Genomic DNA, 285,879 nt, shown 5'->3' with positions numbered 1-285,879 from the left:
AGCTAAATCTTCCATCCCCCTCTTCCATGGCCCTTCTACAAAAGACCAGACGGGGAATGTAGCCCTGGGTCCTAGTAACAGAGTCCTTCCCTCTGTCTGCCTTTCCATTCTCGTTTCTGCTATCCTTCTTCCACATCCTCCCCACATCTGATTTGACCAACTTTCCCTAATCTTTGTCTCATGGCTTTGTCAGTAGGTTGATAATTGCCATGGAAATTAAGAGAAAGAAAAGAAAATTCATATTTTGTAATCATCCAGTCCATGCCGGGTGCTATGTTAAGTGCCTTATTTAGTTAGATTCATTAAACCCTCTTAAAAACTCTGTAAAATGGGCATGATAGCCCATTTTGCAGAAGATATTAATAGTTTAGTTAAACAAGTTATCCCAGCTAGTAAGTAATGTAGGCATGATTCAAACCCAATGTGTATAAAGCTATAGAGAAGCCTAAAAAATAAATTCAGGATGGTGCCTCTCTCAATTCAAACAGGACACTCCAGGATATACTATTTGGCTTCACAAAGAACAGCAAAGACAAATGTACTGGACTTCTTAGCAGGAGGCCTTCGTGAACCTGCTTTTCATCATTCATTTATTAATTTGTGAAATATTTTCTGAGCTTCTATGCCAGGACCTGAGAATTGAGAGCATCGTGGTGGGGGTCGGTGGGTGGGTGGGGGTGGGGGGTGGGGATTGGAGAGGCTGTGAATTCCCTGCATTCATTGAACTTACACTCAGGCTGGGGGGAGATAGATAAACCAACAAGTAAAATATAAAGTATATCAGATGGTAAGTGTCAAAGAGAAATGTAGAACAATGAAGGGGATAAACAGTGGAGGACATAGGAGAGAGGGTGTTATTTTAAAATAGAGTGATGGGGAAAGACCTCACAGATGAAGTAAGTTTAAGCAGAGAATTCTTCAAGTTTGGGGATGACTAAAATGATATGTCCAGAGTGAATGCATTTGGGGAGCAGGGGCCAGGATTGATGAAACAATGTACAAGCTACTTATATTTTTTCACTTCGTAATGCCCTTGGGGTTCCTCCTCTGCAACTCAGTCAATACCGGTTTAAAGTTTTTCCCCCTTGTTCAGAAGAGACTTGCAAAATCCTTGGCCCAAGCAGGGAGGCAAGATTAGAATATGAAACAGTGTGCAAAGAATGAGTATCAAGTCACACTTTCTTAGGAGAGTTGAAAGTGTTGACTTCATGGTCCAAGATGTAGGAATTCTTGCTCTAAGTGGTCTTTGTATAATCATCAACTTAGTTCTCCATCTAGGTTTTAGAAACTCAAATCAATCTCCTAGAATGTAGGAGATTTTGGGAAACAAGGAAACAAAAGAAAAGTAAATTATCTAATAGTCATTTAACCATAGAGCCCATGTTATTTCCAGGATGAGTATGGAACATTCTAGAGTTCCATCCCCAAACAGGGTGCCACCAGCTGATGTTCCCTACCCACCGTTAACACCCATCCTTAGCTTCTCCAGGCTCTTGCCATAGGGGCTTTACTGCTTTGAGTTCATGATCCTCTTTCCACAAACAACTCAAGAAAAACATCCACCATAATCCTTCTGTTGGGCACTGCTGGTGCCCTGGCCCACATCCTCTGAGCACTTACCTCCACTCACAAAAGGTTGTTGCACAGAAGAACCCTGTACTTCTCTGCCTTGGGGCTGGGAACAGCAGAAAGGCTGACGTTTTAATACCCCTGGAAGCAGTCCTCAGCCAGGATGGATGGGGATGAGTGAGCGGATACCCAGTTTGCTTGGGCCCAGGGTGGATAGCTTTAGGTGTGTGTTCTACATTGTCTCCCAGAATGCCCCCAGCAGACTCAGTCTCCAGTTTCTCACAAGATCACTTGCCTGATGATTATCACTGTCTTTATCAACTGTCTTTTCTCCTCTGTGTCATTCCCACTTCACTACTTGTGTTTCCTAGAATCTCTTCTCCAACCATTTGCTCCCAAATTCTTGCTTGAAGGTTTGCTTCTGAGGAAGCCTTACCTTAGGCAATACTTTCTGATGAGCTAGAGGCCAGCCTCTGAGCATCTCCCCCAAAACACCAACATAGGGAAATGTGCTGCCTTCCACCTCCTTCCCAGCATTATTTGGACCCATCCTTAGTCAAGGAAATGCTCCTTTATTCCTACCGCCTGCATTTAAAAACTGGCATCCCTCAGTGGTAAGCAAGGAACTGCCTGCAAAGCAATAGCAACTATTGCCTGAGCCCACTGACCTTCATCTGTGAGTTCCAGCTTCTGCTGCTCATGCACCACGATACCCTCCCCAACCGATGGTGGGAGAAACAAAGCTTCTAGTAAAAAGCAATATGTTGCCTCCCACAAAGTTATGAACTAAAGGGTGGCAAGGTGTGCTATGGGAAGAGAATTCAACCAGGAATCTTGATACTTTCCTGAGCTTTAGTCTATATATGTCTAAGCAAATGTTTAAAATGATGCTTGCCTTGCCTATTTCACTGGATGGTTAAGAACATCTACTAGGATAATGTTCATTAAAATTCCTTGTAAATCATATGTGCCACCAACATGACAATTAAAGCGAAAGAAAACACAATCAACACCATCAGAGATAGAAGCAGATGTTCCTTGCCACTTCTAATGAGAGAATTCACTCACTGCATACATGCATACAAGATGCACTCACTGAATTTCATCTTAGTTTAAGCACATAATTTCCACATCAAATATGTTTCACGCCTTTGTTAAATCTGCCAATCAACTGCCGTAGCCTGTTTGGCTCAGTGGATAGAGCTTCAGCCCATGGACTGAAGGGTCCCAGGTTTAATTCTGGTCAAGGGCATGTACCTCGGTTGTAAGCTCGACCCCCAGCTCTGGTTGCAACCAATAGATGTGTTTCTCTCACATTGATATTTCTCTCTCTCTCTCTCTCTGTCTCTCTCCCTCCCTTCCACTCTCTCTAAATATCAATAGAAAAGTATCCTCCAGTGAGGATTAGCCAAAAAAATGCATTAAAAAAATCTACCAATAAACAACCAAGTACCTCCATGTACCAAACTGTAGCAGTTGATGTGCTAAATTTGTCACCATTAAAGTTCATCTCTCTTTTACCCTAATGTCACAAAAGTCAAGGGAATTAACACTGTTTTTGCTGTCAGTCATGTCTAAAATAGGAATTATTTCCTAGATATTGTGAGAACCAAATGAGTTGTACACTCTATCCTAATGTTACCTATTGTTTTCACTGCTGCCAATATTGTTAAAGATAAGACAGACCAGGCAAATGATCTAAGAAATATGGTGGAAGCTATGAAACTTCTGTAACAGTTAGCTATAACTATGAAACAAACCACCCCAAAACATGGTGACTTAAAGCAATGAATGTTTATTTAGCTTGTAGTTCTGCAGTTTGGCATTTTGAACTAGGCTTGGCTGGTAGTTCTGGTCTTGGCTGAGCTCCTCGCGTTACTTAGTCAACTGCATGTCAGCTGGGCGGCTTAGCCTGTAAAAGTTGGCCAACCATTGGTCAAAGCCCCTCACCTCTTCTCTCGGTTGACTCTCATTCTTCAGCAATCCAACCTAGATTTATTCTCATGGCAAAGTCAGGAAAATCCCAAGGAAGATAGTGGAAGCATGCAAAACTTCCTCTAAGCTCATCATGCCTACCACTTTCTAGTGGCCAAAACAAGTGACAATACTAGTTCAGACTCAAAACAGGGCAATACTCTCCACCACTTATTGAAAAAAAACTTCAAAGTCATATTATCAAGGGTGTGGATACAGAGAGGGGTGAATTATATATATAATTATATATATATATATATATATATATATAGAGAGAGAGAGAGAGAGAGAGAGAGAGAGAGAGAGAGAGAGAATATGCAAATTAGGCTGGGACGCCGAAACGGGTCATGATCGGACAGGAGGAGGTTGTGCGCACAGGTGAGGCCCGGAGCAGAGATGGAGGCAGAGACAGGGGCCTGCCCAAGCCGGCGCAGGGGCTCGGGCGGTCCTGGAGTGGACACAGGCAGGGGGGCCGGGGGACACTGTGAGTCAGGCATGGGTCCCGGCTGCTTGCAGGGTGCCTCCTTGCACGGTGGGCGGCGGGGCACCTCCTCGCAGGATTTCAATCATGCACTGGGCCTCTAGTATGACTATATTCACAATGAATCTACCATAACCTCAAACAGGCCTGTGGAACTCTCTCCTCTGTGGCCTTGGAGTCCTATGGAAAGCAAAGGTTAGGGGGAGCTCTCTGTGTCTTAGAGTGGGCACATGCTAATATTCCTCCCTGTTAGTGGTATTCGAAGAAAAATTGTAAGGCTCAGCAGCCCAAGAGAGGATTTGAGAAGCATGAGCAGAGTGAGTGTGGAACTGCGGACTGCTGACAGATTGTGGCAGCCTCTCCATAGACTGACCTTAATCCGGAAATAATGAAACTAATCCCTCCTGTTCAAAGCAACAGGGTTTCAGCACCATCATTAACCCCTAAACAACTGAACTTGAAAGAAAACATTTCAAAATGTTCAAAATAGAACTGGATCCTCAACACTTGACAAATACCCTTATTCTAGACCAGGGGTGGGCAAACTTTTTGACTCGAGGGCCCCAATGGGTTCTTAAACTGGACTGAAGGGCCGGAACAAAAGCATGGATGGAGTGTTTGTGTGAACTAATATAAATTCAAAGTAAACATCATTACATAAAAGGGTACGGTCTTTTTTTTTTTTTTTCTTTTTAGTTTTATTCATTTCGAACGGGCTGGATCCGGCCCGCGGGCTGTAGTTTGCCCACAGTTGTTCTAGACTATGATTTTTCCCTGCCATCTTTTATTTGTTGCTATTTTGTGGGAATTTACACTGAAATTTCAGGGTGTAGGTCGGGGTGGGGGCGGCTTTCTTTTATTTTCCTTTCCTTCCAATCTTTTCTGTGCAAAGATATACCGTTCTCTTTGCTAGGAGGATAAAAAAGACTGATTACTCAGGAGTGAGAAAGAAATTACGTGTGTTAGAGACAGCTTAAGTATACACAAGATGTATCTTGGGTGTGTGGGGGAGTGGGGGTGTGGGAGGTGAGTGCTACCTTCCAACGCACTGTCTTACTTCTTTAAAGGAACCGTGACAACCACCCAGTTTAGGAAAAATGAGGCAAGTGCTAATGGTGTGCGTTTTTAAACTTTCAGAGGCTGTGGAGATAGAAAGCCCTAGAGACCTAAGCTCATACTCTTAATTGTTATGAAGGGCAAAACTCCAAACTAGGCCGAATAGATTCTCTAAGTGGCTGGAGCTTTTATACCTCTCCACTGAAAATCCACTCTGCTTCCCATACCTATTGATTTGGACATGACAATGGCCCATTTGAATCTCTGCCCACTGAACTTTCATTTATGCACCTTAAATGCAAATAGACTGCTCAGCTCAAGAGATCCCAACAAACTATCTCAACATAACTTTATTCCAGAGCAAGGATTTCAAGCCAAGAAAAACCTTAGGAGTGCCTTGGAGGTGCTTTCCCCTCCCCAGGGGCTGAATTAGGGGGTGCTACAGGCTGGTGCCTCATAAAACAAAGCCTGAGATAAAGGCATAAGTCCAACTAGTTTATTTGGGAGTGTGCTTCCAGGGAGCAGGAAAAAGGGACGGGAGGGTGAAATGGCGAAGGAGGGAGAGCCAGTACAAGAATGCATTATGAAAGAAAAGAGAGAGAGGGCACATGCTAATATTCTTCCCCTTTAGTAGTATTAAAAACAAAACAAACAAACAACAACACTGTAGGTCTCAGCAGGTCAGCAGCCCAAGAGAGGATTTGAGAAGCATGAGCAGAGTGGCTGCAGGGCTGGGGACTGCTGACAGTTTGTGGCAGCCTGGCCATAAGATACTTTCTTGTTTTATGTGAAACCACTTTCCTCTGGCTCTTCTCTTACACTCTGGCTTCTCTTTCTCAGTCTCCTTTGGTTTTATTCCCGGTCAAGGGCACATAGTTGGGTTGCAGATTTGATCCCCAAACCCTAGTCAGGGGCGCGTGCAGGCGGCAACCAATCTATGTGTCTCTCACATTGATGTTTCTCTCCCCGCCCCCCCCCTTATACCCTCTCTAAAAATCAATTTAAAAATATCCTCAGGTAAGGATTAACAACAACAAAATGATCAGGAGCAAACTCGTTAGCAGGACATGTGAAGCTATCCATGAGCCAGTGGCTGCCAACAATTGGGGCCCATCCACTGCCATTGCTCCCTAGTTTACTAAGATGCTTGCAGTTCCCTGAAAAGGATAAGCTTTCCCCGCCCCAAACTGAGTCTCCACCACTTTCTGGTAAACACCTGCTCATCTCTAGGACTTTAGGTAGGCACCAGCTGAAGTCTTTGACTTCCCTGATCACTCTGAGGTAGACTTAGCACTTCCTTCTCATTCTTCTCAGAACACCCCATTCAATCGTCAAGTGTGATATGTATCATATTACATTGCAAAATTTAACTTTATATTTGTCTTTTTCATGGCACTGTAAACTTGTATCAGTTACTATTGCTGCATAACAAGCAGTCCCACAAGCTCAGTGGCCTACAATAAATATTAATGTCTCACATTTCTGCAGGGTTCAGCAGACCTCAGCTGGGTGGTTCTGCTGGGCTCTCTCATGCATGTATGCAGGTGGGGTTCTGTCTGGGCTGGGCTGGGTTGGGGCAGCTTAACTGGGACATCTCTGCTCCATCTGTCTCGAATTCTTGAAGGCAAGGATTTTGTCTGGTATGTGGTGCTGAATTGTTGGACCTAGGAGCACAGTGAGACAGCTAGTTAATATTGTGTATATTAATAAACTAAAGGTACTAAACTGAAGCCAGTGGTATTCCCTACTCTTCCCAGATTCTTCCCCCTATTCCCCAAGAGAGCAGACTACCCCCTCACCCATCTCCATAAGTGTTATTTTCACTGTTAATGCTATTATTTTCTCACTATTCCAATGATTGTAATGTAAGACTTCCATGTCTTACAACCTCTCAGCAGAACTTTCAAATAGCAGGCGGTATTTTATCTACAGCGTAACAATGGTTGTTTGCCCTCTCTGGAGCTATTTGAAGAAAAGCCACTCGGGTGGTTTAAAATATCTCTGCAATTCTTTGACACTCCCTCTAACAGGTGAAGCCTAATTCTCTTCCCCTTAAGTGTGGGCTTAATGACTCACTCCTAAGAATAGATACAGCACAAGTGACAGCATGTAACTTCTCAGACTAGGTTATCAGAAGCCTTGTACCTCTCCCTTTTTTTCTCTCAGATCACGTGCTGTGGGAGAAGCCAGCTTCCATGTCCTAAGGGCACTCAGGCAGCCCCATAGGGAGGTCTAGTGGCAAAGAACAGAGGCCTTTGGCCAATGAGCTTATGAATAAGCCTTTTTGGAAGCAGATCCTCCAGCCCAGGGGTCCTCAGACTTTTTAAACAGGGGGCCAGTTCACTGTCCCCCAGACTGTTGGAGGGCCAGACTATAGTTTAAAAAAAAACTATGAACAAATTGCTATGCACACAGCAGCGGCAAAAACCCCCGGCGGGCCAGATAAATGTTTTCGGTGGGCCGCATGTGGCCCGCGGGCCGTAGTTTGAGGACCCCTGCTCCAGCCCAAACATGTCAAACTCAAAGGCTAAGATGGGCCAATTAACAAGGCAGGTGGCCCATGGGCCGCGAGTTTGACATGCTTGGTCCAGCCCCTTCTAAAGAATGCCGTAGTCCAGCTAACATTTTGAATCAACTTCATGAGAGACCCTGAAACAGAACATGTTGCTCCCGCATCCTGGTTCTCAGAAACTTTGTGAGATAATAAATGCTTGTTTTAAGCTGCTAAGATTTGGGACCGTTTTCTACGCAGCAATAAATAACTAATTCAGCTACTCTGTTAATAAATCATTGAGCCCCCCCCCCCACACACACACACACAAAGTCCAGGTTTCATAATAACAACATCACAGTGGCTTCTATACTGTATAAAGGGGAGAAAATACAACACCAACCCCACCCTGGAACCCTCTACCTAGTGCTCAAAAAAAAAAAGAAAGTATACCTGAAGCCTATATGATCCTATTAACCAATGTCATCCCAATAAACTTCATTTTTAAAAAATAATAATAGTAGACAAAAATAATTATCTACCTTCCTTGGAGGCTAATATAAAGCTGTCAGGCTTTAAGAGGTACTGTTTAATTTGACTGCAAATGTTGTCCAGGAAGTCTGAGCTGGGAAGCGAATTTGCAGAAAAATTTTTAAAACTCTAGCTGAAGCCAATCCCTACTTTTCAAATCCCATGTTTAGCCACTACCTCCTCTGAGCAACCAGATTACTAGGACACTAACACAACCCCCAGGTTATTGAACTGCCACTTGCTCTGCACTGCCAGCTTGGCCCCAGGAGAGTAAAACGCCACAGGCCAACTCCCGTCTAGCCCTAAGGCGATAATGAGGGAAATCATGTGGCTCCTAAAAATAATGCAAAAAGGGAGCAGCCTTTGAGGTTGTGCGTCACTGCTGTTTGAGAGGCAGGAGAGGAGACAGGAGAGAGGAGGAGAATATTTTTAAAAACCGAGCAGAAAATAAACAGGCTCTGTAGACACAAAGCCGAAGGGGCCCCCCTAGGCCTGAGGCCTCAGAAAGCTTCAGAGCTGGCTGGGCTGGAGGGCTTGAGAAGCAGGTTCACAGCAGACAAGCCTGCACGTGGCACCCAGCCAAGAGAGCTGCCGTCCACTCAGGTACCGCCGGTTTTGGCCAGTGATGAGAGGCTTCACAGGCCCCCAGAGCTCCCCTTTAACCACTGACCGGCAGCATCTACCTCCTCTTCGTGGCAAGAAGCCACTTTGCACTCAGCATTGTGCCAAACCCAGGGACCACAAAAATGAATAGGGCCCTAGGGGATTTAGAATCCAACGTGGAGACTGACTACAAAGGGTCATACAAAGGAATGGGAAGAAGCAATGGAAGAGGAGCAGTGGGAAACAGAGGAGGAGTGCCTACTCAGACTGGAACCTGGAGGTGGTGGGAGGAGATCAGGAGGCTACCTGGAGGAGGTGGCATGTGAGCTGCAAATAGAGGAATCGTCCTGATAAAGTATGTGTTGTGGGAGAAGGAGGCCAGGTAATTCTTGAAAGAGGTGATATCACAACTATATAAGTTTCTGTGGCTGCTGTAACAAATGATCACAAGTGGGTGGCTTAAAACAACAGAACTTCATTCTCTCAGTGTTCTGAAGGTTAGAAGTCTGAAATCAAGGTGTTGACAGAGCCAAGCTTCCTCTGGAGGCTCTAGGGAAGAACCTGTCCTTTTCAGCTTCTGATGGCTGCCCTCACTCCTTGGCTTGTGGCCAAGTCAACCTCTGCTTCCATCTTCACAGCCAGCACCTTCTCTTCTGCGTGTCTTATAACACAGTTGTGATTTCATTTAAGACACACCTGGATAATCTAGGATGATATCTCTATCTTAAGACCCTCGCCCTAGCTGGTTTGGTTCAGTGAATAGAGCGTCAGTCTGCAAACCGAAGGGTCCTGGGTTCTATTCCGGTCAAGGGCATGTACCTCAGTTGCAGGCTCCTCCCAGGCCTGGGCCCTGGTCAGGGCTCGTGCAGGAGGCAACCAATCGATGTTTCCCTCACATTGATATTTCTCTCTGTCTTTCCCTCTCCCACTTTCTCTAAAAATCAATGAAAAAATATCCTCAGGTGAGTATTTGAAAAAAAAAAAGACCCTTAATGATCATATCTGCGAAGACCATTTTTCCTTATAAGGTAAGATTAACAGTTTCTGGGGATAGGACTAACATCTCTGGGTGGCCATTATTCAGTGTACTACAACAGTCTAAGACCTGGACATGTCAGCATTCCTCGAGCTTAAGGAGGGGTGAGAGATGAGGTAGCAGATATGTGAGCATGAAGAATCTTACAGACCAAAACAGGGTGAGTGATTGGGCACCTTAAAGATTTCACATGAGAGTAAAGTGGTCAGACTTCCCTTATTGCAGATCCTCCCGACTGCAGTGTGGAGCAAGGTTGGAGAGGCCAGACTAAAGCCCAGTATTACATCTTCACTGGCTCAATCACAGGTGCTCGACCCTGGAGAGGAAGTGCCAGGGTTGTCCCTGTAGCCAGCAGGTCACATTTCATCATCAAATGATGTCACTGCAGGCTTTGAAACAGAGAAGTTAAGGTCCTAAAAGGACCTCACAAGTACCCCAGAGCCTAGACTATGTGGGCAATACATGCTTGCTAAGTAAAACAAGAAAAATGTGTTTTTACAAAGACTCTGGGAATCCAGATGGAAATGGCGGAAAGTCAGGAAACTAGTGAACCACGATGGAGGGGCCCTTGGACTGCAAGGTTCTACTGAAAGTGCCAAAGGTAGGTACCTCACCCCAAGGGCAATATCCCATCAGTGATTGACTGATATTGGGGTACTAGAGGACAGCCCCCTGACTCAAGATGGAACAGCCCCAGGCTGAGGTTATGTTTGAAACCACATCCTCCTTCCTCTCCTGCCCCGCCCTCTTCTGCTTCCCTCACCCTGTCACAGGTTCCTCCTGAGAGCTCTCCCTAAATAAATCACCTGCACAAGAATCCTTATCGCAGGCTCATCTCTAAGGACCCCACCTAAAACAGCCTCCCTTTATGTCAACGTGGCTCTTGAAACAGTCTTAGCTAAGTGATGGATCAGCAAGCAGAAGTTCAAGTCAGCCATCCATCAGTTCTGGGAGAACGCTAATTCTGCACCAGCTAAAACGAGGAAAGAAGGTTTTATTAACAAAATTGATATTCAATAAGTAGATGCCAAAAATCCTATCATCTGCATTAAGTAGAGTGGTGTGGGTTTTTTCCCCAGAACTTGTTTCTAATTAAAGACTCCCTTTGGCACTTATCTCAGTCTTCCTCGCACTGAAAATTTGTGTTTTTGTGACACATGTAGTTTTCACCAACTAAATTCTTAAATCTTCATGAGTGAAGCCCCCGCATTTTGTTTATTTTCCCCCCATAATGCCTGTCATGTAGCTGGCATTCAGTAGGGGTTTAATAAAGACTTAAAGTATCAGCACCTCCTGAGAACTTGTTTGAAATGCAGAAATCAGCCCCAGCCCAGATTTGCTGTGTGAGAATCTCTGGGGTGGGGCCCAGCAATCTGCATGTTAATAAGACGTCCAGGTGGTTTTGTGAGCACCGCCTTCTGAAAACCACTGACATACATCCTCTCGTTCAACTGTTGGGAGAAGGATTGGTTGGAGAGAGGATCATCAACAGAAAGCCACAGGTCAAGAAGTACAACAGCAACAGGAACTGAACCCCCACCCCCGACACACCCGCCTCCACCTGTGCATATCCCCCCGGAGTGCCAGGCCCACGCTGCCCCACTGGGACTCAGACACCAAGTCCAAAATTGTCTGGCTTCAGCAAACTGTCCCCCTCAGTCCCTGTTGCCTCATCAGAAAAACGGGAACAGTCTTAGTACAAGTCACACTGGCTAAATAAATTATGGAATATCCAGACAAAGGGATACTATACAACTTTAGGGATGAGGTCAGCCTATACCTGAGGTTATAAAAAGATTTTTAATTTATATTTTTACGTAATGCAAGATTCTGAAGAGTAAATTGGATATATATATGCATGTTAGATTACAAATAAAAGACTCCTTACATATATATGTACATTATACACATAGGTATACATTGCATATGTATTACATATGTATATGAAGTTAAAGGACTCGTTGCCATATACACACAAATACTTATTACATGTAGTGTGTGTGTGTGTGTGTGTGTGTGTGTGTTAAAGAGTCCTCCAGTTTTAACCTATCAGTGAAAATAAGGAAAAAAGAAAAGAAAAGAAAAGAAAAGAAAATCAAGAGCTTGTCTATGACAATTTTACATTCTAACTAGGAAGGAAGCCAACACAGAAGCAAATAACTAAATAGACTAAGTACAGATTGTGATTACAGCTAGGAAAGAATGATCTAAATCAGCAGTTCTCAACCTGTGGGTTGCAACCCCTTTGGGGGTCGAACAACCCTTTCACAGGGGTCACCTAAGATCATCGGAAAACACATATATAATTACATATTGTTTTTGTGATTAATCACTATGCTTTAATTATGTTCAACTTGTAACAATGAAAATACATCCTGCATATCAGATATTTACATTACGATTCATAACAGTAGCAAAATTACAGCTATGAAGTAGCAACGAAATAATTTTATGGTTGGGGGTCACCACAACATGAGGAACTGTATTAAAGGGTCTCGGCATAAGGAAGGTTGAGAACCACTGACATAGAACAAGTGGATTAGCTCAGCTCTGCTCTGTATGTCACTCATTCTGCAGCGGGATAACTGGGCACAGGCGCATGGAGACAGTAGACCAAACCACCGTGGAAACGAGGAAGCTCTTCTCAAGCCTCTGCTCAAGTCACGTGTGTTCATATCCCATTGGCCAAAGCAAGTCACATGGATTAAACCAGAACCAAAGGCCAGGGAAATAGGCTCAACCTCTTGACATGGAAGCTGTAAAGCAACACCGCAAAGGGCACGGGTATAGGAAGGGCTGAGAAATGAGAATATGGTGCTTTTCAAAGGACTGACAGCTCTTCGTTAACAGCCAGAGGTTAGCACAGTTGTGAAATATTGAAAATGGTAAGTGCCTATCACTGCCGGAGAAATCAGTAAGCCTAGGAAGCAAGAATTAAAGTGGCAAATAAATGCTAGCCTGTGACATGCCCTAGGGCCAAGGGTATGCTCTCTGGCCAGTTTTGTTTTATCGCAGTGAAGCAGACATTGCAGGACAACATGAGATAGGCTGGCAAGCAATTCCATTCTCCCTTTAGTTTACTTAGAAATGCTTCCTAGTTAGTAGTTACCTGGTGCCTTCCTTGAGTGGGATTCTGCTGGGCCCTCCAGGCTGGTATGTTGCCCCCGGAAGACCACAGTAATTTCCCCAGAGGAAGCAGAATTTCTGCTACTGTCCCCAGGCCATCCCTTCCAACAGCCAGGTGAGGGCGATGCTGGTGGTGGTCACAGTGTATTTTCGCCCTGGTTTTTTTGTTTGTCTGTGGGGGTTTTTTTACTCAGGATATAAATTGTGGGCCCTTCATGACATCCATCATAATTTTTAACTCCACTGGAACAAAAAAGATAAACATTTCTCCAATTTCCAGGAGCATAAAAAATAAAAATAAAAAACAAGGAATCAGGTTGTTTAAACAAACAAGAGCTTCCAGCAGACGGTCTACAGGTATAGCGCGCTTCTCTCCATCACTGTAGGTCTGTGGCAGGAAGCCCCGGGGTACCTTACTCAAAAACAGTAGATAAAAGTCAGGGTCTGGCAAGCCCATCTGCTTCTTCAAGGAAGAAAATATTATAAAATAGTAATGTCAGGGCCCCACGCGATGCAGTTTCCCGAGGGTCTCTGGGTTAACTCAACCAACATGTCCCCTCCCATGTAAACTTGGAGTCATGATGGGGCTGGGCAATCAGCTGAATGCACTGACTATGTTGGCATGTGGTGCATGTGAAAAGGTGCCATCTGTGCCTCTGCTGGAAAATGATGATGCACAGGTGTGACGTTTTTAATGCAGCATCTGGGCTTCATAAACTTGCCTCTTTAAAATAAGAAATATCCATATTTGATATAGATCCTTTCTTATAAAGCTCTCCATCTATCCTTCGTTTTTTTCTGTAGATTTATTTCATGAGACGTATGGCATGAAATATGGAAGCTAAGAGCAAAGGTCTTTGGGGGATGACTGCCATGTGTGTGTTTTTCTCCTTTGGCTGACTTGTTCTTTATTTTCTTGTCATTTCACAACACTGCCCATATGCAAAATTTCCTTTCACCCTCCTGAAAATATGCCCTGACTGGATAAGTGAATAGACAGCAGAAGGAGAAAATCATCTGTTATCTACACATAGGAGGAAAACAGGACATGAATTTGCCAGAATAGCCAGTTCCCACATTTCCAAACCAAGAAAAGCTGCAATTAATTTTCTTTCGTAAAAACCATGTTAGTTCTAAAGAACATTCTGAGAATAAGAAGAGTAATTAGAAGCACAACCCAAATTTAGAGTGACTTGCTTCTGAAGCATTTAAAAGCTTAAAAGGGAATGAACGCATGTGGAGGGGACTCTTTACCTGCCTCTCTCCAGGTATGATTAGAGATTTGAACTCTGTTGTTACCTTGCCATGGCAATCTTCATACTTAAATTCCCAAATGTTGAACTTCTGTCATTTTATTCCTTTGGGAGAGCCCTTCAACTACTGCTTTTCCTGAGTTCCTGGCCTGTCACTGCCCTCAGTGCCTGAAGTTTCTCCTACCACATGCTGTGATCCCACTTCCTCAGCCAAAGGATGACAGCAAAGACCAGGAGGGGTTTGGCTGTGCTCTCAGCAAAAGCACTTAAATGTGTTCTTTCTGGATGATGGAGGCCAACAATGGAACATAATTCCAAAGGGTCAGTGCCAACTTCAAAAGCAGAAATTTGGCCTCTTGTTCTATTCAATTTCATTTAAATAAATATTTAAGTATCTGCTGTGTGCTGAGAGCTTCAGAAAATACAAGGATTAGAGTAAGCCATATTGTCAAAAAGTTTACAATATGGTGGGAGAATGAGTCCCCATAACTAGAAAGCAGTTCTCAATGTGTGGTCCTCAGAGCGACAGCATCAGCATCACCTGAGATGTAGTTAGAAATGCAGATTCTCAGATCCCACCCCAGACCTTCTAAAGCTGAATCTGTGGGAGTTGGGCCCAGCAACCTGTATTTTCATAAGTTTTCCAGGTGACTGTGATGCTCCCTAGAATTTGAGAAGCACCTCTGTAAAGCAGTAGAGCACAAGCACCATAAGAGAGGAACAAAGTGCTTAGAGTAAAGGGGAAATCACATCTCTTTTGGAAGGAGGACTTCCAGGAATGACAGTACTGCTGTGGAGCTTTTAAAGTTACCAAAGATATTGACATTTAGAGGCTGGAGTAGGAAGAGGACATTCTGGGTAAGTGAAACATGAGCCAAGCAACAGAATTAAGAAAGCAAATTGGCCCAGCCAATGTGGCTCAATGGTTGAGAATCTACCCATGAACCAAGAGGTCCCCAGTTTGATTCCCAGTGAGGGGTGTGCAGGAGGCAGGTTTCCCTCTCATTGAGGTTTCCATCTCTCTATTCCTCTCCCTTCCCCTCTCTCTAAAAAAGAAAATCAATACAAACATATTCTTTTAAAAAAGTTTTGCTTTGAAAAAAAAAGGAGGAAGGAAGGAAGGAAGGAAGGGAGGAAGGAAGGAAGGAAGGAAGGAAGGAAGGAAGGAAGGAAGGAAGGAAGGAAGGAAAGAAGGAAGGAAGGAAGAGAGGGAGGGAGGGAGGGAGGGAGGGAGGGAGGGAGGGAGGGAGGGAGGAAAAACGAAAATCAAAGAGTCTAGATTGATTGGCATAAAAGAAGGTGGAGATGAGGGTTGCAAGATAGGTTGGGGTCTCAAGTGCCAGGCTGAGGAGTGTTGTCTAACTCAATGGCAATGACAAACTACTCTGGTTTTTAATCAGAGTCCTACCAAAATTAGAGCAGTGTTTCTGGAAGATTCATGTCAGGGTTTCTGTAAGATAATTAGGAGTAGGAAGGTACCCAGGAAGTGGGGAAACAACTGAGTGAATGATTGCAATATTTTGGGTAGGTAATAATGAAAGTTTCACCCAGGAAGTTTTCAGGGAAAATATAAAAGTGAGGGAATTAATTGAAGAAAATTTGAAGGATTAGATCAATAGAATTTAGCATTTGATTCAATATTAGTAGGAAAAGAATGAGGAGAATCAAAACCTTGATTAATAAGAGATTAAGCATGTCATAAACCAAAGACTAAAACAATCAGGAGTAGGAGTTGGTTTTGGAAGGGATTTGTTTTGAATATAGTTGGAATTCTGTAGTATGATACACTGTAACACTGAAAATGTAGGCATAGAGCTAATAATAATATCTATAATATTTTGACCACCTAGGCTATGCCTGGCTAGGCACATGAACTAGGTACATGACCTGTATTATGTCATGTAAATCTTACACTGACTTTATGAAAAGGCATTATTATACCCATTTTTTATTATGTAAATTAGATTCTGTTGCATATAACAGAAAACCCACAATAACAATGGTTTATTCTAGCATGTAGAAGAAATCAGGAGGTGGGCAGAGCAAAACAGATACGTTGGCTCCAACAAAGTCACTAGGGTGTCACGTTCCTTTTAATGTCCTGCTTCACCATGTTCCACTGGGGCAGTGGTCGCAAACTGCGGCTCGGCAGACTGCGGCTCGCGAGCCACATGCAGCTCTTTGGCCCCTTGAGTGTGGCTCTTCCACAAAATACTGACTTCTGTGCATGGGCCACGAAGTTTCAATCGCACTGTACGTGCGTGCCCGCACGTGGTATTTTGTGGAAGAGCCACACTCAAGGGGCCAAAGAGCCGCATGTGGCTCGCGAGCCGCAGTTTGCCGACCATGGCACTGGGGAATTCCACCGTCAAGGTTACTTCATTAGGCAAGACTGTGCTGACCCAGCTATCAGGGAGGTAATGGCTGAAAATATGGGAATGGATGTGTGTTGAGAGAATGAATATAAAGAATGGGAGGTTGGAAGAAAAAACCCTTTGAGAATAACCACAGGGAATAGCTGAGAGGATGCACAGAACAGATAGAAGCACCATGTCAACAAAAGGCAAGAAAACAAGGCTTCTGAATAGGAGAGGTGGGTAGGTGGTGTTCAATGGTGCTGTCCATCAAGACTGAAAAATGCTTATTGGGTTGGAGAAGGTGAGGTCCTTGGTGACCTTCCAAAGAGTAGTGTCTATGAGACCAGATCTTAGTGTTAAGAAAATATTAGGTGGTAGAGTACTGAAGCAATAATTTTTCTTCCATAAAGTTTGGTGCTTCAGGGAAAGGGAGCAATCACGGTGGTGAGTAAGCTGAGCAGTGTTGAGGTAATGTTTTCATTGATTAGAAGACCTGAACACAATTTCCCTTCATGATGTCAGGTCTCTCAGAGACCAGATTTAAATTGCTTGAGTGTGTGGGTGAGACAACAAACTACTTCTCCCATGATGAGCATCTCCAATTCAATTCCTCCCAGGGAAAATGAAACGAGTGTTGGCTGATATTATATCATAATAAAGGGCTGATGTTACATGTTTTAAAGACTGTCTGATAAGCTTCATTAATTCATTTTTGTTTTCCCCTCCAAAAGCTGGATGGAAACTCATCTAACTCTGGCTTGGGTTCTTGAAGAAAAATTAAATTGCGAAAGTGAGGATGTCTCATTAGCCGTCTGCACTCCCCCAAGGTCACAGAAGGCTCTCTGGGGGCTTTGTATACAAGACTGCAGAATCCGGACTGTCAGGGATGCAGCTCCATTTTCACAAACATAAATATCAGGTTACAACACATTGTTTTTACAGCTGACTGAGGCTTTAGCGTGGTGGATGTTTCCTTCTACAACTGCAAATAAAGAGAGAAGTTGCTGGCAGGGCAAAGGACAGTGTTTGCATCCTTTTTTTATGAAGCCATTTCTCCCCTCAAGGACTGTGTTCCCAAAGGATCCCCCCACCCCACCCCCCCGCTCCCCCTCACCAACAAATGTCTGGTGTTTCTTCGGTGCTCAGCATGCAGGCCTGCTTTTAAGTCTGTTACAAATGAAGACAGAGAGTTGGACCTGTTTTCTTGGTACCTTTCATTCCTTCCTCCTACCTTCCCACCCCACCCACATCTCCCACACTGGGTACCTGTGTACTACACAATTCTGAAAGGATGGAGGACACTGAAACCACAGTATGCTTTGCAACCCTAATTTTCTAACCTGAAACTAGTGCACCATAAATCCCTCCATACTAAAAGCTGCCTAAAGCAAATCCAAACCTTCTGACTTTAAAATAGCAACACGTCTTATACCAGCTATTTTGAGGAACAGTTTCATGCACATTTATGCTTGTTGAAATTAAATGCATTTCATTTTTATCCTTTTTATTTTCCTCCTGGAGGAAGAGCAGTTTTGAGAGCAGCACTTGCTTTCTACCTTTTAAAGAATAAATCTGAACACCCAACGTAGATTTGAAGCTACCTGACTAAGTTTTCTATATATATATTGATTAAGCCTGATCCTACATGGGAAACTGGAAACATATAGGAAATGGAGTTTCTTAATTGAACCTGCCTTTTACTATACCAGTGCTGTCACGTGTCTGTCTCAGTTTAAATCCCCCCAAACACACACTCACACACACACACACACACACACACACACACACACACTGAAACAAACTAAGATGAAGTTTTGAGAACAAGTAGTTTATTTGGGAGGTGATTACAAGGAGCACTGGTAGTGAAAGGGGTAGCTAGCTAGCTTAATTAAACAGGTTTAGGGAGCCATAGAGATTAGGGGGTCTGTGGGTGAAGGAATACATAATGGAGACTTGAAGATGCCAGGGTGTTTATCTTACTTGCACAGAGAATAAAGAAGTGCCGCAGGAAAATAGAAATATATCTGGCCTGTGCAATTAAGACAGCCATTAACTGCCCTAACTGGTTTAGCTCAGTGGATAGTGTGACAGCCTGCGGACTGGAGGGTCCCAGGTTCGATTCCGGTGAAGGGTTTGTACCTTGGTTGCGGGCACATCCCTAGTAGGAGGTGTGAAGGAAGCAGCTGATCGATGTTTCTCTCTCATCAATGTTTCTAACTCTCTATCCCTCTCTCTTCCTCTCTTTTATTTTTTATTAAAAAATATATAAAATATATATATATTTTTTTAAAAGACAGCCATTAACCAAGGACAGGGGTATCTCTGGCCTGAGCAATTAAAGTGACCATAAGTTAGGCCAAAAGTAGCCCTGACCTGATAGCTGGCAGGGCCATAAGATAAGGCTTTCTCTGCCAACACAACTGGGAGAGCTATAAGATAAATCAAAAGTGACTCCAACCAACAAGATAAGGGGGAGAGAAAATGGGGGACACCACATGGGCTTTGAGCTTTGCAAGCTAATTCTATGTAGCAGAATGACCAATAAGAAGGGGTCAGGTTCAGACAAAGAACTGCAGCCTATTAAATGCCTCAAGACGAAGAAAGCGGTGGTCACCCTTCTCAAGGGCCCCTCTGTTTGTCCAAAAGGGACAGAGTCTTAGACTTAAATTTATAATTAGGTTTTAGAGGTAGTGTCTGCTTGCAATAAAGTTTCTGTACTTATCACCTATCACCTTTTGTTCATGGCTTCATTCTTTGAATCCATCGAGACAAGAACGTGGGGAAACAGATCACCCTGCTCAATAAATCAACCCAAATCAGTAAGGGAATGGAGACATGAGCAGTGGAGAGAAGATAGTCAGCAAAGGATGATTTGATAAGAAGTTGCCACTGTGGGCAACCCGTGCTTGACGCTACCTGGGATCTCTGGGAGACATGGTAGAACACACACAGAGACGTCCTACTTGAGGGTTTGGGAAGGTTGGGAATTTATTAGGTCAACACTCTGATAAATTGGTCATAGCTTGACAACCCTGTCCAGAGATGTCATTTCTTCCCAACTTCATCTATAGGTATAATGCAATTCTACTTGAAACCCCAGCAACTATTTTGTAAATGTCAAGGAACTGATTCCAGTGTGTGTATCAAAAGCATACACCTATAATAACTAACACAATACTGAAAAAAAGATCAGAATTGGAGGATTCAAACTACCAGATTTCAGGGTTTATCACAGAGCTACAATAATAAAAACAGCATGATGTTAGTGAAAAAAATAGACACATGGATCAATGGAATAGAATAGAGAGCCCGGAAATAGATCTACACAAATATTAGTCAACTTATGTTTGACAAAAGCTCAAAGGCAATTCAATGGAAAAAGGACAGTTTTTCAATAAATGGTGCTAGAACCTAGATTATACCTTTTCACAAAAAGTAACTCACATGTTTCACAAGAATTAACTCAAAATTAATTACAAACCTAAATGTAAAGTGCAAAACTATAAATTTCTAGAAGAAAATATAGAAGGACATTTATATGATTTGGGGTTGAGAGATGAGTATTTAGATAAAATATGAAAAGCACACTCTAGGAAAGGAAAAATTGATATTTTGGATATTATTAAAATTCAATTAAAATCTCTGGTCTGCTAAAGACACTGCTAATAAAATGAATGACAGAATGGGGGAAAATTATTGCAAAACAAATATCTGATAAAGGACCTGTATCAAAATATACAAAAAAATTTTAAAATTCAACAATAAGAAAAGAGATCTAGCTGAAATGTATATTGTCAAAATTGATTTTAAAAAAACAAGGCAGATAGAGTGTGACCCTGATTTTTTAAATAATCCTATATAATAAAAGGTTAATATGCAAATTGACCGAATGGCAGAACAACTGGTCACTACAATGTGCACTGACCACCAGTGGGCAGATGCTCAGCATAGGAGCTGCCCCCTGGTGCTCAGTGTGCTCCCACAGGGGGAGTGCTGCTTAGCCATAATCTGGGCTCACAGCTGGTGAGTGCAGCAGCAATGGCGTGAGCCTCTCCCACCTCCTTGGCAGTGCTAAGCCTTCAGTCAGACATCCCCCAAGGGCTCCCGGACTGTGAAAGGGCGCAGGCCAGGCTGAGGGACCCCCCTCCTGAGTGCACAAATTTTTTGCGCCAGGCCTCTAGTGATAACAATAAATAAATAGAAAAATAATTCCCAGTAATCTTTATTTTCCCTTTTTTCAAAAGGAGTTGTTAACCATAAATAGTTCCCATCTGAGCTCCTGCTTTTAAAACTTGAGCAAAAGGGATTATACTATGGGAGAAGGAATTAAAGGAGAGATTGACAGTCAGATAAAGGGGAGTGGTCTTTAAATGGGAGAGGGGTGCACAGTGAACTGGAGAACCCAGGCCCATGCCTCACAGTACCCTTAGGTAGTATAAGAGCACAGAGGGACCTCAAGCTAACACTGAGCCTCCCATCCAGGGCAAGTCTCTATGCTCCCCTGGGCCCTGAAGCAGTCAAACCCCTGCCTTCCTGATCCCCTGGAGAGCAGACAGTGAGGAAGGCTGCCCTGCTGGACTGAAGATCAAAGATCTCTCCCACTTTCCTAGCAGTGTGTAAGTCTCCCATTTTTCTCTTTGATCCCTAGGATGAAAGTCAGAAAAAGATAATTTTATTTGAAAAAAATATAGAAGTATGACACCACCTATAAAACTGACTATATATATATATATATATAGAGAGAGAGAGAGAAAGAGAGAGAGAGAGTCACATGTGCTTGATACACATGAACAGAGAAACAAACGTAAGGGTGTATGCCAACACGATCATAGTTAATGAACTCTGAGTAATGGAATTATAAGTGATTTTTATTTTCTCTTTATTTAGCTGTGCTCTTTGATTTCCATACAATGAGAATGCATTACCTATGGAAAAGTAAGGAAGGAAAGGCTGGGTGGTACGATGCATAGGCCTAGATTTTAGACCCACACAGACCTGGGATTAAATAACTTGTGCTTCTACTCATTAGCTGGGTGAATCAGAGACTATTATTTCCATTTCTAAGCCTCATGTCCTCATCTATAAGGATGATGTCAACCATATAGTGTCATCATAGAGTTTATAATTAATCTACATAAAGAGTGCAGAATAGTTTCCCACATAACTGCGCACATAAGTACTTATGATAATTATACACTTTATAGTATGTAAATTATATGTCAATAAAGTTTGTTAAAAAGACACAAAAGTAATTATGATGCTTTTGTATGAATAATTAGATTAACTGTAGAAAGAGCTAATCCAGATACCCTGAAAAATATTTAAAAGGTTGCCATAGGTTCATTATTTATATCTTTAAAGACAAAAATAAAAGCATTGCTTTCCATTGGAGCATAAGTGAGAGAGGAGAATCAGGAACAGCCATTAGGAGTAGAACTGTGGAAGGATACTAAGGAGCTAGAAGAATTCCTGGGCAAGTGGAATGAAACTGAGACAAGAAAATTAAACAAGGCTAAACAATTTGGGCAATTTACAGACAGCTTGTGAATCACAAGACCTTGCCTTCCCTAACCAAGCACACTTGAGAGCAAATAGTTTACACCCGTGGTTCTCAACCTTGACTGCACATTAGAATCACCTGGGAATCTTTTTAAAATCCTGATTTCTGGGCCTCATCCTCCGGAAATTCTGTTTCTTTGTTACTAATGTTGTGGCTTCACCCCATAACAAAGAAACAGAATTTCTGGAGAATGAGGCCCAGAAATCAGGATTTTAAAAAGATTCCCAGGTGATTCTAATGTGCAGCCAAGGTTGAGAACCACTGGTTTACACCCTCTTCCCTGACCAGAAAATACATAGCTTAAATTACCCTGACTTGGCAAAATAGAGAACAAACACCCAAGTAATGCCACGTGTGCCAGCTAAACCCAAGGACAGATGACATTGGGGAACAAATAACAAAAACCCCATTAATGCCAGACAGACCTAAAATAAAACAGTACAACAGACCAAAGAATAATCCCAAACCCCCCTCTACACTCATTTTGATGCATGCGCATATTAAAAATACACCCAGAAAGCTGATGGATATTCTACTGAAACCATCCCCTAAGATTATCTCTGGCAGAAAAGGGATGGCAAGGCCTCAGGACAAAGACTCAATGCAGGCTCGCTCTAGGGCACCCCATGCTTCTTCCTGGAGATGAACTTTTTATTTCTAAGGACTCACAACCAGGGGAACAGTGGGCAGCAGCAGCTCCACCCAGGCTCACCCTCTGATCTTATCTCCAAGGCCCCCTTTTCTCTGACTTCCCAGTGAGCTGAAGCAGCCCCACCTTGGCTCACTTCTTTCCTATAACATTTCTCGAGCCAAAGACAAGCATCGCCAAGGCTCTTCCTATTGTTTCTTCTACACCAATTTCTTCTTTATTCCACTGTCCCAAACATTAATAAACACTCTCAGATCTATTTGGATTCGTATTGTGAAATCTTTCCTACAGGAAGTCAAGAACCCACACACAACAGCCCAGCCTGAGGCAGACATGTTCCGGGCCAGTCCCTGTCCCATAGCAGAACTTAGGGTGGAGAGAGAGGCATGTAAGAGGCTTGCTAGGAGAGGTTGCTGGATGGAATGCAGTACAGTGAGTGTCTCCTAATTCCCTTATGAAAACTTGTCATTAATGTTTTCACATTATTTTCCAAGGCTTTTGATTTAGGGCTCCAAGATTTTTGACATTCCAAAACATTGAAAAGCTTGTGAAATGAAAATGTGGTAGGCAGTTACACAGACATGAGCAGAGCAAGGACAATGGGCCAGGTACAGAAGGTCACCAGGAAGGAAAGTGCCTGGTGCCAAACAATGGACAATCAATTGCAGGGAGGGACCTCGCCCCCAGGGTGACTTTTCCTCCCCTAGCATATGGATGGTCATGAGGTTTGGACCCCTTGACCTTTCCTCCTTAGAAATAACACCTAAGTCTCAGATTGTATTTCAGCTCCAGGCTCAGAAAAGCAGTAACCTGAGTCAGGACCAGCTACACTGAATAATGACCCCACTGCCCTGGTGCCGGCCAATCAATCAGTGGAGACATAGACCCTGAAAGGACACACCTGGAAAGCTGCTGAATATTCTACTAAGATCAGCTCCTGGGACCTCCCCTAAAATCTCCACCCTTAAAACTTTTAGGACAGAGGACCCAGTGCGCTCTCCCTCCCAGGAGCATGCCCCTGCCTTTCCCTTTTCCCTCCCCATCCCTGCCTCAGGCACTTACCATTACCTTCTTCACTCCGAAGCTCCAAGGGCCCTTCTTTTACCTCCATAACTCGTTTCCTAAGCCCATTTCTTCTAGGAATTACTTCTTCTGCTCTGTGATTTACCAAATAAATATTCTCTTGCAGTTTGGGTCTTGCTCTGAATTCTTTCCTAGCCAGAACCCAAGTACCAACATTGAAGCCAGGTCTGGTCTGACGCCAAGGGTCAGACACCTGGCGCCCTTTCCTGCAGGCTCCAATAAAAACAGTACAGTGGGCCCTCAGGTTACGTCAGCGATCCGATCCTACGGTGCGCACAACGTAATGCGATTGTCGCCGGAAGTCGGAACCCACCAACATAAGCAACTACGTCACTCACGTGGGAGCCCATACACGCAGGAATGAAGTAAAACAGTAAAAAAAAAATTAAAAGAAAGATAACATTTCCTGACCTTTACTTGTGGTAAATAAACAACAAAAACCATAAAGCACATATGTACATACGTCGAAATGACGGAACTTTTTTTTATAAAAAAAAAATGGAAGATGGTGACGCAACCGCGAAACGACATACGTTGAGTCGGATGTAACCCAAGGACTGTCTGTATAGCTTAAAATCTCAGTCTATTTAATATGTTTCTCTTAAAATTTTACACAATGTGAAGCACAATGTAAAGAAAATGATTAAGCAAAGGTCATTTTGTAAAGTTTACTTTTCCTTCCATTTGATTTCTCCAGCTTTCAAGTATCTGCTGCTACTCAGCCCATCTGTTGTCCAATTTTGATTGTTTTTGGCAAACAGATGCAGGAGGCAAACACTACATTGCGTTTTCCACTTATATAACCCTAAAGATACAAATATAATATTAGGTTTTCTTTTTCTTTTAATGTTTTTATTGATTCTTAGAGAGAGAGGAAGAGAGAGGGACAGAGAGATAGAAACATTGATGAGAGAGAAACATCATTGATCAGCTGCCTCCTGCACTGGGATTGAGCCCACAATATGGGCATGTGCCCTGACCTGGAATCAAACCAGGAATCAACCACTGAGCCACAGGGACCAGGCCTAGGTTTTCTTTTGTAGAGAAAAATTTCGAAGGACTGGAATACACCAAAAATATTACTAAATGTTTCCAGTGGGAGACTAGGCATTGGGCAGCATACCCCTCCTGGTTATCTGATTCCATGGGGTCTTTACACCTTTTATTGTATGGATGTTTTATGCAAATCTGTAGGTTGTAGATAAGATGCCAACAATTCTTGCCCACAATTATGCAAATGAATTTGAGGAAGGTTCAATTAATTCCCTCCCCTCCCTTTCTGTGGCAAAAGACATTTTACCACCAGTTAAGCAAACTCAAATGTAGTGCAACATTCCTGATAGCCCACATATGTGTATTGTCTTTGGCTTCTCCTTTGAACTGGTTGCAACATCTTATTGGTTCCGTTAATTAATGAGTTAAATAAAATATTTGATATGTGCCCGTTTTATACATGCATGACAGTCGTGAGCTTCTTTTTTCTAAAAAAAATATCTTGTATAACTTTTTAAAATTGATAGTCTTTAAGCTTCTAAGAGCCCAGCTGAATATTAGTCTGAAACTGAGTTTCAACTGGACAAAATAAAGTGAGTTATTCTTTTGGAGTGAGGAATAGCAGGGGATGGCTGGGGAATAGCATAGCTGAACTGACCTCTCTATGCCTCCATCAAGGATCTTAGCTGTACATCTCCAGTGAACTCAGGGGAACCAAGTTCTACTTTGCATGAAATTTTTTATCTGACATTCAGTTTGACTTTCCAGTATCATAGAGTAAAAAGCCCATGAATGCAAAATGAAACAGAATATTTTTCAGCTCGGCGTATTGTGGGGGGAAAAAAGTCACCCATTTCACTTTGCCGCTGCTGGCTGATTGGCATGAGCTCAGCTAACCCTCAAGCTTCAGCCTCCCCTGAAAGCAGGAAAGTCACTTTTGTGAGCCAAAGGGGGAAACAGGAGCTGGAATCCTCCAATTCCCCTGAGGTTGGTCGCATATTTCATGAACGGTTGCAGCCTACACTGAAAAGTGACTTTAGTTTTGTTGCATTTTCCTGTATGAAAGTAAAAGTACTATTAGCGAAATATGTTGACAACTTCCAGTGAGAAAAAAATGCCTGCCATCTTGAGATAAATGCTGCCAGAAAGTAGAAAATGATGCAAGAGGTATACTCTGTGCACATTATCCTACTGGAATTTAAAACACATGCCTTCTACTCTTCTGGGTTCTCCACTGGGGCCTCTGTAACAAAAGACAGATTAACAAAGAGAAAAAGAAACAAATGGACAGAGTCAGAGTAACAGGAGAAAAATCAAAGTTTAATACATGTGCATCAGGAATTCACATAGACATCATAATTCCATGAAAACACCGAAGACAGGGAGGCAACATTCTAGGTATGTAGGTATATAAGACATTCTGGACAAACGATAAAAGGGGGAGTTGAGGTATTAGATTTTAGAAGTGAGATGGGTGATTTACAGGTAGTTGAGGAAGAGCTGAACACACAAGGCAGGAAAATCCTTGCTAGAAACAATGGTACACAGAGGGTATCCAGTTAACAGGCACCTGCCTGAAGGCCTCTTGTTTACTACACTTGATTCAAATTAGGCTAAGGCAGCATCCTAAACTCTCCTTCCTCAAGCCAATTTCTCTTTCTGAACCTCTTGGTAGGAAAGGGGGGAGGGTCAAAGGTTCTTTCTGAGTCTTTTGGTTTCTAACAAACAGCATAAAATCAATCTTCCTAAAAGCAACTTCTGGTGGCAGAATTTTGGTCCCTTTACTACTGGTAGAAGTGGGGTTCTTGGGGTCCTGCTAGAATAAGAATTCCTGGAGACCCCCATGGGAGCATGAAATATTGTCGACAGCTTTATATTTGTGGAATTAAATCCCTGAGTTTCCAAAGTTCCATTTCCCTTTGTCTAGTCATGAAAGAAGTGTAGCTGGGGCTTCAGCAAAGTTAAAATCAGAGCCCGTGTCCAGAGTTTCCTTCCCATGTTGGAGCAGTGTCCAGCCCAGCATCAGGCTAGCTTAGCTTGTGTTCCCGCTGCAGTCCATCAGTCCATTGCATGTGGGGTCCACAGGGCCACATGGCTATCGAAGACACATGGATGAATGCAAAGGAGGAGCAAATGAGCCCCAGGAGCCAAAAGTCAAGCACAACAAGAGAGCAAGCTTCTTGGGATTATGTGTTCTCAAATTTTTGCAGGCTTGCAGTTGCCCCACCCATTCTGGCCAACAATCTCTGCTCCCAGATATGACTGACAGGCACCCTCCACTAGTCACCCTGACTTTACTGTGCATGTACCCATCTCCCCTTTGTTGGATTCCTCCCAAAATGATCTTCAGGTGAAACAGGAATTTTGGGGGGTGAAAAGACAGGTTTTAGGAAATTTGAGTAATTTTGGAAATTAAGGGGACCATGGGGGAAGCACAGGGCTGCAAAGCAACAGAAGGTATATTTCCATAGGACAGGGAAGCTGAAAAGCTGCAACAGGTACATTTCCATAGAAGGAAGAAGCTGGGAACAGCAAAAGGTCTATATCTACAAAATAAAGGGAAGGAAGCCCTTCATCCAGAAGGAGAAAACAGCCCAGAGGGAATAGGAAAACAATAAGGAAGGAGCCGGGGAGAGCCTCACATGTCCCATGTGAGGTTCAACCGTTGAGCCCAGGAGTTACTATAGTAACCAGTCCAAGGGAATAGTGACCAATCAGAGGGGAAATCGAGGCACCAGGATCTGCCGCCTTTATAAGCCACAGAGAAAAAGAACTCAGTGGGACCCTTTCCTTCTCCCCATGTGGGAGTCCATTCTGTGGGATCCTTTCCCCCTTCCCTCATGGGAGTCTGTACTTGTTCTTCAATAAATCTCTACCTTTGCTATACTACCCTCTGTCCGTGGATTGATTCTTTGACTCCAGCTGACAAAGAATCTGGGTTCCAGTCCAAAAATTCCGTGTAACAGGGATGGGCCTGTGGTTCCCTGGGGAGTGTGAAATGGCAGCTTCCTGGTGAAGCTGCCCAAATGACATGCCTATGATGTCTGGCCTTCCCTTTGCCCCTTTCCCATTATTAATAACTAGCTAATTACAATGGTATCACCTTCAATAATAAACAATAAATGAAATAATCTTGCATATTACTTGACTCTAGGGCAAGGATCAGCAAACTAAAGCCAGGCCTAGCTCACCACCTTTTTTTGTAAATAATTTATTGGAATACTGCCACAATCATTTGCTTGTGTATTGTAGATGGCTGCTTTCACTGCACAATTGAATCGTGGTGACAGAGAATGGATTGCCCACACAATCTAAAAATTTACTGTCTATTTTTACAGAAAATAAAAAAAAAATTTGCCAACTTTTGATCTAGGAACAGGGCATTGAAATGCAGGTGATGAAATCCTCCCTCTCCCCCCACTCTTCTAAGTTTTGAATAACATCTTTTTCTTTGCAACAATATTAACAACAACAAAATGAGAATAAAACTGGAAATTTCTTCAGGGAAAAGGCACACCAGAAGTAATTTAAATACATGACTGAACATAAAATGCATACATGACTGAGTATTATGTGCACTGCACACTGTACATTTTAATCAGCTTGAAAGCATGACAGGTTCTCAGAATCTCCTCCAGAATTTATTTGTCAATGAAAGAAACATCCAAATCCCTAAGAATTTTAATGAGTCTATTTGAGCCAATCTGACAACAATGGCTGGGAATCAGAATCACAAGGGATTGTAATACGCTCCAGAGAATGGCAGTTTTGCACCTTATTTTAGACATTACAATCAAAGGAGGAGACATAGGGGGTACATCAAATCCACTAGTGATAGAGCAGTGAGGCAAGAGAAAGCAAAGGGTGGGTGGGGGACCTCTGAGGTTGGATAAAAAAGTAAAATTAATAGACATATACTTCTTTTGCATCAGTGGTTCTCAACCTTCCTAATACCGCGACCCTTTAATACAGTTCCTCATTTTGTGGTGACCCCCGATTTCATGGTTACAAATTGAACATAATTAAAGCATAGTGATTAATCACAAAAACAATATGTAATTATATGTGTTTTCCGATGGTCTTAGGTGACCCCTGTGAAAGGGTCCACAGGCTGAGAACCGCTGTTTTACAGTTGGGTATAAGATAGTTAACAGTTAATAGTTAACATGATAACAATCACTGGCAGCAGCTGGTGCAGTTTTGCCACTTACGGCCCCTTTTTCAAAGAAGAAAGCTCATGGTCCATTTACTAGTAAATCCAAATTACTCACTTACTTTGAATTTAAAAAACTCAACTCAGATTTTGCTATTAAGCTCATTTATATCCTGGTATTTTCCTTCAGGAATTTGCTATGTATGGCCCACATCAGGGGATTGCACTTTTTAAAAAAGGAGATTGTGCCTTGGTTTGTGTGGCTCGGTTGTGTGTCATCCCATGCACCGAAGGTTTGCCGGTTTGATTCCCAGTCAGTACACATGCCCAGGTTTCAGGCTCAATCCCTGATAGGGGGTATGCAGAATGCAGCTGATTCGATGTTCTGCTCTCACATCAATATGTTTCTTTCTCTCCCTCTTCATTCCTCTGTCTCTTTCTAAAAATTCATTTAAATAAATTTTTTTTAAGTAGCTTGTGACTTTACCTTGATAACCCTATATACAAAAGTAGATGGATGAACTCACACAACTAATTATTGTTTAGAAATAGTATTGGAACTGATGAGGAAAATAAGACACTGGGGAAGGGGGGGGGGGGGTGCTAGCAGCCTGACTCTGTATCCTTAATGCACATTCCTGTTAGCCTATAGTGTAGTCAATGCCCCTTCCTTAATTATCTGGTCTTGCAAGACCTGTTTACCTAAATACTCCCATTTTTACAGAGGCCATAAACCATGAACAATACACAACCCCCGGAGGGGTTATCAGCTCTGGCATCTCATGGCCCCCATCCCAACACACAGGGCTTTTTGCAAAGCCCGCAAAAAGTCCAGAAGGCTGATCCTTATTTGGGGGACAAAGAAACCAAAGGGTATAAAGAGAAGTTTCCTCCATATTGACTTACTCAGGATTTGGAGAACTGACCCCTGAGTCACTGTACTAGTACATGTGAAACGTCTGAAAATAAATGGTTTTTTCCTGTATCTCCGGGTACTCCTGCGTATTTTTCGGTCACCTGGTAAGTTCTGTAACAGAACAAGGACTTTAGAAATCAGTCTTGACTAATCCAGTTCATGTTGCCTCTTTGGAGGTTATTCCTCCTACAATCACTAGATCACAACCAGTGTGAATTATAGACAGTTGGGAGATTTTGTAGACTCCCTGGTCCCATCTGCAAAGTTGGTATAGACAAAATGCCATCCTTAACCCAATTCAAAGAAGTAAATATTGACAAAATTTATCTAGGTTTCAGGGCTGAGTTTCAGCCAGTACTCACAATTTGTTACAATATTATGATATTTAAATACCAGTTGTATGAAAAAAATCATTAAATGCAAGAATTATATTAAATTCAGACACACACACACACACACACACCATGAGGCATTCAGGGATTTAGAGAGCTGAGGGAACAAAGATTCCTATCTCACACTGATCCATTGACTCACTCTCAATGATCCTGTCAGGTGCCAATTTAAAAGGCTGTGTTGTGTGTGTGTGTGTGTGTGTGTGTGTGTGTGTGTGTGTGTGTGTGTGTGTGTTTGCCAAGTCAAATTCGTATTAGATACATTTATGCTCAATACTAACATGTTAAAATGTTAACAGTATTCTGATTCATCTGTAAGCACCGAATTATTATTTTTATCGGATTTGATTCTCACCTTATGTTTTGTCTTTCCAGTGTTTTAGAGCTTTGCTCTACTTGCTGATCGATGCTAACCCAGCAGCCCTCATTATTGGTGCAGTATTAGAGCACTTGGAAACCAAAGTGCTTTTTCCAGAATATGATGAATTACTGGTATGGTTTCCTTCAGTCATATAAATAATACATCAGCACAAAATTGTATATTAAGCTATTTTAAGTTTATGTTGATTGAAATAATTAAATTTAATTAAATTCATACAGTATGAAAGGCAATAGAATATCACAATCACAAATCAAAACAAACAAACACACAAGCTTTTGAACCAAACCTATCAATGAGCATGGTTTATTACATGCTTATTGGTCTCGTTATTGGCTAGTCCTCCCTGACAACTGTCAAAAGTTTAAGAAACATTATATTTTAACAAACTGTGTGGAAAAACAAATTTAAGAAAAAATTATTTATTAGTTTATTCTTTTTTCAAAACTGCATACTGTTCCATTTTAGCTGAATTGCTTGTGCCTATTCACAGAAGGTCAATGTTTCATTGCAGCTGAGTAGACAATCCCAAGCTATCCCATCAGCTTAATAGAAATCTGGAGATCATAAAATCTTGAATGTCTTCCTTCCATTATCCTTGTTTAAAAAAAAATCATACCTTTTAACCCATCAGGCTTGGCTCAGTGGTTGAGCATCGACCTATGAACAGGAGGTAATGGTTTAATTCCTGGTCAGGGCATATGCCCAAGTTATGAGCTCAATCCCCAGTGTGGAGTGAGCAAGAGGCAGATGATCAATGATTCTCTCTCATCATTGATGTTTCTATCTCTCTCCCCTTCTCCCATCTTCTCTCTGAAATCTATAAAAATATATTTTTTAAAAATCATGCCTTTATTGGAAATCTAGGGCTTGCATCTCCATCAGGAGTAAGTTCTTCCCAAGTTGTTATGCAATCTTTATTCTCTGAGTGATGTCTTTACCACTACCTGTGTCTAATAATTGGTTCTGATACAGGTACAGACACAAACACATGTTCATTAAGGGTAAAGAGGTTTCAAACAAACTGATTTCTCTGATCAGAATATTGCTAGAATGTAAGTATCATGAGTGCAGAGATCTCTATTTTGCTCTATGATGTCTTTGATCTATTTCGCTTACTGATGTTTTCCTAGAGAAATATCTGGCACCCAGTACATGCTCAGTCAATATTTGTTCAATGGCTTTAGAATTGAAACCATGTTTTCTGTTTCAGTAGCTTTTGCTATATGTTTTGTTTTATTTTAATAGCTCTGTATTCGTTTCCTGGGGCTGCCATAACAAATGACCACAAACTTTGTGGCTTCAAACAACAGAAATGTATTCCCTAATATTTCTGGAGGCCAGGCATCTGAAATGAAGGTGTTGGCAGGGCTGCACCACCTCGAAGGGCCCTAGGGAAGAACCCTTCTTGCCTCTTCCTATTTCTGACAGTTCCATATCTTCCTTGGCTCATGGCAGCATAACTCCAATATCTGCCTCCATCTTCATGTGGACTTCCCCTCTGTGTCTATTCTCCTCTTCTTATAAGGACACTTGTAATTGGCTTTTGGGCCCACCCTGTTAATCCAGGATTATCTTATCTCTAAATCCTTCACTTAATTACATCTACAAAGACCCTTTTAATTATATATATATAGTTGGTTTCAAAGAGGAAGGAAGAGAAAAAAAGAGATAGAAACATCAATGATGAGAGAGAATCATTGATCAGCTGCCTCCTGCACATCCCCTACTGGGGATCGATCCTAGGACCCAGGCATGTGCCCTTGACTGGAATTGAACTCAGGACCCTTCAGTCCACAGGCCAATTGTTCTATCTACTGAGCCAAACCGAGCCAAACAGGCTAGGGCTCTACAAAGACCCTTTTTGCCAATAAGGTTACAGTCATTGATTGGGGTGTAGGGTGTGGATAAGACCCTGGGCATATGTGTTTTTAAAAATATATATATCTTTTTTTATTGATTTCAGAGAGAAGGGAGAGGGAAATAGTGATAGAAACATCAATGATGAGAGAGAATCATTGATCAGCTGCCTCTTGCACGTCCCCTAATGGGGATCAAGCCCGCAACCCAGGCATGTACCCTTGACCGGAATTGAACTTGGAACCCTTCAGTCTGCAGACTGACGCTCTCTCCACTGAGCCAACCCTAGAACTTCTGATTACCAATGTTCCAAATGGTGAGAATGCAAACATCAGTATGATATGGCCTCTAGTTTTCTTCAGCTAAATAATGCTTATCAGAAGTTTTGCATTTAAATACCTCTGATTGAGAATAAAATAAAATTGAAATTTTATATCAAATCAAATACATTTCAAACTCACATAAAAGGATATCTTATCTACTCTAAAGTCTCTTTCTGTTAATTTTTCCATAAATTCTAATGAACACTCTTCACTGATGTTAATTTTCAGTTGCCATACCATTCATCATTTCAGATGTTATTAGTTCAAGGTCATCCCTTTCAGAGAATTCCATGGTGTGAAACAATTTTAATTAGTTTCAACACATTTTGTTTCACTACAAATCAGAGTTGTGTAGGAGCATTGAATTCTGTGAGAGACCATTTACCGCTATGCCATTTTATCTTTAAGATATCATCAATATCCCTCTGGCTGAAGTTCACAGTATATTGTCTTCACCAGGTTTCCATGAAAAGCAGAGCCTGCAGAAATGTAAGCAGTTTATTTGGGAAATAATGTGAAGGGGCCCACATTCAGCCACACTGAACCTACGTTTTGGGATATTGATCTTAAGCTATTTACTAAGAAACAAAGAACTCTGAAGTTTTAACCCTCCACTGTTTCCTACAAAGAGATTCAGAGAAACCTGCTTCCGGAAGGAAGAGAGCTAGCAAAGGAAATCTTGGGATGTTCAATTTACCTAATTTGAATTAAGTATGGTAAGCAAAAGGGTTTCAAGCAGGGACCTGTCAGCAAGCTGATGAATGTTCTTTTTAAATCCTCCCTTTGGATCACCTCTAAAATCCCAGTCTTTAAAAGCCCTTAGGACAGAGGACCCATCTCAGTGCTCTATCTATCTATCTATCTATCTATCTATCTATCTATCCTCTGTCTCTCTCTCTCTCTCTCCCTACTATCTTTCCCCATCTCCTTCCCCAGGCACATTTTCCTTGCCTCTCTCCTCCTAAGCTCCAAGCTGTAACTTGTTTTCTGAGTCCATTTCTTCTATGGCTCACTTCTACCTTTGTGACTTTCTAAATAAACTTTCTCTTTTTTATAAAATTTTATTTGTTGATTTTAGAGATAGGAAGGGAAAGAGAGAGAGAGAAACATCAATCTATTGTTCCACTCATCTATGCATTCACTGGTTACTTCTTGTATGTGCCCCAAATGGGAATTGAACCCACAACTTTGGCTTATTGGGACAATGCTCTAATCAACTGAGCTACCTGGCCAAAGCTAACTTAACTTTCTCTTATAGTTTAAGTCTTAGCTCTGAATTCTTTCTTAGCCAGAACTCAAGTACTGAGATTGCTGAACCAAGGTCTGGTCTGACTCCACCCATCTAACACTTGGGGCCATCTTACTGCCAACAGCTGAGAGTTTCCATTGAGGTGTAGATATTTTTGATTAAAGAATTAGCCACATGATTGAACTCCATCTCCAGCCTCTCTACTCTCCTCAGTGTTTGAGGGATGGGGCTGAAATTTTCAACTTTTTTTTTCCAGCCACCAGCAAAGGGCTCTGTCTTAAATCATTTCATTAGCATAAATTCAGGTATGGTGAAAAGAAGTTCATTGTTGATAACAAAACATACTCTTTGCACTGAGAAAGTTCCAAGGGTTTTGAAGCTCTGCATCAGGAACTGGGGACAAAGACCAAATGTATTATTTTGTAGTATACTACAGCACGATACACAGGAAGTGCTCATTGAACATTGATGATAATTATTCCTAACTTGTAGATTTGCCATGTACCACCATTATCACCACCACCCCCATAACAAATGTGCTCTGTTAACTTTTCATTTAAAAAAATAATATATCTTAAATTTTAAAATATATTCAGAGTAAAAGATGTGGAAATAGTTAAAGAAATGCCATCCCAATTTCTTTTCCTTTGGCAAAATGTAGGGAGCATATGTTTAAAAATAAAATGCAAGCACTCATTTCTGGAGGGCCTCCTCAGTGAAAGCAGCTGACAGTGGGATCATCTAGAAGTACAATGAACAGTTCTTGTTCTCAAGGAGTTAAAATTCTCTTTGGGGATAAATGACATTGTTAATGAACATAAAGCTAATCAGTATGAAAGATAATACTGGATCAAGAGAGCTAGCAAAGGAAATGTTGCAAAGCAGATCTTGAACAAATTAACAAACATGTTCTACAAACAATAAAAGCCAGTGAATAATTACTTCAGGTCTGAGAGATTAAGGAAGTGTTTACAGGCAAATTTCAATATCAGAGTTGGTAGAATTTGAACCTTTTTGGGGAAGAAGGGAGGACTTTGAAAGAGGCAAAAAAGCTAAAGCTGAAACCCTGAAATAAGAAAGACAGACTGTATCCTAACTATTGTCCAGACCAGCTGTGGGCAAACTATTGCCTGCGGGCCGGATCAGCCCGTTTGAAATGAATAAAACTAAAAAAAAAAAAAAAAAAAAAAGACCGTACCCTTTTATGTAATGATGTTTACTTTGAATTTATATTAGTTCACACAAACACTCCATCCATGCTTTTGTTCCGGTCCTCCGGTCCAGTTTAAGAACCCATTGTGGCCCTCGAGTCAAAAAGTTTGCCCACCCCTGGTCCAGACTGTATGTTTTAGGTTTGATAAGAAAAATACAAATTTAATGTTAGCAATATCAGATTTATAAAGAGTCTCGTGTTTATTTATGGCTTTTTCACTATGAGAAGCTTATGTAGATCTGTTGAGGAGTTTATTGTATCAAAGGAGGGAAAGATATGAAGGTCAGTTGTAGAAATGGACTCAGGAGGATGTATTCAGGTCATCGAGACTTTATGGAGAGCTAAATAAAATGAGGAGGAGAAAAGTGTGAATTATTTACATTCTTGAAATCATATAAGTGAATTAGCCAAGCAAACGGTTGAAATGTGACTTAATGGGGCAGGGAGTCCCACAGAACCTGAACACATACCCACTGGGATTGCCTTAGTGAGGATCTGCCCTCCAGCATCTATATGTATAAAAGGCTAATATGCAAAGTGTTCCCATGGGAGTTGGACCAGAAGACTGGGAGTTCATTTGCTCACAATGGCGTGCTCTGACCATCGGGGGACGGCGTGGAATGAAGTGAGGCCCCGGCCATCAGCCAGGGAAGGGAGGCCCTGGCCAGCAGCCAGAAGGCCCTGATCAGCCCTGATCTCTAACCAGGCCTAGGGACCCTACCCTTGCATGAATTTTGTGCACCGGGCCTCTAGTCTGCTAATAAGAAAAAAATGTACCCCAATGAAGTAAATAATAACTGGAGGTGGAACTAGCAGAGATCTCTGTAGCACTACCTTGGGGTTTAGGTTACAAAGGCTGACGGTGCCAGGAAAACACTCTGAAGTTATTTATAGAAGGGATAAATTGAACCTATTTGAGAGCTTCTGGGTCCAAGTGATATTTCTCTCCCTGACCTTGGCCAATGTCAGTCAAATGATGACAAATGCCCACATGGCCTTGCTATTTTCCTATTGGCAGTGCTACAAGGAAGAAAACTTAAGTTGAGAAATGACAAGTTTACTCTTTTCTCCTGAGAAAGCTGGTTTAGGATCACGGCAACTGCAGCAGCCCATGCCCCTTATTCTCACTCAGGAAGATGGGGCCTGCCCAGAGACAGTTCTGGGAATAGCACAAAAGTCAATATTCACAAATATCATTTCATTTGACCTTCACAACTCCAAAGGATGAGAATAGGATTTTTTGTTCCTCTTTTGCAGATGAGAAAACCGAGCTCCAGAAAGATTAAACTATTTTAATAGCAATATGTCTTCTAAAAACTAAAACACGTAGGTGCTTTGACTACAAGAAGCAATATTGTGAGCTTTTTACTGTCAACCTAAGGAAGGTCCAAACCTGTAAGAACTGAGTTTATTTGAGCCAAACTAACAATTACTAGGAAGCAAAATCTCAACAAATTGAGAAAATGCTCCTGAAAATGGCAGTTTTACCACTTATTTTATACATCAGGATCTAAAGGAAAGACTTAAGGGGTTTACAGGAAATCCATTGGTGATAGATTAGGAAGGTGGGAGAAAGCAAAGTGGGAAATCTCAAGGACTGGATAAAAAGTAAACAGAATAGACACATACTTCTTTTACATAAACAGGTAAGTGATAGTTAACAGTTAACAATTACCATGATAATGATAACAATGAGGGGGTTTGCGGTCTCTGGCTCAGGTGGGAGATTGTGCCCTGAGGGATCTGGGAAAAGGGGTTACTCTGCCATTTCAAAGGTATGTTATGGTAGATGCAAAAATACAACAGACAGGCTTAATTAAGGTACAGATTGACCTTTGTCAAGGAAGATACCCGCCTAGGACAGGACTACCTGTTATGACCCACTTTTAATTAAGAAGTTTAAATTTCAGACCATCATGTGTGGTTACTTTAGGTCTCTAAGTTTGTAAGACCTGCCATGCAGACCTCCCCTGAGCTTGTCAGGTTAGCACGTGGCCCCTTTTTTATCCACACTATGAATTAACATTTTTCTATATAGCCCATGAATACTTTTCATAAAACACTTGCTGAGTCTGTTTTCTGTATTTAGTACATTTAACTTGAACAAAGAGGCCCAGATCACCCCTGAGGAAGTCCAATACTATACCTTTCACTCCCTCAAGTAATATTTTATTTTGCTTTGTCTGATCAATAGTTTATTTGGCATTTCTAATTTAGTAAAACATAACTCTTCTTCACAGACAATGGGGAGCCTGAATCAACAATTATAATTTTTATAGGCAGAGATTCTGTAAATGAATATAGTGTATGAAATTGCTGTGTGAAGAATCAAATTTTCTAACTTTCTGAGAATCTGTATTAAACAAAAACAAAGCCAATACAAAGTGTTTTGCCATAAATCATATAGTCTGTACTTGAGTACCATTGTAATGAAGGCAGCTCTGGTGTAGAAAAAAAAAGTGTTACTAATCATTTAAATAGAAAATTTGCATTTGAATCTTGTTTCTATTGCTTCTAATCATATGATGGTAGACACGCGCCCTCAGTTTCATCTTCAAGAAAATGAGAATGATAATAATTTATCTCCTTGGAATACTGCTAAAATTATACCAAATATGACTTCACAATCTACAATGAGTTACCATCCTCTGACCCCCATCACCATAACCAGCAAAATCTCATAATACATAGCAGGAGTGATTGGGGGTGAGGGACGGCCTCTATCTTAATAATAATCCAATAGTTATCCTAAATAATTTATCCTCTTATTATTATTTTAAAAATTTTTAATTTTTTTATTGACTTCAGAGAGGAAGGGAAAGGGAGATAGAAACATAAATGATGAGAGAGAATCATTGATTGGTTGCTTTCTGCATGCCCCACATCAGGGCTAGAGTCCGAAACCCGGGCATACGCCCTGACCGGGAATCAAACCATGAACTCCTGGTTCACAGGTCGAAGCTCAACCACTGAGCCACGCTGACCGGGCTCCTCTTATTATTTTTATCAAATTTATACCTGATTCATTCAAAGCTATTGCACAATACTAGAAATGAACTATTTAAAATTTGTTGGAAAGCCTTTGTTTTGGACACTAAGTTAGCAACATTTATTTTATTGCAAAGCACAGCATCAAGATTCTTATAAACTACATGTAATTATGTAGTATTTGATGCTTCCCCCTTTACAAAGAAGTAGATGCCTATAGTCAGCATGAAGTAGAACCAGAGAATTGTAGAAACTTGAAAAACAAATAGATTTGAAGAAAACAGCTTTGTTGAAGAATGATGCATTCTGGTAATCCTAACCCCAAAGAGCATGTCATCCCTAGAGTGCTACATTGACCATCCCAAATATTTCTTTTAGAATCATATAAATGCCAAAAGAGCCTCAGGAACTTGGAATCAAATAATTTGGTATTTGTTGTCATCTAGATGGCATGTGTGGCTCTTGAGTTTTAAAACCTAAGCCTGCAGTACAAGAAAAAGTATGTCTTAACTTTATTCTAGAAAGTTTGTTCTGGAAATGCAATGTAGAGAAGAATAAAGATATTCATTGAATGAAGATATGGTTTCACTCATCTAATTGGCTTCTGGCCTTTGGGTTAGGAAAATTATCTTTGAGTTAAAAATGATAAAACAGCATTTCTAGAGCCCAACAGGAGTAATAATTTTGTAAAGATGGACCTACCTCAATGGTTTTCAAAGTTTTCAGGTGACAAGTCTGAAAGTTATAATGCTATTTTTGAAATATGATTAAATACATATATATTTAATTCTATTGTGGAAAAGAATGGCTAGATGCTTATCAACCTTGTTTCCTGTTCTTGGCACATGTGACGACTATGTTTTCTCAGCCTCCATTAGTTGGAGTCATATATCTGGGTCATATATCTGGGTTCTAACCAATGGAGTATGAGTGGAAGTTCATTATTAGATTGATCATCATAATGGCAAAATAAGAGTTTTCTATTATCTTCCCCAACAAAAAAACACTGGTTTAAACAATCATCCCTGAGCTAGAGAGCCACTGTGGAAGTCCAGGAGTCTAGGGGAGAAGTTCTAGCACACCACTGGAGCAAAAATATCAGGGATTGTATGCACTGAAGGGGCACAGTTTCCCTTTACCTGCATCACCCCTCCCTCAGGGCAGCACCACTCAGGGACAAGAGAGACTTTCCCCACACAGGATTCCTCCCACAGGGAAATATGAGAGGGTGTGAGGGATTGAGGTGTGCTGCACAGCTGTGGGGAAGAGAACAGCTGGGCAAAGGGCGGACAGGGCTTTCAGAGGGCAAAAAGTAATGCAGATTCTATGAACTGCATCTCAGATTCCATCAGGAAGCTCACCCATGAGGCACTGGGGATACCTCGCCTGCGGATCCCCTCAACTGGCCCGTGGACACCAATACTCCATGTGCCTCACCCAAACATACCTCCACATCATAGCCAGCTCCCTGTGCATTCTCCTGATGGTGGCAAGAGCCAGTCTTTGCAGATGGCTAGCCAGCACATACACAAAGCAAGTTCTATTCTGCAAGTCTGGAAGAAACCACACAAACATAAGCCATCAGCACTGCCTTAGGGAAATCAAAAGGGAGGCTGTCGGCACTCAGCTAGGCTTTGCAGGATTGAGAGAAGGCATATAATCTTAACAACCGCCCCCTGCCCCCCAATAAGGAATAGGAATTGTAGAGCAGGAATATCCATAGAAAAGGCCTGAGGTAGCTTCAGAATCTCCAATGTGACTGATGGAAGGTATTTCTCTCTCTAAGCCAGTCAGTAGAAACTGGAGAAGGTAACTGTTTCTTCAAAAAAGAAGATAGCGATGGAAGTCTTCTGGGAATATTAAAAAATCAAGAAAACATGATACCATCAAAGGAGCACAGTAATTTTTGAGTAACTGACCTTAAGAAAATGGAGACTTGTGATTTTCTCATTAAAGAACTTAAATTCATTGTTCTAAAGAAGCTCATAGAGCTATAAGAAAACACAGAAAAAATATTCAATGAAATTAGGAAAACAATATTTAAGCAATATAAGTTTAACAGACAGAAAGAAATGCTATAATAAAGACAAAAATTATGGAACTGAAGAATACAATGAATGAAATGAAAAATGAAATATAGAGCATCAATAACAGACTGGATCAAGGAAAAGAAATAATCTGCAAAGTGTAAGTAAGGTTCTTTGAAGGTATCTACTCAGAAGAGAACAAAGAAAAGATAATTTTAAAAAGTGTGAAGTATAGAATACCATTAACAGAAGCAATCTATGCAGTATTGGAGTCCCAGAAAAAGAAGAACAGATCAGAATGCTTATTTATTTATTTATTTATTTATTTATTTATTTTTAAATTTATATATTTTTAAATTGACTTAGAGAGAGAGGAAGGAAGAGGGGGAGAGAGAGAAACATCGATGTGAGAGAGAAACATCAATCGATTGCCTCCTGCACCCACCCCAACCAGGTATAGAACCTGCAACCTGGGCATGTGCCCTGACCTGGAATGGAACCATAGATTTTGGGGGGCATAAGACAATGCTCAACCAACTGAGCCACACTGGCCAGCACAAGAGTGCTTATTTAAAGAAATATTGGCTAAGAACTTCACAAATCTGGGGAGAAATTTAGACATCCAAGTTCATGAAATCAGAGATCCCTTCAAAATTTCAACCGAAAATGATCTCTATCAAGGCACATTATAATAATGCTATCTAAAAATTAAAGAAAAAGAGAGGATTTAAAAAGAAGTAAGAGGAAAAAGAAGTCATTGTATACAAGGGAAACCCTGTCAGTATCAGTGCATTTCTCACCAAGCCACTTGTAAGGCAGGACACAAAGGGTGATTCAAAGTGCTAAAACAAACAAATAGATGACTGCAAAATGGAGAGAGCCCTAGCTGGTGTGGCTCAGTTGGTTGGAGCATTGTCCTATACACCAAAAGGCTGAGAGTTCGATTCCTGGCCAGGACACATAACCAGGTTGCTGGTTTGAGCCCCAGTTGGAGTGTATGTGGGAGGCAACTAATCTCTCTCTCTCTCTCTCTCTCTCTCTCTCTCTCTCTCTCTCTCTCTTCCTCTCTCTCTAAAAGTAATAAAAGCATATCCTCAGGTGAGGATTAAGCTGAAATTAAGGACACTAATTACTAACATGAAAACACATAAGACTATAAAGCATACTTGTAAAGGTAAGTATACAGTCAAATCCAGAATACTCTAATATTATATCACTATAATATGTTGATGTATTAACTACTTAACTCTACTATAGCACTTAAAGGGTAAAAGTATTAAAAATGACTATAGATACAATAATTTACTAATGGATATACAATATAAAAAGAGGTAAATTATGACTTCTAAAACAAAAAAAAATGTGTCGAGGAGGTATTATTTGGGGGAGGAGTAAAAAGTAGAGTTTTTGTATGCAATTGAAGTTAAGCTGTAATCAGTGTAAAATAGACTGATATATTTAAAAGATGTTTTATGTAAGCCTTATAGTAAGCATGAACATACTATACTAGATACACAAAAGATAAAGAGAAGGGAATCAAAGCATACCACTATGGAAAATCATCAATTCACAACAGAGGACAGCAAGAGAGGAAGAAAGAAACAAGAGTACTACAAAACAGCCAGGAAACAATTAATAAGGCTTCATTGTAAGTCTTTACATTCTTCAATCAGAAGGTATAGAGTAGCTGAATGAATTTTCTTTTAAATGTACACTTGAAACTGTGTAATTTTATTAACCAATGTCACCTCAATAATGTTTTAAAATTAATAATTTAAATAAAATAATTTTAAAAAAACCATAAGAACCAATTTTATGCTGCCTACAAGGGACTCATTTTAGCTTTAAGGACACACATAGGCTCAAAGTGAAGAGATGGACAATGTTTTTTCATGTAAATGTAAACCAAAGAGAGCAGAGGTAGCTACACTCTTATAACAGCAAAATAGGCTTTGAGTTAAAAAACTGTAATGAAAGACAAAAAAATAAGATCATTACATAATAATAAAGGGGTCAATTCATCAAGATGATATAATGATTATAAATATATATGCACCCAACATTGGAGCATCTAACTATATTAAGCAAATACTGAAAGATCATACTAATACATCTGAAGGCAGAAATAAACAACAATACAATAATAGCAGAGGACTTCAATATGCTGCTTTCAACAATGGATTAATCATCCAGACAGAAAACCAATTAGTAAACCGTGGACTTGAACTACACTTTACACTAAATATACCTAGGCCACATATACATAACATTTAATCCAATAATAGCAGAATATGCATTCTTCTCAAGCACATATGGAACATTCTCTAGGATAGATCATATATTATGTCACAAAACAAGTCATATCAAATGTCAGGAGAATAAAATTATACTGAGTATCATTTCTGACCAAAATGATATAAAACTGGGAATCAGTAACAGGAGGAAAACTGGAAAATTCACAAACTTGTGGAAATTATACAATACACTCCAAAACAACCAATAAATCAAAGAAGAAATCAAAGGGAAAGTTTTTTAAAATCTTGAAACAAACACAAATGGAAATACAACATACCAAAACTTATGGGATATAGCAAATAAAATTCTAAGAGGGAAGTTTATACTCATAATCATTTGCAAAAGAATGAAATTGGACCCTTAATTGGACCACTCACAAAAATTAGCTTGAATTTTATTAGAAACTTAAATGTAAGGCCCAAAATGAAAAGCTTTTTCACAGCAAATCAACAATCAACAAAATGAAAGGACAACCTAAGGAATGGAAGAAAACATTTGCAAACCATCTATCTGATAAGCAGTTAATATTTAAAATATATAAGAAACTCATACAACTCACTAGCAAATATTGTCGTCGTCGTCATCATCATCATCAATTATCCATAGAAATACTTAAAGATAATTGTAAAAATAACAAAAATGTTTATAAAAGTCATAAAAAAATGAACAGAGGACCTGAATAGAATTTTTCATACAGAGATTAGACTAGTGGTCATCTAGGGCTTAGGGGTGGAGATGATGGGGAATTACTGGTCAAAGGGTACAAACTTCCTATTATAAGATGAATACCTACTGAAGGTCTAATGTACAGCATAGTGACTAAAGATACCAATACTGTACTATATACTTGAAAATTACTAAGAGAATAAATCTTAAATGTTCTTAACACACACACACATACACACACATACACACACACACATACAAGGCTAAGTATGTGAGGTCATGGAGGTTTTAACTAACCTTATTGTGGTAGGCATTTCACATTAGAGTATCAAATCATTACCTTGTACACCTTAAACTTGTACAATGTTATATGTCAATTACATCTCCATAAAGTGAGAAAAAAAATAGGTGCTATTTTTACCTTAGTTACTTCAGTTTAGAATTAATTTAGGAAAAATAATAAATAATGGTCTTGAGATCCTATGTATTGATTCAACTTAACAATAACCCACAACCTTTGAACCAACTAGATCCTATGTATTGATTCAGAGTAAAGATATTATTTTGTAAAAAACACTAAGATTACTTTGCAAAACCTAACTGCATATTCAAACTACAAAAATCATTCAGTTGGCCCAGGTTCAAAATGCAGGCACTCTATTTCAACAATGGATCATAGTGCATAGGGTTTATACTTTGCTTGATGTTATTTCTTGCTACCTCTGAAATCTATTACAACCTTTTTGTTACCTTCAGTGTTGTTGGTTCTGTCTAATTATTCTCTAGAGGCAGACTAGAAAACACAGATATGAAAATAAAGCTTGATATTTCTATGAAAACAGATTGGTGGTAGGCAGTGAAAATGTCTGAGAAGAAAGTGGGTGATCTTTCTGCATAGTCTATATGAAGAATAAAAAATTTCTATAATTATAAATATTTATATAATGACACTTTTGGTTATAAGAATTCTAATAGCTTTGTAGAGTTTTACAGGAACAGTAATTAATAGATTTTTAAATTCCTATTTATGCTGATGCCTTAGTCCAGATTTTAAGAGAACCTAAAAGTTTCTAATTTGAATTCATTAAATGCACTCTACACTTTATATTAAAAGACCACCAAAAAGCACATTCGTCAGGATTAGAAACTCAAGCCAAAAACCATTTTGTTAAACTGGACTTCTCTATTTATTTATTTTCTATTCTTTAATCATTCAATATTGAATCCCCAACACAGATGCAATGCTAAGATGGATGCACAGCTGGGCTTTTGTTAACCTCAGGACTGATTCTATGATGGTAAAAATGAAAGATAGAGTAAATGAAAGCTTCCTTCCCCTTCCATTTCTAGAATTCTATCTTGTAAAGGGCATGTCTTTTTGTCAAGTATAGGAAAGTGGTTGCTTTTTCTTCCTTGTGACAAATGAAATTGAATAAATACATATTTCTTTCTTAACACTTTTTGTGTTCATAAGTTAAGCAGGCTTCTAAAAGTGAAAAATGATATTACATGAATTGCAAATGTTGAAGGAGCATCTATATTATATATATATTACTTTGAGCTTTCCAATACTTTTCAGACCAACTCTGTAACTTCATACACACGTAGACATTTAGAGGATTTCTGCTTTAAATCCTTATATTTTCTAACATTTTCAGCATCTCAGGATGAAACTCAGAGGCTGCTGAGCCTACTAAAGATTGGACTTATTATAAGCTGATATAGAGCCGGGTGATGCCCTGGGCCCTAGAGAAACTTTGAGAAGATGGAAGCTTATCAGACTTACCAAACCTGGGCAAGATGACAGTGAATTGGGGAGATATTCTTGTAAGATTCAAAAATGTTATTTTTCCCCTTGATATTACAAAGCTTAGATATAATCAGGCAAGGGTTACCTTTACCAGGCTAACCACCAACCCTTGGTCATTAAGACATGAAACCATGATCTCTGTCAAGACAAAAACTGAAAAAGTAAGGCCATTCATTGATTTTTTTAAGGCTACAAAAATAGGGAGAACACCCTACATTGTTTAGGCAGGGTAGCTTGCCTTAGACTTGTATAGGGAGGAGTAGACAAGTTATATAGGTGGAGCAATTTACAGCTGAATTATTTTGCAATCAGTTGATGTCAGTGAGCTGAACAGGAAATATTTATCTCTGTGTCTAGCTAGACAAATAGTTCTAATCTCAGCTAATCATTCATGAGACAAAGAGCTGGAAGTGGAAGATCTGCCTCTGGCCTTTCAGCAAGTTCAAGTAAAAGGAGAAAGGTCTGTGTTTGGCTCTTACAGGGTAAATAAGAAAGTCATCTGCAAATCTGATGAGAGTCGTGAGAAAGAGTAGACAGCCAGTCTTATCTAAGTCATTTAGGGAGGGAGTTTCTTTTCAGCAAATCATTCCCTGGCATAGGAAAAGGTGGCGGAGTTTTGGAGAACAAATGTTGGGAGGATATCTTAACTGTTCTGTTATCTGGAAACACAGGGCCCAGGTAAAGTTCCACATTGTCAGCTCATTTACTCATTGTCTTACCCACCCACACAAAACTGCCCACCTTTCCTGAGAGCAAAACCAATTCTCTATCATCACATTCTCCCTGTTTAATCATTCACCAGCAAAATATCAGCATTTCCCAATGTCAATACTGAAGAGACCGGATGCTCCATTTATTAGTAAGCTTGTTCACTTTGTGGGTTTGCTGTCATTTATTTATGCCGAAGGAAGCTTCTAAAAATTTACACACAATCAAATGCTTATAAAATGAGTTGGAGGTCACATAGCATACTGATTATAAGTCTGTGCTTCACTGTCACTCTTTTTCTAAATTTGTATTTTCAAGGGCTTTCTGTGCCTCTGCTTCCTCATCTTTAAAATGGGATATTGTCAGAAATGTAAGTTAGTGCAAGCTCTATGAAAAACAATATGGAGTTCCTTCAAAAAATTAAAGATAATCAGGCCGGTGTGACTCAGTGGTTGATCATTGACCTATGAACAGCTCAATTCTGTCAAGGCACATGCCTAAGTTGTAGGCTCAGTCCCAAGTAGGGGGCATGCAAGAGACAGCTGATCAGTGATTCTCTCTCATCATTGATGTTTCTCTCTCTCTCTCCCTTCCTCTCTGAAATCAATAAAAATACATTTTTTAAAAATTTAAAGATAAAACCACCACATGATCCAGCAATCTCACTTCTGCCCGACACATAGCTGTTAAGAAATAGGTGTTTGGTTTTTTTCTTCTCAGCCCCTCATAGGCGTTATTTTTATTAGCTTATATACCTGTACATAAAATAAGACCCCTATTAGAGGAAATGTGACATGAAACCTTCTGTAAGTTACATATAGACTATATATTCTTTGCCTTATAAATGTCCTTAAGTGCAGCTAAAGAATAATGAGATGTGGCAACCACATGTGAAAATCGCCCTGGTAACTTTGCTGTCTTAGGTTAGGGTCAGTGTTCAATTTTGTAAGATTTGAGCACACTTGGTCAGCTAACTCTCTAATGACTCATACATTGTGTTTTAACACTGAATCTTGCTCCCAACATTGTAAATCTTTTAACGTGCTCTCTGAAAGTCCACAAATGGTCAAAAAAGTACACCAGTTTTTGCTAAGAAGATCAATCAGGAGAGGATAGAAAAGGCATGATGTGTCAAAATGCTCATAAAACAGTGAGCCAGGAATTTTTCTTTGGAAACAGTATTAGGAGTCAAACCTATGACCTTTCAGTGTATGGAATTACCTCAACCAACACTGACTAGGGCTGGTTTCTCTAAAAAAAGAATTTTTTTAAAATCCTTACGCAGGATATGATTTATTGATTTTAGAAGGAGAGGAAGAGAGAGAGAAACATCAACAGGTTGCCTCCCATACTTGCTCAGACCAGGAATTGAACCCACAACCTTGGTATGTGCCTTGACTGGAATTGAACCCATATCCTGTGTGTGTGTGTGTGTGTGTGTGCGTGCACACACACACACACACAGGTAACACTCCAACCAATGGAGCCAGCTGGCCAGGGCTGGATTAATCTTTAAAAGACAATGCCAAAAGAAAAATCTTCAGGAATATTCTGAGAAAGAAAAGCAGCCTATATTTCTGAAAGAGGGTTATAGTTTCCTAATTTCCATCTTCTTTTCACTAACCTATAATGTTCCTTGAGCAAAAGTCAGTTAAATAATCAAAGGAGACCCAAGAGATTCCTCCCTCTCCTCTGCCAAGAAAAATAGTCTAGGAGCAGAGAAGATCAAGTGATTTTTCCTAAAAAATATATTTTTATTGATTTCAGAGAGGAAGGGAGAGGGAGAAAGAGACAGAAAAATCAATGATGAGAGAGAATCATTGATCAGCTGCCTCCTGCATGCTCTGAGCCCATAACCCGGGCATGTGCCCTGACCAGGACTCCAACCTCGACCTCCTGGTTCATAGGTTGACACACAACCATAGAGCCGGGCTGGCTGGGCCCATATGATTTTCAATGCAAAATTAAAAGATCTGAAGACAAGCCATAAGATTTCTAAAAATCTACAAGAACAATGAGTCTGTCCAAGGATGAGCCAGGACATCCTGAACCACCTACCATGAGCGCCTTGGTGTAGATGAAGTAAATAGAAGGGAGAAATAAAGGGGAGGCAGCTGTAAGCTGCTTGGGGAGTGAATCATCATTGAAAATAATAAGCCCACATACAAGATGCCATTTCTGGGTGCTCAAAAGTTTTTTGTTATTTTCCTCATTCCATCTTTCCCTAAAACCCATCTCCTAATTTGAATCTGTCTCTTTTTTATTGCAAGGTCTCCTAGTTGGGGCTTCCATATAGAAAAAGCTTCGAAAACGAAAAGTTTCTCACAAATGTAATGACAAAACCAGAGCTCACACGAGACTGTTTAGAATGTCTGTTTATCTTGCTTACTATGAATTTTTATGTTTCATGGCATAGATTTAAATGTGTTTATTCCAGGATGCTGCTTTAGGCTTCCCTGGAGATACAACACAGTATGCCATATTCACTGCATTACCTTTCTACACTCCAAAAACTTCGAATTCCAAAGCTCACCTGGGATTGTGGAGCTGTAATCAAGAATTCCTCTTCCAGAGTAGAAATGAAATTGCTCAGCTGCTGGTGGGATTGGAGTGAAACTTAAATCAACAGCCTTATGACCAGGAGAATCATTAAAAATGGATATTTTGTCTTAAAAAAACTGTGTTGAGAGATCAAAACCAATATTTAATGTGGAGTTTAAACTTAAAAGTTAACACCAAACTGCCTACAGGGCTCTGACCCTCACAAAAAAAAAAATCTTTTTTTTTCCTACTTATAAGATAAGGGGGTAGATAGGGAATGCCACTGAACACATTTGGGGAAGTCATCAGATTAGGAAGCATAGCAAATAAGATGTAAGTAATTATGGAAAACTTTTGATGTGCCAACTTTGATATGTCTGAAGCATTTAGGTGGATTTCATAATTAATAGGGTTTTTTCAGAGTGATCATCTTGGTAGAGACCATTTGCCTCCTGCTTGAAAGGCTCCTCTGTGTGACAATAAAGAGATCTTCTCAAACTAAAAAATATTTGTGTTTTATTTGCTTGAACTTGAAATACCATGAGCATCAGGCTTAGCTGCATAGGCCATGTTGGGTGTAGGAGTTATGGTAATCAAACCAAAGGTTAGATCATTGTTTCTGTATCTTGGCTGCATACTGAAATCATCCCCTGGGCAGCTTTGACAAAAAGGTTAATGCCTGCATCTCATCCTCAGAGAATCAGATTTAATTTTCTGGATGGCTCCTTGGCTATCAGAATTGTTTAAGCTGTCAGGTGATTTCAGTACATAGCCAGGTCTTGGAATCCTGCTTTAGAAGAAGCCTCTTAACAAATTAGAAGACCTTTATAGTATACTAAAGGCCTGGAGCCCTCTCATGGTTCCTCCCCGGCTGGCCAGCCTCCCACATCCCTCCTCAGCCCTGATTGTGCACCAGTGGGGACCCTCGGCCTGGCCTACTGGATCGGGCCAAAACCAGCTCTCTGACATCCCCCAAGGGGTCCCAGATTGTGAGAGTGCGCAGGCCAGGCCCAGGGACCCCACTGGTGCACAATTGGGGCTGGGGAGGGATGTGGGAGGTTGGCCAGCCAGGGAGGGACCATGGGAGGGCTCCAGGGTGTTTCTGGCCCATTTGGCTCAATCCTGATCAGCCGGACCCCAGCAACAAGCTAACCTACCAGTCAGAGCGTCTGTCTCCTGGTGGTCAGTGCATATCATAGCAAGCAGTTGAGAGGCCATAGCATATTATGCTTTGGTTGGTTGAATGGACGACCGGACAACTGGACACTTAGCATATTAGGCTTTTATTATATAGGATTATTTCCCAATGCATCTTTGGGGTAAGCCTTTATAATGACTTCATTGAAGCTATCATAGGAGACTTTGTGTCAGTTAGTTATTGCTGTGCAACAAAAACAGGGGAAAAGGCTAATGGAAGGTAGGAGGTTTTTGTGGTAAATTGTGCTAATTAGGGGTTGAAAGGAGGCACTGTGGATAGAATGAAAGAGTAGAACGAGATTGACAGCTGTCACTGTTGATCGAAATAATTCTCATATTTCATTCATCAGGAAAGAGTCTTCGATCAGGTCTAGTTGTTAGTCTGGGGCACAGGAACCACTCCAAGTCTCTGGCCCTTCAGTTTAGGAATCTCTAGGACATTGGGTCTCAGACTTTAATGTGCACAAAAGTCACTTGAGCATCTTGTTAAGATGCAGATATTCATTCCCTAGGTCTGGGATGAGCCTGAAGTCCTGCATTTCTAACCAGTGGCTAAGAGATTCTTTTCAGGGCCAGAGTTTTTCAAACTTCAATGTGCATTTGAATAAATGGGAGGGCTTGTTAAAATGCAATCCCACTCTGAGATTCTGGTTCTGTAAGTGTAGGTTTGGCCTAAAATCCAGCATATTCCTCTTAGGTGATGCTGCTAATCCAGGCCCACACGTTGATCCAGAGACATGTAAACATGGAATAGACTTTCAAATCTCAGAGGGAAGGCAGGGGAGGGTGGATGGGTGGGAAGAGATCAACCAAAGAACTTTTATGTATATATGGACACAGACAATAGGATGTTGAAGGCCTGGGAGATGGGGGGAGGGGGGAGGGGGGAGGGAGGGGGGCAGGCTAGAAGGTGTCAATGTGGGGAAAAGGGGACATATGTAATACTTTCAACGATAAATATTTTTTTAAAGGGAAAAAATAAATAACTAAAAATAAAAAATCTGTTAAATAAAATAGACTAGCATTCTTTTGAATTTATTATTAACATCTGAATATTCATTTTCAAATAGCGGTAAGCATGTAGACATAATGTGAAATGAAAAGCTCCTTATGAGTTTTATATATTAAAATTCCATCAGTCAGTTGAAACATGAATATATGTATTTATTACTACAAGAGAAAATTGCTACTGTAATTAATGATTCAAAAAGCTGTTAAGCCCACTGGCTGCTCTGAAAAGCCATCTTTGCATTGTTCCTGTGGCTCCTTCTCCGCTCGCTGCAACCACCTCCGCTGCGGACTCCGGCAGCTTCTTCGCCAGAGTCCTCCAACTCTCGCTTTTTTTAGAAAAAATCCGCTGCATAGGATCACCGGCGTGCCCCACCATGTCAGACACGGCCGTGGACACCAGCTCCGAGATCACCACCAAGGACTTAAAGGAGAAGAAGAAAGTTGTGGAGGAGGCAGAGAATGGAAGAGATGCACCTGCGAATGGGAACGCTAATGAGGAAAATGGGGAGCAGGAGGCTGACAATGAGGTAGACGAAAAAGAGGAAGAAGGAGGGGAGGAGGAGGAAGAGGAAGGTGATGGTGAGGAAGAGGATGGAGATGAAGATGAGGAGGCTGAGGCAGCTACAGGCAAACGGGCAGCTGAAGATGATGAGGATGAGGATGAGGATGCTGACACCAAGAAGCAGAAGACCGATGAGGATGACTAGACAGCAAAAAAAGGAAAAGTTAAAGGCCTCCGTGACCTATTCACCCTCCACTTCCCGTCTCAGAATCTAAACGTGGTCACCTTCGAGTAGAGACTCCCGCCCTCCTGCCTACCCACCCACCTCAGGCAGCGCCACCTGCAGATGACACGCACTCTCCACCACCCAACCAAAACCACAACGTGAATTTGCAACAGGGGAGGAAAAAAGAACCAAAACTTCCAAGGCCCTGCTCTGCTTTTTTTCTTAAAAGTACTTTAAAAAGGAAAATTTGTTTGTATTTTTTATTTACATTTTATATTTTTGTACATATTGTTAGGGGTCAGCCATTTTTAATGATCTTGGGATGACCAAACCAGCCTTTGGAGCATTCTCTGTCCTACTTCTGACTTTACTTGTGGTGTGACCATGTTCATTATAATCTCAAAGGAGAAAAAAAACCTTGTAAAAAAGCAAAAACAACAACAAAAAAACAATCTTATTCCGAGCATTCCAGTAACTTTTTGTGTATGTACTTAGCTGTACTATAAGTAGTTGGTTTGTATGAGATGGTTAAAAAGGCCAAAGATAAAAAGGTTTCTTTTTTTCCCTTTTTTTGTCTATGAAATTGCTGTTTATTTTTTTTGGCCTGTTCGATGTATGTGTGAAACAATGTTGTCCACAATAAACAGGAATTTTATTTTGCTGAGTTGTTCTAACAAAAAAAAAACCACAAAAAACAAAAAAAAAAAAACAACAAAAAAACAAAAAGCTGTTTTTGTGTACAAAATCAAGGATTAAAAACTTTCAAATAATTAAATCAATAAGAAAATAGATCAGCAGCTAATAAGGATATTAGGCAAGAATGCCTCTAGATAACTTTAGGAAGAACATACTATCCTTTCTGACTCAACAAATGTTTGTATAATTTTAAATAAGATGAAAAACAGAATGATAGAGATTACATATAAACCATATTTATAGTCTTTGCCAAATTATTAGTTTATTATTTATGACATTAAACAAAATAAGCTTTATAAACCATATTTTTATTTTGTTATTTAATTCCATCAGGCTGTGAGTCTTTAAGAAAACAACTTGCTCTAGAAGTTCATTCTAAGTTGGTGATATTTGGCTTCAATCCAATATATATTTTAGCACTAAACCATTTGGCATTCAGCCCAAATTAGTATTTGCTACATTTCCAACATGAATATTAGGAGCTGGATCCAGGGAGCTCCCAAAATTCCGAGTCTGACACTGTCCAGAGGGTTCTGGATTAACTGGAGCAGCCCACGCCTCCCTACCCACCTCCCTGCCCTGAGAATCTTGTGGAAAGTCAAAACCAGACCATTGATTTCCCTTCCTCTAAGAATTGGGCGAGGTTAAGGTTGCCAGATTAATTACAGGGTGCCTAGGCAAATGTGAAATTCAGATAAACAATAAATTATTTTTTAGCATAAGGATGTTCCACGAAATGTGTAAGACATTCCTGGGTTGTTATTTGCTATACATGGAAACATTATGTGAGGCCCCAGCGGCAAGAAACGTGTCACAAGAGAGTGCTTCTGAAACTCATCATTTTTTCCCTTCTAACGTCAAATGGGAAATATCTGGAATAGAATGGTAGTTTCTTTAAATTCACAAGATCTGACATAAAAGTAGTTTGGGACGAGCTTCATTTTTTAGTGGGAATGTTATCTAAACATTAAAAGACTAGTTTAAAATGGTGGAAACTTTACTTTTAGTCCTAGTTCTACCATGGACTGGTTGTGAGATTTTGAGCTAATCATTTACCTTATTTCATAGCTCTATGGCCCCAATGCTTATAAAGTACACCAATAAAAAATGACCTCATGCCCGGCCAATGTGGCTCAGCTGGTTGAATGTCGTCCCCTGCACCAAGAGGTCCCTGGTTCGATTTCCAGTCAAGGCACATGTCTGGGTTGCAGGCTCGATCCCCAGGAAGGAACATGTAAGAGGCAGTGGATTGATGTTTCTCTCATCAATGTTTCTATCTCTCTCCCCTTCTCTCTTCCTCTCTCTCAAAAAAAAAATTTAAAAATGCTGCCAATTAAACTATGACACAATGCAAAAACACTATTGATTATAAGGCTTATCTTTATTTCAGAAATATTAAAATGTGGGGGAGAAATGAATGTCTTAGAATTAAAATATAGTATTTTGATTTGCCTCATTTATATGAGAATAATTATCATTTTCCTTACTGAATACACATAGAGATCAGACCAAGAAATTAATAATCAGCTCTCGTTTCTCAATCTAGTTTTAAATTTCACAACAGGAACTTTAGCTTCCAAAGTAGAATGTTTTCCAATGACTATTCCTGTCAAAGTAGCATAAAGGGAGGTTGAATTTTCTCACAGTCTTTTTAGAACAAACACTGTATGATTCCACTCATACAAAATATCTAAAATAGTCAAAATCGTAGAAATAGAAAGTAGAAACGGGGTTATCAAGAGCTGGGGGAGGGAGGTGAGGTAATTAGTATTTAGTGGATATAGAGTTTCAAGTGTCAATATTATGTGTGATTTACCATAATAAAAAATATTTTTATAGTGTTTTTATAAAGGTTCTTTCATATGTGGGTCAAAACTAAATACTCTTTTGATCCACTGGGTGAAGAATTATCTTTATGTTTATAATGCATAAGAATCCAGTGCCATTTAAATAGAAAGTAGATGGATCCATGAGGTTGTATAGTCTACCCACTCATTAATCCTTTGATGCACCCATCCATTCACCAATCCATCCATTGATGAATCCAATAATCCATCATTTATTGAGTTTCTTTTTAAAATATATATATATATTTTATTGATTTCAGAGAGGGAGAGGGAGAGGGAGAGGGAGATAGAAACATCAATGATGAGAGAGAATTATTAATCCGTTGCTTCCTGCACTCCCCCTATTGGAGATCAAGCCTGTAAACTGGGCATGTGCCCTGACTGGGAATCAAACCTGTGACCTCCTGGTTCAAAGGTCGACACTCAACCACTGAGCCACATGGGCCGGGCTTATTGAATTTCTATTCTGTGCCAAATACTGGGATAAACTTGGAGAAATCAGAGGTGAGAGAGTCCTTATTTTCAAAGAGTGGCCCCCCAAAATACTACAACGACCTATTTATTAACAGGTAAGTCTTTTCTACATTTCAAATCTGAAAAATTGCTCGTCTCTTCCCCGCCCCCCCCCCCGCCCCCCGCCCCCCCACATGTAATGCTCTCTTTTCTCTTCACTGACTATTCAAACCGCCCCCGCCCCCAACTCTTTAAAAGTCAACTCAAATCCTCCTACTTGTGAAGTCTTTCCTGGCTATTATGAATCTTCCCCTTTCCCATACTCCCAAGTTGCTTAAAGTATTTAATTTGGCTCCTTCCGTATTGGGTATTGGATAAGTAAAATGCATAGTCTGTTAGATAGTTACACAAATTACGGAAAAACATCAGGCAGGATCAGGAAGTATGAATATCTGGGGAGAAGGAAGGTTGAAATTTTAAATATGGTAGCCTCAAGCACTGGTTGGTGGGAATGCAATCTGGTGCAGCCATTGTGGAAAATAGTATGGAGTTTCCTCAGAAAATTAAAAATGGAACTGCCTTATGACCCAGCAATTCCACTTCTGGGAATATACCCGAAGACACTTGATATACTAATTTGAAAGAATATATGCACCCCTATTTTCTTTGAAGTGCTATTTAAAACAGCCAAGATTTGGAAGCAGCCCAAGTGTCCAAGCAGATGAGTGGATAAAAGAGCTGTGGTACATGCACACAATGGAATGCTATTCAGCTGTAAAAGAGAAGGAAATCTTACCTTTTGTAACAGTATGTATAGATCTAGAGGGCATTATGCTAAGTTAAATAAGACAGTCAAAGAAAAACAAATACCATATGATTTCACTTGTATGAGGAATCTAATGAGCAAAATAAATAAGCAAAATAGAAACAGACTCATAGATACAGAGAATAGACTGACAGCTGTCAGAGGAGGGAGCTGGGGGGGCTGGGTGAAATATGTGAAGGGATTAAGCAAAAAAACAAACAAAAACAGAACAACAACAAAAAAAAACCCTCATAGACACAGACAATACCAGAGGGAAAAGGGATTGGGGGCAGACAGAAGAGGATAAAGGGAGGATAAATGGTGATGGAAGGAGACTGGACTTTAAGTGGTGATGTAGTAAACCTATATAATTTTATTAACCAATGTAACCCCAATAAAATCAATTAAAATAGATAAAAAAATAATGAGTGAAGCAGGCTAGACACTGGAGAGTACTTACAGACAATATGGTGCCATTTACATAAAGCACAGAAAACAGGCAGAGCTGATCTAGAAGTCCGGATAGTGGTTTCTCTTGGGAGAGGTGGTGACTGGAAGGGGCCACAAAGGAGGAATGTCTGTTTCTTGATCTGAGTGCTGGTTACATATGTATGTTCAGCTTGTAAACATTCATCAATTGTGTACTTATGTGCACTTTTTCGTTTCTGAATGTTATAGTTCAATAAGGCATAAAACAAGACACAACGAAAATGTTATCCAATCTTTCTTTGAGGATTCCCGCTCAGAACATAATAACTAATAGAGCGTGTCAAATTTGGGTTATTTCTTTTAAGTGCTCAGTGGAAGCAGCTATCTAAAGGAAGGCTAGGACAAATACTTTAATGAGATAAACAATTATTGCTGATGACATTTCAGAGTTCAGATGTTCTCAGAGTGAACCTTTTCTAAAATCCCCTTTCACATTTTGATTCTCCAATATATAGGTGCAAAATTAAATTAAATTCTGTTTGCTTGGGAGCCTAATTGTTTTAAGACCTTTTGAAGGTCTCTCAATCATGACTCCAGTTTTCAATGTTTATTTCCATCTACACTGGGCCAACATGATCAGAAATATTCTTTTGGACTTTATGAATTATAAAGGCACTTAGAGGCAGAAATTTTAATGCATGCTCTATAAATAGTCTCACGTCAAATATTCCAGATATGTGAGATAATTAACATGGCATTCAATAATTTAAAAGAAAATAAAAGATTTTCTAATATTGAATCATTTAGACGTACATGAATTGTTACTGCTCTCTTGTGATAGCAAAATATTTTACACTTTTCAAACATATACAGAAGTAGAGGATATAGTATAATGAACCCTCATGTATGTATTCATCACACAGTTTCAACTTTTGTCAATATATGGCTGATCTTGTTTCATTTATACCCCATTTATCTTTCCTCTCACTATAAGATCTTAAAGCAAACCCTCAACATTATATTTTATCTGTAAAAACTTCAGTAGATACAAACACACACCTCTTTTAGATAAAGACTTAAAGACCATTATACCATTATCATTACCAAAATAAAATTTAAAATACTTTAATATTATCAAATAGTGATTCAGTACTATAATTTTCCTCATTGTCTTGCGTTTTTTTTACAGTTAGTTTGGGTTTAGGATCCTCTTAGGATCCATACACTGCACTTGATTACTGTATCTTTAAGTCTCATTTAATCAGTAAAATTTTTGGCCCCTCTTATCTTTTTTTCCTGCCATTATTTGCTGAAGAAATTACATTGAAGGCTGTCACACTAAAATTTAACAAGTTGACTTTGGTCCTATATTTATATTTGAATTCATACTTGTTGCTATTCAAATGAAGTTTCTTTGTAGAAGTGAGAATCTAATTATTTTTATTAAATTCTATGTCCCACTAGAAGTCCACAATGAAATGGATGATATTGCTATCACATTAATAAGGGGTTCTACCAGCAAATATGTATTGAGTGCTTATAATCCTCACAGCACTTCACTGGGTAGCAATTATTATTCCCATGTTACAGGCAAGGAAACTGAGGCACAGAGAGGTTAAGTAATTTGTCCAATGTCACTAACTAGGAATTGGTAGAACTGGGATTGTAACCTATTTGTCTAACATCAAATCCATGCTCTTAAAGATAGCCCTGTTCTATGAGCTTAAGCTTTTAGAAAATATCCTCAATATTAGATGTTGGTGTCCAGACCCAACTTCCATATTTTTCTAGGTGTTTTTTTTTTTTTTTTAATAAGTATTTCTCAAAGGGTGTTTTGTTGGCCAACAGGAGAAATGCAGAGTCTCTGCCCCCACACCAGATCTCCTGCATCAGAATTTTTGGGAGGGGGAGCAGGGAGCCTACAAAGAGTTCTCCAGTTTTCTCCTATGCCAGCCCAAGTTTGAGAAGTACTGTGTTAGACTGTACCAGGTTGGTGATAAGGCTGACCACTGGATTCTTCTACCTACTACTTTAAGGCCAGTTTAGAGAGATATAAACAGAGTTGCAATTCTGGATATGTCTTTGGATTTTATGACCAGGGAAAAGCATAATAATAAATGCTTCTTTCTCTTTCTGAGTCTCTTCCCTATTTATCTTCTTTTCCTCTATCTTTTTATGAAAAATGTTTTAATTGGTTTTAGAGAGAAAGGGAGACAGAGAAACACCATTGACCCGTTGCCTCCTGTGCACATTCCCACTGAGGACTGAACACACAACCTGGGCATGTGCCCTAACTGGGAATTGAACTGGTGACCTGTTGATGCAGGGGATAATGCTCAATCAATGAGCCACACTGGCCAAGGCTCCTCTGTCATTTTTTCATATACTTGATTTTCCTTCTTTTCCCATCCCTGCTTGAAATTTGTGCATCTATTGTGTTAGTTTAGAACCCTTGGGTAGTGAGAAATACATGCACAGTGTGCTAATGTACCATGAGGAATCCCTCCCTCTGTGTGTTTTGTGTAAAGTTGGCACAGCAATTATCTATTCACCTCCAAGGCTCAGCCCATGGCATTTCCTGGCTGATCCCCCATCACCATCCCTGTTTCCCAGACAGAATCAGTTACAACCTCATTTCCTTTATCCTGGCAGCTTGCACACATGCACCTCACACCTGTACCAAGGTATGAGTGAGTACTTATCACAGGGGACTGTATCAGGTATTTAAGTGGCTGCTCCTCCCCCCCCCCCGCCCCCACATTGGTGGCTCTTTGAGGGCTATCAATAGTTAGTTACTTTATTGTGTGTTCCCATGTCTACCACACAGTGGGTAATAAATAATTTCTGAATGAAGGCAATGAATGCAATGAGCCTTTGCTTTAGCATTCATGCAATAAGCCTGGTGTCCATAATATGGAAGTGAGGAGTGTATAAAGGGTGGAGGGTCACAGGTGATGGTACAGAGAGAAATGAACAAGCATCATGGTCTGATAATTACTGTAGCCAGCCAGACCAAATGCAGATGAAGACTTTAGATAAGTGTCAGATAAGAGAGAGCCTTCCTGCCCATCAAGGCAAAGAGTGGTACAACCACTTTGCTAAGACTTGGTCAAGATTCCAAGGGGAGTATTCTGTCCCTCTGGTCAAGTTTAACCCCAAGGAGATTGGGGAAAATGGAGGGCAGAGGAGTACCAGATTTGAGCACAAGATTTGTTTCTAGTACTGTAACACATGAAAAAGTTTTACCCTTGGGAAGCTTTATTCTAGTAAACACGTTTCCTATTGCCTTAAATCAACTTCTAAAAATACTAGTTATGTTTTCACTATAAAAGTAATATATGCTCACTATTAATGATTTTAAATATACAGAAAAGTTGAAAGATAGAACCATCCATTATTCCATTATTCCCCAAAAAGCATGATTAATATTTCTTATGTAATTTTTTCTTTGCAGTTAGGAATAAAACTCTACACATTGATTTAATTGAAATATATATCTAAAATTTTCAAGCACTTATATATGTAAAAGGCAATAAGTGATGTGGGGTTGTGCAGTGATAGGGTTTCCAAGAGAATGGCATCAGTGAACAAAATGAAAGTTGCTTGCTTTGTGTCTAGTTAAGGTTGGAGAAAAGTCTCAATCATCATAATCTGACTGAAAATATTGGCAATGACCATTTAATTTAAATGTTTTTCTCTTTAGAAAGTGCATTCTTCTGGAAGTATGTAAATAATTTCCTCTTATTGCTTGGCCGGCATGGCTCAGTGGTTGAGCGTTGACTTCTGAACCAGGAGATAACAGTTCAATACCCGGTCAGGGTACATGCCCAGGTTGTGGGTTTGATCCCTGGTGTGGGGAGTGCAGGAGGCAGCGATCAATGATTCTCTCTTGTCGTTGATGTTTCTATCTCTCCCTCCCTTTCGCTTCCTCTCTGAAATCAATAAAAATATATTTTTTAAAAATAATGTCCTCTTATTTACAGAGCAGGCATGCCAAACTGATCATAGTTTTATTCATTTTGACATTAAACTTCCATTAAAATTATGCAATTTAGTGGGCAGATCTGAAAAAAAACAAATTTTTTTTAGATTAGCAGTAATAGATATGATTTTCACTGATTAGCCTGTTGACTGCATCCTAAATTCAGAGTTGCACAATGGCTGTTGGATGTACCTTTAGGCAGATTTACTTTTGTAGCATTTGGAAGTGTAAAAAGAAAAGAAGAGAAAAGAAAAGAAAGAAAAAGACAAAGGCAGTGTTTTCCTCTTCACTGAAAATAAAAGCATCATTTATTTTAAGAATAGTACTCAGTATATTTTACATTAGTCCATTTAAATGGCAAGCTGTTATTAACAGGAAGAAAAAGCTATTTGCAACACATGCAACAGGGTCATCATTAACTGTGCAACCTTTCAGACATGCATTCCAATTTGGCTTCATTACTCCTGCTATTTTTTAAGCTCACTTGATATATTTTAGGATGTAGATCCCAAACAGGGAAACCAAAAAGATGTTCCTTGTTTGGAATTGCCAATGTTATAACAATAGTTTATTGGGAAATCCATTTAAGTAGTAAAACTTAATGTTGGAAAATTTATAATAATGATGATAAAACCTATAAATGAAATTATTTCACAAATTACATTTTCTATGTAAACTCAAGCATATGAAGACACTGTTGAAGTATATGCATTCCTTTGTTCTATATCCCAAAAGATACAGTTTCTTAGCAAGTAGGTAGGGATAAAAATTTGTAAACTTAGAACATCACAAAAGAAAATGAGACATTTCTAACTATCCCTCTTCTATTCAACTCTACTGGCAGCCCAAGCCAGTGCAATGAGGCCAAAAAAAGTAAAAGAAGGGACAAAACTGTTATTTGCTGACAATATACCTCTTTAGCTTCAAAGGCCAAAAGACTTACCTAAGTTACTAGAACAAGAAAGAGAGTTCAATAAGGAAACTGAATAAAAGTTCAACATACAAAACCCAATGCAGATTATAAGTCTATCTTCAGCCATTACATTGGCAAAGACAATAACTAGTGTTGGCCAAAGTGCAGAAAAATTAGCACTTTCCATACTGTGGTTGGAGTATATTGATACAACAGTTCTGGAAGACAGACTATATTAATAGCCTTTCCATTTTAAATGCACGGGGGCTCATAAGCCTTAATTGTATTTATTCATCCTGAGGAAATATAAAGGGCTGTGGGAAAGGATATAGTATAAGACATTCACTGAATTTTTTGTTTATATAAACACAAGTATTGAAAACAGCCTAAGGGTATTACTAATAAAAGTTCATTGATTAAATTATGGCATAATTTCTACAACTAAAATTCCTTCAGGCATTAAAAATGATGTAGGAATAGAATGTGTAATAATTGTACTATTTATAATGTTCATGACCTATTAGATAAAAGGAATATTATAAAGCAACATACCAGTTGAGTTCTTCCCAACCACATCTTGAAAGCAAATCTGCGTCCTGTTGATTCCCTGAGACCCTGTACCACCCAAGCTGTGTGCAGAGGCTTTTGCATATGAAAGGCCTGGCCCTTTGCAATCTAAAAATTACCTAACAAACTGCAGCTGGGTCAGAAAGACCCAGAACTTCCAAAAGAAGGCCAAGGCCCCACAGCTGCCTGCATTGCTTCACAGATGGGCCTCATATAGGCACCCCCAAACCCCAAACAAAGAAGAGGAATCTGCAGATTTCTTCATAGCTCCTGCTGGGTAGCCTCAGGAAGAGGCTAAATTAGCCCCTCCTTAGAGATCCAAGAGCCAGTATACCCCATTGTCAGAGTGGGACCATCCAGATTACAACTCCTCAGATCCATAAGGGACACACTCAGGGGGCAGACTCAGTTAGCACCAAAGCCCCACTGAAGCAAATCTTGCCCCTAAGGGTGTCTCCAGCACAGAAGTTCTCCCACTGTAGACACAGCTGATTCTCACAGCCAATTGGCCTGGAGGTCAATTCCTCCCAGTGATACCTACAACAATCAAGGCTTAACTACAACAAGACTGTGCACAAAGCCCACAAAGGGGTGCACCAAGAGTGTCCACCCCAGGTAACTGGGGAGGCTGAGCCACTGGGCCTTATAGGACACATAGAACAGAAAGCCACTCTATCAACACAGGGAAGCATAAAAAATGCAGAGACAAAGAAACAATGACAGAAATGACAGAAATGGAGGAAAGCGAACTACAGGGTATAGAGTTCAAAACCACACTTAGAAGGTTTTTCAAGAATTTTCTAGAAACCGCCGATAAACTTAGTGAGACCCTCAAGAAATCTAGTGAGACCCTCAAGGATATGAAAAAGGACCAACTAAAAATTAAGCATACACTTACTGAAATAAAGAATATTATACAGAGTTCCAACAGCAGACTAGAGGATCATAAGAATCAAGTCAAAGATTTGAAATATGAAGAAGCAAAAATCACCCAACTGGAAAAACAAAAAGAAAAAAGAATCCAAAAATATGAAGATAGTGTAAGGAGCTTCTGGGACAACTTCAAGCTTACCAACATCCAAATTAGGGGGTGCCAGAAGAAGAGAGAGAGAGCAAGATATTGAAAACCTATTTGAAGAAATAATGACAGAAAACTTCCCCTACCTGGTGAAAGAAATAGACTTACAAGTTCAGGAAGTGCAGAGAACCCCAAACAAAAGGAATCCAAAGAGGACCACACCAAGACACATCATAATTAAAATGCCAAGAGCAATAGCCAAAGAGAGAATCTTAAAAGAGTAAGAGAAAAACAGTCAGTTACCTACAAGGGAGTACCCATAAGACTGTCAGCTGATTTCTCAACAGAAACTATGCAGGTCAGAAAGGAGTGGCAAGAAATATTCAAAGTGATGAATAGCAAGAACCTACAACCAAGATTACTTTACCCAGCAAAGCTATCATTCAGAATTGAAGGTCAGATAAAGAGTTTCACAGATAAGAAAAAGCTAAAGGAGTTCATCACCACCAAACCAGTATTATATGAAATGCTGAAAGGTATCCTTTAAGAAGAGGAAGAAAAAGGTAAAGATACAAATTATGAACAACAAATACACATCTATCAACAAGTGAATCTAAAAATCAAGTGGATAAATAATCTGATGAACAGAATAAACTGGTGAATATAATAGAATCAGGGGCATAGAAAGGGAATGGACTGACTATTCTTGGCGGGCAAAGGTGTGTGGGGGTTGCAGGAAGAGACTGGACAAAAATTGTACACCTATGGATGAGGGGAGTGGTAAGGGCAGAGGGTGGGGTGGGAACCGGGTGGAGGGGAGCTATGGGGGCAAAAAGAGGAACAACTGTAATAATCTGAACAATAAAGATTTAATAATCAAAAAAATAAAATAAAATGAAAAAAAAAGAAAGCAAATCTAGCCAGTTAACAACAGAGGGAGAATCTGCCTGAACTGACCAAAAGTGTCCATACTTCATGTCGGTGAGAATTTCACCTCCATCATGTTGACATTTTAAAATAAATTTGTGTTTTCTGAAGTTGTGTAAAATCCTTACTAGAAAATAATGTACATAATTTTTTTAAACAGACATTGTTTTGTAGTTTTTATTTATATTTCAAACATATATTTTTATTGATTTCAGAGAGAAAGGGAGAGAGAGAGATTGAAACATCAATGATGAGAAAGAACCATTGGTCGGCTACCTCCTGCACTGCCCCTACTCTGTAAGCTTGGGATCAAGCCAGCAACCCAGGAATGTGCCCTTGACTGGAATTCAACTTAGGACCCTTCAGTGCACAGGCTGACACTCACTGAGCCAAACCAGCTAGGGCTGCTTTTGTAGTTTTTAAAGCAGCTTTTAAGCTAGTTTACATTCAATATTACTTTGTATTAGTTTCAGATGTAGAGCATGGTGGGTATACAATTATATACTTTATTAAGTGTTCCTCCTAATATTTCCAGTACCCATGTGACACTATATATAATTATTATAATATTATTGACTATATTCCTTATGTAGTTATAAGTAATTTTTAAAACCACTTCCTTAACAGTTCAAGAAAGTCATTATTCAAACTCAGGTAGTAAAATATGAGATGAAAGATATTGAAAATAATTTCAGAGGAGCTCATTTTGACAGAAATAAATTACAAGAAAAAACAGCAACTAAGTTAAGCCTCAGGCACTGTTTTGTGACTTAAAGTAAGATTGAGGTCTGAAGTATATTATGAGGTTCCTCGGAAGACAGAATAGGAACCCCAATAGCTTCAAAAAAGGAAAAGGAAAAGAATGCAGAAGAGAATGAAATCAGTGACAGCTGCTCAATACTTTTGTGGGACTCACAGGACATGTAACATTAACGTTTATTGAACCATAGGAGTCCAACAAGATTAGCATCGTATTAATCAAAGGAGGTTAGGATTTTAACAGCATGGAAAAAATTGGACAACTAATGCAAGTTGAAATAGCCTTTTAAACCAAAATACTTATTTAGTCTTATAAATACCCCCAATTCCTTAATTCTTCCATTTACACTACATTAGAGGATCTTCATATGTTAGACATTTTAAATCTACCATTAGTGAAGTATTTTCCATGGGATTTTAAAATTATATATTGTTAGTATCTTTTATTATTATAGGTATCCTTGAACTCATTCAGTTTATATAATCAAACCTAGTTAGGCATTCACATGATATAAGAGAAATTGTAGGTACCTCTATAAAACCCATCATATTCTGTATTCTTACATTGTTGAACTGCTTTTTGTATAACTTAAAATAAGTCAATATTGTTTGCAGTCATATTAATCATGCAGGTTATTATTTAAGCATATCATATACAAAAATCTCTCCCATAATCAGTGCAGACCCTGTCAAAACATCAAATTAGTTAGGTTATTCCTTTCTGATAATCTTTGGGAAATAGCCAAGGAGGCTAAACATCTCTTACAAAGCCCTTTTCAGCTGTCTAAATAAATCTATCTCTTAATCTGAAGGAAAAGGCAAGTTTGAAAATCTGATATCTTCATAATTTTTCATGTAGTTAAGTGTTTCCACTTAGTAACTTTGGTATCCCATAATCCTTGGAAATTTTTACCACTCATCTACAAAATTTAAGTTTAGAAGTATCTAATCCAGTGTTAGCCTGTATCTTTGTATTATAAGTAGATCTATTTGCTCCTTTACTGAGAATATAATAATATTCATACAACAGAATGCAATCCATGAAAACTATTCCTATATGCGGATCAAGCCTTTTGTTGGAGAGATAATTTAGAAGACTAGGTAGACTAAAAGCAGCGGAATGCAAGTATCTTAATAAATCACGGCTTAAGAGATATAAAGTAACTTGACAATTTCCTATTAAAAATTCACAATGAGGGAAAATGCAAGTGAGCTGCAGGGCTCGCTGCTGGTAAGGGAGTTGAGAGGCTGTTTGCAGAGTAAGCTGAAGACAAATATCAAAGGATCTCAGCTAAAGGACAGTGTTGCAGTTACTGAACTTTCAACAAATATACCTTTTGAAAGTCATACATAATCTTCTTCGAAAAGATTTTCCTTGTGTGAAATATGAACTTTTGCCCAGTCAGCCTCTTGAATTACCAGAAAAAAATTTCCAGCTCGACCAAGACAAAATGACTTTTTCCACACTGAAAAGCATCTAGGTTCTGTTTGCTCTACTAAAATTACAAATGGAATTCAAGGCAATGCAACAGGTTCTGAGTCTTCCATTTCTTCCAAGTTCAAACCTTTCATGGGGTATTTTGAGGGGTAATGATGAGACTATTGGATTTGAAGGAATTCACAAAGCGAACTAATGGGAGAACCACACTTGACAGTGGAATATAAACTCGGTTACTGCAATGCAGTATGCTGATCATGGAAATGGAGGAGTTACATCTGCTTATAGTCATTTTTTTTTTACTATAATCTTATGTATGACATATGAAAAAAATAAAAATTCACATTGAGGAAATACTTATAATAAACATCCTATTTTAGCCCTGCAGTTTTTGTTTCAAGTGTTGTCATTTAATTTTGAAGAGTATTTGTTGATCTCTTTCTTTAAATTGATTTAATAAAGTTTTATTTTTCAAAATGTACAGCTGGTGGGACCTGTTGTTCGTGCAACTTCACCAGCAGCTGGGGCATCCCCACCTTTGGTGTTTCTGGTGTAAATTGCTTGAACTCTTGTGCTTTGAAACTAGTTTAAAAGTCCTTTACTAAGGAGCTCATGAAGGGTTGGCCTGGAATCTTTAGTTTCTCAGAGACAATAGCTGGGGTTATAAGCTTATAGCTGGGGACTTCCCTAGAGAGTTTGCCATAAGTTGCTTTGTCAAACAAAACTAGTTTATTGAGCTGGTCCTGAGCTTTGACTTTGGACCATGTCTTCTTTTTGGCTTTGTCCCCAGATTTGTTCACTGGTCTTTGTCTTTCTTGGCTGACTGTCCAGCATTATTTTCTTCTTCTTTTTAAAAATCTTTATTGTTGAAAGTGTTACCTAGGTTCTCTTTACTCCCCACCCTGCCATTAACCTCTGCATTTTTCTTCTTTTTGTCATCCTTGGGTGGCATAGTGAAACTGGAAGAGCAGTTGCTGCCATTGCTGCCTTGATATACTGTCCAGTTGACCTCTTCTTATTTGCCAGACAATCCTCAATGATATTACAGGTTAAAAAAAAAAAAAAAGATGTGCCCACAGTCCTGACCTCAAGGAACTGATCATCTAGCCAGTGGGACAGATATTTTTAATATTACTTTCCTTTCCATTCAGAAAACAGACTGAAAAGATGCATTTTTAAAAAATTTTTAAATATTTTTTTATTGATTTCAGAGAGGAAGGGAGTAGGAGAGGGATAGAAACATCAATGTGAGAATCATTGATCAGCTGCTTCCTGCACGCCCCCTACTGGGGATCGAGACTGCAACCTGGGCATGTGTCCTGACCTGGAATTGAATTGTGACCTCCTGGTTCATAGGTTGATGCTCAACCACTGAGCCATGCCGGCTGGGCTAAAAAGATGCATTTTGAATGTAAACAGTGACTATCTCTGAGTAATAAGACTGCATTTGACTTTATTTTTCTTTTGTGTGTTTGTGTGTATGTGTCTGATTCATATTTTTCTAATGTTCTATTACAACATAATGTTGTTAATTATTTTATGGCTCATCTAGATCCTCTGCCTCAGGGCCTCTCATGTGGCTGCAATGGCAGGGCTACACTCATCTTGAGGTTCCACTAGGGAGCATCTACTTCCAAATTCACTCTGCGGTAGTTGGCAGGAGTGAACAGTTCCTTGTGGACTGTTGGCTAGAAGCCTCCCTCAGTCCCTTGCCTTATGTGGACCTCTTCATAGGGCAGCTCCCAACCTCCTGGTAGCTGGCCCTATCAGAGTGAGCAAGTGAGAGAAGCCCGTCTTTTGCAATCTAACATCAGAAGTAACATCCCTTCACATCTGCTGTATTCTACTCATTAAAAACTAGTCCCTTCCACACCCAAAGGATGGACTACCAGGAGATGAGATCGTTGGCAGCCATCTTAGAGACAACATGCAAAATTACATGCAAAATACATTCACACCCTCCCAGAGTTTCAAAAGTCTCACTGCACTGCAACATCAGCTGGAAGTCTAAATCTCATCACTGAAATCAGATCAGGGTGAAGCTCCTCAGTGTAATTCCACGTACAGCTCCTGGAGCACAGTTCCTCTCCATCTAAAGACCCATGACGGTAATGAGACAAGCAAGCTGTCAAACACTCCTAACAAATAATGACCATCAGGCATGAATAACCACAATAAGACATTCCTGTCTACAAAGGGGGGAATGGAGATTAAAAGGAGTCACTACATCCAGCCCATACCCAAGGGTAGGGGATTATGCCAGGGCTCAAAAACCAGGAGGTGGGATCACTGGGGGCCATCTTAGAGGCTGCCTGCCACACTGCCCTTCTATTTGACTCTAATAATAAAAGAAGTAAAATTTTAGATAAATATTTTATGAAGCTTGAGGTATAGCTGATTTTTAAATATATACTGCATTGCTGTGAGTTTGTACTGCAATTTTTTTCTTTGACTCAGGGTAAAAATTCTTTTGGATTGCAAGATTATTGGAGGAAATTGCTTAAAAATTATATCTTCCTTTGTCATGACTATAGACCTGATCATTAATTTTCAGGTTGTTCAATTTTCCAAACATTTTCTAAATGTTTGCCAAAAGGTTAATTTAGCATCTCTTACAGCTCCACACTTATTCCTCTAGTTGGATTCTGTATTTTTTCTTCAATTTAGCAATACAACTTGCATTTGCGTAAAAATCAAATTACATTCCTTGGTGAAACATCAGTGTCTCTAAATTGAGTACAAAAGCTGTTCTAGTTTCTTTTTTACATTACTGACTGAACTAGAGAAATAACTTTTCCACTATGCTGCTTAGTTACTATATAAATCTATTTTTTCCTAATCACACATTTTCTCAAAATAACAAAAATGAAGAAGTGTGATAAAAATGAGCAGTTGCTGGTAGACCAGGTTCTACATCAATTACCTAAACACTGAATAAATATAGTCTCAGATAAAGAACACTGAAATTTTGCTAAATGTACAGTTTGAGTACTTCTGATTGAACAATATGTACTGGATGCCTTGTGATATTTTGGAATCTAATTTTAATAACTGAAAATACCTATAAGTATATACAAACTAAGGCATAGATTAGGATAGATTAGGAATTTTTTTATTTCTGTATATTCTTAGGATGATGTCAAAATAACAACAGTAAAAATTTAGAGCAACATACAGTGGTATCTGTGGAATCCTTAAGATAACTGCAATATCTTTAATAATGCTTCACATTTTTATTATTTTATGGTATTTCTATTTAAGAATCATACCCTTTTTCCTTATATAAAGAAATCTATAATTTTGTGGATCATCTATCCAAAAATGCAGAGAGAACAAATATAATCAGTACTTCTTAATTAACAACTGACTAGTTGTTTTTGTAATATAAACATGCTATTCCCTTATATCAGTTTTTATCTTCAATGACATATGAAAGATCCAAAATCAAATTGGCTGTCTCCACAGCCACTTGTAGGCCACTGAGCTTAGCAGTGAAACAGTCCAAGGTCAGGTTGTTGGCTGAGCCCACAGCTTCATGTGGAAGGCACGGTAGTGGTGCAAAAGGATGCCGAGAAGTCCTTAAGAAAGACCAGTTGAGTCCTTCCTGGCTATTGTGTAGTCCGCAGCCACATCTTGTAAGCAAATCTGGCCAGTTAACATCAGAGGGAGAATCTGCCTGAACTGACCAAAAGTGTCCATACTTCATGTCAGTGAGAATTTCACCTCCATCATGTTCTAAAGAGCCAGTGAGAGACTCTAGCGCAGTGCAAAATGCTTCAGTAATTACTTGAAGTTCTGTTGAAGTACATCCACTATCTTTGAGAATGCTTTCTGGGTCATTGAAAGTCTAAAGAGTAATTAAACAATTAAAAACACATACAGAGTAATTAATGCTATAAAAATGTTTCTGAAAAACAGAATGCTTGCTTAAAACCTATTGATAAAGTTACTACTTACTTTCAATTTACTTAGGGGTTGGCACAATGCTAATGGGCATATATGAGTCTGCTGACCAAGCAATAAAGCCTTTACTTGATTGTTTATAATAAAAATGTATGCTACCAGTCATGTTATCAGAATGAATGAATCAGAATAAACCCCAAAATCAATGTATTCTGAATGGCTGCCCAGTAGTGCCTACTTAATATATGAAAAACAAGGCATAATGCTTGTATTATAGGTCTTTATTCAAAGGAAGAAGTTGCTGAAGACTATGTCTAAATAAAGTACTTATTTATATTTGGAAAAATGTTTGAAATTTGTTTCAAATGAGAACACACATATTACTAAGACAAAGATCATTTAGGAATGTATGCAATTTTTACATCAATATTTAAAAATATTCTTTCTCTTTAAATTAATTAAAATTAATGACTTTAAATTGTTTTTTGATTCCACCATCCTATATAGTTTATCCTAGAAATTCCATGATAGAACAAAAAGTAATATACTAGCAAACTAATAACTGAATGATTATTAAAAATTTATATCTTAACTACTTAAAATCAGAGACGACATTTTTTTTTATCCAGCAGGTTTGAACCAGATGAGATCATCTCTAAGAATATTATATTCCCATTTTGTCTTTTTTCAAAACCTTAAAAAATATGTTCTTTATTAATTTTAGAGAGGGAGGAAGGGAGAGGGAGAGAAACATTGATATGAGAGAGACATGTATCTGTTTGTATCCACTTTCAAATAAAGGTCAGTATTTATGAAAAAATTAGAACTATTATGCACTAAGTTTATCTATTGTTAGGAAATGGTTTCCTAGATTAATAAAAAAATTCTTCTTGATAGAAGTAATACATATCATAAATGGATACCAATTTTAAAAATATAATAGAATTTAATATTTGGAATGCTTTAAAAATAAAATTAATTCTTTTCTTGATGATCCAGAAAGTATTAAAGTATTTTGTAGAATCTTAACACTTTCCTTGTGAATATCAATTACTATTGTACCACAGTACTGAGATCCCTGATATGATAACTCCCATTAACAGAACGCTTATTTCAACATGCAATGTTTAGACAATACTCAAAGAATGTGATCATTTGGTAATGGGTTATATTAATAATAATCATTATGATAAAGATATTTTCTTACATTTGTAAGTGTTATTTTCCTCAAGTGTTTTCCAATACAATATCTGATTTGGGTTGCAGAGAAATTAAGCAGTAAAGGCTCCAGGGTATTCTGATTTGGCTTATCATCTCATAAAATGAAAACTGCTGAGAACAGATAATCTGAGAAGGACTATTGAACCTACCTTGTGTCTGAGATAGGCTGCCAAGTGAGTTTCGGTACAGCCACCTCCCAACAAGACACACGGTTCCTTGATTGTTAACTGCAAAACATGCAGTGCTGTTTGACATGTGAGCTACAAGACAAAGAAATAACCAGAATCAGACAGTGACATCAGATACACAAAGAAATATAGCCATGCTCTCAAGAGCCTGATTTTAATTGCAAAAGAATAAAACCTGTGCTTCCAAGGTTATAATGTGATGAATACATTTTAGGTTTAATAAAGATTAGAGACTAAAGAAAAATACCTTAGCCAAATGTTTGTTTTCATGGCCAGATTAATATCATCTTTCATATATACTTAGCTCTGCAAATTGAGATTCACAAATGAATGGCCACAAAGTAACTGGGTCAGCAAGATTTATTAGCACTTTTACTAAAAAAAGAATATTTTAGTCTAAATCAGTGATGGTGAACCTATGACACACGTGTCAGAGGTGACACGTGAACTCATATTTTGGGTTGATTTTCCTTTGTTAAATGGCATTTAAATATATAAAATAAATATCAAAAATAAAAGTCTTTGTTTTACTATGGTTTCAAATATCAGAAAATTTCTATATGTGACTTGGCACCAGAGTTAAGTTAGGGTTTTTCAAAATGCTGACATGCCGAGCTCAAAAGGTTCGCCATCACTGGTCTAAATAAATAGCTGATATAGTACTAGTAAAACTATTTCAAGTTGCTATGGAAATGATAATATAGCTGCAACCCAGCAGTAATAAAAAGAAAAACACAGAGACCTTTAATATTTATCAAGGGTATATAACCTTGAGCATACATCTTCAAGCTTGTGACCAATACCATAGGTTATCACTTTCCTTATATAGAAGTTGCATGTGGCTCTAGCTGATTTGGCTCAGTGAATAGAGTGTTGGCCTGTGGACTGAAGGGTCTCAGGTTCAATTCCGGTCAGGCGCACATGCCTGGGTTGTGGGCTCTATCCCCAGCTTGGGGCATGCAGGAGGAAGCCAATCAATAATTCTCTCTCATCATTGATGTTCCTCTCTCTCCCTCTCTCTTCCTCTCTAAAATCAATAAAACTATAGTTTAAAAAAAAAGTTGCATGTGTTATTGCTGGTAGAGGACAAACTCTATTAAGAGGTGGATGATGGGTATTACTGGAGAACTCAGTACTAAGTACTAAGTACTCAGAACTCATACACATTTAGCATTAAAGAGTACATAACTCAAGTTAATTTCTTATGAAAAGTTCATATGTTAAGGACCTTTAGATTATTTGCAAATACTAGAAATAATAAATGGTAACATATGCCAGGTTGACTGTAGTGTCTACTTGTGACTTTAATTCTCTCATTTTTTGTTGTTTTTGCTTTCTATACCACCTAGGGAAGTTATGGGAGTGGGAGGTGGGGAATGTTGCTCACCAATGTGAAATTATACCTTTCTGAATAACTATTTAATTCCTGCCTCAGCCCCTAGATATGGAAGTCAAAGTTCATTACCTTTAACTCATCCCAGGCAGTGCCATTTCTGTTGCAGAGAAGCAAGCTGCAGACAGTTGCTTCATTAGGAATAAGATGAAGAAACCATTTGAAGCCAAATTTTGCAGTGCACAAATCTTTCACACTTCCATAACTACTAGGAGAGATTGAGCCGAGGGAACCAATAGGCTGTGTTCCTATTGAAAACACAAAATATATGAGAGAAAATGGAGTATATTAGTACAATCATTTAAAATTATAACATTTTTTCCTAGCCAATGTAAGCCCCATAAAGCATGTCATTTAAAATAGGACATAAAAAATAAAGAACAAGATGCATCTTCTTAAACTCATGAAAGAAGCAATATTTGGTTATTAAAATGATATACAAATGTAGCAAAGCAGAGGTTCTTTTAGTTCACTGACTCCTTTGAATGTATTTTAGAAGCTTTTGTTGTACTCTCTAGAGAAAGGGACGTGAAATGTTCCGTACATTTTCTGGGAATCCAGAATCTCTGAAAGTCCATTCACGGATTAGAGATTCAAAATTAAGAACTGCACTGCTCTGGAATAGGGTGAAGTGAATGCAAGGCTATTATTTTTAAAAGACATAATTATTTTCACCTTAAATCACATAAATTAACCCACCCAAATAGCTGTTTGGGGCTCTATTTAGTGAACATACAGGATTTTTTTTTCAACTCTTTATATGTAAACTAGAGGCCCGATGCACAAAAATTTGTGCAAGAGTAGGCCTTTCTTCCCCTGGCTGCCGGCACCAGCTTCCCTCTGGCACCCGGGACCCGGGCTGGCTTCCCTCCGGCCCCAACTTCATCAGGAAGGATGTCTGGAATGACGTCCGGAAGATGTCCAGTATAATTAGCATATTACTCTTTTATTATTATAGATAGCTACCTAAATGATGCCAAAATAAAATATGTAACATTCTAATTTCATTTTGTTATTCTCGGATATATTATTTTGCCTGCATGCAAAAATTAATAAAAATAGAATGAGAAGTTAGGATGACTGAGTTTCCAAAATCTCTAAAATGTACTGGAAGTTATGTAAGAAAAGAAATGACATCAAACTTCTATATAAAATAACAATTTAAGTTTAAAATCTTAACATTACTAAAATTGAGCAATGTACTCCTTTGGGTCAGTTTCCTTTTTCAAACCAACAGGGTTAAAACAATAATGTCTATAATACTTCCAGCTCAAAAAATTTATAAGAACCCAGAAAAAAAAAACTGAGTAATTTCACTTCTTGAGTGTCCTTCTTCATCACTTCTGAAGCCTCAAAGAATAGGGATATTTGAATGATCTAAAAAAAACTTAAGGGAAAAATAAAAACCCTTAATCTTGTAAAATTTCTCATGGTGGACACAACAGAGAATCTATAGTGAAAGGATTTGACTTTATTGCTTACCAGCCACTGGAGGTGGAGAAAGTCATTCATGCCACTTAACTTTTCAGGGTGGGCTTGCCCATATGAGTAAAAATGGGAATATCTACTTACAAATAAACCCAATGTTAAAAAATGCTCTGTGATCCATAACAAGCTTCACACACACATCACCCATGCACAGTAACTCCACTATCTGCTCATGCGTAATATCTCCACTATTTAACCCAGATCATCAATAAATAAGGATTTTATGTAAATAGCTACATAAAATCCCTTTTATGTAGGGGGAGAAAGGAGGTAATGTTAACCTAGATATATCCTGGAAGATGAATTAGGCCCAAAAGATATTTCACCTTTCTGTCTCAAAAGGTCTCTTATCCCAAGATCTAACACTAAAGCTCTGGCTATTAATACTATGTTCTAATTGCATATGGAATAAGTAATAGTGGGCTGATGTGGAAACTCATTGCCTACTTATGATATTGTTTTTGTGGGAAAATGCTTCATACTGACTAAATAATCTTTAATACTTAATATTCATTACTGGAAATTACCCATTCATGAAAATCCAGCAAATATTTAAGTATATGAGTTTGACTCATATCAACAATGAGTTCCAGGGAACTATTTCCATTATTTAAAAATTTCCTCTTTGACAATCATTTGACAGTCTTACAAAGGTAGGGCAGTAACCCAGAGATGTTATGTATTCAATACTTGACATACATAGTTCTCCTTTTTGATGACATTAAGAGAAAAACCAGTGAACTTGAACAATGGTTTATTTAATAACTTAAAAAATACAATCCATCAGAATAAAATGACCATCTCTCTGACAGATTGCTAATGCAGTTGAAGAAATATTAAAAAGTGGCTCAAATCAAGAACTTCCAGCTTGTCATTTTTCTTTGGCTCTTATAAGTAAATGTCAACTTTACATCTGCTTTGAATTTACTGTTTGTGAAATACAGGGAATTTTTCCATTATAATTCTGCAAGTTACTATATTATAGTCAATTGTACAAACATTTTAGAACACCTACTGTGTACCAGACCTGCTGTAAGCTCTAAAAGTAAATGATGATCCTGGCTTTCAAGGAGCTCAGCTGGAAATATTTAAAGCTAGACCACACACACACACACACACACACACACACACACACACACACTGACATATACACCGTGACACATACACACTTAATTAGGAACCACTATTTGGGCAGTATAGTTGTTTGCTTGAGTTACATAAAAGTGAAGAAAAAGGAATATTTTAGCTGCAAAATTACCTTCTGAATTATAATGTGACTTAAGAGCTTTGTAAAACTCAAACAGAATAATTTTGTGTAAACTGTGAATCAAAAGACCTTATGATTATGAGGATGTTAGTCTTCCCAACAATCTGTAAAATATTTGACAGTGAAGTTTTAGACTATAACAGACTCTGCAGTACATTTTAGAGCTGGGCAATACATAGAAAATAACCATAATCACTCAATCTTTAAAAAGTGAAAAATACAGGGCTTTTTCAGAAATGTTTGCTGCCAGAAATGATACTAATATATGCTGTGAGGTTGGCAGCTTCTACAGTTTTTCAAGATGTTAACGGTGACACACATCAGAAATATCTCTGCCCCCCAAAAGTGTAATTTATTTACTGTAAGGGACAAAAGCTGAGTGTTTTTACCTGTCACTTTACTCAGGGGTTCCATCAGAGCCGCTCCAACTCTGTCTATGGCAAGAACACGATGCACACCGAGAAACTGTTTCAGAGATGGGTGTATAACTTTTTGGCACAAGACAAGATCTATGTGATCACTAACTAGCTGCCTTCCTAAGTTAAGTAACTGGTCCAGAACTGCATTTTCAAGAGAAACCCCGTAACTGACCACCACACTTCCTTCTCCAGTATCGGAAAGGTCTCCAGATAAAGACACACGAAAGAGTGCCACCTTGAGGGAATCTGACTTTTTGATAGGCAGTATCTTCATCAATCGAATTTCTGACAGTTCAATAAGTATTCCAGGTAACACAGTAGAGTCTACAACTCTTTGACCTTTTAAAGGTACAATTATACTATTTCCTAAACTGATGTGGTCTCCGGCGTTTTCTGGAATTGTAAGCAAAAAGGCTCTCAGAATCAGAGTACTGATGTGGTCTACCTCCTTTCTGGTGAGCATACAGGCAGGTTTACTTGTTAATACACTGCGTACCAAACAGAGGAGGATCTGAGTACTACTAAAGTCGACTGGGATTCGACAACCACAGACCTCAGACTTGAGGTAACTGGTGCAGAGGCTCAAAAGATGCTTATTTAATTTAATGAGCGTGGTGGGTGTCAAGTCTAGTCTCTGAACATTTTCAATCAGGTTGCAGCAAAGAATGGCTGTGAATAGGCCACAATCACTGAAGCATGACACATGGTTCTGGACGGAAGTTGTCAGGATCTTTAAAATGGGGTGAGTGACGGAAAGGTTCGCGAGCAGGGCTGACGACTGTGAGGTGGTGCACACGGAGCCTCCAAGGCCGTTGTGCAGCTGCTTCAGCCTACCTGAAGGGCCATAGCACGATGCTACGATTCCTTTCAAGACGGAAAGCGTGGCCCTGACTCTCTCACTTGTCAGTGGTTCACTTTTACACAGTGATGGCTTTTTAGCTTCTAAACGAGACATCTCACTTGAGGCGGTAATTTGTGAAGAGAGCTTTTATTTTGTTAGACATAGCTTTCCATTTATTTTAACATTTTAGAAAAGTATTCTTCAAGAATGATATGCATTGTGGTTATAGAATTAAATAGCTTCATGTTTATGAAGCTAATCAGCATGAAATGATTTAATGACATAGTAATTTCAAATTTTATTTTACTTCATTCTTTGATACTCTTTTGTTTGTCTCCGGACTGAGATTTTACAGACTGTTTTGCAGCCCACTGTATAACATATGTCCCAAGATGGACACCTATGAAAGAAACGCCAGCCACAAGAAGCCAGTTCTTCCTAATCCAACTGGTAGTTTTCATTTCTTCTTTCAATATCAAGCTCAGATTCAAAGCTGCTTCTTTCTATAGGAAATAAAAGTAAAGCATTTTAAAGAAATGATTCCAAAACACTTTATAGACTATAGTTTAATCATTTATTTTAAACTCTGTTCCTTCTTTAAAGAAACTACCAACTGGCACAAGCCTCTAGAACAGCGGTTCTCAACCTGTGGGTCGCAAACCCTTTGATGGTCGAACGACCCTTTCACAGGGGTCGCCTAAGACCATCCTGCATATCAGATACTTACATTACGATTCATAACAGTAGCAACATTACAGTTATGAAGTAGCAATGAAAATAATTTTATGGTTGGGTCACAACAGGAGGAACTGTATACAAAGGGCCAGGAGGTTGAGAACCACTGGTCTAGAACATGAGAGATATAAATCAACTTAGACTAAACATCTACTCCTTTATTCTTCAATGAAACCCTCTGAGAAAAAAAAGTGCTGACATTTCAATGATTGTGGAAGGCACAACAACACACCTAGAAAGCTTACAGTAATTTGAATATGAAGTGCTTCTAAAAGAGAAAAGCTACATTATAAAACTCATAGAACTTGATCTCTGAGTCTTAAAAAAGCCCTAAATGTACTTATTCTGTTATATCAAGATCTTATGTGGTATGTTTTTTTTCTGTAACTTTGGTTTGCTTGCAAACCTTAGGTCTCAATAGAAGTACATTTATTTATATCAAACCTTGCTTGTATATAATTATGAAGACAAGGTAACTGTTAGTATTCCTACTGCAGAGAATCCAGTGTACAGTCTATGTTTAGCTGTATTAAGTCTGCACAACATATTGAATCATCAAAGAACAAACCATGTTTTAAATATGACTATAGTCAGAGCTAATTTTCTGTAGTTTTACCCTATCAATCAGTGATTTTCAGTTTTAATGTTCTACAACTAATCTTCCTCAAAACTTTGGTTAATTACAATACGTACAAAAGCCAGAAAATGTGCTAGATCATAGAGAAAAATAGGCTCTGATTTGCAATTCAATCTCAAAGGCTCTAAATGCTGTAAAATGTTTTTATATTCCAAGTGCACGAGTTTCCTTAACAAGACTGTAAGTAGTGTGCTGTGAGGCATAAAATCTGGACACTTTAAATAAAAATCTTAGGCCATGGGACCTTATCTGTTGAGGTTTAGTGCTTTGAAGGAAGGTTCAGCCAATTATTAGCTATTCTCAGGAATATGCTAACGATGCTAACAACTTCGACAGTATTTAGCATAAATAAAACTCATTGAAGTTCTGAGCACAGACCAAAAAGGTAATGTGAAGATGTGCAAAGAAGAGGTGAAGAGAATGAAAGAATATTAATGTGGAGTGTTAATTTGTTTACTACGCCTCCCAATTTAGTTAAAGGCTGTAACCATGGAAGCTAGGCCCAAATAAAGTAAAGACAATGATGGCCAGCTTTCTCCTTGTGATAAAGTTATAGTCATCTTTTTTTATTACTGCAAGAGGAGAGGGGAAAAAAAATCAATGTTCATCTTATGCCAGGAACAGCTAAGGTACTTAAATATTTCAATGGTTAGTTTAGAGCAGGGGTCTTCAAACTAAGGCCCGTGGGTCACATGCGGCCCGCCGAAAACATTTATCCGGCCCGCCGAAAACATTTATCCGGCCCGCCGGGTGTTTTTGCCGCCGCTGTGTGCATAGGAATTTGTTCATGGTTTTTTTTATAACTATAGTCTGGCCCTCCAACGGTCTGAGGGACAGTGAACTGGCCCCCTGTTTAAAAAGTTTGAGGACCCCTGGTTTAGAGTCTGCAATATCTGTGAAATAAATTTAAATGAAACCTTAGTGAAGTGACTTCCATACACTAATTTGCATGTTACAACACACACACAGCACAAATCACAACAGAAATTTTGATCAATAAAACGATTTCTCCAGTAAAAATATTTTCAGTACATAATGGTGATATGTACTATAGAATTTCAGTGGAATGAAGTTAGCAGCTACATCTACAGTCTTGTGGTAGTGAGACCAGTAACCACAGTTTTTAGCTGTTAATATCTTTATAAAATGGAAAGAAATCATTGAAAGTGTTGTTGACACTCAAAAGAACAAGTTATTTTGAAGCAAAAACATTAGATACTAAGGAATGAATACAATTAGTTTTGTCTTGGGAAAAAACAAAATAATAATCTACACTAATAAAAGAGAAAATTGGTAATTGGCGTACGGCGATACCCTTTTCATTGGCTAATCAGGGCTATATGCAAATTAACTGCCAACTAAGATTGGCAGTTAACTGCCAACAAGATGGCGGTTAATTTGCATATGTAGGCACAATGCAGGGAGGCGAAAGGGAAAGCAGGAAGAAGCCCCCTGCCACTGACAGTGATCGGAAACCCAGGGGGGAGCTAAGAGGTGGGGGCCGGGCAAAGGCGGCCCTGGCCGCCTTTGCCCTGCCCCCCAGCCATGATCGGAGAATCAGGCGCCTTTGCCGCCCTGGCCAGTGATAGCAGGAAGTAGGGGTGGAGCCAGCGATGGGAGCTGGGCACGGTCGAAGCTGGCAGTCCCAGGAGCTAGGGGTCCCTTGCCTGGGCCTAAAGCAAAGCCCACGATCGCAGGGCCGCTGCAGCTGCGGGTCCCCGCTGCCCGGGCCGGACGCCTAGGCCAGAGGCATCCAGCAGGGGCAGGGGCGGAGCCCGCCCGATCGCGGCGCCCCCCGCTGCCACTGCAGGTCCCCACTGCCCGGGCTGGACGCCTAGGCCAGAGGCGTTAGGCCTGGGCAGGGGTGGAGCCTGCAACCGCTGGGAGCTGGGGGTCCCCTGCCCAGGCCTGATGCCTGGGCCAGAGGCATCAGGCCTGGGCTGGGGGCAGAACCAGTGATGGGGTGAAATGAGGGTCCCCTGCCCAGGCCTGACGCCTCTGTTAGAGGCGTCAGGCCTGGGCAAGGGGCCGATCCTGCGATTGGAGCGTGATGGGGGTCAACGCCTGAGGGCTCCCAGTATGTGAGAGGGGGCAGGCTGGGCTGAGGGACACTCCTCCCCCACACACACACACCCAGTGCACAAATTTCGTGCACCGGGCCCCTAGTAATAATAATAATAATAATAATAAAGAAAAGAACCTTTTACAAGTTATAGATTTATATGTTCTGGTTGGATTTATGGCAAGAAGACAACTGCTCTTTTGAACATATTCATGATCCTGTTGACACTGCTAGGGAAAAGGTCAGGACAACTACTGGACTGGCTGCACTTTCTCTTTTCATCTAAATGAATCTGCCAGGTAAGTGTCGAAAGTCTCTGTGGGAGAAACTTTTCTAGAAGCAACTGTAGAATAATATTTTGCCCCTGGATAATAAAATCAACAGGTAACTTACCAACATAGGCTCTTTTTGAGAGAACTCTAGAGTTTTTAAACGATAATGTTGCCCATTGTTGGAACACACCATTGGTTGGAACATAATATTCAGTTACAGATTAAATCGACTTACCTGAAGAATGCAACCCTGTTATTTCTTTTGGACGTGGTCCTTCGGAGGACTTGCAAGTGCCAGACTATCTGGCACAGGAACGTTGTCCTTGTTAGGTACCTGGAATATAGGGCTGCTTTTGATTTTGTGCCACCCCAAATGTATAAGCCCAACTAAAGGTACCATAACAATCAGAACTTTGTAGTCTCTCCAGAAGCTCTGAACGCTCATAGTACTTCAGCATCAGTGAACCTAAGGAACAAACAAAAACAATCCTTCAAATGACATCTATAAACCACCACAAGCAGAATATTGCATTCTAACAAAAGCTGACAATTAAATGTTTTTCGTTACAATATACTGCAATGTTAACTTTTGAGATATGTTATAAATCTAAAAAGATAGCAGGGAATTAGGTTTGGGAAGCTTAAAAAGCATTACTAAACTTTTAGTCAACAATTGTAAAGGAGCATCATTACCTGTTGGAAAAGTTACATGAATCTTTTGAGTCATTCATGCATGGATTAATTTTCTTTATATATTTCCTTACGCAAGCAAGAAAAGTTTAGGTTCTGCATTCTGACAGGATGTAAGTGATGGTGTTTCAACTGAGACTGGGATAGTCATTCGTGGATTCCAACTGTAGCCAAAAAAATTATGGCTTGCACTCTATGAATTAGGATGAATTAATACCATTTCCACATTTACATGCAGAACCACTGCATTTTAGATTGTTTACCTTTATTACTAATAACTCTACCCTACAGGGGTTACTGTTAACTTAGTTTACAGGAAGAAACTGGGGTTAGTAAATTGCTTGGAGTTACAAAGCTTGTTAGTATTTAAAACAGATTTTTTCCTGCCTTCCTTTGATTTGGAGCGTGGCATGAGGCCCAGTAGTCTTTTTCTGATAATCTTTTGGGTTTGGGAACTTGAGTCTACTAGACAACCTCGAAAGACTCCTTATACCGCTCTGTTTCAGAGACAGTCATTAGGCTTTAGCGATTAGCTTAGAAACTTGAGATGATGTGAAGGGACTCGCTTTCTAGTTCTTTTCTAAGCACAGAACAATAAGGATTGCTTCATCATCTATGGGATATATCAAGAATTAGGTTCAATTGCATGTATATAAATTTCAGTATCATGAAATCTCTTATAGTACTTTTGTTTGAATTTGAAAAATGTCTGAACACAATTTTTACTTATTCCCTTTAGTCCAGATTATAAAATATAACACCAATGAGCTAAATATCTGATCTTTGTGTTCTGTGCACATATATTAAAAATAAATAGAAAACTTAGGAGTTAATGTCTATGTACATATATTATTTCCACCATTAGAAACCATTTCTCCCCAAGGTCCAAATTCACATTTTATAAGGACTTTGTTGCTAAACTTAAACTATTAGATGGAGAAAACATGGCCTACTTTGTAACTGAAAGTATTGTGATATTTGCCAAATATCACTAAGGCCCAGTAACAGCACTTTCTGGTTAATAAATGATGGACTGATTTAATGATTAATTACTTAAATGCATACTCAACACCTACATGCCACTATTTCCTCAAACTCTCCATATTTCACATATTGATTTGGCTAATGGGGATGAGAGAGCTGGTAATTATTTTCTGACAATTATTCTGTTATTTTGAGTGTCTTGGAAAATGATTAGGATCAGGATGATAAGGTTTACTTTACAAAGTACTTTTAGGGTCTTCATACCAAAGCAGCCCATCTCCACCAAGCAAGATGGAACTAGCACTCTTAAATAAGACAGTAGCCTTAATTTATTTTGTTTTCTTCACTTAATAGCTTTCCAGTACATTACATGTATTCTATTGCTTAAATAACCAACTTCCCAGGGCTGGACACAATAGACTTGACTAAATAAGGCACTGTTAGCTTTAAGAAAAAGACAATAAAGGTTTGAAATCTGACATTTAATGCAGTCAGTGAGATAATATGCTCCTTGTTTTAGTCATATCCTCTTACGGAGCTTTTAAGTACATTTTGGGGATACAATTTTGATTTAACTCCTTTTTACTTTTACATTCTTCTGTGAAATTTTTCAAAATGAACATTAGCATCACTGCCCCTTTCTAATGAATATAATACAGACTTACTTTTTAAAGTTAGAAAATACAGGAATAGGAAAAGAAAGCTAAACACATCTATAATCTTTTTGGTTTTAACAAAAATATATTATACACGCTGTTTTGTAATCTTTTCTACCCCCAAGAACATAAATCTTCATTATGATTTTTAACAGCTGTAAGCTTTTGATTGTATGGAGATATCCTAATTTGACAGGTCACTGATTGATAGACATCTGAGATTTTTTTTCAATGTTTTAGTGCTAAATATGTTATGGCAGTAATTATTCGTGTAAATACTCTGGAGCCCAGGGTCACAGACTCTATAAGTTGCTTCTCAGGATAATATAAGAACCAACTAGATTTTTTAACAACTCATTTTTCAAATAAACTTACAATTTATTTTTAAAATTCTGACTTTTGCAAAGTTTTATGGTGCAGAGCATCAAAGAAACTGGAAAATCCAATGTGGGAATGGAAAATTAAGCTAAGGTATCTCCCCTCCCCCCAAAATGTATATACACTTTAGTAGCTGGCAGCTCAATTTTGAAAATGAAATGTATTTTAATAAACACTGCCTTAATAATTATTCAAAGTGTGTGTATACATTTTTTGGGGACACCCTATAAAATTTATCTTGAGATTGTCTTTCCCTCAAAACACTTAGCAAGTCATTCCAAGTGATATGGAACTATTTTATGGGCACCAGAGATTCCTGAGTCTGAAACAAACATTTCTCAAGAATGTGCTCAATATGATCAGGTTTGATGAGCAATGACGGGTTAGTCCCTAACATAAGTTAGTGCTTGTTGTTCATTCATTGAGCTTTTCTTGGAGTAAAGCAGCAACAGAATTGGCAGCAGGAAGATCATTTTTCCTTCTTACCCTCCTGTAGTGTATCTGCCACTCTCCTTTCCTTATCTTTCCTGAATCTTCTTTCAACACACTCCTAAACAAACAAATAAGAACAGAAGGTATGGGACTCTTTAAGAAAGATGGAGAGCACCAAAACAAATGAAATTAGGGAATTTTAGGTAAGTAAAATAGAAAAATATTTATGGTTTTATACATTGAAATGCTCTTTGTTAAGTTTAGAAAATGTTAGAGGCAATCTTAACACAAATTATGCTTATACTCTTCTTTAAAAAAATATACCTTGCATTAAAGTTTTCAGTATTTTTTATTTTGTTTTCCTAGCAATTATATGAAGACTACTTTATTTTTTTAAATATATTTTTATTGATTTTTTACAGAGAGGAAGGGAGAGAGATAGTCAGAAACATCGATGAGAGAGAAACATCGATCAGCAGCCTCCTGCACATACCCCACCGGGGATGTTCCCGCAACCCAGGTACATGCCCTTGACCGGAATCGAACCTGGGACCTTTCAGTCCGCAGGCCGATGCTCTATCCACTGAGCCAAACCGGTTTCGGCTGAAGACTACTTTAGAAATGAGGAAATACTAAATGATTGATTGCAAGATTAATGTCAGTTAATTGTGGCACTCAACTTAGATTTCAGAGTCCTAACGGTTTTAGCTGATATTCTATTAGGCAACTTTCAAAAGTTAAGAATCAGCGTCTCAGCTTTGGCAATAAGAGTCAATTAGAATTTCCAGTGCCTGATGATGGAGGAGAAGAAAATTCTAAGTGCATGGTGCTAACTTGTGTCACTGAGGTCTACTCTCCAGTGCATTGAGCCTGGCTTGTTCTTCTGACTCTTATGTCCCATATATGAGAGGTTAGCGGCAATCTCGTGCCACTTTGTACAAAATGAGAGGGCAAGAGTCTATTATCCCCCAAACATACGCCTGGGACTTACTAATAGTTGCGATTGGCTGGACTAATTCAGTTCAGTTTTCTTTAGCTTAATTCTTAGTTCTGAATAGCACCAGATTAATGAACAGAATGGGGAGAAGCTTGTTATATCTCATTAAAAATACTGTGATATGAACATATTAAAGGCCAAGAAAGGAAAACACTGAGACATATGCTTCTGACCACGAATACTCTCTAAAGCAGGGGTGGGCAAACTTTTTAACTCGAGGGCCACAATGGGTTCTTAAACTGGACCGGAGGGCTGGAACAAAAGCATGGGTGGAGTGTCTGTGTGAACTAATATAAATTCAAGGTAAACATCATTACATAAAAGGGTACGGTCTTTTTTTTTTCTTCAGTTTTATTCATTTCAAACGGGCCGGATCCGGCCCACGGGCCGTAGTTTGCCCACGGCTGCTCTAAAGGCATTACTGTGTCGACAATGGCAACTTTCCCGCATCCTAATTTGTATCACAGAGATTATTGTCTCCTCAATTTCTACCACTAAGGCCTCTGACAGGCTTTCTTCAACTTGTTACATTCCAAGCTAAATAAAAGTTGTTTTTTGTTGTTTGTTTGTTTGTTTGTTGGTGATAGCATTGCACAGTAAGGTGAAAGGAAAAAGGCAATTAAGCTTCCTAGAAATTCCTGAACAGCCTGGCCTTAACTATCAGATTACTCTTTCTATGTAGCATTATGTCAAGTAAAACCACCACGTGTTGCTATTAGCATTACTAAATTACGTTTACAACAACCTGGATGCAGAAAATACACTGTAAAAGGGTCCGTTTGCCTGCAAAAGGGTTTGCTGGGCGCCACCTGCTGGTCTTTTGGACACATTGTCAGATTCTGTTTTTATGTCTTCATTGCTGCTCTGCTTCAAGTACTTGAAAAAATAATTATTTTTAAAAACTTCCACCCAATGTACTTTAATCATGAAGAAAACACCAGACAGACTGTTAATTAACCCAGCTCCTGTGATTGGGATATCTGATGAGGTTTATTGAAATTGTATGTCTTTCTTTTACAACGACAATGTGTAAACACTTTAGGTATTTGTGAATTCTTCATTCCTGAATTTCAATCGATGATGCTAAAAATAGTTATCTTTATCCCCAATTTTTTTTGTGTGTGTATGTGTGTACACATTAGAAAGGACTGCATATTGTCTCATGTTTATTCAACTGACATGCTAGGAAACAAGTTTCCTTCCCCCCATAACTACACATTACCAAAAATAACAGTTTTGCTCAACTTTTCTGGTCTTCTACAAACACACACACCAAAAACATTACTGTCAACTCCTGATGAACTAAATGGGTCATACCTGAGTTCTAAAGTTTACATTCAGTAAAATCCAACCACCGCCCCCACCCCACCATTCATGGTCAACTTGACCTACACTCAGTAGCTGGGCTGTTGACAGCACAGCCTAGTCAGAAGTGGGTCAGGAATAGTCACAGAGTACAGTATAGGTCAAAACAGTTATACATAAGTATTTTATGGTCTCCACTACCCCCCTCCTCCATTACCGTGTAATCAATGTATTTAAAACAATATACTGATAGCATCATGAATTTTATATGGGAGCTTTACTAATAGTTGGCAATCCAAAATGTGAACAAAGAGCAAATGATTAGCAACTAATGAGGAAGAAAAAAAGTTTACTGGCAGCCCGTGGCTTATCAAAAAGGTTGAAGTGTGCTTTATAGAGTTTTTAGAGTTTATAAAGTTTATAGAGTTGCATGAGAATCTTTATATCCCTTCACTGTTTTTATACGTAGCTGCTATTGGATGGGGTTGGTGGGGGAAAAGAGAGTGGGTATCGTGCAGATTCCAGACTGTTCCAGATTAAATATGCAGCTGACTGGGCCCATAATGCTACAGCAGGGACTCTATGTACCCCTGGCCAGCTCTGACTCTCTAAAGGGCTGATTTCTATATTCGTCATTTTTGAGATTTCAATTGTACTCTCCACCTTCGTTTCTGCAGATAACCAACCCATCAGCCACCAGAGGAGATTGTGGCTACTAGGTATCAGCACCCTCAACTTCATGTCCCCGCATGTAAAAACCTATCCATCTCTGCTCTCATCTTAACTTCCTTCCTTGCTGTGTCAGAGGAAGAACCTGTTACTCTACCTATGCTCCAATCGGTGCCACTTTCTACTCTGTCTACAGATTTTAACTCCTCCATCCTCTCTTGTTGCCCTCACCTCCCACTGGTAATGGACCTTCCTCCTCTGCAAAACCTGACCATTTTTCTCCACTGAAAAGAACCAAGCACAAATTCCCTAAAGCAGCTGCCTTTTATCAGTCTCCCTTGCAGCTATTACAGACTCTGATTCCTTTCAAATAATGCATCTTTTCCCAGAGTCACTTCCTACGTCTATCTTCAAACCCAAGTTATCTGCTTTCATTTCATTCTCCATGGAAATTACTGACTGTAAAGATCACCAATCTCTCGCCTTATTTGATCTAGGCATTTTGATGTGTTCTCGAAACCCTTTAAGTACTTGAGAGTCTTCTATTCTGTTTCAGTCTCCTTTAATGGCCCCTTGGTTTCCATCTACTTATTCACTCTTATTAAAGATCCGTCCTCGGTATCCTGTCCCTGTGTTCTGGTTTCCTGGGCAGTCTCATTCACACCCAAAGCTTCCACTATAACACATCCACTAATGACTCCTGCATCTTCAGCTCCAGCTTATAGGTCCTCTCTCCAACTGCTACTGTTCACCTTTACCTAACTGTGCCAACAGTCTAAACTCATCTTATGTAAAAATGAATCTCTTGCCCTGACTGGTTTGGCTCAGTGGATAGAGCGTCGGCCTGTGGACTGAAGGGTCCCGGGTTTGATCCTGGTCAGGGGCGTGTGCCTTGGATGGGGGCGCGTCCCCAGTGGAGGCAGGAGGCAGCTGGTCGATGTTTCTCTCTCATCGATGTTTCTAGCTCTCTATCCCTTTCCCTTCCTCTCTGTGAAAAACCAATAGAATATATTAAAAAAAAAAAAAAAAGAATCTCTTTTCTTTCCAAACTGCTGTTTAATCTGCATTTTCTGTTTTTGTTGTTGTTGTTGTTTTGTGGTTGTTTTTGTTTTTTGGTGTGTGTGTGTGTGGGTTTTTTTTTAAGGCATTACCTACCAGGCCATTCAGTTCAGAAATCTGGATAAAGTGAACTCTACCCTCTTCCTTATACTGCTCATCCAGTCGGTCACACAGTCCTGTCACTTGACAGGGCATTTCTTTTATGTAATTTCTCCCCACAGCCACAGTCCTCATTAGCTCAGTCCCGTGGTTCTCAAAATGTGGTCCCTTCACCAGTAGCAGTAGCATCAGCAGTAATTTAATTAGAAATACAAATTCTTGGGCTGCCCCTGACCTACTGAATCAGGAACTGTAGGGTGGGGTCCAGTAATCTGTGTTTTAACCAATTCTCTAGGTAATTCTAAAGCTGAAGTTTGAGAACCATTGCTTTAGTCTACTCCCCATGAAGCCACTCTCCACACTATTAACATGGCTATCTTGCAAAAAAAAAACAAAACACCAAACAAATGTGATTATGTTTCTGCTTTGCTTAAAGGTCCTCAGTGACATTTCTGACTAGAAAGTGTACTCCAAATTTCTTAGTACAGCATAAAACACCCATCAGGATCTAGTTCCTGCATACCAGCATCAGAAGGTAAGGCACAACCAAACATTTTATTAAGAATGCATTGTACTGCCCAGGCTGGTTTGGCTCAGTGGACAGAGTGTCGGCCTGAGGACTGAAGGGTCCGGGTTCAATACCAGTCAAGGGCACATGCCCAGGTTGCGGGCTTGGTCCCAGTGGAGGTTATGTGGGAGGCAGCCGATCAGTGATTCTCTCTCTCATTGATGTTTCTCTCTCCCCCCTCTCCCTTCCTCTCTGAAATCAATAAAAACATATTTAAAAAATAAGCTCCGAGGATCAGAAGATTAAAAAAAAGAAAAAAACGCATTGTCCTGTAGTGGTTAAAATGAGCTGTGGAATCCTGCTGCCCGGGCTTTCAACCTCTACTTTACCACTCTACACCTGGCTGAGTGACCGTGGATGAGCCCACTTAACCTCACGATGCCTCAGTCCCATCATCTGTAAAATGAGAACAATGATTTCCTAATCATGAGGTTGTTGTGCAGTTAGCACAATATGTGGCACTTAGTCTGAACTCAGTGATTGTTATCTATTATTATTTTAATTATTTAAAAAATATTACTGGGGTGAACCAGGAGTGTAGCAACAACAGGAGAGGACTGAAATGGCTAAGGGAAGTGGTCCCCACGAAGGAAGTCCACTTCTCTGCGCAGTTTCAGAGTCTAGATGTCAATAAAAATACCCAGACTCTCAAGAGAGAGGTTCCGAGGTCTTTGAGGCTCTTTTGATTAGAGTGAGGTGGATCTATAACAGCCGTGGGCAAACTACGGCCCGTTTGAAATGAATAAAACTAAAAAAAAAAAAAGACCATACCCTTTTATGTAATGATGTTTACTTTGAATTTATATTAGTTCACACAAACACTCCATCCATGCTTTTGTTCCGGCCCTCCGGTCCAGTTTAAGAACCCATTGTGGCCTTCGGGTCAAAAAGTTTGCCCACCCCTGATCTATAATCAGACTCCAAAGTGTTATAGGAAAGAAAAGACACACATGCTTCTAAAGTGAGCCAGGAAAGCTAATTGTGAAGGAAAAAGGAAAACTCAAGGACACAGCAAAGATGGTGAATAATTTCATATTTGTTTCTCTGATAAACCCTGATAAAGTTAAAGCTGCCTACTGATTAAATATGAGAGTCCTGGTGCGATGAAGCTTTGAGTAATGTGGGAATCAGGTTCCAACCTCCATCACAAATTAGTTATGATCTTGGGCAAATAACTTCTTTACTGCCTCAATTTTATAATCTGTAATAGAGGGCTGCACAATGAAGACTACTACATCTATACTTGTGTATTTATTGGTACTGTGTCTATTACGTGTGAAGTATTAAATACATGGCAGCTATTACTATTATTGGAAGTATATTTATGCTGTATAGAAAAAAAATACTATGTAGATTAAAAGTCTTTACCAAAGTGACTAACTTTTGAAAACTCTACTTCTCATCTTCTCTATCTTCCTCTGAATTAGTCCCAATCCATATTTACCTACTCCATCTTTAGGTACAGCAGGGAGTCAGTATCTGTAAAAAGTGGTAACTGCCACCCACTATAACAGAAGGTAGCAGTCACTTGTTGTTTCTCTGCTATATTCTCAGTGCAGAGCGGGAAGTCGATTCTTGTTCCCTTTATTCTACACAAGGTGGCTCATTCTCGTGCTTCAGCTGTTAGTTCAGATGTTACCTACTCAGCCCTGGACAGCTTGGTTCAGGAGTTAGAGCACTGGCCCACAGACCAAAGGGTCACAGGTTCAATTCCTGGTCAAGGGCATGTACTCCAACCCTGGTAGGAACATGTGTGGGAGGCAATCAATCTATGTTTCTCTCTCTCTCTCCCCCTCCTTCTCCCTCCCTTCCACTCTCTCTAGAAATCAATGAAAAAAATATGCTTGGTTGAGGATTTAAAAAAAAAAGAAGAGAGAGATCCCAGATGTAACCTACTCAGAGAACCTTTCTCTGGGCTCCGATCTAAAACTTTTCCCTCCCCCACCCCGATACTCTCAAGCACATCTCATAGTTACCTTCAAAGCCCTGCCTTCAGGTGAATGCTGATGTGCCACCCTGATCGCCCTTAGGAAAGGCACTTCCCCAGCTCCTTGGAGTGATTGACTAGGCTAAAGAGACCTGAAGCTATGCCCCCTTCCCAGGGCAATGGCTATCCCATCAACGCAGGGGTAGAAAGCCTTGGCCCAGCGGTTCTCAACCTGTGGGTCGCGACCCCTTTGGGGGTCGAACGACCCTTTCGCAGGGGTTGCCTAAGACCATCGGAAAAACACATATATAATTACATATTGTTTTTGTGATTAATCACTATGCTTTAATTATGTTCAATCTGTAACAATGAAATTGGGGGTCACCACAACATGAGGAACTGTATTAAAGGGTCGCGGCATTAGGAAGGTTGAGAACCACTGTCTTAGCCCTTCCCTTCAACCTGGGACAACTTTGAAGGCCCAACCCAGCACCAGTGCTCCTGAGACAGGCCTTCCTGGGGACCGCACTGCAGCTCACCTTTCCCATCCGCCCCATCCTGCTCGCTTTCTTCCTAGTGATCCAAAAGCCCTTCCTAAGAAACGTCCTGCCCTCAAGTCTCCGGAGAGCCTGCTTCCTCGTAACCCAGTGGTTCTCAACCTTCTGGCCCTTTAAACACAGTTCCTCATGTTGTGACCCAACCATAAAATTATTTTCGTTGCTACTTCATAACTGTAATGTTGCCACTGTTATGAATCGTAATGTAAATATCTGATATGCAGGATGGTCTTAGGCGACCCCTGTGAAAGGGTCGTTCGACCGCCAAGGGGCTCGTGATAACCCAACCTAGGAGAACCTGGAAATATCACCTTCACTTATCAAAGGGCTTGTTTACTGTTTCTTTTCCCATGGCTAGAATATAAGCTCCACGTGGTCAGGGACCATGCCTGTTTTTGTCACTGCTGTACCTGCTATATATACACACACACATACATACATACATATATATATGTGGTAAGTATATGTAAATTATATAGTGTACATATATATTACACAATCTATATATACAGGGTGTCCCCCAAAAATGTATATACACTTTAACAGTGATAGTTCAACTCTGAAAGTGAAATGCATTTTTTTAAAAAAATATATTTATTGATTTCAGAGAGGAAGGGAGGAGAGAGAGAAACATCAATGACGAGAATCACTGATCGGCTGCCTCCTGCACGCCCCCTACTGGAGATCAAGCCCACAACCCAGGCATGTGCCCTTGGCAGGATTCGAACCTGGGACCCTTCAGCCGGCAGGCCGATGCTCTCTCTATCCATTGAGCCAAGCCGGCTAGGGCGTGAAATGCATTTTAATAAACACTGCCTTTATCATTACTCAAAGTGTGTGTATAATTTTGGGGGGCACCCTGTCTTACAGATAAACGGCCGATGTTAATGAATGAAGGGAGCTGCCCCGTATTGCGAGCCTCTGGAAGCAGTCACAGGATTCCGGGCGCGGCCCCCCGGGAGGGAGAGAGGGACCCGACCTCGGGCGGCCTTCCCATCCCCGTCACCTCAGAGCGCCGTGAGCCCTGCTGCTGCTCGCACACGGCGGCCCCACCGCGCTCGCTGCGCACGGCTCTGATGCCCACGTCCACCTCCCCGATGGGCACCGGCACACGGCGCCGTCCCAGCGACAGAGGAGGGGCCGCCGGGTCCCAGGGTCCGGCGAGCAGGTGGCGGCGCAGGTGCGATGGGTGTTCCCACCCGAACGCCTTCTCCGTGGAGCTCACGGCGCGGCCATGCAGATGGGAGGCCGAGGCGGCTCTACACCCGGCCCTCTCCCAGGACCCGGGACGCGCCTCCCGTCCACATCCCTGCCCGCGACGAGTATTACACGTACTGCCTCTCGCCTTTTTAAAGGTAGGTCTGGAGCTTTCCGAGGAGTCGGCTCCCTCTTTATCCCCGCCCCCAAATATCCTTCCGGGAGGTCACCGGTGACCTTTCGGAGAGCCGGGGGGAGGCCCCTAGCAGCCACCCGCCCCTCTCTTCCGCCGGGTAGAAAGCTGGCTTTTCCACCTGAGATTCCAGCGCGGCTCTCACCTGCCCACCAGCCGCCGCGCCTCGCTAGGCCGCCACCACCAGCGGGCCCCAGAGGCCGGGCCTCACACGGAAGCAGCCACCGGTCCAAGCCACTCGCGCCGGGAGACGGAGCATGCGCAGCTCTGCGACTACCCCGGGCCCGCTTCGGATTCCTCTCTCCGGGTTTTAGTGAAGTTCTCAGCCAAGAAAGCCGTGGCCTTGGCCGGAAAGAATGAGGGGCGGGTTTATTAGCGTCACTCTCAAGGGGCGGGGCTTATTCAGCATCAATCTCAGCAAGTTGGTGAAATTGAAAAATTTAAATATCGCATCAAATTGGCGCAGTACCTTCTTTATGGCGTGTGGTTAAGAGGCACTTACTGAATGAATAAACAAAGTAGCTAACGGTTCTCAGTTGTTTCCAGGGCTCCTTGATTTGACCAATCACGAAGCTTCAGATTCTGTCGTTCAGAGCCAATTGCCCGCCTTCTTGTACGGCTGCCTTGAAAACCAGGAGAAAAGGGCCGAACCATTTCTGTGGATTGGGTGGGAAAGCGGGCATGCGCACTGCAGCCGGTTCTACCCTCATCCCTTCCTATGGGGGCTTTAGAGACGTTGCGGGTGTTGCTTTTCAGTTTACCAAAACTTTTACCTCTCTACCATCCTAAGGAAATTATGTTTGTGGTTATTTTAAAGTGTATCCCGCATTGTAAAAGCCACCTTTGCTTTCAAACCTGTCTTCTCTATAATCTTCCCCAATCGAAGATTTCGAAGAATCTTTCCATCCTTGAGCGTCCGGTGCCGGGAAACACTCTACCATTGAAATGTCCCCCCCTTTTTCCCCCCGCCCAATCACTTCCGCTATCAAGCGCTGTAGGTAACCGTGATTCATCACCTGCCAATCATTCACTGCGTTCACAGGCTCTAAATAGCCCGCCTTTGCCGCCGTTTTTGTTTTGGTCTGGGCTTGAAAGCCGCGAGATCGTGAGCGGAGGCCATGTTTCTTTTGGGCAGATTCCTCGCGATACCCAGGCTCATCGACCAGTGCCTCGCCGCCATCTTAAGTCCTGGCTATGGCTTCAAGCCCACCGCGCGGCTGCGCAGACCGTGTTTGTAGGGTCGGCGGCGGCAGCGTTCCCTGTCGCGTGGGTAGCCCCTGGGAGTAGAGAGTTCCCCGAAGCGGGAGTCTCCAGAGCTTCTGCAGGTTGATTCAGGGCCCGCTGCCTCTTTTTTCTTTGCCCGCGGCCTCTGTAGTGTGAGTTCCCCAAACCAGATCCTCCTCCACGAGTGACCCTGGACAGTAACCAAACCAATAAAAGCCCGAACCCACACCCTGCCACCTTCGTAGGTAAGAACCTGGAACTCCCGACAACCTGAGATGTTACGTCACTTGAACTGTTTGTCCCTTTCTTCCCATTTTTTTCTTCTTTCTGAATCCTTCTCCCTGTGCTTCCACCTCTCTTTATTGTGTTCAAAGAGCTAAAAAGATGTTAAACATAAGGGTGCGTGCGGGAAGCCTGGACTTTAAAATTGGAAGTATTAGTCTGGAATTTTTTTTTTTTTTAGGACAAAATGGACTATAATAAGTGGGTCAGTTATTTGTGGCAAATATCTATATGTGCAAATATAGTCCCCTTCCCAAACGTTTTTGGGTTGTGACATAAATACAGGTTGTACATACTCTTCATTCATTCATTCATTCATTCATTCATTCATTTAATACATTTGTTGAGTACCGTAAGAGTGCTGTAGTAAGCTGAAAATAACATTTTCTTTCATGGCGTTTACATTCCGCCAACCTTGACCGCTTCTGGGTTGGGGCAAGAAATAGTACAGCTATAACCTAGGGCAGTGGTGCTCAACCTTGGCTGCACATTAGAATCACCTGGGAATCTTTTTAAAATCCTGATTTCTGGGCCTCATCCTCCGGGAATGCTGTTTCTTTGTTATGGGGTGGGGCCACAACATTAGTAACAAAGAAACAGAATTTCTGGAGGATGATGCCCAGAAATCAGGATTTTAAAAAGATTCCCAGGTGATTCTAATGTGCAGCCAAGGTTGAGAACCACTGACCTAGGAGGTACTGTGTGTTTGATTCCAGACCACCGTAATGAAGCAAGTCGTAATCATTTTGCAGGTGGAAGGTCTTGCCTTGCGTTTGTAAAACGCGCAACACCCATGAGGTGCAAGGACCTGAGGTGTGCCTGTAGACTGCCCTTCCTCACACTGCCAGACCAGACAAGTGTTTTAGTATTCACCTGCTCCTCCTATCCAACCCCCTCGCCACTCCCCTCCCACCTTTTCTAGGAATAAATTGTATTAACACGTATTTCCTGGAACCTAGTCATAACCGTGTTGTAGACCCATTGGTTGATTTTTACAACCAGTAATCAAGGTGCTGCTCAAAATGTGGTCTACTTACCAGCAGCATCACTGTCACTTGGGTGCTTGTTAGAAAGGTAGTCTTAGACCTCATCCGAAGACCCGCTGAGTCAGAATCGTCCCTAAAAAGTGCATCCTAAAGAGCAAGGAGCACTCATTCAGGACGTGGACTAAAGACAGAGACAGTCTCTTTTCAGTCTGTGCTGCTTAAACAGTTCACAATATATTGTCAGTTTACTACATGTTTTAAATGCATTAGATATATGGCACATTTTTCAGTGCTTGTAGCTCATCAACGTGATGTCAAGATTCCAATTTAGCCCACTGGCATGGCTCAGTAGTTGAGTGGTTAAGTAGTTGAGTGTGGATCTATGTGCCAGGAGGTCATGGTTAGATCCCCAGTCAGGGTATATACCTGGGTTGCAGGCTCAGTCCTCAGTAGGGGGCTTGCTGGAGGGATCCAGTCAACGATTATCTCTCATCATTGATGTTTGTTTCTCTCTTCCTCTCTGAAATCAATTAAAAAAATATTGATAAATATATATATTTAAAATATCTTCCAATTTAGCATTCTAAAAAGTTGAAGAGATTTGTCAGTCTGGTATGTTGTGATGTAAATTCTGTTCTGACAAAAACCTATGTGCATATTTTTACTTTTAATTTATTAAATGTTGGCCTGCATGTATTCAGCAGTTAAATATTGATTTGAAAAACTTTGGGCCATGGTTTATCAAAAATTTTTTTTGACACCTTGCTTTCTTCTGCCTTGCTTTAATGAGAAGTCTAAATCTGATTTATCTCAGGAGTTTAATGTTGCTACTCATGAAAATTACCTGGGGAGTTTTGTAGTTTGTTTTTTTTTTAAAGATTCCAACCCAATGTCAGCAGAGATTGAGACCTGTGGATGGAATTAAGGAACCAGTAAGGTATTATAGCAGGGGTTCTCAACCTGTGGGTTGAGACCCCTTTGGCAGTCGAACGACCCTTTCATAGGGGTCGCCTAAGACCATCCTGCATATCAGATATTTACATTACGATTCATAACAGTAGCAACATTACAGTTATGAAGTAGCAACAAAAATAATTTTGTGGTTGGGTCATAACATGAGGAACTATATTTAAAGCGCCAGAAGGTTGAGAACCACTGTATTAGAGAAACTGCAAATGACTTTTACATTTTCCACATTGTTGTATGTTAGATTTTTATCTCCCTTACATGATTTTGCTTTAATTAGGAATGTAAAGGCAGTTAAGATAATCGGACTGGGAATGTGGTGAATCACCTTCTCAGTAATCAATCAACTTGCATTTATTTATTCTATGTCCTAAGCAAGTTGTCCAGCCTTTCTGTCTCTTCTTCCTCCATCTATTCATTGGGGAAAGCAGAATGAAGACCCTGTTGTTTTTTATTTAGACACATGTGAATGTTGCAAAATGTACTGAATACTTACATCCTGGGAATATAGGGAAGAACAGTATTTCATAAGTGCAATATTCGTTGCTTCTGATTTTCACATAAAAGCATACCTGGTTTTATTGAAGTTCACTTTATTGCATTTCACAGATCTTGGGTTTTTTACAAATGGAAGGTAATACCCTCCACCAGTAAAAAGATTACAACTTGCTTTATTGTAATTCGTGCTTTCTTATGGTGGTCTGGAACTTAACGGATGTTATCTCCGAGGTATACTTGTACCAGGCCAGGAAGATGTATTTTTTTAATGGTTTTCTTTTTAAACAATTTTATTGAGCTATAATTGTACAATTTTATGTGTTTTACATGTATATACCAGTGAAACCATCAGCACAACCAAAATAATATATCTGTCACCCACAAAAGTTTCCTCAGGTCCACTGTAATCCCTAGGCCCCTTTCATTCATTAATTCATTCGTTCATTCATTCATTCATTTATTTATTTATCTGGCTGCTGTCTTTCAGGCAAACACTAATTTGCTTTCTGTCACTAGATAAGTTTGCATTTCCTAGCATTTTATCTAAATGGAATCTTACTGTAGGAGCTGTTTTTTGGGGTGGTTGGGTGTTGGAGGAGCTTCTCTCACTCATAATTGAGAACCATCTTTGTTTTTGTAAGTATCAATAGTTCGTTCCTTTGTAATTGCTGGGCAGTATTTCATTGCCTAGATATACAGTAATTTGTTTATACCTTCACCAGTTAAGTGGCTACTCTTGGGTTGTTTTTATTTTCATAGTGTTATTTTCACATTGCCTTGTTTTTCTCCAGTTTATTTGAATTGGAAAAAAAAGTAATTATTTGGTGGCCAAATCTTCTACCTACAATGTAACCAGGAGGTGATAGGGATAAAATGTGTTTGTATTGGGACTTTACCTTTGCGCAATATATGAATTGTTTTCTGAGTGAAACATGTTATGGCCTTTTTGAAAAGGTGAAATGTATGCATTGACGTTTTAGTGGGCTGTCTCTCTTGATGTGTACATGTCTAGCCATTTTAAGCTTTATTAAATCTTTAAAGTTTACCGTTTATATATTACTATTTAGGGATTGATAATAACTCATGCACCTTAAGTAACCTACTCATTAAGCAGCAAAATAGAGATCTATGAAGTTAATCCTAATGTTACAAAACTCCCTTTTGTCAGTAAATGGACAGTACCACTTATATCTAATGTTGATTGATGTTGTACATTTTCAAAGTCTTTTTGCTTCTATTGTAGCAAAGCAGTGCCTTGTGTTTATTATGGTATTGACATTTTGTGCTTGACTAAATCACAGCTGGTCACTAAAATTGGATAGGCTTATGTTAGTTATAGGATAATATATAGAATATTGCAGTTACAGTATATCTTGGGCACCTAAAAGTTCAATTGTGTTATTATTTTGGTTTAATATACAGTTAGAAAAGATTGGGATTCTTTGTTTTGCAATTTAAAAAAAAATCTTAATTTACGTGTGATAGAATTTACTCTTTTATGTATAAACTAGAGGCCCGGTGCACAAAAATTTGTGTACTCGGGGGGAAGGGGGGCCCCTCAGCTCGGCCTGTGCCCTCTCGCAGTCTGGGACCCCTCGGGAGATAACGACTTGCTGGCTTAGGCCTGCTCCCGGGTGGCAGAGGGCAGGCCCAATCCCTAGGTGCAGCCCCTGGTCGGGCTCAGAGCAGGGCCGATTGGGGAGTTGGGGCACCGCCCCTTGTCATACACAGAGCAAGGCCATCGGGAGGTTGTGATTCCACCCTCAGTCACGCTCAGGGTAGGGCCGATTGGGGGGTTGTGGTGCCACCCCCTGTCACGCACAGAGCAGGGCCCATCAGGGGGTTGGGGCGCCGCCCTCTATCACCCACAGAGCAGGGCTGATCAGGGGGTTGGGGCACCGCCACTCTCACACTCAGGGCAGGGCCGATGGGGAGGTTATGGCTCTACCCCATCACACACAGAGCAGGGCCCATGGGGGAGCGGGGGGAGGGGTTGGGGCGCCACACCCTGTCACACACAGAGCAGGGCCGATCAGGGAGTTGGGGCGCCGCACCCTGTCACACACAGAGCCGCAGGGTGATCAGGGGGTTTGGGCGCTGCCCCCTGTCACGCTGATCCCGGTGCCGGGAGGCCTCGCGGCTCCGCTGATCCCAGTGCTAGGAGGCATATTACCCTTTTACTATATAGGGTAGAGGCCTGGTGCATGGGTGGGTTCCAGCTGGTTTGCCCTGAAGGGTGTCCTGGATCAGGGTGGGGGTCCCCACTGGGGTGCCTGGCCAGCCTGGGTGAGAGTATGATGGCTGTTTGCAGCTGGTCACACACCCTTCAGGGTGGGGGTCCCCACTGGGGTGCCTGGCCAGTCTGGGTGAGGAGCTGAGGGCAGTTTTAGGCTGGGGGTGACGGAAGCTCCCAACCGCTCCTTTTTTTCTTTCTTTTTTTTTTATTCTGGGCCAGCATTAGCTTTGAGGCTTGGCTCCAGCTCTTAGGCCTCTGCTGCTGAAAGTAGGTTTCTGGCCTTTGGTTACAATGTTGCAATCCTGCTGGCTGAAGCCTGGCAGGTTTCTGGGGTTTTGTTTAGCTTCTATGTTTGTTACATAGTTGCTTAGAGTTGCAGCTCAGAGGCCTGCAGCCGCAGGCGGGGAACATTGGAGTCCTCCTTCACTGAAGCAAGCAAGCCTCATGTTAGTTTCAAGCTGCCTGGCTGCCGGCCGCCATCTTGGCTGACAGTTAATTTGCATATTGCCCTGATTAGCCAATGGGAAGGGTAGCGGTTGTACGCCAATTACCATGTTTCTCTTTTATTAGATAGGATTTCATGAGTTTTGACCAATGCATTGTTATAAACACCATCTCAATCAGGATGCAGAACAGTGCCATCAAACCGCCCCCCGCCCTCCAATTTCCACTACCCTTTGTAGTGACCCTCCACCACTCCACCACAGTAATCAATGATCTGTTCTCCGTCTCTAGAGTTTTTTCATTGAAAGGATTAGATTTTAAGACAGTTGCATTAATGATTATCAGAAGACAGTTGCATTAATGATTATTTTTCCTGTGGTGAAGTGACTGGAAAACAGTAGTTATCAGAGTGGGGCTTAGGTTGATTATGTGCTGTCTACTTGTGCTCTCAGTGTTTATGATTACAAGAGGCCTGGCACATGAAATCTGTGCATGGGTAGGGTCCCTAGGCCTGGCCAGTGATCAGGGCCAATCAGGGCTTTCCTTCCCCCAGCTGCCAACTGCCGGCCAGGGCCTTCCTTTGCTCTGCACCGCCCCCTGGTGGTCATAGGGAGCCGTTAAACTCCTGGTCGGTCAAACTCCTGAGGGGACAATTTGCATATTAGCCTTTTATTATATAGGCTGGTTAACAGAGACTGAGCACTCACTGTGCCCAGGCACTGGGCCAAATACTGCATATCTGATCTTGCATAATCCTCACAGGATCCTTGAGATAGAAAACTACACAGAGACTTAGAGGAGTTGAATAGCCTGTCAGAGGTCACATGAAGGGGCAGAATTTGAACACATGTCTATTTTACTAGAATTTGAGGACTTTACTGCCCCATGTGGTGGTTCCTATGTCTGTTTCTGACAAATATTAAAAAGTAGACATTGTCTATTATGAAGCATCCTATACAGTTCTGAGTGTGGATTTTCTGTGGGTACATCAGGAAGGGGAAGCCCAGATCATGGGTCAACTGACTGGGTTAAGGGTATAGAGTGACTGTTCTGTGAAGTTAATCATGATAGAGGATTTCAATATTTGACCAACATTTAAAGACAAAAGAAAAAAAACACCTTTTTTTTTTTTTTTTCCATTTTGCATTATCCTGCTTCATTGTTGGAGCTTCTCAGTTTTTTATTTCTATTTTGTTTTTCTTATTTTTATAAGCTGGCTTTGGCTTTCAAAATTACCATGTGAATAATAGGAAAAGGTGGTTCTTTTTACACTGAAGTTGCCTTTTCAAAGTTTATCTAGGCTGTCACCAGCAAGATCTTTGCTCATTTGTCATTTTTCCTTAATATTTTGTTGAAGTTTATAATTCCTTCCTTGATACTTTTTTTTTTCTTTTTGGTGATAAAATTGGATAGGGAAAAGGGAATGAAATGATTTCTCATTCTTGAGTTATAGTTATTTCTTCAGAAGTTCTCGGCCTTTGTTGTTTTCAGTGTCTGCTCCCATAGCCAATGAAAGTATTTTTTAAAATGATTGGAGGAAGTATAATAATTTTTTTGATAAAATATAAAATCCAGAGATTAGAAATCTGAAGTTATTTTCTGGACTTCTTAATCTGGAGTGGTTGCTTTGGCTTTGTCACACAGGCCGGCAACGCTAAAAGGAAGACAAATGTGAATTTCAGAGTGCATTGGATTTTCCCACCAAATAATCTAGAAGGTCATTGACTTTCTTTATTAGAATTTATCTCTGCTTTGTATTTAAATGACAGGACAATCATGTGACCTTGTTTAATCTACTTCCATTCCCTCCCCAAGTTAAGTTTCTTAAGGATCTTAGGATCGTTCCCTTTCTACTAAAGACACACATGCACACATATTTTTGGTGGGGTCTTACTCTGTCAGAGTCTCCTCTTTGTGGAAGAATGCCTGTTTTCGGGCCAGAGAAAGTGGGTTCAGGAATGATGAAATAGAGAATGAGACCAGTATTTTGTGAGATTTATAATATACCTTAACTTGTCAGCATGCTTATGCAAGTTATATGCTTTTAGATATTTGGAAAATTGACCTTTTTGGAGATTGTCTTGATCTACTGAAAAACATGCAATAAAATAAAAATTTCACTGAATTTAGACTTGACCTGGCAGCTCTGATAGCAAGGCTTTTTAACCCCAGGCACACTGCTCCCTCCTGAAAGCAACTTTAAGGGCCCAGCAAAGTAACTTTTTAAGATGCATGCTTGCTTGTTATGTGTGTGCACATTTACTTTCTAGTTATCAATAAAACAAGTCTAGAAAAACCTTAAGATGTTCCCAGGTTTAAAACCTAATACAGAAGCTAATAATATCTTTTTTTTATTAAAATGAATGTTAGAATATCAATATTTTAAAGAGAAAAGAAATTAAGTACTGAAGAACTCACATTTATGGCCCAAATTTAAGTCACACATGTGATCTGTTGCCTATTATTTTCAATACAAAGCACTTTGATCTTCTGTTGACATGTTTATATGTTTCTCAACTTTGGCTTCATGATACATATGGCTTAAGTGTTATTATGTGTTGAAATAGGCTCAGTGCTTTGACTTCCTTTTAAGAAACCCAAGGTGGGATTTGGGGACAGTAAAGATGCATTAGATAAATAGGTATAGATCTAAAAAGATAATAACACAGTCTGTAGCTGTTATTTAGTAGCCACAACAGACTCAAATCAGCAAACTTTTGATGCATACGTGTGCCATGCACCAGGTATCAAAGAGGACAAGAATGGACCTCAGTAAGCTTATATTCAGGGGAGAGAGACTGAGGACCTGAGTTATGTGTAATTGGGTGAGCTAAGTGTGAAAGTAGAGGTAGTGGAAGGTGCAGGTGTGGCCTGGAAAAGGAAGCCGTTCACTCTGGACATTCTTGGATAGCTCCAAGGAAAGGTGGCATCTGAGTTGGGTTTCCGAGGATAACTTGCCTTAGGAGAGAAGACATCCTGTGGTGCAGCATGCCTGGGAGAAGGTGGGAGAGCCAGAGCAGCATATTCAAGGACACGTGTCAGAATTTGGCTATGAGGAAGCATTGAAGATGCCTGAATCGTGAGATGGAGGTGTCGGCAGGTGCTGACAGAGGGCCTTTGATGCTGGAGGAGTTTTGAGTAGGGGACTCCTGCTTAAGTACCTCTAGTGATGGATTTTGGGATGGAGAAGTGCAGGGATGGAAAGAGGAGGTACTTGAAGAGGCTATGGTTGTGGAGGAACCTTTATGATAACCAGGTCTGGGATCTCCTAGCAAATAATAATTTTATCTTCCTGTGGGACAGTTTTTGGCTGTCATCCCTTGTGCCCAGATGAGAGTGTGTGCATGCAGTAAGAGAAGAGAGCGGAGTGTGTGCTGTCCCCAGGTTCCCTGGTAAATGGTCTTTCTGTATTTAGACTTCATGCTTTTCAGCTTTTATAAAAGGACTAGAGGCCCAGTGCACAAATTTGTGCATGGGTGGCGTCCCTTGGCCTGGCTGGCAATCGGGGCCGATTGGGGCTGGCCAGGAGGAGGGACCGTGGGAGGTTGGCCGGTCGGGGGAAGGGACTGCGGAAGGTTGGCTGGCCATGGGAGGTTGGCTGTGGGAGCGCACTGACTACCAAGGGTCAGCTCCTGCATTGAGCGTCTGCCTCCTAGTGGTCAGTGCGCATCATAGCTACCAGTCAGTCGTCTGGTCATAATGGTCGCTTAGGCTTTTACATATATATATATGTTTATATATTGATATTAGGGGCCCAGTGCACGTATTCGTGCACTTTGAAAGGAGCTATTGGCCATGAAGCTGCAGTAGGCACAGGGGTGGGTCTCGGCACATCCTCCATGCCACCACCTGGCCCCTCCCGCAATGGCCCCCAGTACCCTGTCTGCCGGCAGCCCCGCTCCAGCCGCCACTCCCATGTGCTGACTGCTCCTGCCCCGTTTGCACCCACTGAAGGCGTGGAGTGATTGGGGCCGGCGTCATCAGTGGGTATGAGTGGCAGCTGCTGCCCTGATCGCCGCTCAGGAGCAGGGGGAGGTGGGGAAGCCCTCGGGTGCGATCAGGGCCAGCAGCCGCCAGCTCACATCTGTTGATGGTGCCAAGCAATCGGGACTGGCACTGGGCATCAGCATCAGGTGTGAGCAGTGGGTCTGGCGCTGGCTGCGGGTGCAAGAGGGGCCAGTGCTGGCAGTGGATGCGAGCAGCGGCTCCAGCACCAGCAGTGGGTGCGAGAGGCAGCTGCAGCCCCGATCTCCCCTCAGGAGCAGGAGGAGATGGAGAAGCCCTGAGGGGCAATTGGGGCCGGCAGCCACCACTCGCACCCGCTGATGGCGCTGTATGATCAGGATTGGCGCTGGGCACTGGCAGTTGGTGCGAGCAGCAGCTCTGGCACCTGCAGCAGGTATGAGCGCTGGGCGGGACCGCGGTGCGCAGGAGGAAAGAATTTTCAGTAACCACCACAGGCTCGTCCCGATGACAGTGACCGGCGCCCTGCCTTGGTCTGGCACCCCTGCTCACCTGCTTCACCATCCTGCCACGGCTGATGCCCGCCATATTCCACGCATGCCTCCTGGTGGTCAGCACACATCATAGTGACCAGTTGTTCGATCATTCAGTTGTTCAGTCGTTTGGTCTATTTGCATATTAGCCTTTTATTATATAGGATTGCATTGTAATAGTTTTGCTGTGTCTGGTAAGACAAACCCCCTCCTTTGTTTTTCTTTTTGCAAGTCTTTTTTTGCTCCTCTTTAGATTCCCTATTCAAGGTTGTGGTTAGAATTACATTAAGTTTGAAGATCAATTTGAGGACTTCTTGCATATATCTTACTAAACTTATTTCTAGATATTTTACAATTGTTTAATGATATCTTAATAAGTCTACACTTTCTACCTGTTCCAAGGAAATTGCTTTTAAGATTCACCATTAAGCACATTTGCTACATTTTTATAAATCAGCGGTTTGCAACCTGTGGGTGTGACCCCTTTGGCGGTCGAATGACCCTTTAACAGGGGTCGCCTAAGACCATCCTGCATATCAGATATTTAAATTATGATTCATAACAGGAGCAACATTACAGTTATGAAGTAGCAATGAAAATAATTTTATGGTTGGGTCACACATGAGGAACTGTATTTAAAGGGCCAGAAGGTTGAGAACCACTGTAAATGCTTTATTCAGATAAGAAATTTCTTTTTATTCTTAGACTTCTAATGTTTTCTTAAATTTTTATCTGCCTCTATAAAATTAAAATGGTGATGTGCTTTTTTTCTACTTCAATTTTTTTTTAATGTGGTGCCTAATTGACCTTGGCAGTGCTGCAGGTGACAGATGGTGCTAGTTTGTCCTCAGTGAGCTGACAAGATCTTCTCTTGCCCTTGGTCCTCAAATGTGAGACCCTTGCCGCGTCCCCAGGTTCTCAATTGGGGAATAGATGGCATGATTGGAGTAAAAGTAGTTATAAGACCTCCTTTTGTCCTAAAATTGTGATTTTTTGAGGTTCCAGACATTATAGAAACAAATGAAAATATATATACATACTAGTGGCCCGGTGCACAAAATTCATGCACATTAAAAGGGAATTAATTAGAGGAAATATTTTAATATTGCTTTTTGCCCTTTCTCTATAATAGAAGTGTCAGAGATGAAAGAAAATTAGTAAAATGTATATGAAAATCCTCCTGTCAGAGTCTGGGGCATACCTCAGGACCCAGAGTCAAGTCCCCACCCATCCGCGTGTACCTCAAAATCGCGTGAGACCCAGACCCAGCTGGCCCCATCCCCATTGGATGAGATCCAGACCTGGCCGGCCCCATCCCTGTCCAGCCCTGCTGGGCAGGGGCACAGCCTCATCCGGCACACCCTCAGGTCCCCTGGCCTGGCGCTGGGGCGGGGGATGTGGCCTCAGGTCCCCTGGCCCCGGGGCGGGGGGCGCAGCCTGAGGTCCCCTGTCAAGCCCCGCCGGATGGGGTGAATGGCCTGAAGTCCCTCTTCAAGGCCTGCGGGGTGGGGGGCGCAGCCTGAGGTCCCACGTGAAGCCCTGCTGGGCGGGAGGCGTGGCCTGAGGTCCCCCATCAAGCCCCACTGGGAGGGGGTTGCAGCCTCAGGTTCCACATCCCAGCGCCATGCAGCCTCAGGTCCCTGCTGATTGCTCATTACGAGAACCCTGCCTCCATTGCGGGTGCAGCCATCTTGTGAAGATGCGATGGAGTGAGGGTCAATTTGCATATTACGTCTTTATTATATAGGATTGAGAGGTAGAATGCCACATAGTATTTAAAAATGGATTAAAAGTATGCAAATGTATTATATATTTTCTTTTTCTCATGCAGCCTATTTTACATTAGCAGACCATATAATTTTGTATAAAAATATATGCTTTAAGTCCTAGATTCCTACAGATTACCGTTTTAAAAATGGGCTTTGACGATATTTTTTGAAGAATCCTATTCTTAAAAAGTAAATGCAGCTGCTCTTTAACAATTAAAAAAGGGGGGGGGGAAGGAAGAGTATTTTAAAGAGTCTACTAAAACTTTATTGTAAGTTGAAAATGTAACCTTCACTGTAATATGGCTCATAATCTATCTAACAGTAGATGTGGTCTGAAAGCTTTGTCACAGCCTTGATTGTGGTCACCCTGTCCTTCGGAAGAGGAAGGACAGATGGGAAAACTAGTGTATAATTTAAAATAATTAGATCACACATGTTTCAGCTTTGGTTGGGTACTTGTTGACAAAACTCCTTTTCTCTATTTTTAGCTGAACCATTTGTGTGTCCTCTAAGTGCCCTCAGTAATGAACTCCCTAAATTCTTAGCAAAAGTTATTCAAACCCAGTTTAATATATTTAAGGGAACTGATTTTATGTTTACTAGGCTCAAATAATATAATTTTAAGGGTCTATCTAAAGTTTTCAGTCAACCTTCATAAATTGTTTTCAAATAAATGTTCCACTTTCCAGGAACTTAGTTTTTCCATTAAGTCCTGTGTCTAAATGGATTTGCTAAGTTGAACATAATTTAAATTTTTTTCTAAATCCTATACATTAATTAGGGAATAGAAATGAATAATTGAAATGATTTAGGGCTTAGATAAAAATATTTTTCTCCACTTAAAGAATTAGAATGAAATATTATCAGATTAAAAATAAATCATCAGTCCTAACCGGTTTGGCTCAGTGGATAAAGTGTCAGCCTGTGGACTCAAGGGTCTCAGGTTCGATTCTGGTCAAGGGCATGTACCTCGGTTGTGGGCACATCCCCAGTATGGTGTGTACAGGAGGCAGCTGATCGATGTTTCTCGTTTCTCTCTCATCGATGTTTCTAACTCTCTATCCCTCTCCCTTACTCTCTGTAAAAAAATCAATTAAGTATATTTAAAAAAAATAAAAAAATAAATCATCATTGATTAGGTAATAGTAATTATTACTATTTTCCCAGGGCTTAGTGTTTATAATTGCTTATGTTGGGGGCCTTCATATGTCATTTTATTTAATCCTTTTAATAATTTTGAGTTAAAAATTACTATTTCTGTTCTCTAAGTAAGTAAGTAATCTGGGACACAGAAATTATTAAATTTATTTAATAATAATAAATAAATGTGGTGCCTAATTGACCTTGGCAGTGCTGCAGGTGACAGGTGGTGCTAGTTTGTCCTCAGTGAGCTGACAAGATCTTCTCTTGCCCTTGGTCCTCAGATGTGAGACCCTTGCCCCGTCCCCAGGTTATCAATTGGGGAATAGATGGCACGATTGGAGTAAAAGCAGGCCAGGCCTAGAGACCCCACTGGTGCACAAATTCGTGCACTGGACCTCTAGTCTATATACTATATAAAAGCCTAAGCGACCAGCCAGGCCAGGTTGAGGGACCCCACCGGTGCATGATTATGGCTGGGGAGGTATGTGGGAGGTTGGCCAGCCAGGGCAGGACCGTGGGAGGGCTCCAGGGCATGTCCAGCCCATTTCACTCAGTCCTGATTGGCCGGACCCCAGCAGCATGTTTGGTGGGAGCGGTGGTGGCAGCAGGCGCAGTGGGCCAGGAGGAGTGGTTCAGCGCTGGGGCCCCGGCTCGGGCTCCTCCCCAGCCGCCTGCCACTTTGCACACTGCTACATCCCTCGGAGAATGTTGGACTGCTGGTTTAGGCCCAATTGCCACAGGCCTGGCCTCTAGTATTTTATAGTTTTGGTGTACAAATACTGTTTTTGTTTTGTTAAATATTTTTAGTAAGTATTCTTTTTGATGGCTATTATAAATGGAATTGTCTTCTTAATTTCATTTCAGGATTATTTATTGCTAGTAGATAGAAATAGATCATTTTTAATATTGATTTTATATCTTATAATCTTGCTAAACGTGTTTATGTTAGTAGTTTATTGTTCTTTATTCTTTAGGATTTCCTACATATAAGAACATGTCTTTTGTAATAGATATGGTTTAACCTCTTCTTCTTTCCCAGTCTGGATGTCTTTTATTTTTCTTGCCTAATTCCCCTGGCTAGAACCTCTAATACTATGTTGAGTAGAAGTGGCAAGAGCAAACAGCTCTGTCTTTTACTCATCTTAGAAGGGGAAAGTGTTCAGCTTTTCATCATTAAGTATGATTTAAGCTGTGGGTTTGTGTTGTTGTTTTTTTTATAAGTGCTCTTTATCAGGTTGAGGATGTTTATTCTATTACTAATGAATTGGATTTTTTTTTTTTAAATATAGTTTATTGATTTTTTTTTTTACAGAGAGGAAGGGAGAGAGATAGAGAGTTAGAAACATCGATGAGAGAGAAACATCGATCAGCTGCCTCCTGCACATCTCCTACTGGGGATGTGCCCGCAACCCAGGTACATGCCCTTGACCGGAATCGAACCTGGGACCTTTCAGTCCGCAAGCCGACGCTCTATCCACTGAGCCAAACCGGTTTCGGCTGAATTGGATTTTTTAAGTAAAAAAATGGGTGTTATTAACTTTTTTTGAATTTGAGATGATCATGTGCTTTTTTTCTTTCAATTAATCAATGTGGTGTGTTATATTGATTATTTTTCAGATGTTAAACAAACCTTATATTCCAGAGGTAAATCCAACTTGGTTGTGATGTATAATCCTTTTTATATGTTGCTAGATTTGGTTTGTAATACTTTGTTGAGGATTTTTTGTATCTTTATTCATAAGGAATGTTGGTATATATTCTTGTGATTCTCTGATTGGTATTGGTATTAGGATAATAGTGGCCTCATAGAATGATTTGAGAAGTTTTTCTTTTTTTCGGATGGGGGTGTAAAATTGGGTAAAATTTTAAAGTGGAAAACAAATACACTGTACAACTTGAAAGAGATTTGAAGCAAGTTGTGCCATAAGCAGATTTTCTTTAAGTAGTTAAACAAAGTTTAAAAAGCAAGTAACAATAAAAGAAAATGTTTCTGGTATAGGACCAGCAGTATTAAAAAATAGCATGCGAGTACCTGGATAATACACCTGTTTTGCAGTAGTGCAACTTTTAAGTGCATATTTTTGACCATCCATAGTCCACGCAGAGTTACAACCCTACACTTCACCAGCAACATGCTGACAGTTCCTAAAGAAAACTACTTTAGAAAAAGGCATAACCCAGATGTTCCCTCATTTGACCAACTCCACCTAAGTTTAGGTTTGCAGAGGACTTAGGTATATCCAGAGTAAGCCACAAGCAACATGTTTGATCAGTTATTTTATTTTTTTATTCATTTTTAGAGATGGGGGGAGGAGAGAAGGGGGTCAAGAGGGAGGGAGGAAGGGAAATAGGGATAAAAGGAGGGAGGAAAGAGGAGAGGAAAAGAGAGAGAGAAAAAGAGATAAACATTGATTTGTTGTTCCACTTACCCATGCATTCATTCATTGGTTGATTTCTGTATGTGCCCTGACCCAGGATTGAACCCGCAACCCTGGCGTGTAGGGACGACACTCAAACCAACTGAGCTACCTGGCCAGGACTTGATCTATATTTCTAAAATAAGGTTGCAGGACAATGATAAGTAAGATAAACAAAGAAAACATGGAGGAATGAAGTTCTAATTACTATACATGCATATTTATTGACAGTAGAGGGAAACCTTTTACAGATAAGTTACAAAGAAAAGGCAAATAAATAATTTTGTACAACAAATTGAACACATTCTGTACAGATGTTGTCACTTTGCTGTCATCATTTGTACAACTCTTCATAGTTTACTTGACCATCGCCATCAGTATCTGCTTCCCTGATCATTTCATCATCATCATTTTCATCTGTTAATTTCTCTCCAAGGTGTGTCATCACATGTTGAAGCTCTGCTGCACTAACATAGCCATTGCCATCCTAATCAAACACACAAATACTTCTCTAATTTTTTTCTTCACTGTCTTTTATTTTTTTCGCCATCATTGTCAGAAGTTTCAGGAAGTCAGTTGTACCATTACCCTCAGCATCTATTTCATTAATCATGTCCTATAGCTGCCTCTGTGGGATTCTGTCCAAGAGACCTCTTACAGTTCCCAATTTTTGTTGTTGTTATAGTTTCATTACCACCTTTATCAAATAGTGGAAAAGCTGCTTTGAATTCTGCAATCTGCTCTTGAGTCAGTTTGTCAGCCTTCTGTGCTGCAAGTGCTGTTGGTCTCCAAGACGTGACCACATAGCCACTCAGCTCACTTGCTCCCCTCGGACTCGAGAAGTTTTTCTTATGCTTCCGTTTTATTAAAAAGTTTGTGAAGGATTAATATTAATTCTTCTTTAAACATTTGGTAGAATATATCTGGGTCTGTGCTTTTCTTTGTCGGAAGTTTTAAAATTACTAATTTAATGTAATATTTTTGTTAAGACTAATTATAAGTGAACATTCATCTTGCAAATACCAATTGATATTTGACTATTCAGCCAACTTTTCTCCCGTGTAATATTCAAATAGATGGAGATTTTTGATATACTTACTTTTAACTTTATTTTTTCTTCTGTTAAAGGTCTGTAACTACTTGGGAATCAGTAAGCCATGGCATCAAAGAAATTTGCTATTAAAGTAAGTAATGCTTAATAATCTTCTTTAAAATGATTAATCACTTTCTAGTATAGCTAAGTTCTATGTTAATTGAAAGTAGAATCTCTGAACTTTTCTTCTACTCTTTAAATTTTGTTCTCCACTGAAAACTTTAAATAGGGGATTGAAAATTTTCATGTTTAGAATGAAAAGGGGGAGAAAATTTGTAGTTTATATGATTATGGGAGTTGCTGACTTCTGACCAAAAGGCATTACTCGGTCCTTAATTTAAAAATTATCATTCACATTGTATGTTCATGACATAATTTTTTATTCTGACAAGCAGATGAAAAAGAAAAAGTAGGCATCAAATGTTGCACCTGGTGAATGCCAGGCGAGAGTTCTCTTGCCTGGCTGCCCTCTTTTGCTTTCCTCTTACAAGTGTCTCTTCTCTATCCCTGAATGTTTGGCGCTGGGAGGATTGTGTATGTGGGAAGGAGATGGGAAGAACTGATAAATAGTGGGTATAAGGTCTCAGAGATGCTTTCATATATATTGGCTCATTTTTAAGGGTATTTTCTCTATGCTACATTTTATTTAGTATGAATTCAAAACACCAAAATAGACAAATTAGTTAACCAGGTCAGATACTATTTAAAATTATAATTGTATCTTTTTAGCATGTCAGTGCTTATTTAGATTTACAACATATTTATAAATTCTATTGCTTATAGTCATTTCTTACTGGTATACCAATTGTTCTGTAGTATTTCTCTCTGTGAGAGATTATTAAGTGGTGAACTTTCACTATTTGTCTAAAAATATATTTTGATCTTATTCTAGAAAATTATGTAGTTTGTTATAGAATTCTAGGTTGAGCATTATTTTTCCTCAACACTTTAGAGATATTTTTCCATTATCTTCTGGAATCTACTGTTGCAACTGAAAAATTTTTTAATTATCAATTTAAAATTTACATTTAGTGTCTTAAAAAATGAGCCATTTTGTTCTTTCTCATGATTCTGTAAGTTGCCTGGTATCAGTGGGGTCGTTTCTGTTTTTGATGTTGCCTGGGGCTACAGTTATCTGGGGACTCAATTCAGATAGACCATCAAAGATGACTACTCACAGTTAATACTTGGCTGCATGTGGAATCATACTTGGGACTGTAAATTGTTGCCCTTCTAGTTCTCATTTGTGTGGCTACTCTGCATGGGTTGGGCTTCTTCTAGCTTGGTGGCCGAGATTTGAAAGATGGTGTCCCACAGCAAGAGTTTCAAGAAGAAAGAAGTGTAATTTGCCAGTCCTCTTATTGGCAGCCAAAGTCTCAGATGCCATTTCTGTGGCATTCTATTGGTCAGTGCATTCTAACCCGGCCCCAGGGAAGCTGCACCTCTTGATATGAGAAGCAGTATGCCCTTACAGGGAGGGGGAAGCTTGGCGGGGGAATCTGTGGAGACTAGTTACCACAGAAATCTGCTGTCAGCCTCATTGTGATTCCTTTCTTTGTAATTGGTCTTTTCTCTCTGGTTGCTCATAAGATTTTTTTTCTCTTTGTGATGTTCTGCAATTCTCCTATTAAGTCTCAAGATAAAGACTTGCATTTATTTATCTGACTTGGGATGCGATATACATCTTCATTTGAAAGATTCAAGTTTTTATTCGTTGTGGAAAATCGTGATCATTTTCCCTTTGGGTACTGCGCCTCTTTTTTCTCCCCCTGCGTAATCTCAGTTTCAGCCAAGTAGAACTTGAAACTCTTATACAGTGGGGCCTTGACTTACGAATTTAATGCATTCCGTAACGGAGCTTGTAACTCAAATTACTCATGTCAAATCAAAAAGTGAACGAGTGAGACACGTGATGCTGGGCTGATGTTATGGCGTTCACTGTGACGTTCGCTGCGCCAACTAGCAGTGGGGTATCTGAAGCTGGCTCGTAACCCGAATTTTAGCTCGCAACTCAAAGCAAAAAATTGGCTGAGAGACAGCTCATATCTTGAAAAACTCGTTAGTCGGGACACTCGTACGTCAAGGCCCCACTGTACAGAGTTTGTTGGATAGTCTCATATAATAAACTAGAGGCCTGGTGCACAAAATTTGTGCACGGGTGCGGTCCCTAGGCCTGGCTGGCAATCGAAGCACAAGTGTCTGGTGTGGAAGGGCAGGTCCCAGTGGACCTTTGGGCCCTGGGCAGCACTGGGCCCCCGGGCCCCCACAAGCCCCCCTCCTCCTGAGTCACAGTGCCCGAGTCCCCAAGCAGAGATGAAATGAGCACAACTGGACGCCGTGGGCAGGGGCATGGCATGGGCCTCTGGGCCGCCCAGCGGTGCTGCATAGAAGCTGGGTGGGCAGCGTGCTCTCTCCTGGCCGGCCTCACAGACTGGCTCCTGCGCGAACCCACGGGGAGCCCGACCAGCTCCTGTCCCAGCAGCTGTGGCCCGCTCACCCGGAAGAGGGTGTGCAGGTGCGGGGTGGGCTCCTCGCGGGCATCTGGCACCTGAGCGTGCAGGCTTCCCTGGCATGTGAGTCCTGGCGTCCCAGGGGAGGGTAGCAGGGGGAGTGAGAGCGAGCTCAGTGGACCCCCCCCGCATTCTCACCACATCCCCGCCCCCAGGTAGCTGGCGAGAGGTTGCAGCCCCCCGCCCGGGTGCCGCAGGAGGTTGGTCGCTGCCATCCACCCCCAGTTCCCTTCACCTGCTCCATTATCCCACCGTGGTCCTGCTCTTGCTGGGGTCTGTCGGGCCCGGCAGTGCCTCCACTGCTTCCTGCTGCCAGTGCTGCCTTGCTGATGCCCTCCATGTTCCGCGTTGCCCCCCTGGTGGTCAGCGCATGTCATAGTGAGCGGTCGAACTCCCTGTCTCCAGGTCGAATGACTGCCCGAGGGACAATTTGCATATTAGGCTTTTATTATATAGGATAGTTTCTTATGTGTTAGAGGGGTGACATTAACTTATCCAGGACTGAGCCCCTCTATTCAGTCTGCTCAGAAAAGGGCTGGGCCTCTTGCAAAGTTCTGCCCAAACTGGCTGTGACCCAGTAGAGGAAACAATCCTGGTCAACCACAAAGCTTGGACTCCCATCCCTAATTATGCCAGAGATGGGTCTGCTGATTTCCAGGCCATACACACTGATGTGGCAAATCCTGCTACTGTACTTTCCCATCTCACAGTTGTATCATGAAGGCTTAGAACCTAGCTCTTAGATTATGCGAAGCAGGGGAGTTACCCCAACCATGAGTATCAAGCTAATCAGATAGGGATATAAACAGGGTCCTGAAGCATTATATGAAAGACTTTACACATCACATTGTGATGGTATTCCTGCCTCTGATCACACAGGCAAAGGCCAGTGCTTTCCTAATCATGCGGCTTAAAAGCCCCAGGCACTGCGATGCCATTCTGAATATCTGACATCTCACCCTTCCAGATTGCTGTGCATGTCCATAGTGTCATGATTAGTAGGGAACATGCACACTTAATGATGTTGTTACCATGTGCCTTCTCTGATGAATGCTGTTCCAGTAATCTTGTATGAGTGCTGCTTGGCCATTTTCATTTTTTTTTTTCCCCTCTTCTTTTTCTGCCTCTATGTTGCATTCAGAGTGCTGTTTATCAGACCTTCTTTCATTTCTTAAAAACTTTGCATCTATATTTAATCTATTAATCTACTCTTTATTTTTAGTGACTGCATTTTTCATTTGAGAATATGTTTGGTTATTTTTTTAATTCAAAGGCTGCTAATTCTTTTTATATACTCGTTCTATTTTTTCAACATGTTTTCATTTCCTCCTTTTATGTCCTTCATAATTTTAAATTTATTTCAGTCTGTTTTGGATTGTTCTATTATTCCAACTATTATTTATGAAGTGTGGAATAAATTGGTCACTGAAATTATTGGATTGTTCATTGTGTAATTTTTAATTGTATACACACACACACACACACACACACACACACACACACACGGGTGGAAAGACCTATGAGCCCCACAGAGCAGTTGAGTAGTTTCAAGTTTATTTCTGCTGGAGCCCTTGGCATTTCAATGAATTTGGACCAGGTTTTATATTAATTTCACGGCTTTGGATTCCACCACCTTGTGTGTAGTATAACTTTACAACTCAAAACAGAGTCTGGCACAAGGTTGGTGTTTGAGTAATTTCTTGGTTCTTCTGCCTTCTCCTCCCTCCTCCCACGGCCCTGGATAGATGGCAAGCTTCCATGTTGTTTCCCTTGGTTAGCGAGCAGAGATTTTTTATTTTATTTTTTTTACATTTCCATGAAGGCTGCAGTTTGTCGTGACAATGAAGGAAAAAGCTCTATTAAGTAGTTCCTATTCTAAGAAATTATGGACAAACTTGTCCATATGAACCAGAGAGTATAGGAGGATATGTACAGATTGAGTACTTATTTGTGTGTCAGGCATTGTGTGAAGAACTGAAAGTTGAAGTTCTTTACAACTTTGGGCTTAACTAGAATGGGTTCATTCACAACTCCCTTTTCTCTTCTATCCCTTTGGGGCATTAGGATACCAGCTCTAAGCTATCTTGGTTCTCAAACATTCTGAAGGCCAGGCTTGAACCTTCCAAAGGAGAGATAATTTTCCCCTCAGCTTTGTTGAGTTATAATTGTCATATAATATTGTTAAGTTCAAGGTGTACAGTGTGACGATTTGATAAACATATATATGGTGAAGTGTTTACCACAATAAAGCTAACACATCCTTCACCTCACATAATTATCATTTTGTTGCTATGCTGAGAATATTTTTTTTTAAATATATTTTATTGATTTTTTTACAGAGAGGAAGGGCGAGGGATAGAGAGTTAGAAACATCGATGAGAGAGAAACATCGATCAGCTGCCTCCTGCACATCTCCTACTGGGGATGTGCCCGCAACCCAGGTACATGCCCTTGACCGGAATCAAACCTGGGACCTTTCAGTCCACAGGCCGACGCTCTATCCACTGAGCCAAACCGGTTTCGGGTATGCTGAGAATATTGAAGCACTACTCTCATTGCAACTTTCAGATATACAGTACAGCATTGTTAACTGTAATCACCATGCTATACGTTTAGATCCTTATAACAGGAAGTTTGTAACCTTTGAACAACATCTCCCCATTCCCCCCCCCCCCCCCCCGCCAACTATCACTCTACTCTGTTTCTGTGAGTTCAGTGTTTTTATTTACTTTATTTTTTAAATTTTAGTTTTTATTAATGTTGCTATCCAATATTATTTTGTATTAGTTTCAGGTATACAGCATAGTGGTTAGAAAATCATCCTATGTAATAAAGAGCTAATATGCTCATTAGACCCAATAGCAGAACAACCATCCGGATGACCTTCTGGACTACCTTCTGGACTAAGCTGGGGCTGTGAGGGCTAGTCGAGGCAGCTGGGGCTGCGAGGACTGAGCCCCTTGCACAGATTTTGTGCCTTGGGCCTCTAGTCTATCTATATAAAAGCCTTAAGTGACTGGTTGACTGGTTCGACTAGTTGCTATGATGTGCACTGACCACCAGGGGCAGATGCTCAACACAGAAGCAGTCCCCTGGTGGTCAGTGTGCTCCCACAGCGGGAGCGCCGCTCAGCTGACTGATGGGCGCCAGACGCAGGGCTCACGGCTGGCCGCTGAAGCCCAGAGACCTCAGCGGAGGGACAGCGAGCCTACAGAGTGGTGGCAGTGGCAGGCACAGCAGGGCTGGGATGAGCAGGAGTGACAGGCGGCATTGGACTGCTGGTTTTGGCCGATCCCCAAAGGCCACGCCAAGGGACCCCAATGGTGCACGAATTCATGCACCGGGCCTCTAGTATACTTTATAAAGTGACTTGAGGTCCGGTGCATGAAATTCATGCATTGGGGGGGGGTGTCCCTCAGCCCAGCCTGCACCCTCTCCAATCTGGGACCCCTCGAGGGATGTCTGACTGCCCGTTTAGGCCTGATCTCACAATCCCGTACTGCTGGCTCCCAACTGCTTGCCTGCCTTCCTGCCTGATTGCCCCTAACCATTCCCCTGCCAGCCTGATCGACACCTAACTGCCCCCCTGCCGGCCCGATTGCCCCTAACTGCCTTCCCCTGCCAGCCTGGTCGCCCCCAACTGCCTCCCCTGCCAGCCATCTTGTGGCAGCCATCTTGTGTGTTGGAATGATGGTCAATTTGCAAATTACCTCTTTTATTAGATAGTATTCCCCCAGTATTTCAAGTATGCACCTGGCACTGTACATAGTTATTACAATATTATTGACTATATTCTTTGCGCTGCACTTTACATCCCTGTGACTATTTTGTAACTACCAATTTATTCTCCTTAATCCCTTCACCTTTTTCACCCAGCCTCCGAACCCACTTCCCCTCTTGCAACCATTAGTGTGTTCTCTGTGTCTGTGAGTCTGCTTCTATTTTGTTTGTTTTGTTCTTTAGATTCCACAAATAAGTGAAATTATATGGTATTAGGGACCCAGTATACGAATTTGTGCACCTTGAAAGGAAATGTGGGCCACAAGGCTGTGGTGGGCACGGGAGGGTCTCGACCTATCCTCTGTGGGGCTGGCGCCGTCAGCAGGTGTGAGCGGTGGCTGCTGCCCTGATCACTGCTCAGGAGCAGAGGGAGGTCGAGAAGCCCTGAGGGGTGATCGAGGCTTGTAGCCGCTGCTCATACCTGCTGATGGTGCCGAGCAATCAAGACCAGCACCGGGTGCCAGTAGCGGGTGCGAGCGGCAGCTCTGGTGCCAGCTGCGGGTGCAAGTGGGGTCGGGGCCGGCAGTGGGTGTAAGCAGTGGCATCGGCGCCGGCAGCAGGTGCGAGAGGCAGCTGCCGGCCCCAATCGCCCCTCAGGAGCAGTGAGAGGTGAAGAAGCCCTGAGGGGCATTCGGGGCTGGCAGGTGCCACTTGCACCCTCTGACGGCGCCAAGCAATTGGGGCCATGCTTGGCATCTGCAGCAGGTGCAAGTGGCAGCTCCAGTGCCAGCAGCGAGTGCGAGCAGGGCTGGTGCTGGCAGCAGGTTCAAGTGCTAGGCGGGACCGTGGCGCGAGAGAACAAAGAATTTTCAGTAACCACCAGAGGCTCACCCTGATGACAGCGACCAGCGTTCTGCCTTGGTCTGGCGTCCCCGCTCACCTGCTCCACCATCCCACCATGACCGATGCCTGCCACATTCTGTGCTCTGCCACCTGCTGCCAATGCCCAACATGTTCCGTGTGCGCGTCCCCTGGTGGTCAGCACATGTCATAGTGACCGGTTCAGTTTGGTTGTTCTGCCATTCGGTCTATTTGAATATTAGGGTTTTATATATATAGGTTTGTCTTTCTCTGACTGGCTTATTTCACTTAGCATAATATCCTCTAGGTCGGTGGGCAAACTTTTTGACTCGAGGGCCACAATGAGTTCTTAAACTGGACCGGAGGGCCGGAACAAAAGCATGGATGGAGTGTTTGTGTGAACCAATATAAATTCAAAGTAAATATCATTACATAAAAGGGCACGGTCTTTTTTTTTTTTAGTTTTATTCATTTCAAACGGGCCGAATCTGGCCCGCGGGCCATAGTTTGCCCACGGCTGCTCTAGGTCCATCCTTACCTGTCATAAATAGTGAGATTTTATTCTTTTATATGACTGAGTAATAATTCATTGTATGTACATACTACAACTTTTTATCCACTGAGTTAGATGTTTTTAGATTCCATATATTAGTGAGATCAAACAGTATCTGTCTTTCTTATTGTCTGACTTATTTTACTTAGCATAATGCCCTCAAAATCTGTCCATGTTGTTGCAAATGGCAGGATTTTCTTTTTTATGGCTGAATAATATTCCACTGTGTGTTTGTGTGTGTGTGTATGTGTGTGTGTGTGTGTGTATCACATTTTCTTTATTTATCTATCAATAGACACTTAGGTTGTGTCCATATTGTGGCTATTGAGAATAATGCTGCAATGCATGTGGGAATGGGGGTATCCTTTCAAGATAGTGATTTCATCTCCCTTGGATATATACCCAGAAGAGAAATTTCTGGATCATATGGTAGTTTCATTTTTAAGTTTTTGAGGAACACCATACTGTTTTTCATAATGGCTGTACGATATTTACATTCCCACCAACCTGGACTAACCAGGGTTTCCTTTTTCCCATACCCCCACTAGCACTTATCTTTTGTCTTTTTGATAATAGTCATTCTGACAGATATGAGGTGTGGTTATTTTTTAAAAATATGTTTTTACTGATTTTAGAGAGAGGAGAAGGGAGAGGGAGAGAGAGAGAGAGAAACATCATTAGCTGCCTCCTGCATGCTCCCTACTGGGGATTGAAACCTGGGAATGTGCTCTGACCAGGAATCAAACTGGCAACCTCTTGGTACATGGGACTATGCTCAACCAATTGAACCACACCAGCCAGGACGAGGCGTGGTTTTGATTTGCATTTTCAAAGGAGTAATTATTGAGTGTTATGGTTAGGAATTTATTAATTAATTAGTTTGTTTTTTTTTAAGAACCAACTTCTGACTGATTTTTTCCTTGTATAATTGTTTTCTATTTTATTGATTTCTTCATTTCCTTTATTTTGCTTTCTTTGAGCAAATTTGCTCTTCTTTTCCCAGTTTCTTAAAATGGAAACTTAAGTCATTGATTTTGAGCCTTTCTTATTTTCTAATATATACACAACTGAGCCACACCGTTCAGGGCTCTAGTCATACTTCCAGGGCTCTAGTCATACTTCTTAACCTAAAGTCTACTTGTTTCATACTAGTAGAGCCTGTATTTGGGATCTCCAACTAAATATTTGAGTCCCCATTGGATTCCCAAACCCCAGCAGTCAATAAGTCCCACCCGTGTACAAAAACATTTCTTCCAGTCAACATTTCTGGTCAGCATGTCTGTTCTTACTTATAAATGGACAAAAGAGTATCACCAGAGATTTAAGGAAAACTTGAAAAAGAGGAAAAAGTGAACAAGGAAATTCAGAGGGTCAGAGAGATTCTAGGGAGCAAAAGAAGACTTTTAAAACACTATAATTAGTATTCCCAGAGCAATAAAGGAAACAATTATAACCATGTAACAAGATCAGGATTTTGTAAACAAGGGAAATTCCTGAGAATAGGAAAGAGCTCTTGAAAATTAAAAGTGCTTAGTAGAAATAAAAATGCAGTGAATTATGGGAAGATGGTTGAGGAATATTGCTCAGGGATTAGAACAAAAAGATTATAGATAAAAAAAAGTGGGGAGGAATCACAAGAAGGTGAGAGGATATGAAAAGTAGAGTTCTAGAAAGGAAAACAAAGCAGTGGAAAGGGAAATCAAATAATATAATAAAAATTTACGTCATTATGGGCACAGCGTTTCTCTTTGAATGTTGCTGCGTGTACCCAACAGAGTCAATGAAAAAGAGTGGTACCAAGGCACATTATCCTAACATTTCAGAACATTGGGAAGACAGAGAAGATCCCAAGAAAAAACAGATCTTGTACAGAGGATCAGATTCAGAACAGCCTTCTCAACAGCAGCAGCTGGGACAGTGGACCAATCCTCTCCATATTCTAAGGATAATGGCTTCCGACCCAGAACTCTCTTCACAGCTGAGCTTTCAATCACATGTTAAGGTAGAATAGAGATATAAAGTCTAAATACTTTCCTTCTAATGTATCCTATTTTAGGAAGGACATGGCTTTCCAAAATAAGGGGGTCAACAGAGAAAAAGTGAGATATGAGATCCAGGAAATAGGGAATTTAACAGGTGAGGGCCTAAACAAATCCCATGATGGTCAACTTTGTATCCTGCTTACAGAGCAAGCAGACTGATTGGAACAGGAGAGTTCCATGAAAGATGTCTCCAACAAAAAATAAAATGAACAAAATACTTAATATATTTAAATGTATTGAGAGGAGGTTTTGTTTTTGTTTGTTTGTTTTTTGTTTTTTAATTCTATCAGAGAGTTTGGGAACAACTTAGTGATAGTAATACGAGAAACTAAATAAAACAAGAATGATGCAACCCTTAACTCTAACAAAAGATTGTGCAAGATAGCAAAGTTAGGGTATTACACTGCATGGATCAACTTTGAACCGAACCAAGGATACATTTCATATATTGTTAACTCCAAAATTTGGAAGGCTAGGGATGGAGACCTGTGGGGGTGGGGGTGGGGGTGGTGTGGGGTTGGGCATTGCTGCATTTTCAGTGGAAAGTATGTAAAAGTGAAATAAGAAATCATAGTATAAACATAGTATTTAGAAATATGGTGGTCAATACAAGATCAAATAGCTAACATTTTCAGTTTGGTCGTACCTGGTCAGTGAGAGTTACAATGGGGAGGGTAGCAGGATGGGACAGAAGAGACCTGGTTTTTTGTTTGTTTCTAAAGATGTTTATTGATATCAGAGAGAGGAGGGGGGAGAGAGAGATAGAAACATCAATGATGAGAGAGAATCATCTGTCAGTTGCCTTGAGCCCACAGCCCAAGCATGCGCCCTGACTGGGAATGAATTTCGACTTCGAGGTTCATAGGTCCACGCTCAACTACTGAGCCACACCAGCCAGGTGAAACCTATTTTTGATGTCATTTTCATCTGTGCATGCATTAGTATGATAAAAAATTAAATGGCTAAATAAAATTTAAATGGGATTAACTTATGCAGATTTTCATATAGATAGATTCATCTACTTTTGATTATTTGGGTTTAAAACTACTTGGATACAGCATAATTCCCAAAGTAACAGAAAACTAGGTGAACACTAAATAGTTTACCACTTGCATCTCAGTTGTTTATTCTCTTTCCTTGGAATGGTATTAATTATCTAGCCTTCAAATCCTTCATAAGAAGAAAGGTCTTCTGACCTTCTTGCAAGTAAGAGGGCTTCCCTCCCTCCTACCCCCCACCCCGAGCTCTCCAACTGCTTTGGCTCTGGCCTTCCACTCTGTTAAGCCAGAATTCCAGGAAATGGCAAAAATGAGTGAGTGTCCTTGGAACCATAGCTTTCAGGGTCTCTTGACTTCTGAGCCACTGCAGCTGTGATAGGATGTGAGATACATCCTATAAGTGCTTTAGCGACTCCTTACTCAGCTGAAAGTAGTGGTGATAGCAGACATGTCTCCCCAAGGCTCCTTAGTGATTTTAATTCTAGTTCTATACCCACCGACCCAGAACTCTCTTCACAGCTGAGCTTTCAATCACATGTTAAGGTAGAATACCCAGTGTTTTAGATTTTCCAAAATGGTAAGTCCAAAATGATAAGGGGCCAAGGGTCAGCTGCTTGTTTTGTAAAAACAGTTTATTGGAACAGCCACTCCCATTTGTTTAGGTATGGTCTCTGGCTGCTTTTATGCTACCATGGCAGAGTTAGATAGTAGCAACAAAGATCTCATTGTCTTCAAAGTCTGAAATATTTATGTATAAATGCTGATTTCAGTATATAAATATATCTCGTGATGCACATAGCTAGTATCAGCTTTATTGAACACCACAAGTATGCAAAAATCCCTCTGGACACTTCCTTCTTGCATCTTGTCAGAGCAAACTTTCAACGAAGTTACCTTGGGTTAAACTGGCTGCAAGGGTGGGTAAATAAGTAAGGCCAAGGCAAGGTCATTTCCTTTGCAAGTGGAAGCAAGAAATAGACATGACATATAATAATCTTAATTATGGACTTTTATCCATTAAAATACAAAGCTTTAATGAAAAGAAAATAAACTTTAGTAATAAATTACTGTCAAAGTATCAAATTAATATGCATGGTGTCTACCTCTGAAAAGTTTATGGGTCCATCCCCTGCTTTGAAGGTATTTTTAAAAGTATATAATGCTGCCAGGTTTCACTCCTATGATTTTAAGTTTTCAACTTGGGTTCCAGCAAAGCAATGATATGAAAGGTTCCTGCCTCATTTTCTCTCTCTGTGGATCATTTCCTTTGCTTCCTGCATCTGTTTTCTTGGATTAGTTAGGTATTATACCAAAGTCTAAATGTCTTTTGGCTACAAAGCTTGCTCTGCTGCTTCCCTTCCCCCCAGTCCACTTTATTGTGGGTGGGAAAATTTTTGTTGAGAGGGCTTGATTAATTAGAAGGGATTCCTGGCGCTCCTAGCTATGGCAGCCTGGGAAGATTACAGAGCCTGGCTTAGTGACAGGCCAATCTGTATTTAGGAAAAACTCGGACCAGCCAGATTTCCCTGGAATGTGGACTGGCTTTGTCTTCTTCCACAGGGAATGTGAAATGACCCCCTCCTCTTCCTTCCCACCCATTCCAGGAGACTCAAAGCTTTAACTTTTGCTGTTGATAGTTGTCCACTTTTTATTAGGGGGTGGGAGTTGGGATGGGGTGGGGAGCTGGACTTTTGGGGTAGGAAGGGTGAGTCATTTTCTAAATCTAAAATAACAGGTTTCAGATTTTATTAATGTTAATGAGGAGAGGAGAGATTTTACATGTTTAAAATCTCCCTGAATCTTTCCTATTTATGTTTTTCTTTCCACTACTTTGTAGCAATTATAGTTTTATGTTCTGCTCTGAATTTCAGTTAACCTTAGTCTTTGCATTCCTTAGAACAACCACAAAAAGAGAAATATGCACGAGAATTGACAGTGATTTCCCCTTTATAATAAAAGTAAAAGTGAAGAGCAATGCTTTGAACTTCCACGGAAAGAAAGTTGAATAGCAAATGGGCTTTTGTCTTGCTGGTTTGCCTCAATGAATGACTTCAATCCTGTGTCTTAGGTTTTCAGTTACCTAAAGGGGAATGTGGTACTGATTTTGTCATCTGTGCTTATTTGAAAATAGATGCATTGATTTTGTGTATTATTATTGAAAAAAGATTTATGCCAATAGTTTTCTATCAGTTGAGCTCTAGGTAATGCCTTTCTACTATTTTAAGACAGTAAGACTGACATGTCCTAACAGAATAAGTCATAAAAGTTTTAAATGGTTACATTTTGTACTAGAAATGAACTTGAGGAGTGTGCAGTCTTTATCCCTAAAACTGTTTTTACAAAGGCACTTATTTGTCTTTGTGAAACTTTTCAAAGTGAAAGAGGCACCTCTGTATTTCTTTTCCCAGTAGTTAAACTGTTCATATTCCAGTTCCTTCTTAATTCTGTGTGTTCCTTGGAGAGGTTTAAGTTTTAAAGACATCACGATCAGTAAGAGTTTGCTTAGTGGTTGATGACATGCTCAAAATAAAGCAAGCTATTTTTTCCCCACTTTCTGTTATCTGTTCTATGACTTTGAGCAGGCTGGAAACTGTTCAACTAAATGTATGTTGATTAACTGGTAGAATCGAAATACAATTCATAATAGTTTACCAGCAGTTACCCAGTTAATTCTGCCTCAGGCATAAAGCTTTTAGGTACCTTCTCACTCAATAGGGTGTTTGCTCTAAGTGTTGATAACTTTGAAACAAAGTTCTTGTTGAACTTGAAATAAAACTTCCTTTTCCAAGTACTCTCTCCGCCTGTCTGGCCTGAAAAGCAATTTTCTGGGCTTTATTGTTTTACTTCTTTCCCATGTGTATAAGCTCATCTATTCTTTTTCTGCATGATTAGCAAGTGTTTAAGTACAACCCTGGCTTCTCACTCTGTTTTTTTGCTTCAACTTGCTACTGGCCACCATGAAGTCTCTGCCTAAATTGATCCCTAAAACCTCAAACCAAGAATTCACTTTGGCATAGCTTTCTTCTAAACTGACTTTTGCTTTGAACGTCTTGGTACTATCCTCACACATCCCGGGCTTGCCAAATTATGGTGTGTCATTGTTCTGTATTCATAATCATCTAATTAATGCACCCACCCTTTGTAGAGTATCTTGGACTTGCTGCTTTTCCTTCATTACACATGCAGCCTTTAGCATACTTCTTGCTTGTATTTCTGCATTAAACTCTATGCCTTTTTTGTCCTGCCATTTTAGTTCATCCAGACAAGTGACAGGATAATGTTTTTTAACACCATTTTCATCATGTTGCTTTCTTGCTTACATGCTCAGAGTAAATCCTTTTGTTTAATCAAATCTAATTCAGACTCTCCAGCTCAATTTAAAGCACTCTGCAAACTATCCTCCCCTCTTTAACTTTGACCATGTTTTCAACTTGGAACTTGGGAACATGGCCCACCTATTCCTATGAAACTGGTGCATTTGCCTTTCCTGCAGCATATGGCCTGTGGTTTTCTCTCTTCCTGTCCTCTTGCCTTTTTTTTTTTCTTCGTCTTTGCCCATCAGCTTTGTCCAGGCTTGACCAGTGACTCGATTTTCCTTTGATACATGATCCAAACTTTTTCCACATTTATTACCCTCTCACTTTGTTTCTTTACCCATTATGTGCAGCTTATGTTGTCATATTTTAGATATATTCTCCAGTTTCTACACACACGTACATAAGCTTTTACAACATACTGTCCCAGCCACATTCCCTGAGAAAAAGGACCTGTGCTGCTTCTTTTGTATCCCTACAGGCCTTGTGTAATCTGGAGCATTTTGTGAGGTGTCAGAACCCCCCACTTTTCTTATTACAAAGTTGAGAAGTTTCTTCCCTCATGGTTCATGGAGAACAGGGAAGTCATTCAGACTTAGAATTATTTTTACTGGTCTTTTTTCAGTTCCAGACAGAGAATGTTGTGTAATCTTCAATTTGTGGTATATTTCTTAAATTCTTTTTTTTATCTGAAACTATTTCTCCTTTTAGGAGTCCACAGTTCCACTTTGAAAATATTTTATGTAATTGTTTTTGAAAATAGCTTCTGTTAATGGAAAATGACAATGTGTTGAATTTGTGTCTCTATGTCCTTTAGGAAAGTAAATTATTTCAGTATAATAATGTTATTTATTTGGCATTATTATGTTCTATCTTAACACTTTAGTGTTAGACCTTGGTACTTTAATTTTTCCAACATTCATAGAAAACATGTACTTTGTATGTTATTAATTTATTCTAGAGTAAAAAATAAATTTTAGCCAGAAAGTAGACAGGATCTCTCACAGATAAGGGAACTCAGTAAGTTCCTTGGATTCTCTGTGAGGGCTGTAGAGGGCGTCATTGTTCCATGTTTTGTAAAGTAACCGCAGACATTCTGATCCAAGGAAGCACAGCAACTGAAGTGCTTTTTAAATTGCTGGCTCATTCCTAAATTATCCTGATATCCTAAATGCCTGTGTTTGTTTGCCTGGAAGTTGTGTGCATGCTCTCATCCATAGCCTGTTATGCCTGTGAATATTTAGATTGCTCTATCTGACAGTTCTTCTTACCAGGAAACAACACCATTAACTGCAGCAGGAGAAAACAATCACAACAACCCAGACTCTCCAAAGTGGCCTCAGAGAAAGCATTCTCAGAGTGACACAGACAGCCTTTGGCATTCTTTCCTTTCAGATTCAGGAACCAGAATTGATGGGCTGAGAGTGAGGATCCCCTTTCTCCTTAGAAAGCTTTGGGACCCCATCCCAGCCCTTGGTCCTAGCAGTAAAGGCTGTGGGGGACTGGGACAAGTTCTTGCTGTCAGTGTTATTACAGTTACTGCTCTTCCTCACCTTTCCTTATTGTTATCATTACTGTTGGTTTAGGGGATGGGAGGTTAAGAATCAAGAGGTGGGGTGGGGACTGACAGAGTATCCTTGCATTGTACAATCCCTGGGAATTCCATGGAAATGACATTCCACTGAAATAGCCTGTGTGTGCAGCAATCCATATGTTAGCCAAATAATGTAAAAATATGCACAGTGTCCACCTACCTCCTTCAGATGCTTCTCTGATAGTAACCTTGGAATATCCATGATTAAGTAATATTGGAAACTAGGCCACTGTGTGTATGTATACACTACTTTATTGCATGTGACAAATGTGAGTAGCATGTGACAATAAATTCTGTTTTTAGGACTAGTAGAAACATCAAGTAATGAGTTCTTTTTTAAAAAGTATTTTTTATTGATTTCATAGAGGAAGGGAGATGGAGAGAGATTAGAAACATCAGTAATGAGAGAGAATCACTGATTGGCTGGCTCCTGCATACTCCATACTGGGGATCAAGCCTACAACCCAGGCATGTGCCCTGACCAGGAATCGAACCTCCTGGTTCATAGGTTCATGCTCAACCACTGAACCACATTGGCTGGGCAGGTAATGAGTTCTTAATAGTGATCCTACACATTCACATAGGCATATGTGAGCTAAGAAAGAATGTTATGCTGTTTGGTACACAAAGGTATAGCATCATATAGGCTCTGGCAAGGCATATGTGCCAAGCCTAGCATCACAGTTCTCATTACCAGAAAAATTCACTACATATTTATTTTTAAAAAATCCATGTATAAATGGACCTGCGAAGTTCAAACCCATGTTGTTCAAGGGCCAACTCTATATTTTATGGATTAATGTTGAGATCATGTGTAGCTCTAAATTTCTGTGACTCTCTATATCATGTTGCTCTAGGTTTGTTTTTTTCATTTTTTAGTTTTTTATAGTACTTGAAAGTTGGATCATCAGGTTTTTGAGGAAAGAATTCTAGAAGATGGGGTTAACATCAAATTTTTAATCATGTTTCCTGAATTCACATTGTAATTTTACTTGTGAAAACTATATGACTTTGGGTGAATCCTGTTACCTCTCTGTGCATCCATTTCTTCAATAATAGCACTATATGTTTGACAGGGTTTCTTGTGAGCATCAGATTAATAATAAAAGACATACTGCTCTGAAACTATTTAGGGAAATAACATTTTATGCATGTTATGGGCCCTCAGTAATTATTTTATGGTGACATTCTGTATAGTATTAGAGGGACTTGGCCTTAGCATCTTATTTGGTCTCATAATTCTTTGGGGTGAAGACTAGTCTAATTCTTTTCATGTGGGAGGTGTCAATTAGCAAATCTTCATTTATCCCCGGCATGCAAGGCCCTGGGTTAGGCACTAGACACAGACACGGCTGATGATCGCCTGTTCTTATCCTTAGGGGGATTTGCAATGAGATATTAATGTGTCAAATTTTAAATAGCAGTGGGTTAGTGGAACAGAGATGCCAGAGTACCCTGCATAGCTGAGTCGTAAACAAATGAGTACAGTAATTTTGTTCAGATCTGTTTCCGAATTGAATATTGTGGCAAAGCCATAGGCATCAATCTGTTGGGTGCCCTATTTGTGTGTCAGTTTTCTTAGTGGGCTACAGTGGCAGGTGGCTGTGGCTGGAAGTCAGGGGTTTAGATGTTAGTCCTTGATATTGGTTCCTGACTATGGACAGGTCAGTTAACATCTCTTGATCTATAGCTGTGTTACCAGCCTTTTTATAAGGTTATGGGTCAGAAGATCCAGCTGGGTAGTTTTTCTGCTTTACACGGCATTGGCTGAGGTCACTTGCTTGGATGCATTCAAGTCACTACTGGGCTAGAGAGTTCAAGAAGACTTCACTCACATGTTCCATTCTTCTCCAAGATGACTTTGTCTCTTCACAGGTTGTCTTGTCATTCAGTAGAAGCTAGCTTGAGCTCCCGTATGGCATGATGTCTGGCTTCCCCAGAGAACATGGGAGTGGAAGCTGTGAGGCTGTGCCTGGAACTGGCAAACTGTTTTTTCCACCATATTCTTTGGTCAATAAGGAGACCTAGGTCTCCAACAAGATCAGGAGGAAAGGAAATAGATTCCATCTCTTAATGGGAGAAGCCGTGTGCATATACCAAGGAGAGGAGGAATTGTTGCTGGCTGTCTTACTATAGTTCTTGTATCTATTAGATAGTTCCTTTATCTATTAAATGAGGTTTTGGATTATGGAGTCTCTTAGGATCTGCCTCGTCCTACATTTCTATAATTCTATGAATTTTTATTTGAAGATTTTTTTTTGTATATTATGTAGTAGAAATAATTTGGAGATAGAAAGGCCTGGATTTGAATCAGGGCCTTAACATTGACGTGCACTTTGGGAAGTGACAGTCGTTCTGAGCTTTTGCATCCATGTTAAATAGGGTTAGTTGAATAGTATTAATATAAACTCACTTCTTGGATTATTGTCCATTTTAGCAATAAGTCATCACTCAGAAAGTGTTAGTATCCTTCCCCTTTACCTTCCTTGTTACCTGATTTGAGCCTTTTCATAGACAACAGTAGTGGAAGACATTAATTGCAGTTCTTTTTATTTAATACTAATATGAAGGTATTCAGGCAGAGCCATGGGCCCCAGAGAATATCACCCTCAGGGCTTCCAGCAGTGTTTCCTGAAAGTGCCTGGTTCCCATGGAGGCCCAAGCCAGATCTCTGTCCCTGAGTGGCTCAGCTGCTGTCTATTCTTTTGATGTGTTGAGATTCTGCACAGAATTTAACTGGCTTCTAGGAGGAGCATAAAATACATTGAAAACTGTTGATGTAGTCCAGCTCCTTCATGAATGGATGAAGATTCCTGTGGAGCAGAAGGTGAGAATCTGAAAAGCTGCCCAAGAGAAGTTAGTACCTTATTTAGAGACATAAGAACTCTCCTGGGCTGGTGCTAGTCAAGGCTCTTTGGAGGAAGAAACAAACCTGCGCAAACTCCCAGAACTAGAACAGAGAACTTTATGATAAGGGAGTCGGAGTGTCCCAGAGTGCCTTGGCACTGAGCTTTGTGAAGTTCTGGAGACAGCTTCTGGCTGCCCATGGCAGCTCCACTGTGGGTCTCTTTGAGAGCAGGGCCCTGGTCTCTGAGTATTCCTTGTCACTCTTTCTCTGCTGGCTTCTCTCCACTCCCCTGTGCACATTGTAGATCAGGTTGGCTCCTCACCTTTCAATGACATATTTTACAAGACTGCTGTACCTTGCCCCAATAAGCAAACTTCTGGAGGTGACTTTGCTCCAATGACTATGGCACGGGCAGTGTCCCTTAGTGCACAAATGCCTCTCTGTGCTCATGCCCACTATTGGGCATGGCAGTTGTCAGAAAAAAAGGGGCATAGGTTACCCCCAAAATTAATACAGCAGTGTTTTATGGTTTAGAGACTTGACTATAAAGTTTCTTCTTGGCAATGCCACAGACAGGCCTTCTTACAGAACATAATAATGAGTACCTAAAGTTTGTAGGGAGGCCTCAGGGGCATCCAAGTGGTAGCTGAAATAATCTGACCCTTGAGAAGGTTCTCTCGGTTACTGGAGATGAGGATGCTTATGACTACTGCTCTACTTAACAGTTTGCAACTTGTTTTATTGTTGGTGCGCATGTTGAGGCATTTGTAGGTTGCTCACATTCTTTAATGTGTATATGTTATGGTAATTAAGCCATAATATTGCAATAATCAGGAAAAGTATCAAAGAGCATGTCATTCTACCAGAATTTCTGAATATCTACCCTATAGATTACCTTCAGAGTCAGGAGGGGACCCAGTCTTCAGTAGCATCAATCTGACATTGAATCTTAAATTCTGAAGCCCTGAATGCATTCTAGCAAGTCGCTAGTCAGCTATGAGTCTGCATATTTGATTTTGACTCAGCATTCCATTTGTACTTCCTCCAGTGTGTGAAATTACAGAAACTGCATTGTAGCTTTAGTATTTTTAATTGTCACCAAGTGGTGCTGCTAGCCAGTATGCAAAGTCTTCCAACAGCTGATGAAATGCTTACTTTTTCAAAGATGGCCCAGTGGAAGCAGATGTCGCTGTATCAGCTCCAATGCTGCATGAGTCTGTTTCACTTCCCACAATGACTGATTCTCCATCTGCCATGACAGTGCATTCCCGAGCTGCTGCCCCCTCACCCGTGGTGACTGGAATGTTTATTTTTAGGAAAAGTTAAAATTATCCAGAGAAGGGTGTCTATAAATTTACATGAATCAGCCTCTCTGTGCAGGGATCATGGGAGAGCTGTGTGTATAGACTTAAAAAACTCTTTATGGAAAAATTAAAAATTATTAAAGGGGAGGAGTATAATGAAAATTGATGTACCTACCCATCATCCATCTTCAATATTGAGGGCAATTTTAAATTAAGTAATTTAAACCAGTTAAAGGCCAGTTTGAAAAAAGTGAGGGGAACCACGTGACGTTGACATTCTTTAAGCGAATTTAAGCTGAATTTTCCAAATTTCAGCACTGTTAGTAATTCTCCTCCACCAATCCAAAAGAGCCTTAGCTCTTTCCTTTAGTCTTCAGTTTAAGTTCTAAGTAATATTATTAGAAGTATAATAAGAGATCTTATTAGGGCATTAATGTGAATTTTCACATGACAAAGAGTAGTCAGTAAAACTTGATTTTGGTTACCTAGCACCAGTATGCCTTAGATTTCTGATTTTATTTTGCAGGGAATTCTTGTTGGGGTTTTACACAGTAGTCAGATGGACCTCTCACTGTTTCTACCTTTGGGCTCTTGATTCTTTCTCCCCAAGCTGGGGATATAAGTGTCAACCTTTATAATATTGCTATATAAAAAGTGTCTAACCCAGTGCCTGGCAATTAGTAAGCATTTACTAAACTTAGCTATTAGTAAATATACCAGCTGGGAAGCAAACCAGTTTTAAGATTATGTAGACTCCCTCCTATTCTTTTCAGGTATTTCATTTCAGCTGCATATGATGTGAAGTTCAAGTGTGTTATGATTTTTTTTTAATTACACGTTATCTTTTAAAAGATCTTGTGACAGCCCAAAAGGGGAACTAACATTTACTGTCTACCTACTAAGCTTTTCACATATTATCCTATTTAATATGTGTTTTTATACATCCTGTTTAATTCTCACAGTACTGTTAACTACACCTTACTGTTGGCGGGTCATGGATATGAAGGGCAGTGAAGTTGAGTATTTTGCTCAAGTTGGAAGTAGAAAATGGTAAAGCTTTCAAGCCTAGGATCTTTTACTGAAAGTTGTATACTTTGATGAAGATTGAAAATGATAGCTGCAGTCTTATAAAGGGACTGGTTTAGAATTGCCCTTGTCCAATAATGATTACTTATTAGTGATTTATAATTTTTAAAGTTTTATTAGCTATATAACTAACCATATTGAAACACATTATCTTGGGAAGTAGGCAGGGCAGGTATATTGATTAAAGATAGGATCCTGGGACCTACGATTCTTCTTTTTTTATTGCCCTCAAAAAAAGTCTTTTAGGGAAAAAGATGCATTGAAGACTGTTAGTCAAAGGTCAGTTTTGGGCCCCATTGTCCTTTGTAGAACCTTAATGATCCATGCTCTTCTGAGGCTGGGTGCTCCTGTCAAGGGAGCGATTCTTGAGCTCCTTTGGCTTACCAAGTGTGCTGGGATGAGAGTGTATGCAAAGAGGAGAAGTGAGAGAAGGAAGAGGGGTCAGTGCTGGAGAAAAAGGCATGTTACCTCCATAGTCAGGTAGAAGCAAGAGAAAACCACCCAACTACTAGAATTAGGGAGATATATACTTCCCTGACTAAGGCCTCTGCCCAGATCTTGACCTGGTCTTGGGGTTGGAAGTTAGGGAGACCTTGACAAGTGGGTAGGACTATGGTTACCTCCCAGGAAAGTTGAGGACAATCTGGGTGGTCAGGTACTGTGGATGCAAAATAAGAATCAATGCCATATAACTTATAGACTCTTTGTAAACTTCTTTATTTACCCCATTTGGGAAATTTTAAAAATCTGAAACATATAACAAAACAAAAAATTTCCATATTCTCACTCTCAAATTCCATATTCCTATTACTTTTAACATCTTGTAGTATTTGCTCCTACACTCTTATTTTAGAAACATGCAAACAGACTTGTTTCATAAAAAATTATCCATTTGCATTATGAAGAATTCAAAGGTGAAAAAAAATCATTCCAAATCTATTATGGAAACAACTCTTGTAGCATTAGGTGAACATCGTTCCAGATGAATACTATGGGTATATCCTGTGTGCAGACAGAATGATTATAGCAAAAGCTAGAAACAATTTTGTTAAATAATGGATGTTATAACTGTTACTTTAAAAACATAAAATGTATTTTTATCTTTTATTTAAAAAATAATTCTTTATTGTTGAAAGTATTACATATGTCCCATTTTTTCCTCCACCCAACCAACCCCCAGCCCTAGGCCTTCAGCACCCTATTGTCTGTGTCCATGGGTTATGCATATATGCATACAAGGTCTTTGGTTGATTACTTCCTACCCTCCCCCGCCTTCCTCTGAGATTCCGCACTCTGTTCCATGCTTCCATGTCTCTGGATCCACTTCATTCATCTGTTTACTTAGATTCCACATATGAGTGCAATCATGTGACACTTGTCTTTCTCTGACTGACCTATTTCACTTAGCATGATACTCTCCAGGTCCCTCCATGCTGTCTCAAAGAGTAAGAGATTCTTCTTTTTTATTGCTGCATAGTATTCCATGGTATAAATGCACCACAGCTTTTTTATCCACTCATCCACTGATGACACTTGGGCTGTTTCCAGATCTTAGCTATTGTAAATTGTGCTGCTATGAACATAGAGGTGCATACATTCTTCCTGATTGGTGCTTTGGGTTTCTTAGGATATATTCCTAGAAGTGGGATCACTGGGTCAAATGGCAGTTCCATATTTAATTTTTTGAGGAAACTCCATACTGTTTTCCATAATAGTTGCACCAGTCTGCATTCCCACCAGCAGTGTACTAGGGTTTCCTTTTCTCCAACATCCTCACCAGTACTTGTCATTTGTTGATTTGTTGTGGATTTTTATCTTAATAGTTGAAAAAGAAGCTGAATTGAAATGTAAGAAATTGTTGAAACTCAAATATCTTTTCCTCATTAAATTTTATATCCAAAAAATTATTCTAAGATAAAAATGGCTTATAAAATAAACATTTTTTAAAAAAAAATTAAATTTCAGTCTTAGTATTGATTGACCCCTTGCTCAGAAAGAGGGGAACAACACGAAGCTAGTGGCTACCATACTTACTAGCACAGGTCAAGAAAATGAATTAAAAAACTGAAATACATAAAAATATCAACAAAAATTGGGAAGTGAGAGGACAGAAGACAAAGGATAAGGTGTTGTTCAGTCTTACTAGCCAGATTTTAGGTACTCAGTAGCCACAGGTGGCTAGTGGGATAGTGTAGGTATTGCAGAAAGTTCTCTCAGACAACACTGCTTTGTCAGAAACAGGCTGTTGGTGTTGTGTTTCTTAAATTCTTTCATGTTTGAGAATGTCTCCTTATATTCAAATGATAAGTTGGCTTATATTTTCTTCAGAATTTTGTTGTAAAATTTTTACCAGTGTCTCCTGACATTGAATATTGCTCTGGAGAAATGTAAAGCTAGCCCAATATTTCCTCCATTATATATAGACTTGTTTTTTGTCTTTGGATACTGAAAATATTTTATAAATATCTCTCAGTGTGAATTATTGTTGCATCAGTTTTTTTCTGGAACATATGCTGCTTTGGTCTGCAAATTCTGCTCATTCTTCATTCCAGAGAGATTCTTACATCGTCTCATATCTTGATACCCACTGCCTGTTCCATTACTTAAGTTGTCTACTTCATGGATATGTCCCTCAATTAAATTATTTTTTTTGTCTTCTATATTTATTGCTATTCTCTAATTGTTTTAATTTCATAGTTCCTTTTATTTTTAAATATGAAAAATGGTTACCAGACCATACTACCATGATGTCCAAACCATAGTACCATGATTATTCAAACCTTTTCACTGTCAGTAAATCCGTTTTTAGGATTGTCAGTTTCTCATCTGTCTTATTTTCACTTATTTGTTAATCCCATAATGATATTGATTTTGATTCTCAATTTGTTTCCTTATTTTTCCCACATTAGGTATCTCAATATTCCTGTTCACCAAGTTACCCCAAATTTAGCAGCTTAACACAACAATTCTCTGACTAGCAATTTCTATGGATCAGAAATATAGGCCTAGTTTAGCTGGGTGCCTCTTGCTCAGGTTCTCTCATTAAGACTTCAGTCAAGGTATCAGCTGGGACAGCAGCATTTTCAAGGTTTGATTGGGGGAGGATCTGCTTCCAAGTTCCCTCACATGACATTGGCAGGAGATCTCCGATGCTCACTGGTTGTTACATGCAGGCCTCTCCATAAGGCAGCTCACAACATAGCACCTGGCTTTCCTCAGAGAGAGCGAGAGAGGGTGCCCAAGGTGGAAGCCAACCTCAACTTTAAAATGGCATTCCATCATTAGACATGAATTATTAAACCCAGCCCACATTCAAAGGGAGGGGATTATACAAGAGTGTGAAAACCAAGAGGTGCGGATCATTGGGGGCCATCTTAGATGCTGCCTGCCAGGTCCTCTTTTTTCATTTTATTTTGTTTGATTTCTGGTCTTTGGGCTCTTGAGTTAATGAGTTTTCTCCCCATAGCTCTAAGTTGATCTGTTACCTGAAGCAATGAGTTGTTCCTATTTTTCACAGGATGTTTCATTTGGGATATGCTTTTCATGTTTGTTCCTTTTTTATATTGTGCGTTTGATAGAAACATAATTAAGCCTTACCATTTATTTCAACCTTGGTCTTGTGTAGCTCTGTTTATACATTCTATTTGCTTCGCTGTAGTATACGTGATTTTTTTATATTCTTCCTTTATATCTGCGGCTGGTTTAATTTCCCTTCATGCTATAGTTTGAGACCTGGGCACTAGAGCCAGTTTACTTCTGTGTAGCCGTAAAGGATGGTCTCTGGAGGAAGAAGGCTCACTTGAGTGAGAAGGTTAAATGCCAGAATCGCTGGATCATACTCTCATCTGAGGTCCTGTTAGAGGTCCTGTGTCAGAGTTAGCTCCTGGTTGGGGAGGAGTAGGGCCAGGGATCTGGGCGGGATCTTCTGCTATGGGCATGCCTTGTTGTGAGCTCAGTCCCCTATTTCCCATAGTTCCTGGAAAGAAAGTAAAGCATAATTGCTGGAGTGGGCAGATGTGCTTAGGGAACTTTTTGGGGTTATGGAAGTACTCTATAACTAAATTATGGTGACATTGAACAACTGTATGAATGTACTAAAACTCATCAAACTAGAATTTTAAAACAGATGAATTTTATTATATGCAAATTAAAATGTAATAAAACTATTTAAAAAACATGTATCTGTTTGGTATGCCTTTTTCCAGAATTAGAGGTATTTTAAGAATTTTCAGTATGGTAGTGTGATGATTCAGCAGTTCCAACCATTTATCATTCATCTTTACTAATTCATTTAGAGAACATGTACTGCCATGGATAACTAATACTAAGAAGATAGTTTTATAATTAGTCTGGAATGATTTAGTTTATTTTCGTTAGCTCTATAAGCAAAAACCATGGTTATCAAGAAGGCTCTATAGTATTGATTGGGTGATATGTAAATGAAAAAGACCTACCTAAATGTTGTAAAAATGAAATTAGATTTTAATTACTTCCCAACAATTCAAAACACACAGTAGCAAAAAGGGAAAAAAATTAATGTTTTCTTAAAAATATTCTGTGATGAGACAAACTTTTATTTATTTCATTCTAATAGTATACTATAGACCAGGGGTGGGCAAACTTTTTGACTTGAGGGCCACAATGGGTTCTTAAACTGGACCGGAGGGCCGGAACAAAAGCATGGATGGAGTGTTTGTGTGAACTAATATAAATTCAAAGTAAACATCATTACATAAAAGGGTACGGTCTTTTTTTTTTTTTTTTTTTTAGTTTTATTCATTTCAAACGGGCCAGATCCGGCCCGCGGGCCGTAGTTTGCCCACGGCTGCTATAGACTGTAGTAGAGTGATGGTCTTTAAATTAAAAGATAGATATTTTCTTCCTTTTTACAGCTGAGTAGTATTCCATTGTGTAAATGTACCAGAGTTGTTTTATCTACTCATCTACTATTGGACACTTGGGCTGCTTCCAAATCTTGGCTATTGTAAATAGTGCTGCAGTGAACATAGGGGTACATATATTCTTTTAAATTAGTGTTTTGGGTTTCTTTGGATAAACTCCCAGAAGTGGAATTGCTGGTTCATAAGGCAGTTCCATTTTCAATTTTTTAAGGTAACTCCATACTGCTTTCCACAGTGGCTACCCCTGTACATATTTAATTCATAACTGAATGAAAGAATAAGTAAGATGTAGTCCTTATCCTCAAGAAAAATATATTCTAGTTAGGAGACTGAGCCATGCACATATGAAAATGATAGCTAGTAACACAGGCCCCATGTAAAATCTGAAGTGTTCACATTGTCCACATAGTGTCTGAGGAGGAAGAGGAGGAGGTGGTGACTAGGACTGGTCAGAAAAGCCTGTGGAGTTATTGGTACCCCAGTGGGTATACTGAATCCCTGGCCAATAGCAGAATGTACTTGGGAATACTGCACACATAAGCACCGAGGATAGGGATGAAGATGGCTTGTGTGTGGGACTCTGAAGAGAGAGGACTGACTGACGCTGAGGGAAGAACTGGAAATAGAGTTGGCTGGAAAGAGTGGCTTCAGATTGCCCATGAGCTCTTACCCCCAAAAGTAGAGATTGGCCTTCTTTTGTTGGGCATCGAGGAATCAGTGGGTTTTTGAACCAAGAAATGATTAGATAACATTTAGCAAACTTTAATCACTGTTAAAGTTATTGATTGACATGTGAATAATTTGGCTGTTTTTTTGAATCTCTTATGTGCAAGAAACATATATATTTAAGAAGGTTTGCATATTTGGTTGTTGCTTATTCTTTTTGCACCGTAAGCAACATAATTATCAACTCCTCACTTTTTATTTTACTAAATAGGGAGTCTAACACAGTCTTGCAAATAAGACAGAAATGTTTTATTTAAAATGCGCAGGCAGAAATTCATTGAGGGTGTGTTGTATATAGGATACCAAGTCCTATATAGTTCAGAGGCAAAGAAATACCCCTCCCGGGGGTTGGAGTTAGACGATCAGAAAGGTAGCAGTGAGAGGCTGCTGGAGCGGAGAGGAAAGGTTCTGGGAGAGGAACTGAAAGGCAGATGACCTGTGTGCCAGGCACTTGCCCTGTGTTTTCTTTTAATCCTTGCAATTTCCCAGTAAAACATTTATGCCTATACACAGGGGAGAAATGAGGCTTTGGGGGCTGATGTGTATGGACATGAGCATTACAATCATAGGTTTGGATGAATTTGCTGATAGAGGGAATGCTGGTAGGAAAGGTGATTGGGTCTTATAAAATAAGCCAGTATTGTATCTTTCCTGGGATAAAATGATCAGGCAGAGGTGTAAACAGTGCCGTTCAATGTTACTGTTTACAAAATGTTCGGCTCTGAGATAATTAATAGTCCTTTAAATGGTGTTTAGCATCAAGCTAGTTACACTAAACATTCAACCTTAATGTTTCTCAGAACATTTAAAAATTGCCCTTTGAAAGGATTCTAGTCTGAAAAACAATTCTGTTGGAATGGAGTAATGCCTGAATCTCTATATTCAAACTTACTTTGTTTCTTTTGAATAATCAAATGAAAGGAACAATAAAGTGTTGATTTAGTTCTCTTCATCATTGATTTTGATTTCACTTCAGTGTGTCCTACTTAGCAAAAAAGTTTGGATTAGCGCAGCCCCACGCCCTTCCAGCCCCGACTGAACTCTTTGTCCTGTACTGTAGAGAAATATTTATTCCTTAAGGCAATAGCTCTTTGAGGGTTAAAAACAACAGCAGCAAAAACAACATCCAGGCTAATTCTGTCAGCCCTTAATTATTCAAAAAATGTTTGAAACTGTAATAACTTGTTAGATCTTGTGCAGTAAAACGTAATTCCCAGTTTTCCAAGGCCAGCTGTAGATCAGGATCCTTAATGGCAAAGGGCGAGGGTATGTTTGTTAAGGGGCCACTTAGGGAAATCAGTTCCATGTAATTGTTAGTACAGTTCTTTGGATAGACTTTTTTATGACTCAGTAATACAGATGTCATTAATTTATAATGGAAAAATAGTGAGACAGTATGACAATTATCTTCAGACTCAAGAATGCTTAGGCAGCAGGGTGATGATTGAATAGTTAGAACAGAGCCGCTGCAGGATGCCACTACCAGGATGAAGCACTAACGAGAATGAACCGGGGCCTCCTTGCCTCTGACCCTGCTTAGTTAATTAGCCAGCCACTGGCTGTGTAACTTGGGTGGCAGAAAGAAACCAGGGCCTGTTGGGAGTCCAAGGCCCTTGAGGGTTCTTCTCACCAAAGGAAATTCTACGCGCGTTTCCTTTTCTGGGCAGGCTAAGATGTGTAAGAGGGTTGGGCTTGCACAAAACAGGAGAATAAGTTTAATTCTTCCTCCAGTTATGTTTCCATATAATCTCCTTCTCTGAACAGTAGACACTTTAGAGGTGAGGGCCAGCCTACTACAGAAATATTTCTGGCGTTTTTGTGAGGGAGGAAGGTAAAATACATTGCTGAACATTTAGTGATCAAGTGGGATGATGTTTTCCCTTTGCTTATTTTTGAAGGTGTCATTGGCTTTTGCAAAATAACAGTTTATTGTGGTGGGAGAAGTCATATCTGACTTTCTAAGTAGGGCCTGTCATCTCTGGACCCCACAATGTGCAGTATGTGCCAGTAGCAGGGAGAATCTTGTCAATAAGAAAGCTGCTGGCATGGAGTTGGGGGACCTGGATTCTGTTCAGGTCCTGAACAGACTTCTCCCATAGTCCTTGTTATGTGGGTTGAATTACTCCCCTACCCCCCAAAAAATATGCCACAGTTCAAAGTCCCAGTACCTCAACGTGATCATTTTTTGGAAATTGGATTTATAAAGACATCATTAAGTTCAAATGATGTCATTAAGGTGGTGGTAATCCAATATGACTCGCCACCTTATATAAAGGAGAAATTTGGGCATAAAAATACACAGAGTGAAGACTATGTGCAGACACCGGGAGAAAGCTGTCTACAAGCCAAGGAATGTCTGTTGCTACCAGAAGCCAGGAGTGAGGCATGAAACGCCCTCAGAAGGCACCCACTCTGCGACACCTTTTTGGACTTCTAGGCTCACAAACTGTGAGACTATGCATTTCTGTTGTTTTAAGCCACCCAGTTCTGGTACTTTGCTATGGTAGCCCCAAGAAATGAATATAGGCCTGATCCCCCCCAAATGCCACAAAACTTGGAGCTAACCTCTCAATGTTCTAGACTTCTGCTTCCTCATTTGTAAAAGAGTCTTAGAGTAGACGATGTCAGGACCTTCCTGCTGTAAATTTGATGATTAATATTTCAAAAAGTACTTTCCAGCAAAGTTATTGTTAAATTTCCTAATATAGCTAAAATACACAAAGAATACTTTTTTTCAGTTCCCAATTTTGCTCTTTTCATTCAGGAGTCATTGGTGATACTTCCTGTAAGTTAAATATTGGGCAAGGCTGTCTCTTCCAAGTTGACACACTAAACAAATGACAGCATGTCTAGTCCCTATACCAGTGATGGCGAACCTATGACACGCGTGTCAGAGGTGACAACGCGAACTCATTTTTTTGGTTGATTTTTCTTTGTTAAATGGCATTTAAATATATAAAATAAATATAAAAAATATGCCTTTGTTTTACTATGGTTGCAAATATCAAAAAATTTCTATATGTGACACGGCACCAGAGTTAAGTTAGGGTTTTTCAAAATGCTGACACGCCGAGCTCAAAAGGTTCGCCATCACTGCCCTATACAATGTACAACCAAAGTACATTATCACTTAAATGCACATAGATATATTCTGGTTGGGGGTTAGCATATTTTGGGTGTCATTTCTTCCTTAGGTTTCTAGAATGATTTCTTTTAGACATCTACAAGTTTATTCTAGTTTTCCCAAAGGAACCTGCCACGTAGATACAGGCCCCTCAGGTATTTATTAGATGCCTCACTTCAGTAAACAGTAGCACTCCTGTGCACTGTGGAGTGTTCTTCATACCAGACTTTGACCTAAGTCAAGTCAAGGTGTTCAAAGAGTTGTTCTTTTTTGACTTGTTGGGTCCAGTAATGCATCAACATTAAGACTGCATTTGGTGTTATCCTAGATGAATAGAGTGAGGAAATAGTCACTCACATTTTCATCATTATCTTTCCTTATAAGATACATTTGAAATAATGCTACCTTTGGACCTTCTCTTTCTTTTCTTAGATTTTTTTTCTCTTTTCCCTTAGTTCCTATATTAAGTGGTAATTTTTAAAAATGTGCTTTAAGCTTTTTAAGAAAGATAAGTAATCCTATATAATAAAGTCCTAATATGCAAATCGACTGAACGGAGGAATGACCGGTCGCTATGATGTGCACTGATCACCAGGGGGCAGACGCTCAATGCAGGAGCTATCCCCTGGTGGTCAGTGCGCTCCCACAGAGAGAGTACCACTCAGCCAGAAGCCGGGCTGATGGCTGGCAAGCTCAGCGGCGGTGCCAGGAGCCTCTCCTGCCTCTGTTGCAGGCGGGCGGTAAGGAGTGAGGGGTCCCAGACTGCGAGAGGGATCGGGCCTGACTGCTGGGATCGGGCCTAAGCCAATAGGTGGACATCCCCCGATGGGTCCTGGACTGTGAGAGAGTACAAGCTGGGCTGAGGGCTCCCTTCCCCGCCCCATGCACAAATTTTGCTCATCGGGCCTCTAGTATAAAAATACCTTTTCTTTCTTAAAAACAACAACAACAACAACAAAAAACATTATGTATTTGTTTGGAATACAGAAAGGAAATCTTTAAAACATGTTAAATGAAATGTTTGATACCAGTTGCCTTCTATCTGAGGCTCTCTCATGTTCTCTTTTCCTCAGATCTCTTTTATATCTTCTTCCTTTACTAGAATATTCCCTCTCCTCAGTCTGCTAGGACACAAAGACCAAGAGGTCAGTCAAATTAAGCCTAAAGAGAGATTTTGAAAACAGAATGGGGTTTACCATGGTGGAATGTGGCTCAATGGGCCTTAATGGTTCTTTCTGGTTTTTTTTGTGCCCCTTAATGAAAGGGATAGAGAAATGGTTAACTTGAGGACCATATTCAGCCAAAGTAAAGATAATAATTTTAATCACATGTTTAATGAAGCTTATCTGGTTCTTCGAGAATTACTGTGCTATCTTCTGAAGATGTTTTAACACTTGCAGTGTTTTCATGCAAGATGTCTCACCCTTGGAAATCCAGTCTGATTTAAAATTTTTTCCTTCTTAATTCTACCCCACCCATTTCTCTTTCATAGCTTAGAACACAGGGAAGGGCCTAAAAAAATGTCCTTAGTGTTAATATTCATTTTAAAGAAGCTCCAATGAATCACTGTATGGATTATGAAGAATGGCACACCTTAGAAAAGTATCTCCGTGAGAAGTTGAAAAAAACGGTCTCTATCAAGTGAACCTAAGAACATCTTGTGTTTTGAAAGGAGATACGGAGCAGGGCACATGCCCAGGTTGCAGGCTCAATCCCTGATCAGGGTGTGTGCAGGAGGCAGCCAGTCAATGTATCTCTCTCACATCAATGTTTCCTCTCCCTCCCCTTACCTATCACCCCTCCCCCTCTCCCTCTCCAATCAATATAAACATATTTTTGAAAAGTAGTGAAATCATATTTTAAAGATTAAAACTTTCTTTGTGTAATTATCTGCATTCATCGTTTATGACTATTTATAATTTTATTTTGTTCCTGAATAAAGTATAGTAACTAAAATATTCCATTTTTGGTTCTCTGCCTGGTCTTTGTTTATGCTGGTTCTAGGCCTCTGCACTGGCTTCAGCAGAACTTTAGTGACAAAGAAGATGTTCAGCTAATTTGTCCATGTGGTTTCCTGTAACATTTTCTCCTTATGGTGTCAAACTTGGATTGAAAAGAAATAAAACTGCCCCCTTTAGACTAAGATTCACAGTCTCAGAGATGCTTCTGGCTGGTCACATCGGTGGGGCTGGTCACTTACGTTGTCAGTTTGCCAGCTCTTTTAATTCCAGTGCCTTTTCCCTGGAGACCTAGCGTTTTGGCATTTTATTTCTTCCTTTGTGCCTTTTCCAAAGGACGCAAAAAGAATGGAAGAACTTGAAACCCAACCCATCAGTGTTGCTATCAGTTAATAGATGTTGAAAAAGTTGGGTGGGTCTGCAGTTTTAAATTATTGACTAATAGTGCCTTAGATTTTTCATTGCTATTTAGTTGTTTATTTTAAAATGTTTCTGTCAATTTTCCTTCTTCCTGTGAACATAGCTTCTCCTGGAAAAAGTCCAGTTTGCATTCATTATTTGATTTGAATGCTCTGATTCAGTGGCTTTCAACTTGTTTTCTGCTGTAACACAGATGTCTTTCACATGCTTCAGACATTCACAGGGGTGTACCCAGGGTTATGCAGAGCTCCAAGCAAGCTACTTGTAATTCCACCCCTTTCTTTCCCATTCAGGACGGTATAGTGGAAAGCAAGTGAAATAGAATGTTTGGTAATGTTGCTGTCAGTTGGCTCCATTTTTAAAAATAGCAAACCCTTAGACTTTGGCACTTGATTATTGCATTGCTTTAATCATTTGTACATTTAATGAACTCTTAAAAACAAATTACTTATATTTAAAATGCTTAATAAAATGGTTAGTGACATGAGGAACTTATTCTCCAATTTGAACATTTCATAACATTTTGCCAAACATAGACAATATCTGTCATTCTCTTTAAGAAAACAAAGGAATTAATGCTTTTATATTTTCTCCTATTTCTCTCTTACCTTCTCTGTGTTTTATATTATAATTTTATGCAGCTAAGCTTGCTAATGTTTACCCCCCTGTAGTTATGGCATTGTTTGATCCTGTGTAGATGGATTTTATGCTTGACACTAGTCCCTTCACCTTTACCACACCTTTGTTTACCTCTCAGTGGGCTGGAGTTATTCACGTAGAATAATCTTCAAGAAGGGCTCCTGGATATCATCTTCCCTGAGAGTTCTAGTTTTTCCTTTTTGACATATGCCTTCCTGTTGTGTGTATTCTGGACCAGCAGCTTCAATGGGTGTAATGTTCTGGGTCTATCTTTCCCTCAGAGCTTTTGGACTTTGTCCCATTGTCTTCACCATTAACCAGTGTGGCGAGATTTTAAATCACTTCAGAGTTCCCCCCCAGCGGCTGGATTTTCCTGTGTGTATTACTAGAGAATGCCCAAGTTGTAGATTGGATTTATTTTGGTTCCTTTTATTTTATTTTTTAAATTTGGTTCCTTCTTAAAAATTTCATATAAAATTACATATAAGTATCACTTTAAATGCATGCTATACATTTTGATAATGTAGTACTTTCATCATTGTTAATTTTGTGATTTTCATGGTTATGTCCTTTTTAATTCCTGATTCATTAGGATTGCATCTTAAATTTCTCAAACAAGTACTTTTTAAGAACATTTTATTTTATTATTTTCTAATTTAACTGCCTACATTATGGTTAGAGGATCCCATCTGAATGTTAACAATTGTTGGAAATTTGTTGAGACTTCCTTTCTGACCTGGCAGTTAGTCAGTTTTTGTAAATGTTCCTTGTATAATTGAAAATAATCAGCATTCTGCATTTATTAAATGCAGGGTTCTATTTAAATGGCAGATCAGGGTTATTAATTTTATTACTCAAATATTCTGCCTGATTCTTCAGTTTCTGATAGTATCTCTCACTGTGGTAATGGTCTTGTCATTTTTCTCCTTATAATTTTGTTGGTTTATGTTTCATATATTTTGAAACTGTGCTGCTAAGTACAAATAAATTCATGATTGTTTTATTATCATTCTGCATTTTTCTATTTTTACCATCAGATATTAATTTCAGTGATAATGGCTTTTCTGTAAGATGATATTTTATTTGGCATTAATATTCGTATTAGTTTTTATTTTGGTTAAAATTGCTAGGCATTGCTTCTCCTATTTTTCTTTGCATCTTTTTTTTGTAAGCTGCATATAGCTTTTTAAATTTATTTGTTTTGTTTGCCCAGTGTAATAATCTATACCTTTACATTGGTTACACTTATTGCAAATATTGATATATCTTGACTTGTTTTGACTACTGCATATTTTTGCTTAAAACTTCTTTATATCTTCCCCTTTTCTGCTTTCTGCTTAACTAATCAAAATGTTTAATGTTTCCTTCCCTTTTGAAGCCCCTTTTTCTGGTTTGAAATACAGATATAGTAGTTCTATTCTTATACAGTTATTCATAATTCTTTGTATTGGATACTAAAATAATATCCAGCTATAAGCAGCAGAAAATTCAACTAGGGAGGCACAAACAGATAGGGGTTATTTTTCATGCACAACTCAAAATCTGGAGGTGGATCTGCCATCTGGGACCCAGGCTCACTCCCGCTTTCTAGTCCATCATTCTAGCTCATGGGCATTTCCTAATTCTTGCTGCTTCGTGGCTGCAAGCTGGCTGCTGCACTTCCAGTCATCACATTCATGTACCAGGCAGGAAGCAATTGGGTAAGGGCAAATAGGCAAAGAAAGATGTGTGTACACAGGAGTCCCTTTTTGTCAGAAAAACAAAGGCTTTTCTGGGAATACTACCTAAGGGACTTCCATCTTGGCCAGAACTGTGCCCTGAACCTTTCATAACTGGAAGGAAACTGGAGAGAAATTGAGAATGGGGTTTGAAGTCCGCCCATCTGCAATGACTCTCACTCATGTTTCATTCTAAAATTTTCTAACAAATCCTAAACTTATTCAGCATTTCTATCCTTTTTGTATATTTGAGCACAATTTAGTACATGTTATTAAACACTGGGCAACTTCCACAGTTTTTTAATACAAAATGAATTAATTGTTTATATATATATTTTCAACCAGAAGGTGTTTATAAGCGTGTGTGTGTGTGTGTGTGTGTGTGTGTGTGTGTGTGTGATTTTAAAAAGTCAATATCTGAACCTGGCTGGTGTGGCACAGTTGGTTGGGCATCATCTTGTGCAGCAGGAGGTTGCTGGTTTGATTCCCAGTCAAGGGCACATGCCTGTGTTGCAGGCTCGATACCTGGTATGGGGTGTGCAGGAGACAGCCAATCGCTGTAGCGCAATCATATCAATATTCTTTCTCCCTCTTCCTTCTTCTCCCTTTTTCTTTTTCTCTCTAAAAGTCAGTAAACTATTAAAATCAATATCTGGACTCATTGCTTCAGGTATCTCATGCCTTTCCTCTAGTTCAGTGGTTCTCAACCTTCCTAATGCTGCGACCCTTTAATACAGTTCCTCATGTTGTGGTGACCCCCAACCATAAACTTATTTTCGTTGCTATTTCATAACTGTAATTTTGCTACTGTAAACAATATGTAATTATATATGTGTTTTCCGATTGTCTTAGGTGACCCCTGTGAAAGGGTCGTTCGATCCCCAAAGGGGTCACAACCCACAGGTTGAGAACCGCTGCTCTAGTTGATTGTTATCTTTTAAAAAAGTCCTTTTAGTGAGAAATTTTGGGTCTGTGGGTGATACATTGATTTAACTGTTTGATGCCAAACATGCCTTTACTCTGCATTGTATCTTGGATGGTACTTTACATGGGTATGAAATTTTAGGTCAACCATGATTTTTCCATGAGCATTATTAAGGTACTGTTCCATTGCCTGCTGATTAGAAATCTTCTATAAGACCATGATAACTTTTAAGCTTCACAACTTATTTTAATCCATGATATTTTCTGGTGTCACTACAGTGTATCGAGGTATGGGTTTATCTTTTGCTTTGTACCCAAAGGTGTTTTCATCTGAGGAATCATTTCCTCAATTTTGGAACATTCTTCACCATATTCTTTTTTTGTGTGTGTGTTGTTGTTTTTTAAACCATTCCCTCCATATTCCTTTACTGGAACCCTTATTCTAGCCTTTCTGCAGCTTTTTAAATTGTCTTCCATGATATATGTGTTCTTCGAACATATGTGTTTATGTTTCTCTTTCTCTGTGCTATGTTCTGGGAACTTCCTCAGTGCTGTCTTCTAGCTTACTGTTGTTGTTAATTTACTTCAATCCAGACTTCATACTGTCTAAAGATTTAAAAAATATATACTTTTTAAGATTTCTAATTTGTTCTTTTGGTATTTCTTTGTTTCGTTCTCTATTATACTTTAATATTTTTAATGAAAAGTGTGCTTTTATTTATCTCTTTAAATTTCTCAAACATACTTATTTCTAAGTCTACTAGACTTTTTCAGAAAATTAATTATTTTTTTAAATTTTGTTGCCTACTTTTCTTAACATTAGAATTCTTCATATATTTTGGAATTTTGATTTGTAGCCTCATTTTGAATGGGTGGCAGTGATGGTTTCTTCTTCTTCTTGGTTGCTTAATTTTCCTTCATTGCTCTCTGTATGAAATCCTTACCCCTAATCTTGCATTTTCTAAAAAATTGCCTCTTCTCCCTGAGAACCAGCTCTCTCTTCTCTTGGCTTCTCCAGCAAGGATTCTAGAAGCAGGTCATAGAGTATGTTTTATTAATTTCATGTTTTAAAATATTTCAGATTCAGATACATCTATAATTCATGGTAAACCCATAATTTTAGTTGGCAATATCATTTTCTTAGCGGTATATAAAATAATAATATACCTTATAATTGATGGCACCTTAGATTTGTGAAATAGGTAATATAATTTCAAACCATCTGACCTGCATTGAAATAGATGTTAATCTATTAGCTGAGCCAGTAGGTACTGCTATTCCGCTGCCAAGGTTGTGTTTGTGTTCTCCTGACTCCCTATAAAAGTAGCTAATACCCTAGTCAGTGGTTGGCAAACTCATTAGTCAGCAGAGCCAAATATCAACAGTACAATGATTGAAATTTCTTTTGAGAGCCAAATTTTTTAAACAAACTATATAGGTAGGTACATTGTTATTAACTTAATTAGGGTACTCCTAAGGCTTACGAAGAGCCACACTCAAGGGGCCAACGAGCCGAATATGGCTCGCAAGCCACAGTTTGCCGACCACGGTGGCCTAGGTCATCTGCTAGCATTTTTCTTCCTGAGTAGTCCCTCCCCACCCCACCCAATCCAGCCTCAGGAATTCTCTCTCCCATTACTCTGCAGGAATGAAACTTCCTACTGCTCATGGAGCAGGTCCATGCCTTTTACCCCACCTCTTGCTTATTTCACACCCATTTTTGGCTCATGATATTATTGTTATCTGAGTTTTGAACTTGGCCTTATTTATCAGTCATAGTTTCTGGATGGTTTTAAAATATTAATCATTGCTGCAGGTATGCTACAAAATTAAAACTTACTGTGTAATCTTTATGTACGGTTCTTTGAAATTTGAAGCAACTTTTTTTATTTTTTAGTCAGAATTCACAGTTGAACTTTGCACCCTGTTGTGATTGAGGCTATGTTCCTAATTCTCGGGATTCACATTTTTATTCCTTTATTTTTAAAAAATATTATAATTGATTTCAGACAGAGGAAGGGAGAGGGAGAGATAGAAACATTGATGAGAGAGAAGCATCGATCAGCTGCCTCTTGCAAGCCCCCTATTAGGGATCAAGCCTGCAACTTGGGCATGTGCCCTGACTGGGAATCGAACCTGCAACCTCTTGGTGCCTGGGTTGATTGATGCTCAGCCACTAAGCCACACTGGCTAGGCTATTCCTTTTATTTTTTTAAAAGAGATTTTATTTTTTATGATTTCAGAAGTCACAAATGTATATTATAAAACAATTTGAAAATTTAAAAATTAAAGGAAGAAAATGAAAATAACCCATATGTCTTAATTAGATATATTACTCTTAGCGTCTTGTTGTCTTTATTAGTATTTAACATAAATCTTTTTAAAATTAAAATTAGGATCATACAATAATCCTGTTTTGTAACTGTCTTTTTAATTTAACTAGTAGTTGAAATACAGTATTATATTAGCAATATTAGTTTCCTGTGTACAGAATAGTGATTTGTCGTTTTTATACCTTATACTGTGATCACCCCACTAATTCTAGTGATTTTCTGTCAGGATTCACATTTTCAAATGCCTATATCAAAATTTTTTAAGTTTATTTTTAAGTATAGTTGACATACAATCTATAATAATCTATAATAATAAAAGCATAATATGCTAATTAGACTGGACAGCCGGATGACCTTCCGGACGAAGCCGGAGCTGTGAGGCTCATAGGGCCTCTAGTATTATATAAGTTTCAGGAGTACAGCATAGTGATTAGGTATGTATATACCGTACCAAGGAGTCACCTTGATAAGTCTACTATCCATTTGGTACCATATGTAGTTATTACAATATTATTGACTATTAAAATTCTTCTTAAAAAGTCATCTAACTTTTAAAATTTCCTGCTTTAAACACATTCGTTTTGTGATCATATCATTCTTCACTTGTATATGTAAACTACAACAATAATTATAACAGTGATCATTCTTATGTGCTTCTTTTTTCTACGTAGGAAAAAGAACTTAAAGCAGTTGGACAATAGGTTCTCAGTGAGGTGATTATAGTTGAAAGTGAAGTACATATTTTAGATGTTAAGACATTGTCACTTCTTAATTTGTATCTTTGTAGTAATCATTATCTTAACTATATGTATGAACACTTTTTTTTTTTTTTTTTTTTTTTTTTTACTATTTAGTGATCTTATTCATTTCTTCAATGACAAAAAATGTGGGTATAATACAAGTTTTTTCCCCTGGTTCTTTTTTTCTTAAATTTTTTATTGATTAAGTTATTACATATGTGTCCTTATCCCCACATTACCCCCCATCCTCCCCACTCATGCCCTCACCCCCCTGTTGTCTGTGTCCATTGGTTAGGCCTATATGCTTGCATATAAGTCCTTTGATTGATCTCTCCCCATTACCCCCACCCTCCCCTACTTCCCTTGGTTCTTAATATCATATGTTGCTTGACCTTTGAGATTTACCCTCTTTAATTAAACGAGAGACACTTGTCCATCTTTAAGCTTTGATTCTACTTAAAATAAAATACATTTTACACGATTTTTGGTACTCAAACACATACATACACAACATATATGCACACACACATTTGTACAAAATTCAAACAAAAATATCACAAACAATATTTAACTTTTGTAATGTTTTAAAAATGTTTTAAAACATGTAGTATACTTTTCTTTATTAAATTCTAGGTGATTCATTTCATTCAGTAAAACAAAATATTGATTAATCAATAATCTGATTCAGGACTCACTAATGAGTTACTGTGTAGAAAATAGTTTCTATTGTATATATGATAATTTATATGTAAGTTAATCAATGAGCTTTATCTTTTTAATTGTATTGCTGGCACAGGAAACATTCAAACATATTGAAAGTATGGTTGGCCCTTGAACAACACAGGTTTGAACTGTGTGGGTCCACTTATACACAGATTTTTTTTCAATAAATATTTTATTTTCTCTAACCTACTTTATTAATCTATTAATATAAAATATGTGTCAATCAACTGTTTTATGTTATTGGTAGGCCTCTGGTCAATAGTAGGCTATTAGTAGTTAAGTTTGGGGGAGCCAGAAGTTATACATGGATTTTTGACTATGTGGGAGTCAGTGCCCTTTACCCCCATGTTGTTCAGGCTTAATGGGTTCATATCACCTAAGGACAAGATACATTTTCTGGTTTCTCTGAAAATGCTAGACAGTATGATTGCACAGGAGAACAAAGGCATTACGTATTTACCCCCTTTTACAGAAAGTAGCATAAAATTTATTTGATCTGAAATAAGAGATTTAAATTTTTTTTAAAACTCTTTAAAAATCAAAACAATGAAAAGCAAATGCTGCACTTTCATCATAAACTATAATCTGGTTTAAATGGATCTCAAAGAGTAAATATGGCTAACGGGGATGATGACTGCTATCAAAGATACAAATAAACTCAGTAACGAATTTCAGGAAATGACCCATGTCAAAGATGAAAAAAGAAAGCCATGGTTAAAGTATGGTTATTATACAATTATTAGATGATTAATTTAAGAAATGCACCCTTCTTTGTCAGTAGACCACATGACTATTTAAAAATATTGCCCCTTTGTTAGGCATTATTGTTTGAGCTCTGGGGTAGAAGGAGAAGGCCTGCATTTATGATGTTCTTCTGTGTGAGAAACAGATGGACTTTTCTAAGGGTCTACCAGTACATCCTTTGCCCTGCCCTGTACAACAGGTACTCTTTTCAAGATTCTATTTTGTAGCCAACTTTGTTTTATAGTGTCATGTTCCTGGTAAAGATGCTTCCAAACCCAGGCATCAGATTAAGGCCATGCCTGCGGCGGGTGGGGTGGGATGGGGGAGATAGTATATCGGAGCACTCAAACCAGTCAGTGTTTTCACAAGTTCATTTGGCCTGGGCTCTCTTCTTCACTGGCCGGATGCTGTGTGGTGAGGTCAGTTGGTGGTTTGGTTTACATGAATTATACCTACAGCAGTCCCCCCCTTACCCATGGTTTCACATTCTGTGGTTTTAGTTACACACTGACAACTGTGGTCCAAGAATATTAAGTGAAAAATTCCTGAAATAAATTTTTTATAAGTTTTAAATAGTATGCCCTTCTGTTATGATGAAATCTTATGCAGTCCTGCTCCATTCTGCCCAGGGCGTGAATCATGCCTTTGCCCACCCATTAGTCACTTAGTAGCTATCTGGGTTATCAGATCAAGTATCACAGTATCTGTATAAATGTGACCCTTATTTTACTTAATAATGGCCCCAAAGCACGAGATTAGTGATGCTGGCAACTTGGATATAAGCCGTAAAATGTTTCTTGTATGTGAAAAGGTATGTATTTATAGGAAAAAAACATAATATATATATATAGGGTTCGGTACTATCTGAAGTTTCAGGAATCCATTGGGGATCATATTTCCTGTGGATAAAGGGGGGGGGGGGACGACTACTTTATATATAAATCATGAAAGTTTCCACATAAAATACTAGTTTACCATATGTACTTGCATTGATAGTGGCCAAAATAGGTGAAACTACTGCAGTTACTAGGAGAACACTAGTGGTAGTGGTAGCAGTGATCATGATAATGGTGGCTAGAATGTGTTCACATATGAACCCTTTTATATGCACTGAATGTCATGTAAGAGCCACAACCACAGTCATCTTGTGACATTTGGCCTTTTTTAAAGATGAGAAGCTGTATGTGATGGTTTATTATATGTGTCAACTTGGGTAGGCCGTATACCCAGTGTCTGGTCAAACACCATTCTAGAGGCTGCTGTAGAGGTATTTTTTTTAAAATGAGCTTCACATTTAAATTCATAGACTTTGAGTAAAGCAGATTACCCTCCATAATGTGGGTGGGCTACATTCAGTCACTGGAAGGTCTTGAGAGAAAAGACTGCGGTCTCCCGAGGAGGAAGGAATCCCACTTCCAGGCTGTCTTCTGGACTCAAGCTTGCCTCATGGACTCTTCCCAGGGTCTCCAGACTGCCGGCTGACCCTGTATATTTTGGACTTGCCAGCCCTCACAATTGTGCGAGCCAGTTTCTCGAAATAAATCTTTCTCTCTCTATCCACAAGCACAAATGCACATTCTCTTGGTTCTGTTTCTCCGAAGAACCCTGACAAATACACTGAGACAGTCCCTCGCTCTCCTAATTGTCAGTTTCAGAACCAGTGTTCTTAGCCAATGGATAAACGTTTCTACCACACATTAACGGTTCTGTTTACATTTGAATTTTATTTATTCTCCTCTTTCCCTTCCCCCATGGCCTGTCCTGTCAAAAAAGATGCTAGTAAGAAGGAACTCGAGCTTTAAAAAGGAGCTCCACCTTCACTGAAGAGTTACAAGTTGACTACGGTAGACCCTTCTCGGTTTCTAGGGATGAAGTGCTCATGTACCACCGATGATGGCCTTTCCTCCTGAGGCATTACTGCTAATTGATAAATACTTCTCTCCACAGAAGGCTCCTTGTTTTGCCTTCTCTTCATTGTTGCCATTCCTCTTGTTCTTGAGGCTAATGGGCAGGGCTGCCAAAGACCCTTTCTGTCAAAGAGCTCAAGACTTAGTATATGGCCACAAAGAGATGGTAGTCATGCCAGATGGCAGGTTATACTTGCTTACAAGGCAAACAGACTTACAAGGTCTGATGGTGAAATGAGGATTGTTTTCACCATGAAGAAAAGTTTATTTCTCATTTCCGTCTGAAACACAGAGAACTTAAACAAAATTTAATGTTTTGTTATTTTAGAAAATGTTCTGCTTTTGAAGGTTTTGACTGCTCTTAAAAATGTAATGGGTACAAGTGCTTACAGAATTCTGATGAATAAGCAAGGCCATTTCTCCTTAAATAAACATAGTTGTGATCTTTGATTTGCATGTAGTTTCACTAATCAAAGAATGGGCAGATTTTTCATTGGATGAAGCTAAAGTAGCAGTTTATTATCATTATTATTTTAGTATGATACTCAGAAGGGGAATTAACTAACTGCATCACATTGGCCAAGCGTTATAATCCTTGATGCTAGCAAAGTTGTCACACTAACTGTCACACTAACTCCTACCTGGTTTCCCTGCCTGTACCCCTGTCCCCATTCAGCCTGCCTTCCATGTAGCAGCCAGAGTGATCCTGTTAAGCACTTTTCAGTCATGTCACTCCCAGAATCAAAGCCCATGTCTTCAAGCCCTCTGTGATCTGACTCTTTGTGTCATGCAAGAGCATGCATGCCCACATGCCCACTCGGCTTCAGCCTCACCAGCCTTCTTGCTATTTTTCGAAAGTTCCAGCCTGCATCTCATGGCTTTTGCTTGTGTTACTCCCACTACCTAGAATGCTCTTCCCCTAGATAACCCGCCTTATATGTCCTTCTCTTTGAGGCCTTTCTTGACCATCCCATTTAATCTGATAATACCCCTATCCCCAGTGTTTACTGTCCTCTTTTCTGCTACCCAAATCCGTCATCTAATGCTATTTATGTATTTTACTTTTTTTTTTGTCTGTCCCATTACAATGAAAAGTTAATGAGAGCACGGATTTTTACTTGGTTTATTCACTGCTGTATCCTTAATGCCTAAAACAATGCCTGGTTCATAGTAAGGGCTCAGTAAATATTTAGTGATTTTGCCATAGTGTGCTAGTAGCCACTCCGAATGTGCATTTAGCTCTTTACACTTGATGGTTTGTACTACCTTAATTGCTATTTGACCTTGGCATTGGTGACTGTGCATCTGGTCCTTCTAGTTACAGTGCCTTGGGCTGCCTCAAATAGACACCAGCGCCCCCCCCCCCCCCCCGCCCCCGCCACCAGCATTAATACAACCATGGGTCACTGCTGTTATGGGACCCTTCTATGTGCCAAGGTTTAGGTGGGACCCAGAGCTGTATATGTTGCACTCCTCTTGGGAGCTCCTAGGTCTCCCGGCCTGCTGTCCTCCAGAGCTCTTCAGGGCTGAAGTAGCTATTGAGTCTCCTAACAGCTGGCAGGTGACTAACGGTTGGATTTTAAATACAGGAAGCCTACAGGTGGGGCTGGGTTGGATGAACTATTGAAACAGTCTAGAAAGTATGAGCCAGAAAGTGCTGAGCTGCTCCCCTGAGAAGTAACCATACGTGCTGTTTTCTGTAAAAGTGCTGTTTAGGCCAGCCTGCTGTATATGCCACATGCTTTCACAAGAGGCTTTGCTTTCATTTGAATGGAGGTGTCCTCCATTCACAAATGTCATGACTTCTTTTTTTAGCTCAAAGCAGAGATTGCTCTTTATATTATTTTCTAGAGCTACTATAACCAAGCACCACAAACTTGGTGGCTTAAAACAGCAATTTATTGTCTCACAGTTCTGAAGGCTAGAAGTCTGAAATCAAGGTATAGTCAAAGCCATGCTTTCTTCCTGAAGGTTCTAGAGGTGGATCTTTTCTTGCCTCTCCTAGTTTCTGGTATTTGCTGGCAATCCTTAGCATTCCTTAGCTTGTAGATACATCGTTCTAATCTTTGCCTCCATCATCACACAGCTGTCTTCTTTGTGTGTGTCTCTATCTTCAAAGGACACTAGTCATATTGGATTAAGGGCCCAGTCTACTAACCTCATCTTAACTAGATTATATCTAGAAAGACCCTATTTCCAAATAAGGTCACGTTCACAGGTACTGGAAATGAAGACTTCAGTATAACTTTTTGGAAGACAGAGTTCAACCCACCGTACTATGAGGGAGAAGGTTTACACCTTTTGTAAGGGTAGAGAGCAGAGTTGACTCTTCTTGACAGCCTTGGGATTCTCTAAGTACTGTTGTCTTTATTGATTGACTTATCCAAAGACTCTGGTCTTTCATCTTCAGATCCTGGAGTGGGATTCAGTTAATTGAATCATGGATACTTTCTATTCCTGAGATCCAGGAGCCCTGGGAGAATGGACAGGTTAACTGTGAATGGAGAATTCCCTGAAAATACAGGTAGAACTACCCTCCTGCAGGTGTAGTACTGGTCCCTTGTGAGAGATGCTTGATATCCAGTGAGGTAGGCTGGGAAGGCTGCAGCAGAACAGTGGAAGTGGTAGAAAGGTGGAAAGCGCCTCTTGCATGTAAAGAGCCTCCCCTCAAGAGTTCTCCCAGACCCTTAACCCTGTCCCTCCAAAGGTGTTCTCAGGACTCCTTACTAAGGCGTTCTCAACCTGTGGGTCACAACCATCGGAAAACACATATAGCATATCAGATATTTACATTATGATTCATAACAGTAGCAAAATTACAGTTATGAAGTAGCAATGAAAATAATTTTATGGTTGGGGTCACCACAACATGAGGGACTGTATTAAAGGGTCGTGCCATTAGGAAGGTTGAGAGCCACTGCTAGAGTAATCATTTTCCTGAGGCATTGTTATGTAGCAAGTGGGAGGCACTGCAGGTGCTTGGTGGAGTTGAGAGGCACCTATCTACCATGCTCTTCTTACACAGCAGGAGACCAATACTGGATCTGTATGTAGGAATTGCAGCAGTTAGAGAGGGGCCTCTGAGAGGCTTGTGGGATTTTTCTGGCCAGAAGGATGGTGGCTGCAATGGAGGGAGGCCAGGTAAATGGCCATGATCCTCTGTCTGCAGGGAAGAGCTTGCAGCACACACCCAGCCTGGCTTAGTAGCTGGAAATGTGGCAGCTCCATACCCCCAAAGTGAATTTTAAAGTTGACTTATTTACACCATTGTCATAGCAACAGGAAAACTATTCTGACCTATAATGGTGGAAGACTATAGAAAGAAAAAAATAATGCCCGAGAGGGGGGGTGGATTGCAATAAAGTACTATTCTTTTACTTGTTCAGTCAACTGAGAATAACAAGTTGTACATTTGGCAATCAAATGGGAAATGGCATTTCGTGTTGCAACATGAACCTGCTTACATTAAGTGATTTATTTTTTTGTTTAGACAAAGTGTACTGAGAACTTTCTTCAAGTGGAGAGATTTTAAAAATGTGAGAACCAGCAGTCCTCACTAACCTGAAGCATTTGGGGACTTAGAGGAATGATAAATGCAGACAGCCCAGTCTCCAGGAACCCTCAACTCCGGGAATGTGTGCATGTCTTCAGTTCATCAGATGTAGATAATTTTTCCTTCTGTGAGGTCTTTTTTCACTTATATCTTGTCTGGACAGGGTGGAGCCCCTGCTTAAATTCTATTTCTAGCTTAGAGAAAGACTGAATTATTATAAACCAAAGTTAGTGCTACTTGGGAAATGGGGAAGACAAAGGAGGCAGGGCTTGTCTTCCTTCTTTCTCTTCTGGCGGGGCTGTGAACTGGGCGCCTGCTCTGGTGAGTGCTCCTGGGAGGTTGCACACGGCCTTGGGTGAAGCTACTGAGCCAAGCCTAAGTAACGCCTCTCACTTCCCAAATGTTCCTGTGAAGGCCTGTGCTTGGGAACCCTTTCCTAGACCTTTCCTTCACCAGACTCTGGGTTTGTAGTCAACACTGTGCTCACCATATTTGTATGTGATCTTAACTAGAAATCTGTAGGCCGAAGACCTTGGGAGCTATTTCTGTCTTCTCTCTCGTGCTCTTTCTCCTTACCTCTTCTTCTTAATATATGTTTTTCTGCCCAGCCAGCTTGGTTCAGTGGTTGAGTGTCGACCTATGAACCAGGAGGTCACAGTTTGATTCCCGGTCAGGGCATATGCCTGGGTTGCGAGCTTGATCCTCAGTAGGGGGTGTGTAGAAGGCAGCCAATCAATGATTCTCTCTCATCATTGATGTTTCTGTTTCTCTCTCCCTACCTCTCTGAAATCAATAAAAAAATATATATTAAAAACATGTTTTTTTCTGTATTACATATGTGTAAACATAACCTAGTTATATAAATTTATTTTTAAAGCCCCTCCCCCCTTTAATCTACCCATTTATGAGTTAGTTCTTGCTAATTTATCCTGCCCACTTATGATGTTAGTAACATCTTGATTCCGAATTTGGCCGTGGAACTACATCAATTGGTTTGTTGCATGTTGCTCCACTTCGTGTTCCTGGTTATGATATTGAAACTTCAGGACCACACACAGATAGCAAAGTCTCTGGCCACTTAAGCATGTAAACAGTCTGGCTTTTTATAAAGTGGAAAAATATTTCTTGTGCACTATTTTAACATGATCAGCATGTTGAAACTTGGTGTGCAACTGTGTCAACATTTCTTTGGCTGGAAAGAGCAAACCTGGAGCGCCTCATGGTAACATATAAAATGCAAAGCTGGTTTGTTTACTACTGGGATTTAGGCAGCAATTAACAGTCTGAAGTTGACTTCCAAATTTGGGATGTGGAATAAGTGAAATAATTATTTTTGTGTCATGATTATGCTACTTAAAATAATGATTCCTTCTCAGATGGCTTAGATTCTTCCAGAGAATCAGAGGAAAATGGGTAGCTGAATTTGCCATGAAGTCCTTTTATAGAAAAACTCACTTTGGATCCAGCCTGACAGCCTCTTCTTTTGTTTCAAATATTTACTGAGCACCTCCGTGTGTCCGATTTCTTTTTTCTGTGCTGGGCATGCCGATTAAGTAAGACAGGATGTGCCTCACGGTGCTTGCTTTTGCTCTCTGGCTGTCTCAGGGGAAACAGTAAGTGCGTAATCAGGTACACAAGAAGGATGATATTTGTGATTGCTCTGAAATGGGTTTGTTCAACATCGATGTTTACTGAGGACAATGTTGAGATTTAATATAGGTCAGTGAACAAAACAAACAAAAATTTCTTTTCTTGGGGGTCTTATATTCTAATGCAGGAGATAGGCTATGAGTAATAACAATAATAAATACTTAAATTATATAGTGTGTTAGTAAAGTAAAACAAGATAAAAGGTATCTGAAGGGGTGAGCAGGGAGAGTGGACAGGCTGCGGTTTTAAATTGGTAATCCAGGAAAGCTTCAGTGAGAAGGCTTGAGAGGGGAGGGAGTCAGCTCCTCGGTGTCTGGGGGGAGATGTTCTAGGCCCCTGGGAGGCCAGTGTGTGTGAGAATAGCAAGGTTAAGTGTGGCTGGAGCGGAGTGATCAACACATACTAAGGATATAAATATGAGAGCATGTCTGATGGCGTGACAGCATGATGGGGTGGGCGTTTTAGACATAGATATGCAGAGAAGGCCTTTCAGTGAGGTGGTGAGATTTGAATGAAAACCCAAAGGGTCTGAAGAGGCTTTCTTGTGAAGAGTTAGGCAAGGGTGTGCTAGTCAAGGACAAAGGGCCTAAGACAAGAAAGAGGCCACTGTGCTGCCTATGAAAGTGGGGAGAAACTTAGAGGGGATGGAAGGGGAGAGAGGAGATCTCTCAGGTAAGGTCCTGTGGACTGGGGCCAGGGGTAGGTTTTACTCTGAGTAAAACAAAACGTAGACTGAGATGAAACACTCCCCTCTACCTGTCTACTAAGATCTCACATGGAAGAAGAATGCAGAATAAACCACATGGAGGTACCGAAGCGTTACAAGGGCCGGGACTCCATCTGCTCCATCACCACTGAGTCCTAGCCGCTCAGCCTGCGCTGGCCGATATTAGGCACAGCACAGCAGGGAGTATTTGAATAGATCACTGATTTTCAACCTGTGTGCTGCAAGAATTTTTTAAACATGCAGTGCCTGACTGTTTAGTCAGGGGCACTGACCTCTTTTCCCTTAGATTGTCAAATACAAAAAAGGACAACAGCCAACACAGTAGCCGTTTGGCGTGAATGAGTTAAAATTATACATCTTTTTGGTCAGATCGGCAAAAAGTATAATATATTTTTTGGAGTGCTGCAGAATTTTAGCAATTGGTTTATGTGTGCTATGAGATGAATGTACCAGGTATATGTGTATGAAAGTTCTTTTTAATTACAGTAGTCATTTTAATTACAGTAGTACCATGTCGTGAGTTGACCCAATAATTTTATAGCAGATCCTCTGCTTCTGGTTTGTATCTAGGGAAGGGGAAAGTAGAGAGGAGAGCCAGTGTGCTCAAAGAGGTGAGTGGCAGGCACTATAGCCCAACACTTCCTGGCCAGAATGAGCAGTAGTGTTTGCCCACACGAACCCTGCTGTGGAGCATCAGCCCTGCTCAGCGAGCTCCCAGCTTGGGCTTAACACAGTGCTGGGCACAATGCTGATATGGGCAGAGCCTCCAACCATCCAGCCCTGAAAAACCCTATTTTATTTTATTTTATTTATTTTTTACAGTAGTACAGATGTCTCCCATTTTCTCCCTTTTTGCCCCCTTTTACCCCACTCCAAGTTTTCCCCAGGCTACTAAAAACCCTCCTTTGTATGGGCATCCCTTTAACATGATTTGTCCTGAATCAATTTGTTTTTTCTCCTGGTACTTCATTAGGCAACATGGGTGACTCTTCCAGATAACTAAAGCTTATCCTTTTTTAATTTGAAACACTTCTGATGGAAATAACTAAATGTCTTGCAGATTTAGATTTCCCCATCTTCTTAAATGATGTTCTTTTGAACACCAGTAGCTATATCCATTAATGCTCCCAGGGGCCACCAACAGCTTGTCATACAGTATGACCCCTGACTGCTTTGCTAAAATTACCCTCCTGCCTGCTTTTGCTCACTTTTTCAGTCCTCGTTCTCCATCAGTCACCAACTCTCCCTTGCGGTTGTCGGTCAGTCTGCCTCTATAACTTTTTTTCAGTCCCACTTCTCATTCCTGACTTATGAGTTTCCCATCTGCTGTGGCCTGGGAAAGCAGATAATCAAATTAAGTAAATTCTGGGTGAGGCCAAAGAAGACTCAAGTGAGTGGCTCTCTGCTGAGGTTTCTCTGTGGGCCTCGGGGCCTAACTCAAGGAGTCTGTTAGACTTCCCAGCCTGACAGCCTGATACTGACCAGCAAACACGTTTGGACATGTGGTTTCTAACAGATAGCCCATGCTAAAAGCAGTGCTGCCGTGTGGCCCTGTAAGCATTATGTACTCTCTGCAGTGGATTCATGTTCTCCCTTCCCCGCCAAGCCAGGCCTTCATTTCTCTTTCCGAGATTCTTCCCACAGGGTCTGACTGAGGGCTCAGGCCACAGGCCTTTCAGTAACTGCCGCGATGGTTGGCCTCAGGTTGTGATTCAACATTAGAGAAATCCTACTATAATTGTTGAGGGAAGTCACTACTGGGTCTCTAAATCTTATTCTTTTTGTCTCAAACCAGTTGTTCAGTTATAAAGGTGGTGGGTAATATTGAAATAACCTCATTCCAGCTTCTAGATTTACAGCTGAAGAAAACGAAGGCTTGAATGGAAAATGACTTGACCGAGATCTCGGAGTCTGTGGCTGCTGTGGGCCAGTCTGGCCACCATGGTCAAAGGTGCTCTCCTGTGGGATTGATGTATCTGAGCATGGTGGCTGGGGAGTGGCACAGCTTTGGCCGCAGTGTAAAGTGGTGGTCTCTCTTTTCTGCCTTGTTCCCCAAGCTTTCAGGGATATCCCCTTAGTGAACAACAGATTTTCTACTGGTTAGAAAAAGTGGTTTGGAATCTAGTCACTGTGGGGACAAAGGTTTATCCAGGAAGATGTTCATGGCAGCCTTATTTACAATAGTGAAAAATAGTTAACAGCTAGTCCAGTATTGGGTTGATGAGTAAATTGTGATACTGCCATGTAATTGAATATTATTGAGCCATTAAAATGATATATCCAGAGTTGTTAATAACAAGAGTATTGATAAAGTTGCTAGTCATTTTTGAGCCTAATGTCACCAAATTAAGTCAAACAGGCAGAATTTAAATGTAAGGAAAAAAACAACAACAGTATAAACATTTTATACAGTATGACCTTAACTATACAAAAAGTTTAAAGAGAATATAGACTGGAGAGGAAATACTCCGAAATGAGATTTCCATTTTTTTTCTGGAGGGCTTTCTTTTTATTATTTTCTTTCTGTAATTTATAAAATTTCCAGAATGCCAATAAATTATTTTTACAAATTAGTATTCACTTTAAATTATTAAAAATTGAAATTATATTTTTTAAAATTGTAATTTTTTTTCAAAAAAAGATAATACTCAAAATGTTAACTGGTCATTTTCCTGACTATGTGCCATCCATGTAGTGGATATCACAGTTTGATACGTATTTGATTCTGCTATTGGAGTTTATCATGATGTAATCCTTTGAGGTAAGTGTTATGCATTTACTATTAGAGAAATTCAAGGTCAAATATGATAGTTAATTTTTTTAAGGTCGCAGATAATTAATGCTGGAGTTGTGATTTGAACCTAGTCTGACTTCAGAGCCGTTACTACTAATGGTCGAGATGATGAAAGGGAAAGGAGGTGGAGAGAGTAATAGTAACAGTGGTGGTGATGGGGTAGCAGGGGTAAGGGCAGAAGCAATTCTGGTCAGGGAGGTAAGATAAGAAACCATAAACTTCCCTGGACACAATAGACAGAAGCTGCATGGCCCACACTACCACACACCTCACAAGGCTGAGTATGGTGCCACCAAAGTGATATTATAGGATCACTTTTTTTTTTTAACCATGTGGTCCCTAAATGCAAGCCAACTTAACCAAAGAAAGTGGTTGTTCCAGTGCTGGAGAGGGGAAAAAACTGGCCACATCATATTGACTTATATAGAGACAGTGCCTCTATATGGGCCCAGGTTGAATGGGCTCAGCAGGAACTGCTTTCTTTTTCTATTTAAGATACTTTTAGAGTTAATTTTTAATACAGTCATTCTTGGTGAATTTAGAACACAGTCATTGTTTAAGCTCTAATTCCACTCTGTGTGGTTGCTGTTGATATGTGTTGTGTGTTCATTTATCAGGTTCTGAAATGAAGCCTGACATAGGAGCAAAACAGAGTGAAGGGCTGGAGAAGGAGGGAGGGCGATGATTGTTACCTTGTGTGCCCCACGTTATGCCAGGCCAGTCCACCTCCCCAATATTGGGTGAAGAGGGAGAAAATATAGAGCTAATGTTTACTCAGTGGTTGCTACATGCTACATGGAAAGTACCAGATTCTAGCAGATGCAATCTCATTGAATCTTTATTGCAACCTTTTGAGATAAGAATCAGTATTTCCATTTTTAGATAGGGCAACTATGACTCAGCTATCACTTGGTAGAGTTGGAATTCATGGCCAGGTCTGCGGGGAGCGGCACGGCCATGGCATACCATGCCAACTCAGCCTGGTTCAGTGACCCTGAGTGGGGGTAATGAAAGGTTTAGAAAAGACAGACAAGAGAATGAAGCTGCGTCTTGGTGGGACGCTGCCCCTCTGATGGACAGCGCCAGCGCCCACAAGCCGTGTCTTTATTTTATAGCAGATGCCACGAGGCAAAGTAAGGGCATGATCAAGATGTTTACAGCATTCTCATTGGTTTCAACCCTACTCATCTACATGCACCTGAACTCTACCAAGCCCACATCACTCAGGCACGTGGGGCCACGTGTTTGGACCACAGGTTCAAGCTCACAACTACAGCTGTTGGCTATAATTGTGCTGGGCGGGCTCTGCCCTCCAAGCTGGGACTTGCACGTGGCCACGAGAGGACTGTGCCCTCTCCTCAGTCCAAGGTTGAACCTGTCCAAAACGCTGCAGCCGCGCCCCACACAGGTCTACATAGCTCTCTCTGCCTCCTACAGACAGCACTTGCAGGCAATTCATACTTCAGGGAAGTCAGGGGAGAGCCCCTGGCCCAGTGATATGGCAAGGTGGCCAGTGTTACCAGGATGCATGGCAGGGAGATGTAGAGGAGCTGCATGGTCGTTGTAGCTCATTGTGCTGGCCTTGCAGCCAATGTGGTCTGGCTGGGAGGGCGGACATGGAATCTCCAACACAGATTCCAACTCTGATGTTTGCCTCCTGCTGGATTTCTAGACACTGCTGAGAAGCACAGGGAAAGGGTCTCCGAAGTGTCAGTTCTATCAGGTGGCATTGAGAGCATGGCCGTGCAGGTGGGTGCCTGGGCTTGGAGGGAGAGAGGAGGCAGGTGCTGCTCCCAGAAGCTAAGTTGCTTTTGTTTCATTAGGGTTGAACATCTTCCTCCCTCCTCTTTCCATCAAATCAAAGATTGAACTGCAAAGCACTGACCAGTATATTCCCTGTGACTGCTCTTGGATTGGTTTTCTAGAGCTTTGACTCTGCCTGCTGCAGTGGATAAGCTTGTGTCTGAGGTCACTTGTTAAGAGATACTGTGCTAGGTTCTCCTGACTGTCTCATCCCTTCACTCTCCTCCCACCCCATTGACTGCTCCCCTGGTCAGTTCTCACTGTGTCCCCTGCCATTGCTTCTGCCTGGGCTCTGCACCCCGTTCTCCAAAGCTGGTGAGCACCTCATCCTGGTGCAGAGCTGCCTCGAGTTTCTCTTATTTTGATGCCTCCATATCTGCTTTCCAGACAACCTTGGGGCGGGGGATACATCCTGGAGTTAGTGCTGTCGGCCAGTCCTGGTATGATCTTGGACTTGACCCCTCAGGGTTCATTTTGCTACTCTGAGGAAAATCATACACACCCAGCAGGGTATGAGAACAGCATGAGAAAATTAAGTCTGGGAAAGGGCCTAATGCTCCTGCTTCCCTCTTTCTCCACTTCATTCTTCCCCTACCCTTTCTGAGGATTCCAGCTTTGAAAAGATGTCTTATTGATAAAAGGGCTGTGAATTGGCAGACTGCTGTCTCCCTCCCTCCCTTCCTCCCTCCCTTCATCCCTCCCTTCCTTCTTTTTTAAATCCTTATCTGAGGATGTGTTATCCATTTATTTTTAGAGACAGTGGAAGGGAGGGAGGGAGAAGGGAGAGGGAAAGAGAGAGAGAGAGAGAGAGACATCAATGTGAGAGAGATACATCAATCGGTTGATTGATTGCCTCCCATACGCACCCCAACTGGGCCAGGGGATTGAAACTACAACCCAGGTTCGTGCCCTTGACTGGGAATCGAACCCTGAAGCCTTGGTGCAGGGGTGACACTCTAACCACTGAGCCCAAGGCTGCTGCCCTCTTTAGCGTGAGTCATAGGCCAAGTCACTCATCTTTTTTGAGCCTGTTTCCTCATCTGCAAGAATGGGAGTAGAACTACTCACCATACTAGTTTCTGTATGCGGTTGTGCTTTACAAACTGTAAAGTACCACACAAAGGAGTAGCAGTTGTTATGCATATTCCAGCGCCTGTCCAACCTGGGGGAGAGGACTTGAGATGGGTGGCATGGAAGGTTCAGTAACTTTATGAGAAGGCATTTATACTAATACTTCAAGAAGAAAACAGACTGTGTGTGTGCTAGCAGTCCACATTCCTTATCCATTCAGCCACACCAGCCTCAGTGGCCTTATTTTCAGGGTTTCAACTGTGATTTTCTATAGCAAGCTCATGCTTTTCCCTCCTCTTCCTGCTCCTCCATTGAAAAAGTAAACATCTTGATTTGTATTAAAATCATGAATTAATTACCCTCCACCCCTTAGGGCAGTAAGGAGTGCATGTGTCTATACTTCTTGTGGCCACACTTATCTTTCATCTTGACTAACACAGCTGGGGCTGTAGGCCCATTATAAAGTCGGCTATCTTCCCAGCTGCCCTGATCAGTGAGTCGGAGCCTGTTCGGGTCCACTAACGATAAGGCAGGCTGTGGTGAGAGGGAGCCAAGGCCTACCCTCAGGCACCTGGCAAATTATCAATGGGCCCAGGTTGAATGGGCCCAGCAGGAAATGCGCACAGTGTGCATCTGCAGGATCCTGCCAGCCAAAACCACGGGCTCTGTTGTTCGGGGCCAGAACACTTCCTGGGTTAATCCACCAGCATTGTGGCACTTGTTGCTGCGTTCTTGCCCTTCCATTCACCTTTCTGGCAAAATGGAACCAGCTTGTTTTCTTACTCTGTTTTGAGTTGCCGATGATCCTTTAAAACATAAAACATTTGCAATTATTTGCTGACGTCTATTTAATCTCTGGTGTGTCATATTTCCCTATCAATAAGATGATATGTACTCACCTTCCAGGCACTCCTAAAATTTTCTTAAACATAGTCACGGAGAAAGAAACATTACAGTACAAATGAATCACGCTTCTGTGGTCCCCTCTGCATCCTCTCTGGTTTAGTTTCACGCCACTTAAGGGGCGGTGTCAGGGATTTAGAACTCTCCATGTTATGAGAACATCTGTTCTTCTGACTACCAGGCAGGCAGGAAGGTGATAAGACTTTGCCTTAAGTTGTGCTGAAATCTGCACACCCAAAATCTACTCCTGGTTGGTTTAATTTGGTCAACAGAATACGTCTCCTAGCTCTTCAACAATAACGGTAAAACAAGTGACGAATTGAATTAAAGCAGCTACAGCAGCTGGGCACTTTCCATCTCATTTGTTGCTTGCATCTGCCTGTGAGGAAGGTTTGTTACCGCCCCAGTTTCATAGATGAGACCTGGAGAAGGTGAGGACCCCAGGTAGGTGGCCTCACGCAGGAGCAGAGCACGGAGTCACCACAGCATGCTGGCTCCAGCGCTTCCGGTGACTGCCCTTCCTGTGTCCCAAGGCCACAGTCCTGTCCTTCCCAACCCACACCTGTTCTACTTCCATATTAAATAGTTGTGTTCCTTTGAACATCCCATATACAGTAATATTCCTAAATGTGACGCTCGGGTATTCCTATTTTCTTCAGATTCTTCCTTGTTGACAGAATCCTTGGAAAACTTGGTGCCCACGAGGAAGCTGTATTTTTGATAAATTTTTTAGTTTCACTTTATATATGGAGTTACCACATAAAAATCCATGTTTACCGTAAGAGAAATCATTTGCTATATTATTCTTGTCAGAGAATAGCACACAGGACTGTGGGCTTGGAAGGCAGGGTCTCTGAATTACTTGAGCTTAGAAGAGAGGTTTGCAAACCCTTTCTGTAATGAGGTAGATAACTAAATATTTTAGGCTTTGCAGATCATACAGTCTGTTGCATCAACTTAACTGTGCCATTGTTGACAAAAGCAGACAGAGACAGTATGTAAACAAATGAGCATGGTTGTGTTCTAGTAAAAATTTATTTACAAAAACAGGCAGCAGCTGGTTTGGAACCTGGATCATAGTTTGTATTTAATGGGTTTTCCTTGAGGATGAGAAAGTGTTTACAGGTGAGTGTTAAGTAGGGCAGTCCTAGTGATTTTGGAATAATTATTAAGAGCACCCCTTTCAGTTTCAAAAGTGTCTTTGTCAATACTTTAATATTTTGTTACCCTAGTGTTATGTTACTTTAAGGTTATTAATGAGACTAAGAGGAGATAGAAACTCTGGTTTCTGTCCTGCAGTTATTTTGTATCTTTCTGTATCAGGTGACCTTTCCATCATAAGATTCCTGTGATGTTCCAGTACAGGAAGAGGGCCTGGCAGTGAAGGGAGGTTTTGGGAGGGAGGGGTACAGAGACCTCCCAGAGGAGTATGGCCCACCTTTTTGTGGTACTGCCTATTGCTGGGCACTGTACTGAGGGTTTCATCTACACTATCTCAGGAAATATCCTCTAATCCCATGAGTTAAGTATGGTTATTATCCCCATTTTGCTGATGAGGAAACTAAAGCACAGAGGAATAGGAAATTTGTCCAGTGTCACAGAGCTAAGGGTTGTATTGGATTCAGACCTGGATTGTCTGACCCCAGAACCCAAGCACTGAGGATGATCAAGTATAAAATAATTGTAAAATAAATTATAAAATAAATGTAAGCAGGACAGAATTGGGATGAGGTGGAACTGTGCTCTTTACTTGAGGTCAGAGGTCACCTCCCACCTTGTTCATCTTAACTATGAACACTACAGAGGCCAGCGAGTGTTAGGTGGGACCTTTCAGTGGGAGTAAAGGAAATGCAAAATCCTTAGGCCTTCTGGTTGGCAGAAGCCTCAGGGCATTGGAGGAACTTGAAGCCAAAAGATACCAGGTGGACCTAGGGCATCCTTGGACTTTGAGAGAGATAGGGCGTGAGGAGGGCCTGGAGCCCACTTTTTACATGAGAACTGCCTCTGGCCTACTCAGGGTTGAAGGGTGAGAAGGACAAGAGAATCCTGGCTTTGTTTCTCACTGGTTATTACTCCTCTGCAGCTGAGTAAAGAAGCGAGTGTTCAGCACAGCATCTGCCTGGGAATTAAGATGTGCATTTCCCTGGGACAGTGGAGAGAGTCCACTGTCTCCTGATTCTGATAGGTTAGACCCCTATATTTCTAGCTCAGTGATTTAAAGAGAACATCAAGTTGTATATAATTTTTAAAGGGAGTTGCCTTTTTTTAGATAAACCTGTGCCAAAAGGAAATCTTTAAAAATTATTCCCATCAACTCTTATTATTTCTGGGTGGTATTTTTTTGTACAGCTTCCAGAGCAGTGACCCTAATCACAATATGGACGGTCATTTTGAGCTTTTGGGAACTACTCACTCAAAAAAAAAGTGCAAAGAATGGTGCCTGTAGGTTTGCTTATAAAACGCCTCCCTGGAGTGGGAAGTGAGAGTGGAGAACCAGTTGGTATGCCTCCTGGCCCCAGCTTTTTAACATGTATTCTTCGAGGTGTATTGGAGTTGCTGTGTTTTCCCAGATTTTCTGTGTTGCCCCAGGACAATTGTCTAAGTTCATTTTGGCATGAGGACAAATGAGAGGATGTTTCCTGTTTGCCTGACTCCTTCCCCAACTTTTTCCTCTCTTCTGCTAAGCTCTTAGCTAAGTTCTTTTCTCTTGTAGTCCACATGTTATGTGATGTTAGGGCACCAAGTGCAAAAATCTGCAAACAGTTAGCTTTCATGTTTGAGCGTTCTGGTTGGAGCATACCAAAGTTAAAGTTTTCATAGCACGGAAAGATCACCCTCTGTATAATGCATTAAACATTTAATAACTGTACTAATAATCCTGAACACTTTTAATGGGCCACACGGGGGTTTTAATGTGGTAAAAATGTATTTCTTCACTGTCAAGTTAACTTTCATCAAATTGAGAGAAATTCTTCGAAGCAGTGTTGAGGGGTTGAAGTTTATAAGCTTAAAAACAAAGAGCATATTCTGAAAGTAATTTTTAATGTAAAAAGGAGCAATAGAAATAAAGGGACTATTAGCCTAGAGCTGCGGCCAGCAAACTGCAGCTCGCGAGCCACATGCGGCTCTTTGGCCCCTTGAGTGTGGCTCTTCCTAAGCCTTAGGAGTGCCCTAATTAAGTTAATAACAATGTACCTACCTATATAGTTTAAGGTTAAAAAATTTGGCTCTCAAAAGAAATTTCAGTCGTTGTACTGTTGATATTTGGCTGTGTTGACTAATGAGTTTGCCGACCACTGGCCTAGAGCTTTGCGCATTTCTCTGCACTTTAATACTTTTAGGTTGGGGAGGAGTATCCACCACTGCGGTGCGTCGGCTGTGTGTCAGGTTAAGTGATTGTGAGGGGGGTTAGCAGCAAGACCAGCATCTGAACACAGGTCTTGTGGCCCTAAGATCTTGCTCTTTGATTAGGAATGGGAATGTGGGTTGTTTGAATTTGACGCCTCTTGACATGTTTTTTAAAATACATTATCTAGCCCTAACCGGTTTGGCTCAGTGGATAGTGTCAGCCTGTGGACTGAAAGGTCCCAGGTTTCAATCCGGTCAAGGGCATGTACCTTGGTTGCAGGCACATCCCCAGTAGGGGGTGTGCAGGAGGTAGCTGATCAATGTTTCTCTCTCATCGATGTTTCTAACTCTCTATCCCTCTCCCTTCCTCTCTGTAAAAAAAAATCACTAAAATATATCTTTAAAAAATAAATAAAATACCATTGTCTTTGGAGGGAAAAATCAAATGTTGATGTGTATTGTATTAGATTGAATTTACATTTATTTTTAAGTTACAGCATTTTTTAAAGGAATTGTTCCTGGTGAAACAGGTGTGCATTTGGAATAATACAGTTGCTTTCAGAAGTGCAGAAACACTGATTAAAACAAGAACTCCCCTGGTCAGTGCGACTCAGTAAGTTGAGCATCATCCCATGCACCGAGAGGTTGCCAGTTCGATTCCCGGTCAGGTCACATGCCTGGGTTGCAGGCTCGATTCCTAGTAGGGAACATGCAGGAGGCAGCCAATCAGTGTTTCTCTTTCTCTCTCCTTTTCTCTCTCTCTCAAATCAGTAAAAAACATATTTTTTTTTTTATAAAAAGGACACATCCAGTAGTGTAAGTACCCATTGTATTTTGTTTTGGTGTATTTAAAATAGTCTTGGCTCCTTACTCCAAATGAATTCCAGTCAAAACACTTTCAATTATAATGTGCATAAATTAAGGACTTAGGAGACTGATATTTCTCAAGTATTTGGAAGGAAATGATGTCTTCTGAATAAAATTCATAACATAAGCATAGCTCATCAGTTCACATGCCTGATTACTATACTTGAATGGTATCTTTTTTTTTTAATTTGAAAACTTTGTTGTGTAGTTGAAAATGTAAGACATTTGCACATATTATCATTTTAGCTCTGTTTGGTATCAGAATATCAATTATTTTGTTCTCTTTTTTAAAAATCCTTACCCCAGGATGTTTGCTGATTTTCAGAGAGAGAAGGGAAGGGAGGATGGGGGGCGGGTGGGGAGAGAGAGAAAAATATGTTGATTTGTTGTTCCACTTATTTATGCATTCATTGGTTGATTCTCGTATGTGCCCTGACGAGATCGAACCCACGACCTTGGTGTATCAGGACAACGCTCTAACCAACTGAGCTACCTGGCCAGGGCTAGTTTGTTCTTTAAAGCCGATATTTTAAGAGCAATAAAGTCTTTACACCTGGTTTTACTGTTAGTCACCTGAAATCTCTTTCTTGCTTCTTGAGGCTATTTTTATCTGCACTGTGGTACCTGGCCTTGCAAGTGCCTTGCTTGGATGGTTGGCTGCGCATGTACATACACATACACACAACATGTAGATACTGGTAAGTTTTTAATCTTTGAGGGGAGATTTAGATTTTAGATTCAGAGAAAATAACAAGCTATTGACTACAGTAGATAGATTAGTTAATGTTACTGCGCAAACTGAGGTATGACTGTGAGGCTTATAAACTTACTCTGGGGCCTGTTCCAGAAGAGAAATTCCTGTGCATTGGCAGCATTCAGGAATGAACATTATGCCTTCTAAGATGTGTGTTTGTTTGCATGTGTCAATTCTGGGATATTTTATAACAAGTCAGATTCTTGCTTAATGGCTTTTTGCCATCAAGATGATTCTAACAAGGAAAAACTCCAAAGCTCACCCCACTGAAGACAGCCGTGAGACAAACATCAAGTAGTAAGTTTGCTGCCTTGTTTTTTAGAAGGAATTTTTTGGCATTAGTAAAGAAAATCCCAAAGTGGCTTCGGTCGTCTCCATTGCCTTTTATCTGCCTTTCCCTTTAACAGTGAAAAATGTCTGGGCAGTTACAGCTTTGTTCTAAAGTGGCCCATAATTTTGTCTGTGTTTTACATCCCAGTGGATTCCTGAGACCAAATATGGTATTGCTTCGCAGAGAACTCTCCTTTTCTTTCCCTTCAATCTATACAATATTTAATAGATTTATTTTGAGGTTAAGATTATCTTTTAGGTCAGCCTGCAACTTAAAACCGGATAGACTAATGTGTTTAGTAAAATAATAGCTGAGAATGAGCATGGGAGGAGCTGGATATGCCCATTCTGATCACTTTAAATTGTCAAGCCACGAGAAAGCATTTGTAAGAATTTATAAAATTGTCTAAACCAGTCTTTTCTCTCAATGCTATGCCATCATCTATTACCGGTTCTTTGTTTCCATATATACCACACAAAAGAGACTGCTTCTGTAATGTCTGTCCTTATGTGGTCCATGCCATGCTGGATTCTAAAACCCAGCACTGTCAAAGGCCAGGGGTACTGCTGTGCCCCTCAGTCTGGCTTGACAAGGGGAAATTCAGAGAGAAGGAGAAAAGGGACTAGATTCAAACAAAAGATAGACACAGGCCAGAACTTTATGCAAGGTAGAGAGAAACAGGGTGTTCTAAACAGAAATGATGTGTCTGTAAGTACCTTCCCATATTAGAAATGCAAAATGCTAGCATTTATTAAAAGAAATGAAAATGTAAAGTGCTTACTTTAGGAGAGTGGGCATATCCTTCTGGTTAGAAGTTCAGGTTCTGGAGAGAGACAAGCCCGAGTGGGACTCCTGGTGCTGTTCTTTCTGGTCTCTTGACTGTAGGGTGCTCACTAACTGCTTAGCACCTAATTTCTCATCAGTAAGTTCGGGAGGTAGAGGTGGGTAATAAGTAGTCCCTGCTTCAGAGGGTTGATAGGAGGAATAAGGTGGGAAAGCGTTTCATGTACTAGCGCAGTGGCTGGCATTTAAAAGGCCCTCCATATGTGCTGACTATGGAGCCACTGTGTCTGATGGTGCTAAGAGATCTGTACAGTGCTCATCAGCATAGAGCAGTGACGGCGAACCTTTTGAGCTCGGCGTGTCAGCATTTTGAAAAACCCTGACTTAACTCTGGTGCCGTGTCACATATAGAAATTTTTTGATATTTGCAACCATAGTAAAACAAAGACTTATATTTTTGATATTTATTTTATATATTTAAATGCCATTTAACAAAGAAAAATCAACCCAAAAAATGAGTTTGTGTGTCACCTCTGACACGCGTGTCATAGGTTCGCCATCACTGGCATAGAGTCTGGTTACAGCTTTGTCAGTTCACCATCAGTGTGATCCTGAGCAAATGTTTTAACTACTCTAGGCCTCAGCCATTTCCACATCTGCAATATAAGGGATTTGATACCCAAGGTCCTTCCTGAATGAACTTTAAAAGGTTTTAGGTTGAAATTATATTTCTCCTAAAAGCAAACTGAGAATAAATAGTAGTACTTTAGTAATTAATAATTAATAATTATATTCAGAAAAAAATAGAAGTTCTGCCAGGTAGGTGCACTTGCTAATTTTAGGAAAATGTTAATTAAACTGACATGGTTACTTTCCTGCTAGAAGTTGAACCTCGTCACTCTGACAGATGGCTATTCTTCAACCAGCATTAGAGCCCTTTCTGATGCGGGCAGAGGGGGTCACCTAGCACAGATGATTTATGCTGGCCATGGAAAGGTAGTTTGACATTCTTTCCTGTTCGGGGTTCTGAAAGTAACATTTGTCTAAATTCACTGTTATAAAATTACTAGAGTCCTGATGCACAAAATTTGTAAAAGAGTAGGCCTTCCTTCCCCCAGCTGCCGGCACCGGCTTCTCTCTGGCACCCGGGACCCGGGCTTCCCTCCAGCCGCCAGCAGGCACCTGGGATCCAGGCTTCCCTAGCAGCCTCGGCTTCGTCCAGAAGGTCGTCTGGTCTAATTATCATATTACACTTTTATTATTATAGATTGCATTAAAGACATTTTTTAAAAGTCCACTTTAATAAGGTATAATTGATGTACAATCAAACAAAGCCACTTAAGTGTACAGTTGCATGAGCTTTGACAAACATCTGTGTAATAACCACTCCCTTACAGACTTTTGCAAACAGCTTTACTGATATATAATTCAGGTACTAGAAAGTTCTTCCATGAAAATTGTATAATCGGTGGTTTTCAGTTCACAAACTTGTGCAATCATTACCACAATGTAATTTTATAGCATTTTTATCACTCCCCCAAAACCCTCTATGTCCATTACCAGTCACTCCTCATTTTTTGTCCTACCTCTTCCCCACTCCTAGTCCAGCACTCCCACTCCCTAGGCAAACATCAGTCTACTTATAAATTTGCCTATTTTGCACATCTCATGTATACAGAACTGTATAATGCGTTTTTTTGTGACTAGGCTGTTTCATTTAGCATATTGTTTTCAAGGTTCATCCATGTTGTAGCATGTATCAGTACTTCATTCCTTTTTGTTGGAATAATATGCCATGGTATGGATAGGCCACCTATTCATCAGCTAATAGACATCTGGGTTGTTTCTACTTTTGGGCTATTTTGAATAATGCCACTATTAAGCATTTGTGCAAAAGTTTTTGTGTACACTTGTATGTTTTTATTTCTCTTAAGTAGATACCTAGGAGTGGAATTGGTAGGCCATATGGTAACTGTATGTTTAACTTTTTGAGAACCTGCCAAACTGTTTTCCAAAGTGGCTGTACGATCTTACCTTCCTACCACAATACAGGATGGTTCCAATAGTCTCCATAGCCATGCCAACATTTACTATTGTCAGTCTTCTTGATTATAGTCATCCTAGTGGTTTGAAGTGGTATCTCATTGTGGATTTAATTTGCATTTTCTTAATGGCTAATGATGTTGAGCGTCTTTTCATATGCTTATTGTCCATGTGTTTATCTACTTTGGAGAACCATCTGTTGAGATTTAATGCCCATTTTTAAATTGGCTTGTCCTTTTGTTGTTGAGTTATAAGAATTCTTTTTATATTCTGACTTGAGGCCCGGTGCATGGATTCGTGCACCTGTGGGTTCCCTCGGCCAGGCCTGTCGGGGGGGATTGGCCAAAACTGGCTCTCCGACATCCCACAAGGGGTCCCAGATTGCGAGAGGATGCAGACCAGTACATCCGAGGGACCCCACCAGTACACAATCGGGGCCGCAGGAGGGCTCCAGGGCGTGTCTGGCCTGTCTCGCCCAGTCCCTGTTGGGGCTGATCAGGGCTGATTTGGACTGTCTTGCCCAGTCCCTATCCAGCCAGGGAGGGAATGCAGGAAGGCTCCAGGGTGTGTCTGGCCCGTCTCACCCAGTCCCTATTGGCCGGACCCCAGCAGCAAGCTAACCTACTGGTTGGCGCGTCTGCCCCCTGGTGGTCAGTGTGTATCATAGCGACTGGTTGAAGGGTCAAACAAACTGTCGGACACTTAGCATAGTAGGCTTTTATTATATAAGATCATATCAGATATACGATTTGCAAATATTATTTCTCATTCTGTGGGTTGTCTACTTTCTATGTGCTTTGGAGCACAAAGTTTTCTAATTTTGATAAAGTCTAATTTATTTTTTATTTTTCACTTGTCATTTTGGTGGCATATCTGTGAACCATTAGATATGGAGTTAAGCGTTCCATAGTTTTAGTTCTTACATTTAGGTCTATGTTAATTTTTATATATGGTTTAAGGAATGTGTCCAACTTCATTTATTTTGTAGGTGGATACCCAGTTGTCGCAGCACCATCTGTATGAACATATGTTTTCTTTCCTTTTTTAATTCTTCCCCCATTTAAGTGTCTTGGCATCACATTATAGACTTTGAAAGAAAGACAATAGTTTCCTGTAGCCCCCTTTTCCATCCTCTATTCCTGCTTCTCAGAAGTGATCTCTCTAAACACTTAGCATTTTCTTCTGTGTTTGTTTTTTTTTACCTCCATATTTCTTTTTTTAAATATTTTTATTGATTTCAGAGAAGAAGGAAGAGGGAGAGAGAGAGATAGGAAATCAGTGATGAGAGAGAATCATTGAGCAGTTGCCTTCTGCACACCCCCTGTTGGGGATCAAGCTGGCAACCCAGGCATGTGCCCTGACCAGGAATCAAACCCGGGACCCTTCAGTCTGCAGGCTGACACTCTATCCACTGAGCCAAATCGGCTAGGGCCATATTTCTTAATAGCATGCTTATATGGTGATTTCTTGAGTATTCTGATCAAACTCAACATATTTAGTTTTGACATTTTTATATAAATCCACATTGTGTTTTCATTATGACAACATTTTGTATTATTATGACAATATTTACTACTAAGCCAAGTAGTAGGCTCTGATTACATTTCATTTTTTTTTTTTGTATAATTTTTGTTTTCCTTTGAGCTAATTCCTATCCTTCCCCTTTTTGTTTTCATTTGCTTGTTCTCTTCTATCCTTCACCCTCCAATAGCTCATTAAAGTTCCTATCATTCCAGTCAGTGTGGCTCAGTTGGTTGGAGTGTCGTCCAGTACACCAGAAGGTTACAGGTTCAATCCCTGGTCAGGGCACATACTGAGGTGTTGTGTGTTTGGTCCCTGGTTGGGGTGCATGCGGGAGGCATCTGATTGATGTTATCTCTCAACATTGATGTTTCTCTCTCCCCCTCCCTCCCTCCCTTCCTCCTTTTCTCCATCTCCTTCTCTTTCTTTCTTTGACTCTCTCCCCTCCCTCCCCCTCTTCCTTCCTCTCAAGAAAAAAATCAGTAAAAATTTTGAGAAATGGTCATGATAAAGTCCCTGTCATTCCATTTCTCCCCATAATCAGACCCCACAGATAATCTTTATTCTATTTTTCCTCTTTTTCTTTCTGTCTGTTTTGTTCCGGAAGTCATCCCTCTTGCATTCCTCTCTTGCTCATTCATTCCAGGCTGGCTGCTGTCCAGGATCACTATCTTACAGAGACTTCCTGTGGCTCTTCTTTAGGAGTTTCCTTCCCCTTTCCTCTGCCTTGGATCCCTTTCTTCCAAGTTCAGCATGAATGTTTCTCTCAGAAATTCTTTACGTACAATTGAGGAACCCAGTGCCCAGAGTAATAAATTCCCTTATTAATTCTCTTAAGCTAATTTGTATTCATTTTCCTGCTCATGGCTACTGAAAATGAATTAAAATCAAATAAGAATCCTGAGTCAAGAATAGCTTACATACCCAGAACACTGTCTTATTCATTAGGACTATAACCCTATAAACCAATAAGTTACCAGGAAGAGACCAAAAGTGATGCTGTGTCCCCAAATATGGCCACTAAAGCTCAGGCACTTTCCTCACCCCATCTGTCTTCATTCAGGTTGGCCTCTCTTTTACATACAACTCTATAAAGGGCTTAATTATTTGGCTTTGTGGGCCACAACAGATAAACTGAAAACATTTAAAAGTAGGAACAGGGGGAACACTAGAGATAGGCTCACTGTGAGCAATAAGAAGTGCCAGTTTTATACACACACACACACACACACACACACACACACGTACTAGAGGTGCACAAAATTTGTGCAGGGGGGGGGGGTTCCTTCAGCCTGGCCTGTGCCTTCTTGCAGTCCGGGAGCCCTTGGGGGATGTCCAACGAGGGAGTGGGCCTAAGCCTGCAGTCGGACATCCTTAATGCTCCCGCAGAGGCAGGAGAGGCTCCCGCCACTGACGCTGTGCTCACAAACTGTGAGCCTAGCTTCTGGCCGAGCAGGGCTCCCCCTGTGGGAGTGCACTGACCACCAGGAGGCAGCTCCTGCATTGAGCGTCTGCCCTCCAGTGGTCAGTGTACATCATAGCAACTGGTCATTCCATCATTCAGTCGATTTTCATATTAGCCTTTTATTATATAGGATATGCATATATCAGTAATATTTTAAAATATCTTTGTTCTCTCCCTTCTCCCCTTCTTCCTCTCTCCCTCTAGGCCCCTCTTATGTCTTGTGCAACACTGTCTTCGTTAACCAGGAAGTCCATAATTAGAGCATGTCAAGAGTCTAAAAAAAGAGTTTGCATAATATGTTGAAATAAAAATATACTAAATGTGCATGTTGGGGAGCTATCTTCAAGTCTGACAATTTCCTAGAACAAAAAATCTGGAAATGATCTTAGCCATGATTGGGACTAGCCCTTTCAGGTTGTCCAAAGGAGGAGATTGAGGTTAAGAATTTTTGAGTGAATACAGAACTGCAGTGGAACCAGAATCTATCCTGCTATGTCATCTCTTTTTTTACTCCTTACCTGATAATGTGGGGTTTTGTTTTGTTTTGAGTTTTTTACTTATTGTTTTTTAGAGAGAGAGTGGGGGGGGGGCATTGATGTGAGGGAAACATTGATCAGTTGCCTCCTGTACCCACCTCAGCCAGGGATTAAACCCTCAACCTAGGTAGGTGCCCTAATTGGGAATCAAACTTGCAACCTTTTGGTGCACCGGACCACCCTCGAACCAACCAACCCCCCTCCAGGGCTATGCCATCTCTCTTTGACATAAAAAAGGGGCAGCTTTATTTGAGGGCTGATCAAGCCCTTGTGCAGTAAATCGCCCAATTAGAGCTTTCATTAATCACAGTCATGAACAGGAAGAAGCCCCTGTGGCAAGTGATGGAGATCACGAAGGTAGACTGAGTGGCAGCTGGAGGGGAAATAGGTGGGCTCAGCAGTGCAGGGAGGCTGAATAGGAGTTTGATTAAATGTGTTGTGACATGTAGTCATTAGAGATAATTATTAAGAAGCTAAAACTGTAAAATGTCTGTTTTGATCTGCTGTCAGTAGAAAATGTAGGTTGGGTTACAGTTAATGTGATGGAATTATTAGTTCTCCCTTACCTTTTTTTAGGTCTTTTTTGTCAAGACTTATTAAAGCCCCCCCACCCCATAGAATGGAGATGTCCTGTTATGGGAGCCCATTTTTCTTCCCACTCCCTACTCCCCTCCCACCCCCCAGGCCACTCAACAGGGAGCAAGGAGAGTATGAAGAAGGGAAGGAGATACATGGTTCCTGGCCTCCTGGGCCTGTGGTTACCAGTAACAGTACATGAAACTAAACCAGTGGTTCCCAAACTTATTTGGCCTACCGCCCCCTTTCCAGAAAAAATATTACTCAGCGCCCCCTGGAAATTAATTTTTTAAAAATTTTAATAGCAATTAAACAGAAAGATATATGTATTAATGTTTCTACCTTTTTCGTAAAATATAGTAAATAAAGGTGTAAATTAGAAACATTGAAGTTTGAAATTATGAAACTATTTATTGAACTCAGAATAGAAAGGTAATACAAAAAAAGTTAAAACAAATGCCCCTGTGGTCATCACCGCCCCCCTGGATCGCTGCAGCGCCCACCAGGGGGCGGTAGCGCGCACTTTGGGAATCACTGAACTAAACTGCATTTGCTGACCTGTTTTTCCTCACATGGCTCACCCCAGTTAAAATGTCCTCCCCCCACTCAGATGTGGGTTGCTTGGGGGTGGAGTCTCACATGTGCTCTATGAGCCCTGGCAGGTGGTCTTTTCCCTCACAGAGCACCCCCCCCTTGGGTTTTTTCCCCAGCCACGGAAGCTCTTAATCCATAAACCCACTTGTGTCACAGCAGCCCAGCTGCAAAAGGTGGTGGGAAGTTCCTCCTCTTGCCCCATGGCGCAGGCGCACCCCCTTGGTGGGGAAGGGATCCCAGCCCAGGTTGCTCAGGCCTTTTGTGAATACAGAGGTCAGTAGGATGGCAGGTCACAGCCACAGATTGAACCCGATAAGCCCTCACTGGGCTCGGTCACCCTGCAGTTTTCCTAGCCATTTAGCCTGTAAGGCTCCAGCCCAGAGTCCTCCCCTGCTGTTGCTGGCTAGGTGTGCCTGCATGTATGTGTCTGAACCCCAAGTGCAATACAGAGGTCTCATACTTCCTCTGCATCAGACCTCTTGGCACTGGATGCATCCATGGCCCACGATCACTGCCTCCCTGGCCACACAGATCTCAAGCTCAGATCCGCCTGGAAGGCACAAGCCGTTGTGATAGTTCCTGAGAGATGGAAATGGTTGATAGCTTCCTCCTCCAGGTAGAGATTTATATTAAGTTGTTTCTAATGATAAAGTGGCACTTAAGCCAGTTCATGGAGGGTAGGGGAGTTGAATTCATTTAAATCACATTTAACTGGTTTTCATGATAATTGTTAAACTGGCTAAATTTGTCTCCCTGCTCCCTTCAACTGATCTCTGTGTGTGGATATAGTGAAATACTTTTGAATTTATGTCTCCCTATCTATAGAGGTATGATTATATGGGGAGAGCTTAATTAATTATGGGATTAAATAAGGTAATAGACCCTTCACCTTTTTAAATATTGCATTAAACTCTAATAACTGTTTCTAAAGTGAGACTCTCAAGGAAGATGGAGACGACAGCTGCTTATTCCCATCACCCTCCCAGCACCTGCACCTGCACAGTGCCTGGCACCAGCACCCAGTGCTGCCTTACTGAATGAATGCAGAATTTGTTGCAGATGATACGTTGGAGCTGTCTGCTGGAACATGCATTATGGGCAAAGCTCATGTTGAGCTTTAGAACCATGAGCACATTAAGACATTTTAGTAAGAGTTACCTTTCATTATATAAACAAAAGCTCACATTATCATTTAGCTACAACTTAATTCTTACTTGGATCTGTTAAATCAGCTTTTAAAGGGTGGGGACAGAAGATGAAGCTTTCTTTGTGTGTTTTTTTTGACGAATCAGGAGCATGAGACAGTGAAGTTTGGTGGTTTGTTTTTGTTCCCGCCTGGCATGGGCCTGGGAGGGCTGGGCTGGCTGGTCTAACATAGAGCCTGCAGTGCTGGCTGGGGGGCCAGTAGGCCCATGGCCCGAAGACTCTTGGTTAGGAACATGGAGAAAATAGAAAGGCCTGGTAGCAGCAGGCCTGGGTAAGCCCAGCACTGTGGGAGGGAAGAAAGCTGCAGGCCTCATGGGGTCGGTAAAGTGGACTGGCTGTGTCCATTTGGCATTTATTACCCAGTTACAGGGATGGCTCACAGAGCTCCAGGGGAGGGGGAGGGGTAGACCCTCTGCAGGGTTTCTCCAGTCTGCTCCTCTAGGGGCATCAGCTTGAATCTTCTCAGACTGATGCAGCCCCCACAGTTCCCAGGTTTACACGTTACAGGCATGGCCATGGTGGGGGAGACACTCCGGACCACCCACCTTGCTGTAGTTCCACGTCGCTGAGAAACATGAAATGACTATTCCATTAGCTATGGCCAAGCCTGGTGATGAAGTCAGAACACACAGGGCTCCCAGGGGCCCACTCAGTGGTGATGAGAAAATAGTCATAGGAAAGACATTTAATTGGAAATTCAGTTTACTATACACATAAAAATGCCTTTGATGTTTAAAATAATTAATATATTTGTGAGCTGCTTTTAAGTTTTTATTTGACCTGTGGGGGTGCAGAATGGTGGTAGAGCTATAAAAGCATTAGGCAAGATATGTATGTTCAGAAGACAGCAAAACTGTGTGGAGAAGGAGAACTGGGCATCCACCAATTACTCACCATTTGATCTTATCTTCTCAGAGCCTCAGTTTACTGCTCTCATAAATGGGATTATGATTCATGCTTGCCCATATTTTAAGATTCTGGTGAAGATTAGGTAACATTTAGCCCCAAACCCTTATCTTCTCATTCTGTGTACTGTCTCCAGGTGTCCTTCCTACTTCTGTCATTACCAGTACACCAATGACCTCAAATAAGTACATCTAGTCTAAATTCTCAGGGGAAGCCTTTCCATCAGATGTCTGGAGCTTGGTGTACCTAGAACTCTGATCTCCTGCCCTGTCACACTTGCTTGTTTCTTGGACATTCCTCCCTTCTCCTTTCTTCATCTCCGCCATCCATGGTCGTCTTCTGTTGCCAAACTCTATAGTAGCCACTTAACTGGTTTCATGCCTGTAGTTTCTGCCTTCTGCACTCATCTTCCCCATTGGGTGATATTTGTTAGTTACCTGTATGTATGTGTGCATGTGTGGGGATGTGTGTGAGTGTGTGGGTACATGTGTATGTTTATCCTGTATGATAAAAAGTCATTAGCTCTGGTCGGGTGGCTCTGTTGGTTGGAGCATCAATTTTTTAAAATCTGAGATGTCTTTAGTAGGCCTCTGTATTAGTTTCCGAGGCTGCCATAACAAGTTACTAAAAAGTAGGTGACTTAAAACAACAGAGGTTTATTCTCTCACAGTTCTGGAAGCCAGAAGTCTGAAATCAAGTCTGAAGTTGTCAGAGCAATGCTCGCTCTGGAAGGTCTAGGGGAGAACCTGGTCTTTGTATATACCAGCTTCTGGTGGGTGCTGGCTCCCTTGTCTTGTGGCCACATCCCTCTGCTCCGTCTCCACATCATCTCCTCATCTCTGTGTCTGCCTTCTCTGTGTGCCTTGTACAAGGACACGTATGATTGGGTCGGGGCCCATCTAGATAGCCCAGGATGGTCTTTTCATTTCCAGATCTTTAATAACATCTTCAAAGACTCTTTTTCTAAATAGGGTGACAATCACAGGGTCTGGGTATTAGGACATGCACAGTGGGCGCCAGCACTGAGAGGCAAAAGGTGCAGAGAGGGCTAGGCAAAGGACTAGTTTCATGCTTTACAAACCAGAGTGTTTTGAGCAGACATTTAGTGTGCCAGTGGCCTTCTGCTACAAATACAAACCCTGTGGTAAAGCCAGGTATTGAACTCTCTACAAAATCCTCTCAATTTATTCAGTATGAGCCCTTTAATTTTTTCCCTAAAAATTTACTCTATTCCATCCCCTTTTATGGGGTGCAAAGCAAGTGAAGGTACTCTTTCAGGCTTCGGAAATGCTTTATGGCTTTCATTTGTTTTAGGGTTCTTGATTACACTCAAAACGATTTCTTCAGGGTATTCTTATAAGGTCCTCTCAGGCTCAGTAATAAGAAATAATAATTTACAAATCCAAATTATCACCTCGATTAGAGGTCCAAGGTTTCTTTATAGTGCAATGTGTTTTAGACAAGTTGTTATCATGAATAAAGGACCTAAATTTGTCAGTGATTTCTTTACTAAAAAAAAAGAAAAAGGATTGACACACATTTAAGACTATCCATTAATATAATTACTCCTTTTTGCTTGCATTTTCAGTGGGGAAGAGAGGGTGGAAGTACAGCTGGTGCCTCTACAATTGCACATAACTGCCAGCTGCCTTATCTCTGCACTCCTGGGAAGGGTTGCAAATGTCACCCTCGATCTTTCATGTTCCAATTAAAAAAGAAAATGTTGACAGATCTGGTGTTTCTACCTTTCCCAAATAATTAATCGTATGGCTGTGTGCATTCATTTATCAGGTAAGAGTAGGTTTTATTTTTAACCTTTGAAACTAATTAAAAATAGTTTTAAGTCCTTAGAAGATAATTCAAAATGTGTTATTAAAAAATTCCCCATCTTTGTACTATTCTCACAATTTTTCTGAAGTTTGAAAATATATCAAAACAAAAGAGCATGAAGCGATTTTAAAAAGCTTTGTGCCTATTATAAGCACTGGGTCTTTCATGGGAACATCATCATTTTTGAAATGTAATTAATTTTCATGGTGAGATTGAATCATTCAAGTGGGATTCGTACTTTCCGTAGTCACTCATCCTGCCCCTTCTTTTTCCTCTCCTTCATCTGATGCTCATGAGTAATAACAAACATACCAACTAACAGTTATGAAGTAGAAAATTATTTTACTTAGGTTACCTGGGAGAGTTAAGGAGCTTGTGCACTTAAGCTTCATTGGCCTTGCTATATTTGTGGATTTTTCTTTTTCTTTTTAAAAAACTCCTGGAAAAGTATATTATTTTATGAGAATAGGTCTTTGGTGTAAGCCCACTTGTCTCCCTATGTACCAGGACAAGGGAAGGGGACTTAGACTTGTCAGTCCCTGTCTGAAGACCCAGAAGAAAAAACCCTTGAATCCACATGAAGACCATTCCAACTGGAGTGGCTGGCCAGTATTCAATCTGCTAGTCATGTTGCCCAGGGCTGACATGTGTGACTGGTCATGCTAGATGTTTTCGCAATTTGGCATTTTTCTTCTAAACATAAATGCAGACTTTTCAGACACCCTCTAATTATGTGACCAAATGCAACCTAGCTCAAATTTGGGTTTCTGAGAGACCCCCTGGAACTTCTTTATGTACAGGACTTACAAACATGGTAGTATTTGTTACTTCATTCGACCTGTGCAAGGAAAATATATGGTGCTATAATCAGTGGTTTGTTTAGAAGGATTTCTGGGGCTATTTGCTTTGTAATAATAAGGTTAGAGATGGTGTCTAACAAAAATAGTTTCAAATTTTTTTCACTGCTTCAACTCTATTAAAAGTCCAGTTTTAGGAGGAATAGGTAGATGTAATTTTCCTGTCATGCTAATAAGAGATACTGAATTTTTATAATTCAATTGTATATTTTATTCTTCAGCATTGTGGTAGAACACAATAAAATCAATGGCTTGTTGTCGAAAAGTGATCCAGATTACTCACTTGGTTAAAAATCCTAGTTTTGTTAGAATTCCACATCACTAAGAAAGGAGGAACAACAAAATCATCAAAAACTCAAGGCCTCTTTCCCATAATTGCTATCATATAAAAATGTTCTTTTCAATTCTAGTCCACCTGGATATAAACTGACTTAAGCCAAAATTTGCACTGTTCTCAATGCCAGGACAATTTCATGAGTTCGGGAAGCCATTTGAGTCTCTGTCCTCAGAAGAGACTCCTCTGGCATTTTAGTTCTCCGCTAATGGAGATGGCCAACACTATGCGCAGTCTACAGAGCTCCCACCTACAGAGCGGCATTTGGGATGTGGACCAGCAGAGCTGGCACTGTGAAGAGTCAGTTTTCTCTGTTGCAAGCCAGCTTCCTACTAGTACTCAGTCCGTCATAGAGTACTGCTTACCCGAAGTTTTAGGAATCCATTTTGGAGAGCCAGTTATGAGGCTGAGACACTGTCAACTTAATATTTAAGACAAGCCACTTTGTAAAGAAAAAAATCTTTAAAAGCTCTGCAGGAGCCCTAGCCGGTTTGGCTCAGTGGATAGAGCGTCAGCCTGTGGACTGAAGGGTCCCGGGTTCGATTCCAGTCAAGGGCACATGCCTAGGTTGCTGGCTTGATCCCCAGCAGCTGATCAATGATTCCCTCTCATCATTGATGTTTCTATCTCTCTCCCTTTCTCTCTGAAATCAATAAAAATAAATAAAAGAAAATTATTTAAAAATAAAAAATAAAAGCTCTGCAGGGGAGTAAAGACTCTTTTTGGAAACAAAAATAGTGTAGAAAGGATTTCCTGTGTAATCCCAGACTCAGGCAAAGCAGTCTTATAGATACTGCTTTGGAGATTTGAAGCACAGTGCTACACTGATTGGTACTTTCGTTTATTGCTTAGTCTTTATGTTTCTGGTGTAAGTTTATGTGTTGAGATGTTTCAGTGGATCTTTGAGCTTTTTGCTTTGTGAGGGCTGTTTACACATTTGGAAATATCAGTGAACATAGTACCCTGGGTGTTTTGTGGCTTTGAGCTTTTGATTTTCCCTCTGAAGCTGCCGCCATGACGTTAACCTTTGATGAGTTGAAGAGCATCAGAGGCTAGAAGAAAATGATTGCCCATGGTTAATAGCGTCCCGGAGTTTAGGCGTTTGGGAAGAGTGCCCATTTCCACGGAGGAGTCTGAGAGCTCACGTGGTAAGACGCTCCCTGACCACATGTAAATTGAGGAATAGATTCCAAAATCAGTTTTGATTAAAATGGGAATTTGAGCCTGCTGCTGAGAAGCAACCATCTTGTTGTAAATTATTTATGGCATGAGTGTTAAGTGTTTGGTATAGAGGCTATAAACCTTTCCCCATCTTATTTCAAAAACTGCTTTGATTAGAAAGAGAAAATCATTAATTTTCGTATTGAAACAAATTTTTAAAGGGGAGGTTTAAGTTCCTAAAGTTACTCTAAGGCAGAAAATAAAGAATAATTACTCATATTTTCAAAAGAATCAATGTTGCCCTGGATTCTACATAAAAGTAAAAAGGCAGAGCCCTGATTAACGCAGTTTGCCATGCCAGATGCATGATGAGATGTTTTCTACAGTGAGTACATCAATGGCTTAAGGAGCATATATTTGTGGAGTCCTCAGCTTTAAACACTGTATTTAGGTTTATTCCTGGCCAACTAGGTCATATCATCTCTCTTTTTTTAAGCATTTTAAAATGTATCTTTATTGTTGAAAGTATTACAGATGTCCTCCTTTTCCCCCCATTGACTCCCTCTATATCATGTCTCCTTTTAACTGCACATGAGAATCCTCTGAGCAATGTGATGTGAAGATGGAGGGGCTTACTAAACACATACTGGGCAGACACCCCGCTTGTGGTTTTGACTCCTTTTCTGGAATCAGGCCCTCCACCTTGGCTGCTATATCATGTCATGGGATCAGACCCTCACCCCGCCTCCTGCCTGCTCTGCCTTTTCAGGGAAGTTCAGGTTCATTTGGGAAATTGGATGTTTAGACCGAGAGATACAGAGACTGTTTCATGAGTGCTTGAAAAGACGGTAGATGATGTCTTCCCTGTTTTCAGTGTACACTTTGATATGTAGCTGGCAGCTCAACATCATGTGTTATGTGTCCTCTGTGTTGATTTATTTTTGCCTCCTTGATCTGATGTGAGCTGAAAGAAGTGGGTTCAGTCCTCTATAACTCTTGTGTTCCTCTTGTTTTTAAATATTTTTCATTCAACAAATATTTATCATTTGCTTCCCATGTGCCAGGAAGTTCTCAGCTCTGAGGACATAATCTTGAATAAGACCAATAAGGTCCCTGGTCTCACGGAGGTACATTTTAGTCAGGGGCAGACAGATATTGCACAGGAAAGAAAAAAGATAATTTTAGGTACTGAAGATATGCTGGAGGAAATAAAAGATGGTAATTTGATGACTGGTGACTGGAAGTGGATGGTCAGAGAACCTCTCCAAGGAGCAGCATTCAAGTTGAACTCCAAGTCACTTATATGTGGAATCTTAATAACAAAATAAATGAACAAACAAAACAGAAACAGACTCATAGATACAGGAAACAATCTGATGGCTGCCAGATGGGAGAGGGTCTGGGGGGGACCGGGTGAAAAGGTGAAGGGATTAAAAAATACAAATTGGCAGCTGTAAAATAATCACAGGTATGTAAAGTACAGCAAAAGAAACCTACTCAATCCTCTTATATAATGAAGAGCTAATATGCTAATTAGACCGAACAGCAGAACAGCCCAACAGCCGTCCAGACGACATTCCGGATGACCATCTTGGTGACCTTCCAGATGAAGCCAGGGCTGCGAGGGCTGGCCGAGGCAGCCGGGGCTGCCAGGGCCAAGCCCCTTGTACGAATTTCGTGCATCGAGCCTCCAGTATTGTAATAACTGTATGGTGCTGGGTCGGTGCTAGAGTTATTGGGAGACATACTTTGTAGGTTATATAAATGTCTAACCACTATGCTGTACACCTGAAACTACTGTAATGTTGAATGTCAACTATAATTGAAAAATAAAGTAAAATTACTAGACATCCAAGAGAGGTGGGGATAGGTGCCTCCCTAGGAATCTAGTAAAAGTGAGTTCTAGCAGAGGAGCAGCAGGTGTAAAGGCTTTGAAATAGAAACAAGTAGGGCATTTTAGAGGAGCAGGTTTTGCAGTGTTTTTCTATCTGCATTTGTATTCTGTTACATGCGATTCTCAGGATAGTTTTAAGTTGTTTATAGCTTTTATCCTCTATCATTAAAATGCCCTCCTTTAAATGTCTCATTTAATTCTCCTTACTGCCATGTAACAGTTTCCGGCATTGTGTCCCTGCCTTTGATTTGTTTTTCCTTTACTTAACTCCCTGTCTCCTCTGAGTCATCCAGGTGTTTCTCTACTTGAATGCAGTGAACTCCAAAGTCATGTGTGGATGTGCCAAGGTGAGGGGGAGAGTTAAGTAATTCACTATGCTGTGAAAGAAGTTTAGAACTTTTATGAATATTTAGTTGGATTTTAAAAAATGAGTCAAAGGATTGCTGTCAGCATCCTCAATAGGTGGGTACAGCCCAGGGTCCTCTGTCTGAGAAAGAGGAGGAGAAGGTGGAAAGGCATGGCAGTGGCGTCCTCACCTGCTGGCACAAATTTAAGGCCAGGATGTGGTGTGCGAATGCTTCAGGGTGTTGTCAGTATGGTTATTTCATAAAACACAGTGGTCTCTAGTTCCCACCTCATCCCACCCCCCTCAGTAATAACCAGTGTCTCGAATAGGGGCTTACACCCTTTTACTGCCTCCACAAGGTAGGTAATAGCTGGGGAAAATGGACTTTTATAAGCCACAATCAACTTTATGTCAAGAGGGGGAAACATCAATATTTCAAAACCTCTGGGGATACTGCTCAGATGAGCCCTGTATTTGAGCTAATAAAGCAGAGCTCCCCTTTGAAAGGAGAGAAGATTGGACAGGTCACTCCAGGGGCGAGAATAGGCATTGAGGCAAGGCTGAAGGAAGTCCCTATGTGAGTGCAGGGGGAGGTGGGTACAGGCAGAGTTGGGAGTACCTTCCGGCGGAGCCAGGGTCCTGTTTGTTTTGTTTTCTGATCTGTGTTCAGCTTCTGGCACAGGGTGGGTGTCTGGTGTGCTTTTAAGTGAATGAATGAAGGCCAGCCAGAGAGTGCAGGGGACAGTGGATTGATTGACATGAGGCTGGAGGAGGTGGCAGGAGCCAGACCTCAAGAGGCTTGTAGCTAAAAAGACCATCTGGGTTATCATGAAAATTGGAACCGTTTTTAGAATAAAATGGGCTGCTATTAATAATTATATTTGGACAGTAAGGCATGAAATGAGACTGACTTGGGCAAACAAGGATGTATGGTCAGCTTCTTACAGGCCACTATAAGGAATTTATCTTTTTCTCTGAGAGCAGTGGAAGGCCCCTCGAAAAGTTATAGCTTGATCATGCTGGTAACAGATTGAAGGTGGGTTGACTTAGGAGATCATGAGAGACTGTTGCTGTTAAGGGCCAGGAAGGAGAAGGTCGTGGTTTGGACTGGAGGCCAGGATGGCGAGGTGGGGAGAACACAGATGTTGTGATGGGTTGTATGTGGCTGCTGAGGAAAGGGACATGCCAAGGTCTCAATAATGGACAGGCTGAGCCAGAACAGAGAAGGAGTGGGACTGGGAGAATGTGTAGTTTTGGACAGGTTGAGAAATCAAGGTGTGAACTTAGGAGGTTTTGTCCTCAGGCTTGTAGATTCCCAAACTAGGAGAGAATAGGAGAGAAGACTGGAACTCCACCCGTGTTTCATGCACTCCGCGTCTCCCCCTCCCCCAATTCCTGTTACAACAACCCCTGGCCCCTCCCATTCACTACTTGCTTATGCTTGAACTTTTATTAACCAAAAACAAAATCCTTCATTAGAAGTAAATGTATTTAAAAAGCAAATTTCGAGTAAGCCTGTAAGACAGAGTGAATGGTATGTCAGAGAGAGGAGATTGGAGAATGCTTTGTTTAGAAAAGCATGAAGGAGCTGGAGAAGTGCTGTTTTGGAAGATGAACTTGGAAACAATCATGAGGTACTAAAGGACACAGTATTGAGACTCCACAAAAGGGGTCTTCTGCAAAGTGAACTTGAATCTTGAATTTAGAATGGCCCTTATGGTATCTCTGATTTTCAGACTTCTAGTGTACTTTTTACATAATAGTCTTCTCCATTCGGAAATCTTGAGAGCACACTCTTGTTTTTGGAATGTAAAGAGTTTTACCGCTTGTATGACCAGGAGGAGATAGTAACTTTCAATTGTGTTGGTTGGGTTGGAATGAGGAGTACTTCTACATAATCAATTGGAAATATTGGAATGATGTGGTCTTGCATCTGCCTATTAATTCATTTCAGAAAAAGGAAAAGCAAATAGTGTCTTTGCATGTGTGATACTCAGAAGCCAGCAGTCTTCAGTTTCCTGAGGTCTGACTCTCTTGGGAGGAATTACCTTGACTGCAGGTAACTGACAGGCTGTGAGTAATGCCAGCCAGGCCACCATTGCCCTCTTCTGGTAAGGGGCTAATGCTACAAATGCATTGAGTTTTACAAGGAAAGAAAACTCAAGCTCATTTTTCACTTTGGTCAACCACGCTTTGCCATTTGGCATAAATCCCTATAATGAAATGAATGTTTAGTTTAAAATATTGTAATACATACTCAGACCGTGGAACCATGTGAGGGTCTAACCCAGTTTTGGCTTGTGGGGACTACTGTAGATATCCATATCATTTTCCACAGTTTGGGTACTTGCTCTTTGGCAAAAAGGATTTCTTTCAGCCATTTCTCTGCCTATGAAACCTTGTCTGGCCGCTTCATTAGCTAACATGTGTGAAATTGCATTATTGATAATGGCAGCAAATATCAGGAATATGGTTTTAATAAAATTTTAATATATATCTGAAGCATTAGGACACAGAACATTATAGGCCTGGGATAAACAATTCATATTCAGTAAGGGCATTTTACCATTTCTTGGTGGCATATTTACACAATTTATAATTAGAGATGTTATGTTACATGGTAAAATTTAAGAATATGTTAAGATAACTCCATTGTGAGGGGCAATGAAAATATAGGGTTGCCATGGTGAAAGGACAGTTCCCCTTTTTCTATTGGTGCTCATTATTTTCTAATAATCTTTGATTAGCAATCCCTCTGCCCTCCCTAACTGGGAAAACAGTAAGAATACACAAAAGCTAAGTGGGCTTTGCTATTTAAATCAACCCTGTAGTGAATACCTAGAATGGAAATACTATTTTGTAAGGAATTTAAGCACTTTTAAAATATAACTCCATTTAAAATTTAGATTTTAATGTGCCATTAAGTAACTATTTGGCATTTAAAACCTGAAGGATATCATAAATGAAAGCTGGCTACCATACTTTTAAAAAAAAAACCAAAAAACGAAACACGATGTTGATCTATTTAAGATGGATCAATTTGCTATTCACGGTTCTGTTAATCAGTTTAATTTTTCTAGTAATTTAATAGTCACAGGTCATCTAATAAGTCATGATCTCATTATGATATTAATATGCATGTGGAAATTCCTTAAGTATTACCCATCTACCTCTATGCAAAGACCCTTTTGCAAATTGGCCAAAAAAAATGGTTAGTTAACTGTCTCTCAAGAGAATGGGCAGTGCTATCATTTAGATTTTTACACAAGAAATGAATGATATAGTCTGTTTCTAGAATATTATCTGTTCAGAATTTCTGCATACCTCCCTCCCTTCATTCATTGGTTTAGTCCTTATTAAAAGTTAACAGTGATATAAGAATGCTTTATAATCCATTTGTCTGCTGATGGGCACTTAGGCTGTTTCCAAATCTTAGCTATTGTAAATTATGCTGCTATGAACATAGGGGTGCATATATCCTTTCTGATTGGTATTTCTGATTTCTTGGGATATATTTCTAGCAGTGGGATTACTGGGTCAAATGGGAGTTCCATTTTTAATTTTTTGAGGATACTCCATACTGTTTTCCACAGTGGCTGCACCAGTCTGCATTCCCACCAGTGCAGTGCACTAGGGTTCCTTTTTCTCCACATCCTCGTCAGCACTTGTCATTTGTTGATTTGTTGATGATAGCCATTCTGATAGGTGTGAGATGGTACCTCATTGTCGTTTTGATTTGCATCTCTTGAATGATTAGTGACTTTGAACATGTTTTCATATGATGCTTGGCCTTCTGTATGTCCTCTTTCAAAAGGTGTCTATTTAGGTCCTTTGCCCATTTTTTGATGGTTTATCTTCCTTTTGTTAAGTTGTATGAGTTCCCTATAAATGTTGGAGATTAAACCCTTGTTGGAGATAACCTTGGCATATATGTTCTCCCATGCAGTGGGCTTTCTTGTTGTTTTGTTGATGGTTTCTTTTGCGTGCAGAAACTTTTTATTTTGATGTCCCATTTGTTTATTTTCTTCTTAGTTTTCATTGCCCTAGGAGCTGTATCAGTAAAGATATTGCTACGACATATATCTGATATTTTGATGCCTGTGGTTTCCTCCAAGATTTTTATGGTTCCCTGTCTTACATTTAAATCCTTTATCCATTTTGAGTTTATTTCTGTGTATGATTTGGTACAGCCTAAGTGCCCATCAGAAGACAGATGGATTAAAAAACTGTGGTACATCTACACAATGGAATACTACGTTGCTATAAAAAAAGAAGGAACTCTTACCATTTGCAACAGCATGGTTGGAACTGGAGAGCATTATGCTAAGAGAAATAAGCCAGTCGGAGAAAGATAAATATCACATGATCTCACTCATTTGTGGAATATAGAGAACAACATAGACTGATGAACAAAAATAGATCCAGAGACAGAGAAGCATCGAACTGACTGTCAAATGTCAGAGGGAAGGTGGCAGGGGCGGTGGTGTAAGAGATCAACCAAAGGACTTGTATGCATGCATATAAGCATTACCAGTGGACGCAGACACCAGGGGGATGAAGGCATGTGCTGGGGGGTGGGAATGGCCAGGGGGAGGTAAGTGCGGGGATGGGAGGGAGGATAATTTTGTAATAGCTACATATGGGCCGGGGGGCGGGGTTACTTGAAATATCAGGGCGACCGCTCTGTAGGGTATATGATTGTCTAACTACTGTGTTGTGCACCTGAAACTATTACAGAATAATGTTGAATATGAACTATAATTGAAAAAAAAGATGGAAAATTGTATGTTATGTTTTTCATCACAATAGTAAAAAATTAAAAATATACATATCTAAAAAAAAGAATGCTTTATAGAGTGGGTATAGTCTGCCAGTAGGCCAGGTGGTGAATCATGGAATGAAATTGTTTCTGTTACCAAATTGAATCTCTAACTCCAAGAAAAAGGCCCTCATTGATATCGTCTGGCAAGGTCAAGGCCAAGAGGACCCTTTTTGTGTTGGGAGGATGTGTAGCAGCCCCAGTTACCTTCTCTGGCTGGGCATTTTGTAGTATTTCTTTAACTCTGGACCATTTGCTCCTCTTGCTCTTGCTCTTCCTCCTCCTGGTGACTGGCCTTCGATCCCTGCAAATTCTCCAGTACCTGAGAAGTCAGCTGCCTTCATGTAGCAATTTCTAGGGCAGGGTTTCTCCACTTGGGTACTAACGACATTACTGGCCAGATGAGTCTGTTTTGGGCTACCCTGTGCATTGTACAATGTTTAGCAGCTTTCCTGGACTCTGTCCCACCAGATGCCAGTCTTGACAACTCTAAATGTTTCCAGACATTGCATATTGGGGTGGACGGGGCGGGGGTGGGGTGGGGGAGGGAAAGATGGGGTGATTTTGCTTCAGAACCACAGTTCTAGATTATGGATGATATATTTCTTTTCCTTTAGCTTTATTACACGAGGTAAACTGCACTGTCACACTTCATCAATGTGGCACATGGTGTATTTTAGCCTGAAGATTCCTTAATTTGAGGAATTCAGAGTGGGGAATAGGTTTCCTATTGAGGCCTAATGCCGGAGGCATAGTTCATTGGGAGGTACATACCAGAAATAATTTAATTTAGCTCCTTATTTCTCACCAAGAAAAATATTTAGTTACCCTATTTGTTAAATTGGGAACAGGCATCATAAAACTTTATTTCATAGGAATAACTAACTCTAAACTTCATACTTGTATTAAAAGAGAGATGATGAAGGAAGGATAGAAACAGGCCAGTGGTAGAGGTGTAAAGATGAGGAAAAATAGAATCTGATTTGGAAAGAAGAAAAATGAATTGGAGAAGAATAGAAAAGAGATTGAGGAAGAAAGAGGCTAGGTGATTTTAAAAGTTTTAAAAATCGTTACCTGCTACTCATCTCGTAGAGTTCTCATTTCAAAATGTACCACTTGTTAGCTACCATGTTTTTAAGAGATGAGTGGATTTATCAGCATTTATAGATCTCCAGTTGCTCTTAGTAATCCTTCAGAAAATTATTGGAGAAGGGGGAATAGTTAGTTGCTGGTCTAAGGGAAGATCAATATATTTTGGTTTGTGGGAGAAAAATAACTAGCAAAATATCACCACCAAGGGTGAGTGGAATCAAGCAGATGCCAGGATCTGCCTCCCTATCTCTAATTTGTAAGAGTATGTGTAGTCTCTAAATTGGAACAGTTTGAAAGTGATCTAGTTTTCTACAGTGGTTCTCACCCCAGCCAGCATATTACATTCAGGGAGGGAGCTTTAAACATCTACTGATGTCCAGGCCCCATCCCAGGGTCTGACTTCATTGGCTCGGGGTAGAATTTGGATGTAGGCTTTCAGAATTCTCCAGGTAATTCTAATAGGCCTCCTGGTGGCCAAACTTATTTCTAGGCCATTGCTTCTCAAAAGTCTGTCTCCAAACTAGGAGCGTGGCCATCACCTGGGATTCTGTTAGAAATGTACACTCTCAGCCCCACCTCCAGCCTGTGAAATGAACTCTGGGGGTAACGCTTTGCAATCTGTGTTTGTAAATGCTCTCCTGGTGAATCTGATGCACGCTCAAGGTTGAGAAACATTATTTCAGGCAGTGGATAGTGGCGCTTAAAGACACTGAATCCTGAGAATCAAGGGTACATCATAGGGGATGTAGGAAATATCACTCTAAAGTTAATGATACTGTCTTCAGGGTTCATTTGCCTCAGGAGACTCTTCACTGATCCAAGGAGGAATGCCTGCAAGCTGTAACTTTCCACTGAGAGCCGTCATGAGGCCTAATTGCTAATGTGTAGGTAGCAGCTGATACGGAGGTGTCCCTCCCACTCGGTCCACCTAAGCTTTCAACCTCACTCACAATATTCTTAATTAATAATCTTCAGCTTCTGAAGCCATTTCGTCAGTGGTCTCCTGTCCCAGCATGTTTCCCCTTTGAGCAGCCCTTGAAGAGGGTGTTATTCCCAGCATTCAATTAGAAAAGGAAAGTAGAGGTGGCTCTGAACAAGTCCTGTGACCCATTAGCTACCTCCCTGTATTCCTCTTTGTAGTTCCCTAGAAGTGGGTCAGGGGAAGAAACACTGGGCGCTCACCAGCAGCCCTCACCTGTGTTTGTCTAGCATTCTTCTATCCCACTTGGCATTTCAATTTCCTGCCTTCGGCATGAATTGGTTAAAACTCCCTTTGAACTCCTGCTCATTTTGTAGAAACTTGATGGAGCAGTGATGAAAGTAGTTACAGGTTTGTTTCCTGAGCTTGGAGAAGCCCAGCAGAGTGGGAAGGGAAGTTCAGCACCAAGCTTTAAGTTTCATTCTCTGCCAAAGCCAAGGGATTAGGAGCGATTACAGTGGCTGCAATAATAATTTCAGGAATTCTCCTTGAATTTTGTGTTCTGATTTGATAAAGCAGGGTTGCGGTGAAAGGGGTGAAAGGTGAAGGGAAACTTAAACTTCGTAATCCTCTAATTGGCAGTAACAGTTTTTATTGCTTCATTTTCTATTTACAAGGAAAACACCTTTAAATAAAACAGTTCTATTGGATCAGCAGCGTCCATGGTAAAGTTCATAGAAATTTCCCAGGTTAGTCCCTATCATCCCTCACATGCAGTCCAGAGGAGGCTTCTGGAATTCCCTGAGGTAGGGGAATCCCCTTGCATCACCGCCACTTCCTGTTATGGGGTTCCCAATGTTGTTTGCTCTTTTGGTTTTAATTTCTCATCGAAATAATAGAACCAGGATTTCTGAAGCAGACTCACTTTAAGGAAGTATCTATGCCAGTGATGGCGAACCTTTTGAGCTCGGCGTGCCAGCATTTTGAAAAACCCTAACTTAACTCTGGTGCCGTGTCACATATAGAAATTTCTTGATATTTGCAACCATAGTAAAACAAAGATTTATATTTTTGATATTTATTTTATATATTTAAATGCCATTTAACAAAGAAAAATCAACCCAAAAAATGAGTTCGCGTGTCACCTCTGACACGCGTGTCATCGGTTCGCCATCACTGATCTATGCTATTTGCTATGGTAGCCACTAGCAACAGTTAGCTATTTAAATTAATTTAAAAAAATGCTAATAAACAATTTAAATTAATTAGAATGAAACAAAATTCAAAATTCACATAGCCTCACTTCAGGTGCTCAGTAGCCAGAGGAGGCCTGTGGCTAAGGTATTGGACAGCACACAGATATAGAACATTTCCTTCACCATAGAAAGTTAGTGGACAGCCTGGTCAGTTTTGCCACCCTCATTAGTGGGCTTACCAGGACTGTGTCATTATTTGTTAACTACTCCCAATTTATTAGTTATCTGCTATTTGTTAACTACCACTGAACTCTAATTTTTTCTTTGAATGTAGTCCTAACAACATCTCTGTGGGAGCAGGCATGATTACTCCCATTGTACTGACATGGGAGGATTGAGAATCAGCCTGAGAAACTCCTCCCAAGCCATATGGCCAGTAAAAGCTACAGCAGGGTTTGGGCACACATCTGCCTGATTCTAAAGCCCATGCTTTATATGTGAAATTATCTCTTAGAAGACAAGTTCTCTGATTCTTGAGGTCAGTAAGCCCAGGTTGTTGGGGGTGCACTGAAAAACTAAAACCAATAACCAAGTGGCTGTCATTAATGCAGCGAAGTCAGTAGCAGGTCCTTTCTGTGGTTTTTATCACTCCTCACAACTAGACCAGTGTTTTGTGGTAACACTCCAATATTGACGTGATTGTCCATTTTCACATGTTTTATGTCAGTACAGTTTGATCATCTGGGTTGAGTGGTGAGCACACTACCTCCCATGGCAGATCACATCCCAGTTAGAAAGCCTGTCAAGTAGTACACACAGGGCTTTCTTGAACAGAGTCAGGATGATAAACATGGCCAAGGATGGAGAGGAGGCTGGCACTTGCCTGGGCTGGGCCTCTTTGAGGGTTTGGTAACCGTGAGCCTACAGAAGTGGAAACTTTTCATGTCTAATAGACCCCAAGAAGTCTTCACTCTGGTTGTGTTTTGGTTTGCAGCCATGTATGTCGACTCCATTTGCCCTCCAATTCCATCGGCCTATCAAAGCACTACCCACACCCAGTTTAGAAGAGCATATATAGCCCCTTTATCAACAGTAATTACACAATATTAATGCGCCAGGAAGAAATAAATGACAACTGGATTGAACAGAGTGCCTGTCACAGCTTTACCTGGCAAGTTTTCTTTGGTATATTTGAAAGCAGATGAGAGGATTCCAAAGAACAGTTACTGATGTGGGGGATTCCTTAAATTATTTTACATTTAAACAAATTTCTTTCAGTTACACAGGATCCCCAAGGTATTCATCAAAGACTCTTGGGTTCTCCCCCACCTCCCACTCCACCCACCCCTAGGAGATAGGAAAGTTGTGCTGCCTGTCTTTTATCCCCTTTCTTCTTTTAAGAAATCTCCCTTAAGTCTGACCAGCCTTTTGAATAATCCATGAATTCTAAGCACTGATCACTAGGGGAATGTTTAGTTTTTCTTTTTCATTGTGATTCATTTATAATTTTTCATAAATTTCTTTAACTTAGAGGCTATACTGCTTTTCTTTTGTCCTTGACATTGAACATATCAAGATTCTCAGGGATATAAAAGAAGATTTTCTTACAATTCAAACCCACAGTCCAGAGTTTCTTGATAAGAGATGCTGGATGAAATTGTGAGTGGAATTTGTGGGAACTGACATCCCTCTTATTAATCAAATTCCATTTTCAGATTTCTAAGTGGTCATAATTGGTCCTGAACATGCTGCTGACTGCTCTGAATGTTACTAACTGAATGTTGCTTGTTTTTCTAGCCACTTAAGACCCTCTCAGCACAAGTTCTCTGTAGTCAAGTACATCATAAATGAAAAGCAGGTTATCTTTTCATTACATGTTCTCTGTTGCAGGAATATCTGAGGAGAGTTCATGTTTTCACCTTGTAATCTGGTGTGATTTCAAACCATCTGTTCTTCTAAGAATCAGTGTGTGGTCAGAGTAAAACTGTGCAAAAGAATTACGAGGCATTTATTAGCTCTTAGTAGGAATAGGTGGGAACCTTTGCCCCATGTGTGTGTAAATCTTATAGAACTGACAATTCAGAGTTCACTTAAAATGCCTTAGAATTTGAGACAAATTGTACGTTTAGAGAAAAAAAACCAACAGCAACCTGTATGTATTTCTTGAGCCCTTTGAATGGCTGGCACTGTGCTGAAACCATGTGTGTGCATCTTCTCATTAATCCTCCAAACAACTCCATAAGGTGTTTTCATTGTTTTACATCACAGGGACTTACATTTTACAATTTTACTTTGCTCCAGCGACTTGGAGCCCTGAGCGCAGGGCAGGGGTTTGAAGTCAGTGCGTCCTGCCCCCAAGCCATGGCGCTCTTCATTGCTGCACATGCTCTGTACGTCCACAGGCGCGTCGCCTGAGCATCAGTGTCTTGCAGGTTAATTTGAAAGAATGGTGTCTCAGAAATCATTAGGGAAAGTATCTGAAAAAAATGAAGCCACTTCTTATCTTTCAGAGGGCGGGAATGAGGGCCTGGTCCTAACTACACCCTGATGCAGGGTTGGGTTTTGTCAGCCTCAAATTCTACCCAAAGTTCCAGTGGCATATGTTCAGTTTTCATCCCTTCATAAAACCACTTAGGTTGTCTTTGCTTTATTTCCAGCAGCATTTAGCTTCCCTTCCCAAATCTTGTACATAAGAAAGACTCTGAGCCACATTATGAGCACTCTAGGCAAAACAAAACAAAACAAAAAACTTTTGCCCTGGCCCGTGTGACTCAGTTGCTTGGAATGTCGTGCCATACACCAGAAGGCGGCAGGTTCGATTCCCAGTCAGGCCACATACCTAGGTTGGGGTTCAATTTCCAGTCAGGACACATGTGTGGGTTGCATGTTTGATCCCTGTTTGGGGCACTTATGGGAGGCAACCATTCAGTGGTTCTATTTTTCCCCCCTCTCCTTCCCCCCTTCCCTTCCTCCCTCCCTCTAAAAATCAGTTGTTTTTTTAAAAAAGCATATCCTCGGGTGAGGAAAAAAACAAAACACTTGTAGTAGGAAACCAGAGACCATTTACTGAAGGACATTAGTCTCTTACTCTTTATTTGTCCTCCTTTTAGGAGTTGTCATCAAACCCATTAGCTCTGCTTTTCTGTTATCTTTCTCATTCCTTTGTGATTTGCTCCTTACCCATGTAGAATCTTTTCCCAACCATAGCAATAAATCTGTTAAGAAAAACAAACAAGGGCCTAGAAAAGTATACATCCCTGACCTGTAGTCAGGTCTTACACCAGGCACCCAACAGGAGAGAGACACTCCGTTGTGATTCCTTTTTGTTCAGACAAGTCACACCCGCCCCTTGCATCCCTTTCAACCAGAAACACTTGAGCTCAAAGAAATAGTCATCTATTGCAACCAAGGAAGCCCCACACATTTCCTCTAATAGATCTGAGTTCACATTGTCATCCAGGTTTTGCCGCTTGTTCCATCTGATGGAAAGGTGGAGAAATAACCATTTGGTTTGGAGCAGTGGACATTGTTACCCATTTTCTGGGTGACAGCATTCTGTACATAGGTGAGGCAACCTTAGTTGTAAACCATGGGCTTGAATCTGCGGTGTTTCTTGTTCTGAGGACAGGGTGCAGGGGAGGGAGTGGTAATCCCTTCTAGAGAGAGGCCAGGCAGACACTTAAGTCATTTTCGTCCTTGTACTGTTTGATTCATTTAACATTCTTCACTGCCGGCTGTGTGCCAGGCCCCGTTCTAGGCATCGACAACCTAAAGGTAACAGAAGGCAGCGTCTCCCCAAAGGCCACTAATGGAGATGGGTGTGTATGGCCTGTGAGGAGTTCCACAGCGGAGGCAGGAATAAAGTGCGGTGCTGCACAGGAGAGCCTAGTCCTGCCTGCCGGTTTTGGAGGATGCTCTGGGGGAAGAGCCCACTGGTTGCTGAGATTTTTGCCTCAGCCAACTTCATTGAGTGTTTTCCTTTTTCATGGCTTACCAGTGATGGCGAACCTTTTGAGCTCGGCGTGTCAGCATTTTGAAAAACCCTAACTTAACTCTGGTGCCGTGTCACATATAGAAATTTTTTGATATTTGCAACCATAGTAAAACAAAGACATATTTTTGATATTTATTTTATATATTTAAATGCCATTTAACAAAGAAAAATCAACCAAAAAAAATGAGTTCATAATGTCATAGGTTCGCCATCACTGGCTTATACCATGATTTTTAGCCATGTGACTGGCATTTGCTGTCATTGGCTGCCAAGTCTAAATCATGCCGCAGAAATCAGCACAGCAGGAAATGTGCCCTCCTGTTCTCTATTCCAAACGATGGCAGATTTTACTACTGTGCTTGGGTGGCCCACAGTGAACCAAAAGAAGACAGTACAAGGGGCTAGACTCCGTGTGGCTCTTTTATAACCTTTATAGGAGGGCAAACCTGTGGACAAAGAGAATCCAAGCAAATGGGTGCAAACCAAAGCACAACCAGGATCTTAAGAGGAAGGCAGATGGAAGGAGAACTAACTGTGTTCATTCTTTTTATACAGAGGGAAACTGACACCCCAAGAAGGGAGGTGGCGCACCCCTCCTAAACCGGGGAGTGGTCAGAAGAGCTTTGCAGCCTTGAACTTTCTGTGCCAGGCCAGTCTCCTATATGTCATCAGAGGGCTTTCTTTGGCTACCATGATCTCGGTTTAAGGCTGTGCCTGATTCTGTTACTAAGACTAAAGAGTGTTCCTTGTACCTAGCCTGACAAGCATTGCCAGGTTGACAAGGCACCACACCAAACAAAAGCCAGCCCTGATCACCAGGGATCTTCTAGAGCAGCGGTTGCTAAGCAGTGGACGGTGGACCACTGGTGGTCCATGAGGTCCGAAAGATTGGCGACCGCTGTTCTAGAGAAAAAGAGAGCTCTTCAGTCTCCCAGTGTTTCCAGAACACTGAGTGGGCATCGTCTATGCCTCTCTGGGTTGTCATGAGAATGAAATGTAATAAGGTACTGAAAAAGCTTGACACACAGTATCTGGTACACAAGTGCTCAGTGAATCTTAAGTCTTGTTATTGCCAACTTGTTCACCCTTAGCAAGTTTTTGCGAGTAGATATAATGTATTCCAATAGAATGACTCTTTATTCTTCCATCCCCTGACCCGTCAGCTGGTTTATAGTATATGCCATTCTAAAGGTATGCTGGTCTGTGTTTTTTGGGGTTTTTTTTTCTTGAATATAAACTGCAAGCTTGGATTCCTTGGACAAGTAGTTTAATGAGGAAGTAGTTGGTTAAGTTGGCGAAATATTTGCATTGACTTTTCCTCAGCTGTAACTCTCTGAGTACTATTGTTAATGTTAGGAGACCTCTCTTCTTACCCCACCCCACGCCACCTTCCACATGGTATTGCTGTGGTCTCTTCTGCATTCTTTCCCCCTCTTCTTTCTCATCTTTCTTCTCCCTGACCACTATTCCCGCCCCAGTCTCTCTGTGGTGGGGCTCTTGCCGATGCACTGCTCTCTTATTCCAACAGGATACCCCCCAGTGGCAGGTTCAGCACCTGAAGTCTCTGTGCCTCCCTGCAAGCATGCAGTCAAGTTGCCCAGTTAAGGGAGCTGAGGGACCCTGTTCAGAATCCTTGGTTCAGTCACCTGGTGCTAATGGGCAAGCATGGCTGCCATCGCTCCCCCTGCAGCGGTTCTCAACCTGTGGGTCGCGACCCCTGAAAATACATCCTGCATATCAGATATTTACATTACGATTCATAACAGTAGCAACATTACAGTTATGAAGTAGCAACAAAAATAATTTTACGGTTGGGGGTCACCACAACATGAGGAACTGTATTAAAGGGTCGCGGCATTAGGAAGGTTGAGAACTGCGCCTAGAGGGAAGAGGGGCTAGTTCCCAAGTACAGCCTTAAGAGTGCCCCCACCATGGAGTCTGGAAAGGAATCTTGAGTCTCCTTCCACAGAGGATATATTTCTTCAGAGTAAAGCATGGCAGTAGGTGTAGTGTCTAACATCTGGATTTGATTTCTGGGTCTGTCCTTTACTGCCTGTGTAATATTGGACGAGTCCTTACCGTGTCTGATTCCACTGTGAGTGGTAGTTGTGCACCTTCACAGGCTAGTGGCCAGGATTACATGGAATACTCTAGGTAAAGCTTAGCACAAGCCTGGAACACAGGTGCTCTGTCAGCGGCACTAAATTTTCTTTAAAGGCCATGTGGCTTTTTAATTTCATGCTGTAACACACATGCAACTTGTTTTGCTATGAAAGTATTTCATGTTCTTCCTAAAGCTTTGTAGTAAAGTTGATGCGCCAGGAAGATAATTGCCATGCTTTTTCATGAAGCCGTTCAACAGAAGTATCTTTCTAGATTTAGTATCAAGAATGATTGAGTTATTCTCAGCATCAGGTCATTCTCACCTTATGGACTCCAGTTGGCCTTTCATTTTTTACATTTGTAACTAGCAAACTCAGAGCCAAATGTTGCAGAGGCATAGGTCTATGGTGGGAATTTTGTGCAAACCTGTCACTGGCTTCATTTTGGTTTTACCCTGTTTTATTTGTTCTTATTTCCTTCCTTTTTAATCTTTGCCTTTTTAATCCAAACTGCCTTAAATCCTTAGAACAGGTGTGTGTAAAATGCCAGTGACAATTGCAACAGACCCATATGGATGAGCTGCCTGTGGACAACCTCATGGGCATGGCTGAAACTACTCACTTGCCTTGGGTGTTAGCCTTGCTTTTCCTCCTTTCACACCCAGTCACATCCTCTTGATTCTGTCTTCTGAGAATCCCTCATATCTGCCCTTTCCTCTTCACCTCAGGATCACCTTCCATTGACTCTTGTTTGGACTCTTGTGGTGACTTTAAACCTGTATGGCTGGCTCCAGTGACTTCATCCCATTAGGCCATGCTCCACACTCCTACCTGAGAGCGCGCTCCAGCCCACAGGTCTTATCAGCCCCCTTGGCCTATCCAGGGCTCCTTATGGTCTGAACCTTCCCACCTGGTTGGCTTCCTCTGTTGCTCTGCTTCTGCATGATCAAACTCCTGTCCCCAGAACACCCCAAGCCATCCAGGCCTCTTTTCCTATGTGGGTGCTATTTGTTGTTCTTCTTCCACCGTTTGCCCTCTTTCTCAGGGTTTAGCTGAGACATCAGGCCCTCTTCCCTGGCTTCCCTCAGGCACCATTGCCACTCAGCTACCTCTGGCCCTTGGGTGTGTGCTGTGATCACACTTCCTACAGTGCTCTGTTGTTGCTCCCCTCCCTCCCTCGGGGTCTGGCCAGGTGCCCCTATGAAGGTCCATGGAGAATGAATGAATGAATGAATGATGAATGAATGAGAGATTGTGGGAAACCTTCCATATGTCTCAGAGTTCTGAACCTGCTTTTGTGATGTCTGCATGTTAGCATTTTACTTCTATTGTACATCTAATGTAAAATCAGAAGACAAGTCCACCTCTGAAGACTTGGAAATAGTTGAAGTTAAGTCGCAGCTTTGAAATTTTTAGGGAAGAGGTAGGAAAAATCACCAACATGCTTGGTTGGCTGTGGGTTTAGGATGAGGTAATCCTAGGATCCTTGTATTCTTTTTTTTTTTCAAAATATGGAAAATGACTGGTTGTCACTGGTGATGACATAGTTGTCGCCACTCCAGAATGAGGAGGGAGGAAGTTCTGGGACATATCAGTGTCCTGGGCTGAATCAGAGTGGCCTTGTCACTAGAATGAGTTCAGAGCCCTCGGTTTGCAGATAAGGCTGTGGTTTGCCTAAAATTCAGAGCTCATTTGTCCTGTCATTTTCTTCCTTCCTTTCATTTTCATTAAATTTTTTAAAATCCTTACCCAAGGGTATTTTTTTTTATTGATTTTTTTTAGAAAGTGAGACTGAGAGTCAGAGAGAGAGAGAGAGAGAGACATTAATGTGAGAGAGAGACACATTGATTGGTTGCTTTCTGCACATGCCCTGACCTGAGTGGGGAACTAACCTGCAACCCAGGTAACTGCCCTTGACCTGAAGTTAACCCCTAGAGTGCCGGGGAGCGCAATCGCACTCCTCCTGTCTTTTGCCAAAAGTGCCAGGAGCACTATCAAAGCTTCAAAATGGCGTCCAGTTCTAAGTCTGCTGTTATTAGTGATGATGATATTGCTAAATATGTCAATGTAGTAAAGGTTTCCTTAAGTTTTTGAATATGTAACTTCATTTACTTGTGATTCATTATTTTTTTCCTTGACTGCTGTAAAATCAGCAAAAATGCCTTGGCAATTTTAGCATAGTTCCTAGGATATTGGTTGGCACTCAGAGGGCTAAACCCAAGACACTTGGGTGGGCTGGCTGATGCTCTAACCATTGAGATCACTGGCCAGGGCCTTTTCATTAAATATTAAGCACTTAGTCTGAGTCTGTGCTGTGCTAATCTCTGGAATGTGGAGTGACTGAGTGTGGACCTGGTCTTTACTAAGGAGGAAACAGTCTAGTAGGGGAAGCCCCTACAGGGACCAGCCATTCAATGGGGAAATAAGTGAACACATGAAGCATGCGCCTGATCCAGAGGAGGGCGGGACAGGCCATTCAGAAAAGTTCCCCAGAGTTGCCCACACTCTTGCTAGGGCTCAAGGCTGCATAGGAGTTCACTAAGCACAGGAGCGCTGAGGTGCTTTGGAAGCCAAGGGCAAAAAAGCAGGTACCCGAGAGCAGTGCGGGATAGTGGGAACAGTGGGAGGTGGGGCCCCATTAGAGACTGTGTGTTATGCTCACCGCCCCAGAAGGAGCCCACGGCTTGCATTGTATGTGTGAGATTGCTCTTGTAGGGACATGGAGAGGTGCCCCTACCAGACACCAAGAGAAGCCTTAGAATTCCAAGTGGGAGGTGATGCAGAACAAGAGAGGAGGGGTGTGTTTAGCTCTTTAAGAAGTAAAATCTGGGAGACTTGGTGAGTGTGGAGGGTTAGGGAAAGGGAGGAGTTAGGGTTAATGCCCAGGTTTTTGGCCGAAACTTCTGGGTGGAGGGGGCTAGAAGTTGGACCAGACCCTGGTCTGTTTACTCACAACCCAGGGCCTGGGAGGTGCAGCTCTTTTGAGTGGCCTTTGTCCTATTAAAGAGCAGCTCTGGTCTGAGAAAGATGTGATGTCTAGCGTGGTGTTGCTTCCTCCTGCCCCGCCCCAGAAGAGAGCTGGAGAGTTTATCTGCTGAGAGTAGAAATAACCTCCTAATTAAGGAGGAGAGGCTGTGCTCCTGGCAGCAGTGAGAGGCTTCTTTTTTTTTTTCTTCCCCAACTTCTGTTTACTCCTGGGAGAAAAGCAGCAGCAAAGCTCTGAGAGCAGGAACTTTAGAAAGGCAAAATACCTCTGATGAGTGTGGGAGTTGGAGAGAGCTTGCTGGGGAACTCAGAACTGGCTGCAGAGGGAGAGCCTGCTGTGGGGGAGGGGCTGCATGCCTGCCCGCGCTGGAGTCTGGCAGAAATCCTGGGAAAGTTTGAGCACCAGAGTAAGATGATGATTTATTTTTAAAAAATTAAAGAGACATTCTAATCAGTCTGTTTATGATCAAACTTACACTAAGTTATTTGGGATCAAAGTTGCAAAATGATGAGAAAATACCAAATTGGACCTTGCTATTTAATTCTTTAGAAAGTTACTATTACATAGTATCAGTCGCGATTGTTGAAGCATCATGGTATTTTTTTTTTACTATTTTAAAAATTGTTTTTGCTAATGAAGAAGGGGAAGCAAAGAGGAGTCAGGGTAGAACACCCACTGCAATGTGTTACATTACATTTTGCATCCACTAGCAATGTCTGAGGCACACCTCACTGCTTTGGAGGGGCTCTCATTCTGCAACCCGTGGAGCCTCAGCAGGCCTGTGGTAGAATTCACAGGGTCCATGAACTTGGGTGGGAAAGAAAGTTAACACCTTTATTTTGACCAAGTTCTAATAAATGTATTTTTTATTATGAGTGAGGTATTCAGAACATAATAGTATTAGCAATATTTGTCACCATTAGAAATAAAATCTCTTTTCATATTGTATTATAGTTGTGGCACATATCCTATATAATAAAAGTCTATTATGTTAAGTGTCCGGTCGTCCGTTCAGTCAATCAAAACATAATATGCTAATGATATGCTGAGGCCGCCCAACCGCTTGCTATGACGTGCACTGACCACCAGGGGGCAGACGCTCCGACTGGTAGGTTAGCTTGCTGCTGGAGTCCGGCCAATTGGGACTGAGCAAGATGGGCTGGACACTCCCTGGAGCCCTCCCACAGTCCCTCCCCAGCTGGCCAATCTCCCGCATCCCTCCCCAGCCTTGATCATGCACCGGTGGGGTCCCTTGGCCTGGCCTGCGCCCTCCTGCAATCCAGGGCCGTTCAGGAGATGTCCAAGAGCTGGTTTTGGCCTGATCCTGCTCAACACAGGAGCTGCCCCCTGGTGGTCAGTGCGCTCCCACAGGGGGAGTGCTGCTCAGCCAGAAGCTGGGCTCACGGCTGGTGAGCACAGTGGCAGTGGCGGGAGCTTCTCCTGCCTCTGTGAAGTTGGACATCCCCTGAGGGTTCCTGGACTGCGAGAGGGCGAGAGGGTGCAGGCCCGGCTAAGGCTCCTCCCCCCGACCCCCCAAGTGCACGAATTTTGTGCACCAGGCCTCTAGTCTGAATATATAGCTTATGTTTATCACTACTTTGGATTTATAGTAGTTATATCCACCACTAGGTGACAAGAGCCAATGCCTTAAACAAGTACATACATTACTATATCACAATTTTTATCAGCTTCAGAGCTTGCCGAAGAGGTACATGGCATATGAGAGGTTAATAACCCCTGGCTAAGATCATGTAGTTGTGGCAAAAGACCTCCACCTGGTGGCAGCATACTCCTTAACGGTTAAATGTATAATCATTGTTGTGAAGGAATTTTTTAAAATAACAGTATATTTGAGTATGGTTTTCAAACAGTTTTGACCACAGCCCACAATAAGAAATGGGCTTTACATCATAACTCAGTACACTCCTAAAACAATACTCCACTTTACCATGTGACCCACTGATATTTCTTAATCCCATTTCAAGATTCTCTTTCACTAACATAAAATGCCTGTTGCAACACACTAAACTGCAGTGCAGTATGTCACATTGTACCGTTTGACATTAGGGGAGATCAACTTTCATCATACCTCATGATTTATTACCCAGTGAACTTCACTTTGGTTTCCCCAAAATACCCACACATTTTCTGGGACATAATACTTACATTTTAAATAACTGTTAACAAATATGAACATAGTTTTACTCAGCATTTAAAAGCATTGTTTATTATTGATGTATTATTTCTAGACAAGGAAAGGAACTTGATAGCACATATGCTATCAAGATATTTAACATTCCCATCACCACATTAAGTTCTCTTGTGCCCGTTCTCAGTCAGTTTCTACCTAGGTAGTTACTCTGTTTTGGGTTTTTGTGTTTTTTTTTAAATGTATTTTATTATCTGTTTGTGTATATTTTATGGCAATCATTGTTCTGATTGCTTTGACCATAGACTTAGTTTTGCTATTCTAGAACTTTATATAAATGGAAGCCTACAATATATATTTTAGCCTGGCTTCTTTTGCTTAACATTATTTTTTAGAGATTAGTCCATGTTGAATGTATCAGTAGTCTAGTTGAATGAATATATCCACTGAATAAATATACTCCTGTAGATTTATGAATAACACTTCTGTGAGCATTTTCTTCCAAGTCTTTTTGTGCACGAATGCTTTATCTCTCTTGGTGAATACATAGGATGGAATTGCTGGCTCAGTCAGTCAATAAATGTATGTTTTTAGGAAACTGACCAACTATTTTTCAGAGTTGTTGGCCAGTTTACATTCCCAATAGCAATGTGTGAGAGTTTGGGTTGCTCCACATCATTACCAAGTTTTGGTGTGTCAGTCTTTTTAATTGTAGTCATTCTCAGAGGTATATAGATGTATCTCTTGGTGGTTTTAATTTGTATTTGTCTAATGACTGATGTTGAACACTTTTTTCATGTATTTATTAGCCATTTGTTTTTCTTATTTGTGAAGTGTCTGTTAAAGTTGAGATTGTTTGGATTTGTAGGAGTTCTTTACATATTTTGTTTGCCCATCTTTTAAAAATTTTAAATATATTTTTATTGATTTTAGAGAGGGAGAGAAAGAAACATTGATTGGCTATCTCTTGCCCCTCAAACGGGGCATTGAGCCTGCAAACCCGGGCATGTGCCCTGACCAGGAATCGAACCAGCAACCTCTCAGTGCATGGGAGGACACTCAACCTACTGAGCCAAAGGGGCCAGGGCATGGATGCCCATCTTTTATGTCAGATATGTGTATTAATGAGTATTTTTTTCCTAGTCTCTAACACACGTATTCCTTTTGTTAGTGGTATCTTTTGATGGCCAAAAGTTTTAAAATTTGGCAAGTCCAATTGAACCATTTTGTTTTCTATATTTAGTGCTTTCTGGTTCAGAGTCCTGTCTAAGAAATCTTTTCTTACCCCAAAGTCAGGAAGATAGTTTGGTTTTTATGTCTGGGTCTATGATCCATCTCAAATTAATTATTGTGTATGGTGTGAGGTAGGTCTCCTTTTATTTTTTTCCATATTTATAGTTGGTATTCTCACATCATTAGTTGAAAATACTTTCTTTTCACCTATTGCACAGAATTTAAAATAAAAACAAACAAAACCTGTTAGCCAAAGAAGTACAAAAGTGTTTTTTCTTATGGGCCATAAACAGACCCTCTGGGCCTCTTAGACTACCCTCTACCTATAGTCTTGGTCTTCTATTCCTTTATAAGGTAGGTCTTCCACAGTTATCCTGAGACTCTCAGAAGTTATTCATAAGGTTGAGGATTTCTAAGGCTACAGCTCTTTACAGAGTTTGTAGCTTTGTCACAGAGCTGCTAGCCATGTGTGGCTGTCTAAAGTAAAACCAAATAAAAATTAAAAATTTAGCTTCTGGATCACAATTGCCAGATTTCAAGTGTTCAGTGTCCGTATGGCTATTGGCTACCCTGTTAACCAGTGCAGATACAATATTTCCATTTTTTTTCACAAGTGTCACACAGCACTAGCCTATCTATAATGATAAAAGCATAATATGCTAATTAGACCAGATCTCCTTCCAGACAACCTTCCCCATGAAGCCAGGGCTGTGAGGGAAGCCCAGGACCCAGGTGCCAGAGAGAAGGCGCCTGCCCCCGGGGAAGAAAGGCCTACTCTTGCATGAATTTCGTGCATTGGGCCTCTAGTAGAATAAGAAAGAAGACAGGCCTTGTATACAGTTTATAGGGTGTGAATGAAACTTATGTAGTTTTGATAACTGTCATTCAGCATCTGCCTTTCTCTCTTTGGTTCTTTTCTTCCATTCGTGCTTCTATTTCTCTTCCAAGATGCATTGTCCCTGCCAATCCTTTTTTCTGCCTAAAAATACAGGAGCTTACATAGTTGTCCTCTCCTAGCTAGAAGAAAGAATTCTGCTGGCTGTCCACAGAATCATTCTTCCCTGGAGCCCACGTAATTCTGACCTATTTTACTTCTCCAGTGTTTGAACGTCTTCCAATTGCCTCTGGATGCCTGGGCATCCCCCTCAAGGCATAGCCCAGAGATAAATATGTTGTCTTTTCTATCCTGATTTAAAATGACATTTCTCCTTAGCATTTCTACCTTAAATACTAAGCTTGCAAAGAGTAATAGGTTATGACTGATAGCCCTGCTATGAACATTTCTGTCTAGTAGTGGACTTCGTTGCTATTTCATGAGCAGCCACATAGGAATTTGTGAGTTTCCTCTCATCGTTTGCTGGTGTGAGCTGAATCTGCCTTTGCTATCTTTCAGTGCGGGGATTTTGCTGTCCTGGTGGATCTTCACATCTCACCGCAAGGATCAAACAAAGACACCAGCTGGTTTTCTGAACAGAACAAAGAGGTACCACAAGACTTTTCACTATCTAAATACAAGTAGCCATTGCTAGAAGAAATATTAGCCCTCTTAAGCTTTCATTTTAATTGGTGGACAAGAATATTGAGTGAGATTTTATCCTTGAAAAATAGGTGTTATCTTCCCAATGGCAGACATATGCTTGCTTTTTTATTTTCCTTCAGACACTGACAGGTTCATACATTTCATATGTTACTCTGTCATTTAAACCAGAAAGTTCCTACCTCTTTGTTTTGAGGGCAGAGGTACTCAGTATTACAAGAAGAAGTTAAAGTGACGATTCCAGGTAAGCAGGGATTTTAATCTGATTGGTTGTGCAGGATGGACCGAGCACCTGGAGCAGGTGTGGGGGCTCACACAAGGCTGATCTGTCACACCTGTGTGAAGTCCCAGTCTTGTCCACTTTTATCTTCCACTATCCTTTTATTAGCATGAGCCTGTGACAACAAGTGCAGAGATGTTTAACAGCATTCCTTCTCTCACCACACTCAGTCGCTAAAGGATGGTGAGGCAGTACAGTGAATAGCTGTTTGACTGGGAGCATGATATCTGACCTCCCTGGCCTCGGCCTCCTCATCTGCAATGAGAGGGTTCCACAGAGCTGTCTGAGTCACTCCTGGCTCTGTATCTGCTCCCCACCCGAGTGCTGCCTTGGAAGAGGGTCAGAAGGTGCATCAACTCTCATCCCATGCTGTGCTTCCTTCTTCAGATCCCTGCTTACTGAGCACAGACAGCGAAGCAATCAATGGCCTTTAAGTAACTTTCAAAATATTATACACTTTGTGTGTCTATGGTATTCATTTATCACAAAGCTTCTTAGAGCTAAAAATAAAACTAAGTTTTATTAAAAGATGGTGCCTAGAGAAGACACTAGTGCTAATGACATACACACACACACACACACCTTTACTGTGATAACTTTTCAGTCAGCTTTTGGAGATCACTAGGAAAAAAAAAAATCTCCCTAAAAACACATTTTCAATCAAAAGGCTATAAAATCATTAGGGGACTTTGCTGTCATAATTTCATAATATGTAGTGGTCTGAAACTGGGAGAAGGAAGGCGCAAGATCCTGTATGATGGGATTTACCCTTCAGGTAAAGTACTGTGCTTTGTTCTCATCAAGACTTAATATTTAGTAGGCCAGCATCCCCTACTACAGCTCACCTTCATATAATTCCAAGCTTTGGCTTACCAACACACATCCCCATGATTCAGTTCAAAACAGTTCATTCCCCAAAGTGACTAAGGGGACCTCCCCCAAAAGGCTTCTGACTTGACTTATATTAACAGCACTCTAGAATCCTTATTTCCCTCTATAATTCTCCCAACTTTACCACCTTAGCCTTAGAGATTTCTGTTGATATTCAGTCAGTTTTGCCAAGAGTCAGTTTATTTGGAAGGCTTTAAAATAAAGCTGTGGGTATGTGAATCACCTCCTAGCCAAAGCGTGAGGCTAGATTTTTCCAGGGTGCCACACACAGCTGTGCCACTCCACCTAGTACCTACATCTGAGCAGCAGGGCATGACTTAGCAAAGATGCTCAGTGCACGATCGGACCTGCAGACCTCGCTACAGTGGCAGCTGCAAGAGGGCGAGTCATGCCAAAAAGCTGGGCTTTGCTCCCAAAGCGAAGTTCCTTTAAATTTCTTTAATGTATGTCCACTAACATTAAAAATTGCTCTTGGACAACTGTGTGTGTATAAAACAGAGAGAGAAAGAGAGAGAGAGAGAGAGAGAGAGAGAGAGAGAGAGAGAGAGAGAGAGAGAGAGAGAGGAGGGTGGTAGGGAGAAAAGCTATATGGCTTCATCCTATGTTCAGTGTCTCAGTGCTTTCGTTTTTTCATCATTAGATCATCTGTCTCATGCTTGAGATTTCATGAGCAATCAATTTGATTGCATTTTAATAGCCACTTTATATAGTAAAAGTCTTAAGAATATGCAGTTCCTTTTCAGAAAAAGGAGCTAATTACATGTATTAAACATATGTTTATTTAGAGTCCAGCACAAGTAGTCTGTGTACCCAAACAGTTGAACTCAAACTGTTCTATGTGCAAACTTAAAAAAGCAAACATGAGCCCCTGTTAGCCTAGAGATTCTGTATGTATCTCTCTTGCTCATTGATTTTAACTTGGTCTTCTCATCTGCCCCTCCAGTTTCCCTGGGAATTTGTCTTCTCTTGCACTGCTCTGATTCTGAAGAGAATGCTTTGCTAAGTGTGGTGTGGTCAGTTACTAGGGTATCTTGACTACATTGCACGTGGTCTACCTTCCGTTTGTCAAACCTGACTCATTGAAGGAAAGCCCCGTAACTATAGGGAGAAAGTTTGTGTGTATGGCCTTTGCTTTATTTTTGTCATGCTATTTTTAGTTCTAGCCTTATAGGGCATTTATGGCCAAATTTTAACAATTCTTATTTCCATGTATGTCTTTGACATATTTTCAGGCTCAGTCATCGTTGAACCCTGCATGTGAAGCAAAATTCTTTAATTGTTAAAACAACAGTATGAGGCAAGGCAGCCTTTCTGTTGTGTGAACAATGCCAAGACACTCAACTGTAAACGGATATTTCTGTATTCCACAAGGCACTGCATCTTTGGGCTGCAAAATGAGAGCAGAAGAGAGGGGACCAGTTTTGTATATTACCTAAAAACTCACATTTGTGAGTTAAATCTAGTCTTTTCTATACTGTTTGAGAAGTACATGTGTTTACAATAAAAGTCAAGTTTGGCTCTCATTGCCCTCTGAAGCAACTTAAAACTTTGTTCTTGTTTTAATTTATAAAGATTCTAAGAGATTAATCTGAGATGGCATTGCAAGAAACCAGTGGAACAGGTTTGAGGTGACCTCGGCAACTCTGAGCCTTCTTCAGAGTCTTTGGGAATTGAACCAGAATTATCAGTCCTTATACATCATGTCTGAATCTAAGAAATTTAAATTAGTGTGCATTTTTTCCTTTTCCTACATTAAATTATACCTTTCTGCTAGTATGGCTAATGTGGACAGTTTCTTCCCAGTGCATGTTTGTACTTTTAAAGTTTTGTTTTTCTTTTCATAAATAACACTAGAGGCCCGGTGCATGAAATTCATGTACTTGGTGGGGGGGGCGTGGGGAGTGTGTGTGTCGGGGGGTGGTCCTTCAGCCCAGCCTGCGCCCTCTCGCAGTCCGGGAATCCTTGGGGGATGTCCAACTAACGGCTTAGCGCTGCCGCCGAGTCCAGCTTCTGGCTGAGTGTTGCTCCCCCTGTGGAGTGCACTGACCACCAGGGGGCAGCTCCTGCGTTGAGCGTCTGCCCCCTGGTGGTCAGCCCCCTGGTGGTCAGTGTGTGTCATAGTGACCGGTCATTCTGCCGTTTGGTCGATTTGCATATTAGCCTTTTGTTATATAGGATTGATACATAAAAACAATAGACAGCTGTAGAAATTTGCTGTGGTATGGTATATTGACATTGAATTAAAACCATGAGCTTCTGTTATCTAATAAATATTAATCTACTTTAGAGAAATATGAAAAGTTAAATTATTTTAATCATTAATAGGTGTATATAGTGCAAATGGGTACATACAGTATCATCAACAAGAGTATGGGGAAAAATCAGATTACTGATTTCCAGTTTGCTATTCAATTCACTACTCAATGCTTTTCCCTTTTTTGGTAGATTTGTAAACCCGAGGCCAGAAACTAATGAATGGCAGTGTTTAGATTTTAAGTTTTAGAACCACATTTGAAAAATGGGAAATTTTTGTGTGAAATAGAAGTTTCTGGTTCCTCTTGAACAAATTGGAGGATCTGGTGACACTGTGCCTTGTATTTATCCCCACATTAAGCTCTGGAGGCTGCCCCGTTGAGTGGGTTGGTGTCAGGGTTCCCTCTGAATATTCCCTGGCTCCTTCCTTCTTCCACAGTCTTCTGTCTGGCCATTGTGAGCACTTGCTTGGGGCTCTCAATGTCTCAATAGAACTGGTTGATATTTACATGAATATAGTCTTTACCTCACTGATTTCATCACCTTGGCACTATAATTTTTTAAAAATTATTTTAATTGATTTTAGAGAGGGAACAAGGGAAAGAAAGATAAACATCAGTGTGAGAGATATATCAATTGGCTGCCTCCCTTGTGTGCCCTGAATTCACCAGATCCATCCCTTGTCCTTAAAAGGTAGGCACAGAGCACTTTAATTTTGGGTAAAATAGGGATCGAATGCACAACCAACCAACCTAGCCACACCAATCAGGGCTGGCACTCTAATTTTTACATTGAGGTGTTTTTATCTTCCTTTTAGAAATGTGAAACTAAGCAAAGAAAAATTAAATGAATTTCTCAGATCACAGAGTGGGCCCACAAACCTTAGTAGCAAATTTGCATCTCCAGTATTCTCTATAAGTACATAAAACATTCTTCTCAGCATTCATAGCTAATTAAACAAGCAAACAGAGTGAAATGTTCACTGTTAACTTTTTAATGTGCATGATGTTGACTTTTTTTTTGCATTGTATTAAATCAGAAAGTTATCTCTAATTTTTTAATTTGCTATAGGAAATCTGTTTACTGTTAAAAGAAACCATTAATTCAAGAGTTAAGGAGTACTTGGAAGTTCGTAAACAGCACAGGCCGTCAAATACAGAATTCACAAGATCCAGTCCCTTGTCCTTAAAAGGTAGGCACAGAGCACTTTAATTTTGGATAAAATGTCTGCTTTGTAGAAATGACAATTATGTTTGACTCTGACTGTCATGTTAGTAAAGTGATACATTTAAAATATGTGTTCTAGTGAAGATGCTTTGTTTGGGTAAAGAAAATTAGCCAAAAAGCCCTGAAGGGTTTTTAATGGTGGGCAAAATATATGAAAATAGAAAATAAAACATTCCCAGGGAAACTGTAAATTTCTAAAAGGGTTTTTTTAAGAAGTAATCTTATAAATGGATTTACGTTAAAACTGACTTAATTTGGAGCTTTGTGCTTTTTAAAATGTTTTCATATATGTCACCCGATTTCAGAGGTTCTCAGCTAGGGTGAATTTTGCTTCAGGGGACATTTGGTAATGTCTGTAGAAAGTTTTAGTTGTCGTAACTGGGTGGGAGCAGTGGCCTGGGAACTACTGGCATCTAGTGGGTAGAAGCTAGGGATGCCACTAAATATCCTATAATGCATGGAACACTCCTCCCCTCCCCCCAACACACACACACAGCAAGGCCTTATGTGGCCCAGAACGTCAAGGGCACTAAGGTTGAAATATCATTACCCTATTTCCCAATAACACTTTGAGACTGGTAATGTCTGAGTTATAGATGAAAAGGCTGAAGGTCTGCAAGATGAAGGGGCTTGCCCAAATAAAAGATCTTGTTATTGAGGACAGATTATCTTGTATATTTGGCACTTCCATCCTCTCTTCTCCTCCCAGTACATAGCCCAGAGTCTGATACATAGATTCAGTAACATGATGAATGATAGAGTATTTGGGTGTCAAGTGGCAAAACCTGTCCTCAGACCCAGCTCTTCTGACTCCCAGCCCACTTCTTTCTGGCTTGTTGTTGTTGTGTTTTTAAGTTTTTACTAAATCAGCATTTCATAGCACTCTTTCTGGTACAAATACAGTCAGAGGACAGTGCTGGACTACTGTGAACTGGATTATGCTACTGCACACATCTCTTTAGGAAAGGAATGGTGTTACCCCCCGTCAAAGGGATACTTGATCTTAAGTATTTACCTGGCACAGCTCATAAGCAGGCAGACATTAAGTTTACCCAAACAGTATTGTTTAGATGGTACTTTCTGGTTTGTCGCTTAGAAGTAGTATAAATCTTGTGAAAAGCCATAGGAGCTTGCAATCTTTGTAGCATTCTTTGCACTGAACAGATGTGCTAGTCTCACTTGCTAACTGATACAAAAGGAAAAGGGACAGAGTGGGTTTCAGGACATCCATCCCTGGTATGGCAGTGGCCTGGTCTGCCACCCATCCTTCCTCTCCTGATGAGTGAAGAAAACTAAATACACAGTTTCCCAGCCTCCCTCACACACAGGGAACACAGCTCTAGCCCCAAGATGAAAATGAAAACTTTTTTTGGGCTCATGCAGGCAAGAAGTTTGTTTTTAAACAGAAAAGTGATCTCACTGTAAAAACAGTATTGTAACCTATTTTTCCACCTTTCATAATATAGAAGCCCTTTAAGATATGTACATCACCATTTTTAAAAACTTTGTTTTATTATGGTAAACTATACATAGCATAAAACTTATTGTTTTAACTATTTTCAAGTATATACAATACCAGTGTTTAGTGCGTTCACATTGTTGTGTAACCATAAGCACTGCCCATCTCTAGAACTTTCTCATCATTCTAAACTGAAACTCTTTACCCATTAAATAATAATTACTCATTACTCCTTCCCCCAGTCCCTGGCAGCCACTATTCTACTAATATATATATTTGGCAACCACTAGTAAATAAATATATGTTTAATATATAAATATACAATCATGTACCACATAATGACATTTTGATCAACAGCGGGCCACATGTCTGATGATGGTCCCATAAGATTATAATGGAGCTGAAAAGTTCCTGTTGCCTGGTGATATCATAGCCACTAACCTCTGAGCGTAACACATTACTCACTTGTTTGTAGTGTAAACAAACCTACTGTGCTGCCAGTCATATAAAGGTAAAGCACATGTAGTTATAGTATTAGGCTATACCATGTAGGTTTGTATAAGTACACCGTGGTGTTCACACAATGACAGCATCACCTAAGGACACATTTCTCAGAATGTATCCCTGTCATTAGGCATTGCATGACTGTATATAATAATATACATCACATTTTGTTTATCTACTCATTTGTCAGTGAAGTAGTTGGGTAGTTAAGTTGTTTCCACCTTTGACTATTGTGAATAATGTTGCTATGAACATTGGTATACAAATATTTGGTTGAGTCCTTTCTTTCAATTATTTGGGTATATTCCACACCTGAAGTGGAATTTTTGGGTCATTGGGTAATTCTGTATTTGATTTTTTTTGAGGAGCTGCCATACTGTTTTCCATAGTGACTGCACCATTTTACATTCTTACCAGCAGTGCACAAGGGTTCCAGTTTCTCCACAACCTTGTCAACATTTATTTTCTGTTATTTTGATTATAGCCATCCAATAGATGTGAAATGATATCTCATTGTGTTTTTGATTTGCAGTTCCCTAATAAGGAGTGATGTTGAGAATCTCCTCATGTGCTTCTTGGCCATTTGTATATCTTCTGTGGAGAAATTCCTGTTTATGTCCTTAGCCCATTTTTTAAAAATGTATTTTATTGATTTCAGAGAGGGAGAGAGAGATTGAAACATTAATGATGAGAGAGAATCATTGATTGGCTGTCCCCTGCACACTTCCTACTGGGATCGAGCCTGCAACCCGGCATATGCCCTTGACCAGAATTGAACCCGGGACCCTTCAGTCCCCCAGCCAATGCTCTATCCACTAACCCAAACCGGTCAGGGCTCCTTCGCCTATTTTTTAATTGAGTTTGGGGTTTTTTTTGTTTTTGTTTTCGAGTTATAGGAGTTCTTTATATAGTCTGGATATTAATCTCTTAATTAGATACATGACTTGCAAATATTTCTCTCATTCTCTGGGTTACCTTTTTATTCTCTCTTTTTTAAATTTAACTCTTTTTTTGTTTTGTTTTGTTTTATTAATCCTCAAACAAGGATGTTTTTCCATTGAATTTTAGGAAGAGTAGAAGAGAGAAGGAAAGACAGAGAAACATCGATGTGAGAGAAACACATCAATTGGTTGTCTCCCACATGAGCCCAATCAGGGCCCGTGTCTGGGAGGAGCCTGCAACCAAGGTACATACCCTTGACTGGCATTGAACCCGGGACCCTTTGGTCTACTCACCAACGTTCTATCCACTGAGCCAAATCAACTAGGGCTGCCTTTTTATTCTCTTGATAGTGTCCTTTGACACACAAATGTTTTTAATTTTGATGTAGCCAATTTGTCTATTTCTTCTTTGTTGCCTGTGGTTTTGATGTCATAGCCAAGAAATCATTGCTAAATCCAGTGTCATGAAGCTTCTTCCTATTTTTACTTCTAAGAGTTTTACAGATTTAGCTTTTACATTTAGGTCCTTGATCCATTTTGAGCTAAGGTTTAAGGTTTAAGGTGAGGGTCCAATTTCACTCTTTCATAGGTAGATATCCACTTGTCTCAGCATCATTTGTTGAAAAGTCTGTCTTTTCCTCATGGAATAGTCTTACACCCTTATTGAAAATCACTTGATCATAAACGTGAGGATTTAGTTATGGGCTCTCTGTTCTATTACTTTGGTCTATAGTATAATCAGGGGTCCTCAAACTTTTTAAACAGGGGGCCAATTCACTGTCCCTCAGACCGTTGGAGAGCCAGACTATAGTTTAAAAAAAAAACTATAAACAAATTCCTATGCACACTGAACATATCTTATTTTGAAGTAAAAAAACAAAACGGGAACAAATACAATATTTGTATTTGCATGTGGCCCACAGGCCGTAGTTTGAGGACCCCTGGTCTATATGTTTGTCTTTAAGCCAATACCATAGCTTTTTTATTACCATCACTTTGTACTATGTTTTGAAATTAGGAAGTATGAGTCTCCTGATTAGTTATCAATTTTTCAAAATTGTTTTGGCCATTCGGAATCCACATCACCATTTTTAATGACTGCATAGTATAAGTGTTCATTCTCTAATTTATTGGTCGAACATTTGGATGCATCTGATATTTTATTTTTACTGTTGTAAACCATGGTGCAATGAACATCCTGATGATGTACATATTTGCAAACTTTGTTTGTTTGTTTTTCTTTAAATAAATCTTTATTGTACAGATTATTACAGTTGTTCCTCTTTCTTCCCCCCATAACTCCCCTCCACCCAGTTCCCACCCCACCCTCTGTCCTTACCGCCCCCCCACACTGTCCTCATCCATAGGTGTACGATTTTTGTCCAGTCTCTTCCCACACCCCCCACACCCCTTTCCCCCCAAGAATTGTCAGTCCACTCCCTTTCTATGCCCCCTGGTTCTATTATATTCACCAGTCTACTGTGTTCATCAGATTTTTTATTCACTTGATTTTTAGACTCACTTGTTGATAGATATGTATTTGTTGTTCATAATTTTTATCTTTACCTTTTTCTTCTTCTTCCTCTTCTTAAAGAATACCTTTCAGCATTTCGTATAATACTGGTTTGGTAATGAACTCCTTTAGCTTTTTCTTATCAGTGAAGCTCTTTATCTGACCTACAATTCTGAATGATAGCTTTGCTGGATAAAGTAATCTTGGTTGCAGGTTCTTGCTATTCATCACTTTGAATATTTCTTGCCACTCCCTTCTGGCCTGCATAGTTTCTGTTGAGAAATCAGCTGACAATCGTATGGGTACTCCCTTGTAGGTAACTGACTGTTTTTCTCTTGCTGCTTTTAAGATTTTCTCTTTGTCTTTTGCCCTTGGCATTTTAATTATGATGTGTCTTGGTGTGGTCCTCTATGGATTCCTTTTGTTTGGAGTTCTCTGCGCTTCCTGGACTTGTAAGTCTATTTCTTTCACCAGATAGGGGAAGTTTTCTGTCATTATTTCTTCAAATAGGTTTTCAATATCTTGCTCTCTCTCTTCTTCTGGCACCCCTATAATTCGGATGTTGGGATGCTTGAAGTTGTCCCAGAGGCTCCTTACACTATCTTGATATTTTTGGATTCTTTTTGCTTTTTGCTTTCCCGGTTGGGTGTTTTTTACTTCTTCGTATTTCAAATCTTTGACTTGATTCTTGGGATCCTCTTGTCTGCTGTTGGATCTCTGTATATTATTCTTTATTTCAGTCAGTGTATGCTTAATTTCTAGTTGGTCCTTTTTCATATCCTCAAGGGTCTCACTAAATTTATCAGCGGTTTCTAGAAAATTTTTGAAAACCTTATAACTGTAGGTTTGAACTCTATATCCAGTCGTTTGCTTTCCTCCATTTCTGTCATTTGTGATCTGTTTCTTTGTCTCCACATTTATTATGCTTCCCTGTGTTGATAGAGTGGCTTTCTGTGCTAGGTGTCCTATAGGGCCCAGTGGCTCAGCCTCCCCAAATACCTGAGGTGGACACTCTTGGTGCACCCATTAGTGGGCTTTGTGCACAGTCTTGTTGTAGTTAAGCCTTGATTGTTGTAGGTATCACTGGGAGGAATTGACCTCCAGGCCAATTGTCTGTGAGAATCAGCTGTGTCTGCAGTGGGAGAACTTCTGTGCTGAAGACACCCTTATGGGGCAAGACTTCCTTCAGTGGGGCTTTGGTGCTCACTGAGCCTGCCCCCTGAGTGTGTCCCTGAGGAGTTGTAATCTGTATGGTCTCACTCTGACCACTGGGTACACTGGCACTTGGATCTCTAAGGAGGTGCTAATTTAGCCTCTTCCTGAGGCTACCCAGCAGGAGCTACCGAGGGGTCTGCAGGTTCCTCTTCCTTGTTTGGGTTTTGGAGGTGCCCAGATGAGGCCCAGCTGTGAAGCAGTGCAAGCTGCTGTGGGGCCTTGGACCTTCTCTTGGATGTTCTGGGTCTTTCTGACCCAGCTGCAGTTTGTTAGGTAATTTTAGATATCAAAGGGCCAGCCCATTCATATGCAAAAGCCTCTGCTCGCAGCTTGGGTGGGGCAGGGTCTCAGGGAATCAACAGGGCGGAGCAAACAGCTATGGCTGATCCTCAGTCCTGCCCTTAGAGGTCCCGGGTCTCAGTATCCTGATAATCACTGCAAGCACCTCTGAGAGAAAGCCATCCTCGAGTTCCGCCCACTGCCAGACAGTCCAGTTTCTCCCCGTATGAGTCTGGGTCCCCAGAGACTCGCCCGGAACTGGAGTCAGGGCCATGGGGAGCTTGTGCCTCCCTCCCAATTGCGAAAGACATCGGCATCCTCTGTTGCCAGCCCCTTTCCCCACGCGCTGTACCGTACCTCTGCACTTTACTTCCGCACCTCCTCTATGTCTGAGTGTGCTTTTCTCTTTCCTTCTAGTTGTAGAATTTCCACTCAGCCAGCCTTCCTGTGGTTCTGGATGATGTCTGTTTTGTCTTTTAGTTGTATTTTTGAAGTGGTTGTGCGAGGCAGCAATTTCAGGTGTTTACCTATGCCGCCATCTTGGTCTCTCGCCCAAACTTTGTTTTTTTTATATCACTTTTATTTTAAAGTGCATATTTTTATTGTCATGTAAGAGCTTCTTAAGGATATTAATACTTTGTATGTTGTATATGTTGCTAAAGATTTTCTCAGTTTGTCATTTGCCTTGGACTTGATTTACTTAACTTACAACCCCAAACAGGAGAAACCTTGTTTATTTGCCTCATGGAGGCTTCTGAGATCACCAGCCACCAGCAACCACCAGCGCGATGAATGCTGACCTTATAGTAAGGATTGCTAGAGGGAGGAGGCAGGATGATGATGATATTGCAACCTTCTTTAGAAAAATGGCTAAGTGTCCCTCTTTGAACATAAACTTGATATGACAGCATCATCTTTCCTCTCCTTCCTACTTCTTAATTGAGCATGCCTTTTGATGTGCACATCTTAGCCAGTCCCCTTCTGTGCTGCCATCAACCAGTCCATGCTCCTGCCTCACCTGGACAACTGCAGCAGCCCCCTAGCTGGCTTCCTTGCATGTGCTGTGGCCAATGTGTCACCTCCTATCAACACTTCACTTGGTGTAATCCCTTAAAATCATAGGTCTAATCCGTGCGCCTCTGCAGGATTTCCCCAAAGCTCCCAGGATGAAGACCAAGATCCCTGGGGTAGCTGCCTCTCCAGCCTCATCTTGTACCACTTTTTCCTCATCCAAATCCAGCAAACTTAATTTCTTTCTTCCAAAGCTTCGTTCTTCTCCTCATGTTGGGCCCTTTGCCCCCTGTCTTCCCCTTCTCCTATGCTTCTTTCAGCTCTCTGCTCAAAGTCTATTCCTCAGGGAGCTTATCCTGTTGACAGGTGCCCTGTTCCAGGCCCATGAGCATTCTGAACTTTTGTTCACACTATTTGATTATTGTCTTATCTCTCCGCAAATGTATGAGCCACCCAAAGACAGGTTCTGCCTCTTATATTATCTATTATATCTCCACCACGGAGCACATTTCCCGGCTGGTGGTAGGTACTTTATACGTGTTTGTTCAGATAATAAATTATGTACATGGTTATACCTTTCCTCTTCCTAGTAAGGTCAGGGCCTGCCATAACCTACCTGTCCTGCTTGGTCTCCTCCTGCTGCTTCCCTTTCTGTTTCCTGCAAACGTACGTTCTTTATTCCTCTGTGCCTTTGTGCTTACAGGTTTCTCCTTTATCTGGAATACTTTTTTTAAAAAAACTTTTAAGACCCAACTCAGATATTACTTCTCCAAAGGCGTCTTCAGTTCCCCCCTCTCTGGCACTTAACACTTTCATAACATTTGCCATATTGTGTCATAATTGTGTTATAAGCACTTTACCTGCCTTTCTCCGTCCCTTTTATTGGTTAAGATTGATTCTTTGTCACCTTGTAACTCAAGAGCATAAATAGATAACTGGGCTTTTGGTTGTAGTGCTTAACCTCATTCTAAAGTAACTCATTTCTAAAAGGTAGGGGCTTTATTTGCCCCTCTCTACCACAAGGCTGCTTTTCCCAGATGCCCAAGGCTCCTCATGTTCTAGGCCCTACGCACTGGCAGGGATGAAGTGCACAGACACAGTAATATACCGCCACCTTATATTGTTTAACAGCTGCACAAAAATCAGGAACTGAATACATCCTTTTACTCTTTCCTCAGAGGACCAGAGACGTCTCTAGACATTTATCTAACTGCCTGTTCTTAGCTGCTTAAATGATCTTACTTAAGTGTCTTTTTCAAAGCAATTTCAAAGCCGCTAACCATAGGCCTTTCCTGTTTCCCCTCAGTGTTCAGCTCTGTGTCTCATGATCCTTGAAACTAGAAAGACCTGTGATTACCATATTACCATATTGGTGGTTTGGACGAATGTGGGTGGTTCGTGCTTTTGTATAAATTGGATGTCTTTTCTCATTTCCACGTGTTTTTTACCTTTATCATTTCCAAATTCGTGTAACAGTAATGTACCTCACTCATCATGGCACAAATATCGAACACATAATGCTAAAGGCTGATAACTTTGCTGATTACGCTCATAAAAGTAATCTTTTATGCTCTGACTTTTCTTTCTAAAAAAAATAGCATAAATGGCTGTGAGGCCATTTCGTTAGTCATATAATATAAAGGAATACAATGACTGTTCATAAACTAATCAGCAAATAGCATAGCACAGGCATTTGCTAGTATTCTCATCTTTTTTAGGCCGCCTGAAATGTTATTCCAGTAGATTCTGTAAAACTTAATGTTGTAAGAAAGTTTTTTAAAAGACTTCACTGTCAATCCCACCTCTTTAATATTTTCCCCCTTAGTATTGGGTGTTGCCAGTATTGGGTGTTTCCAGTGTTTTTAAATTTTGCAAGTCTGACACACCAACATTTAAAAAAGATATCTTGCTCTTTGATTTTTATTTCTGTTTCTGTTCTTATGTATTAATTAACTGAACTGCATATTTACAGTCCTTGTTCACCTTTGCATTTTTTTTTTTTGGTCTTTTTCTTCTTAATTTCTTTTTCTTTTTCCTTTTGTCGCTTGTTGGTCAAGGCCCTTCTTAACAGCTTTTGAATTCCTGCCACAGCCTTCCTGATTTTCCTTCCAGCTCATCTACACCTCTGCTGCCAAAGTGGCCTTTGAAAAACAAAATGTGATAGTCTCCAGCTTAAAATCTTTTGTGGTCAGGAACCTTAGTTGCCTAATAGCCTTTATTTAATTCCATTTCTGCTTGAGACTAAGCAGAATGGGTCTGGCTCTTTAGAGAAGAAGCTGATTAAAGGTATTAGGTAGCTCACAGGATCTACCTGTGGGAGGGCCAGACAGCCCAGTTGTGAAACTATGCAATCTGCACAGCCTCAGCCTCAAGGTGGACACAGCTGTGGTACAGGCACCATTCCAGCTGCTGTCTGTGATGCTCAGGACCAGGGGTCAGCTGCTGCCCCCAGTCAGCAGAAGTTGACTGCCTGTCACCTGGATGCTCCTTCTGAAGTTTCTGCAAGGAAAAACCAGATCCTATGGCTGTACCCTAGTTGCAGGTGAGCCAGGAGATGCAAAATAATTGTCATTTACCTTAGGAAAGTGGGGCTTACAAATGTGGAAAGTTAGCAAAACTCAGGGAGAGGATGGTCAAAAATTTGAGGTGGGTAGCCACCAGTTACAAATATTCATGGAAGTTTTTCCTCTTTAATAAACTTTAAAACAATAGCAAACTATTGCCAACTACACAACTCTCCTAACTACAAGGAAATGTGCTCAGCATCTCCTCCAAGAGAGATAACCCAAATTCTCAAGTTCTAGCTCCAAGTCTAGTTCTGAGTGATGTTTATTCTTCTACTAGTTCATTCACAGCCTGTATTTGTTAACTTATTGACGCAATCATAAAGTTAACTATTGTCAACATATCTTGAATAAAATAGTAAGGAAGTAGAAAGTCAAAAACTTAGTTAATATATGAATACTAGAGGCCCAGTGCACGAAATTTGTGCATGGCAACCCAGCACTGACTTCCGGTCTGGTTGAACCTTCCATCGTTACGACCCTGGCTCATTATCATATAGATATACATGATACAGCAAGGAAGACAGTAAAGGAAGATGCTACCATTATAATATCTCTAGCCAGCACATGAAATAAAGAGCTAGTGTTTATATCTTTCCTCTTCTAATACTTATTTCATATTTCCTTTGTCCTTAATCAATATGTCTAAAATTGGTATTCCTTACCTGGCAAAGTGATCCAGACCTTTATTTCTGAGGGATTTGAACCTTCAATGGCCCGGCCTTTGTGAGGTTGTCTTCCCTCTCATTACCTTTTAGTAACTTCCCATTTTTATTCCCTGGTTCCAATAACCATGTACTCTAGCCAAGAGAACACATTTTTCTGCTGGTCACAGTATGTTAATATATCTTAATCCAAGTATTACAAGGTCCTGCCTTGCCATTTGTATCATAACTAAATTTCCATCATTGTATAAGGCCAGCTGCGTTGAACCTTACTTGATTGCTCGGTAGGGTCATTGAATTTTGAATCCACTGCCTTAGTTCATAAAATGAGTTTCTTGGTCAGAAGCACTGTGGTGGTCATGATGAATGAGGCCTGCAGTAAGATGTGGCTTACATAAATATGGCAGGTAAAGTGGGGACATTCAAATCCTGAATAAGAGTCCATTCTAGTGCCTTCTTTGTGATGAAATAAGTCTAATATAATCCACTCACCTCTGCTGATCCATCTTTCTGTGATGAGGGCTGTGGGGAAGCTCACATTAATTGCTGCTGCTGACAAATTGAGCACTTGGTAGAGCTCAGCGTTAGTGAGTTTAAGTCCATGTTGTTGAGTCCAAGCATTCTTGCCACCATGGCCACATGGCTCAAGAGCAGGTAAATGGGCAGCTGGGGAAAGAGACTGGCCAGGGCAGGTCATCTTGTTCAGCTCATAAAAAAAAAAATTCTTAATAGAGCCTTTTGGAGAATATTCACATAAGATACAAATATTTTTACTCTATCTAATTTTGCTCAATGTCTTGTCACCATTCCTTCTGAGTTTCTGCCTATGAATGTGTGTGTGTGTGTGTGTGTGTGTGTGTGTGTGTGTGTGTGTGTGTGGCACTCTCTCCTTACGGGCCCCCAGTGGACCCAAAATATACTATTCACTATTCTGCCCCCCTGGACAGATTTACCTTCTTCATGCCAAGTGAGGTTATATCATTGCATTCATTCACTTCTGGCTGATGCCATCTATTGGGAAAAGCCATTGATTAACCAGGCACAAATTTTTCTCTGCTAGTAAACTGGTCACCCAACCTTTCAGTTCATGTATATAGGTCAGAGAAATATGCAAACATACCCATCAGTGTTTGTGCTTATTTCTTAGTAGTAAAAACGATGCAAAAACTTGACTTACCTTTGGATGTACTCTTTCACATGCTCCAGACCATTGGATATTTAGAAACTATTTTCATACGTTTCATCTATCACCATATGACATTCCTGTGTCCTACCCTGATATCTAGAATACATGCCTCCTTCTGCGCTGTAAGTCCTACCATAATGCCCTCAATGTAGTAGACCAGAACAATAGCCTATAAGGTAGTGAGATAATCAAGGTCCCTGTGGACTACTCTTGTTACTGAAGCAGAATGTTAACGGAGCAATGAAGCATACAGTGAAACTGTGTGGTATTCCGTCTGTAGATAAAAACCTGCTTCTGAGTTCTCTGCTCACTGAGATAGAAAAATCAGATTTTACCCGCTCTCTATTGCTGATGCTAGGCACTATAGTGCTCCAGTTGAGAGACCACCCACCTCTAGGAGAATGCATGCGTAATTAAACCTGCATTACTCCATCACCATTCTCCAAGATCATTTGTCTTCTGCTTATGTCAAAGAGGCAAGTTAAATTTAAAAAGTATATGAAAAACTATTCTTGGATATTTTGAGTTTTTGATATCTCTTTGATTTCGTAGGGATCAGTACTGCTTCTAGTTTACAGTTCTGATGCAGAGGGGAACTCCAGAGATTTCCCTCCAGTCCTTCATCATCATAATAGCACTCCCTCCAGGAGAAATGGGGTTCAAGTGTGGATTCTATCAGAATAAATCTATTCCAAGTATATACTCAGCAACTGAGGAAACAACTACACATTTGAGGTTAACTAAATTTTTATGGATCACAGTGACATTCAGGAACCCCAAGAATTAGCACTCTCTCAGAGCCAATGCCCAGTCATCCTCAAAAGTTCTGGGTGTGCCCTTTTCTCACTGTGCAGGTACCCTGGTGGAAAGCTGCAGGCCCAAGTGGAAGATTTATAAATGTTCCTGCAGAGTTATTGAGGTGTCCTTACTTGCGGGATGCCTGGCTCTATTCGTTCCAAGAGATATGGGTCTGAGAACTGACTTGAACCAGGGACTGGTGAGAGCCTATGGCTCTCCTTCAGGTAGTCCAAGCCAGGACCTTGTTCACCAGGTCTGAATTTTTTTTTCTGTTATACAGTGTATTATATTTCAGAGCTGCCATAATAAAAGACCACAAGCCCTGACCAGTGTGGTTCAGTAGGTTGAGCGTAGCCCCATGCTCCAACAGGTCACGGATTCCATTCCCTGTTGGTGGGTTGTATGCTCAGTCCCTGTTAGCGGGAATGCAGGACGTGGCCAACCAATTAACTTTTCTCTCATCAGTGTTTCTCTCTTTCCCTAAAAAAATCAATAAAAGCATATTAAAAACACACACAGGATATGTGGCTTAAAGAACAGAAATTTATTTTCTCTCAGTTCTGGAGGCTAGAAGTCTGAGATCAAGGAGTTGGCGGGGTTGGTTTCTTCTCAGGACTCTCTCCTGGGCTTGCAGATGGCCTTCTTCTCCCTGTGTCTTTACATGACTCTTCCTCTATACATATCTGTCCTAATTTGCTCCTCTTAAAAGGACACTAGTCATCTCTTTTAATTAATTATCTTTTAAGATCCTATATCCAAATACAGTCACGTTCTGAAGAGCTGAGGGTTAGGACGTCAACATATGTGTTTTGGGGAGACATAATTCAGCTCATGATATACAGTTTAAGTAGGACCCAAGTATGTTCTCTCTCTTATTTTGAATTGTGGATATTATCACTAAACCAATAAGCTGAAAATGTCTTGAGTGAAGCCACTGACAGGGTTTCTACCGAGGTTTCCACTGGTTCATGTTCTCCAGTGGACCAAGTGTCTTGTCCAGCCACGGGCTTTAATTGACTGCAAATTTTGGGCAACTCCATTACCAAGTGACCCATCCACTCTTGTTGGTGGTCTCTAGACAACCCTCCTGTCCTAATCATCAGCCTTCCCAGCAACTAGTTCTTTCTCCCTGAGGGGTGTCCCTCACTCCCAAGGTGGCTGTCCACTACATTGGGCTTCCACCATTATGCAGGGGGTCCCTGGGAACACAGGGCAGTCACTTGTCACAGGTTGACAGTCTTACATAGATCAGCATGCACACCGATTGTCTGCTTTCTAGCAGCCTTTAGGTAGGTATGCTTGGCTGGGGTACAGTTCATGTACCCTGTAGCTGCATTCCAGCAGAGGGACCCCAGCCCTCCCACTGAGCAAGCATAAAAATGACCTTGTAAGGATGGAGGTGGCAAACACTTTAGTCCCAGGTTCAGGCACTGAGCTGTCTGGCTGTTCAGGAGAATGCTGGACAAACCAGCTGCCCAGTACCTGTGGCAGCTCTGCGCCCGGACCTGTGGACAGCTGAGTTCAGGAGGAACCTCTCTTCCATATAGGGAAGAGCTTCATTGTCACTGAGCCTAACTGACAGGCCCTGAACATCGTGATATCTCACCTCTGGACCTTTGCACATGCTGCTGCTTCTCCTACCACTCCGTTGGGCCAGCTCCTTACCCTGCAGGCAAGTGCTCGGTTGTTACTTACCCTGAAAAGCCTATTCTGATTCCATGCATGGTCTTTCTCAGGAAGCTGGTCCTTCCTTTCCTACTTGCCTGGTCCTCCCTGGTCAGTAGCATCACTCATAGTTCCCTGATTCCCCGAGGTAAGGGTCTTGTCCTGCCCAGCACCTCTTGTGGAGCCTGTCACTCCGGAAGAGCACACTTACTTTGAAGAAATAAAGGAATGAATGGTAGTTTCTACTCACTGGTCACATGTTTGTTTGCCAAGGCGTTGGGGCATGCTTCCATTGCAACATCTCTTTCCCCTTTAACAACAGGCAGAGGTGAGTTACAGATTTTTAAATGGTTTTTCTCACTTAGTTTCAGAAAGTCAAAACCACATCCTCTCCAGTGTAAGATTAGCTGTAATACCTTCTGACTTTTCTGCAACTAGGGATTGAACATCCCTTCCCTCCAGTCCTACCCTATCCTACGTGTTCTTAAGGATTACTACAACACTACTACTTACCTGTCACTATGTTACTGGCCTTCAACCTGCTGGGTGCTGGGTCTCCCATGGCAGAACTCTGGGCAGCCCTTTCCAGCCAGCATTCTTAACCCTGTTCTGAAGAGGCGTACCAGATTCAGAGTCCCAGCAACTTGCTCAGGGTCGCATAACTAGTAAGTGTCAGAGGCAGTATGAAAACATGCCTGTCTGATGTCTGGTTTGTCTTCCCTGCTTTGTTATCTCTATTATGGAAAAGTGTGTGTGTGTGTGTGTGTGTGTGTGTGTGTGTGTGTTTTCTTTTAATACAGTTTTCCTCTAATCATGAAGACAAAGCTGTCCTTCTATTAACATGAGGAAGCCAGGAGCATTGTCCTGCTTGAGCTACCATGTGGGCATCTTTATTTCAGATTTTATGTCTTCTGTTTTCTGATCACAGATTGGAAGAATGGACTCCAAAACTGAGCTCATCTTCCAGCTCCAAACGCTTATTTGCATGCATTGTCTATACTAGGCGTTCACTACAGTTTTGTGTTTGTGGAGCAGTACATTTTTTTACTGCCTATTATCCTATTCTGTATAACCTTTTTCCTTGTAGTTAACATCTAAGAAACCCAGTCCTTTGGAAAATGCCATAAAATAAATTAAATTTTCCTGGGTACTGTGGTTTTTGTTTGCAGTGGCTTTTCCCCCTCCCTTGGCTTTTCTTCTAAGCTGAAAGCTCCTCTAAAATCTTAGCTTAAATCTCTGGCCAAAGTGTGTAGCTGTCGGCTCGTTCCTTTGTGGCATCCAAGGTATCTTCTGCGAGTGAGTGTTCAGCGCTAAATTACCAGGCTTCCTCTCTCTTCCTCGACACCCACGCAGCATTCTGCGGTGGGGCACATTACCACCATGTTAGGAAATCAGTGGGTGTGCACCGAACAAGAGAAGAAAAAGATGAGAATTGCCAAAGCAAGCAAGTTCTTCCTATTCTTCCCTCTGTCTGCGAAATACTCCCCTCCTTCCCCCACCCCCGAGGCCTGGTACCTGCCAAAGAAAGCTTTCTCTTCACTCTTTAGACACAGGCCTGATTGTGAGCGCTTCTCCTCAGTGGCCCCCTGGGTGCAACGTTGTATATGGACTGTTGGTTTGGGTTTGTATTTGTTTTCCCAGCCCACTGAAAACAGGGCCTTTTCCTAGTTAAAATAAATTTTGGAAGTGAAACCCTTTTCTTTTGGAGCCCAGCCCTTCCTCCACCTAGACCATCAGGCATTTTCGGAGAGGACAGCGAAAGCTTGCTCTGAAGCTCCATCCTTACTATTCACAGTGTCCTTTTCTTTCACGTTAGCAGCAGTGAAACTTGCTGTATCTTCAACAACTGATAGCCCCGACAAAGCCCTCAGCAAACACTACGAACTGCAACAGCCCCTTGTGGTGTGTGTCCGCCGTTCCCAAGGAGTGCTGGCATTTGTCCCTGTCGCTCTGCACCCCGGTTGGAGGAATGGAACACACTCCAGTCACAGGCACAGCGATGGAGGGACTTTGCTGCCTCTCAGAGTTGCCATCTAAGGCTGAGAGAGGAGGAACTGGGCACTCGTGTGGTTTTATAAACAGTAAAACAGCACAACAGGTTTTCAATTATCCGATGTTCTGGTAACTAGTCTTAATATTTAGACATTGTTTTTTCCTATTCACAGCTCTTTGCAAACAGAAACGGGTTGCACTAGACCTATCCTAGGGCACAGTGGAAACATGTGTTTTCTCTTTACACATGTGTTTTAATAGCTTTGGTTATTATTTACATTTCTTCCCATAATGTAATCAATCAAAACATTTATAGCCTTTCATCCACACATGAGAAGCTTGAAAGGGCAGTAATGAAAGCAAGTGCCTATAAGCCCTCTGGTGAATGTGCCACAGTTTCACAAAGATTATTTTTCCAGGAATGGGCAATTTGTAAAACTTGAAGTTTTATACTTTTTACAAAAAGTGTGCTAAAGAAGCAATGACAACTCAAGGTGCTTTGCATTCTCAAAAACTGGGCAGACTTAGCTAACCAATTATTCCAATAAATGAAAACGAAATACCTAAACTTTTAAGGGTAAGATTCCCACTTGTTATAGTCACCTGTTATGGGCATTGCCAGAATTGCAGGATGATTTTTTATTTACTTGTTAGTTTTACAAGAAATTAAAACACACACAGACACAAACCTGACCTACAAAGCTTCAAAAAAATGTTAGGATTCTTTTCATCTCACCAAGAGACTGTCGATTTGAAGCAGCTAGAAGACCTTTTTGATGTTGGTATAAATCTTTTTAGATTGATTCTACTGACCTGAGAGTAATCTGCTTTCTCTCCTACTCTCCTACTCTGCCCTTCTCCCTTAAACCCAAACCCACATGTAAGAAAGACAAGGATTTTCCCTCATAAAACAAAATTTATATTGCCATTGCTTAGTTTCAAATTGCAGTGCCAATTCTGTGGGGCTTTTATGGTGATGCAACCCTAGTTATTCTCAATCTGCTTGGGCTTGTTCACATTTACATCCAAACTCTGCTCCCAAATTTCTGCATATTCTATAACTGGAAGGTTCAGGACAACTTTACCAAATTTCTAGACTCCAACTTTCTTGGATTCTAGAAAAATCTTTATGATTAAAATGGTTGCAAACTTTTTGTTTTAGGAGTTGTCCCGACAGCCCTCTGAAACATAATGAAAACTGGCAATTTATTACTAGAAATTTCAAAGACAAATCCTGTTTGTGGTCAGGTAGAGCTGATGGCGCCTCTGCCCTGCTGGAAGTGGGAGAACTAATGGAGAGGAAGTAACCTGCTTATTAAATAGATCACAGAGCTGTGGCAAACCATTGTATTAGTGATCTGGTTGTTTTGTCATGATATTTCAAGTGGTGACAGCCGGATAGGATGCCTGTATTCTCCCAGTTCATCCAGGGAATATTGTTGTTTATTCCAGCATTTTGGGAATGTATCCCCTGGGGCACTGGCTTTATATTGTCTGAATGGTTTGGCTTCCACATTGTGTGTGTGTGTGTGTGTGTGTGTGTGTGTGTGTGTCTGGGATGAGGGCAGATGAGAGGTAGGAGGCACAAAAAGATAATGAGACCCCCTACAAGAGTATACTTTCCTTTGGCACATCCCAGATAAAGTTTTAAGAAGTGGCAACCTCTCCTGTGTCTGACAAATACAAAGATAAAAGCTTTCCTTTCCACGCTCACTACTCATAAAGCTGTGGCCCTTTCTCAGAGGCGTGACATATAATTTTTTAATGTGTGGCATGACAAGGTATAGTGGAAACTATTTACCTTGGCATGCACTGCTAGTTTCTCCGGAGGTCTGTGTTCGTTACACTATAGCAATAGTCCTCCACGTCTGGAAGTGCCGATAGCATTTACCAGCTTGTCTGTTCCCTTTACATTCCTTTCCTTTGGCCAGCCTCTCCAATCACAATGCCAAGATTTAAAAATTCATAGTAAATGAGTTTCACATTGCTAATATTAATAGCCATCAGGGAGCTTGAGAGAGAAAATAGATAGTAGTTATCTAGCAGGGTAAATATCTGTAAGAACGTTTAATTTTGAAGGGTGCAGAGGATAAGTGAAGAGGCCCTAGTATGGGAGAACACACTGGTTTAATGCTTTGGGACTGGGGTTTGCTAACGAAATATCTTGGGAATTTTGGAGGCTGCAACCCAAATAATGATTCAAAACCAGAGAGCTTTAATTTTCAAATTTCCTAACAGGGCACCCTAATTATTTGAATTATTTAGAATAAAAGTGGAGAATCTAAAATTATATTTTTTTGTAGTTACTATGTTCAGTTTACCACTTCAATTGTTTATAATCAAAACAAATTTATAATCACTGTAATAACTTTTGTAAACTGGGCATGGAGTCTCCATTCCCTTTGGTACAATAGACATTCATATTGTTCTTCAGTGAATTGGTCACAGATTTCTGAGTGAGGTGGGTGTCTGTGAAGCAGCATGAACCCCTGGGCTGTTCCCAGGAAGTTGAGTAGAGGCTTATTTAATAACTGCTCAGGTACATAAATTGTGGAGCTTGTTTATATTTGTTGTTCTACCACAGTGCTGTCATTACCTGGAGCCTAAACGCCAATCAGTTTCAAATTTATTTTAACTTTTTGATCATGAACTATTTGTTTAATGGGAAACTTGACTTAACCTATTTTGTGAAATGTCTTGAGAAAATTATCTGTCAACATTAAGCAAAAAACAAACTAGTTCCACATAATCTCAAACATAAAAAATGAATGCCTAGAAGAGATGCTAGTTTCAGCTTTGAGGCCAAGATCAAATTGCAATTCCTGAGTCAGAGATCAGTGTGTATGTACACAAAAATGTGTATGCTTGTGTGTCTCTGTGTGTATTTAATAAATAATACAGATATACCCACAAATGTAAGTTGCTACTAAAGAAAATACCAGTTACAAGGCCTGAAAGGAGACACCCAAAATATGATTTCCTTACAAATATTTGAAGGAATGTTACTTAATTGCAACCAGAAGTCTGACCTGGAAGTGTAGTGTTTTGACCCTCTAGCTGTCTGGTTTCCTATTTGTGGTGTTTTGCTCTCCCCCAACTGTGAGAAAAATCTGTTTTACAGGGTTTTAACCCTGTATATTCTTAGAAACACTGAAGTAGAAATTATTCCCTTGAGGAAAAAGAAATTCTCATTATTTACAAGAATGACTTATAAAGGTTTCTCTTAAATAGAAAACATTTTTGAAACACTTAGCAAATCTTTCTTTATAAGATGTATTTGAAAATAAAACATCTTCTGGGTTTCCCTTCAAGGTAATGCAAACTTTTGGAAGACTAAAATTTTTGCGTTGTGTAAGTTTATCCTAAGTTTAATAAAATACTGACTTCTTAATAACAACAGATAACAACAGTGTACAGAGTTTATAAATAGTCCTCTTATGAGGAGACTTTTTTTATATGCTTCCCCCCATTTTTAGCTTATTATATCTTTTTTCTCTACAAAGTAAAAGTTAAGCTGAATTTTAGGGACCTATAGTAGTAATATGGAATCTAATGGGCTAAAAGACACCAGTGAAATTTAATGACAACTGTAGGTCTTGGAGGCCTACTGTTGGGAAATTGTAGGTCACACATCAGATGCTCTCAGATGTATTTGCTGAATCTAGTGAGATGATGGGGAATATGCTTCTATGTAGCCTCTTAGCAAAGCATTTGCCAGCATGATCAGCAGATCATATTATCCCATTTTACAAGTCTCAGAGAGATTTTCAGTTAGAGGAAAGCATCATTTTTCATTTTGACTTAGAGCATTAAGAATGCTGAACACTGACAGTTCCCATCCATCTAGCTGAGAAACATTTCATCCCATTCTTTTTCTTTTTTTAAAAATTTAAAGTATACAATTCAGTGGTTTTTTTATATGTTCACAAAGTTGTACAACCATCACTAGCAGCACTTATAGGACATTTTCTTCACTCTATAAATCCTGTACCCATTAGCAGCTATTCCCTATTTCCCCCCAATTCCCTCTTGAGCCCCCTTTCCTCCTTCCCCCAGGCTAGACAACCACTAGTCTATGTTCTATCTATCAATTTGCCTATTCTGGACATTTCATTTACATGGAATAATATAATATGTTATTCTTTGTAACGGTTTCTTTCACTTAGGATAATGTTTTCAAGGTTATCCATGTTGTAGCATGTATCATAGTACTTTATTTTTTATTACCAAATAATATGACATCATATGGTTATATCCCATTTTGTTTATCCATTATCAATTGATACACATTTGGGTTGTTTCCACTGATTGGCTATTATGAATAATGCTACTATGAACATTTGTATAGGTTTTTGAGTGGATATATGTTTAATTTCTCGTAAGTATATACCTAATAATGGAATTTCTATGTAATCTTGTGCCTCCATGTTTTAGTATATTGAGGAATTTATATTCCCACCAGAAGTGTATAATGGTTTCATTTCCTCCACATTGTTGCCAACATTTTTTACTATATGTCAATTTGATGATAGACATCCTAGTGGGTATGAAGTGGTATTTCCATTTTTTCTAATGGCTAATGCATGTATTCAGATACTTATCAGTCATTTGTATATCTTATTTGGAGAAATGGATTTCAAATTCTTTGTCCATATTATAATTGGAGTGTCTTTTTTAACTTTTAAAAAATTGATTTGAGAGAGAGAGCAAGGGAGAGAGAAACTTAGATTTATTGTTCCACTTATTTATGCATTTATTGGTTGATTAGAGGCCCGGTGCATGAAATTCATGTGGGGGGGGGGTGGTCCCTTCAGCCAGCCTGTACCCTCTCCAGTCTGGGACCACTGGCTCCTAATCACTCACTTTCCTGCCTGCCTGGTTGCCCCTAATTGACCCTCCCCCCCGACCCCCCGTGCCGGCCTGGTTGCCCCCAACTGCCCCCTCTGCCGGCCTGGTCACCCCACGTAGCCTGCTGCTCAGTCATTTGGTCATCCCTCACTAACCCCCCTGCCGGCCCAGTTGCCCCACACAGCCTGCTTGTTCAGTTGTTTGGTCGTCCCTCATTAACGCCCCCTGCCAGCCTCGTTGTAGGCAGCCATCTTGTGAGGGTGTGAGGGTTTTTATTATGTAGGATTTCTGTATGTGCCCTGATCAGGAATTGAAACCACAACCTTGGCATATCAGGATGATGATCTACCCAATTGACCTATCCTGCCATGGCCTGGGGTATCTTTTTATTATTGAGTTGTAGGAATTCTTTGTATATTTTAGGTATAAGCTCCTTATCAAATATATGATTTGCAAACTTTTTCTCTTCATATATGGATTATCTTTTCACTTTCTTGTTGGTATCCTTTGAAAGACAAAAGTATTTAATTTTTGATATCTTTTTAAATTGATTTTAGAGAGAGAGAAACATTGATGAGAGAGACACATCGATTGGCTACCTCCTTTATGCCTCTACTGCAGTGGTTCTCAACCTTCTGGCCCTTTAAATACAGTTCCTCATGTTGTGACCCAACCATAAAATTATTTTGTTGCTACTTTATAACTGTAATGTTGCTACTGTTATGAATCGTAATGTAAATATCTGATATGCAGGATGGTCTTAGGCAACCCCTGTGAAAGGGTCATTCGACCACCAAAGGGGTCACGACTCACAGGTTGAGAACTGCTGCTCTACTGGGACTCAAGCCTGCAACCTGGGCATGTGCTGTGTCCAGGAATCAAACCAGTGAACTTTTGGTTCATGGGTTGACACTACTGAGCCACCCTGGCTGGGCGATGATGTCTATTTTATCTTTTCTTTTTTCTTTTTTTGTGTGCTTTTGATTGCATAATCCAGGACCATGAAGATTTACTATATTTTTTTTCTAAGTTTAGTTTTATATTTAGGTCTTCGATCCATTTTAAGTTCATTTTGTATATCATGTGAGGTTAGGGTCTGACTTTATTCTTTTGCATGTGGAGATCCAGTTGGCCCCATACCATTTGTTGAAAAGACTCTTCCATACCCATTTACTTATCATGGCACTCTTGTCAAAAATCAGTTGATAGTAAATGTCAGGGTTTATTTCTTGACTCTCAGTTATATTTCTACATGTCTGTCCTTATGTCAATACTACACTATCTTGATTACTGTAGCTTTGTGGTAAATTTTAAATCCTCCTCCCATTCTTTCAACACAACTATTTTATTTTCTTCCCAGCAGAATCTGTTTTATAAAGTGTTATAAACATCTGATTTTGAATGAAATAATTGAATACAAAGGTTTTTCTTCCAAAAGATTTTTTCCCCTAAGGCTTTAAATTAAATGTATCAACTATAATTATTTCATTTTAGCCAAATCAATGAAGAGAAAATCAATCCTCACTATAGTTAAGGTCTTCACATTAACAGAAAAGCCACAGTGAGTTATCTGTGTTTACAAGGTATGATGAGGGATGCTCGTGGGTCTCAATAGCTCCTGTTAAAATCATTTATTTTAGCTTGTGAAGTTGATTATGGCTTAAAGTTGAACCTCTTTTGCTTATGCCTCCAGCCTCATCCTCCATCTCTCTCCATCCTCCTATGCATTGAGAACTCTAAACCTCACCTATCCTTCCAGAGTTCCCAGGAATCAGCAGTCGTCTGTGGTTCACACAGACAAGCCTAGCGTGCCCTCCAACCTCAGTCCTCTTGGAAGAATCTTCCTGATGTTTCTGAACTCTGCTTAAATGTTTCCCTTCCTTAGGGCTCTCCCTTCTCTCAATTTACTTGGTTCTTTCCCTTGCTTTTTTCTTTTTCTTGATTTTATTTTATTTCCCCCCCCCATCACCATTTATCCCCCTATACCAGCTGTGGGCAAACTACGGCCCGTGGGCCGGATCCGGCCCGTTTGAAATGAATAAAACTAAAAAAAAAAAAGACCGTACCCTTTTATGTAATGATGTTTACTTTGAATTTATATTAGTTCACACAAACACTCCATCCATGCTTTTGTTCCGGCCCTCCGGTCCAGTTTAAGAACCCATTGTGGCCCTCGAGTCAAAAAGTTTGCCCACCCCTGCCCTATACCATACTCCATGTGTTACTTTCCCTTGTTAATTAGGCATGCCCTTTCTTGGCATCCACAGCCCCAGTGCATGTCTTTATTGTAGCACTTATGTTGTACCCATCATCCTTTAACTCCTATGACTCTCCCTCTGACCTCAGCTGAGTCCTCAGGAGCAGAGCAGTTTTCTTGGCACACCCAGGGCTTCACGTAGTGCTTATACGTAGTAGGTACACAACTAGCATGGGTTGGATGACGGTGGTTGGACAGAATGAAAGAAAAAAAAGTAACCATTTCCTTGCGCACTGGTCCCTGTAACTCCTCCACTGAGATTATTTTCAGGGTCACAAAGAGTACAATCCCTCACTTACATGGAAATACTTCAGTATGCTGCCAACCTGCTCCCTCAGTAACAGCTCATCATCAGTGTGGTATTTAATTTATGTTATATGACTAACATGTAATTCCCAAAGTTGTACAGCCCAAACTTGTTTAACAACGTTGACATTCTGAGGAATCTTTTATATTTTTCTGAGCTTAGAAATGTGTGTTTTTTGTAGAAAAGCTGTGTTTTGAGAAGAAAGCTGAGAAAAAAGTGAGACTTGCTTCGATGCATGGGCAGGGGTTGAATGATGGAAGTCAGCAGAGTGGAAGGGTGTCAGCAGGGTGCACAGGGAAAGCAGGCCTAGAGCATAAGCTTGAGTAGATTACTGGGAAAGCCGGGGTTGGGGTTATGACGGGGGTGTGGGCAGGCTGGTGTTGAGGAAAACCCTGAGAAGAAGTGGTATTTAACTTCTTGTGGAACCTTCGTGGTGGGAGAGTTAGAGGGAATGATCTGCCTCTGAGAAAAGATGAAGGCAAAAGCGTAGTAAAACGGAGAGAAGCACAATGGCAGGGAGGGCAGGGCAGGGACAGAGTAGTGCTTGAGGTGGAAGAAATGCAGTGTGTGTGCCCTGGCTTGGGAGGGCATTGCTGAAACCCACAGCCGCTCCAGGACCACTGCCATCGCCAGGACTCCCCTTCAGAGACCCCAAAGCAGTGCAGAGCGTCCAGTGTTTTCTTCTTTTGTTGTTGTTGTTAAGGATCTTTTTCAAGTTTATTTCTTTTTATTATTTATTTATTGAATTTATTGGGGTGCCATTGGTTAATATAATTATATACGTTTCAGGGTCCGGTATTTTCCAGTAACCAGGGGAAAGGCTTCATACCGTGTAGACCTCCAGTGAAACAGGGGACGAGAGAGAGCAGCAATGAAGGGAAGGGGGAGCCATGACTGGAAGCATCTTCAGCTTCAGTCAAGTGACACAGCTGAGTGGTACCTTGAAAATGTTTGCATTTGGAAGGTGGTGATAGAATCGTGAAGAAAAGTGGTTCTGTGGGTTGGATATCTAGGAAGCTGGGAGATTCACAGTAATGAAATATGAGACACTTTGTGGAGCCTCAGGAGATGGTAAATTCTCAGCATTCAACAAAAGGGAAGATAGACAAGTGGAGGGAGAGGGGTTTTCATGGAATGACAGAGCACTGTCTACTCCTGCAGCTGGTGGGGACTGGAACACAGGCAGTCTCCAGCTTTAGTCCTCACCTGTGTGCATCAGATCTGACGCTTCTCCATAGACCATTCGAGCTTCGGTCTATTGGTTTCTTACTCTGCTCCTCTTTGTTCCTGGTATTTTCTTGATATTTTAATTTCTCTTGAACTCAGCTACCTATTTAAACATGTGTTTTTCTTTTAGCTAGAATCTTTGTTTTTAGCAGGAAGGTCTCCTTTATTTCAATCTACCAGAAGCCCCAGATTCAGCTTTTAGAGATGTGTTTTTTTTACTACATGGTTACATTATATTTTTAAAGTATTTAACATAGAATGGTGTACTTCTTACTCCATACTTCATAGGTTGCTTATGTAGTTTGAGTTTGCAAAGTGTACATATTTGTATCTATAGGTATACCAATACCTATACCTATAATCAGTTTTATTTTCAACTTGGGTCACTAGTAGTTAAAGAATCTCAAGGTGAAGTTTTTTTAAAAAAAATTCTTTATTGTTTAAAGTATTACATATGAATCCTTTTTCCCCCATTGACCTCTCCCTGCTCATTCCCACCCCCACCCCCCTCCAGCACATGTGTCAGCCTCCCCTTCCCCCCACTGACTGTGTCCATGGGTATTCTTATATGCATGCATACAAGTCCTTTGGTTGATCTTTCAAACCACCCCACACCTTCCCCCTGAGGTTGGGTGGTCTGTTCGATGCTTCTATGTCTCTGGATCTATTTTAGTTCATCAGTTTATGTTGTTCATTATATCCCACATATGAGTGAGATCATGTGATATTTATCTTTCTCCGACTGGCTTATTTCACTTAGCATAATGCTCTCCAGTTCCATCCATGCTGTTGCAAATGGTAAAAGTTCCTTCTTTTTTACAGCAGTGTAGTATTTCATTTTGTAGATGTGCCACAGTTTTTTAATCCACTCATCTGCTGATGGGCATTTAGGCCGTTTCCAAATCTTATTAGTAGCTATTATAAATTGTGCTGCTATGAACATAGGGGTGCATATGTCCTTTCTGATTGGTGTTTCTGGTTTCTTCAGATATATTCCTAGAAGTGGGATTATTGGATCGAATGGGAGATCCATTTTTAATTTTTTGAGGAAACTCCATACTGTTCTCCACAGTGGCTGCACCAGTCTGCATTCCCACCAGCAGTGCGAGTGGGTTCCTTTTTTCTGCACATCCTCGCCAGCACTTGTCATTTGTTGATTTGTTGATGATAGCCATTCTGACAGGTATGAGATGGTACCTCATTGTCATTTTGATTTGCATCTCTGGGATGATCAGTGACTTTGAGCATGTTTTCATATGTCTCTTGGCCTTCTGTATGTCCTCTTTCGTAAGGGGTCTATTTAGGTCCTTTGCCCATTTTTTGATTGTATTGTTTATCTTCCTTTTGTTAAGTTGTATGAGTTCCCTATAAATGTTGGAGATTAAACCCTTATAGGATATAACATTGGCAAATATGTTCTCCCATGCAGTGGGCTTTCTTGTTGTTTTGTTGATGGCTTCTTTTACTGTGCAGAAGCTTTTTATTTTGATGTAGTCCCATTTGTTTATTTTCTACTTAGTTTCCATTGTCCTAGGAGCTATATCAGTAAAAATAATGCTATGACATATGTCTGATATTTTGCTGCCTGTGGATTCTTCTAAGATTTTTATGGTTTCCCATCTTACATTTAAGTCCTTTATCCACTTTGAGTGTATTTTTGTGCATGGTGTAAGTTGGTAGTCTAGTTTCTTTTTTTTTTTTTTTTTGCATGTATCTGTCCAATTTTCCCAACACCATTTATTTGAAGAGACTGTCTTGACTCCATTGTATGCGCTTGCCACCTTTGCTAAATGTTAATTGAGCATAATGGCTTGGGTCGATTTCTGGGTACTCTGTTCTGTTCCATTGGTCTATATGTCTGTTCTTGTGCCAGTACCAGGCAGTTTTAAGAACAGTGGCTTTGTAATATAGCTTGGTATCTGGTATTGTGATCTCTCCAACTTTGCTCTGCTTTCTCGAGATTGCTGCGTCTATTCAGGGTCTTTTTTATTCCAGATGAATTTTCGGAGACTTTGTTCTAGATCTGTGAAGTATGCCGTTGGTATTAAGGTGAAGTTATTGGTTCTCTTGAAAGGACAATGCTGTGCTTACTTGAGGCTTAAAGAAGATGAAAGCTTTACAACCACCTATTAGACCATTTTTGTTTAGGTTTTCTTATAATTGTTATCTACTTAGAAAAATTATTCTGAAGATTATAGTTATGGTTCACAGCATAATAAACAATACTTTTGCATTTCTTGTAAAATATTATTTTCAAAGTTAGCAAATTAGAAAAGCAAGCTTTAATTGTGATTTATGTTCTGAGAATTAGGAAGAAGGATATTAGCACAAATATTTTTAAGAAAAAAAATGCATCACATTTAATGTTTTCATCAAATGATGGTGTTTCTTTTAAAAAATTAAGCCCTCTTCAAAAAAGTGTTCACTTTCAATTCTAAAGTTACTAGAAATTTTAAGTATATACAACAGTAGAATTGCATGATGAACCCCCACCTATCCATCACCTGGTGTCACATTTTTAACATATGGCCAATATTATTTCATTTTATACCCTCACCTGCTTTCTCCTGCCCACTCTTCCCCATATTGTTTTAAAATAAATCGTGGATATCATCTTATTTTACATACGAAAGACTCAATATATATACAGCTCTGAAAGATAAGGTTTTCTTCAATGATCAAAGTACCACTAAGAAAAAAATTTCTCTGAATATATCTCTTCAATTCTTTTATAGTTGGATTGTTCAAATCACGGTGTAGACAAGGTTGGCCCATACATTTATTGCATTTAGTTTATTCTCTTTACCTTAAATCAGCGGTTTTCAATCCTTTTCATCTCATGGAGCACATAAACTAATTACTAAAATTCTGTGGCACACCAAAAAATATATTATTTTTGCTGATCTAAAAAAAAAAATAGGTATAATTTTGATTCTTTCACCCTAGATAGCTATTGGGGTGTTTGCTGTCATTTTTTTTTATTTGATAATCTAAGAGAGAAGAGGTCAGTGCCCCTGACTAAATAATCAGATATTGCATGTTTTTAAAATTCTTTTAGTGCACCAGTGTGCCTCTTGAAGCACACCAGCAGAAAATTGCTGCCATAGATGAATATCTCTTTGAACCTGGGGGAACGCCCCTCCGGTTTTAATTTTTTTTAATTTTATTTTTTGCTGTTTACTGATTGAAGAAACTGGGTCAAGTGTCCTCTGGAATTTCCCACATTTGGGGTTTGGCTGGCTGCATGTACATGGTGGTATTAACATATTCTTCCAGCCCCTGTATTTCCTGTAAACTGTAGTTAGATCCACAGACTTGATGAGGTCAAGTCCCTTGTTACTTCTTGTGCAAGAATACTTTGTGGTAGATGGGGTGTATTTCCTGTTGCATCTCATTGGGCAGCATACAATGCCTCTCTTTACTTTCATATTAACTGTATCTGATAAAAATGATGTTTCTGTTTTATGATCTTTTTTATTAATCTGTATTTTTGACTTGTTTATTTTATATTTATATATTATCAGTAAGTACTTTGTAAGCAAAACAAAATTTAAAAGACCCCTTTACATATTCTTTTGAACTTTGCCTCTTTTAGACAGGTAAGAATATCAAGGTAGTGTTTGGAAATAGTAAAACCTGAGTTAATGTGAGTCAATGTGAGAGCTGATTTAGCATCTTAATTAAGATCTAAGTCATTGCTTTCCTATTTAATTTTTACATGTGAAAAAAGTCATACATTTATATGAAATCCAAGGACTTGTGGAAGGTAAAAAATGAAAAGTATGTGGTGATTTCTTTTGTGTGTGAAAAGGTAGGTTAACAGGCAGTTTAAAAAGAGAGAGAGAGAAAAAAGAAAATAAAGAAGGCTTGAGACCTGTTCTTTGAAATCCTCCAGAGGTGTAATAATAATTGAGTTAATATGCATTGGCTTCTCTTAAATTGCCTTGGTTGTTTGGGCCTTGAGTGCCTTAGAAATTAACTTTCTTCCCATGCCTCTTCACTGTTGCTATAGCACTCTTGCTAAAGGCCTATTTGTTTGTGTTTAAGGAACTAGGACAATTTCTCTCTTACACTCACTTCAGAGCTTGCACTTTGTTTTGGTCTTACAAGAACTCTGTGAAGTACCACCATTACTCTAGCCAAGACTCTTGCTACTAATTTTCCTATTATTTTACCAGGAAATCAACAAAATAAGATTTAGAGCAGTTACTTCCATATACATCATAATCCCCTGAGCTCTTTAAAAAGAATGCAGTTCTCTGGCACCCACCCCAGACCTCCATCAGCTTCCCGGGTACTGGGGATACAGGAATCTGTTGTAAAAGACCCCAGCTCTGGAGATTCAAGTTCCCCAAGGGTTTTAGATATGGGCAATGGACTCATGATTTGGAATTGGAAGACTCTGTACTCGTAGATGGTTACTTGAACTTCATAGTGGTTTATTAAATAACTGGGAGACAGTAGAATTGATGATAAACTTTGGAAATATTTAGTGTTTTCATCTGTGACTTGTGTGAATGCATCAAAATGGGAAAAAGACCTTGACCTAGTACCTTATAAAATGCGTTTCAAATCCCAAAAATCTGTGACAGTACTGAGAGGAATGTTTATTAGACAAATGAGAAATAAAAAATATAGAACAGAAAACAGACTGCATTTACATCAGAACAGAAAGCATGACTGGCATGTCATGAAGGACAGAGCCACTATCAGGTCCTGAACACACATCTGTAATCCGGTGCCTATTGAGAAAGCCAGCGTAGGAGTGTGGCATGGGAGAAACACACAATGTACTTCCTTTAATTTAATAGCCCCCCTAAAGCTCCCATGAGGTGTTCTTCTTATCTTTGCAAAGTTCCTAGAACAGATAGATGTTTGTCTTTTTGTGCCCTCTTTCTTACTTTTACTCATTCTTCTACAACAAAGCTACCTCAAAACTGCTATCAACTGCCTTTTAATTATCAGCTCTTAGTCTTTTGTTATGTTTCTGCTTTTACTAATGCTCTCTCGAATTTGATCTTTAAACTCTCTTTTCCCTGGACTACCAAGACTGCTCACATGGTTATTCCTCTTCCCCTCTGATTACTTCTTGTGGGCTCCTCTTTCTCTGCCATCTCTCAAGTGTTGATTCTGCCCTAGTCTTCATTTCTCCACCACAGACCTTTTTGCCCTTTGGCCAGAGTTGCCTCAGTATATATATCTAGGTTTCACTTCTCCTCTGAACTCCACCCCTTATTTCCATTTGCTTCCCAGACAGCTTCACCCAGATATTTCATAGATCCCTTTGTCTAAAGCTTAATTCATTATCTTACCAACTTTCCCACCTGCTCTGTTCCTTAGCAAGCCATCATTCACCTAGTCATCAAAGCTAGAAAAACTGCGATTGGAACCCATCGTCTCTGCACAAGTTGGTTGTTGACCAACAAACCTGTCTCTGATTCTATCTCTGAAGAATATCTTGAATGTGTCTCTTTCTCTTCAGTCCTATGGCTACCAGTGATCCTCCCCTTCTCCCACTTGGCTCACAGTAGCTTCTACAAATCTCAACCACTGCGCTGTTGTGGAAATGAAGGCTCCTGTGCTACATTTTCTGATTTTTCAAGAGAAGCTGAAAATCCGGATTTTCATGTAAACTTCCCCAGTCTTTAAAATGTTTGTAACTGCTCTTAGAACATTTTACACCACCACGTGCACTTCGGTAGGCCACTAGTTGGTGATCTTAGATTTAAATATAAGAATAAGATATTATGAGAAAATGATCATATAAGCGATTTATTTTTCCTTTTGGCATAGGGAAAGCCTTTATATCAGAACATCAAAACAAAACATGAATTTGACTAAATAAAGTGGGGAATACTTTGACAAAACAAAAAATACTCTAAACAAAATTATAAAATAGAAATGATAAGATGGGAAGACATATTTTCAGATAAAAGATTAATACATTATAAAATCATGCATATGAAACTAGGGGAAGAAAACAAACTTTTAAAAGCTATACACCCTAATAGAAATGAACAAATAGATGTAGAAATACAAATAAACTATAAACATCTAAAACAGTTTGTCCTTACTTGGAGTAAAAAAATGGAAATACATAAGCAGTGAGTTATGACTGCTAACCTGTTAGGGAGGTAGAGATTGATATTACTCAATGTTGGTGTGAATATGGGGAACTGGACATGACATTATACTGTTGGTAAGAACATGAATTAGGGTTATTGTTTTTGTATTTTTTTTTTCTGGAATAGGATGTGGCAATATTGTATCAGTCAGGGTGGCAAATTAGGACAGAAGGAAACAGATCCAGCATAAGAAAAATCAGAGTTTAAGGAGATCAGTAAAAAAGGCATTGGAGGCAGGAATCGAAAGAGACTGACAACTTTCCACAGTTGTTAAAAGATGTATTCTCTGGTTTAAGAAAGCTCAACAGATCCCAGCAAAATAAAAATTTTTAAAAAGATCCTAAACACATGTAGTAAACTGCCAGAAGAAAATGGCAGATCATCTTAAAAAAAAAAAATCAATTAACAATATGAATGAAGCCAAAACACTGGAATTATTTCTTCAAGGTGCTGAGAAAAAATAATTGTCAACCTAGAATTCTATATTCTGTGAAATTGCTTTTCAAGATTGAAGGTGAAATAAAGGCATTTCAGATTATAGAAAGCTAGAAAAGTTTGCTAGTCACCAAACTTCATTGAAGAGCTTCCAAAGGATGTTCTCCAGGAAGCAGGACATGCTCCCAAAAAAGAGGACTGAAAGTCAGGCAGTGGTGAACGAAGAACAAGATAAGCATGTAGATGCCGCTAAACAAAAATGAATAACTTGCAGGATTTATAAAAACTAGACAAAGCCCTAACTGGTTTGGCTCAGGGGATAGAGCATCGGCCTGGGAACTGAAGGGTCCCAGGTTCAATTCTGGTCAAGGGCATGTACCTTGGTTGCAGGCACATACCCAGTAGGGAGTGTGCAGGAGGCTGATCGATGTTTCTCTCTCATCGATGTTTCTAACTCTCTATCCCTCTCCCTTCCTCTCTGTAAAAAATCAATAAAACATATTAAAAAAATAAACAAACAAAAAATAGATAAAACTAAAATCCTGGAAAGCATTAGCTGATATGTAGTGGGGCCAGGGTATATAAAATAGAGTTAAAGCATTCTTAGTTCTTGACTTTTTTGCAGGGGGATAAAAATGTAGACTAACTTGTAACTTCTTAGGTTAAATATGAATGTTCAAAGTTATAGTGTAGCCCAGCCAGCTTAGCTCAGTGGTTAAGCGTCGGCTTATGAACTAGAAGGTTGTGGTTTGATACCAGTCAGGGAACATTCCCGGTTTGTGGGCTCGATCCCCAGTGTGGGGCGTGCAGGAGGCAGCTGATCAATGATTCTCATCATTGATGTTTCTGTCCCTCTTTCCCTCTCCCTTCCTCTCTGAAATTAATAAAAATATATATATTTTTAAAAAGTTATAGTGTAAGCACTGCAAGAATAGGAAGAGATGATAAAAATTTCAGAGTAGAAGAGGGAAATGGAATGAAGGAAGGAAAAACAAATCAACCCAAATGATGGCAATAAAAGATATAAAAAATAAAAATAGAAAATGAAACAACAAAATAAGTACTAAATATTAACCCAGATTTATTGATAATCACAGACAAATATTAAGACTAGATTGTTAAAAAAAATTTTTTTCATAAAAATCTCTTTTTACATCCTAAAATGTAAGACCTAAGAAAGGTCAAAAGTGAACAGAAGAAAAAGGGTTTATCAGATAAATACTACTGAAAAGAAAGCTAGAGCAGATACATTAGCATCAATTAAAAAATCGCAAGGGAGAGAACATTACTAAAGATAAAGATGACCACTGAATATTTATTGAAGGTTCAATTCATTGAAGATATAACAATTCTAAACCTATATACAAGTAATAAAATTTCTAAAAATATCATGCAAAATGGATAAAACTAAAGAGAAATTGATAAATCTACCATTATAAAGGGAGATTTCAACCCATTCTCATTAATTGATCAAGCAGATAAAAAAGATATAGATTTGATCAAAACAAATCATAATCTTGAACCAATGAACATATTTTGAACACTGAACTCAACCACAGAATGCCCATTTTTATCAAACTTAGAATTTTTATGAAACTAGACCACATTAGATTGTTAATTTAAGCAAGCTTCAAAAAAAATTTAAAAATATGACCAGACAGACAGATCACATTCTCTGACCACAATAAAATTAACTTAGAAATTAATACTAAAGAGGTACTTTTGGAAATTAAAAAGCATATTTGTATACAACATATGGAAATCTTAATTGAAATCAGAAAATATTTAAAACAGAATGATAATTGCAAGACTACTTTCCAAAACTTGCAGGGCATACCTACATGGGGCATTTTGTAACCTTCAAATGCTTATAATATAAAAGAGGAATGGCTTAAAATGAATGAATTAAGAATCTAGCTTAAGAAGTTAGATAAAGAACAAGTGAATAAACTTAAAGAAAATAGAGGAGAGAAAAAAAAGGATGTAAATACATTAGTTATATAGAAAATATATAATAGAAAGGATTCTTTTATTTAACCAAAATGTCATTCTTTGAAATAAATGTTTAAGTAGAAAACAGATTAAGATCAAGGGGGAGGCCCTAGCTGGTTTGTCTCAGTGGATAAAGCATCGGCCTGTGAACTGAAGGGTCCCAGGTTCGATTCCAGGCACATGCCTGTGTTGGTTGCAGGCTCCATCCCCTGTGGCGGGCATGCAGGAGGTAGCCAATCAGTGATTCTCTCTCATCATTGATGTTTCTATATCTCTCTCTCTCTCCCTCTCCTTTCCTCTCTGAAATCAATAAAAATATATTTTTAAAAAAAGATCAATGGGGAGGAGGAGGAGGTGAAGAGAATTATTAGAAATTGAAATACTAACAGTGAAACAGATGTAATGTCAATGGAAATTAAAACACTAATAAAACCTATTATAAACACTTTATGCTAATAAATTTGAAAACTTAGGTGCAAAGGAAAAATTCATAGAAAAGTATAAACAAAATTGAGTTAAGAATAAATAGAACACCTGAATCGAACCTGTTAAAGAACTTAGACCACTGCTTAAGAAAGTATCAGGTCCAGATAGTTTACCAGATGAATTCTCCCAAAATTTAAAAACTAGGTAATTCCAGTTTTAAACACTTGAATAAGAGTTAACACCTCCAGCTTATTTTATGAGGTGATACAGCTTGACACTAAAACAAGATAAGGTCAATAAAAGAGGAAAATTACAAGTCAATCTCATTCAAACATAAAAGCAGAAATCCAAAACTAAATATTAACAGACCAAATTTGGCAATGTAGAAAAAAGAATATGACATCATGAAAATTTGGTTCAGCATTAGAAAGCTTATTAGTAGTATTTATAACTTTAATAAATTAAAGGATAACAATAACAATTTCACTAGATGCAGAGAAAACAGCCACCATTTATAATAATAAAAGCGTACTATGAAAATTGACTGAATGGCCGAACAGCGGAATGACTATCTGGACGACCTTCCAGACGAAGGCAGGGCTGCGAGGGCCAAGACAGCAGTGGGGCAGCTGCTAGGGCCAAGGCAGCCAGGGCTGCCAGGGCCTACTTTTGCATGAATTTCGTGCATTGGGCCTCTGGTTTATAATAAAAATCCTTAGAAAATTAGAACTGAGTCTACAAAAAAACCTACAGCAAATGTTGTTCTAAGTCAAGGGTCCTCAAACTTTTTAAACAGGGGGCCAGTTCACTGTCCCTCAGACCATTGGAGGGCCGAACTGTAGTTTAAAAAAAAACTATGAACAAATTCCTGTGCACACTGCACATATCTTATTTTGAAGTAAAAAAACAAAATGGAAGCAAATACAGTATTTGTATTTGCATGCGGCCCGCGGGCTATAGTTGGAGGACCCCTGTTCTAAGTGGTGAAACATTAAAAGTCTTTCTTTTATAATCCAGAGCACCACAAAGACAATACTCAACACTTACTGCAGGTTCAGCTCAAACAGGGGAAAAAATACAAGTGAAAAAAATTAGAAATGAAGAAAAGAGATATTTAGAGGGTAATTGATTGTATATGTAGAAAAGTCTATATATATAGATCATATATATATGTATGTGTATATATATATATATATATATATATATACACACACACACACACACACACACACACACACATATACACTAAATAGTGTTTAGTAGGTTTTCTAGCTACAGGTTAACATACAGAAGTAAAGTGCAACAACAGACAATTGGAAAATGTAATTTTTAGGAGCTAAACATACAATGGCAAAAAGAAAAATTAGGAAGTAAACATAATAAACTTAAAATATGCATGGGCTTTATATAGAAAAAAGTTAAACTTTTTTGAAAGACATTTTAAAAGTTCATAAGAATAATTGGAAGATTTACTCTATTAAATGTTGTCTCATTATCATAAAGATGTTTGTTTTTCTCTAAGTTAATCTATAGATTCATTGGCTTTCTAATCAAACTTCCAATAGGGTTTTACCCTGCAACTTGACAAGCTAATACCAAAAGCTATGTTAAAGGATAATTCCAAGTACTGATGAAGATGAGAAGCAGTGCTGGGGATTATGAGAGAAGCTCACACATTTATACAATTTGATATTAAGATTCATTATCAGTAAAGCTCAGGTCATTAACACAGTATGTGCTGACTGATAAGTCTGGAATAAAATAGCTCAAAGAGGCCTGTATGTGACAGAACTGACATTGCGGCTTCTGGGGACCTTCTATGAATATTCAATTGGTTATTCATTTGGGAAAGAATAAATTCTGTACATAAAGTCAATGCTCATAACATTGGGGCTTCTTAAAAATTAGGTTTTAAAGCAGCATTATGTGACTCCATTTTTTGTAAAAAGAAATAATATGTGTGATTATATATCTTGAGCAAAGATCTGGAGGATATCAAAAGTGCAGGTGACAAAGTGACCATCTCTAGGTGGTTGGATTGTTGATAATTTAACTTTCTCTTTATACCTTTTTGTTTTTGTCTGATTTTTTTGTACATTTCTTTTAATTAGAAAAAGAACATTTTTTATTTTGAATTTCTCTCCATAACTATTTTTACTTGCTTGTTTTTCTAAATTAATTTTAGAATTATTTTTTGGCAACTTCCAGACTACCTCCTCTCACACACAAAAAAAATCCCATTTCATTGTGATTTTGATTGGAATTGTCTAGTAAATAATAGTCACCTGGTACATGTTTGTTAAATAAATGTAGGAACAAGTCACATCTTTATAACAGTTTGCTATTGTAAGCAAGAACATGGTATGTTACTTAATTTTTCAAGTCCTATTATTATTAATGTAAGTTTTCTGATTTTTAAAAAATATAGATCTCACACATATACATAATTAATATTTTCTAAAATAGCATATAATCTTTCCATATCTCTCTGTCAAACCCTTGACTGTGTATCTTTATTGTCAGGTTTTAGAAGTGTCAGAAAGATGATTAAATGTAGGCTTACGCATAAAAGAAACAGATTTACATGTTCTGTGTAGTAAGGTTAAGGACCTGGGTTTACATGATTAGATTGAAACTGATTACCTATCTTCAAGCGTTTGGTAGTGGCCAATTTTCCTTTAGCTCTGCCTAGGACAAAACACAAGAAAATGAACTTCAACTGTACTGAGAGAAATTTAGGTTAAAGATTGCAAACTGGCAGCGCAGCCCTCAGAAATATTTTATTTGGACTGCACAGTATATTTTTAAAATTTGAATTCATTGCTAATTTAAAATCTGGGAGGTTTCACATAAAAATTTAGATTTGCAACTTTTCTGGAAAGGCCCCAAATCTGGTACCCTATGCCGTAGTTTTCAATCAGCTGATGGCTAGAGTTCAAGAAGCACCAGATGTGTACTTTCTCCAGTTTTTCTAGTCAGGACACAGCCTTTTCCTGTTACCCCTGAAGCATTTAAGCTTGCACCTCAATTCAGATGGTAAAGGAAAAAGTGAGTTGCACATGGGTAGGTGTGGCATCTTCTCATTTGACATTTTAGTGTTGCTTTTAAAAAGGTGGTTTACAGTGTGGAAGGGTGTGGAGGGAAGTAGAAGAGGGTAAAGGGGTCAGATACATAGTAATGGAAGAAGACTTGGCTTTGGGTGGTGAACACATAATGCATTATTCAGATGATGTATCATAGAATTGTACACTGCAAACTTATATAATCTTATTAACCATTGTCATCCCCAATGAATTTAATGACATTAAAAAACCAGAGGCCTGGTGCACGAAATTTGTGCAATTGGGGAGAAGGGCCTCAGCCCCGCCTGTGCCTTCTCACAGTCCAGGAGCCCTTGGGGGATGTCTGACTGCTGGCTTAGGCCCACTCCCCTAATCCGTCAGTCGGACATCCTTAGCACTGCCATGGAGGCGGGAGAGGCTCCTGCAAGCACAGCTGTGCTCGCCAGCCGTGAGCCCAGCTTCTGGCTGAGCAGCGCTCCCCCTGTGGGAGTGCACTGACCACCAGGGGGCAGCTCCTGCATTAAGTGTCTGCCCCCTGGTGGTCAGTGTGCATCATAGCGACCAGTTGTTCTGCCGTTTGGTCAATTTGCATATTAGACTTTTATTATATAGAATATGCATGCTTTAAATATGGTCTTGGCTCACAAGTGGGAAGTGGACTAGATGATTTCTCAAAGATCTTTCTTGTGCTGTGATTCTGTGATCCTGTTAGAATAGTCAGTGTTTCCTGAAGCCTTTTTCACTGCACACGATTAGATAATCTAGGAGTTAGAATGAACCCCTGCAAGACAGGGAGGCCACCGGGGGTTTCACCAAACTTCCTCATCTTAGGCACAGGAAGTTTGAAAGCTGTTGCAGAGGAGCCTGCTTGAACAGCCAGCAGTTCAAAAAAACAGCTACCTCATGTACAAGGTTTAATTAAAAATCTGTTCCTTTTATGCATAGTTATTTAAAAATGAGTGAAGGATTTTGGAGAGAATTTTGAATTTTATAATTACACAATATTATGCCCATCATTATGCATGGTCTGACAGAGTTATGATAGTGGGAACCATCATTTTGAATATCAGTTCATCTGTGCTTGCCTATGATCCAAGCATGGTTTTTATATTTAATGTTAAGGGCATTTTTTTACAAACAAAAAAGTAGGAAAGTGATATGGGAAAGAAATCTGAAGTGATAATTTCTGAATTTGTTTTATTCTAATTTTTGTCTTCCTGAGAAGCTTTCTCATTCTGTGTTAACATTCTGTGATGGATCCTATAGATAACTAGAGGTCCAGTGCATGAAAATTCATGCACTGGAGTGGGGGTCCCTCAGCCCGGCTTGCTCCCTCTCACAGTTCAGGAGCCCTCAGGGGCAGGAGGTGACCTGTGATCAGGGGAAGGTAATACCCCATCACACCTCTGTTGCTGCCACTGCTGGCAGTGCCTCGGCCGGCCCTGGTTACCTGAGTATTGGGCGGCCCTGGGCAGCTGGGCAGCCGCCATCCGAGGCTTGCCTGCACCTTGGGCTGGCCCTGGGAAGCTAGGGGGCTGAGGGGACTGGGGGATTCTGGAGGCAGCCACGCGCCTGCCGCCCTGGCGGGGCTGAGGGGACTGGGCACTGCCATCTTGTGGTTGTGGGCACCGCCATCTTTGAGGGCATGGCAGTCAACTAGCATATTCCCTCCTTATTGGCTATGGGCGCCGTCATCTTTGAGGGCGGGGCAGTCAATTAGTATATTCCCTCCTTATTGGCTGTGGGCGCCGCCATATTTGCGATGGCATGAGGGTCAATTAGCATATCCCCTCTTTATTAGATAGGATAAGATTAATAGCACATGTGGTCAGTGGTATTACATACAAATTCAGTGAGGTGAAAGGCAGAAAATGTGTTTTTCTGAGTAAATTTGGCCTCAATTAATTATTTTGTTTACATTTTTTTTTTCATGGAGTTAACCAGTTTGCCCCATTTGTTTTGGCATCAAATAGACATAGCTTTATTGTGACTCAGAGTCCAGTACTGTCCTTATTTAAGGACATGAAATGCCCTCTCAAGGGAACCTTTTTGGAATCTTTGACTGTTTTGGGTAATAAGTGAAATTTTTAGGCCAGGACCAAATAGTCCACTTAGCCACCCAAATTGTTTCCCAGTTGTGGCCTTATACTGGGATCCTGTGTGTGTATTCTTAAACTTATGACAGGACTCTTGTTTTTTGGTTCCCACAGAACAACTCCCCTTCAACCCTACCATCACCAGCAATGGTGAAGGTCATACTTGGGCCTATATATGTTTCAAAAGGCCCCATCAAGGCTTTTTCAAAAGTTCTGCATCACACTTAGCCTTCTTTACTTTCTAAACTTTTCGTTTCTTTACCCTTGGCCTCCTGATAAGGATGGGTATAACTCTCCTAGTGGACACAGTTTTAAAACTACTGAGTTATAACTTCATTTTTTTCTGACCAAAATAGCTTTAAAACACTCATATTCTTCATCTTTTAAATATTTTATATGTTCCTGGTAAATATCAGCTCCTTCCATCCTACCTTCTTATTAAATTTCACCCACGTCTTCAGATGGAGAATGAGAACTGACTCAGGATCTCAGACTGCACACAGTCACAGTCTGAACCTACTGGCACGCAGTACCGAGCTGCTTCCAGGTCAGCACCCAGTCATCTGATTATCACCAACTAGCCTTTCTTAAAACAAGTATGAGACCACTACCCAACCTGCTTAGGTAGAGCTTACCTTTGCTAAAAATTTAAGTATCTGTGAACTTAAGATCTGATTCTGTGTTCCAGACTTTGAATTTTAACTATAGCTTCAGTCTAAACCTGCCATTTCCTACAGCAATTAAAGAAGCAAGTCTTTGAAATTAACAAATGGCTGGCCTTCAAAAAGAGCAGGCAGGTTGAAAATTTGTATTTAGGCAACTGAGATTAAAAATATACATTCTAATCCTGATTTGGGGTGGGGAGGGGTCATTTAGCTTCTTGAAAAAAAAGAAAAAAACAGGGAGAGGGAAGTTATTCTACATTACATGAGGTGTAAAACACATAACCAAATGCACTGCATGGTCTTTCGTTTGATCTTAGTTCAGGAGAAAAATCAGCAATATACATTTTGGGGATAGTTTGAGAAATTTGAATATGGATTAGTTATTTGATTGAGCAATCATGTCATGCTCAGTTGTGATTACAGTATTTTGATGATGTAGGAGAATGTCCTTCCTGTTTGGAAGTCTGTGCTTCCATATTTAGGAATACAGTCATGATGTCTGATTTTCTTGAAGTGGCTGATCAAATATGTTTATGAAATATAACAAAATATTATCCATTATTGGGTTTATATAGTGAATTTTAGAGTGGTCTTGGCACTATTTTTCTGCCTTTCTGGATGTTTGAAGTTTTTCATCATTGTGAATGATGATACTGATGATGCCGTCACCTCAGGGAGAGAAGTACTGTGGGACACAGTGGGTCTTCTTGAGCCTGCCTGTGGTTGGGAAAATCGCCACGTGGTGGTGGGGTGAAACCCACTGTGAAGTGTGCTCACCTGCCAGGCCACGTGGAGGCATTTGCCCAGGTTCCCTGTGAATGGTCTCCTTATAGCCATGGGAGAGGGCTTTCCACCATACCACAACGCCCTGGGCAGCCGTGGGGAGGCTCAGGCCTCCTTGGCCATAAGTCCCCTGGAAAACAAGTGAAGCTGGATAGTTTTACAGCAAAATCGCCATGTTGGACATTTTCTCTCAGTGTCTTGGGATTATGAAATATAACAACCCCCAAAATGACTAGTCCCTTAAAATGTATTGTTCATTGGAGCACAGTATGACTTAAAACTAATCTACTGCCTTGCTAAGCCAGGATGGAATTTGTTCAACTTGAACTTGACTTCTTTTGCTATTATTGTTTTTACCTTTCTATTCATAGGCTCTGAATTTTTCATAAAGCCATTTTGAAGTCATTTATTTTAGAATATGAAATAAAATATCGGCAGAACTCCGATTTGCCCTTACATATGAACCACCCTTTCTTCCTTTCATGCATATTACTGACTCCCCCCTCCTCTCTTTTTTTCTTGGAGATTAATGTTCTTTGGTAAATAACGAGGTGAGCCAGAAGAAAGTTAATGTTGGCCCTAGCCGGTTTGGCTCAATAGATAGAGCATCAGCCTGTAGACCAAAGTGTCCCAGGTTCGATTCCTGTCAAGGGCACGTACTTCGGTTGCAGGCTCATCCCTGGCCCTGGTCAGGTCTCCTGGAGGAGGCAGCCAATCGATGTGGTTCTCTCACATAAATGTTTCTCTCTGTCTTTCTCTCTCTCTTCCACTCTCTCTAAAAGATTAACGGAAACATATCCTCGGGTGAGGATTAACAACAACAACAAAAAGATACTGCCAATAAAATTTTAATTTATTAAAAGAAAAAAAAGAAACTTAATGTGGTAACAGGTTCTTTTGGGCTTCTTGGTGGGTTGGAAGATTGTAGAAAGGTAGAGAGAAGCAGCTCTTTACAAAACATGGAATACAGGAGGCATAGGGACTTTGGGGGCTGCTTAGAGGCAGGGGAGAGGATGGACTCTTGCTTGTACTGGACATCTTGTGACATTAGCAGTGCAGGAATATAAATTCTTTCTAGAAATACGTAGACCTGAAGATTCCTGGAGGAAATCTTCCACAGCAAAGCTGTGCTCCCTCTAACCCCAATCTCTTCTGTGTCTAAAGGCAGTCTTTTCAGATTTAGGAGGACCACAATAACTAGCAAGAAAGGAGGTGTACTTAAATATGATTTACAAGTGCCTTAAAATCTTGGAATACCATTATCAAGGTGTTTTCAAATGAAAAGTCTATCATTTTTTATTTTCATTTTGCTCCATCCCCCGCCCATCATACCAGCCTCACAATCTCCTACTAACAGGAGATCTGTGCCTTTAGAATACCAATATAGCAAGCTGGGAGCTGGTGCCCCTAGAAGGAAAGCAAAGGGCCTCCTGGATTCTTTGCCAAGTTGCTATTTAGCTTTAAAAAATAGTGGAACTTTACTTCATCCCTGGGTCAGAACAAAATCTCAGTGGCCTACTGAACTCTGCGCTGTTGTTTTTATTAAAGAGCAAAGGTAAGATTATCGACACTATCACTGCCTGTTATCTATGGATAAATGAAGTACATCTCCCTGAGGATTCCATTTCAGTCTGTTTCATCGGCAGTGATTTATCTTTGTTTTTATATCAAAACAAGAGGTCCAGTGCATGAATTTGTGTACAGTGGTGGTGGGGAGGAGGGACTATGGGAGGTTGGTCAGCAGGGGAGGGACCGCAGGAGGTTGGCTGCCAACCCTGAGGAGGGAGCTGGCCCTCGGCCCCCCTGAGAAAGGGGCCGCATCTGCCGCCACCCACCCCTAGTTCCCTGTCCCAGCCTGGGCCTGAAGGCCCTGGAGGGATTGGGAGAGGAGACGACGCCGGGTGGCATGGAAGGAACGGATGCTGCATGCCCTGCCACTGCATGTTTCTCCACCAACCCCCCTCGCCACCACCATCCCGGGGAAGGGAGAGGACAGGAGCAATACAAACCCTAGTGTTTAGGGCTGACCCAAAAGCAGGTAGCCTATGAATGGTTTAGCACCAGGGGCCGATGGGGGCCAGCCAGCCAGGGAGAGGGGCCACGGGAGGTTGACTGTGAGAGTGCACTGACCATTGGGGAAGGTCCTGTGTTGCGCGTCTGCCCTCTGGTGGTCAGTGCGTGTCACAGCGACTGGTTGACCGGTCGTTCTGTTGAGTCATAACAGTCGCTTAGGCTTTTATATATATATATATTTATTTGCCATAAGAACTGGCACAAGGACCTATTGTGTTTAATCTCTCTTTAAGTTTCTCTTTAAACAATAAACTTTCCTATGGCCATGGGAATTTGGAGTAAGCAAGTGCAAAAATTATTTTACATGTTAAACTTGCCATTTCTCTTGTAGGAACCACTAGGCAGCGTTTTCCATGGAACCCAAACCAAGGGGCCAGTTTAGGAATGATTCCTTTTAACATAATCCTATCCTGAGGGAGGGGAGTATAGGGTAAAGGGTTTTCATAAATTCAGTTCTGCTAGTAATTCCAGTAATAAATCACTTAGTTCCAATTTGCCTTATACTGCTTTATTGTTCTATAGGGAAGGTGTCATGTTGGAACTTTATTGTTCAGCTGACCAAGTAAGATTTAGTTATCACTCAAGAGGTATCTCCAGATACCAGGCTTCCTGAACTCAGAGCTGTAGCTTTTATAGTCACCTTTAAATTTAGCCTCTTCCTAATAATAATATTTATTGCTAGAGATTTTGTACAGAGAATATTTTTTAAATTTCAAACATGTCATCTAAATCTTAATCACTGAGAACTATAAGCATTAAGTATGACCTGCCAACAAAGGCAGAATGACTTGGGTATTGCTTTTCATATATATATATATATATATATATATATATATATATATATATATACACACACACACACACACACACTCACACACACACATATACATACATACATGTATATACATATATACATACACATACATACACACATATACATACGTATGCATACACACACACACACACTTCAACAGGTTACTTTTATTTATTTATTTTTAATTTTTTATTGTTTAAAGTATTACATATGTCTCCTTTTCCCCCCATTGACCTCTTCCCAGCCACTGCCACCCCCAAGCACATGCCCTTACCCCCCTAGTGTCTATGTCCATTGGTTATGCTTATATGCATGCATAAAGTCCTTTGGTTGATCTCTTACCCTCCCTCTCTCTCCCCAGCCTCCCCTCTGAGATTTGATAGTCTGTTCAATGCATCTATGTTTCCAGATCTATTTTTGTTCATCAGTTTATATTCAGTATATTCCACATATGAGTGAGGTCATGTGGTATTTATATTTCTCTGACTGGCTTATTTTGCTTAGCATAATGCTCTCCATGTCCATCTATGCTGTTGCGAATGGTAAGAGTTCTTTCTTTTTTACAGCAGCATAGTATTCCATTGTGTAGATGTACTACAGTTTTTTAATCCACTCATCTGCTGATGCGCACTTAGGCTGTTTCCAAATCTTAGCTATTGTAAATTGTGCTGCTATGAACATAGGGGTGCATGGTATTGTGTGTTTGCTTGCTTGTTTGTTTTTTATTCAGTTCTTTGGAAGATTCACATAATAGATTATTATTATTATCATTATCTGAGGACATGTTCATTGATTTTTAGAGCGAGAGGGAGAGGGGGAGAGAGAGAGAAAGAGAGAGTCAGACAGACATGGAGAGAGAGAGAAACATCAACCAGCCACCTCCCTTATGTGCCCTGACTGGGGATTAAAGCCACAACCTGGGTATGTGCCCTGACTGGAAATCAAACCTGTAGCCTTCTGGTGTACAGGACAACACTCCAACAAACTGAGTTACCTGGCCAGGACTAGATCACTATGTTTTAAATCACTTTAAAGTTTTCAATATGTGTGAATCCCAAATTGTAAAGGACTTCTCTCCTGCAGTATTCCTCCCCTCAGTAGTAGGACAAATAAACAGATATGGTGGTCACTTCCACTTTCTCAGTGACCTGAGGAATGAGGTATTTGCATATTTTGGCAGGTTAAGCAGAGGAAACATATGATCAAAATGTAATCTGCTTGAAGTGTGTTAGGAAAAAATTCATCTCAGTTAATTTGAAGATTATCCTATCATAGATGTCACTACTATTTTGCAATCCCTGTGACTAAAGCAATTGTGCTGTCAGAACCTTACTTACGTAGACAGAACATCAAGTCTGTGGTCGCTGGTGTTCTGGATCTTTCTGCAGGAGTGCTAGAAGGCTACCAAATGTAAAAGTGGAAACTTCTTTGTGTTCTTTATTATATACAAGTTATTTCAACACATTCAGAGTCATGGACTTTGGAGAAGTTGATGGTCTTAGAGACTACCTCTTGCAACTCCTGGCTTCTCCAATTTTGTGGATAAAATGCTGTCTCTGAGGTTGTTTTAGAACTTGAGGCCTCTTACCCCTCTTTGGCAGGCCTTTCATTTCTGGATCTTCCACCAAGTATTCCACCATGTGAACGGGAACATTTTTATTTAATTTCAGTAAAGTCATCGAATAGAGTAGCTTATAACTGGAGGGGGGCTGGCAGGTGAGGGAAGGATGGAGGAAAGGGAGGGAGGGAGGGAGGGAGGGAGGGAGGGAGGGAGGGAGGGAGGGAGGGAGGGAAGGAAGGAAGGAATCTGCTTGTATTTTCTGTGTGTGCATCACCTGAAATTCTGTTGCCACCCTATAAGAAAAAGGGCAATATCTCCATCTTCATAGATGGGATGAACTCCTTTGGACCAGGCTTCTTTCACTTAACATTATGCTTGTGGGATTTTTCTGATATGGCCTGTATTTGTCGCTCATTCATTTTTAGGGACAGTGTAGTATTTCACTGTGTGCTTATCTCCCCCCCCCCCCCGCCTTCTTTTTTACTAAAAACTTCTATTGATTGATATGCACATTGGTTCCAGATTGAAACTATTATAAAAAGTGCTATTATGAACACCTGTATGCTTAAGTTCTGCTGAAGATATTCAAGCAGATTTTGAAAGTGGCTGTACCAATTTGTACTTCTTTCAACAGGGTATGTGAAATCTAGTTTGCCCATATTTCTGCCTGTACTTGATGCTCTTAGTCTTTTTCATTTAGGTAATTCTGATGAATTAAAGAATTTCCTCTTTTTTTTTTGGCTCACATTTTTTTCATCTCATTCTACTAGTATATAAATGCTTTGCTGTACTTGATTTAGAATAACTTATTTACAGCCAAATATACACATTTTCAAATAGGTATTAAATAATTGTTTTTGTGAGCTCATAAATAATGAGTTTCAGAAGGTGGCCAAGATCTATGTACTAACTCAGCCTGAATTAATGACCCCATGTGAAGGGCCTGGTTTTTAGGCCTCTGTGTCAGACCTCCTTGTTTATTCCATTTTACAGATGAAGTGACTGAGCCACTTCAGGGACTAGGGACCATCCCAGGTGCTATGGACAGGCCTCCTAGAAGAGCCAAGATTGTAATGTTCACTCCTTTCTCTCAAGTGAGGTTCTTTGTTGATTCTTGTACTCTTTCATTTGCCAAATAATTTTTGAATACATACTGGATGGCAGGCACTGGACTTGGCCCAGGGGACTCAGTGCAAACAAGCTTCTAACCTAATGACGTCCTCTTTCACTTTACAGGTTATGGCTTTCAGATCACAGCCTATTTCCTCAAGAGAGGGATACGCCTTCGCTGCTTTGGGGGCTCACAGAGTCCTGGTAAGAAACTGATTTCTTGGGTTGTCAGACATTTTGCACAGTTAGCTTGCCTTTGAGAGGGGAGAAAATTAAGGAATGGGGATCCCTACCTACTTCGTTGTCTTTATGAAATTGAAGTACTAAGTAAGAGTATTTCCAAAATTTGTGATTATTTCTTTTTCCGTTTTCACTGTTGATTGCCTGCCTGAGGACAGTGAGCCGGGCCACACTGCACTGTGCTTTCCTGCTGCATCTCAGCACTTTCATTGAGCTTCCAGAATGACTCACAGGCAGTCAAACTATGAATCACTTCATCATTGTCTGTGCATACCAAGGCCCTGGGATATGGAGCAAGTGTGTGCACGAGAAAATGCTTTCCCAGCCTTTTCTAGGTGTGTGACCAGGCCAGCTTCCCCCTCATTTTCCCCAAGTCAAGATGTCCACTGAGGAAATGATGTCAAACTCATCCAGCCAACAACAATAAAGTCAGATGCTAACGACCATTCTCCAAGTTGATCTGAGCATTGGAAAGAAAATCTAGTTCAACTTCCATGCATGATTTTAGTATATAAGCTATGAAACAGGGACTTTAAAAATTAACTATATGGAGGTTTGCTCTTGGAATCTTCACAATTATCTGTAATTTCTCAACTTTAAGTCTCACTTGACTATATTACTCTCTTACTCAATTCTCTTAGTAAAATATGCCAGTTAACCTGTATCTGTTAAATGCAGCCTAGCTCCCCTTCATGGTGGGGATGACTGTTGCCTAAATCTTTATTTAAATATTAAAGTAATGAAAATCTCAAATATGACCTAATTAGAGTAAAGGGATATAGAAATTGCTTTCTGTTTGCACAACACCCGGCACCAAAATGTTCGAATCTGCATTCTATCCTTCTTATTTTTCAGAGGAAGAAAGGGAAGAACAGAATAGAGGAATTATTTGATAGAATGATTAACTTTGAATTCTGGTTGGGATCCACTAATAATTGATATAACTAATCATTTTGAATTTTAATTCTGATTCTCCAACAAGTTGTATTTCAGTGTTATGATATTGGGGAGAGAGAGAGTGCCAAATAATGCATTTTATGACTCAGCTTCCCTTTCCATAAAGTGGGGAACCAGACATTTACCGCTTATCTCAATAGGATATTTTAAGAATTAATGAATAAATACTAACTGCTTTGCTAATTTTGGTTTTCTGGCTTTTCAAAGCCCATTCCTGGTCACCTGGCCACATATGATATCCATGAGGGGTCAAAGTATGCCCAGAAATGGAGGTTTCTATATGAGCAAGACTAATGGGAGTAAGAACAGAACTACAGGTTAGGTCCCATCAATGAAGGGTTTTGAATATTTTTATAGTATGTGGTGGCACTAAGGAACCATGATAAGGGTTTGAGCATAGTAAGTGGAGCTGCTTTTTAAAACTGTCCATCTGCTTGCACTTAGTAGAATAAATTGGAATAGGGAAGAGTAGCCACCAAGGAGACAGCAGTGGTCCAGGTGAGAGGTAAAGAGAGAGCTGTTACTAGAACAGTGGTTCTCAACCTTGGCTGCGCATTAGAATCACCTGGGAATCTTTTTAAAATCCTGATTTCTGGGCCTCATCCTCCGGAAATTCTGTTTCTTTGTTATGGGGTGGGGCCACAACATTAGTAACAAAGAAACAGAATTTCTGGAGGATGAGGCCCAGAAATCAGGATTTTAAAAAGATTCCCAGGTGATTCTAATGTGCAGCCAAGGTTGAGAACCACTGCTCTAGAGCTTTGTGCTTGCCCCATCCTACGGATGGCAAACATAGAAGGGTGGGGAGGGGACACCTGTGACTCATACATATATGCTTATTGCTGTAACTTACAAATCTGGGATCACCTATTCCTGTGTTTATAGGTTTTTGATGCCTTTAGTAATTTGGTTTTCTTCATTTTATACAGAACTTCGTGTATTTCCTGACAGATTTGTGGTCTGTGTAAGTCAGCTTGCATTCAGTTGTGATCTTTCAAGGCAGAATGAGGAATTGGTATGTATGAAAAAATTCTATAAGCAAATCTGCTTAAATATTGAATTAAAGAATTTTTTCTTGTTGTCATTTGGCTATTGATTACTTAATGTATGTTTTAAGGGGCATAACATTAAGTGCTCAATATGTCCTACCTGTTGTGCATGATATTATTAAGACCGCTTGAAAATTTAATTTGATCAGCAGTATTTTTTCCATATCAATTTTAAATGAGAAAGCAACATTTTATAAAAACTGTGATGGTGCTTAGGATAGTATTTAAATGAAATAAAACAAAGTCTTTAAATGAAATGAAGCAAAATCCACATGTTTCCACTGGAAGCTTTCATTGGGGTCAGTGGCTTTTGAATTCTATTCCGTGGTGAATCACTGACATTTTCATGAGAACCAGTACTTTTCCCCAGTGTGTTATTTCTTAGCTGATAGGGTTCATTTTCTTCCTCTTTCTCATGCTAAGTCTTAAGCTCCATCACATCCTGTTACTCTTTCATTGGAGCTCTCTATTCAGACAAGTAGATTCAGAAAATGCTGGTAATATTGCACTGGAGAGTGTCTCCTTGTGTGTGTACATCCAGTCTATCTGAACTTACTTCTATACAAACTTTTTCATATTTTTGGACATACTAGTATGCCATAAAACTATAACAAAGAGATGAAAAAAAGTCTAGCAGACATTAAACCTGGGTATGAAGTATATGACATGATTATGCTTCTAAAATAATTTATAGGAATATTAATTTACCTGTTATGTTTATTTCTAATCCATTTGAAATTTGGCCCATGTGGTCTAAAACAACCTCTTATCTCATCTTAAATACTTAGGGAGAGTGTTTTAGAGGCAATAAGGGTAAATGGAAATCCAGAAAAAGTAAAGGGCAGAGAACGCATATTTAAATGTAGATGCCTTCATTTGGAGCAAATATGCCCATCAGAAAAGCCAACATGACCCTAATTTCCTCATATATCAATAAAACTCTATACATATTAAATTAATTAAATAAAGCAAATTTGGTGAAAAGTATTAAAATTTTATTCTTTGAAATATTTTTAGAATTTTAATTTCTTAGTAAATTAATAAATGCTAAAATAGTAATGCTATTGGCAAACAAGTATATTATAATATAACTTAACTAACTCCAAGCAATGAAGAAATTGACCTGTGGTTTAAGAAAACAGTTAAGTGTACTAGAAAGTATCATTGCTTTCAGATAGGATACAGAATAAATGAGATCTTGTATGATATGTGATTTTGATACTTAAATTATAAAGGTTGAATTAAAACATCTCAGTACAACTGAAATACTATCTTCCTTAGGGGCACTGATATTTATACAGTTGTAAGTTTTCTACAGCTGCTGTCATTTAAGTCGTGTAAACTTAAGGCAGTGGTTCTCAACCTTGGCTGCGCATTAGAATCACCTGGGAATCTTTTTAAAATCCTGATTTCTGGGCCTCATCCTCCGGAAATTCTGTTTCTTTGTTATGGGGTGGGGCCACAACATTAGTAACAAAGAAACAGAATTTCCAGAGGACGAGGCCCAGAAATCAGGATTTTAAAAAGATTCCCAGGTGATTCTAATGTGCAGCCAAGGTTGAGAACCACTGTCTTAAGGACTTCTTAAATGTTAAGAATTTTCATTCTTACAAGTTGACTAGTCTGAGTCTTTTACCTGAGCCAGTACAGTTCTTATTTATCTTCAGAATGTTTTGACATCTAGTGATAATACTATCAGAGTCCACCAAGTTAGCTTATAAGAAATGTGCCATTGACATCATGAGGATCTTCCACATCTTCCACTGTTTTGAGTAATTCTCTTAGATGTGGTTAGGCTCTGTCTCTTTAGCTGCCCTTTCTTCCCACCTCTGACCGTGCCTTCACACACTTTCCCATCCACACCCACACAAGTCAACTAAGCCTGATGCAGCTCCATCCCTGGACACAGGCCCTGTGCACCTGTGCTTGGCCTGCTCACCTGTACGTTCTCCCTCCTCACAGACCTCCAGTCTACCACCTTTCAAGCTTGTGCCCTACAAACAATAAAATGTCCAGGTCGAGCGGAGTGCCTCTCTCCCACAGATGGCCCATCAAACCAACCACAAAGCAGTCCTTCCACCACACTTGTCTTGGAGCTCTGTCTTCATTGATATTTGACCTCTGAGAGCCCTCCTGTCCCAGCTATTTAAGGGTCAATAAATAGCCCTTCCCTCCCAGAATTGCCTTCTGCGCAGAGGTGGCATGCCTACTCCCTTATATAGTTCAGATGCCCAAAGCTAGTGATGCCCTGCTCTCTCTCTCCTGCGAGTATTCTCTCAACTTCCATTTTCTATAGAGCTTTGAAATCTTTTATCAGTTTACATTGCTGTTTGCCACAGGGCAGGATCCACCTCATTTTCTCTTGGTAGTTATTCTCAAGGAACATCTGACTGGGCGAGGCCTGGGGGATTGGCTTCCTAAGGAGCCTAATTGGAGATACTTCTTTGGCAATAAGCTTCAGTTACTTTCCTGTAACTGCTTACTGAACTCTCTCTTCCCAGCCACAGGAGGCCTGAGCCAGTACCGAGCAGCAGCCTGCGCTCCTTACTCATGCCGTAGCCTTGAGTCGCAGATTCCCTTTCCTTCGTCTTTTCTTCTGTCCTTTTTGGTCCTCGGTGTCTAAGTGACAGTTGGTGAGGAAATCTGGGGGAGCCTATTCAGAACTGCTGTGCGCAAGGAAGCCAGCTGCACATCGCTCCTCATTCTTAAAAAGGCGGCTGCACAAAAGAACCGCTGTTGCAGACGAAGCAGTACAAAGGGAGTGATCCCCCTCTTTGGAGGGACGGGTGCAGAATGAGCACAGCCATGCTGCCCCCTGACCCCCGCAGCTCCAGGGAGGTCTGTTCCCCGCTGTCCACTGAGGGACGTTGGTGCAGGGAGCTACCTCATGTTGCAATAGCTCCGCACCGCGTACTCTTGTGCCAGGGATGTGGGAATTGTGATGTGTACTTTGGGAAGAAAGGGCATTATTATGAGATGAGTCATTGTATTTTTCTTACTACAGTTTCTCATAAGAAATCTTGAAGCTCTTGTAGGTTCAATTTTTGACCTATCGCTAGAAATGGAGCTGGGGAGTCATTTCGGGAGTTTGTACCTTAGTTTTTTTTCCCCCCTCGCCTTCTTTCCCTTAGAAATATGAAGAGCATGAAATAGAATTTTGTATTGCACTTCACTTTATTTCATTCCAACAGTATTCTCTTTCATATTGACAAACCCAAGTCCCTGTGTAGAAACTTCTTTCTCAGATGTAAAGCCCAGGAGCCTTTGGGAAATTCAAAATTATTTATTATTTTCATTACTTTTCTATTAAAGTAAATAACCAATAATAACCAAAGCAATAACTTTATAAAGTAATAAATTTATTGTCAAATAACCACAAGTTATTTCTATATGTATATATCTGGAACATTTCAGGTTCAGCATAAAGCTACTGTCTCACAGAGCATTGCGTACAGCCACTCCTAATCTCCTGAGACCCTTCCCATCTGCTCTTACCATCACCTTTTATATAATTTGGTGAAAAGTGGCTCTACACTAGGAGCTCTGGTGGGCCCTGGGGCAACTAAGAAAAATAAGAAAGTGCTCTTACCCTCAAGGAGCTTACAGTTTGGCAGATCAAGGGCACTGAAGGTTATCCTCGTGACCTAAAAATGTAATTCAAACAGAGCCTCAGGATCCTACTGAACCAGGAAGGATATCCATTCTGAACCTCCCTGGTACAGTTGGATCCTGTCTGCCTTTTGGAAGCAAAGTCCAAAATTCTAAGTTACTTTCTTACTTTTAAACCTAAGCTGTAAGAGTCTGATTCTCCTGGAAATTTAAAAAGTGACATTTAGTACTAGTGCTATCTAAAAGTGAGTCTGTACATAAGATATTTAGGTTCATATGTGTTGTGCCCAATCTGTGAGAATAACGGTCCAGATTGTGCAGACGTACCGCAGCCACACAGCCCTGTGTCCTCGCTGTAGCATCACGTCGGTGAGATTACCGGCACGTCCTGACAGGCACTAAATTGAACACTTCTCCTAAGTCACACAACTTTTTAACACTAAAGAACTCTCCTTCTAGTTTATGAGTATATAATTGAAATGAAAAGGAGACTAAAGCAGCAATAAACTGCCCTGGCCTGGGTTGTTTTTAGCTTGGCTTTCGTGTTCTTCAGCTGTGCGTAATTGAGCCTCTGTGGGCCTTAGCCCCCTTCTCAGTCAAGGGGGGGGTGTCCGATTACCTCAAAAATCCTTTCTCACACCGAATTTCTGTCAGAGGAAGCAATGAACATGTTGCTGAATAAAACCCATAAAATTATTTTGCACAAAAGAGAACGTTCCTTGTAGCTTAAAAAACCATGATGAAAAGAAAATCGGAGTAGGGTTATATTTTATCTTAGGAAAGACAAATAGAAATTACAAATAAGTAGAAATTTTAGTCTTTAAGTTTTTAGAATACAAGAAATAAAATACCACTTTGACTATGCACTAACTTATGCACCCCAATGAGAGAATTACTTAACTTTCATACGACAAATTTTGCTTAAGTATAAATCAGATCATTCAAGAAAAGAACTTTTTTGTATTAAAAAATTAAGTAGTGTATTTTTTCCAGGTTATATATATATATATATATATATATATATATATATAGTCTTTGTAAGATTCCATTCTTCTCATCTTATTGTATTTCCTAAACAATACGGTGGTAAATTACATGGGAGCCATAAACAGGAGCTGCCTGTAGCACTAAGAAATGTTCCTTGAGTGGGAAGAGGCAGTTTCCATATTTCACATTCCCCATAGTGTTTTGAATTTAGTTTTTTACTTAATAACTGCTTACCAAAATTGTACATGTTAATTGTGTGAAAGTGTTTAGACTCCCAATATATACAAAGACAGTAAAAATTGTCCACAACTCCCAATCCAAAGATAGCCTCTGTCAGTGATCTGTTCTGTACCCCTCCATACTTCATACTTGATTACTGAGGTCAGTGTGTATTTAATTCAGATAGGACCTCTGCACTGTGAATTCTCTTTGTGTCCATTTTTCTATTAGTATTTTTGTATTTTACAAACTCCTTATTGTATAAAAACTTCTTACATTGCAAGGAAAGTAACTTTTAGTGAGTTTAAAATTTACCCTTCATGACATTGCTGTGTGGTAGGTGTCTATGTCCTCAATTTTATGTTTTCCACAATGATGACTGCCTTAGATGATCTTGGTGTCTTGTGTTTTGTTTTGTTTTAATTGGATAAATGTTTACTAATATTTTCTTCGGGTAATTTTATGAAATTTAGTTTGTGATGCGAGCTCCTTTTTATTCTGCATATTGACCAGGATTGTACTAATTATGGTTTTCAGGTTCAGGGGAATAGGCGTGCTCTGTCTGCCGGTGCACATGGGGCCTCAGTGTTGGGACACACATGACAAGGGGCTTCTCTAGACACAAGGCTCCTTTTGCCCCCGTAGCAACAGGACTAAACTGAGGCTCTCCATCTTGCCCGCTGCCTCCCTGTGCTGTGTAACGTTCCCTTTTTCAGTCAGCTGAGGCCCGTGCTCAGGGTCAGAACACACTGTTAACAAGTAGTTATGGAACGGATTAGGGCCACACCCCAGAAGGGCCTGTAGATGGGCAGTTTTCCTCGAATAGGGATGGAACTGTCACCCACCGGCCCTTGTGTGGACGCACAGGTGGATGATCTTAATGAAATGCTGGTGATGGAGACGAAATTGTTCTTGGTTGGCTTGGTCTGTCTAGAACATTTTTTCTAGGCTATGACAGAGAAGATAAGAAAAAGGTTTTCTCAGATGAAGTCACTTTTTTAAAGATGAACTATCCTTTGCTTATATTGTTACAGTCACCTAAGGTTTTGTTCTTTTTAAATAATAAAATTCTCCTAAATGCTAAGCCAATGGTATTTCTAAATGAGATGGTTCATGTCGTCTCCTCTAGGGCTCCACAGAAACCTGCCCTTTGCTGAGTTGGAATAGGATAGAATGTATCCGAGCCCTTTAACCCTTCGTGCTTTTCTCCCCATAATGTACCTTTACTTATGCAGAGACCTCTAATCTCCCTTTGGTGACCACTTAGTTGATAGATCAAATTAGGAAAACCACTGTGGGGAATAGAACAAGTGGAAATGGGATCAGACTTCAAAGTAAAAGACCTGCTTTGACCACTGCCTCTGCTCTCACCCACGGGATGACAAATCGTTTGGCTTCTGGGAGCACCAGTCCCCTGACTTGTTAAGCAAAGGTAAAAGTGATGCCTTCCCAGCTTTTTCTAAGGATCAAGTGAGATAATGAATATAAAAATGTCTTATAAACTCGAAAGCACTTATGCAGTATTAATTATCATCATCACCATTTCCATTATCTCCTAAGAGGAGTTAACTTAAATGCCATTAATACCAGATTAGCAGATTGCTATTTCTCCCTGCTAGAAATGATAAAAATACCTAATAATATTCATTTGTACATATTTTACCAAGAGGCTCAGCACCTTCATTTTTTGTCTCCACTTGCCAGCTCAGGTTCATTTTGCAGCTATAAAAACGGAAGTACCAAAAAGTTAAATGATAAAACTCTATTTAGCCAGCAAGTAAGTGATGGAATGCATTCATCCAGGGGGATATATTAAGAGCATAAACACATGACTTTCAGTGAGAACTCCGTTAACTAACACCCAGAGAAGGGGGCAGAATAGAGACCGCCCAGCTACAATGCCTTTTATTTCCAGAGGCTGCCAGTGGACTCACACTGAGGTATGGTTATGGAGGAAGGACCCACGAACTTCTCTAAGGTACATAGGAATTTGGAGACAGCAGGCTTCTCAGGCCCGAATTCCTAAAAGCGTACGTGATCATCAGAACACCCACAGTGACAGCACAGAGTTCAGCATGCGACTGGATTATGTTTGGAAAGTTCATTAGTGAACAGATGATTTAGAATTCGGTACTCATTTTCCCAAGGAAACAGTCTCATAAATGCAGTGAGGTTCCCAGACTAGTGAGATTGGAGTTTTGGAAAAAGGGGGGTCTTGCTGTCTGTGTTCAAGGGAAGTGGGAAGAGCTATTGCCTCTGCATCCCTGGGCAGCAGGCCAGCTCTGGACAGAATTTTGAAATAAGACAGTTATGCGTGACGTCTTCTCTCTGGCTATGACAGCTCTTCCCTGGTGAGCAGGGCCACAGTGGGCCCTCTTTCGGCCAGCCCTGCTACCTGTGTAGCTGGCTCCATGCTCACCCAGCTCTCCTCTCCTATCCTGTGCAGGCCCACATGCTCCGCCAACAGCAGGTGTTAGGGGAAAGATTATCACCTAAATGAAGGTGGCAACCTTCCTGCAGGTGTTGGCATTTTCAACCCCTGGCTTCTGTGAGGGCGGTATTTTTTAATAAATTGACCCCTCCCCCCAAAGGTGGGCTAGCTCTGCCTGGGGCAAGTTCCCATTAAGTTTCTCTCTTTCTCACAGATATTTCCCTTCTACTTTTAAACTGCGCATTATTAACCTATGATTCATGAATTCCCTGAAACTGAAAAAAAAAGTTACATGTATTTTTATGTTTTTCTAGTCAAAGTTAAATAGCTTTCATTCAGTTCTTGAGTGGCCAGTAAATTTTCTCATCTTTAAGAAGTGCTGACCCCAAACTTACAATTTTTCTGAAAATCCAAATTTTGTCACACTTATATGGCACCAGAGACCCAACTGTGGGGCCTAAGGTTGTTCAGGATTTATTTTTAGGGTTGTGAGGGTAGGTGAATATAAACTGGAAAATCCCTGTGAAATGTGTACTTCCTACAAAATAACTTCCTTGATTTTTTTCACTGATATTATTTTCAGGTTAACATTTTTGCAACTACTTATTTGCACTTCCCTAGACTTACAAGACAGTTTTGTAGTCATCAATTCAGAAGAAAACAAAACTTTAAAAAATATATTAAAGAAGAAAACCAGTAGAGTACCTACTAGCCCACACGGCAGCAGCCTCAGCAGGCTGAGCTCCACTTCCTCTCAGAGGGAGGCAGAGAATGGAGGGCTCTGGAGAGGGACTGGGCCAGAGAAATCAAGTGCAGCGAAAGCCTTGCCCGTCACTGTGGGAACTGGGCAGACAGCCCGGCCTTATAGGGCACCAGTTTCCTCGTCGCTGAAATGGGAAGGTCACGTCTGCCTCGTGGGAATCTAATGAGGACTCATTTACCAGGGGCTTGGTCCCTATACCCAGTGCCTTTTTGTTTGTTTGTTTGTTACCTCAGTACAAATGTCCTCTATCGTTATCACCGTTAGAGAAAACAACGTCAGTCCACAGTGGAATTCACGAGATACCACTTACCTTTTCCTTTCCTCTTTTTGCTTCAATTCTTTGGAGTCGATACTCTTATGTATTTCTCTACTTCTTTTCATGGCTCATTATTATCCTCTCCCACCTGTTTTGCCCTTTCCAATCCCATAACTTATTAATTATTAAATAATTTAAGAAAATAGCAGAAGTGAAATTTGGGAAAGAGACCTCTTCCTCATTTTAAGATGTGTGGCTTCTGCATGGTCACCTGGCATCATGGTCTAACACTGCGGTCGTCATATTTCTTGCTCTTCTTGGGCTGCTTTTCTATATAACTCAGCCATTCGCCACATTTCAGAACATTGATGCTCCTGAAAATCATTAAGCATCCCACTAACATTCAAAAATAACTTTCTTTTTGTCATAATATAAAGTCAAAAAGCATGGAAAGTAGTTCCAGCTTTATATTTTATTATTATTTTTGGCCCCCAAGTGAGCTGATAATATATTACTTTTACTCTGCTTTTATTGTTTGCAAAAGAGCTTTATTGTTTGCAGAGGGCTGTTGCATACAATAACTTATTCAGTGCAACAAACCTGAGAAGAGATTGTATCAGTCTTGAACCCTGTAGTTTTCAAGGGACAGGAAGGCCAACTTAAAATGGCTTAGCAAAAAAGGAAGGTTTTTGGCTCATGTGCCTCAAAAGTCTAGGATTCAGGTATAGCTTGATCAGAGGCACAAATAATATCACCAAGACTGTTTCTCACCACTTTTTGGGTCTGCCTTTTGCTTTGTTGGCTTCATTCTCAGCCTGTATGTGGTAGTCGTTCCTGGCAGCTCCAGGTCCATTGGAAAAGAGAGTGGGCCTCTTCCCAGGCCACCTGTAGGTCATGCATGTCTTTGCAGCTCATGAATTCTGCACTCTGATTGGCCTGGACTGGGTCACAGGCCCAATTCTGGAGTCAGGCATAGAAACAAAGGCCTCCTGAAATGCGTGGATATTGGATGGACATTGGGGACATGATTTCCCAGAAGATAATCTGAGTATTATTTTCAGGAAGTGAAGGAGTATCCACTACCAAGATATTACTACCCCTTTTTTTATAGGTGAGGAAACTGATGCTCAGAGAAGATAAGTGGCGTATCCAGATCTCACAGTGAGATAGTGACCGAGAGGGAGCTGGACCCATGGACGACTCAGTCCTGTGCTCTCTCTACAGCTCCACCTCTAACCACCAGGGCAGTGACCCACCAGGCACAGTGGGGAACACTGCGCAGGGCCAGGCCTCAGCTCGGTGCTGCCCCTAGCTGCCTGTGCTGCCTTGGACACCTGGTCTCTGGGTCTCATTCTTAGTCTGTGATCCAGAGACAATACCTGTCTGCCGAATACTCAGTAAGACGCCGATGAGATATGGGGTAAAGGACTTGACTCATGAAGTTCCCTACAAATGCAAGGCATCCTTTGCCTTCTTACAAACCCCAAACGGTTTGTGTAGGTTTGGAGTTTTCTTTTCCAAATGTGTTTAGTGCTTTCCAGTTTCCAAAGTGTACTTTGTGTACCTCACCACATTTAAACTTCCCAAAGAACCCTGAAAGGTAGATGAGAAACCAGCCATCAGTGGGTTGAGAAACTGGCTCTGGGACAAGCAATCAAGGAGTGCCATGCCTTTTTCTCCACCCCCTCGCCTCTGGGCTTCACCTCTCACCTCCCAGGTGTTAACCTGATTTGATCAACTCTGGGTATAACATTCTCAGCAGATGTGATCATAAGGAATTCAGAAACAGTAATGATTAGAATGTGACCTCAAACTATGTGTTCTAATATTCTGTGAATTACCTACTTTTAAATTTTTCTGGTTGGCTTATTAATTATTTTTATTTGAATAAAACAGAATTAGAAGAAACTCATGTACATGACCATGAGTAGACTCAACTCCCCAAAGACAAGAAGGGCTGAGAGTACCACAGCATCACTGCGTTAAGTACTGCCGTGAGAAATTCTTCACTAGCAGTGAAGAGCTTTCTTCCCCTCCTCCCTCCATTGCCTTCACATTAGGCAGGATGTTCTGCAATCCTGAAAATAAGAGTTTGGTGGGTTAGCTTCTAGCTGTGCTGTGGAGGCTCTAGGAGGCAGGCAGGGTGGTTGGGGTGAGCTGTAAGGGGGCATACAGAGGGCACTTGCAGTGACCAGCAGCCTGATATCATGTTTCCTAGGATGTGTCCCCCTCTATTCCAACCTAGACTAACGTGGATGTCCCATGAAGCAGCCAGGTGCTTCAGCGTGGGCCCCAAGATTATCCCAGCAGAAGCCTCATTGGTCAGATGAACGTGGCATTGTCACCCGTGCTGTTTGTTTATGTTGAATCAGGTCCCTGGAGGGTGGCAATAATAAATCACTTGCTTCACCCAAGTTGTTTGAAGGCAACATTGGTGAGTTCATGAAATAGTGCCTGACACACAGTCAGAGGTTGGCACACGGTAGCTGATCACATCTCTCCAAATGCCTGTTTCAGTCATCACTGACTCACTATCCATTAGCCACCACCTCTAATCCAGCTCCCAGCCCATTTCTCTCCTCCTTTTTACTGCAAATCCTTCAAAGGTGTTGTCTAGACCTGTGCTGGCCAACACTCCAGCCACTTCACAAGTCAGAGATGATGTACTCTAAGTGTAAAATACACACCAGATTTCAAAGTCTTAGTATAAAAGTCAAAATATCTTGATTTTTTAAATTGATCACACGTTACAATAATGATATTTAATATATTGAGTTAAATAATATGCATTATTGAAATTTAATTTTACCAATTTCCTTTTACTTTTGCAATGGGTCTGTATAAAACTTGAAGTTACATGTACCACGCATGATACATTTGTACTGGAGAGTTCTGGTTTCCACTTGCCTCTGCTTCACTCTTGAAACCATTCGGGTAGGCTCGGGTTCCAGCAGCTGACCAAAAACACCTTTTGTTGAGTCAACTTCTAGGATCAGTTTTCACATCTAACCATTCAGCAGCATTTGACACAAGTTGTCACTTTCAATGAAGCACTTTCTTCTCTTGCCTCTGGGGACATGCTGTTATCTTGATGTTTCTCTTTCCTGCTGTCAGTTTCTTAGTCTCCTTTCCCGAATAGTCCTCATTCTCAACTTTTTTTTTTCCTCTCTCATCCAGACTCACTCCCTAGTGGAGTTCATTTTGACTGATGCCTTTAAATACCATCTCTGCTGATTTCCCAGCTTTGTGTCTGCAACCCAGACCTCTCTCTGCCTGCAACCTGTATGTTAACTGCCTGCTCAGCCTCTCCGTTCAGATGTCCAGGAGGACTCATAACTTTTGTTTACATACCTAAAATTGATTTCTTGGTTCCACTTCCCTGAGCCTGTTCTTCCTGTATTGGTGAAGGGTAACTTTCATCATCCAGTTGTTTAAACCATAGATCTTGGAGTCAATCTTACCTTTTTTCTTCTCTCACCTCTTATATTCAACTAAAGGCCCAGCGCACGAAATTGTGCGTGGGTAGGGTCCCTAGGCCCAGCCTGCAATCAGGGCCATCTTCTGCCCATTTACCAGTCCCCAGTCCTGTCCCACCACCAACACCCATCCTGGTTCCTCTTTTTCCATCTGGCGATCTATCGGAGCCTGTGGGCCGGCGGGAGGGACCAAGAGGTTGGCCGTTCCTCCTGCTCGCCAGTCACCAGTCCCGTCCCACTGCCACCCACCTCAGTTCTCCATGATTCCCCGTTGGCCATCCAGCGATCAAAGCCTGCGGGCTGTGGGGAGGGACCGAGAGGTGCTCAATGCACCTCATAGCGACTAGTCGATCGGTTGTTCTGGTCGTTACGCTGTTATGGTCGCTGGCCTTTTATTATATAGGATTGATCAGCACATTCTGTTGGGTCTCCCTTCAAATTTTATTTCCAATCTAACCACTTCTCACCACATCCAACCTCCCCTAAGACCCATCATCTCTGAGTGGAGTATTGCAGTGGTCTCATCACTGGTCTCCCTGCTTCCACCTTGTCTTTCTACTGAACCCAGGGTAATCCTTTTTTATTGATTTTTTTGAGATATCATTGGTTAATAAAATTATATAGGTTTCAGGTGTACAGTTCTATAATACATCATCTGTATTATATTGTGTGTTTCACCACCCCAAGTTAAGGCTCCTTCCATCACCCTTTATCCCCACTTTACTCTCATCTATGTCCCCCCACCACCTTTCCCTGTGATATTGACCATATTCTTGTCTGTGTCTATGAGGGTTTTTTGTTTGTTTGTTTTTTGCTTAATCCCTTCACCTTTTCCACCCAACCCTGAATTCCCCCTCCCCTCTGACAGCTGTCAATTTGTTTTCTTTCCATGATTCTGTTTCTATTTTGTTTGTTAGTTTATTTTGTTCATTAGATTCCACATATGAGTGAAATAATATGCTACTTGTTTTTCTCTGGCTGGCTTATTTCACCTAGCATAATAATCTCCAGGTCCATCCATGCTGTTGCAAAGGATAAGATTTCTTTCTTTTTTTATAGCTGAGTAGTATTTCATTGTGTAAATGTACCACATCTTTTTATCCACTTGTCTACTGATGGACACTTGGGCTGCTTCCAGACCTTGGCTATAGTAAGTAATGCTGCAGTGACATAGGGGTGAATATACTCTTTCGAATTAATGTTTCAGGTTTCTTTGGATATATTCCCAGAAGTGGAATTGCTGGGTCAAATGGGAGGTCGATTTTTGGTTTTTTGAGGAAACTCCATATTGCTTTACACAGTGGCTGCACTAGTCTGCATTTCCATCAACAGTGCACAAGGGTTCCCTTTTGTCCACATCCTCGCCAAGACTTGTCATTTCTTGATTTATTGATGATAGTCATCTGACAGATGTGATGTGATATCTCTTTGTGGTTGTAATTTGCATTTCTCGATGATTAGTGATGTTGAGTATCTTTTCATATGTCTGTTGGCCATCTGTATGTCCTCTTTGGAAGGATGTCTATTCAGGTCCTTGCCAATTTTTTAATTAGGTTGTTTGTCTTCCTGGTATTGAGTTGTATAAGTTCTTTATATATTTTAGATATTAACCCCTTATCAGATATATCATTGGCAAATATGTACTCTCATTCAGTGATGTGTCTTTTCATTTTGTTAATGGTTTCCTTTGCTGTGCAAAAACTTTTTAGTTTGATGTAATCCCATTTTGTTTATTTTTTTTCTTTTATTTCACTTGCCCAAGGTGATATATCAGAAGAAAATATTGCTATGAAAAGTGTTCAAGATCTTATTGCCTATGTTTTCTTCTAGGATTTTTAGGGTTTCGAGTCTAACATTTAAGTCTTCAATCCATTTTTAGTCTTTAAACCATTCTTGTGTATGGTTTAGGAAGGTCGTCAACTTTTTCTTTGCATATATCTGTCAAATTTGCCCAACACCATTAATTGAATAGACTATCTTAATCCCATTGTATGTTTTTGTCTCCTTTGTCAAATATTAATTGACTATAAAGGTGTGGGTTTATTTCTGTGCTCTCTATTCTGTTCCATTTATCTATATGCCCATTTTTATGCCAGTACTATGCTGTTTTGATTACAATGGCCTTGTAGTATAATTTGATATTAGGCAGTGTGGTTCCTCCAACTTTGTTCTTCTTTCTCAAGATCACTGTTGCTGTTTGGGGTCTTTTATGGTTCCATATACATTTTTGGAATATTGGTTCTAGTTCTGTGAAATGTTCCATTGGTATCTTCACATTGAATCTACAAATTGCTTTGGGTAGTATGAATATTTAACGATGTTAAATCTTCCATCAATGAATATGGCATATGCTTCCACTTATTTGTATCTTCCTCAGTTTCTTTTTTCAATATCCTATAATTTTCCAAGTATAGGTCTTTTATATCCTTGATTAAATTTATTCCTAGGTGTTTCGGGGTTTTTTTCTGAGGCAATTGTAAATGAGATTGTTTTCTTAGCCAAGATAATCCTTTTAAAATATCAAGTCCATTTTCTTCTTGGAAACTTCCTCACAATAAAATATGCTGTCCTTAAAAAAGCTATGCACGATTTGCCACCCCTACTACCACTAATGTGCGCGTACGCGCGCACACACACGTACCCCTCTTACCTGCTCACTGACCCCTTCCTCTGATTTGCTTTCCTGTTTTCCCTGCTTCCAGGCACTCTTTGTCTTCACAGCCTGAGTGTTCATGCTTCTCCCTGCCTGAAATGCCCTGTCCTATATGTTTACCTGGCTTGTTCTCTCCACTCGAGTCTCTGGGTAAAGCTCACCTTGTTAGCTACCACCACCCTCCCTGACCACATCTAAAACAGCACCCCATGACCCTTTAGAGGGTTATTTTCTTCCTAATGTCACCATCACCTAACATAGGCTTGTTTGTTTCTTGTCTTCCCCATTGGGAGGGTGTTTTCATGAGAGCAGGGCCTGTTTCTGTGGGTCTTGGCCTTTTCCACAAGGTCCTCACAGTGCCTGGTGCAGAGTTCAGTGGTTCTGCTGAACTCTGCTCAGTTATCCATTCCTGGTCCCTTTCGGACAGAAGTTTAATTCTGCTGGGCATCAGAATCACTGGGGCGCTTTACTAAAATGCACTTGCCCTGACCTCACCCCCAGAGAGGCGAACACAGTGGATTCTGCGGGAGAACCCAGGACATTTTTTATCAAGCTCCCCAGTTGATTTTGATGTCTGAGGTAACTGGACCACACTTGGCAAATGCTGCCTCATTGAACCAGTTTACATTTGTTACATTTCTCTGCTTGGTTGAATATTGTTTCCAGTGAATCAGCAGTTCTTGAATTACCTAGGAACCTACATATAGATCTCTTAGCCCCACCCCAGATTTTGTGAATCAGAACTTCCAGGGATGGGTCCTGGGAATCTATTTTTTTAAAAAAACCTCTCAGTGCTTCTGATACTGAGTCTGCTAGCCAGTCTTCTCACTAGCCTTTGGGAGCCCAGCTGTGTTTTATGGACTCCTCGAGGAGGTAATAAACTCAGGAGCAGGTGCTTTATGTCTTTTTGGGCCAGCTTCTCCCCCCATCCCAGGTTAATTCAACAGTATTCTGTAAGTATACTGTGGAGTGAAAATAGTATTCAGTAAGTCACTGTGGAGTGAATGCCTGGATTTATTCACAATTTCAACTTGCCTTTGTAACTTGAGTATCAACCAGTGTTTATAACTACATTTCAACCTTGCTCATGCTCGAACTAGAGGCAGGAAGTGAGTCTTAGTTCCCCAGCTCACCCTGGTGGGGATGTCTTTGCAGTCCTTGCTGTCCAGAAATTGAGAATGTGTTTCCCAGGTCAGACCAGACAGCACTGGGATAATGTCAGCCATGATCAGACTCAGATTCTAACCTACTGCACCTCCCCCTTGGACCTGTACTGTGACACATATGCTTTGGCTGTCCTCTACCTCAGGGTGCCTCCCTGGTCTCCAGACCATCCCCAAGCAGGGGCACAAGGCCTGACCACTTGTCTGGAAGTCTGCCTGGTCTGCTCAAGCTGCCAAGGAGGGTATGCCTAGATTAGACTCCTTCTGGGGCTGGTGGCCTTGCCCTAGGAAATGACATTTGCAGAAGTTTATTCCTTGGCAGACTCGAAGCTAGCTTCCAGGTTCTGAGGACTCATTCATGCAGGCCCAAAGAGGTCATCTTGGTTAACCTGTTTCTTAAATACCCATGGGGTGCTTTGGATGGCCAACTGGTATCCTTTTGAATTATGTTGGTGTTTTTCTGTATTCTTGGTAGAAGTTATCAGGGCAGAATCCAGAAAGGAGTGTCATCCGGGGATGCCTGAGAGGCACTTAAAACCCCAGCACACTGTCTGCACCTGAGAGTTTTGCCTCTGGATAAGCCATGGATTGCATTTTGATGCCAGATGTGAGAGGCTGTTAGTAATCAGGATGACTGGCCTGGGAAGTCCGGTTCCCAGGTGGTAGTGCTTCCTCTGGAGGACTTGTCTGGGGGGCACCAGGGCTGCGAGTTAGTGACAAAGGGAATGAATTGACCCTAGACATGCAAGAGTGAGAGCTTTCTAATGAGACCTGACAGTTCAAGGGCCGAAGGAGCCTAATCTTTTTCTCCCTGCCCACCCAGTCTTCATACAAATGTAAATATGCCTCCTTCAACAAATTGTCAAATGTGGTTTTAATTTGTGTGAGTCCGCCTTGCCTCTTTTCTTTCTTCTTTCTCTTTCCTCTTTTTTTTTTTTTTAAACGAAGACACAGGTTTTGCACTTTTTGAACTGGACATTTCCGTCTGTCACTCCCTCACTTTTTCTGTTGTCCTTTTTCTTTCAAGGACGTTTCCCCCATTGTTCGTCATCTGAGGAATTTGGGATGAGAGGGGATCGTCCTGTTTCTTTAAGAAGTTTTTGAAGTTCCCATAGGAAATACATAGTGCTTTTCAAACTAAGTTTTACAGTAAATACATGAGAGTGTGATTGAAGCCAGTATGAGGCTCAAAGTGTCACGATCACGCATCCCACTTTCTATGCTCCCCGCAGTATCCATTGTTGTTATTTATGACCCTGTCTGCCTTCCATTGTGGACTTCTTCCAGCCTTGGGGAATTTACATCATTCCTAATAGCAAAAGGCTTTCTGGTTCCCACAGAGTTGTTCAAAGCCTGACTCATGCTCCTTATGTTAATTGTTCAGCTCTGAAAATACAGCACTTACAGGGTGTGGTTGTAAGGGGAAAATCTACTGTACTTACAGGGCATGTTTAGAAGTGTTTCACACATAAATCTCAATCTCTCTCAATCTCTCTCATTTAACTTTCAAACTGTAGTTCTTTTTGGTCAACTAGTAAGTCCTAGAAGGGGGGAAAGGGAGAAGTATCAAAATGCAGTATAATCCAAAAAGACCTGTAATAATTTGTTCACTAACCCTTAAAACTGACGTAAGTTGTACTGGATATGACTTTGGGTGACGCTGGTCCAGGTCTGAGACCATAGGCAGGGCTGTGATGGGATGTGGGACGCCCAGGCATTCCACCAGTGACTCTCCCAGGCTCCCTGGGGCTGTCATCGTTCATTCCAATGTAAGTCTAATGCAAGGAACTCATGATAATTTACCAAAACTGTTCCTGTGGCAGCAACATTTTACTGTGGAATTTGATGGAGAAGGGTACTTGGCGTCCCAGAAAATGAGAGAGGTTAATGCTTTGTCTGAATTATCTATTTGCTAGCAAAAAGGGAACAATCCCAAAGTAGGAAATGAGTCAATATTGGTGAAGGTTGGGAGGTTTTCACACTTTATAATTGCTTCCTAATGATGCTTCTAGGGGAATATATAAGGATAGGTAGACAGATACTCTGTGAATTATATAAAGCCATAGTGATGCTGTTCATTTAAGAAAAAAATAAAAACAACACTCCCAGTTTTTTAGTAGCTGAGATTCTCAAACTCTAGTTTTTAAAGTACCAGTGTTAGAAGGTTTACCTTGTGATGCATTCTTGAGTGTTGCAAAGGCCATATTCTGTATTTTCATCACAAGAGGCGATGTGGGGAGTTCTCAGTATAATCAGGTTCAGACCACTGCACCACCAGGCCTCTCTGGAAGAGCAGAGCTGGCAAACACGCTGCTGCCTGGCATCGTGGCTCTGGGCATCAGCATGATTTGGGCTCAGAGATACCGTGTATTGGCCAAGAATCCCCAGATGGTTTGGAATCAACATTCTTTCCATCACAGTCTTGTATGTTTGTGGTGCATATTAATGTATGAAGTGTGTGTGCTGAGAGCCCAAAAGAAGTGACAACTTACCAAAAAGTTGTAGATTTTAAAAAATTCAAATAGCCTAACACTAAGCAGTTTCATATAGTCCTCACAAAAATCAGTGTGTTCACTGGGCGGGTCAGAGCATAACGGCTTTTCCTCCTGTCCAGCTGATAGATTTCTGTTTGAACCTTCGTTATCTTTTGGAATAGACAGGAAGAGCTCTCCACGGAGCGTCTGGTTATTTTGCTGAGTGTGCAGAGGGTCCACTTCCTCCCAGTGCAAAGCGCAAGAGAAGCGTTCTGAAAGCAATGTAGGTCCAATGTGTTTCCTTTTCCTCGTGTTTGACTGTCTGTGTGTGTGGATACATAACATGAAATGGCGAATTCAACAAGAGTACATGGAACTTAATCACAGCCCTTGGCACCAAGCCTACCTTAAGTCACATACTTGCTCTTCCACCTTCCTGCCTCTCTTTCTCTTGCTTTCTGGACAACAGGAACCAAAGCCTTGCTTCACAGGTGTGTTGCAAGGACTAATTAATTACAAGCGCTTTGAAGATGAAAAGCACCTGTTGGTGGTGTGTTTCATACAACTTTCAGAGTGACTACAGACAGCTCTAAAAAAAAATGCATTCCTTTTCTAAGGTGCTTGTTCCGACCCTAACATAATTATCATAATCCTCCTGCCCCAGAAAGCAACAGTACAAACATGAATCTATATATTTCTCTCCAGACTAAAGCTTAGCCAAAATAAATATTTCAGCTTCAAGGTTTTGAGTTCAGTGGTTTAGCAATTTCTTGCCATTCACAAGCCTGCAAATATATGTTGAAGTCAGTCTCTAGTTTCTGAATTCTTCCCATGAAGCTTTTATCCTGTCCCTCAAAGTAATTTTCAACCTGTGAGGTTTGCATTGTCTGCTGTGTATGCTGTAGAAAAGATGCATGTGTGTGTGTGTGTACACACTCTTTTGTCTGCCATGTTTCCATTCTCTCTCCTTACATACTCTCTGGAATTTCTTCCAGGACATTTCAAGGTTTATTAACTGAATCCTGTTTCCAGTGGTTAATGAACAAGCCTGGACACCAGCTAAATGGTGCTTATATTTGAGTAATACCTTGAAATGGCCTGAGAGAAATTCCAGATTATTTTACTTACAAAGAGAAATCGTGTGTGTGTGTGTGTGTGTGTGTGTAAGCATGTTTTTGTACACATACACATAGAAACACACATAAACACAACCTCTGCTTTGGATGTATTTGAGCATTTATTTTGGGGGAGGGAGGTCAATGTATCAAATTGACCCTTAATATCTGAAATGAATACCTGTCTGCCTTCGTTAAAATATTAACTCCATCAATAACCCAGGGATCAGTAAATAAAGTGTTTCCTGGTGTATCCCAGTGTATTGGAAAAGGTGAAGGCTATTGCTTGGTCCAGTCTGCAGTCAAACATACACTTGGGGATTCTTCTAGATTTGCCGGGAGATAGGGAGAAGGGGGCAGTGCATGCCTTTCTTTTTCAGGCGAAGGAAATGTGGTAGGGGAATTTGGAGGAAACCATGCCATTACAGCATTACAAAACAAAGTCTTTTTTTTTTTTTTTTAGCATGAAAAGAGCTGAAACAAAAAGCAGCAGCATGAGCAAATCACAGGGCAGCAGGGACATTGTGGGAACATCGAGTGACTCAGTGGTTGCAGAGATGGCAGTGAGAAGAGGTGACAGCCAGGCTTCCTCCAGTGCCCCTCCGGAGTCCTCAGGGCAAGCAGAGGATTGCACACAGGCAGCTGAGAGCCACTGGGGGCTCTCTGTTCAAAAGCTGGAACATGTTCATCAGACCCAGCCAGAGGACACCGGCAGCCAGCACAAACCTCATCCTGGGGCGTGGTTACAGACGGGGCTTCAGAGCGGGAGCGCCGTCTGGAGCTGTGAGTCAGCAGCACCGGGTCCAAAACAAAGTCCACGAGGAGCCCGAGCACAGCAGAAACGCAGGCCCCGCGGCTCTGCGCAGGGCTCCGACCACTGCAAGCGAGTCTCTCTTGGAAGTGATCGATTCCTCCCGCGAGAAATGAGAGCGGGAACAAGCAAAGCTGTCAGGGTTTTGCCAACATCAGAGCTGTCAGATCCGGGGTTACTTTTGAAAGAGGATTTGGCAAAAGCCATGTCTAATGAAGAGTTGCATGTTTTGGAAAATCTCTCCTCCAGACATCTTATGAAAATTGAGCCAGGGAAGGCCGACCAAACCGGCTCAGCCACCAACACTGAAAGATTAGCTACAACCCAGGGCAGCCCAACCAAAAAAAGGAAGAAGTCTGAGAGAGGCCACTGACTTACTAAAGAGGATTGCAAAGTTGTGGTTGAGGGATAGAGTGGCCAAACCTGCGAAAAATGAGAAGTATGTGTAGATGCTGTGATTTCAAAGGAATTAGAATGACTTTTTTAAAAAGAAAAATGTATCTCTTTGTTGGGGTTAGCTTTCAAAGAAGTCACCTCCAGGAGCCTATCTGCTTGTTCTAACAACATGGCTACCTTCTCATCAAATTGTGTAACTGCCTTCAGAAAATTATTTTAATGATAAACATCCTTTCGCTTTGTCAGAGACGACCCCCCTCCTGAAGAACTGCGCGAAGCCCAGCCGGTGTTGCTCAGTGGTTGAGCATCCACCTATCGCAGTTCGATTCCCAGTCAGAGCACATCCCTGGGTTGCCGGCTCAATGCTCACTAGGGGGCTTACAGGAAGCAATTGACCAATGATTCTCTCTCATCATTGATGTTTCTATCCCTCTCTCCCTCTACCTTCCTCTCTGAAATCAATAAAAATATTTAAAGAAAAAAAGAAGGGCATGTTGGTACTGGGTACAGTGTATCTTCCTGCTCCTTGGTTGAGTAGGGGGGCCATGAAGGAGCAGGCTGGTGGTTCTCAGCAGCTAGTCCTGCACCAGCATCGTCAGAAAATGTGTTAGAAACGCAGAGCTTGGGCCCCACCTCAGACCTACTGAGTGATTCTGAAACATGCTCAGTCCAGACCCACCATACTAACTGGAGACTCCCTAGCATTTATTTTCACCAGCCCGGTGAGCGTGGGCTCCTGCTCATCTGCTGGACCACATGTGGACACGTACACACTTGTGAAGCACCTGAACTCAGTGTGTGAGTCACTGTTCCTAGGTGTTACAGCTGCCACAGCACCTAGAGAGCTGTTACTTACCCTAAGAATCACAAGACCTTTCACAGGTAATTTGGTCCAGCGCTAGAAGACATGGCAAGAGCCTGTTCTTGCTTGTAGCTCAGGCCTGTCCCTGCCCCTACCTCTAAGATTTTGGTTAGGTTCAGAATGGACTAGAACCCGCAGGGAACCCCATGGCCAGAGTTTCCTGTTTCCCATTTGGAAGGCTTCACAGGCAGTTTAAGTTTCAAAACAGGAGTCTTCGATTTGCAGTCATATCCACTAAGCTCTCCAGTGGGCTGGCTGAAATGTCACGTAGTGACTCATAGCAACAACTTATTTTGGATGGACACCTACTAAAGACGTTCGTAACTGCATTCATTCTAAAATAGGGAAGAAATCATCTTCAAAGCACCCATCAACTACATCTTTTTTTCAGTTCAACATTGGGTGGTCCTTTGAAATAGCCCCTCCCTAGTAACAAGCAAAATCAGTATATTCCCCAAAGTGTTGGAATTCGCAGAAAAAGCCCAACAAAATGTAAGAATATGGACGCAGACAGTGTAAGTCCATGCCTAAGACTAATCAGTGGTTTCTCTCAGTTGATTCTATCCCCCCCACGTCTCCTTCCCCACTTGCATAGGAGGGGAAGACTCACTAAGCAGCAACCTTTTCATGGTAGCATTTTCAGTCATGAAGTTCAGTCATGGTCACCACACCTGTCTATGGCTATAGATGCTCTTCCTTTGATGTTCCAAACCCTGCCTGGAAACCTGTCCCCTTCCGGTGGCCCCAGCCTCACCACCCCCACTAGGACCATGGCTCTGCCCACTGGTATCTTTTCCTCTTCCCTCCTAGTTTATGTCCGCCCCCAGTTAATTCCCACGAAATGATTCTGTAGGAGAAGAGGGAGCCCAACAGAATGTGGACCACATTGAGCAGATTCTGCTCATCCACAGGGCTACACTGCACAGGATGCACACCTGAGCACGTGGTAGAGCGTGAATTTCTGTGGCCCACTGTGGGTCTCTCTCAGAGTGGCCAGGAAGCTAGGCCTGCTCTTCACTGAAGACAGAACCACAGGGTGTCACTGAGGGATTTTAAACAGAAACAAGTATTGGGATGGTTTCATCAGAGGGGTCACAGTAAGCTCCCTGGAACAGTCTAGAATAAAGATAGCCATTCCAGAACAGTAGCTTTAGAACTAGAAGATGTTTGAACCCGAAGCACCAGAAAAAGTCTGTATTGAGAAGTTTTTATTTCATTAGTTAACCTGGGCCTGATGGTTAAAGTCCATTCTTATACTTTTAATGACTTTCTTTCAAGTAAAGTCTTGGCTTTAGAGTTTGTTGTATTTATGCAAATAACAGTTATTGTGATGCAAAAGGGAAAATAGCATCATTGGTGGCAGATGGACATGGTCTTTCTCACTGCCCTTATGCACGCAGGGTTTTAACAGGATTAACGGGCCGGCCATCTCCACTTCCTCACCTCAGCATGTGTTTGGAGAGTTCTGCCTCTGAACGTTTTCCTTCTCCATGTCTGAGACCACCCCGGGGTACAAAAGGGAAAATGGCTGCCAGGTATTCTTGTTGCATATTAGGTGGGAAATGAAGAGTCCTCTATTGCTGGGAGTGGTGTGTGTTTTGTTGTTTTTAATAATCTTAGTAATTCAGTCACTGAAAATCTGAGACCCTGTCAGCATACGTAGTCAAAAAGGGATAAGTCATTCAACCACTTACTTAATAACCCAGATTAAATGTATATTCAAGTCCCCGTAACTCTGATGCTTAGAAGAAATGTGGATCCAATTTGATTAATGTTATGACTTTGAACTCCTTAACTTCCTCAGCGTTGTGACTCCTAGGTCACCTCTATGTGCTTTCAAATGACTTTAATAGATTGGTGTTAGGTATTGTTTTGTTTTGTTTTGTTGTGGCGGTTGTCTTTTTATGTCCATAAACAAGAAATGTCTGAGAATAGTCTGTGATGTTTCTTACACATTTTTCTTTCCTTTGCCAGTGGAGGTTAACTGTCCACCAGAGATGCATATAAATTGTTAAATGCCAATGAGCAAATGTTGGGGGAGAGAGGAGTGAGTGCTGCAGCTTTTTTGTTCATATTTTTTTACTATTGAAAAAAGTAGGAAGATGTTTCTCATTTTGTAAAAAGCAAGAGTCACAGAACCCCTCTATGTTTTGATTTATGGAGAATATAGCGTCTCTGCACGAGGTATCTCAAGATATATTGGGGACAAGTTAATTTTTTTCTTTTTTGCCATGTGTGGGTTTTAGCGTGAATTGCTGTGCATTTGGTGGCCTTTGATTCAGAAGGAGCTTGCTGAGGGCAGAGCAGGAAGGGAAGGAAACTCTGCCCAGGAGAATGGCCTGGGACCACGGTGTCCTTGCTCTCAGTTTCCTCGCGTTCCTTCTTGGCAGGCCCCACTGTAGGATTTCCACAAAATTCTAGTGACACGCCCTCCTTTTGAGGTAACAAATGGCTTTCCTAAGAGCCAGTAACTCTCTGCTCAGCATGCTATGACTTGAATATGGAAGTCACTTCAATCTCTCTTTTTCTCCTTTGGGGAAATGTCCATGCTTGGTCTGTTAAGACGAGAGAATTCATTCCTTGTTACTGAAACACTAATGAATTGAAACACGTTGGCACAAGAAAAAAAATCAAAATTAAGCTGATTTCTGTTAAATGGTTTAAAGCCTTCCTTGGTACAAAATAAATTAAGCATTGTCACATGAAGTTAATTCAGTTAATTACTCAGAACAGAAGTCTAACCATATATATTGTTGGAATTACAATTTAATGATATAATTAAAATTCTCAGAAATCTGCTGAACCTCCTCTCATTGGGGTTTTGTATTTATTTAACAAGACAGGGAACAAATATATGTCTATGTGTAACTTGACAGAGGGGACTTGAGTGGGTGAAATTATTGCCTCTACTTGTGGAGAACTACTCAGTACTGGGCTTGAATTCAATTACATTTAAATAAGTTTCATTAATCAGCATGATATTACCATGTGCTACCTTATAATTGCCATTACAGTCACTTATCAAAAATGCTGATACACTTGACCCCCAAGCATCATATCAGGAGACTGTAGGTAATGATTTGCCAGATCCCCAAAGTAACTTTCTTCAGTCAAGTTAGACAGCCAGACACTGCAGTAAGCCCAGGGGAGCTCTTCTTTAGCATTGGCCTTGCCCTCTCACTTGTTTAAGCGATTTCAATAGTTGTACATGTGTAGGGGATGAAAGCAGTATGTAGTGGAAATCAACCTCTTTTATGAATAAAAAGGAAAATTGTTTTAAAAAATTAAATTTGTATGTATCACTTTTCTTCAAAATAAGTTAATTAACCACGAGGTCTGTACATCTAAAATACCCTTTTCTGAACACGCTATTTAAAATTACATTCTATGTTTTGGAGACATTTTTTTTCTCCATGAAGCAAGTCTGAGATTTTGAATACTGGGTTAAAATAATCAAAGGAGCTCTGAGTTAGATTTAGATTTAGATTTTTAAAACCCTGTGTGGGATGTGATTAAATTGGCCTCTAAGATTTGGGGGTGGTCTTTCCAACTCAGATATTTCCCACTTCTGCTCTCAATTGTGAGCTAAGATAGACCCTCGTGTGAGGGGTTAAAGAATTCGACCTTGATTCCTTTCCAGAGGATCTTGACATTTCCCAAGGGGATTCATTTCCATTTTCTACGTGGGTCTCGTCCTTATTCAGCACTGAGTGAAGTCCTGGCCGACTCCCACTGCCTTTTATGACAGGATCCCAGGCCGCTCTGGTTGCTTGTAAATATATTTTCCCTCGGGGCCTGTACATAATTTTTCAGACGCATTTCAATATCAGGTTGGAATAATACATTTGAATAACTGCATGGAATGCTGAGAACCACGGCAATGGATGACGCAAAGCCCATGTCCTCGTGTCTTGGGCGTGGCGGCGTGCCACGTGGCCTAGCCCACAGAGAAGATGCCCTGCCCAGGGCCCCAACCTGGGCTGGGGATCAGAGCCCGAAAGATGGGCTCAAACCCTGGGTCCAGCTGCCTCTGCCACTGATTGGCTTGTGTGTTTGGGGACAAGTCATTTAACAAGTCCTGGGCCTCAGCTTCTTCATTTGTCAAATAAAATGATCTCTACTATTTTAAGTGCCACACTTGCCTCTGAGGATTTCTGAGGTAAACATACAACTCCCATGTGATAATTTCTCCATCTGTTTAAAAACAGGTTCATTGGAATTACCTGTGTAGCTTCTACTTAAATCAGAATCCTTGAGATAATGGTCTGGGCATTGGAAGTTTTAAAAGGTCCTCAAATAATGATTCTAACCAAAAGCCATTGTTGAACTATTGCATAAAAATGTAGTGGTGTGTGTGTGTAAACACTGGACGTTCAAAGAGGCAGGGTCTGCTAAGAGCTGAGTATCCTTTAGAAGGATACTGTACCTTCTAAATCTGAAGTGTACCTGCTTCACGAATAGGAAAGGCTTTGGTGACACGGTGGCAATGGCTGTACGGTTAACCATGCAGAGAGATGTGTGCTGTTTTGTCCTAGTTATGCTGCTTTGGGCCCAGCGCACCAGCCCACAGCTTCCTCATCCGCACGCCGCACTGAAATTTTTCCCTCCCCCAGAAGATGAGTTTTGAAAGCACCTAAATAATTGTCTGGGGTTTGCCTTTGATCCATGATCATTAATATCGTTAATAAGCTCTCAAAAAGTGCATGTGAATCTCAAGTTCCCATTTGGCAGGGCAGGGAAAGAATGAATGCTTTTAAAATAGTTTGGCTCAGAAAGCACATCTGAAATAACCCTGTGGGAAAACCAGGAGAATTTCTCATCCTTCGAAGGATTACCTAGGATGAGATGCTGACCTTGTATTTTAAGTTCAGTTACATTTCTTAAAACCTCATTCATTCCGCAGCCTGATTTATTTTAGGGGGTGAAGTTGGCTGTGGGAGGGGACTCTGGTGATGTAGTCTCATGTTTGCTTTTTGTGTTCGCCAGTTCCCAAAAGATCATAACATATATATTTCTTAAAAAAAAAAAAAAAAAAAAAAGACCAGCTTCTTCTCGAGATTTACTACAGCTTTTCTCCAAAAAAATTAGAGCTGAAGAATTCTCTCCTCCTCAGGCTTCTAAGGCTACCAAGCCCCAGAAGGCCGGGTGCACACGGGGTGAGCAGAGCGCTGACCTCTGCCGGGGAGGTCAGCTCAGCACACAGGACTCAAAGGGAGGAAGAAAAAGCAGCTCCGCAGCGGGGAGTTTGACTTGCTTTAGGGCAGAGGAGCTTTTATAAATAAGTTCTCAGTCTCCCACGCCCTCTCACCGGCTCTTCTGTTAGTAGTCCTGTCTCTGTTCTTAGACGGGTGCGCACACACACACTAACACACATCCACACCAGCACACACTCACACACACACACACACACACACACACACAGACTTCAGGAGACTCGCACAGACAGGGCTCTGACCTCCTCACTGCTGCGCAGCCCTCTCCCACCTGCCCGGCCTGTGCCTGGGCTGGCAGGCCCTCCGCGGAGGAGGCAGGTGATGGATTGACTGGGAACTTTGCTAGGCCCACTGGCTCTTGAGGCCTTTCCTGTTCCTCCTTAACATGCTCAGCTGGTGAGAAGAATGCACAGGGCTCTTTCCCAAACCCACTGTGGGTGTCTGGGAGGATTAACACCAGCCATCCATTGCTGTTGTCAGAGGGAGAAGGTGGAATGGCACATCAGAGCGACCTCCCGCCTTGATGGGGCAGATTGGGCAGGGCGTCTGGGATGTGTCCCAGTCAGAGGAGCCTGGAGGACCTTCCGGTAATGATGTAGTGAGTCGGGGCCCCAGCAGCAGACATTCCTCTGAAAACGGTTCCCTGGGGAGCCCGTTCCCAGTGCCTCCTG

The 285,879-nt window shown here is 40.7% G+C and overlaps 4 protein-coding genes and 3 pseudogenes across 7 annotated transcripts; 3 read left to right on the top strand and 4 right to left on the bottom strand.

Annotated features, from left to right (window-relative positions):
• Positions 1–50,552: 50,552 nt before the first annotated feature.
• Positions 50,553–53,214, top strand: LOC308522838 (prothymosin alpha-B-like). The gene has a single exon (XM_081096422.1). It carries the CDS (start codon positions 50,865–50,867, stop codon positions 51,195–51,197), a length of 333 nt encoding a protein of 110 aa, XP_080952548.1. The 5' UTR covers positions 50,553–50,864; the 3' UTR covers positions 51,198–53,214.
• An 11,592-nt stretch (positions 53,215–64,806) lies between these two features.
• On the top strand, positions 64,807–65,307 carry LOC308523692 (proteasome maturation protein-like; annotated as a pseudogene). The gene has a single exon. The product of its transcript is annotated as a proteasome maturation protein-like (transcript).
• Positions 65,308–65,523: 216 nt separating this feature from the next.
• Positions 65,524–66,947, bottom strand: LOC308523113 (small ribosomal subunit protein eS25-like; annotated as a pseudogene). The gene is made up of 2 exons: positions 65,954–66,947; positions 65,524–65,875 (listed from the first exon to the last, which is right to left on the bottom strand). The product of its transcript is annotated as a small ribosomal subunit protein eS25-like (transcript).
• Positions 66,519–76,249, bottom strand: MKKS (MKKS centrosomal shuttling protein). The gene is made up of 4 exons (XM_081096784.1): positions 74,902–76,249; positions 71,830–72,005; positions 70,326–70,436; positions 66,519–68,899 (listed from the first exon to the last, which is right to left on the bottom strand). Exons 1-4 carry the CDS (start codon positions 75,884–75,886, stop codon positions 68,459–68,461), a joined length of 1,713 nt encoding a protein of 570 aa, XP_080952910.1. The 5' UTR covers positions 75,887–76,249; the 3' UTR covers positions 66,519–68,458.
• LOC308523112 (uncharacterized protein) lies at positions 75,904–76,233 on the bottom strand (the record flags this gene model as incomplete). The annotated part of the gene is made up of 1 exon (XM_081096786.1): positions 75,904–76,233. The coding sequence occupies one exon, from the start codon at positions 76,231–76,233 to the stop codon at positions 76,081–76,083; it is 153 nt and encodes a 50-aa protein (XP_080952912.1). The 3' UTR covers positions 75,904–76,080.
• A 14,554-nt stretch (positions 76,250–90,803) lies between the features above and the next one.
• Positions 90,804–279,606, top strand: SLX4IP (SLX4 interacting protein). Its single transcript, XM_081096785.1, has 8 exons — positions 90,804–91,154; positions 108,779–108,834; positions 206,167–206,256; positions 210,806–210,926; positions 256,661–256,738; positions 258,661–258,746; positions 276,994–277,094; positions 278,390–279,606. The coding sequence occupies exons 2-8, from the start codon at positions 108,808–108,810 to the stop codon at positions 279,108–279,110; spliced, it is 1,224 nt and encodes a 407-aa protein (XP_080952911.1). The 5' UTR covers positions 90,804–91,154; positions 108,779–108,807; the 3' UTR covers positions 279,111–279,606.
• On the bottom strand, positions 107,971–108,662 carry LOC308523691 (calmodulin-like; annotated as a pseudogene). Its single transcript has 2 exons — positions 108,657–108,662; positions 107,971–108,504 (listed from the first exon to the last, which is right to left on the bottom strand). The product of its transcript is annotated as a calmodulin-like (transcript).
• Positions 279,607–285,879: the final 6,273 nt, after the last annotated feature.

Source organism: Myotis nattereri (genome assembly GCF_964212035.1).
Source record: "Myotis nattereri genome assembly, chromosome: 8".
In the NCBI taxonomy this organism is placed as follows: Eukaryota; Metazoa; Chordata; class Mammalia; order Chiroptera; family Vespertilionidae; genus Myotis; species Myotis nattereri.
This window is presented reverse-complemented; position numbering and strand designations above follow the sequence as displayed.

Coding starts and splice junctions, on each gene's coding strand:
- MKKS (XM_081096784.1), bottom strand. CDS start 75,886: ATGTCTCGTTTAGAAGCTAAAAAGCCATCACTGTGTAAAAGTGAACCA. Junction 72,006..74,901: donor ACCCCTGAGTAAAGTGACAG/GTAAAAACACTC, acceptor TGTTTTCAATAG/GAACACAGCCTATTGGTTCC. Junction 70,437..71,829: donor CTGCCTGGGATGAGTTAAAG/GTAATGAACTTT, acceptor TTTGTCTTGTAG/CTCACATGTCAAACAGCACT.
- SLX4IP (XM_081096785.1), top strand. CDS start 108,808: ATGGCATCAAAGAAATTTGCTATTAAA. Junction 108,835..206,166: donor CAAAGAAATTTGCTATTAAA/GTAAGTAATGCT, acceptor GCTATCTTTCAG/TGCGGGGATTTTGCTGTCCT. Junction 277,095..278,389: donor AGAAGCGTTCTGAAAGCAAT/GTAGGTCCAATG, acceptor TTTTTTTTTTAG/CATGAAAAGAGCTGAAACAA.
- LOC308522838 (XM_081096422.1), top strand. CDS start 50,865: ATGTCAGACACGGCCGTGGACACCAGCTCCGAGATCACCACCAAGGAC.